Here is a 288,358-nt window from a genome sequence, read left to right on the forward strand (position 1 = left end):
GATGGGATTGTTGTTATTATGGGGACTGACATATCTTGCTGATTATTGTTTATTGTTGATGGATGTAAATGTGGGAGAAAATGTGAAAAAAAGAAGCCGGAGCTCAAAGGCCATAATCTCTGGATTATTACCTGAGCCACGTGCAAACTTGCCCAGGATGAATGAGATTAGGGAGATGAATATGTGGCTCAAAGGCTGGTGTGGGAGAAGTGGGTTCCCGTTTGTGGAGCACTGGCACCAATAATGGGGAAAATGGGTACTATTGTGATGGTTTACATCTGAACTGTGCTGGGACCGGTGTTCTTGCGAGCCACATAACTACAGAAGTAGAGAGGGTTTAAACTAAATAGTGGGGGCAAAGGATTAAATTTGGGAAGAAGTGGTAAATCAAAGAATCGAAACGAGGCAAAAGAGAAAGTTTTTCTTTCTATAAATTTAGAGTACCCAATTAGTTTTTCCAATTAAGGAGCAATTTACCATGGCCAATCCACCTGAACTGCACATCTTTGTGTTGTGGGAGTGAGACCCACACAGATACAGGAAGAATGTGCAAACACCACACGGACAGTAACCCAGGGCCGGGATTGAACCCGGGTCCTCAGCGCCGTGAGGTAACAATGCTAACCACTGAGCCGCCGTGCCACACAAAAGAGAAAGGTACTATTACAGGAAATGAAAAACAGACCATGACATAAGGGACAGAGAGTACAAATCTATCAGTAAGTAAGCAGATGGGGCTAGAGTTGATGAAAAAAAGGATAAAACTGAAAGCTCTGTATCTGAATGCATGTAACATTTAAAACAAAACAGATTAACTGAGGGTGCACGTATTAAAGGATACAGGAGATTTAGGAAGGACATGAAGCAGGAAAAGGTTGACTAACTCTGTTAATTAATTATAGTATTAGCATAATACCATATATACCTTTGGGTTGTGGCCGAAACCCACACAATTACGGGGAGAATGTTTAAACTCTACACGAACAGTGACCCAGAGCCGGGATCGAACCTGGGACCTTGGCACCATGAGACAGCAGTGCTAACCACTGCACCACCGTGCTGCCCTGCATAATACCATAATAGAGAGGGAAGACCTACCTGCAGGAAACCAGGATGTTGAAAAGGTTTAGATAGAGATGAGAAATCGTTAAAGGCAAAAACTCACCTGTGGGAGTCATTACAGGTGCCCTCATCATAACCACATGATAGGGTGAAGCATAAAGAAAGAAATAATGGGAGCTGGTCCAAAAGGCACGGAGATAATCATGGGAGATTTTAATTTACATAGACATGGGAAAGATTAGATTGTAGAATCATAGAATCCCTACAGTACAGAAGGAGGCCATTCGGCCCATCGAGTCTGCACCGACCCTCTGAAAGAGCACCATACCTAGGCCCGACCTCACAGCACCCTACCTACGCCCAGACTCCACATTATCCCATAACGCCACTTAGGGCCAATTTAGCATAGCCAATCCACCTATCCTGCACATCTTTGGACTGTGAGAGGAAATGGGAGCACCCGGAGGACACCTACGCAGACACGAGGAGAAAGTGCAGACTCCACACAGACAGTCACCTGAGATTGAAATCAACACAGGTCCTTGGCGCTGTGAGGCGGCAGTGCTAACCACTGTGCCACCGTGCTGCCCTGGTGGAATTAGATGGGCAAAGGTAGCCTAGATGAGGAGTTCATAGAATGTTTTCATGACAGTTTCTTAGAGAAGCACGTTCTGCAGCCAATCAGAGAACAGGCTATACTAGACCTTGAGTTGTGCAACATAATGGAATTAATTTACAATCTCATAGTAGCAGTGACCATAATATGATTAACTTTTACCTTTAGTATGAGGGAGAAAGGAGTGAGTCCGAGACTATTGGCTGGATTCTCCATTTCAGGGACTAAGGTTGGATTTTTCGGCCGCATCCGCCGCAACATCGCCACAGACAGGATGGGGACCATGTAAAGGTCCGTTGACCTCGAGTGGGGATTTCCGGTCGCCGGATGGGCGCAGCCAAATAATCCTGCCCTAAGTGCTGACGCCGGGACAGAATCACATGAGTTCTATGGCCTCAAAACCATCGCCAGTCCCGGAGCAATTCAGGACATCCTAATGGGCTAGCATAGGAGCCACGTGGAATTAGTGCATTTCCAACGAACGTTGGTGAATGATTCATTGAAGTCAGGAGCGACACTGGAGAGCCTGACAAGCAGGAGCTGCATATAGGCACTCCATTCCACCGCACCCTTATCCCAGCCAAGAAGTCTTTGGCACTGGTTGCGCTGGAGCACACCCATTCCATTGATGGGTTGGCTGGGGCCCGAGGGTACCTCGGGGGTTGGCCTGGGGAGGCATCCATTTGACCCATGGTGCTAAGATCACAGTGGGCAGTCAGAGGCATGCGTAGCCGCAGCTACGGGAATGGCGGTCCATGCCCATCCATCCCGACCCCACAGCACCCCACTACTTCCCCGGCCCTGTCAGAAGGCCCTGCCGTTCTGCGGCATGCCTGTCAGCACACTAGAGCTATGTTGGACACATTTTGTACCCCCTCTCTCTCCCTCAGCACCCACGGCACCTGTTTCCCGATTTTAAATATCACAAGTGAACCTCGCCACTGGGAATTCTGCCTGGCAGAGATGGAGCATCGCAGGGGCCTGGAGATTGCTGGGTTGAGCCCGTTAATGATATGTTATGCAATTTGCATGCCGTCATGCGGTGTGGAAAACACTCACGCCGCTGTTGGGGCACTGGAGCATGGCATTCCAGCAGGCACCGGACTAGATTTTCGGCTGACGCGTGATTCTCCACCCGATCGCATTTCCTGATTCTGGCTTCGCTGGACAGAGAATCCAGCCCTAGGTTTTTAAACTTGAATAAGGGCAATTATGAGGGCGTGAGAATTTTGCTTGCTAAAATTAATTGGCAAAATAGGTTTTGGGGTAGGTCAATAGAGATGCAGTGGAAAACATTTATGGGAATATTTCAGAATACACAGAATAGATACATTCCAATGAGTAAGAAAAAGTCCAAGGGACGGACACACTGGGCTGGATTTTCCGCACCCCGATACCGAAATCGCGGCTGGCGCCGGGGTGGAGATTCCAGTTTGATGCCATAATCGGGACCGGCACCGATTCGGCGATCCTCCGGGCACCGAAAATCGGCATCACAGGGGAGTACGTCGTGCCGCCGGGGGACATTGCCAGAAGCCCGCTCCGACATTCTCCGCCCTCGACCGGCCAAGTTCCCGACAGCATGGAACTAACCTGCTATTGCCTGCTCGCGTGGCAGCTGCGCACTGAGTCCGCGGCTGCCCTGGTCAGGGGCGGGCGGATAAGAGACCAGGGGGTCCTTATAGGTGGCCGGGGAATTAATGTGCTGGGTTTGAGAGTCGGGCACGCGGCCAATTGGGGGGTCTCCTTTGTGGGTCTACCTCCATGGTCCAAGTCCGCTATGGAGCGCATGCGCGGCCTCTGGCCTTGAAGTGCGGGGGCCCGCATCTGCAGCAAAAGCTACAAGATTCACTCCGGGTCCCTGCTAGTCCCCTGCAGGGCTATGAATTCATTTCCCTTTTTTCCAGGATTTTCAGGGGCAAAACTCCACCGTTTTGACGCCGGACTGGGGACATTGTCTCAATAATGGAGAATCCAGCCCACTATCTGTGGTTAACTAGAAAGGTTAAAGATAGTATCAAATTTAAAAGAAAAACATATTGCTGTGCAAAGATAGGTGGAAAGTCTGGAGACTGTACAGAACATAAGGAACAACAAAGGATGACTAAAAGATTAATAAGCAGGAAAAAGTAAGAGTATGAGAGAGCGGCAGGGTGACACAATGGTTAGCACTGCTACCTCCCAGGGACCCGGGTTCAATTCCGGCCTTGGGTGACTGTGTGGGATTTACACTTTCTCCTCGTGTCTGCGTGGGGTTCCTCCCACAGACCAAAGATGTGCACAGGTGGATAAGCTGTGCTAAATTGCCCCTTAATGTCCAAAGATGTGTAGGATAGTTGGGGTTATGGGGATAGGGTGGAGGAGTACCCTAGTTAGGGTGTTCTTTCAGATGGTTGGTGCAGACTCAATGGGTTGAATGGCCTCCTTCTGCACTGTAGGAATTCTACGGTTCTATGAAGAGAAAGATAGCCAGAGATATAAAAACAGTCAGCTTTCTACAAAGAGTTTATATAAATATTTTGAAAAGAAACTAACAAAGGAACCATTGGCCCTTTAGAAATTGAGTTTGGAGAATTAATAATGGAAAACAAGGTCATGGCAGATGAATTGAACAGGTACTTTACATCAGTCTTCACTATTATAATAATAATAATAGAGGAAAGCAGACCAAGGCAGGCCAGCAGCACGGTTCAATTCCCGTACCGGCCTCCCCGAACAGGCGCCGGAATGTGGCGACTAGGGGATTTTCACAGTAACTTCATTTGAAGCCTACTTGTGACAATAAGCGATTTTCATTTCATTTCAAGTGACATCCCAGCCACAGCAATAAACCAGGAAATGGAAGGGAGGGAGGAACTCGGGAGAATTACAGTCTCCTGAGAAGTGGGGGAGCTGCAGGCTGACAAATGCCTGGGTCCTGAAGGTCTTAAAAAATGTGTCAAGTTTATAGCTGATACATTGGATTTAATTTTCCGAAAGTCTCTCAATTCGAGAAAGGTCCCACTGAATGGAAAGATAGCAAATGTAACTCCATTATTCAAAAAGGGACTGAGACAGAAAGCGAGGAAAATTACAGGCCAGTTAGCCTAGCATCTGTTATAGGAAAAAGGTTAGAAGCTATTATTCAAGAAGCAATAGTAGGGCACTGGGATAGGTTCAAGGTAATCAGGCAGAGTCAATAGGTTTTGTGAAAGGGAAATCATGTTTAACTAACTTATAGAGTTCTTCGAGGAAGTTACATGTGCTGTGGATGAAGGGGAACCGGTGGATGTTTTGTGTCTCAGTGCATGAATCACAAAAGGCTATTCCATAGGTACAGCAAGTCATTTGGAAAGCTAAGAGAACGTTATCATTTATTGCGAGAGGAATTAAATAGAAATATAAAGAGATTATGCTTGTGTTTACAGAGCACAAGTGAGACCACATCTGGAGTATTGGTCACCTTACTTAAAGAAGGAGACAAATGCATTTGAAGTAGTTCAGAGAAGATTTGTTTTTTTTAATAATTTTTTTATTCGCCTCCTTTTTCACATTTTCTCCCACATTTACATCCATCAACAATAAACAATAGTCAGCAAGATATGTCAATCCCCATAATAACAACGATCCCATCTACCCACCGACCCCCAAACCTCACCCCACATGTTTACATAAACAAATGACAAAAAGGAATCAGTGATTACCCGTAGTCACCCTTAATCTTACACAGCTCCCCCGCCCCCACCACACCCCTCCTCCCCCCCTCCCCCCCTACCACCCCAAGTCTCCAGCTCCTCCCGTCCACTGCCTCTTGTAAAACTCCTCCTCCCAACCTCGGTTCCTTCCCCCCAACTTTCCACCCCGGCTAGACCACTCAGACCCTGTTCTAGCAGGCTCCGATGGCCGCAGCCCCTCCCCCCCCCCCCACCTCACTCCCGTTCACTGGCCGGCTTAAACCGGCCAGCGTGGAGGCCCCCGCCCGGGTCCTTTTCCCCCTTGCCCGGCCCTAGGAAAGCCCAAAGATCCCCTTTTAGCACACCAACCCCGCATATCCACCTACACCCCAAAGAGCCCTCATTTCGAGTGAAAGTCCCGTCCCTTCCCTTGTCCAAATATATACAACATTGGCTCCTTTAGCCTCTACACCCGCGCGCAGTGATACAAAAAAGAAGAAAATACAGTCATGAGGTTACATCGGCACATGGCCATTCCTCAATTTGTCAGTTCTGCCACAGTCCTTCTGCTTTCGCAAACTCCTCCGCTGCTTCCACCGTTCCAAAATAAAAGTCCCTGAGCTTGTAAGTCACCCTCAGCTTCGCTGGATATACAATGCCACACCGCACCTTGCTAATGTACAGTGCCCTCTTCACCAAGTTGAAGGCAGCCCGCCTCCTCGCCAGCTCCACCGTAAAGTCCTGGTATACACATATACCAGCTCCAGCCCACTGCACCACCCGCTTCTGCTTGGCCCAGTTCAGGACCTTCTCCTTCACACTGTACCTACGGAAGCACAGAGTCACTGCCCTTGGCGGCTCACTCGCCTTTGGTACAGCCCTCCACGACCGATGAGCCCGATCCAGTTCATATCGGGAGGGATCCTCCCCCTCCCCCAATAGTTTTGCCAGCATCGCGGCAAAATACTCAGTCGGCTTCGGTCCTTCAACTCCTTCGGGCAGCCCCACAATCCTCAAATTCTGTCGCCTGGATCTGTTTTCCAGGTCTTCCATTTTTCCTTGCAGATCCTTGTTAGTGCCCATCACCTTCCGCATCTCCTTCCCCATCGAGGCGAGTTGATCACCGTGCTGCAATAACGTCTCCTCCACTTCCTTCAGCGCCTCCCCTTGCTCTCGCACCTCCGCCACTGCACTCGCCACCTCCATCCTCACCGGGGAAACCACCTCCTCCACCAGCACACTCAAAACCTCCCTCATCTCCTTCCTCACCGTCTCCATGCATTTCACAATCTGCGCCAACTGCTTTTCGAATTCCACCGCCATCACCTTAGTTATTTCTTCAGCCGTAAGCAATGCGGCCTCCCCTGGTGCTCCAGCCTCCATTTTCCTTGGTGACCCCGCGGTGACCTTTCCACTCCCTCGACATTTTTCTTTTTTTCCCCTGTGCCTTCACTGTGCCTCCTCCCTGCTTCTGCCGCCTCCGTGGATACTGGGACCGGGCTTAAAGCCCCGAAAATGCCGTTCCCGAACGGGAACCCTCCCTTGTGCGGCCGCCTCCCGCCCGCCGTCACCGGACGTCCTCGTTCAGAGAAGATTTAACAGACAATTACCAGGAATGGGCAGATTGTCTTATGAGGAAAGGTTGGACAGGCTAGGCTTGTGTTCACTAGAGTTTAGCAGAGTAAGAGGCAACTTGACAGAATGAGGGCAGTACGCTCTGCGGGCGGTCGGAGAATTCCGCCTGAAGTTGTCCATTTAAAACAGAGATGAGGCAAAAGTTTCTCATGGAGGGTTGTGAGTCATTGGAACTCTCTTCCTGACAAGGCGGATGAAGCAGAGTCTTGGTAAGCAAGGAGGTGATAGATTATCAGGGATAGGCGGAATGCAGATTTGTGGTTACTATCAGATCAGACAATATTTTATTAAATGGCAAAGCAAGCTTAAGGGGCCGAATGGCCCACTCCTGCTCCTTTTTGTTCGTTAAAAGTGTCTAAGAGTTGGCACTCAGCCTCTGGAAGGTAGAGGTCAGCACACCAGGCAACAACAGTATTCAAAAGATCATCCTCTACCATTTCTGCCAACTCCAGCATGATGCCACCGCCAATCACATCTTCTCCTCACCTGCCTTATCAGCATTCCGTAGGGACGGTTCTCTCCGTGACACCATGGTCCACTCCTCCATCATCTCCAACACCTCATCCACTTCCTATGGCACTTTCCCATCCAATCAGGGAAGGTATAACGCCTGCCCCTTTACCTCCTCCTTCTCAGCGCCCAATGCCCAAATACGCCTTTCAGATGAAGCAGCATTTCACTTGCACCTCTTTCAATTTAGTATACTGTATTTGCTGCTCACAATGTACACCTGAATCTTATCCTCGGGGTGCGCCGAAAATCTGTGAGGGTGGATGTGAACCCCGTTCCCATCCAAGGTCTGGTTGTTAATGCGATATTATGCTGGGTAGCCAATTCAGACTATTCAGTGTGTAACACGTCTGCCAGTTGGGTCTCTGTACAGGCAGGGGCGGGAACATCTTGGGTCACAGTGGGGTGTTTAAAACCAGAGGAGGTAGATTCCTGATAGCTGTCAGGTGCTGTGGGGGAAGCTGAGGGCATTATGTGGCTTAAGACCAATAACTTTACTGCTATCCAGCAATGTCATCAATGTCAGGAGGTCATGAACAGCAGGAGAGAAGGTCGGGTTGACTAAGTGCCCCCCATTTCACAGATAAACATCTGTCTGTGCTAGTGCAGGAAATTAATGCCAGGTGCAACATTGTGATGCCAAGGGCTGGCAAGAGAATGCCACCCACCTGACTGAGAAGGCCTGGACCGATGCAGCTGCCCAGGTCATTGGGCATGACATTGTGCACTGCACCTGGGTTCATTGCTGTAAAAGGTTCACTGATCTTCTGTGATTTGCAAGGCTAAGTACAGAGATGGCAGTAACCTGTGTGGAGAGCTGTAGTCAGGTGTTCATTCCCCTGTGTGCTCAGGAGCCTGGATGTGCATGCCAACTGGCACTGAAGGCTGCTCTGCCAAGGCTGAACTTTCAACACAATAGCTTGCAGTGCATTGGAGGGGGGAGGTGTGCCACAGTGAAATGGCCAGTTAAATGCCCTTGTACGGGAGGGAGCATCTGGAATGGACCTCAAGGAAGATGGAACACTATTAGGTCTTTCGATCATCCCCTGTCTGGAGCAGACAAGCCACAGAATAGCAGAGCGTTGCCAAACTAGTAGGGTAGCCCCCAATCTGGAGGCCTGACCAGAAGCAAGTGTGATGCTCTGGGGTTGGAGTGCCACCGGCCAGCTTGCTCCTCTGGTCCTGGTGAGACAGGGGTCTGGATTGAAAGTAAGATTGCATGTCCCAGATGCGTGTGCCATGGGAATGGGAGAGTTCACGGGCCTCTCATCAGAAAATGAGCTGTCTCAACCAGAATGCCCTTTGGATCTCCAATGCAGACGTCAGCATACAGCATCTCACTTGTGTGTATAGTGACGATGATGATTGAATTCATTGATTGTGGTAGTATGCATTAGGGGTCATGTGGGACTGTGAAGCCGTGATGTCATTGGCTGACAGATCCCGGGCCCTGGTTGGCCGTTGACCTCTAGCTCCGCCCTGAAGGTGGAGTATAAGAACCAGGAGTCCTCCCCCGCAGGCAGTCTACTACTGAACTGCGGGGGGAACAGTCACGCTTAATAAAGCCTCATCGACTTCACTCTATTCGTCTCTCGGAGTCTTTGTGCGCTACAATTTATTAAGCGTGACTAAAGGACTATGGAGCTCAGGATCATCCCGGAATGCCTGAGGATCAGCCCCCACGCAGTGAACGCAGCAGCAGCTTTCAAGCACTGGCAGACTTGTTTCGAGGCCTACCTCAGAACGGCCCCCGGCCGGGTCACAGAAGACCAAAAACTACAGGTCCTGCACTCGAGGTTAAGCACGGAGATTTTCTCTCTCATCGAAGACGCAGAGGATTTCCAGACGGCGTTCGCAGCACTAAAAAGTCTCTATGTTCGCCCAGTAAACCAGATCTACGCTCGCTATCAACTCGCAACGAGACGGCAAAGTCCCGGAGAATCGATAGATGAATTCTACGCCGCGCTACTAATTTTGGGACGGGCCTGCAGCTGCCCGCCGATGAACACACGGACATGTTAATGCGCGATGCTTTTGTGGCAGGTATGAACTCCTCCCAAATCCGCCAAAGACTTTTAGAAAGAGAGTCGCTAGGACTCTCAGAGGCACGGGCCCTAGCTGCCTCCCTAGACGTGGCCGCGTGAAACACCCGCGCCTACGGCCCCGGCCACGCGGCAGCCCATTGGGCTCCGTACGCACCCGTCGCGACAAACCCCCCCCCCCCCCGGACACCCCACAGGCTTGCGCGGTTCAAACGCCAAGTCGCACCGGGGGAGCCCGCTGCTATTTCTGCGGCCAGGCGAAACACCCCCGGCAGCGCTGCCCGGCCCGCGCAACGATCTGTAAGAGCTGCGGGAAAAAGGGCCATTTCGCGGCTGTGTGCTGGTCCCGGGAGGTCACCGCGGTCCCAGGAGAACAGGGAGCCCTGCACGCCTTTTACGCTCCCCAACCCCCCCAGCGCCCCATGTACGACCCGCAGGCGCAACCACCTTGGGTCCCGACCACCGCTCTCCCCGGAGAACAGGGAGCCCTGCACGCCTTTTACGCTCCCCAACCCCCCCCCCCCCCCCCCCCGCGCCCCATGTATGACCCGCCGGCGCTACCACTTTGGGTCCCGGCCACCGCTGTCCCCAGAGAAGAGGGAGTCCTGCGTGTTCCTAACGCTCCCCAACCCCCCCAGCGCCCCATGTGCGACCCCCAGGCGCCGCCATTTTGGGTCCCGGCCACCACGAGGGGAGGAGGGGCGCCGCCACCTTGGACCACCCCAGACCTGTACGACGCATGGGGGCGGCCATTTTGTCCACCCCCGCCACCATCTTGTGACCCCCCAGCCATGTGCGATGCATGGGGGCAGCCATCTTGTTCACCCCCGACGCCATCTTGGACGGCAACAACGGACCCCAGCGTCGACGGCTCCACGGGGTTCGAAGAAGACGCTCAACCATTACAACCACGGCTGGCTTCAATGACGCTGGACCAAGCACGGCCCCGGACGCTCCAGACGACGACGACAACGGTGCTGATAAACGGGCACGAGACACCATGCCTGGTCGACTCCGGGAGCACGGAGAGCTTTATCCACCCCGACACGGTAAGACGCTGTTCTTTGACCATCCGTCCCAGCGCACAAAAGATTTCCCTAGCTGCAGGATCCCACTCTGTACAGATCAAAGGCTTCTGCATAGTTACCCTAACGGTGCAAGGGAGGGAGTTCAAAAACTACAGGCTCTACGTCCTTCTCCAACTCTGCGCCCCCACATTACTGGGATTAGACTTCCAGTGCAATCTACAGAGCCTAACCTTCAAATTCGGCGGCCTAATACCCCCACTCACTATCTGCAGCCTCGCAACCCTCAAGGTTCAGCCCCCATCCTTGTTTGCAAACCTCACCCCGGATTGCAAACCCGTCGCCACTAGGAGCAGACGGTACAGCGCCCAGGACCGGACCTTCATTCGGTCCGAAGTCCAGCGGCTACTGAAGGAAGGCATAATCCAGGCCAGCAATAGTCCCTGGAGAGCACAGGTGGTAGTAGTAAAGACAGGGGAGAAGCAAAGGATGGTCATAGACTATAGCCAGACCATCAACAGGTACACACAACTAGATGCGTACCCTCTCCCCCGCATATCCGACATGGTCAATCGGATTGCCCAATATAAGGTCTTCTCCACCGTGGACCTCAAGTCCGCCTACCATCAGCTCCCCATCCGCCCAAGTGACCGCAAGTACACAGCCTTCGAGGCAGACGGGCGATTATACCATTTCCTAAGGGTCCCATTTGGCGTCACAAACGGGGTCTCGGTCTTCCAACGAGAGATGGACCGAATGGTTGATCAACACGGGTTGCGGGCCACGTTCCCGTATCTCGACAATGTAACCATCTGCGGCCACGATCAGCAGGACCACGACGCCAACCTCCAAAAATTCCTCCAGACCGCTAAAGCCTTGAACCTCACGTACAACGAGGACAGGTGCGTTTTTAGCACCAACCGGCTAGCCATCCTGGGCTACGTAGTGCGCAATGGGATAATAGGCCCCGACCCCGAACGTATGCGCTCCCTCATGGAATTTCCCCTCCCGCACTGCTCAAAAGCCCTAAAACGCTGCCTGGGGTTCTTTTCATACTATGCCCAGTGGGTCCCCCAGTATGCAGACAAGGCCCGCCCCCTAATACAGACCACGACCTTCCCTCTGTCGACAGAGGCTTGCCAGGCCTTCAGCCGCATCAAAGCGGATATCGCAAAGGCCACGATGCGCGCCATCGACGAGTCCCTCCCCTTCCAGGTCGAGAGCGACGCCTCCGACGTAGCTCTAGCGGCCACCCTTAACCAAGCGGGCAGACCCGTGGCCTTTTTCTCCCGAACCCTCCACGCTTCAGAAATCCGCCACTCCTCAGTGGAAAAGGAAGCCCAAGCCATAGTGGAAGCGGTGCGACATTGGAGGCATTACCTGGCCGGCAGGAGATTCACTCTCCTCACGGACCAACGGTCGGTAGCCTTCATGTTCGATAATGCACAGCGGGGCAAAATCAAAAACGACAAGATCTTAAGGTGGAGGATCGAGCTCTCCACCTTCAACTACGAGATCTTGTATCGTCCCGGAAAGCTGAACGAGCCGTCCGATGCCCTATCCCGCGGCACATGTGCCAACGCACAAATTAACCGCCTCCAAACCCTCCACGAGGACCTCTGCCACCCGGGGGTCACTCGGTTCTACCACTTTATTAAGTCCCGCAACCTCCCATACTCTTTGGAGGAGGTCCGTACAGTCACAAGGAACTGCCACATCTGCGCAGAGTGCAAACCGCATTTTTTCAGGCCGGATGGTGCGCACCTGATTAAGGCTTCCCGCCCCTTTGAACGCCTTAGTCTGGATTTCAAAGGACCCCTCCCCTCCACCGACCGCAACACATACTTCCTTAATGTGGTGGATGAGTACTCCCGCTTCCCATTCGCCATCCCCTGCCCTGACATGACCGCTGCCACAGTCATTAAAGCCCAGAACACCATATTCACACTATTCGGTTGCCCCGCATACGTCCACAGCGACAGGGGGTCCTCCTTCATGAGTGACGAGCTGCGCCAGTTCCTGCTCAGCAACGGTATAGCCTCGAGCAGGACGACCAGCTACAACCCCCGGGGGAACGGGCAAGTAGAGAGGGAGAACGGCACGGTCGGGAAGACCGTCCTACTGGCCCTACGGTCCAGGGACCTCCCGGTTTCATGGTGGCAGGTGGTCCTCCCGGACGCCCTCCACTCCATCCGGTCACTACTGTGTACTAGCACTAACCAAATGCCTCATGAGCGCCTCCTTGTCTTCCCCAGGAAGTCCTCCTCTGGAACGTCGCTGCCGACCTGGCTGGCGGCCCCAGGACCCATCTTGCTCCGAAAACATGTGCGGGTGCACAAGTCGGACCCGTTGGTCGAAAGGGTTCACCTCCTTCACGCGAACCCGCAGTACGCTTACGTGAAGTACCCCGACGGCCGACAGGACACGGTCTCCCTGCGAGATCTGGCGCCCGCCGGCAACACACACACCCCCCCGACACCAATCACCCCCTTCCTGCCACCGCCGCACCCCGCGACCGCCCCCTTCCCAGGAGGATCGGTCCTCCTCCCAGGCCCGACCAGGAGTGAAGCCCAAGCTGAAACCGTAAGGCTCCCGGAGACGACAACACCGGAACAAGCACCACCACCACCATCGACGCCACGAGGCGATCGACACGGACGACCAGACCGCCCGACCGACTCGTGGCGTCGATCTAACACTACAATATGTGGACTTTTAACGAGAACATTTTGTCCTTTTCTCCTGACGATTACTGTAAATAGTTCGAAACGAAAAAAAAAACCTTGTACATACTGTAATAACATGCAAAAGTTTTCCTCCCAGGACCAGCCTTGTAAACCCTGACCACCATGCGAAGCATCACCCCGCCGGGTTCATTTTTAACAAGGGGTGAATGTGGTAGTATGCATTAGGGGTCATGTGGGACTGTGAAGCCGTGATGTCATTGGCTGACAGATCCCGGGTCCTGGTTGGCCGTTGACCTCTAGCTCCGCCCTGATTGGCCAGATGTTGCACTGGTTTGGAAGCTGAGGGTTTTGTGTGGTGCAGGATTTCTGGGTTGGAATGTTTATTGCGAGTAAGACATTGCCATTGGGTTGAGCTGGACTTCATTGCTTGGATCCTGAGCTGAAGGTTCACTGGATCAATGCTTCCCTCATATCCCTGCGCCCCTGAATATTTCTATTGTCTGCCTCAAAGTCCTCACTCTGTGTGTTCCCAGGGTCATCCTCAGACACATCATTGGAGTCATCCTCCCTGGTCTGTGTCCCTGCCTTGCTCTCCTTAGCCTTGACTGGGTCCCCCTTGACAGAGCTAGATTGTGTAGGGTGCAACAGATTACAACTATGAGGGAGACACACTTTGGCGAATATTGCATATGGACATGGACTGCTTCATTATCTGGGGAGTTGTGAATGGTGCTGAACACCCAGGAACATCCCACCTCTGACCTTCTGATGAAGGAAAGGTCATTGATGAAGCAGCTGAAGAGGGTTGGACTAGGACACTACCCTGAAGAACTCCTGCAGCAATGTCTTGAGGCTGTGATAATTGACCTCCAACAACCTCAACCATCTTCCTTTGTGAGTCCAACCAGAGGAGAGTTTGCCCCGATTCCCATTGACTCCAGTTTAGCTATGGTGTCTTGATGCCACACTTGGTCAAATGCTGTCTTGATGTCAAGGCAGTCACTCTTACTTCACCACTGGAGCTAAGCTCTTTTGTCCATGTTTGGACAAAGGCTGAAATAAGGTTAGGAGCTAAATGACCCTGGAAAAACACAAACTGAGCATCAGTGGGCAGGTTATCACTGAGTAAGTGCTGCTTTATCGCACAGTTAATGATCCCTTCCATCACATTGCTGATAATTGCGAGTAGACTGATAAGAGTTAGCTGTGGTGTATTTGTCGTGCTTTTTGTGCACAGGAAATATTTGGACAATTTTCCACATTGCTGGGTAATTCCAGTGTTGTAGTTGTATTGGAACAGCTTGGTCAGGGACGCAGCCAGTTCTGGAACACAAACCATCTGTACTATTGCCAGAATATTGTCAGGATCCATAGTCTTTGCAGTATCCAATGCCATCAACCGTTTCTTGATATCACGTGGAATGAATCAAATTGGTTGAAGACTGTAAATCTGTAATGCTTGGACCTCCGGAGGAGGCCGTGATGGATCATCCACCCAGCACTTCTGGCTGAAGATGTTTGTGAACGCTTCAGCCTTGTCTTTTGTACTGATGTTCTGGGCTCCCCGCCATTGCGAATGGGGATATTTGTGGAAGTTCCTCCTCCAGTAGTTGTTAACTGTCCACCACCATTCTTGACAGGATTGCAGAGCGTAGATCTGATTTGTTGATTGTGGGACCGCTTAGCTCTGTCTATCGTTTGCTGCTTCCTTTGCTTAGCATGCAAGTAATCCTGTGTAGAAGCTTGACCAGGTTAACACTTCATTTTTACGTATGTCTGGTGTTGCTCCTTCCACGCTCTCCTGCATTCTCCTTGAACCAGGGTTGATCCCTGATTAGTGGTAATGGTAGATTGTGGGTTATGCTGAGCCATGAGGCTAGATTGTGATTGAACACCATTCTGCTGCTGTTGATGGCCCACAGCACTTGGTGATGCCCAGTTTTGAATTGCTGGATCTGTTCAAAGTCAATCCCATTTAGCAAGGTGTTTGTGCCACGAAACACATTGGAGGATATCTTCAATGTGAGAGCGGGACTTTGTCTCCTCAAGGACTGTCACTCCTACCAATGCTGCCATGGACAGATGCATCAGCAACAGGTGATTGGTCAGGACAAGGTCAAATAGTTTTTTTCTTCTTGTTGGTTCTCTCACTACCTGCCACAGACCTAGTCTAGCAACTACAACCTTTAGGACTCAGCTAGTTGGGCCTGTAGTGGTGCTACTTAGCCTTTCTTAGTGATTAACCTTGAAGACTCCAACCCAGAGCACATTCTGTCCCTTTACCACCCTCAGTGCTTCTTCCAATTGGTATTCAACATAGAGGAATATTGATTCATCAGCTGAGGGGGTATGTGGTAATCAGCAGGAGGTTTCCTCGCCTATATTTGATCTGATGCCATGAGACTTCATGAGGTCTGGAGTCAATCTTGAAGACTCCCAGGGCAACCCCCTCCCTCCCAGTATATCCCTTTAACATCCTCATCTCTAGTGGGTCTGTCCCAGGGGTGGTGATTGTTGTGTTATGCTTCTTCATGTAGCATAAGCTGCTTCCTTAACGTATACTCTGACAAAGGAAGGTTCAGACTTGGAGATAGGTTTAACACATTTATTGAACAGTTAACAATTCTCCTACATGAGATCAACTCTCCTGCTAATCTTACTATAGTAACTCAATCTAACTAACCAGTCTGCTCTAATCCATGCGGTGGGTGTGATGCTTCATGATCTGCCCCTGTCTGTCTGAGTGTCGCCTATGGGAAGAGGAAGAGCATGTGTGCCCTGTCATTTTATATGGGTAGCCCCCTTGTGGTAGTGTCACCTCTGGGTGTGGCTTGACTGCCCATTGGTAGTGTCCTATCTTACTGACCTATTGGTTGAATGTCTGTGTGCCATGATGTCTCTGGTGCTCCCTCTAGTGTTTACTCAGTCCTAGTGTATCTACATTAACCCCTTGTGTATTTACAGTGATGCATATTACCACAGTGATCATGATGGTGGTGTCTTGGGCAGTTTAGCTCAGTTGGCTGCATAGCAGACTGAAGGCCAACAGCATGGATTCAATTCCTGTACCGGCGGAGGTTATGGCTGGTTTAGCTCAGTGTGCTAGACATCTGGTTTGTAATGCAGAACAAGGCCAGCAGTTCGGTTTCAATTCCCATACCAGCTGTACCTGAACAGGTGCCGGAATGTGGCGACTAGGGGCTTTTCACAGAAACTTAATTAAAGTGTTAATGTAAGCCTACTTGTGACAATAAAAAGATTATTCATTATTTATTATTTATTCATGAACCTTGCTCCTAGCCTGAGGTGTGGTGATCCTCAGGTTAAATCACCACCAGTCAGTTCTCCCCCACAAAGGGGAAAGCAGCCTATGGTCACCTGGCACTATGGTGACTTTACTTTACTTTTGAACATTCCATTCATCCTAGATTTTCTGTTGGATACTGAAAATACCTTTGCAATTCCAGCAAAACATGTTCAGCCAGGTTATTCTGTAATAATGTCTTTTTAGAAGTCTAGAATTGCTAGTTAGTCATAATTAGCTAATGAATATATTTTATACGTTTTATAAAAAAAACAGCTTGCACTCAAAATGGCTGGCAGCTGACAAAAGTCAAAGAAGTTCCATTGTCAATTTAAACATTGTGGTCTCAAATTTTGGAATTCCCAACCTTTCATAGAAGCATTTTAATTGGGGATTAGTTCTTTGAAACTCATGTTGCTGTACCCAACTTTCATCCCCGATCTATTTGCCACCTTTTTAACAGGGGCTTCCTTCAGCAGGCACCTCATTAATACATTTAAATCAGGGTCTTAGGACATAATTGTACACCAATGCTTCTTTAAGATCAATTAGTGGTAACAATAGATGCCACGGACTCGCTCAGTACTATTGGGTGATACAATCTGGTTTTTGAAAGTCTTATTAATCATAATAATCTTTTTATTGTCACAAGTAGGCTTATTAACACTGCAATGAAGTTACTGTGAAAAGCCCCTAGTCGCCACATTCTGTTCGGGTACACAGAGAGAGAATTCAGAATGTCCAATTCACCTAACAAGCCTATCTTTCGGGACTTGTTGGAGGAAACCAGAGCACCCAGAGGAAACCCACGTGGACACGGGGAGAAAGTGCAGACTTTGCATAGACAGTGACCTAAGCTGGGAATCAAACCTGGGACTTCTGCCGATGAGAACAATCCGTGAGAGGCAGGTTCTGCCACGTGCCTATGAAGTGGTTATCATAGAATTTAGTGCAGAAAGAGGCCATTTGGCCCATCGAGTCTGCACCAGCCCTTATAAAGAGCACCGTACCCAAGCCCATGTTTCTACCCTATCCCCGTAACCCAGTAACCCCACTTAACCTTTTTTTTGGACACAAAAGGCAATTTAGCATGGCCAATCCACCTAACCCGCACATCTTTGGACTGTGGGAGGAAACCGGAGCACCCGAAGAAAACACACGCAGATACGGGGAGAATGTGCAGACTCCGCACAGACAGCAACCCAGCCGGGAATCGAACCTGGGACCCTGGAACTGTGAAACAACTGTGCTAACCACAATGTGACCGTGCTGCACTCCGGTGTTATCAGGTGTCGTTGTGTGTTGTTGATCCTGTTGCCAAGATGCTGGAGCCACTCATCTTAATGGTGGCACATGCTGACAGACAGTGATGTCGCTATTTCCCTCTGTCATCCACATATGAAAAAATCGATGTTTCGGGACTTCACATCACGTTTGCAAACATTCTTGAAGCAGAGCTTTGGTTGTCCTACTGATCTTCTGGCTTAGGCTACCTCACCATGCAGAAAATCCTTCGATATAAGTCCATCTTCCATTCTGCGAATGTTCTCCAGCCAGAAAAGCTTGAGAAATGTCAACATATTTGTAAGATTTATCTTTGCTGGGACTGCCACATTTGTCATTTTGTTCTTCCATTGGTGTCCAAATGCACCCCAAACAGTGAAGCTGAAAGTAGCTGTCTTTCCTTTGACAGCTGGAAGCGTCCTGGTTTCACAGTTGTACAATAAGCTGCTGAGAACACAGGCCTCATAAACTAGCATCTTGTTCTGCGAGTCAGTTTGATGTTATTTCATGCCTTGAGGTGGTGAAAGATGTATATGCAGCTCACACTTACCATTTACAGTTCTGGTCTCAACTTGATAAGAGGATTTGGACTCCCTTGAAAAGGTGCAGAAAGGGATTTATAAGATCATGATGGGTTAGATATAAAGAAGCTGTTTTCATTTGTGTGGGAGTCCAAAACTAAGGAGCATAAATATAAGATAGTGGCCTATAAATCTGATGACAAATTTAGGAGACTTTTTTCAGTGAGAACTTGCTAGTGCTATATTGGATAATTGAGGTGAGTACAAATGTATTATGAAATAGCTAGACAAGTAAATGAGGCAAAAAGGAATGGAAGACGATGCTGTGAGGGTGGGATGAAGTAAGTTGCTAGGAGACTCATTTGGACCATGAACTGGATGCAAATTCTGTGCAAATGTACATTCTTTATTTCCTTCCTCTCCCCTTCTTCTTTTCAGTGCTGCTGCTCATAATTGAAGTGACTGTCGTAGCTGCATGCTGGAGACAGGAAATCTTGTTCCTGTGGAACAAGGAATCATTCCTGATTACAGCACAGAGTGGCTTTTATTCTATTATGTTATTTGTAAAGAGCTAGGAACTCATTGTTTTGTGAACATATATCCTGGGTGCCATGTTCACACTGACGTCATCTGCCAAGTAACAATTGGCCAGTTCATCGGGTATCGGGGAACAGCAATGCAATTAGGAAGTCCTGCCAGGTCCCAAGCACTGTAATTACCCAGGAAATTTAAACTTAGGCTGGTTTGCACTGCCTGGGACACCTCCGTGAATATCTCTTAAACTTGATGTGGAGATGCCAGCGTTGGACTGGGGTGAGCACAGCCTTACATCACCAGGTTAAAGTCCAACAGGTTTGTTTCAAATCACTAGCTTTCGGAGCACTTCACCTGAGGAAGGAGCAGTGCTCCGAAAGCTAGTGATTTGAAACAAACCTGTTGGACTTTAACCTGGTCTCTTAAACTGATCTCAGTGTTGGAGACTTGGATTCTATACGCACTACTTAACTGGATACTTACACTAGAATTATTTCATGGAGTAAAGTCACCATAATCTCAGATCAGCGAGGGACAAAGTTGAGAAGGTGGGCCTTGCCCAGTACGGGAATTGAACCCGCGCTGATCGCCGCACTATGCATCACGAAAGAGCCATTCAGCCAACTGAGCTAAACCGGCCCCTCAGTGATTAACAGAGCAACCCAACCCAACAACCCCACGCATCCCAGCCAAAAACCCAATCACGATCCAACTACCCACCCCTAACCTGACCGGTCTACTCTACCCCCACCCGACTACTCAACCCCCGACCCTGACCCAACCCTCCTGACCCGACTACCACACACCTCTCCAAACCTACCACTCCCATCTCACTCACACTCTCATACCAACTTACTGACCCACTCATCCACCTATCCATTCACTAGCTCACACAACCACATATTCAGTTCCCCACCCACCCACCCAGAAACCCCATTGAAAGACTGAAAACTTAACAAAATACTGCAGCCAATGTCTCAAAAAAGTGGCATGCCCACTTCGCTATTCCTCTCCATACATGGCTGCGCAGAGGATTTGTTGTTCCAGCCAAGTTCAGAAAGTCCTGGTTGAAAGTGCACGAAAGGGTATGCACGCAACGATCTCCAGTCAGCAGTGATGCGTGCAGCATCACCACTGATTGAAAAATTTGGTCCAATATATCGGTCTAGCAGCCACATGGAGCGCTGAAAGAAATATACTCGAGGAAGCTAGCTCCAGCATCTTGAGTCCAAAGTGTGATTATTTCTAACTAATAACCAAAATATATAACAGTGGCTGAAAACAGTCAGCAGTGCAGAGAGGACTCTCGGAGGAGTGTGCTCATGCTTTTTGTCAAGAAAAGGCTGATGGTTCTTTGCAAGCCAGTCTTTTCCCTCTTTCTGTTGGTGCAACTGTAGGTTTCTGTATGTCAGTGCAGGTTTCTCGCCCATCTGCTGCTATTTGATGTTGAGTTTTGTTGTAAATCAGATGTTTGCACATTGTGGGGCTCAGGCCGTCAGAGCGGACACTTTCATCCCTCCCGCAGCGGCTGGGGGGGATTGTTTGAGGTGAGGCACCGACTTCCTGTCGGAGCAGAGACTCCAACATGGCGAGCGGGGAGGGCGCTGAGAAGCAGCGGGGCGATAGGTACTCGGTGCTGTTGCCCACCTACAACGAGAGGGACAACCTGCCGCTCATCGTCTGGCTGCTGGTCCGATACTTCGACGAAAGGTAGCCGGCTGTGCATTTAGTGGGTAGTATTGAATCCCGTGCCGGGGCCAGTAGGTAAACCGGGGGAGGGGGCTCGCCTGTCAGACCGCGGCCAGGCCAGGATCAGAGCCCTGGCTGTTGGAGGCACAGCCAGTTCAGTAACAGAGAGAGGGGAGAGGGGGCTGCCGGCCGCCTCGAATAAAAATGCTCCAAAGGATCAACAGGTCCATTGGGAGAGAAAGACCTGTTCACACTGAGGGTATGATGCTTCAATCAGGGTCTCTCGGAGATGGGTTCCAAACCAAAAATGTTCAACTATTCTTCTCTGCTGATTGATACTAAAGGTATTTCTTGCTGAAGGATCTTGGATCTTAGAAAGTGTCACGTCAAAGACATCAGATAGCCACGGGTGGAGTATTTATGCTGTAAGGTACTGTACTGCAGAATATTGGTTCACTTACCTTTTGTTACAAGACAGGGGAGATGACTTGCAGAACCTTTCAAGGTAAATTTTCTGTACCTTAAATACTTGTTGCAAAAGATCGTCTGGTGGAAATTGCCCCATAAAATAGGATTGTTAGGTACCATCGAGTGAATAGTACATAGCCTTTGGGGGAGACTCAATATAGAGTTGGCCATTTAACACTGAGATGAATATAAATGTCTTCGCTCAGAGTTGTGGGTCTTTGGAACACTCTAGTCTAGAAAATCCTGAGTTGATTAAATTCAAGACAGAGTTTAATAGATTTTTGGCTGCTAAGGGGATTAAAAACTAGGGATAATGCAGCAAGTAGGGGTTGAAGTAGAAGATCAGCTGTGATCTTGCTGGATGGCACACAGGTTCTTGGGGCCAAATGGCCGACTTCAGCTCCTATTTCTAATGTTCTCAATTGAGTTTCCTTATTCCAGGCCCATTTAAACACAAGAAACAATGCACCTTTTTCAGACTGATATCCATAAAAATAGGTTGCATTGTTAATTTGAGATCTTAGCTATCTATTAGCAATGTTTGATAAATCCTGTGTTTTCTAGTCATAAGATAAATACATAAGAGAGAGGCCATTCAGACAGTCTTGCTCTTTGTTTCCATAGATACTTATGACATCCATCACAGTATCTGTTTCTACTACACTACCCAAAAAGATCATACTGTGGGTTCCCTGATATCAGCTTTGAACTTGCCTTTCACCCATTTATGCCTGTGTTTATTTAGTCCTGCAGTTGTATTTTGAAGTAGTGCTCTCTACCATCAGGGCACCACTTTAAACCTACCTCTTTGACCAAGCATTTGGGTACCTATCCTAATATCTCCTTGGGTGACTTGCTGTAAAATATGGTACAATCGCTCTCCTGAGAAGTGCCTTTGAACATTTGCTACATTAAAGGTACTATATAAATGCAGGTTATTGAAGAATCTTTCCTATTTCATGTGTTTTGTATACCTATGAAATACTTCTCCCTAATATTTGTTTCCTTTCAGGGCTGGAGGGAAAGGTTTTCAAATTTTCCTTCATGTCAGTTCTCTTACAGTAGTAATTAGCTTTACGATTGGTCTCTACACCACTTCTAGGCTCGAATGCTTTTCTTTGTGATGAAAGCCAAAAGGAGCTAGGTAACAGTGATCATGACATTGAATTTTGCACCCTGTTTGAGGGAAAGAAGGGTGACTCTAAGACAAGTGTTTTAAGCTTAAATAAGGACAATTATGAGCGTCTGAAGACAAAACTGGCTCAAGTGAACCGTGAAATCACCTTAAGATGTTAGGTCAGTCGAAATGACCTAGTGCCAGATCTTTTAAGGAGTATAACACTCATTCCAGTGATAAAGGAAGACTCTAGGAGAAGGATGTGCCATCCGTGGCTCACTACGGAAGTTCAAGGTAGTATCAAATTGAAAGAAAAAGTGTATAATGACTTGAACACTAGTGGCATATCAGAAGAATGGACAGAATATATTAAGATGTATCCCTTTGTGAGAGATGCTAGATCTAGGGGCACAATTTAAAAATAAGCTATCTCCCATTTTCGACAGAGTTGAGAATATTTTCCTGGCGGTGTCATGAGTATGTGGAATTCTCTTCATCTAAAGAGTGAGGGTCATTGAATATTGTTAAGGCAGAGTGAGATAAATTCTTAATTAACAAGGGAGTCAAAGGATATGGCAGTAGGCAGGAAAGTGGAGTTTTGGCCATAATCAGATCAGTCACGGTCTTATCAAATGGCAGAGCAGGCTCTTAAGGACTCAATGGCTTACTCCTCCTAATTTGTATGTTTGTCTGATCGAATAAGATAGTTTCTGTTGTAATATATGATAGTTGCTACCAGGTTTACATTCTAAAGTATTCTTTCCAGCATGACCAATTTTGATTTCCCATTCTTCTACCAGTGTCTTGATTTAAACTTGCAAAGTGACAGTATTTCAAAATTTTGTTCCCTATTCCATATCGCTATCAATATCATTGAACTCTTAATTATAGGAAAGTTTTAGCACCTTTATGTACTAATATACTCCTGAAACAGAAGGATGTTGGCATGGAGCAGTCTTAGTACTGATCACTAAATCACGTCACGATAATGTTCACAGTATTCTACGTTTGTCTGTCCTGTAATCCAAGAAATCTGATAACCTTTCAGTCTCCTCCAGCACCATAGACTCAAATTTCATGGCATTCAATGAGGGAAGAATTTTGCCCAGGTCACTGGATGAACCCCCTGCCCTTCTCTCTAGTGGTGGGAATGTCGAAGCAAAGTTGAATTGTTATCAAGATTATTTAATTTTAAAAGGAAGAAATGCCATGATATTAATGGGTTATACAGCAATACCTCTTAACAGGAACCAACTTCCCAAAACCTATACCACATGAGGTATCATTCCTCTTTAGCTGTGGAAATAAGTATAGTGAGTTGGTTTTTGGATTGTTCCCACAAAGTCATTTAATAAGACCTTTATGAAATAATAGAGGATTTAAGATACTGTTGAAACTGTGTCACTAACATTTGTAGATGCTTGTATTTTGATTTTCTTCGGTAACATAAAAATATTTGTATATATTCTTCATATTTTCAAAAGAATTTATGTTACTCAATGGATTCTTTGTACGGTGTTGTCACTAGGACTTTGATCAAGTCTAGTGGCTGCTGTGTGACATTTCTGCAGTTGAACTGCAAAATATCATAGAAACAATACTTGGGCCTGAATTTTCAGGATGGCGAATGCTTGGTGCCCACTCAATTCCGTGTTGATTGGCAGTAGGTGGGACATCCGTCCGTCCTTGGACAGGAAGCCCCTCTTTGGATAGCTGTCAACCAACCTCTCCGGCCCATTCAGCCACAGCACTACATTGGCCGGAAGAGATACTGTTGCACCTTGCCTGAGCTGAAGTCCTGGGACCGGACATCAGGATGCCCTGGGGGGGTTGGGAGTGGGGGGGGGGGGGTGACCTCTGTGTCGGAGGTTAGGCCGGGTAAGGGAGTTGGTGGGGACTGGAGCTCCCAGGTCCTTGAGGGGAGAAACGCCTTCCGGTTGAAGCGCACACACCACCCTTTCCTCCATATTCCTTAACAGACTTAACTCTCAAATATAGTTTTGAGCTGCATAGTGTTAAAGTGGAATGCTGATGGCTTTGGTTTGTCTTTGCAGTGAAAGCTGTATCGCAGAGTAAAGGTATTAGCACAACATTGAAGTCGATTGGCTTTTAAAACAAATCCTCAATAACCTTGATTGATCTTTGTGCAAAAAATAATCCTCAATGACTCTTAACTTCCTAATTCCCCGGCGTCACATTTAAGGGGAACCCGAATGATGTGCTGGGAATGCCTCTAGAAAATTCCCACATAAGGGTTTACCCGGCAAGTGACCAGAAGTGCTAACTTTCTCTGGACAACCACTCTGGGCTGGGAACCATCCACCTGAAGCGATTCAAATCGCTAACTTTGGATGGTTCTGCCAGTTTTACTCTGATAGTTACTCTGTTAGTTGGGGGGAAAAAAGTTCTAATCCCAGAGTAACTATTTAAGCATCCAAACCCAGCCTCGCACGGGACAACCCCCCTACTTTCTTTTTTTTAAATGGGTTAGAGCAACCAATTAATTTTTTCCAATTAAGGGACAATTTAGCATGGCCAATCCTTCAACCCTGTCCATCTTTGGGTTGTGGAAGCAAAATTCACGCAAACCCGGGGAGAATGTGCAAACTCCACACACGGACGGTGACCCAGAGCCAGGATCGAACCTGGGACCTCTGCACCGTGAGGCAGCACTGTTAATCACTGCGCCACCGTGCTGCCCAGGCTTTGCAATTTCAACATGGACAAGTCTGTCGAGAGTGCCAATCTGCTGGAGATTGCCACTCTGAGGAAGTTACGGGCCAGTAAAATGATCAAACATATTGGTGTTGGTACATTTTCAGTTTTATCAATGATCCTGTTAAAGCATCTTGGGAAGTTTTACTATGTTAATGATGCTATCTAATGCAAATGTTGTAGCATTGAACACTCCCAGGCTAGTAATGGGAGAGGGCCCTCATTACACCAGTGCTACAGATTTTAATTTGCCACAGCCTTAGTTAATACAGTATGGGAAGTGACTTGGGAGATTTGACCTATGCACGCATAGAACCCTTTATAGTCAACAGGGCGAAAATACATTCATCTAATTAACCAGGGCTGGATTTGAACTGAAGTTCCGAACTATGAAAAGCTAATGACAAACGACTGCTTTACATGAAATTGTAAATATAAATTGCAAAGGAGTATCATGATTTTGTTTGTGTGATATGCCAATGAAATCCATCCATGAATGAAAGTTATAAATTGTAAAGATTCAGCTTTAAAGGGGCTTCCTATTAGTTTTATGCTAGTGAAATCAGTGGGTAGCTATAAAAAAAAATGTTTTACTTTCCCAAAAAGCATTTTGCTTTTTCCAAAGTTAGTGCTCAACCTGCCCAAAAGTGGCAGGTTAGCTTAGTTAATAACAATGTAACTATTGAAACAAGTTATTTGGCCCGAGCCCTGCTCCAGAATTTGAGCAATTAATCTAGATGGAGACCATTGTATAGTACTGAAGTAAGGATACATTCTTTGGGATGCAGTTACTTTAGATGAAATGTTAAACAGAAGCACCATCTTGTTCTATGTTCTTGTTCAGTGTGTATCTTAAAAATCTTAATGACACTATTTCAAGAAGAGCAGGGAGTTCATCCATTGTCCTGATCAACACTTTCCCCTAAATAAGTGCTACCATTGTGATTTGTAGGATTTTGCTTTTCAAAATTAGTATGCATGGGACCCCCTGGAGTCATTTGCACACTTCTGGGTGTCTTTGCGCCAACTTATAAAATACTTTGTTTGCTCCTCTAAAGAAAAACACTGCTATCATTGCAGGGTGTGTTTTTTCTTATTAAGTAGCATCAGAAATAAGCCAGTAAACATTGGAAAAATATACAAAATTTCTTGCACCATGCTCTTGATATGTACAGTCCCAGATGGAGAGAAATCAGATAACCTTTATAGATTCCCTAAGGCCCATAGATCATAGTATGTATACTTTCCACATTTGCCTATATAATAGTCATTATGCTCAAAGTAATTTGTTATATCAAGCCTTTGATGCCTCAGAGCTATCATGTAGAAGCAAATCAGTTTTTCTTAACTTGCCAAGATTCAGTGCAGATGTGCAAAAAAGGTCATGTTAAAATCCTAAATTTATCTGCCTCTGAAGAACAGAAGTGATTGTCGTAGCATCATCATACATGTGTTTATTTGTGATTAAATTGATTAATCACACCATTATTAATGTGGTTGTTTACATACAGCTTTTTCTTTTTCTCTACCCACTTGTTAAAGTTTTGTCAAGCGCTCATGTAAATAACGTTTAATTCTTTGTCAGTAGTGTATGGAGCTGGGGGGGAGGTGCGGTGGGATTAGCTCAGATGGCTAGATGACTAGCTTGTGGACCAGTTTAGTGCCAGCAGCACAGGGATATATCCCTGTTCCAGCTGAGGTAGATTCCCAGCACTTTACTGTGGTTTGGCAAATAGTCACCAAGAATCTGCCTTCGGGCAGAAAAAGTGAGAAGAAGATCATTAGTGTATTCGAGTCTTTGCTCAGTGGTATCACCTTTGTTTCTGATATATGGGTTTGTGGGTTCGGGTCCCGCTTCAAAGACTTGGGCATATGATGTAGGCTGACATTTCAGTACTGTGTGGAGGGAATACAGTAAGGTAGGGGGCACTCTCTTTAAGATGAGATGTTAAACTGTCCATGGTGAATCCCACCGCACTGTTTTAAGAAGAGCAGTGGAGTTCTGTGTTCTGGGCAACATTTATGAATCAATCCACATTACTAAGGTACATTACCTGATCATTCATCTCATTAAAGTTGACTATGTAGCTAGAAGCTACAGTTATTTAATTTGGAATGTCCTTAGGACATGAAAGGCATTTATAAATGTAAGTTTGGTCTTACAAAATAATGTATAGTTTTTGGGTGTGAGATGCCAATAATGAGTTGAGGGCCTGAAGTCCACATTTAAAAGATTGTCTTAATTTTTGTTCTTCCATTTTAATTCCAATGCCCATATTTATTATGAAAATTGCTATGTAAACTTATCGTAGCAATTACATCTTCCCATTAATTTACATAGGCAGTTTCCATTACATAAGTGGACATTAGAACACTGAATGCAAACAAAATCAGCAGGAAATCCATGCAGACATGGATTTAAAAACTATATATATTTTATACTTCTTTTCAGTTTACTATGGCATTACACATGGGCCGTCTGAGAATATAAAGGCAGGAATATTATAGCATGTAATTTAGAATGCATTGTTTTGATAATGTGGAAAAGCCACAAAATCTAACAGAGTGTAAAAGGCACAGTCTGAGGTTAATTAGAAGCTAATTGCTGTTGGTTTGTCTTTAGATTCACAGGAATTTTTAAATTGCTGATTCTTTCGAGAGGATACATTTATGAAGGTTATAAATGGAATTCATTTTTCAAACACTGCTTTGTTCAATTCGGATTCAAATTCCACATTTCTTCCCCGTAGGCTGCGGGCTGAATGATGTGGACCACTATTTTTCAAAAAATATGATGAACTCATATTGACTCCATTCCACAATTAAATGAGTGAGACTGATCCTGACAAGTTTTCCTGTACAGTCCCACAGCAGAAGATGGTGTACTTCAGTGTTGCAACTGCCGCCTTACAGAAAAATGTAAGGGAACTGATTGCAATAGAGTTAAAGTAATGGAAATAATAAAATAAGATGTTTTTTACATGGGCTGATGCCATCTCTTCCCCTCCCCCCAGTATGAATATTTGAATTGCTTCATATGTATAGCTCTTTCGGCACTATAAATACAGTGTATGTACGATAAAACAAAATAGTATTCAATGAGGCAAAGAATACTTGGGCATCCATTTCAATCTTGTTTAAAATGGTAAAAGCATAAAACACCTTGCATACCATTTTGCTAGATCTGTAAACATGGGAAAGCAGACAATGTTGTTTCGTCACCATTTTCACTGATCTCTTTCACCCTGCTTAAATGACCATCTAAAAATATCAAAGTGTTGCAACACTTCACAACAGAGCAGATAGGCGTCTTTTGCAGTGCATCTTTAATACTACATTCAGTTGAAACCTTTCAGTAGAACTTTTGGGATAGGTTATTCCCCATTGTTTCAGGATCACAGTTGATATGATATGTCTGACATCGCTTTTGCTGCCTTGCATCTCATGAGTCAATAATTTGTACCTTGGCCATCCTAGTGTTAAGTATCAACTGGTGTGGCTCAGGAGCCCCACTCTCTCTTGGCAGTCTCTGCCACATTTCCTGCAAATAAAGGCAATGGGTTGAGAAGGTGCAAAATTTACCGGCCCCTCTTTCCTCTGTGCCTTTTTAAAGCCAGTTGAGCCTTCCTTGCCTCCTCATTTCTGCCAGTCATCCACCAGAGGTCACGGCTATTGGTGATTATCACCCAGTTGTCTGCTCTGATGCCTGCCAACTTCCTATCTTGCTTGCAAGCGTCTTTCTAGCAGAGATATGGACACTGTTATGGGCCACTGTTAGAGAACCCCAAAGTGTATCATGGAATTCACCTGACCCACAACTTTTAATAGATTGTGGGATGGGGAGCATACGGCCCACTCTACAGCAGGAATGGAAAAGTACTTTTTAAAGCAAAACAATGTTTATTCAATGAACTCAAGTTAACCTTTTTAAAACATACAGTGAACATCTTAGCAACCATCAATTCAAATATAACCCCGAAGGAACACTAAGTAATCCTTAAGCTGTCCTTTTAACACCCATAAGACTTAAAAAATGACTTTTAACAGAAGCACATCAGGTTAAAGTCACTACTGAGAGCAGTTATTAGTTTTAAATCACCAAAGGATCGATTTACAGTTTTTAGATTACAGAGAGAGACTCGTACACCTTCTGGCTGTGACTGTAGCTCTGAAAACGAAACAAAAACACACCCTGCAGCAAACAGCCTAAAACGAAAGTAAAAAGTTGACCGACAGCCCAGCTCCACCCACACTCTGACATCACTGATAAACACCCATTTCTTAAAGTTACACTTCTTAAACACCCATTTCTTAAAGATACCCTCACATGACACCTCCCCCCCCCCCCCCCCCCCAAGAAAAAAACCCCATCAACTTCAAGATGGTTTCATTTTTCACCTTTTCACTATCCTTTAAGAAATGCACACAGTAAATATACGTTTTTGTTTCAAAAAACCACCACACGCAAACAGGTATAATAATATAGTCCATTTTTTTTTTGTTGTTCTTCCTCCAACTGAGGATGCTTCAGGACCTCGAGTTGATGTCCTTGTCCTGATAAACGTTGCCAAGGATACGTCTGAGACTGATTAGCATTTGTTGTCCAGATCTCACTACTGTAGAGGAATGCATTGAGGACCCAAGCATGGCAGACTTATTTGATTTGATTTCTCAGTCAAGTTGCTGTTATTCTACGCTCTCTACTCAGCTTGGACATAACAGCTACAGCTTTTATGACTCGTGTTGATTTCAACAAGTGAGATTGCTGTGATCATGGAGCCTAGCTATGTGAAGCTGGACAGCACGGTGGTGGAGTGGTTAGCACTGCTGCCTCATGGCGCTCAGGTCCAAGGTTTCAACCCGGCTCTGGGTTACATCCGTGTAGAATTTGCACATTCTCAACATGTTGCGTGGGTTTCGCCCCCACAACCCAAATATGTGCAGGGTAGATGGATTGGCCACGCTAAATTGCCCCTTATTTGGAAAAAATGAATTGGGTACTCTAAATTTATAATTTAAAAAAATATGTGAAGCTATCAGCAACCCCCAGAGATTGTCACTGCTGATGGTGATTTGGCAATATTCTGGACCATGACATTTATCTTCCTGATACTGATGGTCAAACCAAGTTCTTTACAGGCATGAGAGAGTCTTTCCAGTTGCCCCTGAAGGTGTTCCTTGGTGTGGAATGCTAGTGCAGCATCATCAGTGTAAAGCAACTTTCTGATGAGGATTTGGCACACTTTGGTCTTGGATCTCAGGCAGGCAAGGCTGAACAACTTTCTGGCATGTAAGTTGACATCCTATGAAGATGAACTGAAGCTATATGACAGCAGCAAAGAGAACATGCCAATGAGTGTCTGGAATGGCATACTTTTTATTGGACAGCTAATTAATTCCATTCATATTGACCTCAATTTGATTCTGTGGTTATATTGTTAGTTACTAACAGCTGTATGTTGTCTCTGCTTCAATCATAAATGCACAAATTATACATGATCAATTCCTATGCAATTAGAAAGGCAAAAAGGCCAATGATTTGGCATGTTGCTGAATTGTTGCTGACAAAACACCAATCAATGGCTTGGATTTCAGTCAATGGCGAAGCAATAGTACTTCCCGCAAAGATCTCTTTCCTGATGTAACTTTGATCCTAGTGTCCAGTAATGATACTGTTGTCAAGCAGTGTAAGCAGCCAGTCACACTTAAGAATTCTCACAGACAACAAACCAGAAACTGATTATCCTTCAGGTAATAATTTAACAAACTGCAAAATTGAATAAATATTGGGACATAAGCCTGGAGTTAAGTTAGAAGCTTTTTATCATTTGGCATTTCACAAATATAAAATTAGCTTTTCCAGGCCAGAGAGTATATCCCAAAGCTGGACATTTTCTTTTTAGCCTCATCAGCCTATGGTGCAGGAGGAGGTCCCTGTCCTGAGCTGGATCAAACATTGCCAACCACACCTGACCTTCAGCGCAGGAAGTCTCTGATTCTGGTCGACATGACCCAGACCGACACAAACCTCGCTGAACGCAACTGACCTTTAGTATGGGAACTCTCTTCTACATGCAGAATCGGAGATGGCACAGCGGGTAGGAGCATATTACAGCCACTCTGTACTTATGATTCAGTGATACATCTTCCATTTCTAGCTTTCTTATTTACATTAGACCCACCCCAGGCTAGAAATGTTGTAATGTAAGTAGCCCTATATGAGGTATCCACAAGCAGAAATTATCAGAAATCGGCCCCAAGGATTTTGGATAAGAGATACTCAACCTGTATGCTGTTTAAAGGCCCAGTTATGACTCATTCAACAAGGTGTAACTTGTCAAATAATTTTGAGGCAGGACTAATAGCACCAAGCAGAAGTAAGGGGGGCACGGTAGCACAGTGGTTGCACTGTTGCTTCACAGCACCAGGGTCTTCGGTTCGATTCCCTGCTTGGGTCACTGTCTGCGGAGTCTGCATGTTCTCCCTGTGTCTGTGTGGGTTTCCTCCAGGTGCTCCAGCTTCCACCCACAAGTCCCGAAAGACATGCTTGTTAGGTGAATTGGACATTCTGAATTCTGCCTTAGTGTACCCGAATGTGGCGACTAGGGGATTTTCACAGTAACTTCATTGCAGTGTTAATAATGTAAGCCTACTTGTGACAATAAAGATTATTATCATTCATGGCAAATCAAGTGATTTCAGAAGATTTTCATCTGTGGGTACTTCATCAAAGCACCCTGAAAGAACTTCCTTGTTTCTGGCGGACACTAAACATTGCTGTCAGTTTCACAGTTATACTGAAAGTGAACACTGACAGTTTTGTTGCATTACAACTGCAAAATCTGGGCTATATTGGCTACATTACAAACAGTAATTTCTCACCTGAAGTTTAAAATGGGGGAAGACTGAAGTTGTAATTTTCCTTTTATCTTTTCATGATGCCTCCTTTTTTAAAAAAAGGTGGTAACAAGGTGCTATTAAATATCTATTAAGCGGTACGCCATTGTTTTCTTAAATTCATTTACGGGGTACGGGCGTTGCTGGTTAGACCAGCATTTATTACCCACCCCTAGTTGCCCTTCAGAAGGTGGTCGTGAGTTGTCTTCGTGAACTGCTGCAGTCCTTGGGGTGTAGGTACAGCCACTGTGCTGTTAGGGAGGGAGTTTCAGGATTTTGCCCCAATGACAGTGAAGGAACGGCAATATATTTCCAAGTCAGGATGGTGAGTGACTTGGTGGGGATCCTCCAGGTCAGTGTTCTTCAAACTTTTTTTCCGGGGACCCATTTTTACCAACCGGCCAACCTTCAGGATGCGACCCAGCCGACCTTCACGACCCATGCCGGCCGACCTGCGCGACCCACCATTTTCTCTTACCTTGTTTGCTGCTGATAAAAATGGTGGAAATGGTTTTGGGTCCCTTTGGCCCTCGTACACGCTCCTCCAATGGAACCTGTTGGATGAAGGTGAAGCCTTCCGGTGTCGGAAAGTATGGAGTCTCCATCTGTCCAAAGTTCTGCATTTTGTTCCTGTAAAATTTTATCAAATAAACCCCCCCCCCCCAACTTGTCAACAAAAATAAAATGAAAAAAATAAAAATTAAATGAATAAAAGAAATGAATAAAACCCCCCCAAACTTGTAAAACAAAAAACTGCATATGCGCATGCGCGCAAATGATCTGGCACGCATGTGGAATGCGGCCGCATTTTTTTTACATGTTCGCGGCCATTTTGAAGGCCGCTTGCAGCCGGCGTTATTAACAAGTGGCTGCTGCGGCTGTTGTGCGCAGATTTGCGCGATCGGGAATGCCGCGACGAACGACTCCACACGCTCCCGACATCCACCGGGGCATCCACTGGCCGTGCCCCCGAGTTTGACAATGCCTGCTCCAGGTGATGGGGTTCCCAGGTATCTGCTACTTTTGTCCTAGATGGTAGTGGTCGTGGGTTTGGAAGGTGCTGTCTAAGGAACCTTGGTGAGTTACTGCAGTGCATCTTGTCGATGGTACACCCAGCTGCCACAGTTCGGCGGTGTTGAAGGGTTTGAATATTTGTGGAAGGAGGAGCAATTAAGTGGACTGATTTGACCTGGATGGGGTCTAGCTTCTTGAGTCTTGTTGGAGCTGCACTCATCCAGGCAAGTGGAGAGTATTCCATTACAGTCCTGACTTGTGCCTTGTAGATGGTGGACAGGCTTTGGGTGAGTCAGGTCAGTTACTCGCTGTAGGGTTCCTCGTCTTTGACCTGCCCTGGTAGCCGCAGTATTAATATAGCTAGTCCAATTCAGTTTCTGATCGGTGATAACCCCGATGATGTTGATTGTGGGGAATTCAGCAATGGTAATGCCATTGAATGTCAAGGGGCGATGGTTAAATCTTCTCTTGCAGGAGATGGTCATTGCCTGGCATTTGTGTGGTGTAAATGTAATTTGCCACTTGTCAGCCCAAGCCTGAATATTGTCGGCGTTTTGCTGCATTTGGACATGGACTAATTCATTATCAGAGGAGTCACAAATGGTGCTGAACATTGTGCAGTCATTCGCAAACTGACCTTATGGTGGAAGGCAGGTCATTGAAGAAGCAGTTGAAATTGGTTGGGCCTAGGGCATTATCCCGAGGAACTCCAGCAGTGATGTCCTGGAGCTGAGAGGATTGACCTCCAATCACCACAAGCATTTTCCTTTGTGCCAGGTATGACTCCAACCAACGGAGAGTTTTTCCCCTAATTCCCATTGACTCCAGTTTAGCTAGGGCTCCTTTATGCCATACTTGGTCAAATGCTACCTTGATATCAAGGGTGTCATTTTACTTCACCTCTAGCATTCAGCTCTTTTGTCCATGTTTGAACCAAGGCTGTAACGAGGTCAGGAGCTGAGTGACCCTGGCGGAACCCAAACTAGTGTCTGTGAGCAGGTTATTGCTGAATAAGTGCTGCTTGATCGCAATTTTTTTAAATTTAGAGTACCCAATTATTTTTTTTCCCAATTAAGGGCCAATTTAGTGTGGCCAATCCACCTAACCTGCACATCTTTGGGTTGTGGGGGTGAAACCCACGCAGACACGGGGAGAATGTGGAAACTCCACACATTTAGTGACAGTGACCCAGGGCTGGGATTCGAACCCGGGTCCTCAGCGCTGTAGCCCCAGTGCTAACCACTGTGCCACGTGCTGCCCCTTGATAGCACTTTTGATGACTCCTTCCATCACTTTGCTGATGATGGAGAATATACTGATAGGATGGTAATTGGCTGTGTTGCATTTGTCCTGTTTCTTGTGTACAGGACACACCTGGACAATTTTCCACATTTCTGGGTAGATGCCAGTGTTGTAGCTGTACTGGAACAGCTTGGCCTGGGGTGCGGAAAGTTCTGGAGCACAAGTCTTCAATACTATTGCAGGAATATTGTCAGGGCCCATAGCCTTTGCATTATCCAGTGCCTTCAGCCACTTCTTGGTATCACATGGAGTGATTCGTATCAGCTGAAGACTGACATCTGTGATGCTGGGGACCTCTCTGGCTGAAAATTGTTGCGAATGCCTCAGCCTTGTCTTTTGTACATATGTGCTGGGTTCCTCCATCATTGAGGATGGGAATATTTGTGGAGCCTCTTCTTCCTGTGAGTTGTTTAATTGTCCACCACCATTCACGGCTGGATGTTGCAGCACTGCAGAGCTTAGATCTGATGCATTTGTTGTGGAATTGCTTAGCTCTGCCTCTTTCTTGCTGCTTATGCTTATTGTCCTGAGTTTAAAAAAAATTAAAGCTGCATTTGGATTTCTAGCAAAGATATTAATAGATAGGCAGGGGAGGAGGTTGCACATAACAAGCTAAAACTGTACTTTCTGAAACAGCCACAAGAAAATATGAATGAAATACCAAATAAGTAAACCAAATGATAAAAAGTATGACTAAATGTGAAAGATCAAATGATGCAGACAGGAAATTTACACAAATGTAAGGCTTTAAATGAGATGGATTATAGTTTAATGCTTGACTTCCTCTTACCGTTCAGTGGATGTCTTTGACAGATACATGTATAGGATTTTGTTTTGATGGTAAATTCCTCGCAACGAATAGGTTGGCTAATGCCTACTAGAAATGTGGCCAAAAACCTGCTTTAGACACCAATGTCCCATTTTGTTCCATAATGCATCTGAAAAGCGTTTAGGGACATTTTGATTTTGTTAAAGGTGATCTATAAATGCAAGTTGTTGTTCTGAGCTCATTGTTACGTTGATTATAGTGATTGGAAAAAAGACTTCTGACTGGTTTACCATACCGTTATCCATTTTGTTTTCTGAAACATTGCTCTCTGACCTTTTTCTAACACTGTTTTCCACAACAGTTTGCTGTCTTTAATTGTTTATAGCACGGCTTTTCCTGCACTGATACAGCACAGCTATACTATTGGACAACAGCCACCAGTGCACTTAGTTGTCTAATTAAAATGGCAGGCATTGGTTCTTGTGTTGCTGTGGTCCCAACATAGCAACCAGTTAGAGCATACACATCTCCAGATGGGATGCAGCTGAATAATAGCAAGCACTAAATCTGGTTAAACAAAAAAAAAATGACAGTGGTTCCAGGCACGGGTATCATATCTATGAGCCAATTTTTCTAGATATAATTTTCAGGTTTCTTTAACGTTATTTTTTTTTTTAGATATCCTTTGAATACCGTATTCTGTTTCAGACCTATGAACTGTTGACATTCAAACATTTTAAATCCCAATTAATGTTTTGAAGTTATACATTTTAAAAGATAATCAGTTTTTATAAAGTGTATTTTTTGGAATGACTATCAAAGTGACAGATGTAAAGTGCTGCAAAATGGACTACTGTTCTGTTTTGTTTCCTGACCACCCCCTGCCCGCCCACAATGTTGGTATCAAGCATTCCCCCTCTGATTATTGGTATCATGCAGAGCACTTCCCATACTCTTCTGTAGGTTCAGTAGACCATCCCAAATGCATCAGCATAACATTTCGTCTTCATTCCCCCCTCCACCTTGACGTTTCTATAGCATTTATGAATGAGTCCAATAATGGGGCCCACATGGATCACCCTAATTCAGCAGAAAAGTGATGGGAGGGAAGGTCCAAGAGGCAAAAGTGCACTGGAGTAAAATAATCCTAATACCAGGACTTGGTTTAGGGCTGGTTTAGCTCAGTGGGCTAGACAGCTGGTTTGTGATGGAGAACTAGGCCAGCAGTGCGGGTTCAATTCCCGTACCAACTTACCTGAACAGGCCCCGGAATGTGGCGACTAGGGGCTTTTCACAGTAACTTCATACTTGTGACAATAAAAGGTTATTATTATTGTTATTGGTGTGGAAGAACACCACCTTGGAGCACTGTCATTGAGTTGTCCTGCTTCAACTAATTTGAATTTTACACCAGTTTTCTTCTTTTCCTGCAATTGCTGGTGGCTATAGAGTAGATGGTTGCCCAAAATGTCCAATTAAATTGAATAATAAATGTCAGACGTTTATCACAACTTAAATTCTTAATTCAATCTCAAAAATACTGAATTAAAAAGCCATTGTGCAAATTGTTATGGGAGAGGTGTTTTCAGAACCCCAAAATGTATCATGGAGTTCAACCAACCTCCCCCTTTAATGCTAATGTTGCTTTTCCGAGCACACCGTTTGCTCTCCAGGTGTGGAAATACAATTATGGACACGTGGGTTTTTAAACACAAAACAATGTTTATTCTATGAACTCAACTTAACCTTTTAAATAAACATTTATTTATCATAATTTAACACTCCTTACTTCAACGATAACCCGAAAATAACACAACACTAAATAATCCTTCAGTTATTCCTTTCAACATCCCAGAGACTTAACACCTTTAAACAGAAACACATCAGGTTAAAGGCATTACTTTTATGAGTTTAAATCACCCAAATGATCCAGAGATAGTCTTTCATGGCAGAGATCACAGCAGATCCAGCTCACTGCAAACACAGACACGCACCCAAGCTCTTTTCAAACTGAAACTAAAAAACTGCAAAATGGCTGATCTAAAGCCCAGCTCCACTCACACTCTGACATCACTGCATTTCTTAAAGGCACTCTCACATGACAAAATTAACTCATTTTAATGAAACAGCACAGCGAATAAGTAAAAATGTGCTTTACACATCAAAGCAGCCATGTGTAAATTCGTTTGATTATAACTTGGGTGCTCTATAAGATGCACAAATAATAGTTCATTCATTTGTTTGTGGTTTGCTCCCTATCAACAGCAAATTCATCCACAAAATTTTCCACTTAGTGGTGAGACAAGCTCCATCTGGATATTTGGCTTAAATTCAGCCTTTAGCCTTAACTGTCAAAATTCACTCATTAATTGAAAGGCAAGTTGTTGGAAAGGCTGGTTTTGCTTACTGGATCCAGTCATTTGGTCTTATTCTTCTCCATTTCCCTTCCAAAAGCAGCAGTATCCTCTGGAATAACATCACTGGTATCCGTGTTGATTCGCAGCCTCACAATTTTGTAAAGTTGACTCAAAAACGTGTGTCTACTGGGCAGTCACAACAGCAAATTCCAGCACTCAAAAAGGTTCCCTACTTCAGTCAGTCGCTGATGTCTGTTTGGGAGACTCAGCTGTCATATGCAGCTGCTTCAACTGCTGCTGGAATGAAATGACAGTGCTAAGAACAATTTGCAACAATTCTTCTTTCAGCTCCTCCCAAGCTCATGACTATAGAATATCTAATGAAAATGACAAAGCAGCATCATGTATTTAACCTTTTGCATTTAACATTTTTGTTAGTTATGTTTCATGTTATGAATCACAACAGCATCATCCATTAGCTGGATTACTATCTATTAACTCTGGTATATTTGCATGAGAATCCCACAATTATCAGCTGTCAAAAGATTTTTTTCCCCTTGTGTTGTTTAGGCTACAGGCTGAGCAACAGCATCACAAAAATATAGAATCTTTATCGTGCAAAAGGAGACCATTCAGCCCATCCTGTCTGCGCTAGCTCTCAGAATGAGCAATTTACTTTGTGCCGTTCTCCCACCTCTCCATAACCCTGCACGTTGTTCCTTTTCCAATAACAATCTAATTCCCTTTTGAATGCCTCAATTGAACCTGCCTCCACCACATTCTCAGGCAATGCATAGACTTTAACCGCCTGTTGTGTGAAAAGGTTTTTCTTCACATCACTTTTGCTTCTTTTGCAAATTGCTTTCAATCTATGCCTTGTTCTCGATCCTTTTATGAGTGGGGGCAATTTTTCCCTACCTATTCTGTCCAGACCCCTCATGGTTTTGTATATCTCTTAATAAATCCCCTCTCAGTTTTTTCTTGAAGGAAAACAGTCCCAATTTCTCTATCTTCATAACTGAAGTTCCTCATCCCTGGAACTTATTCTCCTATTAATAAAATCTACGAAATTGTATGCAATTTTAAACAGTCTCTCTGTCCAGCCTTCTTCAATGATTTATGCACATATACACCCAGGACCCTCTGCTCCTGCACCCTTTTAGAGTTGTACCTTTTAATTCATTTTGTCTCTCCATGTTCTTCCAACCAAAATGAATCACTTCGCATTTCTCTGCATTAAATTTAAATCTGCCACCTGTCCACCCATTCCACCAACTTGTCTTTGTCCTTTTAAAGTCCTACTATTCTCCTCACACTGCTTCCAAGTTTTGTATCATCTTCAAATTTTGAAATTGTGCTCTGTACACCCTGTCTATTAGGAAACACAAGGGTCCCAACACAGACCCCTGGGGAACTCCATTCCAAATCTTCCTCCAGCCCAAAAAAACATCCATTAACTCCTCTGTTTCCGGTCACTCGGCCAATTCCATATTCACGAAGGGAGGGTTACATCCCTGATCAGCAGCAATGTTCTTTATTCCTTAGTTATGCTAACTTAAATCATAACTGTATTTTGCTTATTATTTTTCCTTACCCGAACAATTGAAATCACTGAACGTCGTAAAAAGTGTATAGTTTACCAGCACAGAAAATATTTTCTGGCTTATGATTAAGTATAATTTTTGAAATGTTGCGTTTTGTGGGAATGTTCACCCCATGTTTAGACCTGGAGTTAATTGTGCAATATGAATCAGCTGATCCCTGATATAGGAACAGGACCTGTTCTCAATTCTTTAATGCAATCGATTCATCTTTGACTTCATGACAAGGTGAAGAACACTCCCTCTTCCTTTGGTGCAAAGATTCTGCTGGTAATCAGTGATAGTTCTCATTCTCTTGAAGGATGGAAAATGCAATTGGAGAGTTGTTAATTTCTGTACCACAGCTTTCTTCATTTATCCAGGTTGCTCTAGCACATATCTGATCTTGTACCTTTCCTCAACGATGTGGAGGTTGATGTACTTCTATCAAACTGGCTTCTCAAATTGTTTCCCCCACTTGATAACGCACTGTGCTCAGCTGACCCAATTATAAGCACCCAGTGTTGATCATGTGGTCGAAATCAAATTAAGCAGTACATTTCGCTGATGAGGTCCTATTTGAATTGGGAAGTTTAATTCAAATTAACAAATAATTCAAATTGAAAGGCACAAATGAAACTACAATCTTCAATAGAAGGAATATGTGTGCTTTTATTCAAATAACCATAAATCGGGATAAGAGTAGTCTTGGGGTATAAAGATGACACCACCTCTACATGATCCTAATTTGCATAACTATTATACTGCTAGAAGGAGCCATGGTTTGTTATTCAGTATTGGAACAATCGGGTATATTAAATGACTTCAGATTCAGTTAGTCAACTGTTAAGAGTTCTTATGCAGTTGTCCAGTCATGTTTTCTTTCTTAGACTGCAATGTCTAGTTTTGTTATAATAGATGTTCAAATTTAATCCACCATATTGAAAATATTAAAACACTTTGCAACAGAGACCAATTAAATATCTCAGTTTTCTTTGGCTAGTTACCGACAGGTGGTTAGTCTTTTGCCATGCAAGCAGATAAGGAAGTTTAATACTGCTTGGTTCTCTTATGAAAAAATAAACCATAATTGCTTTTATTTTAATTTTATTTGACTTGTAAAATAATGTTTTGATTGTCATCTTGCAGAGGACACATTGTAGATTTACTAGAATGATAATGTGGATGAAGGACTTCAGTTATGTGGAGAGACTAGAGAAGCTGAAACCAAAAGAGAAAATGCTGGAAAATCCTCAGCAGGGCTGGCAGCATCTGTGGGGAGAGAAAAGAGCTAACGTTTTGAACCCAGATGACCCTTTGTCAAAGCTGAGATTGTTCTAGGATAAAAGAGCTTAAGGAAGACTTGATAAAGCTATCCAAATTGCCACGGAATTGGATATCCAATAAGACCTGTCTTTCGTGACTTTGTTTGTGTAGTTACATACCCACACTAAAACCTTTGTGCACCAGATCACCAAGTATGTGAGCAACTGTTCACTTATACTCACGTACTTTCTTCTCTCTCATTAAAGATACTTTATTCTAAATGAAATTTATTCCAGTTTATTCATTTTGCTTTGAACCGTGGGCGGTGGTTGATGCGGAGGAGTTGATGTCAAAATCTCTGGCAGCGGATTCCTTCCATTAGTCCTAGCTGCAGATATTTATGCCGGGACGGCACGGTAGCACAGTGGGTAGCACTGTTGCTTTGCAGCGCCAGGGACCCGGGTTTGATTCCTGGCTTGGGTCACTGTCTGTGCGGAGTCTGCACGTTCTCCCCGTGTCTGCGTGGGTTTCCTCCGGGTGCTCCAGTTTCCTCCCACATGTCCCGAATGATGTGCTGTTAGGTGAATTGGACATTCTAAATTCTCCCTCAGTGTGCCCGAACAGGTAACGGAGTGTGGTGACTAGGGGTTTTTCCACAGTACTTCATTGCATTGTTAATGTAAGCCTACCTGTGACACTTATAAAGATTATTATTATTATTAATTCCCTTTTTTAAGCACCTTTCCAACAGGGGTGAGAAATGGTGCCCGGAATGGTTGCAGCTGAAATGATTAACCTGGAAATGTCCGACCGAATCTCTCGATCCAGAGCTAGAATAACGACTCTGTTCAATTAAAAAATATTCACTGATTTATTTGTCTTTTTATTGAAATATGTCATCTACTTGAGTAAAACTTGGGAGTGAGAGGAGGGCTAGTATACAATAGCCAGAGTCAAAGAGAATGGAAATATTTTGCAATTATATGCTTTTTAAGTTTATGCTTGTCTACATGTTTTTAAGGTGATTTATGTTTTTCCTAAATAAGGATTTAAAAAATGTTTTCAATATGTGTCCAATATTAAAAGAGCAGATGAGTCTAGTTAGCTTCTTTTGTACAACATTGTGCTGCGAGGCTTCCCCATCTGTCGCATACCACAATTTGCTGTACAGTAACTGCACAAAACAATATGGCTCTCACATTGCTGGAACCTCTCTAATTGAGCCCCCTTGTTCGTTGTTAATAATTTTGTCATTAGCGAATTTTCGTGGCAATAACCCCCACGAACAGCGGGAATTTACTGTTTACTTGAAAAAGAAACAAATTGCAGGGCAATGGAAAAGGAGTAGAGGAGGATAACTAATTTGTAGCTCTTTCCAATAGCTGGTATAGAATTGGTGGGTTGAATGGCCTCCTGTGCTATGGCATGCTATGAGTTCATAATTACTGTGAAGACCAGTGAAATTATTTAGGTGCTTTATTATCAAAGTTCCTCCCAACAGGAAGGAAGTGCCGGGGGTTTGCTGCACTTTATTTTGATGGCTGCTTGGAACCCAGAAAAGGGCATGCATGGTTAAAGTTTGCCTCCTTTTTAATATCAGATACTGGCAATCTGAAGATGGACCAATAAAAGGAAATATCTCTGGATTGATGTTGGAAAAGTATAAGTTTCATACTCGTGTTTTGAAATATGCAAATGGCCAGATTAGTTTCAGATCTCACCACAACCTTTTTGTAAAAACAACCATGGTGGAGCAGACACCCGACAAAGACATGTCAGTAAGCCTGGCTAGGTGGAGCATGGAAATGGTGTGGCTATCTTTGAGATGAAGGATATAAACTGCTCCATCTATCAAGGAAAAATATCATAACTGGGCAGACACTTGTGGTTCATGAGATGTAAGATAACTTGGGCAACGTTGGAAATGATAGCTCTTGAATAGGAATTGCTGGAGGACGTTTAGTCTTTGGGGTGGTTGGAATCACTAAAGAATGAAATGAATATATCTGTGGGATGAATATAACTCTTCAATCCTGTTTCATATTCTACCTGTTTTCCCACCTCCACAAACCCCCGCCCATACCTTCTGAGCTTTGGGGGCTCGCAACTGGGAAGACCCGTCCCCAGGTAAGCGTTGCACGGAAATTGTCTGGGATGTACAAAATTCCATTGGACAAATGCCTTGCAGTGGGAACCATCTGAAAGTACAGTATAAATTGCAAACTTTGGATGGTTCCAACTATCTTGTCAAAATTGTTACTTCAGAAAAGTTAGAAGAATTGAAACCACTTCTACCTCCTGGGTAACTATAGTCCTGTGCCCTTCACTTCCACCCCCGACCAACAGACATCCTCTCCCGACTTACCTCACACCCAACTGACAACTTCCCCCACTGACCAACTGACTCTCACCACCTCATCTTATTTTATTTTTTTTAATTAGAATGCCCAATTCATTTTTTCCAATTAAGGGGCAATTTAGTGTGGCAATCCACCTACCCCGCACATCTTAGGGGGCTAAACCCACGCAGACACAGGGAGAATGTGCAAACTCCACATGGACAGTGACCCAGAGCTGGGATCGAACCTGGGACCTCGGCGCCGTGAGGCAACAAGGCTAACCCACTGCGCCACCGTGCTACCCTCTCTCACCTCATTGACTGCACAACCCTAAACTTGCCGAACAAATTTACTTTCTGGCTTCTGAAAGTGGCTGGCCCTTTAAACTTACCTGCTTTACAGCAACTAATGCCATAAACAAGGGACTTCCTTGCCTCCAAATCTCCAATCCTCTGCACCGGTGTTCTTCAAACTCGGGGGCGCGACCCACGGGTGGTCACGGGAGGGTCGCGGCGCTCCCGATCGCGCAAATCCCCGCGCAGCAGCCGTCTTAAAATAACGCCGGCTGCAAGCGGCCTTTAAAATGGCCACGAACATGTAAAAAATATTCGGCCGCATTGTGGCATGCACACGATCATTGGCGCGCATGCGCAAAACTATGCGCATGCGCGCCAGTTATCGGGCGTGCATGCGCGCAGTGCGGCCGCTATTTTTTTAAACGGTCGCAGCTTTTTGTTTTACAAATTTGGAAGTTTTTTTATTCATTTATTTTATTCATTTAATTTTTACTTTTTTCATTTATTTTGTTCATTTTTTTTTTACAAGTTCGGGGGTGTTTTTATTCATTTTTTCATTTATTTTATTCATTTAATTTTTTATTTTTTTTATTTACAAGTTCGGTGGGGGGGGGGTTTATTTAATTAAATTTTACGGAAAAAAATGCAGAACTTTGGACAGATGGAGACTCTGTACTTTCCGACACCGGAAGGCTTTACCTCCATCCAACAGGTTTCATTGGAGGAGCGTGTATACGAGGGCCAAAGGGACCCAAAACCATTTCCTCCATTTTTATCAGCAGCAAACAAGGTAAGAGAAAATTGTGGGTCGCTCCGGTCCACCGGCGTGGGTCGCGAAGGTTGGCCGGTTGGTAAAAATGGGTCCCCGGAAAAAAAGTTTGAAGAACACTGCTCTACACAAGGCCTCGAGAATGTGCTGCACTAGACATTCTCACCTGACCTGGTTAGGAAAGTTGGGGGAGGAAGAAATAGCTGGATTTCCAGGTAAGACACTAGGAGTGCAATGGCAATCCGACTCTGATTGACACTCCATGGAAGCTCAGTCCTCCCATTTCCTTGTATAAATGCACCAACTGGAATGCTGGAAATAGCATCAGAGATGAGGTTAAAAAGTTAAGTTTGGATTGCATATCTACATACAGTTTAAGACCTCCAGCCTGTAGACAATATGTTGGGGCAACAGATCAAAATTCTGAGTGGCACCACAGTATAAATACAGTAAATTAGGAAATACAATTGTTACTCATTATAGCATTTGCATTGTGTACCTTCTTCCGACATCCTGTTAGACTGTACAATTACTGTACTTTTAGAACTTCAATTCATGTACTCAAATTACCATGATATATTTAAATCTCGTTTTGATAAAATGAGCTAACTTTGGGTAATATTTGGAACTTCATGTCTGAAAAATCATGTAATGACAAAGTTCAAACATGTATTGGTTTAATGTGCACTTTGTGAAATCCGATCTCGATTAATGGTTTGAGCCAAAGGTTTTTTTAAAATGTAATGTATTAGAATCGATGTCAATGAAACCTGCCTACTGAAAAATACAATAAACGTCCTGAAATTAGAATAATTGACAAATTTCAAGTAATATGAGCAAAATTTTCAGTTTAGTCCTTAGTGATTGATCAACTTGGAATTGTTAATTACATAGCTCCTGATCCTTGTATATTTTATAAATTTCCGGATAGTTTAATTAACATCCTGCCACACAGAATGTCAGCAGATCTATTAAAACTTCCCTTTTTCAATTTGATATTTTGTCACTACTGTATTTTCCTGCAAGACTCCACTAGTACGCAATGTTTTCAAGTTGAGAACACGTACAAAAACTAGGGGCCTGTATTTCTGTTGTACGATTTATAATATCAATCGACTAAACTGAAAATGTACAGGTTGGCACCAAAAGTCTCCATTTCTGAATGAAAACCTGAATGGTTGCTGAAAAGAAACTATTCCTTAATTTGGCATTAATGGCTGCAGGCAGTTTATATTATTATAATGTACTGACTAAGTATTTAACATTGCCTTGCAATACTACACCGGATTTACGCAATTCTCCTTAACTGAGCCCTGATCTTTTTTACCACCCTGTATGTGGGATGCACATTGTTATAACATGCCATTTGGCTGGTTCCCAAGGAGCATGTTCCAGCATGAGTCTACCATATTTAGTTACACAAACAGATCACTGGATTGCATGCGCCCCATCCTTCCCATTGTTCCATATGTTAAGAACCTACATGAGGAATAGTATCCATTCCAATAAAATGTAATTTTAGCTGAGTATTCAACGTAGCTTTCAGGATTTTGAAAAGCAGCTTGTTTGTATTAAGGCAAGTGTATATATTTATAAAATAAGCAGTTAACATATAACTTTATACAGCATTAACTCACAAGCTGGAGTTTTGCTGACTGTGTTTTCTGAAAGCTGAAACATTGAAGCCCAAGGCTTTTCAATTATATACTTGAAAATTGACAGATACGCATCATTCCATTAGTCATATATGCTGCTGCCAAACTCTCAATTAATTAATTAATTATCGTTGTAGTGAAAGTGAGCTGCACAGAGGAAAGAAAGGACAGTATATCATGTGGGCAGTAAGAAAGATAATGTCCACAGGCAAAGCTGATGCATATTAGAGCTAGACAGGTTGTTTAACTATAAATTTGACAGTATTTAACTTTTTTCGATATGGAGCATGTTAGTACAATGCTGTGCAATGTCATTGTCACTTTTCTTAAAAGTAATCTTCCAGCCCAATGACTTGAAATTGCTTCACAACATACTTTAAAAGTTTAAATGTTTAGAATTGATACAAATTACACTGGTTTCTCTTTCATTTTCATGCCCATTTAGGTTTTGATATAGCATCTTTGAAATTAATAACTCCCACAGGTGGAACTTTGGTTGCAACTTAGTATTGGCAAAGGCATTGACTGGAGCTGACACACTTTGTCCAGTGAGGCAAGAAAAATGAAGGTCAGGCAACCCTGTAACTCTGACCATTCCAGGCACTCATTACAGTGACTAAGTTCTGAGAGTAACTTGGCTGCCTGCCATTTCAGTCAGAAAATGTAGGACCTAAAATGAAGGAAGGAAAGCCACAGGAGGAAAGTTTTTTAGAAAATAAATTGGATAGGATGTAGATCGATCTTGTTTGCCAGCCGAATTGTTTATTTGCCCGTAGATTTGGTAAACTTGTAGCTCTATGAAAATCTATAACAAGGGTGACCAAACCCTCTGAACTTATGGGCGGCACGGTAGCACAGTGGTTAGCGCTGTCGCTTTACAGCGCCAGGATCCCAGGTTCCATTCCTGTTTGGGTCACTGTCTGTGTGGAGTCTGCACATTCTCTCCGTGTCTGCGTGGGTTTCCTCTGGGTGCTCCGGTTTCCTCCCACAAGTCCCGAAAGATATGCTTGTTAGGTGAATTGGACATTCTGAATTCTCCCTCTGTGTGCCCCAACAGGGCAACTGGGGTATTTTCACATTAACTTCATTGCAGCGTTAATATAGCCTACTTGTGACACTAATAAAAATGATTTATTATTGAACCATGGAGTGGCATACGATAATCAGCAGATATTCAAGAGCTACAAGTCAGGGACAACCTTTACATACATTTTTACTACTATTGCACATACTTTTGTGAGGAAACCGTCTAAAGTTCCAGACTTCCTTCACACAGCTTTGTCCTCTCTTATCTTTCAGAATTCCTTCTCATACAATTCAGATCATGGCAAAAACAAATCTGCTTCACTGGCATGACAGAGCTAGACATTTTTAAAACATTCTTTACCAGGGCACATTCTTTAATGGGCTTCAATTTGTAATGCCTATCCGTAATTGCCCTTGAACAGGTGGTGATGAATCATTTCTTAAGCCACTGCAGTCCATGTGCTGTACGTACATTCACAGTGCTGATAGTGAGAGTCCGAGGATTTTGACCCAGCGACGGTGAAGGAACTGTGATACAGTTCCAAGTCAGTATAATGTGTGGCTTGGAGAGGAACTTGCAGGCGGTGGGGTTCCCATACATCTGCTGCCCTTGTAGATGGTAAAGGCCATAAGTTTAGAAGGTGCTGTCGAAGAAGCTTTGGTGAGTTGCTGCAGTGCATTTTGTAGGTACACACTGTGTCATTGGTGGACGGTGTGGATGTTGAAGGTGGTCGATAGGATTTCAATCAAGCGGGCTGCTTTATTCTGGGTGGTGTGAGCTTCTTGAGTGTTGTTGGAGCTCCACTCATCCAGCCAAGTGGAAGCTGTCCCAAAAAACGTAAAAAATTAAAATATATATATATAAATTTAGTGCTCAATTAATTTTTTCCAATTAAGGGACAATTTAGAATGGCCAATCCACCTACACTGCACATCTTTGGGTTGTGGGGGTGAAACCCACGCAAACACTGGGAGAATGTGCAAACTCCACACGGACAGTGACCCAGAGCCGGGATCGAACCTGGGACCTCGGCGCCGTGAGGCAGCAGTACTAATCACTGTGCCACAGTGCTGCGCTTCCAACACCCTTATGATTTGTGTCTTGTGGACATGCTTTGGGGAGGCAAGAGGTGAGTTACTCTCTGCAGAATTCCCAGCCGCTGACCTTGCAGGCATTCTGAGTCTCTGACCTCTTGTATCCCACTGTTAATGCACTGCTCACTGCTTGACTGAATTTGGCAGCCTTGCTCTTTCAATGTGGAAAATAAATCAAGAAAATGTAACCGCCTACTGAACAACATATTTAAATAAGAATATAAGTTGTCCCAGTACAATGGATTATTAAACTCCTGTTCCGTATTAAACTGTTTCCTCCTTTTACAGACAGAGGCTGCAAGTTGGAGAGTCAGCAGTGAACGGGTGGGTTAGGAAATTGGAAAACAATGGTGCTGAAGGTCACATGGTCCTTCATAAGAGTGGTGGGAAACTACAAAAGAAATCTTGCGACATTGCGGAATGAATCATTGTTCTTAACTCTCCTCCCTGTCTCTTCCCAGTACTGCGGCTGCCTTTTTACCTGCCACCAGTGGACAATTTGAGAGATTTCACAGCATAAGCAATGAACTGCAGTTTGTGTGTTAAAGCACCACATTCAACTTGTTTGACATGGTTTGGCCACCCCAATAATATAGTAGCTGAAGAAAGATGATTTAAAAATGGAGACTTAAATTGTTAGCCTTGGAGTGAGAGTCACTATCTTAGAATCATAGAATCACTACAGTGGCCATTCAGCCCATCGTGTCTGCACCGACCCTCTCAAAGAACACCCCACCAGGCCCACATACCACCCTATCCCTTAAACCCAATAACCCCACCTAATCTTTTCAGTACTAAAGGGTAATTTAGCATTTGGACTGTGGGAGGAAACCCACGCAGTCACTGGGAGAACGTATAAACTCCACACAGACAGTGATCCAAGGCGGGAATTGAACGCGGGTCCATGGCGCTGTGAGGCAGCAGTGCTAACCACTGTGCCACCATGCCGCCCATTACATCAATGTAATTGTTACATTTTGCTTCTGTAAGTCTTTACAGTTGGGTTATAAGCAATAGGAAGAAAGTAAAAGGCATACTGTGTGGGAGAGGCTAGTTTAAACACTGCAAGGTATTTTCAACTGTTTAAATATGCTGTATTCGGCCTACTTAAGCACTATAATAGTGGTCTGACCAAGATGTTCATAAACTAGTTCTAATCACAGGGAACCAGGCAATTTACATAAGGGAATCCATGTGCAGATGCAAGGAAGTATTAAAAACACATGCTTTGATGAATTGAATCTCTCAAATGTGGTTGGATCCTAATGATGGGTCTGATAGGAAAGGAGGGGTCAAAAAGGAAGAGTGAAGCTGTATTTGTAAAACCATATAGTTGTAATAGAGTGGGAGGACTTCCGGTGGCGGCCATGGAGGGGTAGGTCGCACATTTGATAGCTCCCGCCTGTAACGGACTTTTGGACCTTTTTCTCCTGTTTTTTTTCGGATTTTATGGGATAAAGCTGTGAAGAGTGAGACAGTAAGGAGAAATCCCCCTCCGGTGGATGGGGAATTGGACCAGAAGTGTACGTGTGAGACGACAAAGTCCTATAAGGGAGACGCAAGCAGAGCTGGTAACACGGGACAGCATGGCGGAGGGCAAGGGCCGCGGAGAGACGGCACAGTGGTTGACGGAGCAGCTGGTGAAGTTTTTCGAGGATTGCTTTGTCAAGCTGAAGAAGGACACGCTGGACCCAATTAAGGCTCCGATTGATCAAGTGGTTCAGAATCAGGAAACCCACGGGAGAGCGACCCAGGAGGTCGAACAAAAGTTGTCCGAGCACGAGGAGTATATAACCATGCTAGAAAGCAAGATGGGGTTGATGAACGACCGCCAGAAAAGAATGCAGGAGGAGCTGGAGGACCTGGAGAATAGGTCCAAGAGGCAGAATCTCAGAATTGTTGGCCTCCCTGAAGGCAGTGAGAGATCGGATGCGAGGACCTTTGTGACGGACATGTTGGAGAAGTTGATGGGAGCTGGGGCGTTCCCTCGGCCCCTGGAATTGGACAGAGCGCACAGAGCCCTCGCGCGGAAGCCCAGAGCGAACGAACCGCTGAGGGCCATAGTGGTACATTTTCACCGTTTCATTGACAAGGAACACGTTTTGCAGTGGGCCAAGAAAGAACGGAGCAGCAAGTGGGAGAACTGAGAGTAGCACATTTATCAGGATCTGGGAGCGGATTTAGCCAAGAGGCGAGCTGGGTTCAATCGGGCAAAAACGACCCTCTTTAAGAAGGGGGTGAAGTTCGGGATGCTGTACCCAGCCCGCCTGTAGGTCACGCATGAGGAACGGGACTTCTAATCTACTTTGAAATGCCAGACGAAGTATGGACCTTTATTAAAGAAATGAAGCTGGAGCCGAATTAAAAGACACTTAAGCCTTGGAGAAGTACTGTGGCAACGATTTGCGGTCATGGATTGTAAAAATTTAAGTAGCTCTATGTGAAATAATGGGCTGTGTGAATGTTTAAAGGTTGATCTGTCTTGCAGGGACCTTGTTGGAGGGGGGGGATGGGTTTTGAATTTAGTTCTGCTTTTTGGGTGACTATTTTTCTAAAGTGATTTTTTCTTCACTGTTTTTTTTTCCTGTTTGTTTACTGGGGTATGTGATGCTTTTAAAATGTTTATTCATGTGGGGGGGGGGGGGAAAGAGGAGAGTACAATAGGGAGACAGACTGCTTGGTGCCAGGGGCGGCAGCTATCGAGTCAGCATGGGTCAGCTGACTCTCGTAAGTGCAGTGGGGGGTGGACAGGTGTTAAGCTGGAGCTTGAATTGGGGGATTGGGTTTTTAGTGTTGTTGCTAGGGGGGAAGGGATGGGGGGGAGCTGCTTTGCTGACAGGGGAGGAACTGTTACTAGGGGACAAATGGGAGGTCGGGAACGGCGACAGCCGGAATGGTGACTCGAGGAAGCGGAGGGCGCGAGCTTGAGGCCCTCCTAAAAAGGGTTGGCTAGTCGGTGGGGGGGGGGGGGGGTTTGGAGGGGGGTTGGAAGCCGCCCGTCCAGGCTGATCACATGGAACATGAGAGGACTGAATGGGTCGGTCAAGAGAGCTCGGGTGTTCGCGCATTTGAGGGAACTGAAGGTGGACATGGCAATGCTACAAGAGACATACCTAAAGGTTACAGACTAGACGAGATTGAGGAAGGGGTGGGTTAGCCAAGTGTTCCATTCAGGACTGGACTCAAAGACCAGGAGGGTAGCGGTCTTGATCAGCATACGAGTTGCATTCGAGGCAGGGAGAATCGTGTCAGACAAGGGGGGTAGGTACATAATGGTGAGTGGGAAATTGGAGGGGGTGCGAGTGGTACTTTTGAACATGTATGCTCCGAATTGGGACGACGTGGAATTAATGAGGCGGGTGTTAGGTAAGATCCCAGACTAGAGTCACATAACCTGATCATGGGAGGGGACTTCAATACAGTTATTGATCCGGAATGGGACCGGTCAAAATCCAGGACAGGGAGGAGGCCGGCTGCGGCAAAGGAATTGAAGGGTTTTATGGAACAGATGGGGGAGTAGACCCATGGAGGTTTGCACGGCCGAGGACGAAGGAGTTTCCCTTTTTTTCACATGTCCATTAGGTATACTCTCGCATCGACTTTTTTGTTCTGAGCAGGGCGCTAATACCGAAGGTGGTGGATACTGAGTACTCGGCAATTGCAGTGTCAGATCATGCTCCGCACTGGGTGGATCTACGGGTTAGTGTGGAGAGAGGGCAACGCCTGCTGTGGAGACTGGATGTGGGGTTGCTCGTTAACAAGTCCATCCAGAACTACCTGGAAACAAATGATATGGGGGAGGTCTCTGTAGCGACGGTCTGGGAAGCTTTGAAGGCAGTAGTCAGAGAGGGAATTAATCTCGATACGGGCCCACAGAGAAAAGGTGGAATGGGCTGAGAGGGAGAGATTAGTGGAGGAGATACTCCAGGTGGACAGGAGATACTCGGAGGCCCCGGACGCGGGGCTATTGAGGGAGCGGCGGAGGCTACAGGTGGAGTTTGGGCTGTTGACCACAGGGAAAGCAGTGGGACAGTTGAGGAAGGCAAGGGGGGCGATCTATGAGTACGGGGGAAAGACAAGCAGAATGTTGGCGCACCAGCTCAGGAAAGGAGAGGCGGCCAGGGAGATAGGTAAAGTAGAGTAGAGACGGTAATAATGTCCTGGACCCAGTAATACTGTCCTGGACCCATCCGGGGTGAACTAGGTGTTTAAGGACTTTTATAGTAAATTATATGAGTCGGAACCCCCGGCTGGGGTGGAGGGGATGAGGCAATTTCTGGATCAGTTGAGGTTCCCGAGGGTGGAGGAGGACCTGGTGGAGGGGCTGGGAGCCCCAATTGAGATTGAGGAAATAAATAAGGGGCTGGAGGGCATGCAGTCGGGTAAGGCCCCGGGGCCTGATGACTACCCGGTGGAATTCTATAAGAAGTTTTCAGAGATATTGAGCCCACTGCTGGTGAGGACATTTAAAGAAGCAAGAGAGAAGGGAGCCTCCCCATAACAATGACACAGGCCTGGATTTCATTGATCTTGAAACGGGAGAAGGATCCAGAGCAATGCGGGTCATACAGGCTGATTTCTGTACTAAATGTGGATGCCAAACTGCTGGCAAAGATACTGGCCACAAGGATAGAGGACTGTGTCCCGGGGGTGATAGGGGAAGACCAGATGGGATTTGTTAAGGGCAGGCAACTCAAGGCCAATGTTCGAAGGCTTCTAAATGTTGTTATGGTGCCCTCAGAAGGAGAGGAGGCGGAGGTGGTGGTAGCGATGGATGTGGAGAAGGCTTTTGATTGGGTGGAGTGGAATTACCTGTGGCAGGCGCTGGGAAGGTTTGGGTTTGGTGAGGGCTTTATTGACCGGGTGCGGTTGCTCTATCAGGCACCACTAGCGAGTGTGCGTACGAACCGGCTGAGGTCGGGGTATTTTGAACTACACCGAGGGACGAGGCAAGGGTGCCCCCTCTCCCCGTTACTGTTTGCTCTGGCCATGGCGTTAAGAGTGTCTAGGAACTGGAAAGGGGGGGGTGGGGGGTTGAGCACCGGGTCTCGCTCTACGCAGATGACCTGTTCTTGTACATTTCGGACCCGTTGGAGGGAATGGGGGACGTAATGCGAATCTTGGGGCAATTTTCCGGGGTATAAATTGAACTTTGGGAAAAGCGAGATGTTTGCGATCCAGGCAAGAGGGCAGGAGAAAAGACTGGGAGAGCTGCTGCTTAGAATGGTAGGGAAGAGCTTTTGAAATCTGGGAATCCAGGTGGCCCGGAAATGGGAGGTACTACACAAGTTAAACCTATCCCGGTTGGTAGAACAAATGGAAGGGGACTTTAAGAGATGGGACATGCTCCCGCTATCACTGGCGGGGAGGGTACAGACCGTGAAAATGACAGTCCTCCCCAGATTTCTGTTTGTCTTTCAGTGCCTCCCCATCTTCATCCCTAAGGCCTTTTTCAAGTGGGTGAATAAGATTATTTCAGGCTTTGTGTGGGCGAGTAAAACCCCACGAGTGAAGAAAGTGTTGCTAGAGCGCAGTCGGGGGAGGGTGGGTTGGCGCTGCCGAACTTCTGCAATTACTACTAGGCGGCTAATATAGCCATGATCAGGAAGTGGGTAGTGGGGGAGGGGTTGGCATGGGAGCGGATGGAGGCGGCGTCATGTAAAGACACCAGTCTGGGAGCATTGGTAACGGCACTTCTGCCGTTCTCGCCGGCCCGATACTCCACCAGTCCGGTGGTAGTGGCGGCTCTGAGGATCTGGGGGCAGTGGAGGAGAGATAAGAGAGTGGAGGGAGCATCGATTTGGACTCCGATTTATAACAACTACAGGTTTGTAGGCTAGATGGCGGTTTCCAGAGTGGGCAGAGGGCAGGAATTAGAAGGGTGGGGGATCTATTTATAGATGGGAGCTTTCCCAGCTTGAAAGCCTTGGACGATAAATTTAAATTGCCAGCAGGGAATGATTTTAGGTATTTGCAGGTGCGCGATGTCCTGAGAAAACAGGTGCTGGCCTTTCCGCTGCTGCCGTCACGGGAGATACAGGATGGAGTAGTTTCCAGTACCTGGGTAGGAGTTTCCAGTACCAGGAGCTTTCGGAGGTGGAGGAAACTCCGGTGGAGGAGTTTAAGGGCAAGTGGGAGGACAAGCTAGGAGGAGAGATAAAGGCGGGTCTATGGGCGGATGCCCTAAGCAGGGTTAATACCTCCTCATCGTGCGCCGGGCTTAACCTGATACAATTTAAGGTAGTCCACCGGGCACACATGACAGCGGCTAGGATGAGCAGGTTTTTCGGGGTAAAAGATAGGTGTGCGAGGTGCACGGGAAGCCCAGCAAATCATGTACACATGTTTTGGGCATGCCCGAAGCTTCGAGGGTTTTGGCAGGGTTTTGCTAAGGCAATGTCCACGGTCCTAAAAACACGGGTGATGCCGAGTCCGGAGGTAGCGATCTTTGGAGCGTCGGAAGATCCGGGAGTTCAGGAGGCGAAAGAGGCCGACGTCCTGGCCTTTGCCTCCCTGGTAGCCCGGAGACGGATCTTATTAATGTGGAGGGACTCGAAGCCCCCGAGTGTAGAGACCTGGGTTAGTGACATGGCTGGGTTTCTCAGAAAATAAAGTTTGCCTGAAGAGGGTCAATGTTAGGGTTCTCCCGGAGGTGGCAGCCGTTCGTCGACTTTCTCGGGGAAAATTAAAAATGTCAGCAGATGCAGTATTCCGGGGGGGGAGGGGCGATTGTTGTTGTATGGTTGAGGTGTGTGAAGATTGGGTTGGGGGGGGGAAATGTTTATTTTACCATGTTGATGTCATTGTTTTTGTTACTGTTATAAAAAATTTCAAATACCTTAATAAAATACTATTTTTAAAAAAGTAATAGAGTGGGAGGATATTAGCCATTAGGTTCTGGTGCATCTAGTAAAAAGTTAATTCTTTGCATCTGTAGAAGGTTCTGTAGCAATGGTAAACTTTATAATGCTGTTGACACCAGAAAATGATTAAAGACCACATGGGTCCTTTTGTGAATTTCAGCAGGGCATGGTTGAAATACTGAATGTGACTCTGCATCTGTTTTCACTATTGCAGATGGCTCTAAGGTGCGACTGATGCTGAAGACGGATAATGCTATAAGTGTAGGAATGGGCTTAACTATAATTAAGATAGTCGAGGCTACTTGGATAATGGACATTATGGCATTTATTTCAGGGTGCTAAGGGAAAGGGAGGAATGTAATGTGAGCCATAGCTCTGAGTTTTAGGCTAGTCCGAAAGGACCATTAATTATAGACCTGTTCACTTGTCATGATGCTGTTTGGAGAAGAGATGTTGAAAGGCAGCGTAAGTGTTGCTCATTGTGGCCACTAGTAGACTTTGGTAGCTACTAAGGAATTTCAGCAAGGTTTTCAAAAATGGAGATCCTACTTCACTATTTTGATTGAATTTTCTTTTGAGGAAGTGATTAGTGTTTGGTGGCAGTCTAATTGATGAGCTACATCTTGATTTCCAGAAATGTTTACTTTAAAGGTGGGTGATGTTGGCAATGCAACATTTATGGTGGTGGGCTTTCTCTTGATTCACAGCAACCCTTGAGGTAACAGTGCTCCTGAGATGGTGTTAGATAAGGAATTCCATTATTTTGACTTGGTAATAATGAAACATTGGCATGATCTGTTCAAGTCAGGATGGTACATAACTTGGAGGAGATGATGTTCCCATGATATTGCTGTTCTTGTTTGTAGTTAGGGTGAAAGAGAAACTATGATTTCCTGCAGATTTTTTTTATTGCCTTGGGAAGTTGGAGAGGAATTTGGAGAGAGCTGGTTTAGCTCAGTGGGCTAGACAGCTGGTTTGTGATGCAGAACGAGGCCAGCAGCGCGGGTTCAATTCCCGCACCAGCTTACCCGAACAGGCGCCGGAATGTGGCGACTAGGGGCTTTTCACAATAACTTCATACTTGTGACAATAAAAGGTTACTATTATTATTTTTAAGAGGCTTTCTGATATTGATCCCTGGTAGCCCAGAGACAGATCTTATTAATGTGGAGGGACTCGAAGCCCCCGAGGGACTTCGTGGGAGGTGAATAAATGAAATGACTGGACCTTGATGAGGTGGGCCTGATGGGCCAGGTAATCTATTTGTATTGTTGTATCAATGTTGAGTGTAAGTAATGTTATGATCTGCAATATATTAGTATAGTTTGAGTTATTGGAATTTTTGATTTTAATGAAAACCTAAGCTTTTTTTTCATGACCATTTGAAACAATCCACACCCCGATGCTAGCTCAAGGCAGGTTTTGGGATGGTGGGTGGTGAGATTAGCTGAAAACTCAGCGACTGCACCAAAAAATGGGGCAAGAACTATTTTAGTTTATTTTTAAAAGGTGGATCAGGTTTGCCTAAAGTGGTTCCAGGGCAGATGTGCCCAAAACTATCTTTGTGGGGACCAGAGAAGCACTGTATTTCATCTAGTCCCACAAAATAACGATTTTTCTTGAAACTTTCTGCAGCTAATGTACTCTGATCGGTTGAGCCTGGCGAGAATGCTGTCGGACTTGAGCTACAATTGCAGTTATGCCCCAAAACTGCCATCTAGACCCAGGGGGAGTCTGATAAAAGATGATTGTTTTTCCATGTTTTGCACTTCAATAATGATATGTGTTCTGTTCTCCTGTGCTGTAACAATTCAGTGATGTGTGTTCTATTCTTGTTTACAGTGGATTTGACTATGAAATTATAGTGATTGATGATGGAAGTCCTGATGGGACACTTGAGGTTGCCAAACAGTTGGAACAGATTTATGGATCTGATAAAATTGTAAGTATTTGGGCAGTATCAGTGAAGTAGCCATATATGCTAAGTATTTTTCTTCGGGGAACTGGGTGGTCTATTGGGTGGCATAATTTTTTCACCTCTGAGACGTTTCTGAAATCAGTGCAAGTAGGATTAAAAAATAATCTCTCTGTGCCAGCTGCTAAAGGTTCCAAGGGAACTGAGTTTGTGGCCAGAATTGGTAGAACAGAACACCCCATAATTTGGCACTAACTGGTAGTTTCACTGAGATAGGCCATGAGGATAGCTCTTATGGGAAATAGAAATATTATACTGTAGCAGTAAGAATGTAAGGAATGAGGCAAGGCCACTCAGCTATTCGAGGTCATCAAGATACTGTAGTTCCATCTGGTGCTTTTGTAGTATTGTAGTTAGCCCCCTGTCGTTCCTTCTGAATTTGCCAACCCAAACTACAGCTCCTACCACAGTTTTGTCCTAAATTTAAACTATGATTTCATGACCAAAACCCGTTTCGTTTTCTTTTCAAAATTCGACTACATCATAATTCACTGGACAAAATTACAGCTTTTTCCATATGCGAGTTCAATATAAGCAATTTCTTCACTTAAATTCTGAACTAATTTTTCAAAGACTTATCCATTAATAATAATAATCTTTATTATTGTCCCAAGTAGGCTATAATGAAGTTACTGTGAAAATCCCCTAGTCGCCACACACAGGCGCCTGTTCGGATACCCCGAGGGAGAATTCAGAATGTCCAATTCACCTAACAACACCCCTTTCAGGACTTGTGGGAGGAAACCAGAGCACCCGTAGGAAGCCTACGCAAGCATGGAGAGACCGTGCAGACTCTGCACAGACAGTGACCCAAGTCGGGAATTGAATCTGGAACCCTGGTGCTGTGAAGCAACAGTGGCAACCACTGTGCTACCGTGCCGCCCAATGATCCTCTTACGTGATCCTGAGTTACTAAAAAGAAATGGCAACTTTTTGTAGGAAGGGAAAATTGGCAGCAAGGCCTAAGAGCCAAAAGTATAAAGGAGGTAGAACGATGTTGTAATATGGGCCTCTTTACTTAATACTGGGAGGTGCAATAAATGTTGCTGCTTTCATAACGCAAACTAATTCCATCGGCACTGGGACCATCAGATGGCTGATTTCCTATGTGCTGATCCTGCTGCTATTCAGTGAGATCACCTTTCAATCTTCTTGCTATCTCTAGAGAATATAGGCTTCAATTTACTCAGCCTCATCATAGAAGAGCCCCCTCATCTCAGGAATCAATGTAGTGAATCTTTGTTGTACTGCCTCCCAAGGTAAGTATGTCCATCCTTAATATGGATATCTAAACTGTAAGCAATACTTCATGTATGGTCTCACTGAAGCACAATACAATTGTAGCAAAGTTTTCTTATTCTTGTACTTCAATCCCTTTGCAATAAAGGACAACATCCCAATTATGTTCCTAATTGCTTGCTGTACCTGCAGGCTAACGTTTGTGTTCCTTGTGCGTGTACAGCAAAGTCCACCATCTACAAGTCAGGAGTGTGATTGAAAAGCAGAAAACTGCAGATGCTGGAAATCTGAAATAAACACAGAAAATGCTGGGGGAATAACAAAAACTCAGCAGGTTAGACAGCGTCTGTTAGAGAATCCGAGATAAAGTTTCAGGTCTGTGACTTTTCATCAGGTTGCCAGGATTAGTGCAACTGCAACAACACTGAAGAAGCTTGACACCATCCAGGGCAGAGTAGACACTACTGCCACATTAAACATTAACTCTGTCCATCACCGGTGCAGTGGGAACACTGTACCATCTGCCAGATGCACTGCAGCAACTCGCTAAGCCTTCTTCGCCTGCACTTTCCAAACCTGTGACCTCTACCATCTAGAAGGAGAAGAGCAACTGATTTATGGGAACACCACCACCTGTAAATACTCTTCAAACTCCACATCACCCTGAATTGGAACTACATTCCCATGTTTTCAATGTCACTGGGTAAAAAACCTGAACCTCTCTTCCAAACACCACTGTGGATGTACCTACACCAGATGAGCTGCAGCTCAACTTCTCAAGAGCATTTAAGGATGGTCACCAAGTGCTGCCTTGCCAGTGGCACTCGCGTTTACAAGTGAATTACTCATTTTTATGATACCTTGTAGCACTCTTTCAACCATTGTTAGCTCTGAGTTACACCCAACCTGATTTTTACTTTCCCAAGACATGCTCTCTCATTTATGCACTGTCAACTCAGCTTACTGCATCAATAAGGATATCCTCTGCCATTTCATGAATCCTTTCTGAGCATTCGAAAGCTTACAACGTGTACCTAATTAGTAATTGAGCCTGTGACTAAGGTGCATTGTAAGGAGGAATGTACTAAATTCTCTGAATAACATCTACCTTAAGTAATGCCTGATATGGGACTATTTAATCTTGAACATAGATTTCAGGGAATGTTCTTTTTCCCAATGATTTGTTCTTTTGACCTTGACGTGTCTACATATGGGAGGTAGGAAACTGGACTGCAATCTCAAAAACACCATTTCTGTTTTACATAAATGGAGCTCTCAGGATTCATGTTTATTCTCCATTTCCCTACAGAAACCTGCCACAGCATCTTGCCTTTCAAAATCAACCTTATTTTTTTACCTTGACAGAAGAGTTAATGAGAAATTCTGCACTGTCAGCTAGGAGAAAGGGATAACATTCTTCAGAACACGGGCTACAATGTTGTACTTCCATCTCTGACTCATGCTTCTTCTAAGTCTTGATCCTTGCTAAGATCATATCATCACATTGTTATTCCAGCACTCAAAAAAATAAAGAAATGTAGTAACCCTTTCAAACTGAATTCCGCAAACCCTAATAAAATAATTAAATCTCCCCTTTAAAAACTCTTGACAAACTACATATGTCACAACACATATAATACTAATCTTTATTATTGTCACAAGTATGCTTACATTGACACTGCAATGAGGTTACTGTGAAAATCCTCTAGTCGCCACACTCCGGCGCCTGTTCGGGTACATCGAAGGAGAATTCAGAATGTCCAATTCACCTAACAAGCACGTCTTTCGAGACTTGTGGGAGGAAACCGGAGCACCCGAAGGAAACTCACGCAGGCACGGGAGAACATGAAGATTACGCACAGACTGTGACCCAAGCGGGAATTGAACCTGTGAAACAACAGTGCTAACCAGTATGCTACCATGCCGCCTGATAACTAAAGTAAAAGTAGCACATGTAACCTCTGTTGCCTATGCTTCTCGGTTGTATGCACATTCATACCATTAAAAAAATCTTTTGTATCATATGTTCATTTAAACCAGCCTTTTTGAAATCAATCTTTTTATTATCAGTCTGTAGCAGAAGAGGCCATATTTAAATAGTTAGAGTTATCTGCTTGCTTTACAGCTGTGCCTTTATCTTATTGGTCATTTGTGAACCAGTTTTCTCATCAGAAAAGTAGAGCATACTTCAGGGAATTGCAGGCTGTGTGTTCCTCCTCGGGCTCTTAAACTCTATCATTATTGCAAATGACCAACCTTGATTTTTCTATTTTTAACAAAAACTGAAAGTTTTAAAGAGAAACAAAGAAAGGGAGGCAAGAAGAGGTTGGAGTTATATGTTGTGCTGATCAATTTTTAGAATCTTCTCTACTCACACTTGGACGTGATTATCAAAGAAGTGGTCATTGGTTTGACTTGTTCTACTGTGACCCATGGAGAGTTGGTATATCAAGAAACACGAATGCTTCGTTGGTGAGCGATAAAAAACGATGCTGGGAAGAGCAAGTGAAAGAAACTTTGTTAAATGTGAGAGACAGATTGATAGTTGTGGGGCCAGGTGAAGCAGGGGTGCTCCTCTGGGCCCCACAAGGATAGCCTAGGTCACCCCCCATCCCAGAATCCTCCTTTGCGAAAGCCTTAGAAAAAAACCTAAAATAACCCATGCCTCATTTTGGAACAGCGGATGAATTCCCAGCTCACCTCGCACCCACCATCTGAAAGTCTGCCCTGAGCTAGCATTGGGGCCAATGTATTGTTTCAAATGGTTATGACGAATCTCAAGTTTCATTACAGTAAAAATGAACTTTTAAAAAATATTCTGTGTCCTTTATCATGTTATAACATTGTGTACAATTATTTGTCCAATTATATAAAAAGGCTATATGGTCCATCCTGATGCCTGGCCAACAGTACAAATAGCTCTTCAGACTCTCCTGACTTCCCAGCGGTTGTGACCTTAAGCTGCTCATCTGAGTAGGCGCAATGGACAGCCTTTAGAAGGTAGTGGATTCCTTTTAAAATTCAATCTGGAGAACTGTGAGGTAATGTATTTGGGGTGGGCAAACAAAGCCTGGAAATACCCAATAAACGGGAGAATATTGAGAGTTAGAGGAAGTGAGAAACCTTGGAGAGCATGTCCACCAGCCCCTGAAGGTGGCAGAATAGGTGGATAAGGCAGTAAAGAAAGCATATGGAGTGCTTTCCTTTATTGGATAAGGTATAGAATACAAAAGCAGAAATGTAATGTGTAAAACGCTGGTTAGGCCACAGCTGGTGTTTGGTGTACCGTTCTGGTCATCACATTTCAGAAAGGACATAATTGCTCTGGAGAGCGTAGAGAAGAGATTGGCAAGAATTTTGCTAGGGCTTAAAAATTGCAGCTATGATAATTGCTGTAACCTGCAAGGCTACTGACCAGTTGCTGGAAAGTGAGATTAAAATGAGTGCCTATTTTTTTCCCTCTTTTTAGGCTGGCAGACACAATGGGCTGAGTGGCCTCTTTATGTGCCATAATTTTTCTATGGTTCTATATGCAGATCTGCTGTCACTCCTTCAGGTCCCTGGAAATTGCCCCCTACGGCCAGACATTCTGCTGGCTAACTATCAATTTCTGCAAGGTTAAGAGTTGAAGACTGGCAGAACCTACGCAGGTGGAGCCAAGACTTAAACTTTTCCAGGCCTTAGCTATGAAGGGCCGAATGATTTGCCTTTTCCCTTGGTCCCCACCTACAGACATGCAATTAGGAGTGAAATTAGGACTTTTGTGTTTGGAGGAAAGAGAGTTTTTCTTTATTCTTTCTGGAGGAAAGAAAGATTTTCTTTATTCTTTCTGTAGAAAGGAGAGTTTTTCTTTATTCTTTCATGAGATGTGAGCATCCATGGTAAAACCAGCATTTGTTTTCCATCTCCATTTGTCCTTCAGAAGGTGGTGGTGCGCTGCCTTTTTGAAATGCTACAGTCCACCTGGTACATCCACAGTACTGTTAGGGAATTCCAGGATCATTGAAGGAACGGCAATATAGTTCCATTTCAGGATGGTGTGTTGTTTGGAGGAATGCTTGCAGGTTGTGGTGTTCCAATGCATCTGCAGCTTTTGTCCTTCTAGATAGTAGAGGTCCCAGTTTTGGGGAGTGCTGTTGAAGGAGGTTTGGCGCGTTGCTGCATTGTGTCTTGTATATGGTACACACTGATGACACTGTGCATCGGTGGTGGAAGGAATGAATGTTTAAGACGGTGGAAGGGGTACCAATCATGCAGGCTGCTTTGTCTTGGATGGTGTCAAATTTCCTAAGTGTTGGAGCTGCACTGATCCAGGTAGATGGAGAATATTCCATTACAATTCTGACTTGCGCTTTGAAGATAGTGGCCAGGCTTTGAAGTCAGGAGTGTTGTGTTATTATAATGCTATACCGTGGCTTATTTACTGTACAAGATACAAGGCACCAATCACTCAAGGGAATCAGGTAAACACACAATATGGGTTCACTTATTAAGACTAGGTACTTAAGAATGGTTATACACAGATACAAAACTTGAAGATATCAGAGTTGCGTTTGTGCTCTGCTCAAAAGAAAAGTGAAACCAACACTGGATGATATGACATTTCCTTTCTAGTGGTGTCATGCTGATATCCTTTGAAGGCAACTAGAACAAGGTGGTGAGTTCGTCGCAACTGAACTTCCAGTTTCTCACCTACACTTGTAGCCAAAGTATTTATATTGTTTCTGTTGAGGGTCACAAGATTGAAAGATAAATTAAAATTGTTTTAAAATTGAGTGGAGAGCGAAGAGCATAAAGAGAGATGGTGAGTGGTTACAGATTCACAAGCACCAAAAGCTCCTTACCCAAGGAGCTATTGTTTGTTTATCAGCCTAAAGAGAAATGACTTACAGAAGCCACTTGTCAAATTTTCTCAGGAGAGACTGAAGGCTAAAGTTAAAGTTTGTGGAATTAAAGACAAACCTGGTTAAGAAATTGGGTGAGTGACAGAAATTGTTGAGCAGGTTCTTGAAGTTGAAGGACCAATCAGAGACCTGCCAGCTTGAAAACAACAGGAAATAAAAGCTTGTCGAGGAAGGAGGAGAGAGATCCTGTTGATGAGGAGAATGTGGATAAGGGGCCCTGCTGAAGTGATGGGAGCCAAAAGTACACATTCTGTTGCTTGGAGGAGTTGAAATTTGGTTTTGTGTCTGCATGTACCTCTGTATTAGAGAGAAATGTTACTATTGTGGGAAAGATGTTGTCTGATTGAAGTTTCGGATGGATTTAATAACAATTGCCTCTCTTGACATTTGTGTGTTCAATCCCAACTCCAAGATGAGTATACTGCATTGTTGCGGGGTACTGTCCTCTGGAATGAGATCTTAAACCCATCTGCCTATTTGTGATCCAGGTGAGCATTAAAGAGTCTGAAGAGGAGTAAAGCATTCTTCCAGTGCCAAGTTAACACCTTCCCTCAGCTAAGATCACGAAAAATAGACTTGCCTGGCCATTCATTTAATTGTGGATTGTGGGACATTGATATTGTAAAATGACTACCCCACCACTGTTGACCTCGTAGCAGTAACTACTTTATTATAATTCATTATAAATGAAATGCGCTGGGACATTTCTATCAGATGTGATCAGGTTTATGTAAAAGCAAGTTTGTTGCTATTTTTAAAACGCCCTGTATTTAAACTTGTTTCATAAGCTGAACCTTTTAGTAATACTAAATACTTTTGTACAGATATTTGGTAAAAGTGACAATGTGCAAGTTAGTTTTATGTTTTTCAAAGATTAATTTTTTTTGGCCTTTGACACAAAAGCCCACGTGGTAAACATATGATCTGTAAAAGCTTTCCCATGTTACATGCAGCGATTACTTCATGATACCATGAAATGAATTAGAACACATAAGGAAAGCACTATTTATATTTCAGAAACTAAATTTCTGCTTTGAAGCTTATCTGTTACAAATTTATTTCTACATTATTTCATTGGAGGTGTGAATTCTCACTTCCATTCCACGAGAATCTACCCTCATTGTAATAGAGTACACCCAAAGTGCTTTTAGGAAAGGAATTCCAGGAATTTGATCCAGTGACATTGAAGGAACGTGGTTTTTATTTGTGAGTCAGGATGGTGAGTGGCTTGAAGGCAAACTTCCAGGTGGTGGTGTTCCCATGTGTCTGCCGCCCTTGTCCTTCTAAATGATAGTGGTTGTGAGTTTGGAGGGTGCGATCTAAGGAGCCTTGGTGCATTACAGCAGTGCGTCATGTACATGGTACACACTGTGGCTACTGTAAGTCGGTGGGGGAGACAGTGGATGGGGTGCTAATCAAGCGGGCTGGTTTGTCCTGGATGGTGTCCAGCTTCTTGAGTGTTGTTGGAGCTGCACTCATCTCACTTTTGACTTGTGCCTTGTAGATGGTGGATGGGCATTGGGGAATCCTGAGGAGAGTTACTCCCGCAGAATACCAAGCCTCTGACATGCTCTTGTAGCTGCAGTATTTGCATGGCTGGTCCAGTTCAGTTTCTGATGAATGGTAACCCCCAGGATGTTGATAGTGGGGATTCTACGATGGTAATGCGTATGTCATGGGCAATGGTTAGATTTTCTCTTGTTGGTGATGGTCTTTGCCTAGCAATTGTGTGGCAAGAAAATTACTTGTCATCTCAAGCCTGGACACGGTCCATTTCATGCAGCATTTGGACATGAACTGCTTCAGTATCTGAGGAGTTGTGAAAGGTGCAGAGCTTTGTGCAGTCATCAGCGAACATCTCCACTTCTGATCTAATGGTGGAAGGAAGGTAATTGATGAAGCAGCTGAAGGTTGGGCCACCCTGAGGAACACCTGCAGTCGGTCCAGGAGTTGAGATCATTTATCTCCAACAAGCACAAACATCTTTCTTTGTGCTAGGCATCACTACGACCAGCAGAGAGACTCCAACCAGCAGAGGGAACCCCCCCCCCCACCGGGAACCCCCCCACCCCCCGATTCCCATTGACAATTTAGCTAGGGCTCCTTGATGCCACACGTAGTCAAATGCTTCCTTGATGTCAAGGCAGTCACTCTCGCCTCACCTCTGGAATTCAGATCTTTTGTCCATGTTTGAGTCAAGTCTGTCACGAGGTCGGGGGCTGAGTGGCCCTGGTGGAATCCAAACTAAGCATCATTGAGCAGGTTATTGCTAAGCAGGTGCTGCTTGATAGCACTGTTGATAACCCCTTCCAACACTTTGTCGATGATCGAGAGTAGATTGATGGGGCCTGCTTTTTGTGTACAGGACAGACCAGGGCTATTTTCCGCATTGTTGGATAGATGCCAGCATTGTAGCTGTACTACAGCTTGGCTAGGGACTCGACAAGTTCCGGAGCAAAAGTCTTCAGTGCTATTGCAGGAATATTGTCAGGGCTCAGTAATAATGGGTATAATCTTTATGTAACATACAAAGTTGCCTATGGCTTTCCAGTTGATTAAGAACAATGGACTCTCTATTAACTGTGCCTTACTGTAACATGTGCCTTTCTAGTCGAATTCTTGGGGATTTTGCTACAATTACGATTTCATGTTTCCACAGCTGCTGAGACCTAGAACAAAGAAACTGGGGTTAGGTAAGAACTATGTTGTTTTACTATATGAGTACTTAAAACCTATTTTAATCTACATTTTGTATGTTAAGTTACTTGATTTATATATCATGGTTGCAAAGAACATCATTAATGAAAATTGAACTTCTCGTTTACTAACTTCAACATTCTAAATGTTCTGAGCTTTGGTAATGCTAAAATTGGTACAACACTATTGTACAGTAAAATTGTTTAAATCTGCTTAAGCGGCTTAGTGTTTTTGTTTGTATCCTGGGTATTGTTGAATGGTTGTTACATTGTGGAATTAATAATCCAGAGGCCTGCACTGCTAATCCAGAGAAACTACCAGATTGTCTTTAAAAACTCAGTTGGCTCAATAATACCCTTTTGAGACTGTGTGGCTTAATTGTGACTCTTAACTGACCTCTGAAGTGATCTAGCAAACCAGTCAACTAGAGATGAACAATAAATGCTACCATTCCGAGGTGTCCACAGTAATGCTTTTTGCAAGTCTAAATATCTTTATTATGTCTTTGAATTAATAATGAATTGACACCAATGACTTTGTTTGTTTTAATGAATTAACCACTAGGGGATGAAAGTTGTCCTTTTTAATGCATTGTGACACTGCGCGTTCATTGATGGCTCAATAATAAGTGACTCCAGATGCACCGAGGAAGGCATGTTAGTGTCCTTTAAAACATGAATATATGTTTGTTGTACAGTGCAATTCTGCAATTTCAATATTTTATTTATAATAAAGACAACTAACGTTAATTGGCTTCAGGCTCAAGCTTGGCAGTCAGATCAGCTGAGTTTGTTCATATGTAGCTGCTTGTCTCTCTGGAACCCAGAATATCACAAAAAGATCCAACGCTCCTTTTCTCGCTCATATTTCCATTGTCAGTTTGCAACCTTTGACTGCTGAACAAAGCTGACTGGAAAAGACCTGAAGTTAAATAGAGCTTTAAGAAGCATATCTTCAAATATTTTTCGTACATATGCATTCAAGTACTAGCTCCCAATTTTTCTTCTGCATCCCCTCTTCAAATCTTCTTTGGCTAGTTTGCCAACCCCGTTGGTACTCAACCAAGAAAGTGCTGTAAAAGCTTATGTCGGGCTTTACTAGGGTGGGAGATGCTAGGGAAAATGGATGCCTTTTTCCTCAACTGAGAACTGCTCCAATCTACTTGGCAAGACCAACAATATCTAATTCACTGTGAATGTCATTAAATCATACACCAAAATTAAAATTCTATTCGACACTTAGTTTCATACTGACTGCGTACAAACACTGGAAACTGTCACTTCCAAAATTTATGCCACCTACATTGATGAATACTAAAATGTACACTATTCTCCCATACGTAGTGGTTTGCAACATTCCACTTCAAATTGGAATCCCTGTGTTGGCTCAACTTGTGGCAAAATCCATTTTAAAAGTGTCAACATTTGAGCGTCACAGATCCATTACAGCTGTAGGTGCCACCAATGTTCATTTTTGTAGAGAGCGTGGGCAACTCATTTAAGTGCAGCCCTTCAAATTTTTTTTGTGCAGTCACATGTCCAATAATATGAAGGGACTGACTTGTGTGCAGCCTGCTTGCTGTGTGGCTGCACAGCTTAGAGGGAACTTTGGGTGGCACTGTGATAGACTTTACAATATTAAAACTCCAGTTGTGCAATGTTAGATGCTATCAAATTAACTGAAATTGTGTATTGGTGATTTGAGTTTGTTGCGTAGAACCAGAGACGTGTTTAGCATGGTAAAAAGCTGTTCAGCCTATTGTTACTTATCAACTGTTCACTCGAGCAATCAAAATAACTTCTGTATCCTGCTCTCAACCAATAACCTTGTATTTACACCCATTTAAAATTTATAGAACCATAGATGTAAATATACTCTACTCATGAACTACCCCTGGGTTTTTCAATAACAATTTGTGTTATATTTTAGAAGATTATTATTGGATTGATTTTTCTTTGAATGTAAGTATTCATTGTAATGCAATTGTGCTAAAATTTACTGTTTCAACATCACAGACTGTAATTTAGCAGGATTGTGATCCTGAATCTGTGACTTAACCTGGCCTCCCAGGTACGACTCATGTTATCATTGGTCCATCTTTTCAGTCTCCTGGCTTGTCAATCATTGACGATTCATCCCTCGGTTCCACTACTCCCAGCTTGACAAATGTAAAAGAAACCTAATAACGATGAGGTTATCTGTCAGCTTGATTGCCGAATCAGAGTGGACACCAGTATGAGTAAAGAGCAATGTACGATGCATCTGTCTTCATGCCATTACTCAGTATGAGGTTAAACTCTATTCCTCTCTCCTTTTCCTTCCTGTCCACTTCCTTTGCCACACCCAACTCCCTTCCCTTTTCTCTACCCTTCTTTTCTGCCACTTTCTGCCTTTGACTTCTGTCGTACTTTGTTGTTCCCCTCTTCCTCTTTAGTTCCACACTCCCCCTTTCCTCCCGCTCCAACTCACCTTCCACTCCAACTGCCCCTCCCCGCACCAATATTTACTGTCTCCCCACGCCAATGTGCCTCCTCCCGCACCAATATTTCCTCCCTCCCCATGCCAACATTGCCCCCTCCCCACGGCCGACATCGCCCCCAGGTCCCCGCGGCCGACGTCACCCCCCCCTTCCCCGTGGTCGACGTCACCCCCCCCTCCCCGCGGCCGATGTCGCTCCCACGACCGACGTCGCCCCCCCCCCCTCGCCGCGACCGACATTGCCAACCCCCTCCCCACGGCCGACGTCGCGCCCCCCCTCCCCGCCCCCTTCCCTTGGTTCAATAAGACAGTATCAACAATACTGCCTTATTGCACCAATGGCAGATGTGTAATCTGGCTACAAGATTGGGTCATTATGCTGCACCACAGCCATAAATATAAAAAATATACTTCTAAATACAGCAAAATATTCTATTGGTACAGTAACTTAAATCTGATATAGAAACGAGTAACAATAAATAAGACGAGCTTTATTTGGCACTAACTGTTGGAATCCATCTTGCTCTTCAAGGAACTGTGCACTAGTTTTGCAAAGCTTCCAGAGAGGCTGAAATTAGTTATCAAGAGAATGCTTAGTAATTGCATTTTCTTGTAGCAAGATCCATTATCAGCAACTTTATAAACATGATTTTTCAAGTTATGGACTGATGGGAGAGTACAGATGCTTGGAGATCTGATTTCAAAATCGTGATCTTTGAAATGGAAACATCGATTCATGTTACAGAAAACCATTTGACCAATTGCGTCCATGCCAGCCGATGAATGTCTATCCTGTCTTTAAAGAAAAATTTAGAGGACCCATTTCATTTTTCCAATTAAGGGGCAATTTAGCGTGGTCAATCCACCTACCCTGCACAATCTTTGGGTTGTGGGGGTGAAACCCAAGCAAACACTGCCTATCTAGTCTTAACTCCCCTTTTAGCTCTTGGTCTGCAATCTGTAGGTTACAACAGTTTGAGGGCCTTTCAAATGTTTGGTCAGCGACGACCTCGCGCACCGCCCCATCAGTGGCGACCTTGTGCCCCGCCCCGGTGCCATCTATACTGTACATTTGCATTGATGTTGAGGTACTGTTTGATGGAGTCCAGTACTCAGTGCCTTTATTTTTCCAAACTCTTTCTTAAGAGTTTCCTGGCCCATAATAATGGTAGAGAACCGTAAATCTGGTGCAAAAGTTGTTCTCCTAAGAAACGCAGAGTAATTACTTTGGAAACAAAAATGAATAGTCTGAAAATGGTGAGATGCAAACTGTGTTAAGAATTGGGGAAAATTCAGATTGAAAAATGAAATTTGGAAAGGGGAATTGATAAGGGAAGTTGTCTGATGGGGGTTTTGATATGAGAATTTGCATACCAGTGAGAAAAGCAAGTGTTTACCAATGTGACTAGGGGAAAACAATGGGATGTAAAAAAGGTTACTTAAAAGTGGAGAGGTAAGGAAATTGGCACTCATATGCCAAAAGCTGGGTCTACAGCATGGTTAACTTCAAAGGGAAAGAATGATATATCCATAGCACAATAACTGGAGAAAGGGGCACAGTAGCAGCAGCTACTATCCCAGCCACACCCAGCTATAGAGAACCGTCTCCCTTGAAACAAGGTTCTTTTGGGAAAGAGGAGAAATCCATGCCTGGTTACAAAGCTTCTAAAGATAGGCTAACTCATCTGCTCGTTGCCAATGCTGTGGATGACTTTAAACTTAAACCTTTGCTTGCGTACCATTCAGAAAACCCCAGCGCTTCCCAGGGATACCCCAAGGTATTTCTCCCAGTGATATGGAGATCCTATCTTAAGGCGTGGATCAAATGAACACCTTTGAGATTTGGTTTAACCATCGTTTTGTGTCAGGGATTCTTGCAGCAGAAACAATCGTGCTTTTAAAGCATTGTTATTCCTCGACAATGCTCTTGGTCATCCAACCATCCTTGCGTGCAAGCGGACATCAAAGTAGTCTTTCTGCCCCCAACACCACCTCACTGTTGCAACCCCTGGACCAGCAGATAATTATGTCCTTTAAAGCCTCAGGCGCACATTTCCCTTGGCCATCGGGGTAACTGAGAAAGAAGGTGGACCAATTCTCAAGAAATAATGCAACATTTACAATGCAGTTGAGAACTAAGGTGAGGCAGGGAATGAAGTCACACAATCAAATTTACATGGCGTTTGGAGAAAATTGTGTTCTGAGTTTGTGTCTAAATTCCAAAGCTTTAAGGATACCGTTGAAGAGGTGACCAGAAATGTCGAAATGGGCGAGGAACTCAGCTTAGACATTGCACAAGAGGATATTGATGAATTGCTGGCATCACATTCTGAATAATGAACTAATGAGGACCTCATTGAATTGGAACAGCAGCAAGTTACAGAGGAAGAGCAAGATGCACCCACTGTTGAAGAGATTCCTCCTCTCAAAATTTTAACAACACATATGTTGGCTCAGGCATTTCAACATTTGGAAGCTGCCATGTCCCTGTTTGAGGAACATAATCCCATCATTGAAAACAGTGCGTCTGTGAATAGTGATATCTACAACCTCAACAGCTGCTACACAGAAATTTGCAAGGAGAAGAGGAGAACATCTGTCCAAACGTCAAGAAAGCAGAGAAGACTCCAGAAGAACCTGAAGCTGAGAATCCTAAGAATACTCCAGCCAACAACCCTTCAAACTCTCCAACCAGATCCAACATGAGCCCAGGAATAATTAAGCCATGTTTCTGTAAGGTTTTAAAAATATCTCTTGTGATTTTTAGATAATGCGTAGGTAATCTACAGTCGACAGTAATATGTTGTATAGTATGATACAGTATCTATCTGTACATTTCTCTGATTGTTTTTCTATCAATAATTATGTTACTGTTGATATATTACTCATCTATAATTGATTGTGTACAAAATTCTGGGTCATTTTGTTGAAAATAAGTGTACCGGACCTTGGTTCAGGAACCAATACCCCCATTTATAACATTGTCTCTCATGAGAAAATCAGTTTCGACTTGCAATGTTTCGCATTTTTCTGGAACCAATAGTGTTGTAATCTGAGGACAGAATGTTTGTCCTACCCAAAAGCATTACCTCATAATTCTCTGGATTGAATTCCAGTTGCCATTTTGCCGTTCACCCATCTAGTCCATTTATACCTTCCTGCATTCTGCAGCTTTCTTCCTATCAGCCATACATCCATTTTGTACTATCTGCAAAATTCTTAATTATGCCCACTACACACAAGTCTAAATCATTTATATTTCTATACCACGAACATCAATGAACCCAGTAATGTTGGCAAGTAATGAGTTTTATCTTTCCTTAGTAAAGAGTATAACCATTAAAATAAAATGTTCAGACTGAATAATACCAAAAGTTTATAAATATATCACCTTTGGTGGGCTATCCAGTACAACTTTTTGAAACAACCTGCTTTGTATAAAACTTTTTTAAAAAATAAATAAATAATACATTTTGGTTATATATTTTTTCAAAATCTGTCCTGGAAAGTCAACAAAATGATCTGTGCTCAACATAGTTACCCTGAGTATTTGTTTTTACTTTAGGAACAGCATATATCCACGGAATACAGCATGCCACTGGCAACTTTATCTTTATAATGGATGCTGATCTTTCACACCACGTAAGTTTATCTTCACTTTATTTATAAAATTTTACATTTAATATATTTAAGTAACCAATTCCTTTTCCCTTTTACTTTTAGCCAAAATTTATCCCTGAATTCATAAAGTGAGTATTATTCTTTCAGTTTTTGTAGCCAACTTGGTATTATTCATTGGTGATAAGGTTATCTTTTCAAATATTAGGTGACTCTAGGATGTAGTATAAATGATGAATAAATCAGCTATGATTTATGTGTGATTTCATGCCTGTGATTTGTAGTTCTTCTGAACCCATGTCAAAAAAGAGAGAAAACATAGAATAAATCAGTCCCAGGTCCAATAAAATAATTTTCACTGATTAATTCAAAACTGCCCTCATACCCATCTTCAGCATTAAAACATCACCATTGCACTGTTTAACTTCAGTGGTCGGAAGCTTCTAAAAACAATTATTTGGGATAGAAATAGTAGTCACCATGGAACCATGTAAGTTAATTAGGAAGAGTCAGCATTGATATCTTTTTCATTCTTTTTTAAAAATAAATTTAGAATACCCAATTATTTTTTTCCCAATTAAGGAACAATTTAGCGTGGCCAATTCACCTAGGCTGCACATCTTTGCGTTGTGGGGGTGAGACCCACGCAGACACTGGGAGAATGTGCAAACTCCACACGGACAGTGCCCCAGGCCGGGATCGAACCGTGAGGCAGCCAGCATTGATTTCTAAAGGGGAAATCAGGTTTAACTAATTGCTGGAGTTTTTTTTGAAGAGGTAACAGAAAGGGTCATTGAGGGCAATGCTGTTGATGTGGTGTACATAGACTTTCAAACAACATTTGATACAGCGCCACAGATCAGACTTATGAGAAAAGTTACAGCTCATGGAATAAAATGTACAGTCGCAACGTGGATACAAAATTGGCTGAGTAATATAGAAAGCAGAGTAATGCCCAATGGATATTGTTTGGACTGAGGAAGGTTTGTGGTGGAGTTCCACGGGGGTTGAAATTGGGACCCTTGTGTTTCCTGATGTATATTAATGATCTAGGCCAGATCTTGGTGTGCAGGGGGCAATTTCAAAGTTTGCAGATTTCACAAAATTTGGAAGCATTGTAAACTGAGGAAAGTACAGAACTTCAAACCCACATAGAGAAGTTGATGGAGTGAGCACATAGGTGGCAGATGAAGTTCAATGTGGAGAAGTGTGAGATGATGCATTTTGGTAGGAAGAACATGGGCAAACAATATAAGATAAGGGGTACAATTCTTAAGGAGTGCAGGAGCAGAGAGACCTGGGTGCATATATGTATTAAAGCAAATTACTGCAGATGCTGGAATCTGAAACGAAAGAGAAAATGCTGGAAAATCTCAGCAGGTTTGGCAGCATCTGTAGGGAGAGAAAAGAGCTAACGTTTTGAGTCCGATGACTATTTGTCAAAGCTAACAGACAGAGAAAGTAGGAAATATTTATACTGTGGAGTGAGAATGAAAGATGGGTCATAGCCACATAAACCCAGGGAAACCAGGTGCTAATGGCCACAGAAACCAAGGGGAAAGAGTGCTAATGGCAGTCCCCATGAGAACAAATGATGTGAAAGGCCAAACAGCAGAGAAACTAACATCAGAGGGTGAACTGTAGATGTGGGGGGAGGGGAAGGGGGAAGCAAAGAGGAGAGAGGGTAAGGAAAGTTGGATAAGATGGGGGAGGGGGGGGGGTTTAAATACATATTAAGAAAGAAATGGTAAACGACAGTTAAAATGAAATGGGATGAAAACAAATGGGTCGAGGTGGGGTAGAGCTAATCATCTGAAGTTGTTGAATTCGATGTTGAGACCGGAAGGCTGTAGCGTGCCTAACCGGAAGATGAGATGTTGTTCCTCCAGTTTCTATTGAGCTTCACTGGAACATTGCAGCAGACCAAGAACAGACATGTGGGCATGGGAGCAGGGTCTTTTGTTAAAATAGCAAGCAACGGGAAGATCAGGGTCCTGAATGAGCATAGACCGAAGATGCTCAGCAAAGCGATCACCCAATCTGTGTTTGGTCTCTCCGATATAGAGGAGACCACATTGGGAGCAGCGAATGCAATAGACCAAATTGGAAGAGATGCAAGTGAAACGCTTAACCTGGAATGAGTGTTTATGCATATATGTATGGATCATTAAAGGTCACAGGACAGTGGAGAGAGCAGTTAATAAGGCATACCATATCCTAGGTTTTATTAATCTTATCTAATCTTTATTAGTGTCACAAGTAGGTTTACATGAACACTGCAATGATTTAATATGGGCAGAGAGTACAAAAGCAAGGACTTTATGCTGAACCTATACAAGACACCAGTTAGATCTCTGCTGGAATGTTGTGTGCACGTCTGGGTGCCATACTATAGGAAGGATGTGAAGGCATTGGAGAGCGGGCAGAAGAGAATGGTCCCAGGGATGAGAAACATCAGGTATGAAATAGATGATAAGGTTGGGACTGTTCTCCTTGGAGAGAAGAAGGCTAAGTGGAGGTATGACAGAGGAGTTCAAAATCATGAGGGGACTAGACAGATTAGATGGTGAGAAACTGTCCCAGCTCATTAAAAGATCAAGAACGAGGGGGCACAGAGATAAAGTGATTTGCAAAAGATGCAAATATGATATGAGAAAAACTTTTTCTCAGTGAGTGGCTTGTGTCTGGAATGTACTGCCTATAAATGTAGTGGAGACAGTTTCCGTAGCTAAAAATTGTAAAACTGTACCATCATTCAGAGTTCATAAGATTGCAAAAAACTGCTGTTGCGTATGGAGTCTGTAGAATAAAGTTTGTACCTCCTAAATTCTTAATCTGCTAAACTTGTGATACTGTGAGTGTTGCATCCATCTATTTCTTACTTTATATACTTGAAACTTGATTTACCTCTGTAAATTATTCCTATTAGATTTAATAACATGTGACTACACAGTTTACATTCCTTAATTGGAAAGTTCCTTCCTCAAGTCTGTCTCCAAATTGCCTTAAGAACAGAAAAAATGGCCTCATTGTTGATCCTCCCTTCCCTATCCATTGGGTGAGGTGGGAAGGAAGGGCTTTTAATTATTTTAAAATGAATGGTCAATGCATCCCTGCCTGCTGCATATGCACCCACAGAGGAAGCAGTGGCATAGTGGTATTGTCACTGGACTAGTAATCCGGAAATAATACTCTGAAGACTGAGGATTTTTACTGAATTTGAATTCAGTAAAAATCCGGAATGAAAAGTCCAGTGACCATGAAACCATTGTCGACTGTCAAAAACACAGCTGTTTATAATCTCCTTACCTGGTCTGGCTCTAGATGTGACTCCAGATCCACAGCAGTCCTCGGGGATGGGCAATAAATGATGACTCATATGGGCGAGGCCCATATCACATGAACAAATAAAACAAATTCTGTTATTATGAGATAGGCTGTGAACCTGATTTAAATTTAATAGTTGCCATCCAGGTTTTTCCCTGATTTCCAGCAGTGAAATGGGAACTCCCTTTTAAAGCACCTTTTGTGGGCTCGCAGGAGCATCATTTCTTCACAGCCTACCTCCTATTGCAGCTCTCTCCACCCCCAAAACAATTAGCCCCTTCCCATGTGCATGAAGATCCACCATGAATCTAAAACATAGCAAGCAAAAGGTAGAATTTGCTCAAGCAGACTGAGAAAAGTTCACCTTTCCCAGACAACCATTAGTACTTTGGTGCGGACATATTTTTGACTGAAAATTTAAATAGAGAGCTGATAGCACAGTGGGCCATCTGCCACTGATTGCAAGTTGTTTGACTTGCTTGCAAAAGGAGGTGAGTATGTGGTATGATGTGTTGTCATTGTAAAGTTATAACTTAAATTCTCAAATGTTACATATTAAATTAACACTAAAATCAGAAGAGATTTGCTTTTCGCTTTTTGAGCTTTTTGCCTTTTGGTACAAAATCTTGGAACTTTCCTCCTGATAGCACTGTGGTTGTTCCTACAATACTCCAAAGATGTGCTGATTAGTTGGATTGGCCATGCTAAAAGTGCCCCTTATTGTCCAAAGATGCACAGGTTAGGTGGGGTTATGAGCAGAGGAAGGGGGAGAGAGGGCATCGGTGGGGTGCTCTTTCAGAGGGTCGTGCAGACGCGATGGGCCAAATGGCCTGCTTTTGCACCTTGGGAATTCTATGATCTGTAGCGGCTCAAGAAGGCAGTTCACCACCAACTTCTCAAGGGCAATTAAGGATGGGTAATAAATGTTGGTCGATCCAGCGATACCTGCATTCCATGAATTAATTTTTAAAAAATTTTGTATGAGTTACCTGTGCTATAGTTAGTGAGGGTGGGTTAGCATCAATAGTAAGAAGGCAGCTTTATAATATTTTGAAAGTTAAAACTTTCAGTAGATTCTAATACATTATTTAGATGTTATCTTAGTTGAGTTTCCTGGATGCGCGAGTGCTTGCCTTTTTGTTTTGTATAGAGTGATTTAATTGGATTGCTTTTGGATGTATAATTTTGTTTCATCATGCTATAACTTGACAGCTTCAGGAAATAGGTGTAGTTGCATACTTTTAAAATTAAGTTGAACACTGCCAACAAATTTGAAAAATGTGGTTGTCCTTCTGCTTTAAGTTGAAAATCCACTTCATCTATTTAGTTATTAATATACAAAAGAGATGCTAAAATAACATTTCAAATGATTGTTTTCAAATCCAAAATGCTGAAATATATTCATTGTTTTTCAGTACAATGAGAAGGTACCTGTGGTAACCCTCACAAGGACCATGGGGGATTGATGATTGTTCTCCCCGTGGGTTTTGTAGAATACGAGTTTCCATAGTGAGTGGGTGGAGGCTCGCCCATCTGGGGCACATTAGCGAGACCTTTAAATGTAGCTCCCAGATCCGGGCGGCAGTTCCCGATCGTCCTTGGCTGGTACGTTTGTATTGTGTTGCCGCGGTAGCGGTTTATTTTCAGTTTAAAATAAACCAGTTTGGCCTTTCACTTCACACTTCCTGGAATTATTACATTGGCGACAAGGATCAGGCATGGAATTCCGAGCAGCCTTTTTGAAATTCCTTCACGACAACTCCAGTAAGAAACAAAGCAAAAAAAACCTGTAAATGCCCCTCTTTGGGAAGCTCGAGCCTTATGATACGGACGTGGAGGATTGGCCCCAATATGCTGAATGCATGCAATACCTCTTCCGTGCCAACGGCATAGAAGAGGATGACAGACATAAAAGTACTTCTTTTGACGGCATGCGGGGTCCTGATGTTTAGCGTTATTAAGAGATTAACTTATCCTGCAGCCCCGACACTAAAACGTTTAATGAGCTTGTGGACCTCGTAAAGAACCATTATGACCTAAAGCCATCCATAACCCTCCAATGTTATCGATTCGGCACAGCTGCAATGAGCTCTGGAGACCCATGACAGAATTTCTGATGAGATTAAGGAAGCTGGCCAAACACTGCAACTAAACTGCACCATCACCCCTAAGGTTGCCCGATAAAGATAACACTCTTGGTCAACAGCCATTCCCTATATATGGAGGTGGATATGGGAGCTTCTGTCATTGGGGAGCAGATCTTCTGGCGTCATCGGGTGGAAACCTTGTCTCTAGACCTGTGAGATGCCAAGGAAACCTTTGAAGGTTATGGGGACCTCTATGACCCCGGTTACCTATGGGCAGCAGATGGCCTGACTCTCGTTCATAGTTGTACGAGGACCAGGACCCAGCCTCTTGGGCAGAGACTGGCTCCAGTGGATCCATCTGGACTGGCTACAAATTCTTTAACTAGGAACCGGTACACTGTAGGAGGTCATTGGCACATACCTAGAGGTATTCCAAGCAGACCTTGGTAAAATAAAAAGAGCAAGGGAAAAGATTTATGTGGACTCCAAAGCCCAACCCAAATATTTTGGGGCATGGCCATCCCATATGCTTTACTTGCCAAAGTAGAGACTAAACTCAAGTGATGAGAGAGCCTCTTGGTAATACAGCCAGCACAGTTCACAGAGTGGGCTGCACCAGTAGTTCTTGTCCTCAAACCCGACAAGTCGTTCCACCTTTGTGGGGACTATAAACTAATGGTTAATAAAGCTTTGCATTAAGGCCTTCGACAGAGTCGAATGGAAGTACCTCAGAGGTATTGGAGCGGTTTGGGCAAGGGACGGGGTTCGCCACGAGGATAAAACTCCTGTACAACGCCCACAAAGCAAACGTTCGGACCAACACCACCAGCTCTAAATAATTCCAGCTGCACAGAGACACAAGGCATGGATGCCCGCTGTCCCCGTTCTTGTTCGCCCTGGCAATCAAACCCTTGTCGATCGCTCTGCGAGACGCGAAAGGGTAGAAGGGCATCCGATGAGGAGGCAGAGAGCACAGAGTTTACTCTATGCGGATGACCTGCTCCTCTAAATCTCGGACCCACAGAATGGCCTGAAAATAATCATGAAGCTCCTGGAAGAGTTTGGGGCCTTCTCGGGCTACAAACTTAACCTGGGCAAGAGTGAGACATTTCCGGTTAACCCAGAGTGGGGAAGGACCAGAGCTGGGAGATCTACCATTCAAAGTAGCTCAAAGCAAATTCCGCTACCTGGGGATCGAGATAGCCCATGACTCGACACGGATACACAAATGGAACCTGACCAGTCTGGCGCAGGAAGTTAAAAAGAATCTACAGAGATGGGATGCACTCCCGCTTTCCCTGGCGGGGAGGGTGCAGACGATCAAGATGAATGTGCTGCCAAGGTAGTTGTTCCTGTTCAGATCCATACCGATCTTCATCCCCAAGGCCTTTTTCCAAGGGACAGACAAAATGATCATGACGTTTAGGGGGACCCAAGATCCCCAAAGGAGAAGAAACATAGTCGGCCTGGCCTTTCCAAACCTGCAATACTACTGCTGGGCAGCCACAGCCGAGAGGGTGAGAGGATGGATACTACAACCAAATTCAAGGGGTGAGGCTGGAGGAGTCCTGCTGCAAGGGAACGACCTTCTGAGCGATCGCCACGGTAGTGTCCGTCCATTCCCCCACCCCGGCAAAATACACATCCTGACCAGTTGTGGTAGCCACATTGAAGACATGGAACCAAATGAGACAACATTTTGATTTAACCGAGATGTCCTCCATAGCCCCCATCTGCGGTAACTACAAATTCCCCGCTGCCACCTTTAAGAAATGAAGACAGGACAGGGGCACACTAGCGGTCAGGGACTTTTACATGGGGGACAGACTCGCAACCCTAGACGAACTAATGGAAGAACTGAAGCTACCTAAAGGACAGGAGTTCCTACATATCAAGAACTTTCTCCGCAAGGAGACGACAAGATACCCTCGGGCCCCGAGAGACACTTTGCTGGAGGAAGTACTGGCACGGACAGTAGGGACAAGGGTAACTGGGACATTTACCAAAGACTTCTGGAAAGGGCAAGAACACCATTAGATGGGGCAATGGGAAGACGAACCCGGAACGGAAGTAGGATGGGGACTCTGGAGCGAAGCATTAAGGAACCCCACTCCTCCTATGCAAGGCTAAACTTCAACCAGTTTTAAGTGGTGCACAGAGCACATCTAACCCGAATGAACAGGTTTTTCCCAGAGGTGGAGGACAAATGTGAACGGTGCCTGAGAGGCCTGGCCAACCACACCCACATGTTCTGGGCCTGCCAAGACTTGACAGGTTCTGGACAACGATTTTTGAGACGATGTCCAAGGTTTTGGGGGCAAGGGTGGAGCCGTGCCAGAGAGTGCACGGATAACAGCAGGAAATACAAAATGAAGGGAAGAAATATAACAATACGACACTCCGGGCAAAAGATGGGGCCAGGAGGGAGCCCGACTATCAACGGAGGGGAGGGGGGAACAAGGAAAGGAGGAGGGCCGATAAAAGGGGTACGTCTAAACTTGTATATAAGAAACATCATACTCTGTAAATATTATGTTCTTTATATGTCAATTTGTCAAACTGTTAAAATTAGAAAATGCCAATAAAAATATTATTTTAACAAATAAAGCCTCACATTTAGATCGGTACCCCATGCCACGCATAGAAGATCTATATGCCAAACTGGCAGCGAGTCAAATCTTCACCAAACTAGATCTGAGCGATGCCTACCTCCAGCTAGAATTAGATGAGTTATCCAGGAAGTAAGTGATGATTGACAGCCATAAGGTTTACACGATTGTACAAACCTGCCCTTCGGAGTCTCATCGGCATTTTTTATTGACTTTTCACTCCGCCCCTCCTGGAATTATTGCAGTACCTTTTTGGGAAATTGGAGGCAGTAGCTATTGAGAAGGTTAAAATGAAAAGATACAAATGTATTTTCCACATAATGACTTTGTTTTGAGCTTTATGTTTCAGAAACATCGAGCTGTCTTGTAAATATGAATGTAATCATGTTTTTAAAAAATATATAAACATTACAGAAAACAAAAGGAAGGAAATTATGATGTAGTGTCTGGTACTCGTTATAGAGGGGACGGTGGAGTCTTTGGCTGGGATCTGAGACGAAAACTCATCAGGTATGAAGCACACATCATACATACTATTGATGTCTACCTAAAAGAGTGATTGCAGCACTAGTGAAACAGTATTGTAATTTGGTTCGAAGATTAATTGAGTTTTATTTTAGATTTTGATTCCAGCAGTTTCCACAGAAAATAGTTGTGGCGTTTTCTGTTTCAGTTCCACTTTGATCAACCTCAGCTACCCAAAACAGGAAGTGACATTGGTCAAGGGGGCATTGGTGGTCAAATGATGCCAATAGAAATATTGTAATGCTGAATATATACTCCTTTAAATTGTTGCCATTACATTTCTTCTGAAGTCCTGGATTATCCTACCTCCAATATTGTCAAGGTCAAGGAATTATCATCAAGGTAATCAAAGCATTTGTCTCAGTTGGTTTTACTTAAAATTACATAGAATGTGTACAGCACATAAACAGGCCATTCAGTCCACCTGCTGAGTGCAGGTGCTTTTGCTGTGAATGGGACCCCAACACACATCTTCATCTAATCTTATCAACATCTAATCTTATTGCCTTCCTATGCTTATTCTTCCCCTCAAATTTATCTATGCTGTTCACCTCAGCTATTCCTTATGGTATCAAATTCCACATGCGAACAGCTCGGTGTAAAGAACTTTCTCATGAAATTCTCTCTAGTTTTGTTAGTGACTCTTATATTTATGATCCTTAGTTTTTGTCTCCCCAGAAATGGAAACTACTTCTCTGTATATAATCATCAAATACTTTCATAATTTTAAAGACCTCCACCAGGTCTGAGAAAAGTGCACTAGCCTAGCCTGTTCAGTCTTTCCTGATGGTTATAACCTCTCTGTTCTTTTAAATATATTTCTCCATATCATTTTTATATATGAAGACCAGAGTTGTGCACTATAGGTTAGAGAGGTTGGTGATAGAGAGAGGCCTCAACGCAACTTCTTTTTGTGCCTGGTGTCAGTTGTAACTCAGCTTTTAGCACAAGTTGTCGGTTCAAATCCCATTCAAGACATGCGCACAATAATCAGGACTGACACCACAGGCATTTGACAAGGTTCCACATGACAAACTAGGACAAAAACTAAAATCACATGGGATTCAGGGCAGGCTGGCTAGATGGATACAGAACTGGCTTGGTTATAGATGACAGAGTAGACGTGGAAGGGTGGTTTTCAGAATGGAGATCTAGTGGCGTTTCCTAGGGATCAGTGTTGGGACCCCTCTTGTTTGTAGTGTGTATAAAGATAAATATATATGATCTGGAGGAAAATGTGGAAGTCTGAGTAGGTTTGTGGATGACATGAAGATTGGCGGAGTGCCAAAGATTGTCAGAGGATACAACAGGATATAGACGGATTGGAGACTTGGGCACAGATATCGCAGATGGAGTTTAATCCAGACAAATGCGAGGTGATGCATTTTGGAGGATCAAATCTAGGTATGAATTATACAGTAAATGGCAGAACCCTTAGGAAAATTAACATATAGAGGGATCTGGGCTTGCAGGTCCACAGTTTCCTAAAAATGGCAACACAGAAGGCCAAGGTGATTAATCTCATAGAATTTACAGTGCAGAAGGAGGCTATTTGGCGCCCATCGAGTCTGCACCGGCCCTTACATAGAGCACCCTACTGAAGCCCATGTATCTACCCTATCCTCATAACCCAGTAACCCCCACCTAACATTTTTCGGACACTAAGGGCAATTTAACATGGCCAATCCACCTAACCCGCACATCTTTGGACTGTGGGAGGAAACCGGAGCACCTGGAGGAAACCCACGCAGACACGGGGAGAACGTGCAGACTCTGCACAGACAGCGACCCAGCCGGGAATCAAACCTGGGACCCTGGAGCTGTGAAGCAACTGTGCTAACCACTATGCTGCCGTGCTGCCCACCACTATGCTGCCGTGCTGCCCACCACTATGCTACCGTGCTGCCCTTTAAGAAGGCATATGGCATGCTTGCCTTCATCAGCCGTTGCATTGAGTACAGCAGTTGGGAAATCATGTTGCAGCTGCTTAAAACCTTGGCTACGCCGCATTTGGAGTATTGCATGCCGTTCTGGTCACCACATTATCAGAAGGACGTGGAAGCTTTGGAGAGAGTGCAAAGACGGTTCACCAGGATGTTGCCTGGTCTCGTCTGTGTTGGTTATGAGGAGAGGTTGAATAAACTAGGATTGTTTTCACTGGAAAGACGGAGGCTGAGGGGAAACCTCTTGATGGAGGTCTACAAAATTATGAGAGGCATAGACAGGGTGGATAGTCAAGAGGCTTTTTCCAAGGGTGGAAGTGTCAATTGCAAGGGGACACAGGTTCAAGGAGAGAGGGGGAAAATTTATGGGATATGTGCGGGGTAAGTTTTTCATGCAGAGAGTAGTGGGTGCCTGGAAATCACTGCCAGAGAATGTGGTGGAAGTAGGCACATTAGCAACATTTAGGGAGCATCTGGATGGGTACATGAATAGGGTAGAAATAGAGGAATATGAACTAAGTAAGGGCAGAAGATTTAGTTTTTAGTCAGGACATTACGATCAGCTCAGGTTTGAAGGGCCTGTTCCTGTGCTGTAAAGTTTCTCTGTTGTTTGTTCCACAGAACAGTACTGAGGGAGCGCTGCACTGTTGGGGGGTGCTGACTTTGAATAAGACATTAGACTGAGGCTAAATTGGGGGAAGGCTAATTATAACAATATCAGGCGGGAACTGAAGAACATAGATTGGGGGCGGATGTTTGAGGGTAAATCAACATCTGAAATGTAGGAGGCTTTCAAATGTCAGTTGAAAGGCATTCAGGACCGGCATGTTCCTGTGAGGAAGAAGGATAAATATGGCAAATTTCGCGATCCTTGGATAGCGAGAGATATAGGCCTCGTTAAAAAGAAAAAGGAGGCATTTGTCAGGGCTAGAAGGCTGGGAACAAACAAAGTCTGTGTGGAATATAAGGAAAGTAGGAAGGAACTTAAGCAAGGAGTCAGGAGAGCTAAAAGGGGTCACGAGAAGTCATTGGCATATTGGGTTAAGGAAAATCCCAAGGCTTTTTACACGTGCATAAAAAGCAAGAGGGTAGCTAGGTAAATGGTTGGCCCACTAAAGGGCAGGGGAGGGAATCTATGTGTGGAGCCAGAGGAAATGGGCGAGGTACTAAATTAATACTTTGCATCAGTGTTCACCAAAGAGAAGGAATTGGTGGACGTTGGGTCTGGCGAAGGGTGTGTAGATAGCCTGGGTCACATTGAGATCCAAAAAGGCGAGGTGTTGGGCGTCTTGACAAATATTAAGGTGGATAAGTCCCCAGAGCCTGATGGGATCTACCCCAGAATACTGAAGGAGGCAGGAGAGGAAATTGCTGAGGCCTTGACAGAAATCTTTGGATCCTCACTGTCTTCAGGTGATGTCCCAGAGGACTGGAGAATAGCCAATGTTGTTCCTTTGTTTAAGAAGGATAGCAAAGATAATCCAGGGAACTACAGGCCGGTGAGCCTTACGTCAGTGGTAGGGAAATTACTGGAGAGAATTCTTCGAGACAGGAACTTCTCCCATTTGGAAGCAAGGGGTCATATTAGCGAGAGGCAGCACGGTTTTGTGAAGGGGAGGTCGTGTCTCACTAACTTGATCAAGTTTTTCGAGGAGGTCACAAAGATGATTGATGCAGTTAGGGGAGTGGATGTTGTCTATATGGACTTCAGTAAGGCCTTTGACAAGGTCCCTCATGGCAGACTGGTACAAAAGGTGAAGTCACACGGGATCAGAGGTGAGCTGGCAAGATGGATACAGAACTGGCTAGGTCATAGAAGGCCGAGAGTAGCAGCGAGAGGGTGCTTTTCTGATTGGAGGGCTGTGACCAGCGGTGTTCCGCAGGGATCAGTGCTGGGACCTTTGCTGTTCGAAGTACATATAAATGATTTGGAGGAAAATGTAACTCTTCTGATTAGTAAGTTTGCAGACGACACAAAGGTTGGTGGAATTGCGGATAGCGATGAGGACTGTCAGAGAATACAGCAGGATTTAGATCGTTTGGAGACTTGGGCGGCGAGATGGCAGATGGAATTTAATTCAGACAAATGTGAGGTGATGCATTTTGGAAGGTCTAATACAGGTAGGGAATACACAGTGAATGGTAGAACCATCAAGAGTATTGACAGTCAGAGAGATCTTTGTGTAAAGGTCCACAGGTCACTGAAAGGGGCAGCACAGGTGAAGAAGGTAGTCAAGAAGGCATACGGATTGGCCGGGGCATTGAGTATAAAAATTGGCAAGTCATGCTGCAGCTGTATAGAACCTTAGTTAGGCCACACTTGGAGTATAGTGTTCAATTCTGGTCGCCACACTACCAGAAGGATGTGGAGGCTTTAGAGAGGGTGCAGAAGAGATTCACCAGGTTGTTGCCTGGTATGGAAGGCATTAGCTATGAGGAGAGGTTGAATAAACTTGGTTTGTTCTCACTGGAACAAAGAAGGTTGAGGGGCAACCTGATAGAGGTCTACAAAACTCTGAGAGGCATTGACAGAGTAGCAGTCAATATGATACTTTCTTAATCCTAATTATGTGTATACTTTCAGAGTCGCCAGGTATCTCTCGATACCGCCACTAGGTTCAACCCGAATACCGATCAAAGAGCCAATACACCAGTTAGTTAGTTCAAAGTCAATACTATTTATTTACACACAGTAAGATCTATTCATGCACAATAATACTACAAATTAAACTATCTCTATCACTAACACCTATACTTAACTTCGGGTGCCCACTTAGTCAGAAGAACAATGTTCGGATCTGAGGCTGTTGGGTTCGAAGAGGTAACAGGAGTACAGCTAAGGTCGTCCGACTGGTAGCGAGCTTTGACCTTGAACTTACTTGCTTCTGGTGATGCTGGTGGATGGGTCTCTCCGCTTGAGAGCCGAATCCAAGAGACTGAATCTCTGGTGGGGGTTCCTTCTTATACTTGGAGGGGCTTCGCGCGCTTTTAGGCGGGCCTTAAACTTGGACCCAATTAATTGGGCAGCTTCTTGATCATTGACGTCGATCTAAATCAATAAAGGGGCGGGTGCCTTGATGGCTGAGCATGTCCTAGGTGGCCGTTGGCCTTGCTTTGTTTGTGTCTTTTGGTTGGGGTAGTGGCACCGGGATGTCTGAGACAGTATCAGCTACCTGAGCATTAGTCCTTTGTTCCTCAGAGATGGGCCATCAATATGTAAATCGACCAAGAGTTTAGATTCCGTCTGCTGACTGCTTTCCAAATAAACATTCGGGCTCTGTGCCTGCGTGTTGCTTTGCATTATCCATATTTCCCTATCGTCTCTGTGAGTGTCCATTTTGTGTTCTGAAAGTGACCACCCCAGATGGCTACACTCCCTCCTTGTGATCCTCAGCGTGAAGGATCACATTACTGAGTCTTTGTTCTCTGCCTAAGTCGAGCACCCGCAATCAACGATAGGATCTATTCTATTCTGTCCTATGGATTGGAACTTTTACCGAAATTGCTTTATATACATCACATTATTATAATATTCTAAGGGGCGCTATGACATTCAGGCATGCATTACAATTAAAACTCGGGAACCTCTAACTATTCCTCTCTAAACTATCCTTAGTCTATTAAAAGAATTTACAACTGTATAAACTATACAATAGCAGCATTACATGTCTCTGTATCTTGGCGGTCAAGTACAGAATTTCACATCTTTATTAGAACAAAACAAAAAATTAGTCGATGCACTTTATTCACTTAAAGCGAGTGGGGGGTTTGCTTCAGTCCGAAAATAGGGGGTCTGAGGGTATATACTGGAGTGCGGGGAGGCTTTCCTTCGCCATTTCCTAAGTCTCAGTGTCTGGATGACACTGTAGAGTATCGATATGACTAACAGGTCTTCCACGATGTAGGACAGGGAATACCACGTGATAAATTTGTCACACCAGGTTGGTGTATCAGTGGCTGTCTCTGGGTGTGGTGTATGGCAGGGATGGGAAACATTCACGGCCTGTGGGGTAGGGGTCAGAGGGGGGGCGCGTCCGCGCGCAACGGTAGTGATCCCACGAAGATCCAAATGTAGATCATGATGTCTGACTTCATGTTGTCTTTTTCCTTCTTGGTCTTCCTTTGTCATCTGTTGTTCTGGATTTCCTGTGGACACAAGCATACTATCTGTTATTAACTTATTTAAGATCTCGTATGTCTGTCTGTCTGTCCTTTTATTATCAATTGCCCATTAGAATTGTCACCATATGTGACTGCCTCACAATTTTTTTTTTAAACCAAATATTTTGTGGACAAGACATGCGAAAGAAAATACTGTCACAGCGCGAGCAGTCACGCAGCCTGTGTGAGCGATGTGGTGAGTGTACCATCCAAGTGTTTGAGGATGTAAATAGCATATGGGAGAGCAACCTAAGGGTCGCCGGAAACAAACAAACTAGTTTTGAACCAAAAGTTCCGAATGGGCCGCGGCGGGGAATGAATGGGTGGAATCCCCGGGTAGGACAGTGACCAGTGCCGTAAGTGCACGACCCAAGCATAGCTGACCAGATGGGGGTCCTCAGGCAGGGCAATGACCAGTGCCGTTACTCGACTGCCTGAGCGACCAGACAAGAACGGAAAGAATTTGTGTCCGTCGTGGATACTGCCTCTTATGATTACCTTCGAATCAGAAGAGTAGCTATGAGTGGGTGTCTGCCGACAAACTAGTTCCTTTAACTGCCAGTGGGTGTTAAAAGAGTTGTGGCGTGGGGCCATGAATAAACTTTAAGTACACAAACAAACATTCAACATTTAAAAGTAACGAACTAATATAACAAAATCAGGCAGGCTCCATCAGAAGGACACCGTAAATCTCCATCGGTTCCTTTTTACCATCAACTGGATACCTCATTGCTCCACAGCGAACAGAGTCGCAAAGGGGCTCGTCTGGTGGGAGTCAGACTCTCGGTCATCATCTTCTCCCGGTTGCCATATTCGTGACTGGAGTAGCTGTGCCAAAGCTGCCTGGGGCGAAGTGGAGTCCATCTCATCATTCCGGGTGAGTCTGTAAGAATTGTCGCGGTGCCAATGTTTTGTGTCGAGGTTGGAGGTGGTAGGGGGCAATCCATAGTCGTCGGGCAGTGGGTCCGGATCAGGGGCTTTTATGTACGTGGTCTCAAAGGGGTTGAACGAATCTTGTTCAGAGTCGCTGGGAGTGGGGCCTGGTGCAGGAGTGTAATCGTGTTGCGGTGCCATGGGGCTGTCGCTGTCGGTGCTGGTTGAATGAAGGGAAAGGCGGAGTCGTGCCTCTGGGGGTGGGGTCGCAGTAGTGTCTGAGGATGGGTTGGACTGGTTGGGGGAGGGTAGGAATAGATCATCCGTGGGCGGGGCGTGTTCATCTGCTGCTGCAAGTGAGATGTAGTGTAAGTGGTTGTTCTGTGTGCCATGAGCCTTAGGCTGGTTTATGTGAAACCATCCTGACTTGCCATTGGGATAAGTGATCTTTTAAACGGAGGGGCTTACATTATCTGAAATGGAGTAGGGTCCTGCGAATTTGGGGGAAAGAAATGAACTGGGGTTGTATAGGGATAGCCTGACCTGCTGCCCCACTGAAAATTCTGTGGCGTGTATTGTCTTGTCAAAGCAAACTTTACTTTGCTTCTTTCATGTCTCAAGCCTAACAGCTGCGGCGAGCTGGGCTGCTTTTACATTATCGAGAATCTGCTGTACTGCTTTGTCATGGGTGAGGGCGGTGACTGTGGGGCTGGCCAAATCAAGTCCTAACAAGTATTCTGCCCCCTTCATGGGTTGTCCGGTCATGAGGGTGTGGGGGGTGTACCCCGTCGACGTGGATACCGTGTTCCTTATGAACATCGGTGCAAAGGGGAGAACTGTGACCCATGTGGTATTGTGCTGTTGCACCATTTTCCTGAGGGTTGCCCCCACAACAAGAAAAAAGAAGCAAAAACACAACAATCAGAAATTATACATTGGATTTCCCCCATATACAATAACCCCCCCATATAACATTTAAAAGCACAAAATAGGGGAAACCCCCCCCCCACCTTCACCCAAACGCCACCCCAAAAGAACCCCCCCCCCCAACCCCTGGGCTGCTGCTGACCTCCTAACGCTCTGCGAGATAATCTAGGAACGGTTGCCACCGCCTGAGGAACCCCTGCACAGACCCTCGCAAGGCAAACTTTATCCTCTCCAGCTTAATGAACCCTGCCATGTCATTGATCCAAGCTTCCACACTAGGGGGCTTCGCATCTTTCCATAGTAGCAAAATCCTCCACCGGGCTACCAGGGACGCAAAGGCCAGAATACCGGCCTCTTTCGCCTCCTGCACTCCCGGCTCGTCTGATACCCCAAATAATGCCAATCCCCAGCTCGGCTTGAGCCGGGCGTTCACCATCTTGGACATAGTCCTCGCAACACCCCTCCAAAACCCATTCAGCGCCGGACACGACCAGAACATATGGACGTGATTTGCCGGGTCCCGAGCACCTCCCACATCTGTCCTCCACCCCAAAGAAACCACTCAACCTCGCCCCTGTCACATGCGCTCTGTGAGTAACTTTGAACTGTATTAGGCTGAGCCTGGTGCAAGAGAAGGAAGAATTAACCCTACTCAGGGCATCAGCCCACTCATTTATCTCCTCCCCAAGCTCCTCCTCCCACTTGCCCTTTAACTCCTCCACCAAGGCCACCTCCTCTTCCTTCAGCTCCTGGTAAATCGCCGAAACCTTGCCTTCTCCAACCCATACACCCAAAATTACCCTGGCCTGAATCCCACGTACATGTACCTGAAAGCGTTTCCCGGGGGTAGCCCAAACTTCTTCTCTAGCGCCCCAGGCTCGCAAACGTCCCATCGATGAACAGGTCCCCCATTCTTCTAATCCCTGCCCGATGCCAGCTCCGAAACCCCCCATCCATCCTTCCCGGGACGAACCGATGATTCTCCTGAATCGGTGACCAAACCGAGGCTCCCACCTCGCCCCTGTGTCGCCTCCACTGCCCCCAGATCTTCAGCGTCGCTGCCACCACCGAACTCGTGGTGTACCTTGTCGGCGTGAGCAGCAGCGGTGCCGTCACCAGCGCCCTCAGGCTTGTGCCCACACAAGACGCCATCTCGAGCCTCTTCCACGCCACCCCCTCTCCCTCCATTACCCACTTACGGATCATCGCCACATTGGCAGCCCAATAATAGCCACACACATTCGGCAGTGCCAGCCCCCCCCCCCCCCTATCCCTGCTACGCTCCAGAAACACACTCTTCACCCTCGGGGTCTTATTCACCCACACAAATCCCATGATGCTCCTGCTTACCCGTTTGAAAAAGGCCTTGGGGATCAAAATGAGAAGGCACTGGAACACAAAGAGGAACCTCGGGAGGACCGTCATTTTGACCGATTGCACCCTACCCGCTAGTGAGAGTGGCAGCATATCCCATCTTTTAAAATCCTCCTCCATCTGCTCCACCAACCGCGTCAAATTGAGCTTGTGCAGGGCCCCCCAGCTCCTAGCTACTTGGATCCCTTGGTACCGAAAACTCCTTTCCGCCCTCTTCAGCGGTAGCTCGTCTATCCCTCTTCCCTGGTCCCCTGAATGCACCACAAAGAGCTCACTCTTCCCTACGTTGAGTTTATTCCCCAAAAAGTCCCATAACTCCCTAAGGATCCGCATGACCTCCGCCATCCCCTCCACTGTATCCGCAACATACAACAACAGGTCATCGGCATACAACGACACCCGGTGTTCCCCTCTCTCCCCCGGACCAATCCCCTCCATTTCCTAGATTCCCTCAGTGCCATGGCCAGTGGCTCAATTGCCAGTGCAAATAACAAGGGAGATAGGGGGCACCCCTGCCTCGTCCCCCGGTACAGCCGAAAGTACTCCGACCTCCGCCGGTTCGTAGCCACACTCGCCACCGGGGCTTTATATAGCAGCCTGACCCAACTGATGAACCCCTCTACGAACCCAAACCTCCGCAACACTTCCCAAAGATACTCCCACTCTACCCGATCAAAGGCCTTCTCCGCGTCCATAGCTGCCACTACCTCCGCTTCCCCCTCCATCAAGGGCATCATAATCACATTGAGGAGCCTCCGCACATTTATATTTAGCTGCCTACCCTTCACAAATCCCGTCTGGCCCTCATGAATCACCCCCGGGACACAGTCCTCAATTCTCGTAGCCAGCACCTTCGCCAGCAACTTAGCGTCAACATTGAGGAGCAAGATCGGTCTATACAACCCACATTGCAATGGGTCCTTGCCCCGCTTCAAGATCAAAGAAATCAGCGCCCCGGACATTGTCGGGGGCAAGTTCCCCCCTCCCTCGCCTTATTAAAAGTCCTCACTAGCAACGGGCCCAGCAGGTCCACGTATTTCCTGTAAAATTCAACCGGGAACCCATCTGGCCCCGGGTCCTTCCCCGCCTGCATGCTCCCCAATCCTTTAACCAGCTCCTCCAGCCCAATCGGCGTCCCCAAACCAGCCACCTCCTCCTCCTCCACCCTCGGGAACCTCAGCTAATCCAGGAATCGTCGCATCCCCTCCTCCCACGCTGGGGGCTCAGACCTGTACAGATCCCCATAGAAGTCCCTAAATACTCTGTTTATTCTCACCGCACTCCGCACCGTATTCCCCCCTCTATCCTTGACTCCACCAATCTCCCTCGCTGCCTCCCTCTTACGAAGCTGATGTGCCAGCATCCGACTCGCCTTCTCCCCATACTCATACGCCCCCCCCCCCCCCCCCCCCCCCCCCCCCCCCGCGCTTTCCTCCACTGCGCCTCTACTTTCCCCGTGGTCAACAGGTCGAATTCCGTCTGGAGTTCCGTCGCTCCCTAAGTAGCCCCTCCTCGGGGGCCTCTGCAAACTACCCCCACCTGCACCTCCCAGTTGTCGTTGGCCTCCAAGTATCTTTCAATACGCCCCCGCCCGCACACCCCCTCATCCGCCAACAGTCCCACATCGAGGCGCCACAGCGGGCGCTGGTCCCTCTCCCCAACTCCAGCTCCACCCAATGCGGGGCGTGGTCCGAGGTGGCTATGGCTGAATATTCTGTTCCCTCCACTTTCGGGATTAGTGCCCTACTCCCATTATCAATCTTCCTACCTCCAGATCCTGAATCCGACCCAGCATGCGTTTCATAAATCCGGCATCATCCCAATTCGGGGCATATACGTTAACCAGTACCACCCGCACCCCCTGCAACCTACCACTCACCATCACATATCGACCTTCATTCTCCACTACAATATTCAGTGCCTTGAACGACACCCGCTTCCCCACCAGTATTGCAACCCCTCTATTCTTCGCATCCAGCCCTGAATGAAAGACCTGCCCTACCCATCCCTTTCTCAGCCTAACCTGATCTGCCACCTTCAGATGTGTCTCCTGGAGCATAACCACGTCTGCTTCAGTCCCTTTAAGTGCGCGAACACCCGGGCCCTCTTGACCGGCCTGTTCAGTCCCCTCACATTCCAAGTTATCAGCCGGATCGGGGGGCTACCCCCCACCCCACCCCCGCCGCCGACTAGCCATCTCCTTTTCTAGGCCAGTCACGTGCCCACGCCTCCCGCACCCTCCAGTCCCCCAGGCGGCGGACTCCCGCCCCGACTACACCTCCTACTTCCAGCTCCCCTTTGGCCAATGCAGCAGCAACCCATCCCCCCCCCCCCCTCCCCAAGATCCTCATCTCGCCATTTTGCTCCCCCCATGACACTCCCGTAAGTCTGCTGACCCCGGCCTCTGCCATTCCATCAACCCCCCAGTGTGAGAATCCCCCCACCCCTTGGCAGTCAGTGTGCGCTCCTCTCCAGCACCGCGCCCCCCCCCCCCCCCCGGACCTGCCCCCATCCTTCCCTAACGCGGGAAAAAAAAACGCGCTTTCCTGAACCGGCCCCGCCCCCTCTGGCGCAGCTCCTTTTTGCAGCCTTACCCCAACTCCTCATCCCCGGGCCTCCACCCCCCCCCTCTTCCTCCACGGGGCCCTGCCCCTCCAACACCCCCACATCACACCCCCACATCACGCCCACACACTCCCACAGCCCCCACATCAAATCCACTCACCCATCCCCACCCAGCACCAAAACAAAAAGAACATTCCCCAAATGCAGTAAACACAGTAAACATCCCCCCCACGACAAACCCTCAGTTTGAGTCCAACTTTTCAGTCTGGATAAAGCTCCAAGCCTCATCAGGCATTTCAAAATAGTGGTGCTGGTCTTGGAACGTGACCCACAATCGCGCTGGCTGCAGCATCCTGAACTTCACCCCCTTCCGATGGAGCACCGCCTTAGCCCGGTTAAAACCAGCCCTCTTCTTAGCCACCTCCGCATCCAGTCCTGGTAAATTTGGATCTCCGTGTTCTCCCACCTGCTGCTCCGCTCTTTTTTGGCCCATCTCAGGACACACTCTCTGTCCATAAAGCGGTGGAACCTCACCAGTACAGCCCTTGGCAGCTCATTGGCTTTGGGTCTCCTTGCCAGGACCCGATGAGCCCCATCCAGCCCGCGCCCATCAGCGAATTGAGCATCGTGCTCATATATGCCCCGGCATCGGGCCCCTCCACTCCTTCAGGGAGACCCAGAATCCGAAGATTCTTCCTCCTCGACCTATTGTCCAGGTCCTCAAATTTTTCCGCCCACCTCTTGTGCAGCGCCTCGTGCGCCTCCACTTTCACCGCCAGGCCCAAGATCTCGTCCTCGTTCTCCGAGGCTTTTTGCCGCACCACCCGGATCACCGCCCCTTGGGCCTTCTGGGTCTCCACAAGCTTCTCAATCGCCGCCTTCATTGGCGCCAGCATTTCTGTCCTCAGCTCCTCGAAGCAGCGTTTAAGAAACTCCTGCTGCTCCTGCGACCACTGCGCCCACGCTGCTTGGTCTCCACCCGCCGCCATCTTGCTTTTCCTCCCTCGCACTTTCCGCTGCACCAGGATCACTTTTTTTAACCGCTGCACTACTGGTCCAATTCATATACTGTCGGGGGGACCTTGGGGTCACCTTCCCATACTGGAAGCTGTCGAACAATTGCGTTGGGGCCCCTCTGAAGAGCCCAAAAGTCCGTTCCCGGCGGGAGCTGCCAAACGTGCGACCTACCTAGGCATAGCCGCAACTGGAAGCTCCGCTGCAAACATTTCTTGCGTCTTTGTCCTGACTAATGGCTCAAGGGTCGAACCAGAAGTCTCCTACTACGCTAATCCTATGTGCGTAGTCACCAACTGTGAGCGTGGCGGGGGCCCGTGCTGCCTTTGCCATTCTCCACACACATTTGTTTACGGGTCGAACAAAAGATTGTGGGAGCTCATAAAGTCTATCCCCAAAATGTGTTTGGCTGTCTGGGGTAGATCTACGAGAACGACAGGGTGTTTGGTTTTAATGTTTCCTATCTGAAATGCTCCAGGGCTGTGATGTGTCCCTGCTGCAAGTGTCCTGTGAAACCGCTGAGAGTAATGGTGTCTGTGGTGGGCCAGGGACCCTCCTGTGTCCCAAAGAAATTCTACGGAGTGTCCCCGGACTGTGCGTGTCACTATCGGTCTTCCGGACTTGTCCCAAAGGGTGTTGCAGACCCAAGTTGGGGAGTCCGAACACCGTCAATCAGTGCCGTTCATGTCTGCGTTCTCGGAACGGGCGCTAACACTATGAATTGGCTTGGCTCTATTCTTATTCAGGGTATTTGCCTGCTGGTTTCGCTGCTGTTTCTGGGGCGCTCGACATTCTCTTGCGTAATGTCCTAATTGTCCACAATTGTAACACTCGTGGGATTTAGGCTGCTGTGGGCTATTTCTTCCCTCGTTTACCCATGCGGGGTTCTGATGCGTCCTAACTGGATGCATGTTAGCATCTGCCTGCTCTTCCTCTGCTTTACTGTAATCTGATTTTCCCTGAATGGATTGTTCCCAAGCTCGGGACAATCTCTTTAGTACCCATTTCTCATTGTGGGTCTCATCTGAGGGGTCATAATTGGCGCAAGCTTTCTGTCCTGCTTCGGTCGCGTGAGGCACTAGGGTTCGAGTCCATTTGGCCATATTTTTTGGTGTCAAATGGGCGCGGGCTAACTCTCCGAATACTGCTGTGAAATTAATCCAAAGGCTGTAGGGTGCTCTGTCTTTTTCTGCCTACATTTATTGAGGCCTTCTACGGTGTCTCCCTTATTGTAGCCGATCGCATCTAGGATCGCTACATGCATTTCTTGGAGGGTGCCTCCTCCTACATTTTGTGGGTCGGGACGGGCTGCCACGACTGAGGGGTCGAGGCTCAAAACAGTGAGCTTCACTTGCTTTTTTTCATCCAGGCCGTACATGGTCGCGTGTTGTTTAACTCTTGCGAAATAATGGTGCGGGTCCGATGTGGGTAGGAACGGTGTTATCACACACGTCCCTTAATTGAGTGACGGTTAATGGGGTGGTGTACAGAAAATCTGGGTCTCCGTCTGTGGTGACAGGGTTCATAGGACTATGCTCTACCTGTGCGGTCGGGGGTGCGGGTGCTTTCCTTTTCTGAGGTTTGTCCTGAGTACATGTGCCATGTACATATCGATGGGCAGTTTCATTTAACTCCTGCCAATCGGGGCCATTTTCCTGATCTAACTGGGGTCCAAATGTATTCTGTAATCCATTTTGTACAGAAAGCAGGGATTGCAGGTCTGCAATTTGCTTTTGGCATTTGGCGTGGTCTACCGAGCTCTGCCTTTGTTCCGTCGTGGAACTGTGGAGTGCTCGTAGGGCTGCTTTTAAATCGTTACATTGTTTCTTTAATTGCTCGACTTGGTGTTCTGTTTCTTCTCGTACCAACACCGCGCGTTGCGTGTCTTGGTAGGCCGTATTGTATTGTGACTGAAAGCTGCTTAGGTGAGCAAGACTAGATTGGTGTGCCCATTTGACATCAGCCATCTCCTTGTCCTCCGCCGCTAACTGCTCTCTAAGTTGCCTGTTAACTTCTTCGTACTCGCCAATGTCTCCCTCACTATTCTTATCTCTCTCTTCAATCACTCTGCGGAGCGTCCTCACGACCTCCTCTGTGCCTCGCAATTGTGCCAAGCAGGACACGATTGCCATCGGCTTACGAGCTTTCCCTAAGCTTTTCTTATGTACAGGTTCTCCCACCAAGTATGCCCTACACTTCCGGGACCTGTTTCGTCGTTTGCACAAAATTCGCTCCAAAAGAGATCTAATTTCCTCTTCCCATATGGGACACTGCCCTGCTCTACTGGTCGCTGCGACCTCGAATTCCTGGGGGTTCATAAGGCGTTCCATTGCCTTCATTGCCATCACTACTGTTATCTATGGGTTTCTACCGAATTTGGAACAGGGGGGAATAAAGCGGTGATGTAAACACGGGTACGGCTTACTCTATTTTCCGGTATACAAAACTCCCGACAGTTTTACGCAACAAAATCTATCAAGTTTACCTTATATCCCTTGTTAGAACGCATGCAAATAATACACTTCCGAATATTGGAGGTTTCATCGATATTGGTCTTGCGCTTGTGGTTTTTCCTTTTACAATTGGGTTTCTAATTCAAATTTGGGTTCTCTTGGAGTGACGAAGCCACTTCTAGGTCGAGTCCCGTCAGATGTCGCCGGTAATGTTGCTCTATTTACTTGCTATAAATATAGCAGTCAATATGGTCGCCTTTCTTAATCCTAATTATGTGTATTCTTTCAGAGTCGCCAGGTATCTCTCGATACCGCCACAAGGTTCAACCCGAATACCGATCAAAGAGCCAATACACCAGTTAGTTAGTTCAAAGTCAATACTATTTATTTACACACAGTAAGATCTATTCATGCACGATAATACTACAAATTAAACTATCTCTATCACTAACACCTATACTTAACTTCGGGTGCCCACTTAGTCAGAAGAACAATGTTCGGATCTGAGGCTGTTGGGTTCGAAGAGGTAACAGGAGTACAGCTAAGGTCGTCTGTCTGGTAGCGAGCGTTGACCTTGAACTTACTTGCTTCTGGTGATGCTGGTGGATGGGTCTCTCCACTTGAGAGCCGAATCCAAGAGACTGAATCTCTGGTGGGGGTTCCTTGTACTTGGAGGGGCTTCGCGTGCTTTTAGACGGGCCTTAAACTTGGTCCCAATTAATTGGGCAACTCCTTGATCATTGTCATCGATCTAAACCAATAAAGGGGCGGGTGCCTTGATGGCTGGGCGTGTCCTAGGTGGCCGTTGACCTTGCTTTGTTTGTGACTTTTGGAAGGGGTAGTGGCGCCGGAATGTCTGAGACAGTATCGGCTACCTGAGCATTAGTCCTTTGTTCCTCGGAGGTGGGCCATCAATATGTAAATCGACCCAGAGTTTCGATTCCGTCTGCTGACTGCTTTCCATAATATACATTCAGGCTTTGTGCCTGCTTGTTGCTTTGCATTGTCCATATTTCCCTGTAGTCTCTGTGAGTGTCCATTTTGTGTTCTGAAAGTGGCCATCCCAGATGCTACAGGACAATAGTGACGTTTAAGGGGCATCTTGACAAATACATGAATAGGATGGGAATAGTGGGATACGGACCCCGGAAGTGTAGAAGATTTTAGTTTAGATGGACAGCATGGTCGGCGCAGACTTGGCGGGCCGAAGGGCCTGTTCTTGTGCTGTACTTTTCTTTGTTTTTTGAGGCCCCATCTGACCCCTCAAATGGACATAAAGATCCCGTGGCACTGTTTCAAAGAAGAGTAGGAGAGATGTCTCCAGTGTCCTGGTTAATATTTATCCCTCAATCAACATTACAAAAATAGGTTTTGATTATTATCATATTTTTGTTTGTAGGAGCTTGCTGTGGAGAAATTGATGTTTCTGACATTGCAATAGTGACTGTACCTCAATAAGTACTCCATTGTCTGGAAAGAACTTTGATATGACCTGCATCATGAAATGTGCATTATATATTCAAAACTTTCTTGTCCTTTTGTTACATCCATGCTTGACTATTCCAAACCTTTCCTGGCCACCTCACATTTTCTAGTCTCCATAAATTTGAGCTTATTTGAATGCTGCTGCCTGTACTCTAACTCGCACCAAGTCCCGTCACCCATCACCTCTGAGCATAGGAAGGCAATAAGATTAGATGTTCACTTACATTGGCTTCCAGTCCACAAAGAGCTTAACTTAAAAAATCTCACCTTCAAATTCAAACACCTCCATGGCCCTTCTCTAGCACCAACCTCCTCCAGCCCGACAAGATCTCTTTCCTTCTTTGGCCTTTTGTTAATTCCTGACTTGTTTCACCCTGTGTTGGCAGTCATGCCTTCAGCTGTTTAGGCTCCATACTGTGGTATAACCTCCCTAAGGCTCTCCACTTCTCTCTGCTGCTTTAAGACCCTCTTCAAAAATCTATTTTTTTCATCAAGCTTTTAGTCTCTGATCCTACAGCTTTCTCGTTGATTTGGCTTCAGTTTTCCTCTCTTGGTTCTGTGGAGTTGCCCTGCTACATTGTATGGAAGATGTACCAAGTTGCAATTGTAAAGAGCCTTAATGAGACCGCACCTCGATTATTGGCCTCCTTATTTAAGGAAGGATATACTTGCCATAGAGTGTAACAGAGGTTCACTGGCGGGATTGTCTTGAGGAGACTGGGCCTGTATTCTCTAGAGCTTTGAAGAATGAGAGGCGATCCCATTGAAACTTGGAAAGCTCTTGCAGGCTATGACAGGGTGGATGCAGATAGGATGTTTCCCCTGGTTGGTGAGTCTAGAACCAAGGAACATAATCTCAGAATAAGGGGTAGACCATTTAAGAACAATGAGGAGGAATTTATTCACTCAGAGGGTGATGAATCTTTGGAATTCTGTACCCCAGATGGCTATGGAAACTCATATTGAGCATGTTCAAGACAAAATCATTAGATTTCTGGAGACGAATGACATCAAAAGATGTGAGGATAGCGTGGGAAATTGCAGTTGATGATCTAATTGAATGGCGGAGCAGGTATGATGGGCTATGTGGGCTTGCTTCTGTTCCTATGTTCTGGAGACTGAAGCGAGAAAATCATCTATACAATAGTGTCCCTGTATCAGTTGGAATGCATCCAAGAGATTGTATTAGGTATAATTTTATTGTAATTTGTCAGACCAAGTTCCCAACTACCTGAATATTTCAACCAGCCAGACAAGAGGAAAAGAAAATTCAAGTTCCTTTTCCACCATCGTAATGGCTTATGCTTCAAGGCCTTTAGTCAGGCCGTAAAAGTTGCAGATCCAGGAAGGAGTGGCTCATAGTTTTTTTTTAATAAACATTTTATTGAGGTATTTTTGGTATGGAACCAACAACAAAATAGACAAGATACAGGAAACCATAAACATAGTGCAAAAACCGTTTTACCTTTCGTACAAGTCCCACCCTTATTGAACCCCCCAGTCTAACCTAAACTTAATTTTCTCCATACAGAGAAAGCTAGCCATGTCCGATAGCCAGGTCTCCGACTTCGGGGGCTTTGGGTCCGTCCATGCCAATAGTATCCATCTCCGGGCTACCAGGGAAGCCTAGGCCAGAACATCTGCCTCTTTCTCCTCCTGCATTCCCGGATCTTCCGACATCCTGAAAATCGCCACCTCTGGACCCAGCGCCACCCTTGTTTTTAAAACCTTGGACATGACGTCCTCACACCCCTGCCAAAATCCCCGAAGCTTTGGACATGTCCAAAACATGTGGACATGGTTCGCTGGTCCTCCACCCCAAAGAATCTGCTCATCCAGGCCACTGTCATGTGAGCCTGGTGCACAACCTTAAATTGTATCAGGCTGAGCCTGGCACATGTTGCAGACGTGTTGACTCTACTCAACGCGTCTGCCCATAAACCATCCTCTATCTCCCAGCTCCTCCTCTCACTTACGCTTCAGCTCCTCGGTCTGCGTCTCCTCCGACCCCATAAGCTCCTTATAGATGTCCGAAATGCTCCCCTCCCCTACCCACCCTCTGGAAATTACCCTGTCCTGAATCCTCCTCAGCGGTAGGAGCGGGAAGGTTGCCACCTGTTTACGAAGGAAGTCCCGCACCTGCAAGAAGTATCTGAATTCGTTCCCCTTGCCAGCCCAAACTTTTCCCCCAGCGCCCTCATACTCTGAAAGCTCCCCTCTATGAACACATCCCCTATCCTCTCAATCCCCGCTCTCTGCCATACCCGGAACCCCCCATCCATATTTCCCAGGGCAAACCGGTGGTTATCACAAATTGGGACCCAGACCGATGCTCCCTCATGCCGCCTCCACTGGCCCCAAACTCTCAGGGCCGCCACTAACATGGGACTGATAGAGTACCGCGCCGGCGGGAGCGGCAGAGGCGCAGTTACCAACGCCCCCAGACTGGTGTCCTTACAAGAAGCCGCCTCCATACGCACCCACGCCACCCCCTCCCCCACCACCCACTTCCTGATCATGGCTATGTTAGCCGCCCAGTAATAATTGCTAAAATTTGGCAGCGCCGGCCCACCCTCTCCCCGGCTCCGCTCGAGCATTACCTTCCTTACCCGCGGGGTCTTGCCCGCTCAGACAAAGCCCATGATCACCTTGTTGATCCGCTTAAAAAAGGACCGCGGAATAAACATGGGGAGACATTGAAGTACAAATAAGAACCTCAGGAGGACCGTCATTTTCGCCGTTTGTACCCTCCCGGCCAGCGACAACGGGACCGCGTCCCATCTCCGGAAATCGTCCTTCATTTGGTCCACTAGTCGGGCCAGATTCAATTTATGTAGCCGGTCCCATTCCCACGCCACTTGGATGCCCAGGTACCTAAAACTACGCCCTACTGACCTAAACGGCAGCTTCCCCAGTCGCCCTTCCTGTCCCCTCGCCTGAACCACAAACATCTCACTCTTATCCATGTTTAGCTTGTACCCCGAAAACTGGCCGAATTCCCCTAAAATCTTCATGATTTCCTCCATCCCCTCTACTGGGTCCGAAACGTACAGAAGCAGATCATCCGCATAAAGCGAAACCCTGTGCTCCAACCCCCCCCCCCCCGGACCAGTCCCCTCCAGCCCCTTGAAGCTCTCAGAGCAATTGCCAACGGCTCTATAGCCAGCGCAAACAACAGTGGGGAGAGGGGGCATCCCTGTCTCGTCCCCCGGTGCAGTCTAAAATAGTCCGAAGTCGTCCTGTTCGTCCACACACTTGCCACAGGAGCCTGATACAGTAACCTGACCCAGTCAATAAAGCCCCGCCCAAATCCAACCCGTACCAGTACCTCCCACAGATAGTCCCATTCTACCCGATCAGAAACTTTTTCTGCATCCATTGCGATTACTACCTCAACCTCCTTACCTTCCGGGGACATCATGATCACATTTAACAGCCTTCTTACATTGGCAACCAACTGTCTACCCTTAACAAACCCCGTCTGGTCCTCCCCAATAACGTCCGGAACACAGTCCTCAATCCTGGAGGACAAGATTTTGGCCAGCAACTTGGCATCCACATTCAGCAGGGAGATCGGCCTGTAGGACCCACACAGCTCCGAGTTCTTGTCCCGCTTAAGAATCAGTGAAATCATTGCCTGTGACATCGTCGGGGACAGCACCCCTCGTTCCCTTGCCTCATTGAACATCCTCAACAACACTGGCCCCAGTATCCCCGAGAACTTTTTATAGAACTGCACTGGGTACCGGTCGGGACCCGGGGCCTTACCCGCCTGCATGGCCTTCAAGCCCTCAACTATCTCTTCCAGCTCAATTGGGGCCCCCAGCCCCTCAACCCGCTCTCCGTCCACCTTTGGGAAATTCAGCCCCTCCAAGAAGCGCCTCGGCCCCGTAGGGGGTTTCGACCTGTACAGCTTGCTGTAAAAATCTCTAAACACCTTATTCACCCCTACCGAATCACCAACCAGGTTCCCCTCACCGTCCGTTACTTTTCCTATATCCCTAGCCGCCTCCCTCTTCCTAAGCTGCTGTGCAAGCATTCTGCTGGCCTTCTCCCCATGTTCATAAATCGCCCCCCCTCGCCTTTCTCAGCTGTTCCACCTGCAGCCTCCGCAGTTCCCTCAGGAGCCCTGCCTCTGGGGTTTCTGCATACCTCCTATCGATCCGTAATATCTCCTTTACCAGTCTGTCCGTCTCTGCCCTGTCAACCTTTTCCCTATCAGCCCGGATCGAGATCATCTGCCCCCTTACCACCGCCTTCAGTGCTTCCCAACCACTGCTGCCGAAGTTTCCCCCATGTCATTGACCTGCAGGTAGCTCTGCATGCATTTCCTCAGCCGCTTGCACACCCCTTCATCCGCCAAAAGTCCCACATCCAACCTCTAGTGCGGGCGCTGATTAATGTCTTTACTAACCTGCAGGTCAACGCAGTGCGGTGCGTGGTCTGAGATTATGATCGCCGAATACCCCGTGTCCACTACTCCAGCCAGGAAGACCCTGCTCAAATTAAGATATCAATCTGGGAATACACTTTATGCACGTGTGAGTAGAAGGAGAACTCCTTCACCCTTGGCTGCCCAAACCTCCATGGATCCACACCCCCCCCCCCCCCCCATCAGCTCCATGAACCCTCTTAATTCCTTTGCCATTGCTGGCACCCTGCCAGTTTTCGAGCTTGAACGGTCTAACCTCGGGTCCATAACTGTATTGAAGTCCTCTCCCATGACCAACCTGTGCGAGTCCAGGTCCGGTATCTTCCCCAGCATCCTCTTTATAAACTCCACATCATCCCAATTTGGCACATATACATGCACTAATACCACCTGCACCCCCTCCAGCTTCCCACTGACCATGATGTACTGGCCTCCCACATCCAAAACTATTCTACCCGCCTCAAATCCCCCCCCGGCCGGTCAGGCATCCCCTTATTTAGGCCCGCCACCAGCCCGCGAGCAGCACCTCCACCGGTCCATCCCCAGGCAGCCGCCGACCTCCTCTCTGTCCCAGGCAGCCCCCGACCTCCTCTCTGTCCCTCAGCTCAAGTCCCTCCCTCGCCAGCAGAACATTCACCCCCCCCCCTCCCCCCTAGCAACAACACCTGTAACCCAATCCCTTTCCTAAACCAAACATATGCGCACACCCTGCTGCGCCTCCGAGAGCTAGCTCACCCAGCTAGCTTGGTGGCCCCCATCCCCGGCGCCAGATAGTCTCCCACCTATTGTCCCCCCCCCCCCCCCCCCCCAATTCATGCAAACAAACACCAACATCAAACAATCCACACACAATTGCCCAACTGAAAAACACCAAGATCAAAACTAGCACACCTCCATCCCCCAACAGTGCAAATGAAAACCTAAACTCACTCAGCTCCACTGCTGGTTCCAAGCAAAACGAGAAACTTTTTTACAAAAACAAGAGATCAAAACAGAGAAAACAGAAACACGAACATTGCAGCCAAGTTCAAAAGTTCTGTCCTTCGTCAGCCCTTTCTTTCTTGCAAAGTCCAACGCGTCCTCAGGCAACTCAAAATAAAAGTGCTGATCCTCATGCGTGACCCAGAGTCGGACTGGGTATAACAGTCCAAACTTCACCTTTTTCTTGAAAAGGATCGCCCTGATCTGATTGAAGCCTGCTCTCCTCCTGGCCACCTCCACGCTCATGTCTTGGTAAACCCGCAGGATGCTATTGTCCCACTTAAGGCTCCGTGTCTGCTTGGCCCACTGCAGAATACACTCCTTATCCGAGAACCTGTGGAATCTCTCCGCCATAGCCCTCAGGGGATCTCCTATTCGCGGCTTCTTCGAAGATGCTCTGTGAGCCCTATCCACCTCCAAGGGCCGGGAGAATGCCCCGTCCCCCAGCAGCTTCTCAAACATGCCTGCGGCATATGCCCCAGGGTCCGTTACTTCAGACCCCTCCGGGAGCCCGACAATTCTTAGGTTCTGCCGGCGGGACCTATTCTCTAGGTCCTCCACCTTCTCCAGAAGCTCCTTTTGCTGGTCCCTCAGCATCCCCACCTCCAGCTCCATTGCGGTCTGATGCTCCTCCTGCTCTGCCAGCGCCTTCTCCACCTTCTGGATCGCCCGATCCTGGGCATCCAACCTGAGCTCCGTTTCTGCGTAGCAAAGCCCTCCTGGACGACTTGCATCAGCTGCTCCATAGGCTGCTGGGTCGACAAGCCAGAGGTTCGCCTCTCCGCCATGCTGTCCCTTGTTGCAACTACAGCCCAAGCCAAGTCTTCTCTGTCTTCTTATTTCTGCCCTTACGAACGCTTCTGGTCCTTTTCTCCATGCACTGAAGTGAGAAAACAGTAGAGAATTGCCACTGACATCCGTTTTACAATTCAAGTCCGTTAAAAGATCGGGGGAAAAGTTCCAAATGTCCGACCAGAGCGGGAGCCACCAAATGTGTGACTTACTCCTTCATAGCCGCCACCGGAAGTCCCGTGTGGCTCATAGTTACCTCCACAGCTGAGCTACCTGCACTCCTGCTCTTTCAAGCCCTCCACCTCCTTGAACCTTTCATCATCGGTATTGTCTCAGTTAAAACTCTTCCGCTTGTTCTCCAACACTCATGGTTTCTGGACCTTGGTCTTTGCTTGCTACCCTTCCACTTGTTCTTGGGCCTCTATTCCTCAATCTACAAGCAACATTCCGGAATATATACATTTTACAGTCAGTCAGAAATAAAGACAACTACCCATGGGAATTTATAGGAACTCATTGGAACGACGGAGGTTGAGGAGCGACCTGATAGAGGTCTACAAAATGATGAGGGGCATAGATAGAGTAGATAGTCAGAGGCTTTTTCCCAGGGTAGAGGCGTCAATTACTAGGGGGCATAGGTTTAAGGCGCGAGGGGCAAGGTTTAGAGGAGGTGTACGAGGCAAGTTTTTTACACAGCGGGTAGTGGGTGCCTGGAACTCGCTGCCGGAGGAGGTGGTGGAAGCAGGGACGATAGTGACATTTAAGGGGCATCTTGACAAATACATGAATAGGCTGGGAATAGCGGGATACAGACCCAGGAAGTGTAGAAGATTGTAGTTTAGTCGGGCAGCATGGTCGGTCCGGGCTTGGAGGGCCGAAGGGCCTGTTCCTGTGCTGTACTGTTCTTTGTTCATTGGCACCCAGCCCTTTAATAGGGATCAGAAATACGATGTTAAAACTTGAAGGCCTTTTAACCTGATACCCATTATGGAAGAAACGTGTTTTTTATAAACACATAACAATCAGAACGACAATACAGGTCGTAAATCAAAGCTGAAATGCATTTTAAAAGTAAGTTGGGACCAACAAATGTCTTAAATTTTTTTATGTAATGAAGTCAATGGGTGATAATTTGATAAAGTGAAAGTTTTTAAATTCAATAAGCTGATTGTCAATTGAAAATAAAAACTGAGGGTAATTATCAGTGGCTGCTGTTCAAGTTTGACAGCTGTAACCATCAAGAGTTCACCAATGTTTCTGTGAATAATATTATAAGAACATAAGAACTAGGAGCAGGAGTAGGCCATCTGGCCCCTCGAGCCTGCTCCACCATTCAACAAGATCATGGCTGATCTTTTGTGGACTCAGCTCCACTTTCCGGCCCGAACACCATAACCCTTAATCCCTTTATTCTTCAAAAAACTATCTATCTTTATCTTAAAAACATTTAATGAAGGAGCCTCAACTGCTTCAATGGGGAAGGAATTCCATAGATTCACAACCCTTTGGTTGAAGAAGTTCCTCCTAAACTCCGTCCTAAATCTACTTCCCCTTATTTTGAGGCTATGCCCCCTAGTTCTGCTTTCACCCGCCAGTGGAAACAACCTGCCCACATCTATTCCCTTCATAATTTTATATGTTTCTATAAGATCCCCCCACATCCTTCTAAATTCCAACGAGTACAGTCCCAGTCTACTCAACCTCTCCTCGTAATCCAACCCCTTCAGCTCTGGGATTAACCTAATGAATCTCCTCTGCACACCCTACAGCGCCAGTACGTCCTTTCTCAGGTAAGGAGACCAAAACTGAACACAATACTCCAGGTGTGGCCTCACTAACATCGTATACAATTGCAGCATAACCTCTCTAGTCTTAAACTCTATCCCTCTAACAATGAAGGACAAAATTCCTTTTGCCTTCTTAATCACCTGTTGCACCTGTAAACCTAGTTTTTGTGATTCATGCACTAGCACACCCAGGTCTCTCTGCACAGCAGCATGTTTTAATATTTTATCATTTAAATAATAATCCCTTTTGCTGTTATTCCTACCAAAAATGGATAACCTCACATTTGTCAACATTGTATTCCATCTGCCAGACCCTAGCCCATTCAGTTAGCCTATCCAAATCCCTCTGCAGACTTCCAGTATCCTCTGGACTTTTTGCTTTACCACTCATCTTAATGTCGTCTGCAAACTTGGACACATTGCCCTTGATCCCCAACTCCAAATTATCTATGTAAATTGTGAACAATTGTGGGCCCAACACTGATCCCTGAGGGACACCACTAGCTACTGGTTGCCAACCAGAGAAACACCCATTAATCCCCACTCTTTGCTGTCTATGAATTAACCAATCCTCTATCCATGCTACTACTTTACCCGTAATGCCATGCATCTTTATCTTATGCAGCAACCTTGTGTGGCATCTTGTCAAAGGCTTTCTGGAAATCCAGATATACCACATTCATTGGTTCCCCGTTATCTACCACATTGGTAATGTCCTCAAAAAATTCCACTAAATTAGTTAGGCACGGCCTGCCCTTTATGAACCCATGCTGCGTCTGCCCAATGGGACAATTTCCATCCAGATGCCTCGCTATTTCTTCCTTGATGATAGATTCCAGCATCTTCCTACTACCGAAGTTAAGCTAACTGGCATATAATTACCCGCTTTCTGACTACCTCCTTTTTTAAATAGTGGTGTCACGTTTGCTAATTTCCAATCCACCGGGACCAACCCAGTCTAGTGAATTTTGGTAAATTATCACTAGTGCATTTGTAATTTCCCTAGCCATCTCTTTTAGCACTCTGGGATGCATTCCATCAGGGCCAGGAGACTTGTCTACCTTTAGCCCCATTAGCTTGCCCATCACTACCTCCTTAGTGATAACAATCATCTCAAGGTCCTCACCTGTCATAGCCTCATTTCCATCAGTCACTGGCATGTTATTAGTGTCTTCCACTGTGAAGACCGACCCAAAAAACCTGTTCAGTTCCTCAGCCATTTCCTCATTTCCCATTATTAAATCTCCCTTCTCATCCTCTAAAGGACCAATATTTACCTTAGCCACTCTTTTTTGTTTTATATATGTGTAGAAACTTTTACTATCTGTTTTTATATTCTGAGCAAGTTTACTCTCAATCTATCTTACTCTTCTTTATAGCTTTTTTAGTAGCTTTCTGTTTAATGAGGATATTCTGAGAAGAATAAATGTAAGTGATACCAAGCTGTCTGAGAAAGCAGGACGGTGGATAAAAATGGAGTTCAGAGAGATTTAGACTTGACCGATATCTAAACTAGTATTGGAAGCCATTGGTATAAAAAGTTCAATGCAATCCAATAGTAGGAAGAAGATTTAGGTGTGGTAATTGACCTTATTTTGATTCTGTGAAACTATATGCAGAATATTGTAATCAATTTTGGATACCATTCTTATGAAGCTATATTGAGGCGCAGAGTGATTCCAAGTTTAGCGATTATTATGATTCCCATGAAGACCAAAACCTTTTTAGAAGAAATTGGAATTCGTAAAGGAATCGCGAGACAAGATTTCAAGTTTTAAGACTTTTTACTGTAACTAACAAACTAAAGTCAACATCGACTAAACAGGACGGGGTAGGCAACCAATACTCAAAACTACGGAAAAGATATCCCTAATTAGTTTCTGAACATGAGACCAATAATTTTATGCCACATTTGCACATTAAGTGGCACTCTCTACAGAATTTTTAACCAGTCCAAAAGTAACTCCCACCCTCTTCCCCATTTCACTGAGTTGTCACATTCAGTGCCTGGTGAAAGTCACTCCTCTCAGACTTCTGAGAATCTGCAAATTGACTCCCAGCAGTAAAGCTCATTTCTCTCTCATAACCAGTCATGGGTTACATGACTTTTGCCTCAAATTAAAAAGACAATTTAAAACATAATCATGCCTAGCGGTCATAACAAGATGAACAATGAAGAGAAGCATAGAGAGCATAATGTATTTGCATGGGGGAGGGGGGTCTTTAGGATCTCAAGTGAAAGATGTGCTGTCTTGTTGCATCACAGTGAAGCTGGAGTTTGGTGAAAAAGGGAATCTCAAGGGGTAAGTTTTAAGGAATAATTTAAATTAAGGGCTTATTTCAATCAAATGTCGAGTTCTTTAATTTTGCAATTAACTAAAGTTGCTCTTTTGACTGGATGAAGTTTAGTTTCAGCTTTAACACAAGAGTTTACAGGCTCTAAGCTGAAGCTAGTTAATTAGACAACTGGTTTAATCCAGTTTCAGAAGCCTTGAATTAGTGGCCATAAAAGGAGGGCACCTTCAGTGCTGTCCTATCTGCAGTAAGTGCTGTTCTGTTGAAAGACGGAAGAGCAGAGATGGCCGGACCTGTGGGGAGCCTCTAGTCAGGCTGCGGGCTGTTTGAAAAACAAGTAAGAGGTGAAGTTACAGGAAAGCGGTAAATTCATTGGTTGGTATGTAACTGCTAATGAGGTTTACCTATTCTAAATTGCTTTCTGATTAAAGGTAAAAAGGAGAAGTATTCTACAGATTACAAAAATTAAAAAATAGTTGGAAATTAAAAACTAATTAAGTAAAATAGAGATGCAGAGCCAGTGAATGTGTTGTACCTGCATGATGTGGGAACTGGTGGACCCCACTGTGGTTCCTGGTGAACACATTTGTAGCACGTTTTGGTTCCTCGAAGAACTTCGGGTCAGAGTTGATGAGCTGGGGCCTGAGCTTTGAATGCTGTGACACATCAGGGAGGGGGAGACTATCCTGGATGCTGTGTTCCAGGAGGTCGTCACATCCCTTAGATGAACTATCTTGAATTTTGTCAGTAGTCAGGGACAGGACAATGTGACTGAGTGAGGCAAGTAGCGGAATCCAAGAGGTAGGGTTGCAGGAGCCTCAGCCCATGACCAACAGGTTTGAGACTCTTGCTCCCTGATTGGACGAGAGCGAGGACTAAGAGGAGGATGAACAAACTGACCACAGCACCATGGTACAGGGAGCCATTCAAGTGAGGGGGAGAGAAGAGATGGTATAGTTGGGGGCATAGGCACTGTTCTCTGTGACCAGGATCGAGATTCCTGAAGATTGTGTTGCCTATCTGGTGCCAGGGTTTAGGATATCTCATCTGGGCTGCAGAGGAACCTGGAGCAGCAGGGAAAGATCCAGTTGTTGTGATCCACATAGATATCAATGGCATAGAACAAAGATAGAGATTCTGCTGAGATAAGGGCTAAATTAAAAAGCAGAACCAAAAATGTAATAACCTCCGGATTACTACCTGAACCTCGAGCTAATTGGCACAGAGTCAATAAGATTTGGTGTGAGAGAAATGGGTTTGAATTCTTTAGACACTGGCACGAATACAGGGGAAGGAGGGAGCTGTTCCAATGGGACGGTCTTCACATGAATCATGCTAGGAACAGAGTCCTGGTGAATCGCATAACTAGGGCAGGGGGGTTCAATTACATGGAAAATTAGAAACTCAACATTAAAGTAGAAGGTACGAGTGCAGGTTAGTGATGAGGTGGATTGTTACCAGAAAATGAGGAATGGACAGAATGTGTGAACGTCATATTGCAAACTTAAAAGTTCTATATCTGAATGCACGAAGCATTCAGAGCAAAAATAATGAGTTGACAGCACAAACTGAGACAAATGGGTATGATTTGGTGATGATTACAGAGACGTGGTTACACGGAGACCAGGTTTGGGAATTGAATATCCAAGGGTACACAGTATATTGCAGAAAACAGTGGTTACCACTGTTGCTTCACAACGACAGGGACCCGGGTTTGATTCCCAGTTTGGGTAACTGTCTGTGCGGAGTCTGCACTTTCTCCCTGTGTCTGTGTGGGTTTCCTCTGGGTGCTCCGGTTTTCTCCCATAAGTCCCAAAAGCTTGTTAGGTGAATTAGACATTCTGAATTCTCCCTCTGTGTACCCAATCAGGTGCCGTAGTGTGGCGACCAGGGGGCTTTCATAGTAACTTCATTGCAGTGTCAGCCCACTTGTGACACTAATAAAGGTTATTATTTTAGAAGGTGGACAGAAAGGAAAATGAGGTGGTGGAGCTTTGCTAGTAAATGAAGAAATCAGTGCTGTCGGGAGAATCATAGAATTTACAGTACAGAAGGGGGCCATTTGGCCCATCAAGTCTGCACCGGCCCTTACAAAGAGCACCCAACTCAAGCCCACATCTCTACCCTATCCCCGTAACCCAGTAACCCCAGAAACTATATGGGCAATGGAGATCAAGATGTGGAATCAGTCTGTGTAGAAATAAGAAATAGCAAAGAAATCCTGGTGGGAGTAGTCTATAGGACCCCAAATAGTAGTTCCACAGTGGGACACCAGGAAAAATTGGAGGATTATAAGAAAGGTACAACAATAATCATGGGTGATTTTAATATGCATATAGACAGGATTAATCAAATTGGCAAGGGTAGCCTCGAGGGAGAGTTCATTGAATGTATTAGAGATTGTTTCTTGTAACAGTATGTTGTGGAACCAACCAGGGAGAAGGCTTTTCTGGATTTGGTATTGTGTAATGAGGAGATGTTAATTTAATGATCCCAAAGTTTATTTTAAAAAAAATTTAGAGTACCCAATTCATTTTTTCCAATTAAGGGGCAATTTAGCATGTTCAATCCACCTACCTTGCACATCTTTGGGTTGTGGGGGCGAAACCCATGCAAACGCGGGGAGAATGTGCAAACTCCACACGGACAGTGACCCAGAGCCGGGATCGAATGATCCCAAAGTTAAGATTCCCCTCGGAAAGACCAATCATAGGATGTCAGAATTTCAAACTCAGGTTGAGGGCGAGAAACTGTGGTCCCACATTAGGGCTCTGGAGTTGGCATGAGGACAGATTTGGCCCCAGTGGATTGGGTATGAAGACTAAATGGTAGGACAGTTGATGAGCACCGGCAGTTGTTTAAGGAGATATTCAATTCCTCCCAACTAAAATACATTCCAGAGAGAAAGAAAGATTGTAAGAAGGGGAAATGATATCCATGGCTAAGTAAGGAAGTTAAAGATAACCAAGACAAAAAATAAGGCATACCATATTACAAAGGCTGGGAAACTTTTAAAGATCAACGAAGGGTTACTGAAAAAGTAATAAAAAGAGCAAAGGTAAATAATGAAAGGAAACAAGTGCAAAATATTAAAAAGTATAGCAAAAGCTTCTCTAAGTTTGTAAAATGGGAAGAGAGTGGCTAAAGTGAATGTTGGTCCCCTGGCGGATGAGACCAGGTAATAATAGTGGGGAACACAGAAATTATGGTGATGCTAAATCAATATTTTGCCTCAGTTTTCCTGGTGGAGGACACGAGTACCATCCCAATAGTAACAGGTCATGCAGAGGTAATAGAAAGGGAGGAACCGAGAACAATCATCATCAATAGGGAAAACGTACTGAACAAACTATTGGGATTGAAGATAGACAAGTCTCCAGAGCCTGATGGCCTACATCTTCGGGTCTTAAAGGAAGTGGCAGTGGAGGTAGTGGATCCATTGGCTATAATATTCCAAATTTCCTACAGAAAATCTGTTTGAATACTGCAATACGATTTCTCACGTTGAAATACGCAATCCACTGCAGCCCTCGGCCAAACCCAACCTGACACTGCACTGAAGAAGAGTATTTAAGCGGGAGGAGTTTTTTTGGGGAGGGAAGAAGAAAAATATTAAGAGGCAGCTCCCTGTAAAGGGCTGGCTGGCTTTTTGGCGAGGGGGAGCATTCCTCCCGAAACGCTTCGATTGTTTTCCTTGGCGAAGGCTGCTGGAAGACAGCACCCAGTGCAGAGGCCCTGCCCCCTCTCATCTCCGCCTCGCACACTGTACAGCGCATGCGTGCCATGTGATCCTTCGTGCGGTTTCGTATCGAGGTGCCTGTACATGTATGTAAAAGCATAGGATTTGCATTTTCCATTTGTGTTTTGGATTTGTGCAATAAAGGTGTAAAGCTATACTTTAGATTCGTGGGCATTTTTCTTTGAAATGAAAATACCGATTTTACAGCCAAAATACTGATTTTTGGTATCTGTGATACTGATTTCTGTTGGGAAATGTTGGCAGCTCTGGATTAGAAAAATGCTAATGTAACACCCTTATTCAAAAAGGGAGGGAGGTAGATGGTAGGACCCAGTTAGTTTAGCATCTGTCATTGGGAAATTGTTATAATCCATTATTAAGGAATTAATAACAAGACATTTGGAAAGTCAACCATCTGTCCGAGTTGGTATGGTTTTATGAAGAGTAAATTGTGTTTGACTAGTTTACTAGAGTTCTTCGAAGATGTAACAAGCCAAGTGGATAATGGGGATCTGTAGTATATCTGGACTTCCAGAATGCATTTGTTTAGGTGCCACAAAAAAGGTAGATACACAAGATAAGATCACATGGGATATGGGGTAATTTATTAGGTTGGATAGAAGACTGGCTAACCGACAAAAGGCAGAGAATCGGGATAAATGGGTCTTTTTCTGATTGGCAACATGTAACTAGTGAAGTGTCACATGATTCGGTCCTCGCCCCCAAATATTTTGCAATCTATATATTAATGACAGATGTAGGAATAGCCAAGTTTGCAGATAATACTAAGATAAGTGTGATAGTAAGTTGCAATGAAGAAATAAATTTACAAATGGATATAGATTGGATAGGTTAGTGGGTCAAAATTTGGCAGATGGAGTTTAACATGGATAAGTGTGAGGTTATCCATTTTGGTTGGAAAAATGGAAAGGCAACTTATTATCCAAAATGGAGAGAAACTTCAGAGTGCTTTGGCGCAGATTGCTCTGGGTGTCCTCGTGCATGAATCTCAGAAAGTTAGTTTGCAGGTACAGCAGGTAATAAGGAATGCAAATGGAATTTTGGCCTTTATAGCGAAAGGAATAGAATATAAAAATAGGGAAATGTTGCTGCAACAGTATAAGGTATTGGTGAGACCGTACCTGGAGTACTGTGTAGAGTGTGGAAGAATGTAGTTGCATTAGAGACAGTTCAGAGGAGATTCACTAGATTAATTCCAGAGATAAGGGGTTTGTCTTATGAAGAGAGATTGAGTGGTTTAGGCCTATACTCTCGAGTTTAGAAGAATGAGAGATTTAATTGAGGTATATGATAATTGACAAGGTGAATGTACAGCGGATGCTTCCTCAAGTGGGGCAACCTAGAACGACAGGTCATAGTTTTAGGATAAGAGGTAGCAGATTTAAAATAGATAGGGGCGAAATTAGTTCTCTTAAAAGGTCGTGAATCTATGGAATTTGCTACCCCAGAATGCCGTGGATGCTGGGACTTTGAGTAAATTTGAGGAAGAGATAGATTTTTTAAAAAATATATATATTGAAGTTTTTTTTCACAATTTTTCTCCCTTACAAACAATAAACCCCCCCCCCCCCTCGTAATAAAAAAAACGAGAAATCGCGCAGAGCAAGATATATACATGGCAAAATGATATATTTACACAGCTTTGTACACTGGCCCTCACCCGTACGTGCCAGTTTCCCCAACCCTTCATGTTATCTCTTGCTCATCCACCCTCCCAGGCAGTCTTCCACCCCCCCCCCCCCCCAGGACGTCCACTCCACCAACCCCCCCCCCCCCCCCCCCCCCAAAGGTTGCTGCTGCTGACAGACCTTCCGCTAACGCTCCGCGAGATAGTCTAGGAACGGTTGCCACTGCCTGTAAAACCCCTGCGCAGACCCTCTCAAGGCGAACTTAATCCTCTCCAACTTTATGAACCCAGCCATATCATTTATCCAGGCCTCCAGGCTGGGGGGCTTCGCCTCCTTCCACAATAGCAAGACCCTTCGCCGGGCTACTAGGGACGCAAAGGCCAGAATGCCGGCCTGTTTTGCCTCCTGCACTCCCGGTTCGTCCACTACTCCAAATATAGCTAGCCCCCAGCTTGGCTTGACCCGGACTTTCACCACCTGAGATATTGCTCCCGCCACTCCTCTCCAGAACCCCTCCAGTGCCGGGCATGACCAAAACATATGGACATGGTTCACCGGGCTCCCTGAGCACCTTCCACAGTTGTCCTCTACCCCAAAGAACCTACTCAAACTCGCCCCCGTCAAGTGCGCTCTGTGGACCACCTTAAATTGTATCAGGCTGAGCCTAGCACACGAGGAGGAGGAATTAACCCTACCCAGGGCATCAGCCCACAGACCTTCCTCGATCTCCTCCCCCAGCTCCTCCTCCCATTTACCCTTCACCTCTTCTACCAGCGCTTCCCCACTCTTCTTTCAACTCCTGGTGTATTTCCGACCTTGCCCTCCCCGACCCATACACTCGAGATCACACTATCTTGAACTTCTTGTGCCGGGAGCAAAGGGAATTCCCTCACCTGTCGCCTCACAAAAGCCCTCACCTGCATATATCTAAAGGCATTTCCTGGGGGTAACTCGAACTTCTCCTCCAGTGCCCCTAGGCTCGCAAACGTCCCGTCGATGAACAGGTCCCCCAATCTTCCAATCCCTGCCCGATGCCAGCTCTGGAACCCCCCGTCCATCTTCCCCGGGACAAACTGGTGGTTACCCCTGATCGGGGACCACACCGATGCTCCCATTGCACCCCTGTGCCTTCTCCACTGGCCCCAGATCCTTAGCGTTGCCGCCACCACCGGGCTCGTGGTATACTTTGTCGGCGAGAGCGGCAGTGGTGCCGTCACCAACGCCCCCAGGCTCGTTCCTTTACAGGACGCCATCTCCATCCTCTTCCATGCAGCCCCCTCTCCCTCCATAACCCACTTGCGGATCATCGCCACATTTGCTGCCCAGTAGTAGCTCCCCAGGTTTGGCAGCGTTCCAGGAACCCTCTCCTTACTCTCGGGGTCTTATTCGCCCACACAAACCCCATAATACTCCTGCCTACTCTCTTAAAAAAGGTCTTAGTGATCACGATGGGAAGGCACTGAAACATAAACAGAAACCTCGGAAGGACCACCATTTTGACCGACTGCACTCTACACCCCAGCGAGAGCGGTAACATGTCCCATCTTTTGAAATCCTCCTCCATTTGCTCCACCAACCTCGTCAGATTCAGTGTATGTAGGGTCCCCCAACTCCTGGCTATCTGGATCCCCAGATACCGAAAGCTCCCCTCCGCCCTCCTCAGCGGTAGGTCCCCTATCCCTCTTTCTTGGTATCCCGCCTGTAATACAAAGAGCTCACTCTTCCCTACATTGAGCTTATAGCCCGAAAACTCCCCAAACTCCCTTAGAGTCTGCATGACCTCCACCATCCCCTCCATTGGATCCGCCACGTACAGCAACAGGTCATCCACATATAGCGACACCCGATGCTCTTCTCCCCCTCGGACCACCCCCCTCCATTTATTAGACGCCCTCAATGACATGGCCAATGGTTCGATCGCCAATGCGAACAGGGGGGACAGGGGGCACCCCTGCCTCGTCCCTCGGTACAGTCGAAAGTACTCCGACCTCCGCCGGTTTGTCACTACACTCGCCATCGGGGCTCTGTAAAGGAGCTTAATCCAGCTAATAAACCCTCCCCCAAACCCAAACCTACGCAACACCTCCCAGAGGTACTCCCACTCTACTCGGTCAAAGGCCTTTTCCGCATCCATAGCTGCCACTATCTCTGCCTCTCCCTCCTCTGATGGCATCATTATCACGTTTAAGAGCCGCCGCACATTGGTGTTTAGTTGCCTGCCCTTTACAAATCCCGTCTGGTCCTCGTGGATTACCCCCGGGACACAGTCCTCGATCCTCGTGGCCAGCACTTTTGCCAGCAACTTTGCATCCACATTGAGGAGCGAGATCGGCCTGTACGATCCACATTGCAGTGGGTCCTTGTCCCGCTTTAGGATCAAAGAAATTGTCGCTTCCGACATTGTCGGGGGCAGGGTCCCCTCCTCTCTTGCCTCATTAAAGGTCCTCACCAGTAGCGGGGCCAACAGGTCTGCGTACTTCCTGTAGAACTCCACCGGACCGGGAATCCGTCCGGTCCCGGGGCCTTCCCCGCCTGCATGCTCCCCAAACCCTTGCTCAGCTCCTCCAACCCAATTGGTGCCCCCAAACCAGCCACCTCTTGCTCCTCCACCCTCAGGAATCTCAGCTGATCTAGGAATCGTCTCATCCCCTCTTCCCCCGCTGGGGGCTGGGATCTGTACAGCTCTTCATAAAAGGCCTTGAATACCTTGTTTGTTTTCGTTGCACTCCGAACCGTGGCTCCCCTTCCATCTTTGATTCCCCCTATTTCCCTCGCTGCCATCCTCTTACGGAGCTGGTGTGCCAGCATCCGACTAGCCTTTTCCCCATACTCATAGGTCGCCCCCTGCGCTTTCCTCCACTGTGCCTCCGCCTTCCCTGTGGTCAACAGGCCAAACTCCGTCTGGAGCCGTTGTCTTTCCCCAAGTAATCTTTCCTCCGGGGCCTCTGCGTATCTCCTGTCCACTCTCAAAATCTCCCCCACTAACCTCTCCCTTTCCATACCCTCTGTCTTCTCCCTATGAGCCCTAATGGAAATTAGCTCTCCCCTGATCACCGCCTTCAACGCCTCCCATACTACCCCCACCCGCACCTCCCCGTTGTCGTTGGCCTCCAAGTACGTTTCGATATGGGCAGCACGGTAGCCTTGTGGATAGCACAATTGCTTCACAGCTCCAGAGTCCCACGTTCGATTCCGGCTTGGGTCACTGTCTGTGCGGAGTCTGTACATCCTCCCCGTGTGTGCGTGGGTTTCCTCCGGGTGCTCCGGTTTCCTCCCACAGTCCAAAGATGTGCAGGTTAGGTGGATTGGCCATGATAAATTGCCCTTAGTGTCCAAAATTGCCCTTAGTGTTGGGTGGGGTTATTGGGTTATGGGGATAGGGTGGCGGTGTTGACCTTGGGTAGGGTGCTCTTTCCAAGAGCCGGTGCAGACTCGATGGGCCGAATGGCCTCCTTCTGCACTGTAAATTCTATGATACACCCCCTCACCTTCCCACACACCACATCGTCCGCCAGCAGTCCCACATCCAGCCGCCACAACGGGCGTTGGTCCCCCTCCTCTCCCAGCTCCATTTCCACCCAGTGCGGGCATGGTCCGAAATGGCTATAGCCGAATACTCCGTCCCCTCCACCCTCGGGATGAGCGTCCTACCCAGAACAAAGAAATCTATCCGGGAGTAGGCTTTGTGTACATGGGAGAAGAAAGAAAATTCCCTGGCCTGCGGCCTTGCAAACCTCCATGGGTCCACTCCCCCCATCTGATCCATAAACCCCCTAAGTACCTTGGCCGCCGCCGGCCTCTTTCCAGTCCTTGATTTGGAGCGGTCCAGTGCTGGATCCAACACTGTATTGAAGTTCCCTCCCATTATCAGGCCTCCTATCTCCAGGTCCGGAATGCGCCCCAACATGCGCTTCATGAATCCTGCATCGTCCCAGTTCGGGGCGTATACATTTACCAACACCACCCACGTCCCTTGCAGCCTACCGCTCACCATTACATATCGCCCTCCATTGTCCGCTACAATAGTCTTGGCCTCAAATGACACCCGCTTTCCCACCAATATTCCCACCCCTCTATTCTTCGCGTCCAGTCCCGAGTGGAATACCTGTCCTACCCATCCCTTTCTTAACCTGACCTGGTCCGCCACCTTCAGATGTATCTCTTGGAGCATGCCCACGTCCGCCTTCAGTCCCTTTAAGTGCGCGAACATTCGAGCCCTCTTCACCGGCCCATTCAGGCCCCTCACATTCCACGTTATCAGCCGGATTGGAGGGGCTCTCACCCCCCCCCCCAACGCCCTGTCGACTAGCCATCTCCTTTTCTGGGCCAGTCCCGTGTCCACGCCTCCCTCACCCTCCAGTCCCCCAGAGGGGGGACCCCCGTCCCGACCACCTCTTCTGTGTCCCATTCCCTTTCGGCCAGTGCAGCAGCAACCCTTTTGCCCCCCCCCCCCCCCAACGCCCTGTCGACTAACCATCTCCTTTTCTGGGCCAGTCCCGTGTCCACGCCTCCCTCACCCTCCAGTCCCCCAGAGGGGGGACCCCCGTCCCAACCACCTCTTCTGTGTCCCATTCCCTTTCGGCCAGTGCAGCAGCAACCCTTTTGCCCCCCCCCCCCCCCCCCCCCCCCCTGCTAGACCCCTGTCTAGCTTTCTTGCTCCCCCCATGTCACTCCCGTAAGTCAGCTGACCCCGGCTTCCCCCGCCGTCCCATTGACCTCCACGCGTGGGAGTCTCCCAATCCATATGCATTCTTTCGTTCCCCTTCCCGCGCGCGGGAAAAAACCCTGCGCTTTCCAAAGCCCGCTCCGCCCCCTCTGGGGCAGCTCCTGTCGCAGCCTTGTCTCTCTCCCCCAGCCCATGTAACATTTCCTGCGCGTGATTGACCCCCTATATACAACAACCATCACACATCAAACACCCAAAACATCCCCCCCACCCTCACAAACCCTCAGTTAGAGTCCAACTTTTCGGCTTGTACAAAGGTCCACGCCTCTTCAGACGTTTCGAAGTAATAGTGTTGGCCCTTGTATGTGACCCATGTATGTGGCTGCAGCATTCCGAATTTCACTTCTTTCCGGTACAACGCCGCTTTGGCCCGGTTGAAACTCGCTCTCCGCTTTGCAACCTCCGTGCTCCAGTCCGGGTATATTCGGATCTCTGCATCGTCCCACTTACTGCTCCGCCCCTTCTTGGCCCATCTCAGGACCCACTCTCTGTCCGTGAACCGGTGGAACCTCACCACCATCGCCCTTGGCGGCTCATTTGCCTGGGGCTTCTTCGCCAGCACCCGATGTGCCCCGTCCAACTCCAGCGGCCTCGAAGGGGCCTTCGTGCCCATCATCGCCTCGAGCATCGTGCTCGCGTATGCCCCGGCATCAGCCCCCTCCACTCCCTCAGGAAGACCCAGGATTCGCAGATTCTTTCTCCTCGACCTGTTCTCCAGGTCTTCGAGTCTTCCCGCCCACCTCTTGTGTAGCGCCTCGTTCTGCTCCACTCTCACCGCCAGGCCCACGAGCTCGTCCTCGTTCTGACTGACTCTTTTCTGTACCTCCTGGATCTTAGCTTCATGGGCCTTCTGCGTGATCCCGAGTCCTTCAATTGCCGAAAGCATAGGCGCCAACATCTCTTTGCGCATCTCCTCGCGCTGCTCCTCGAAGCAGCACTTGATGAACTCCTGCAGCTCCCCTTTGTCCCTGGCCGCCGCCATTTTGTTTTCTTTCCCTCGCTTCTCCCGTTGCTCCAGTGCCGCTCCTTTGGCCGTTACACTTCTGGTCCGTTTCATAGGAGTTGGCAGTGTTTGCTTCACCAGTCTGCCCCAAAAGGTCTATGGAAACTCCTGAAAAAGGTCTGAGAGTCGGCTCCAGGTGGGAGCTGCCGAATGCGCGACCTACTCCTCCATGGCCGCCACCAGAAGCCTCGTCCTTGCTTCTTCAATGGCCCTGGTAGATCTTTTCACAGTTGTTCCCTCTGCTGCTAGAATTCACCTTTGATAGACTCAAGCCAGATTGCAGCTTTAAGCTTGCCCTTTCCCCGCCTGCATGCTGGAAGAGGCCCTCGTCTACTGCTGCAGCTCAAGCCAAATCCTTCACTGTTTCTGCCGGGTCTGGTAGCCAAAAGACACAACACTCCTGGGGGACACTGTCAGGGGAATGCTGCAGCCTTCTTCCCACACTGGGAAATGTCAAACAAATGCCGTGGGGGCCCTGTAAAAGAGCCCAAAAGTCCGTTCCAAGCGGGAGCTGCCGAATATGCGACCTAGCTCTGCATAGCCGCACCCGGAAGTCCCGAGATAGATTTTTAATTAGTATCGGGTTGAAGAGTTACAGAGAATGGGCCGGAAAGTGGAGTTGAGGTCAAGAGGCGATCAGCCATGATCGTACCAAATGGCGGAGCAGGCTCGCGGGGCCGAATTGCCTACCCCTCCTAGTTATTATGTTCTTAAAAGGATAACTAGGATCTTATTTGAGAGAAGTTCTTGATTCAACTTCTTGACCACTTGTTTTTCAAGCCTTTAGAATTGATCACAGAGAAATAACCATCACTTATTTTCCCTTCAGCCCACATCCACCAACTCTAGATTCCATCTTTCAAACTTAACTTGCTCTGGCCCTATTTTGGTACCCTCCCCCTGAATTGCAATGCTCAGCATTGAGGCATCGAGGAGAGTATTTGTTTTGAAAATGAAAGAGGCCTTTGTCTGAATGGACTTGGTGCTCAATGGGTCCAACCAATACAGAGCAGCAATTAGCAAAGGCAGTATGTTGACTATTAAAACAGTAGAAGTTATGGTCAGACTGCAGTGCATTACTCCTAACATATGGTGAGTACTGTGTCTAATTCTTGTCACAGACCTTTGAGTCCTGGAGACAGATAGAGCAGAGCCACGGGTGGCTTTGACATTTGGGGCAGAATTATCAGTCCCCAATGGGAGCAGGTATGGAGGCAGGCGAGTGTGAAAATCTGCACCATCTGCCAGTGTGCTGATTTACGAGCTCCATCCCACTCTGGCCATTTTCTCACAGCACAATCAGGAGCCAAAGAGCTATCTGCCAGTCGAGGTGGGTAGCCAATTGAGGATACTTAGCCTGAAATTTCCCCCTCCGTCTGCAGGCTCCCTTGACTCATCAGGGACGAGGCCAACTAACTAGAGGCGACTTCCCAGCAGCAGACCAGTGAAGTAGTAGCCAAACAGGCTTTGAAGCTCTCTCCACCTATCTAATTTGAGTGCCTTTGGAAGGGGGCCCTTCACAATAATGGCCTAGCTGCTGAGTCAATTTTTTACCGAAAGTTTAAAAAGTTGGAGAGAGGGCACCCAAAATAGAGGCTCACTCTCTCTTACCTGAAATGCAGACTATTTTCTCCTTCTATGCTGGAAAGCTTCCCATTGATATTCCACTATCCTTAACTGGTCAGTGAACCTGCCCTCTGGCCACTAATTGGCCAGTTCAGGAAAATCACTGACAGGTGATAGTTCTCCACATGGTGTCAGCTTGTAATCCCCGATATCAGTGTTCGACTCAAAAGGTAAAATCTTTCCCCTAGTGTCAAAGATCAGAGTTATGAGGAAAGACCAGAAAAGCTCAGTGCTGGAAAGCATGAGATCTTCAAAGCGATTATAGAAATTGAGACGGCTAACAGGACTGAAAAAGTAAATCTGGAAAATGCGTCAGCCAATTTGTGAGAATGAGATAAAGAGACTCTTATTCAAACCAGTACAAGATAAATTTAGGATTTGTGTTATTACATGGAATGGAGATCCAGATAGAGCAATAGGGGCAAAGAAAACTACAATAATTTCAAAAAGAGTTAGATGCTGCAACTCAGTGCAGGAGGAGAGGGCTTAACTTTTTACTGGATAGTCTAATGGGCTGAATTGCTGTCCTCATCTGAAATGATCTTGGAAGTGGATGGGCTGATTTAAGTTTCTTATTTCCTGTATTAAAGTTAATTTGGTAGAAATTATTGAATTTTATTTCAACAATAAGAGTCAAAAAGCCAGGCTTGTTATTAGTACTGCAGTCACTCTTTGAAATATCAAATGCAAATTGGTGTAACCGCAAAATAAGTTTGTGACATTTGAGTGCTGTAGGCAGATCATGCAGAGCAGAGCCAGGGGCGGTGTTGATACTTGGAGCAAGATTTTCAGTTCCTGAATGGAGCGAGTATGGAGGCAGGTGGGTGTGAAAGTCTGCACCATCGATCAGTGTGCCGATTTGCGAGCTCCATCCCAACCCGTGACAAAAATTGGACACAGTACGCTGCATAACCACAATTTTACTGGTGATCTAATCTTGTGGATTTTATACTTTTGTCATCTACCAAAAAAATACTAATAACGTTTACATACATATTTTACGATGGATTAATCTGTTTGGATGTTCTATTTTTAAATCTTAATTTATTCAGCTGCTAAGTGTGAAATTTAAACAAACGTTGACTCTGAATACTCAACGATTAATAAAATTACATCACTTTGTTTTTAGTTTGTATTTATTCACTTTGTTCTGTAATGCAGCCGAGGAGCAAATTTCGTCACTCAGGTTTTATTGAGACCAGGTGCTTCAGACTTGACAGGTAGCTTCAGGTAAGAATGTGGTTTAATATATCTGCTGATCTACATTTGTGTGGGTGTAATTCTATAACTTCAGGGCATGTAAAGGAGTCTATATACAGTTATAAAACCACAGCCAAAAGTGCAGCCTTCACATTAAGCTAATTATGACTACAGTATTGGGAATGGTAAATTAACCTTTAATGAACATAATTCGGGATTAATCTTCCAATACTAAATTTTATATTCCACTGATCTTGCAGAGCAGCTAGCTGACATACATCTGACTCTTATTTTATATAGCCATCGGTTTCTGTTATGGGTAAAGTGGAATGACAGAAGATTTTCATATCAGCATTTTTACCATATATACCCGTGCAAAAGTTAAACTTTTGACACCAATTTTTGAGCCCAAAGGTCATGGGATCGACTTTTACATGGGCAATGTTTTGAGGGTTGATGTATGTACTTGATTTGCACCTAAATGAAATCCAAAAAAGACCATTGCAATGGAATAAAGTAAAAATCAACAACACTGAAAAATTCATATTAATTAATATAATAATAATCACTTATTGTCACAAGTAGGCTTTAGTGAAGTTACTGTGAAAAGCCCCCATATTCCGACGCCTGTTCGGGGAGGCCGGTACGGGAATTATCTAACACTTATTTATTTTATAACAATACAGACTATATATAATTTGAAATGTATTCATATATTTACAATGAGTCAATTTTTACACTAGGTATATGAAATGTTGTGGGGTTTTTTGCTGAAAATCATGGAGTTGACTTTTACATTGAATTTTACACGGCTATATATGGGATAGAATTTTGCGTTGCTCGAGCAGGGGGGTGCCTGACCCAGCAGTGTGTGACATGGCATGAAGACGTTGCACGTCCTACCTTAATTATGCACTCATGCAACATTTCATGTTTGGCACACACGAGTCAAAAGTGCACACACCAACAAACAAGCCATTAAAGGGTCAATTGAATGCAATTTTACGTGCTTTTACATTTGGGCAGGCCGATTGACAAGGCAGCTATTAACTTTTAGCTTCAATCCTGATCCAGGGCAGGTTGAACTGTCCAGGCTGAAATAACATTTAAAGGGTGTCTGGGGCCGAAGGTTTGTGTTCTCATGTGCTACTTCGACACTATTTGCATAGTTTTTCTATCACACTTTATTTCCTATAAGCGTACAACTCCCTGTATCAGCTCCACAATGACTGTCTTCCTGAGGGAGCAAATTGAAAGTGCCTGCCCGCCTGCTCCGTTTTCTCAGTGCCCGCCCTCGCTAGGGCTGAGTGTTTCCCAGCATGCATTTCACACTGGTTGCCCGTGAAATCATGTCTAGCGGCAAACTGCTGCTGAAAGTTTGTTTTTTTTAAAATATATTTTTATGTCAAACATGGCAAAAACAACAACAAACACCGTGAGTATCAATAAAAAAGGTATATGTAGTGCAAACAGTTTGTTTCTTTTGATTTGGCAGCGTCAACAAACCCCCCCCCCAAAAAGGTTGCTGGTCATGAACTGGCCCTCAAAGATGGCGATGAACTGCCTCCAGCTGGAGCGGAACCCTTCCTCCGATCCCCTGATAGCAAATTTGATTTTCTCTAGTTTTAGGAATTCTGCCAGGTCCGCCAGCCAATCTGAGCCCCTAGGTGGCGCTGCCGATCTCCACTCAAGTAGGATTCAGCACTGGGCCAAGACGTCAGCCCTCTTCCCGTCAAAAAGCTCCAGTTGATCTGAAGATCGCCATCAGTGGCCATGGCTCCATCCTTTTTTTAAATAAATATTGTCATTAAATTTTACATTTTTACACTGTACTAGAGATGGATGAAACGGTTATTATTTACAATTTACATGGTTCCATTTTGGCAGCTCCTACCCCCCCCCCCCAGTGTTTCTCCTCTCCCTTTTCTACTGTCTCTGGGTTCTATTTTAGGCCCTGCTCTTCACTGTAGATGGTTTGTTTTGTCTTTTGTTTTGCTCTTATAGCTTTGTGAGGGGTCTTCTGGTCCCCGTGTCGGTCTCTGCCTGGGTTCCCTCCTGGCAATTTATGGGGACCGCCAGGGCCACAGAAAGCAGATAGGGTTCCCCCCCCCCACCTCAATCCTATCTGCTTTCTGTGGCCCTGGCGGTCCCCATGTGACTCTCCTCCCACCTCCAACCCCCACCATTCTATCCATTGTAGTCTTCAAAACAGGAACAGCTGATGAATGGCCGCCACGCTTTGTGGAAGCCCTCGTTCAACACTCGGACGGTGTATTTGATCTTCTCCAGATGGAGAAATTCTAATCGGTCTGCCAGCCAGTGTGCAGCTTTGCCGATCGGCAGCCGAGCAAGATTCTCTGGCGGGTGATTAGGGAGGCAAATGCAAGGGCGTCGGCCCTCTTCCCCATATGAAGTTCTGGCTGGTCCGATACCCTAACAGACTACCACTCTCGGGCACGGCTCCCCCCTCACCCCCACAACCTTGGACATCACCTGAAGAAGACTGTCCAGAACCCGATAAGTCTGAGCATGCCCAGAAAATGTGGACGTGGTTGGCGGGGCCTCCCTGGCACCGTTAACATTTGTCCTCCACCTCCAGGAAGAACCTGCTCATATGGAATTTTGTCAGGTGTGCCCTGTGCACCACTTTAAACTTATGGAGGAGGTGGAGTTGGCCCTGCTCAGTGCTTCGCCACCCTACTTCCGGCCCTAATTCTTCTTCCCATTTCTGCCTTCCTTCCAGGGATGACGCATCCTTTTTAAAAGTCGTCAGTATATGTCCCTGTAGTTCCCTTTTCCCTGCTGTCCGCATCTAGTAGCTCCTCCAACATTTTTCTCTCGGTGATCTCTTTGCGGAGAAAGTTTAACTTGTAAATGTCAGAGTTCCAGTCTCTCTGCCAGCTCTTCCAAGGTTGCAAGTCTGTCCCCCATGGCTCTATCCTAATCCCCACATCCTTGGACATGGTCTCAGAATTTGACCAATTTGGGCATGACCAGAACATGGGTGTGGTTAGCTGGCCCCTCTGGCATCTTTCACATTTATCCTCATGCGTGCTTGGTCGCCTGGCACACAAGGAGGTGAAGTTTACTCTATACTGAATCTCGCTCCAGAGTCATCCCTCTAGCTCAAGACATAATTCTTCCTCCCACCTCTGCCTTGTTTCATCCAGCAGGACTCTTACTTCCTCCAGTCGCCCATATATGTCTGAGCCCGTTCCCTTTCCCAACTCATCTGCAGTATAAATCGGTTTAGCAAGGTGTGCTTAGGCAGCTGAGGGTACAAGAGAGCCTCCCTATGGAGGAATTCCAGGATCTGGGAGGTATGTGAACTTGCTCCCTTTCGGAAGTTCTCAATTAGTTCCTCCAGGTTTGCCAACAGACAGTCCATGTATATGTCCCTAAACCTCATCACCCCACCCCCCTCCAGGTTTTGTAGAATGCATCCATCATCGCTGGAATTAATCTATGGTTGTTACAGATTGGTGCCCAGATGGACCTGTCCCTCAAGTGGTGTCTGAGTTGGTTCCAGGCTTTAATGATGCTACCACCACTGGGCTCGTCAAGAACCTGGCCAGGAGCGGGGCAGTAACCAGTGCCATTAGGGATGTCCCTACACAAGATGCTTCCTCCATCTACACCCACTCCACCCCTGGCTCCTCAAGCCAATCCCGTACCCTTTCCACGTTTGCTGCCCAATAGTACAGGAACATGGCAATGCCAGACCTTCCGAGCGTCTTCCCCTCTGCAAGAGGGTAGTATGAATCCATGGGTTCTTCCCTGCCCATGAAGGCAGAGATCAGCTTGTATACCTTGATGAACAATTTGGGGAGGAAGAGGGGGAGCAACCAAAACACAAACCTCGGCAGAACGTTCATTTTTATCGTTTGCACTCTCCCCGCTACGGAGAGTGGGAGAGAGACCCACAGTCACATGCCTCCCTTCACCCCTTCCACCAAACTGGTTAGGTTCAATTTGTGGAGCCGGGCCATCTGGATCCCCAGGTACCGAAACTTAGTTTGGGCCATCTTGAACATCAACGTTCCCAGCTCTGCCTCTCCTCCCTGGGGATTGACTGGGAAAATTTCACTCCTACTCAGGTTTAGTTTGTATCCTGAGAAGGCTTCAAATTCCCACGTTAATGCTCCAGTTTCTTGAGATAAGGTGGCTATGGCCATAGAGCTTCAACCGGGCAAAACCACTGGGCCAGATGATTTTGGGTGTGACTTTTGAAGGAAATAGTTCATCTGCCATTCTTTTGAGACATGTCTCTTACCACCAACGCTCAGGGAAGCAAATATTTCCCTGGTTTTGCAAGCAGGCAAGAAACTGGAGGAGTCTCCTGTCGGCCAATCTCTCTTTTGAATGCTGATTTGAAAGTGTTGTTGAAGGTGTTGACATGACTGTTAGAGGGAATTCTTCCATTAATCATCCGGGAGGTCCAGACGGAGTTCATAAGGGGTTGGTTTTCTAGCAATGTCAGAAGGTTACTGAATGTGTTCAAAGTTTTCTAGAAGTGGGCGATGGATGGGTTAGTCATCTTGGATGCAGAGAAGGCTTTTGACAGCATGGAGTGGAATTACTTAATTTATACATTGCGGAGATTTGGGCTAGGTGAGGAATATGTCAAATGTATTCAGGTGTTGTACAAAAGGCCTTTAGCCGCAGTGCTTACGAGTGGTTATAGATCGGAGAATTTTGGTCTTCAGAGAAGGACTGGCAGGGCTGCCCCGTTCCCCTTGCTGTTCACTTCGGCCATAGAGCCTTTGGCAGAGGCTATTAGGCAAGGTCCCTTAATATCTGGGCTGTGCTTTGGGAAGAGCAGCAAATCACACTTTATGCAGATGATGTGCTGCTGTTTGTGTCAAAGCCAGATGTTTCAGTTCCCGCTATAATTGACATAATAAATAGGTTTAGCACCTTCTCCGGTTATAACATTAATTTTACAAAGTTGGAGGCTGTGCCAGTGGGAGGGGCCCTGAATATTAGACTGTACCAGTTAACCTCTCATCTTTGGTTTATAGGGGACTGGGTTAAAAAGGACCCTACATCCATTTGGCTCCGTATTGAAGGAGACCAGTCAGCTGTCCCTTTGAAGGTCTTGTTATTTTATGGGCTGCTGAGGTCAGGTTCTGCTGGGTACGAAAATCTTATTATTAATACTCTTGGAGCGTGGAGGATGGTCTGCCCTCCGCAATCTGGCACAGCAGTGGGACAATGTGCTGGAGTTGGAAGAGGAACGCTTTGGTGGGGCACTGTACACTGCCCAGAGGATCGCCCATCGTGGTGGTCTGCTGTGCCCTCCACAATCTGGCACAGCAGTGGGACAATATGCTGGAATTGGAGGAGGAGGAACGTGTGGCCACCTCCGAGGAGGAGCCGGACCAGGAAGGCTGGAGGACGAGCCTGGGAAGGACCCGGAGGATGGAGAACAGGTGGTAGCGGCGAGGGTCTGAAATGCCCGAAGGACCAGAGAGGCCCTCATCCTCACCTGGTTCTCGTAGGATGTGGCTTCATCTGTCATCATCGCATCACACCTGCTCTCCCTAACCCACCCTCTGTCCCCCCACAACCATGCCCCCAGTTGCCCTGTTCTACCCTCCCAGGGTCTGTGTTGCATCACTCCAATGTGATGGACCTGTGTTGGCACTGTCAGCGGGTCAATATACAAGGCAGAAGGGTGATGATAACCCACAAAGAATACAGCAGGATATAGATAGGTTGCAAAATTGGGTGGAGAAATGGCAAATGGAACTTAACCCGGACAAATGTGAGGTGATGTATTTTGGTAGATCCAATTCAAGTGGGAGCTATAAAATAAATGGCAGAACCATCGGGAACATAGACACACAGATCTGGGCGTGCAGGTCCACCATGCCCAGATCCTTAAAAGTGGCAGCACAGGTGGAAATGGTGGTAAAGAAAGCATGGGGCATAGAGTATATGAGCTCGCAAATTATGTTAGTTATATAGCACGTTATTAGGCCACATTTGGAATACTGTGTTCAATTCTGGTCACCACACTATCAGAAGGATGGAGGTTTTGGAGAGAGTACAGAAAAGATTTACCAAGATGCTGCTTGGTATGGAGGGTAATGGCTTTGATGAGAGATTGAATAAACTGGGATTGTTCTCCCTAGAGAGACGGAGGCTGAGGGGCGACCTGATAGAAGTTTATAAAATTATATAGAGGGGTTTAGATAGGGTAAACTATTGGAGGCTTTTTTCCAGGGTGGAAATGTCAATTACAAGGGGGGATGGGTTGAAGGTGGGGCAGGGAGATAGGTTCAGTGGAGATGTGCGGGGGCAGTTGTTTTTACACAGGATGGTGGCAGCCTGGAATGCACAGCCAAGTGAGGTGATTGAGGCAGATACGTTAGCGACCTTCAAGACTTATCTTGTCTTTGTTCTAACAGCACTGTGGCTGTATCTACACCACATGGATTGCAGCGGTTCAAGGAAGCAGCTTACCACACATCTCAGGCAATTAAGGATGGGCAATAAATGCTGGTCTAGCCAGTGAAGTCCACATCCCATGAATAAATTCTTTAAAAATCCAAATTTGAGCTTTCTCCTCTGCGTAGCTCAGTGCAATATCATGCTGTGTGTTTTGCCTATGAAGCATTTCCTTAGAGAGATGAAATAAGCACGCTACAGAATAGCACTTTAACAGTTGAAATGGTAGTGTTTCCAGTTTTGGATTAGAAACTGGAGGAAGCATAGGAGTTTGCCCTGTTTTGTCCTCTCCAGTTTGTTTAGAGCGATGCATTTAAATATAGGCTAAATATGTCTGTATCCATAGGTTATACAGGAAAGAAGCACTGCAGAAACTGGTTGAAAAGTGTGTGTCGAAGGGCTACGTCTTTCAAATGGAGATGATCGTGAGGGCTCGCCAGCTGGACTACAGTATTGGAGAGGTATGATATGGACAAAATAAATTTAAAAATGAATTTGAGAATCAGCTGTCTCCATTATAAAACAGTAAGAAGTCTTACAGCACCAGATTATTGTTTCAAACATTAGCTGTCGGAGCACTGCTCCTTCCTCAGGTGAATGAAGAATACCTCTTCATTCACCTGAGGAAGGAGCAGTGCTCCGAAAGCTAGTGTTTGAAACAATAACCTGGTGCTGTAAGATTTCTTACTGGGCTCACCCCAGTCCAACGCCGGCATCTCTACATCATGTCCATTATAAAATGCATCACTTATGGGACATTAAGGTAAACTTTGTTTTTCCAGAAAAGCTTGATGAAATATAACTTGTGTTTGTCTGCTGCAGTCTTCAAAAGATAAAGTAGGGGACATTGGCATACCAACGTAAGTTTGTTTTGCTATAAAACTGAACAGTAAATTAAATACACACGTGTGCATATAACCACACCAGCATAAAAGATAGATGGCTTCAACTTCTGATCTTTTTAATAAAAAAATCTCCGATATAGTTCCATTGTTACTACTACTACTAAATATCCGAGCATATTGGGAGTAGGCAAAAGATGGCTGGTGTATCCGACACAAATAAATTCTTCTTTTTTTAATCAACCAAACAAAAATCACTGTTTAGTAACTAAGTGGGAGGTTAATTATAGTGAAAAGTAATGTTTTGTTTACATGTTCATACAAACTGGGCCCATCTCTCTCCTGCCAACAAAAGAAACAAAATAATTTGGTGTATGATTTTATTCTTTTATGACCGTTTCCCCCTTTATCTGCATGTTTCTTTTTAAAATAAAATATAGCATACATTGTGTATGTTTTCATACAAGAAATATGGAGCAGGAGTAGGTCATTTGACCTTGCCATTTGACCTTCGCGAGTCCACTTTGCCATTCAGCGAGACCTTGGCTGACCATCTACCTAGTTTTCATCTTCCAGCACAGTCGCTTAATTCAAAGTACCCAAAAATCTACCAACCTCTGTCTTGAATATACTCAATGACTGAGCATTTAATGCGCTCCAAGGATGAGAATTCCAAAGATTTGGAATGAAGCAATTTCTCCTCATTTTTCATAAATTACTGAACCCTGTATTCTAGATTTCCCCAGCAGGGGACACATTTTTGCAGCACCTACTCTTAAGCCCCTTAAGAATGTTATATGTTTCAATTAGATCCTCATTCTTTGAAACTCCAGAGAATACAGGCCTGGTCTTCTCTATCTGTCCTTGTAGGAAAATGCCCTTTATCCGAAAAAATACAGTCCAATGAACTTTTATTGTGCTATCTCTGCAGCAAGTATGTCCATCCTTAAATTCTGGAAGTGAGAGGTTGGTTCAGCTCAGTTGGCTGGACAGCTGGTTTGCGATGCAGAGCGAGGCCCAACAGCATGGGTTCAATTCCCAGCGGAGGTTATTCATGAAGGCCTCAGGTTAAATCACCACCAGTCAGCCCGCCCCCTCACAGGGAACAGCTGGGATTATGGCAACTTTAAAAAAAAATTTTTTTTTAAAGTATTCAACATTAAGGTTTTTCCACTAACGGTACCCAACACCCCCTCCCAATAGCAACCCACTAACAAAACATAAAATAAACAAATCTAATCACTGGTGGAACCTCATCCACCCCTCAGAGCAAATATCACCTTTTCCAACGACATGAACTCTCACAATGCCAAGGCTGGGGGCAGAAGCCGACCTCCACCCCAACAAAACCTGTCTGTGAGCAATCAATGAGGTGAATGCTAAAGCGCCTGCCCCCACTCACGACTGCAACTCCGGCAGGTCTGGCACCCCGCATATGGCCTCTAGGGGATCCGGCTCCAATTCCACATGGAGAACCTCTGGCATGGTGCTAAAAAACGACTCCCAATATTTCTCCAACTTCGGGCAGGACCAGAACATATAGACATGGTTGGCTGGACCCCTCCCACAGCTGGCAACTATCCTCCACTCTCTCAAACAGCTGGCTTATCCTTGCCCTAGTTAAGTGCGCCCTATCTTAACTGAACCCTATCTTAACTGAACCAACTACAGCATCACACATGAGGTAGAGGCATTGACCTTTGCAGCACCTCACCATACCCACCAGCACCTTCCAGCCCCATCCCCTGCTCTTCCTCCACTTGGCTTTAATCCTTCCACAGACTCCTTGTCCTGCCCCAAAATCCTATTATAGATTGCTGAAAAGACCACACCCTCCAGCCCCCCCTCCAACAACAAGTAGGACGGTGCCCCCAGGAAAGCCTTTCTTGCGAAATTCCGCACCTGCATATACATAAAGCCCTGTTCACGCTGCAGTCCATACTTCACCCCAACTCCTCCAAACATGCGAATCTCCCCTACAGAAACTGATCCTTCATCTTTTACCCCTTTCTCCTCCCATCCCCAGAACCTCGCATCCATCCTCCCTGGCTCAAACCCACGAATCCCTCTTATAAGCATCACCCACAACTCTGTCCTCAACTTGAAGTGCCGTCGAAATTGCCCCCAAATCTTCAGCGTGGCTATCTTACCGGATTCCCGGAATACATCCCCGGGGTGAGCGGCTGCGGCCCCATTGCTAGCGTTCGCAGCCCCAACCCCTTACAGGACCCCGCCTTCATCTGCACCCACAAAGCCTCCGTCACATTAGTCCAGCCCCACCCCTTCTCCGCATTCGCCACCCAGCAATGCAACAAAATTCGGAAGAGCTATGCTCCCCGAACTGCCGCCCCGTTTGGAACACTGCCTTCCTTCTCACAACCTTCCCTGTCAACACAAATGACAAGACCAGCCTATCCATCCCTCGGGTGCCTTTGGCAAAAAGACCGGGAGACACTGGAACAAAAACTGCAGCAAAATATTCATTTTGACTACCTGCACCCGGCCAGCCAATGACAAAGGGAGACTATCCCATCTTCCCAAATCCTCCTTTTCACCTTCCCTACCAGGCTCATTAGCTTATGGAACCGTGCCCAGTCCCGCACTACCCTACATCCCAAATATCTGAAGTGAGTTGTCGCTACACTAAATGGCAGCCCTTCCACTCCAGCCCCCTAAACCTGAAGGCAACATGATTTTTTTTATTTTGTTTTTTATAAATTTGGAGTACCCAATTCATTTTTTCCAATTAAGGGGCAATTTAGCGTGGCCAATCCACCTATCCTGCACATCTTTGGGTTGTGGGGGCGAAACCCACACAAACACGGGGAGAATGTGCAAACTCCGCACGGACAGTGACCCAGAGCCGGGATCAAACCTGGGACCTCAGCGCCGTGAGGCAACAGGGCTAACCCACTGCGCCACCGTGATGCCCGGCCACATGACAAAATACTCACTCTTCCCTAAATTCAATTCATACCCAGAAAAAGCCCCACATTTCCGTAGTAACCCCATTGTCTCTCACCGATGAGCCCAGGTCCGAAATGTACAATGGCAAATAATCTGCGTACAGCGACGCTCGTTGCTCCACATCCCCCCCCCCCATAAGCCCAAACCCCTTTGTGCAATCGGCAACACGAACAAGAGGGGGGCATGGGGCACCCCTGCCTCGATCCCTGGATTAGTGGGAAGTACTCAGACTGTGTCTCATTCATTTATACGAAAGCAGTCAGATCTTTGTATAACAATTTTACCCAAGCTCAAACTTAGGCCCAATCCCAAACCCAAACTTCTCCAGTACCTCAAACAAATAACTCCACTGTCAAATACTTTCTCCGCATAACACCACCATCACCTCATCTTCCTCCCCTCTGCCGGAGAAACCACCGCATTCAGCAGCCGCCGCACATTCTATGGCACCTGCCTGCCCTTAATGATCCTCCCCCATCATCTTCAGGAGACTTTCCTCCAGCCTCACTGCCAATATCATGGCATCCACATTCAGTAAAGAAATGGGCCTATACGACCCACACTCCACCAGACCCTTCTTTTTAAGTAACAATGGAATAGATGCCTGCTTTATTGTGTCCGGCAGCCCCCCCCCCAACTTACCATCGCATCTTCCAACATTTCCACCATCAGCAACTTGTCCTTCAACATCTTCTAGAACTCCATTGGGAACCCATCCAGCCCCAGTGCCTTACCCTGACTGAATCTTCTCTATTGCTGCCTTTACTTCCTCCACCCCCAATGGCTCCTCTTTCCTGACCCTCCTCCTCTCCCACCTCCAGCAACTCCAGAAACTCCCTCATCTCCAACTCATCCAGACTTGTATAAACCCCTATAAAAGTCTTCAAACACCCTATTCACCTTCTCCGGATCCACCACCACCTCTCCCGTTCCATCCTTAATCTGCATAATCTCCGTCGCCACTGCACGCCGATAGAGTTTGCCCACCAGCAATCGACTGGCCTTCACCATACTCATACACAAACCCACACTCGCCTCAACTGCTAAACCACCCTCCCCGTAGACAGGCGGTTCGCCTACAGGTCCAGTATGGTCGCTAAAATCTTCCTCACAAACCCAGCGTCGTCCCAGTTCAGGGCATACATGCGGACCAGCACCACTATAACCTCCCCTCCAACACAACCGTCACTATCACGCACCTGCCCCCTTGGTCAGCCACCACCTTCCCAGTCTGGAACCTCACCCATATCACCACCCCCGCACCCTACTATCAAAGCCAGAATGGAACACCTGGCTCACCCAGCCCTATCTCAGCCTCATCCAGTCCTTCACTCCCAGATGGGTCTCCTGTAACAGCATCATGTCCGCTCTCAGGCCCTTTAGATGTGAGAAAACTCGCACCCTCTTCACCAGTTCCCCCCAACCGTGTTAGTTCCACGTCACCAGTCTGACTGGGGATCTCTCAGTCCCCCGCCTGCCCTTCCTACCCGCCATAACCATCTTTCCAGGCTCCGCCTTGTGGCCAGGACCCAGCCCCCACCCTAGTCACTGTCACCTTGCTTCCCCTCCCCCACGTCTTCTTGAAAACACCTCACCCAGTATTGTCTCCATCCCCCCACCGTTCACACTCCCCAGACCCATCGAGTACTGCCCATATAGTTCCAACACACCCCATCTCGCTCCCATTCACTAGCCAACAATACATTTGCTAGCGCGGCAGCTCCTGCCAGAACCCCCTCCCCCACGTAGAAAATGAAACCACACACCCCCAATGCCCCCCTCACCCCTCCCAGCTCCCCGTACACTACATCCTAACAAAACCCTCACCAACCCAGAGTCCCAAACCACCCCGACCCAAACCCCCATTACATCATAAAACATTTATCCTTAACACCTATACAAGAAAAAGATCTAACAAAGAGGAACAAAAAAGACAAACTCAGGTCAAAAACTCTCAAAAGTCCAGATTCAGTCCCAGGCCTTCTGCCTTCACAAATGCCTCTGCGTCGAAGTAAAAGTCTCTGCCATTGTGCTTAACCCGCAGCTTCGCTGGGTAGACCATACCAAACCACACGTTGCACTTGTGCAATGCTGCCTTGGACTGCCCTCTTGCCAGCTCCATCGTCTAGTCCTGGTATATGCATATACCCTTGCCTTCCCACTTCACCTCGCGCTTCTTCTTTGCCCACCTCAGCACTTTTTCCTTCACCTGGAAATTATGGAAACAGACAATCAACCCCCTCGGCAGTTCATTTGTCCTCTTGTTTCGGCTGAAGCAACCGGTCGGCCCTGTCCAGCTTAAACTGGGAGGGGTCCTCCAGACCCTCTCCTTCCCCCATTAATTTTGCTAGCATACCAGTCAAGTATTCTGTAGGCCTCTGGCCCTCCACCCCTTCAGGCACACCCACGATCCTCAGGTTTTGTCTTCACGACCTGTTCTCCAGGTCTTCTACCTTGGCTCTCAGCCTTCTGATAATCTCTACCACCCTCCGCAGCTCCCAATCTATTTAGGTGAACTGGTTACTGTCGGGACAAGGCCACTCCATTCAATTTATTTTCTCCCCCTGCTCATGCACCACCGAAGTTCTCACGAACTCCCACCAGGGCAAAGGTCTCACCCACCCACATCCGAAGCCATCATTACCATCTGATACTTTTCAAAATGCTTTGAAAATAGCTGTTCAAACTCTCCAGCCATCACCTCCATCATTTCCTCCACCGTGATGGCGTGGCCCCACCCAACAGGCTCTCTCCTGCCATCTTTCCTCTTGCTGCATCCCTCACCACGTGGACTTCGCTCACTGCCTTCTTCATTCTAGAAATACCCCAAACCTCCTCATGGACAAATCTTCCCTCAAAACTGGGCTAGAAGGGCAAAAAAGACTGCTCTGGCAGGAGCCACCAAACATGTGACCAGCACCTACATGCCGCAACCAGAAGTCTGACTTTACTTGCATTTACTTTAGATGTGACTATGCCATTGACCTGTATAATTGTATTCTTTATTATTGTACTCAAGTCTTTCTGTAAAGAAAATTCACATATCATTTGCCTTCCTGGTTGTTTGCCGTTACCTGCATGTTAACGATTCATATAACAAGGCACACAGTCCCTCTGAAAGCAAATATTTCCAGTCTCTCACCATTCAAAAAAAAAAGTTTCACACCACAGTAGATAATTTCACACGTACCACATATTGAAGCAGCCATATTCTTGCCCACTCACCCAACTTACCTATATCTCCCCTATACCTAGATAATAGAATGTAGAATATTGACTTTAACTGATATTAGACTAATTGGCCTATAGTTCCCCATTTCTCTCGTCCTCCACACCCATTTTCTCTGCAGCTACCTCCTTAAAATCCTGTTGCAGCTTTTTTAGGTTCAAATTTGTTGCTACTTTTATCCTATTAATTTTTCCAGTACTATTTATTCACTAATGCTAATTTCTTGAAGTTTCTCATTCTCACTAGACACTTTTGCCAGCTGTAAAGACAGATGCAAAGGGTTGGACTCCAATGTTGGACACATTTCTGGACCCCTATTTACATATCTAAAGAAATGTTTGCAAATCTCTTGTTAGTCTATTCTCATTCTCTTCGCTTAGTTCTCCTTTGCTGAATTCTAAAATGCTTCCAATCCTCACGTCTAATTTTTTGGCAATAGTACAAGGCTCTTCCTTTTTCTTTTTAGCTGTAAATGGTCCATTTTTCTGTGGTGATTTTGTGCCTCGAGAATGTATAGTTGTTGCAATTGTGAAGAATTCTTTAAATCCTGGTCATTTATTGGCCAAGTTTCAAAGTTCTCAGCCAACTTGCCCGTGTAGTTTGCTTTGTTTAGATTCAAGATCCTAGTTCTGAACTTAACTAAATCATTTTCAAACTCAATACCATATTATAGTCACTCTTCCCTAGAAGCCCTTTCACTACAATAATTAATTAACCTTTTCTCATTGCACAATACTAGATCCAAAATAGCCTGGTCCCTAGTTGGTTCCTCGACGTACTGATCTAGAAAACAATCTTGTTTACATTCCCAGAACTCGCCCTCCACACTGCAAATTTGGTTTGCCCTGCTTATGTGAATATTAAAGGGTTTCCCATAATTACTGCATTACTCATTATATGAGCCTCTCATTTCCTGATTATACTTTGTCCTTCACTAACCCAGGTGGCTTATAAACATCTCGCACCAATATCTCCTGCCCATTTCTTAACACTACCCAAACTGGTTCTCTTTCTTGATTTTCTGAACCAAGATCATTTTTTTATACTTTCATTATCCCATCCTTTATTATCAGGGCTGCCCCCTGCCCCCTTTTAACAATTTGCCTATCGCTACTAAACATTAAGTATCTTGGAATATTTAGTTCCCAACCTTGGGTCACTTTGCAACAACTCATCCGTAAGAGCTACCAAATCATCCTATTAATTTCTCTGTGTGCTATTAATTCATCTAATATATTGTGAATTTTCGCACAAAACATTTTCTCGGTCTTGCTGTCCAACACCTGTAGGCCTGATGTCATAGATGTAGCTGCTCCTACTTCCAGGACTGCTTCTGTATTTTACTTCCAAACAAAATAGATAATATATTATTTGGCAGTATGTGATTAAATTATGTGACACTTCAATCTTTACAGGGCCCTCCGCTTTTCACCATATAAATGATAAAGGATAATGATGTAAATTAAGTTTTCAGATAACACTGTTAGGAGGCAGGAGGCACAGTAAATCATTGTAAACAAGAGCAGAAGCTCCAATGGGAGATGGACAGCCTGAGTGAGTGGGCAATGCCAATTCCAATAAGAACTAGGAGCAGCAATAGGTAATTGAGCCCCTTCTGAGACCATTCAATACCATCATGGCTGATCTCCCTATAGCCTCAACTCCACTTTCCTGCCAGTTCTCCAGAACCCTTCAACTGATAACTAACAATTAAAAATTTGTCTCTTTCCCCAGCATCCATCACACTCTGGGGTAGTGAATTCCACAGATTCACAATCCTTAGATTTCTCCTCATCTCTATTTTAAATCTGCTACCCCTTATCCTAAAACTGTAACCTTGTGTTCTAGATTGCCCCACAAGAGGAAGCAACCGCTGTACGTCTGCTTTGTCAAAACCCTTTATCATCATCTACATCTCAATTAGAATTCCTCTCATTCTTCTAAACACGAGAGTAAAGGCCATAACTGCTCAATGTCTCTTCACAAGACAAACCCCTCATCTCTGGAATCAAGCTAGTGAATCTCCTCTGAACTGCCTCTAATGCAACTACATCCTCATAAAGGACCAAAACTGTACACAGTACTCCAGGTGCAGTCTCACCAATGCCTTGTACAGTTGCAGCCAAATTTTCCTACTTTTATACTTTATCCCTTAACTATAAATGGCCAAAATTCCATTTTCCTTCCTGCTTACCTGCATGCTACTTTTAGGAGATTATTGCACGAGGACAATCTGATCCCTCTGCATCAAAGCACTCTGAAGTTTCTCTCTGTTCAGATAATAAGTTGCCTTTCCATTTTTTGACCAAAATGGATAAACTCATTCTTATCTACGTTAAATTCCATCTGCCAAATTTTTGCCCAGTCACCTAACCAATATCCATTTGTAAATTTCTTATTTCCTCATTGAAACTTACTATCATACCTATTTTAGTGTCATCTGCAAATTTGGCTATAGTACATTCTATCTGTACTTCCAAATTATTAATATATACTGTAAATAGTTGGGGGTAGAGGACTGAACCCTGTGGCACTTCACTAATTACATTTTACCCACCAGAAAAAGACTCACTTATCCTGACTATGCCTTTTGTTGGTTAGCCAATCTTCTATCTAAGCTAGTGAATTACCCCAAATCCCATGTGATTTTACCTTATGTGCGGCACCTTATCAAATGCCTTCTGGAAATCCAGATATATTGGGCGGGATTCTCCCATTCGGCGGCAGAGTGTACACGCCGTCGGAAACACTGTCGCGTTTCATGACCGTGTAAACGGGCCGCTGGCCCCCTACCGGGGGCCAGCACGGCGCTGGAGCGGTTCACGCCGCTTCAGCCTCCCATCCCAGCGTGAACTGTGCGCCGCGGGATCCGCGCATGCGCAATGGCACCGGCGTCAACGAGGACATGCGCAGTGGCGCTGGCCTCAACACGCCAGCCCCGCGCAACATGGCACGGGAGTTCAGGGCCCAGCACGTATGAAAATAGGCCTGGGGAGCGAGAGGCCTGCCCGCCGATCGGTGGGCCCCGATCGCGGGCCAGGTCCCATTGGAGGCCTTCTCCCGGGGTCGGAGCCCCCCTCCCGCCCCCACAGGCAGCCCCCCGACCCTGCGCGCAGAGTTCCCACCGGCTGCGACCAAGTGTGGACGGCGCCGGCGGGACTCTGCCTTTTTAGAGCGGCCGCTCGGCCTATCCGGGCCGGAGAATCGGCGGCCCGGCTGCGTAGGGCGGCCCGCGACCGGCACTGCGCCAAACGCACCGGCGCCAATTCTCCGCTCTGCGGAGAATCACATACCAGCGCTGGGGCGGCATGGCGCGGTTGCAGGGATTCTCGACCCGGCGCGGTGCTGGGAGAATCCCGCCCATTACATCTACAGATCCCCATTATCGACTTGGTATGTTACATCTTTGAAAAACTAGAGCAAATTAGTCAAACACAAATTTATCCTTTATCAACCCATGCTGAATTTGATGGATTGTATTTTGATCCACCTACCCTGCACATCTTTGGGTTGTCGGGGTGAAACCCAGGGAGAATGTACACACTCCACACGGATAGTAACCCATGGCCGGGATTGGACCTGGGACCTCGGCATAGTGAGGCAGCAGTGCTAACCACTGCGCCACCGTGCTGCCCCATGTTTTGACTTTCTAAATGTCCTGTTATTACTTGCTTGATAATGGATTCTAACAATTTCCCCAACAACAGATGTTATAATCTACAGTTTCCTATTTTCTGTCTCCCTCACTTATTGAATAAGGACGTTACATTAACATTTTCCTAATCCACTGGAACCTTTCCCGGATCCCAGGAATTTTGGAATATTATAACCAATGGATCCACTATCTGCGCTGTCTTTCAATCCCAATAGTTTGTTTAGGACTTTATCCATATTGATGATTGTTTTAAGTTTCTCCCTTTCTATTATCTCTGCATGATTGGTTACTATTGGGATGGTACTAGTGTCCGCTAAAAACTGAGGCAAAATATTGGTTTAATGTCTCTGTCATTTCTGTGTTTCCCACTGTTAACTCCCGGTCTCATCCTCCAAAGGACCAACATTCCCTTTAGCTACTTTCTTCCCTTTTATATGCTTATAGAAGCTTTTACTATTTTAAAAATATTTTGTACTAGTTTTCTTTCATAATTTACCTTTGTTCTTTTTATTACTTTTTAGTTGATCTTTAAAAAAGTTTCTTCTGCCTGCCATTGGCCTTTACAATATGGTATGCCTTAGATTTTGACTTTGTTATCTTTAATTTCCTTGCTTAGCCATGGATGTTATTTCCCCCCTTTCGTTTTATCGGGCTCTTTCTTCCTCTGGAATGTATTTTAGTTGGGAGGAGTTGAATATCTCCTTAACTGCCACTGCTAATCAAATGCCCTACCTTTTGGGGCGGCATGTGGTGCACTGGGATTGCGGCACTAAGGACCCAGGTTCGATTCCCAGCTGGGTCACTCTGTGCGGAGTCTGCACGTTATCCCAGTGTCTGCGTGCTTTCCTCCGGGTGCTCCGGTTTCCTCCCACAGTCCAAAGATGTGCGGGTTAGGTGGATTGGCCATGCTAAATTGCCCTTTTTGTCCAAAAAATGTTAAGTGGGGGTTATTGGGTTACGGAGATAGGGTAGATAAGTGGGCTTCAGTAGGGTGCTCTTTGTAAGGGCCAGTGCAGACCCGATGGGCTGAATGGCCTCCTTCTGCACTGTAAATGCTATGATTCCAGGTGAATTGGCCACGCCACATTAAATTGACCCTTAATTGGAAAAGAAAATAATTGGGTACTCTAAATTTATCTTAAAATGTCCTACCTTTTAGTCATCCTGCCCAGCCCACTAGGGCCAAATCTGTCCTCATTCCAACGCAATTGCCTTTGTATAACTCCAGAACACCTAGTGTGGGACTCCAGCTTCTCCCCCTCAAACTGAATTCAATCATGCTATGATCACTCTTCTTTTGGGGATCCTTAACTATGAGGTCATTAATTAATCCTTCCTCATTACACAATACCAAATCCAGAATAGCTTGCTCCCTGGTTGGTTCCACAACATATTGCTACAAGAAGCAATTTCTAATACATTCAATGAACTCTTCCGAGGCTACCCTTGCTAGGTTGATTAATCCACTCAATTTGCATATTAAAATCACGGGTGAATATCCTTTCTTACAAGCTTCCAGTATTTCCTGGTTTATACTGTGCTCCACTGTGGAACTATTGCTTGGGGACCTGTAGATTACTCCCACCAGAGATTTCTTTCCTTTGCCATTTCTTATTTCTACCCAGACTGATTCCACGTCTTAATCCCCTATGCCTATTTCATTTCTCATGACAGCACTGATCCCTTAATTTCCTAGCAAAGCTACACCACTTCCTTTTCAATCTGTCCTTCCAAAATACTGAATACCCTTGGATATTTAAATCCCAGACCTAGTCTCCTTGTAACCATGGCTCAGTAATCACCACCAAATCATACCTCTTTGTCTCTATTTGCGTTGCTAATGCATTAATTATATTCTGAATGCTTCATGCATTCAGACATAAAGTTTGTTCTATTGTCAAATTTGCCTCCCCTTGTCTTGATTCCTTGGTTCAATATGATGTTCACACATTCTGCCCCTTCCTTCAATTTCTGATAACAATCCACATAACCTAGTCACTAATCTCCACGCCTGCTTTCTCCTTTAACTTTGATTTTCTAATTCTCCATGCAACTGAACCGCACTGTTTACTTTAAAGTCCTGTCTACAACCCTAGTTATGCAATTCGCCGGGACTCTGGTCCCAGCATGATTCAGATGAAAACTGTCCCATCGGAACTGGTCCCTCCTTCCCCAGTATTGGTCCCATGAATTCAAACCCATTTCTCCCACACCAACCTTTGAGCTATGGATTTACCTCGTGGTTCAGACGGTAAACCGAAGATTATTACCTCTTTGGTTCTGCTTTTTAAATTTAGCCCCTAGCTGCTCATATTCCCTGGGCATAACCTCTGTCCTTGTTCTACCCATGTTGTTGGTACCTACGTGGACTACTACAACAACTGAACCTTTCCCCTGCCACTCCAAGTTCCTCTGCAGCCAGACGAGATATCCCCGACACCAGATAGGCAACACAACCTTCGAGACTCTCTCAATCCTGATCACAGAGAACAGTATATGTGTCCCTAACTATACTATCCCCAATAGTGACTAAATTTCTCTCTTTCCCCCCACCCCCCCGGTGGCTCCCTATACCATGGTGCTGTGGTCAGTTTGCTCAACTTCCCTAAAGTACCCGCTCTTGTCCACACAGGGAGCAAGAATCTCAAACCTGTTGGACAAGGACAAAGGCTGAAGCTCCTGCAACCCTATCTCTTGGATCCTTATACTAGCCTCTCTCATAGTCACACCCTCCTGTCCCTGGCCACATTCAAGGTGGTTAAGGGGTGTGACTGCCCCCTGAAACACAACCTCCAGGTAAATGTCCCTCTCCTGATGAGTCACAGCATCCAAAGCTCAGACTCCAGCTTATCAACTCTGAGCAACTGACACTTGCTAAAGATGTGTTCACTTGGGAACCACAATGAGATCCACCAGCTCCCACATCATGCAGGTACAACACATTGGATTCATAGAATTTACAGTGCATTCAGCCCATCAAGCCTGCACCGGCCCCTGGAAAGAGCACCATACTTAAGCCCACGTCTACACCCTATCACCATAACCCAGTAACCCCACCTAACCTTCTTGGAGACTAAGGGCAATTTGTCATGGCCATTCCCCCTAACCTGCACATCTTTGGATTTTGGGAGGAAACCAAAGCACCCCGAGGAAACCCATGCAGACACTGGGAGAATGTGCAGACTCTGCATAGACAGTGGCCCAAGCTGGGAATCTCAGACCCTCGTGCTGTGAAGCAACGGTGCTAACCACTGCTACCATGCAGCCTGGCCCTGCATCTCTATTTTAGTTAATTAGTTTTTAAAATGTTTGAATCTGTAAAATATTTCTTCTCTTTACCTTTAATCTGAAAGCAATTTAGAATAGGTAATTCAAATTAGCAGTTACTTACAAGCCAATGAACTTAGCGTTTTCCTGTGTCACCACTCCTGGATTGGTTTTCAAGCTTGGCCCGCTGCCCAAGCAGGTCCGGCTATCTCCGCCCCTCCCCTTAACTTCCTTTTTCACCGTACTCCAGCTGCACTCAGTGCCGACAAGGCAGCACTGAAGCAGCCCTCCTTTTATAGCCCCTAATTCAAAACTTCTGAAACTGGATTAAACCAGTTGTCTAATTAACTAGCTTCAGCTGAGAGCCTGTAAACTCCTGTTTTAATTCCTGTTTTACAGCTGCATCTATACTTCACCCAGTCAAAAGAGCAAGTTTTAGTTAATTGCTAAATTAAAGAACAAACTAGACTTTAGAATGAAATTCGCCCTTAAATTATTTCTTAAAACTTAACCCTTGAAATTCCCTCTTTCACCAAACCCCAGCTGCACTCTGAGGATCATATGTTGAGGAAAAAATGAGTCTGAAGCCCTGTATCTTAAGACATGTTTATTTCCAAGACTGCAGAGTAAAGACACACACTCCCAATTTCCCAAACACCCAGTATGAAAAACTTTTAATACTCTTGTAATGAAGCCCTAATACTTTCCTTACTGGGCACAATTGCTCTTGATTACCAACATAAAGCATGGACTCCATTGCAGCAGAATTAACAGGTTCCCTTTTGAAAAAGAATAACAAAAGTGACAAAAAAACTGAAGACTGAGAAATAAGTCACACTTTTTCGAAACTCACATCCTGAGTCTTCCCTCTTCTAATACCACCAATAATTTTTCACTACAGGCATTCCTTTTGGTGAAACTATCTGATAACTTACGGCTTGTATCAAGCCATTGGAGCAGAGAAATTTCCTTTTCCTCAACCATTTGTTTTAGATATGCAATATTAATTCAGAATCTTGTTTTCACATATACTTAGAGTGTATGTTATCCCAAAGGGTTCAATTGTCAATATAACATTCTACTGGGATATTTTCTTTGTCATTTCACCCATTGCAGTATTTCCCCTAATGTTTTTTTAAAAGTGCCATGCCTACTCGTGAGAGAGTCTCTGCAGCCAGGGTGCCTTTTATTACTCACCTAATTTTCTTGGCCACTTCCCATTTGTACCCACAAGAATAGTGTGAAACCCGTTGCTCTTGAAAACCCATCAGCAAATTTTGCATGAGAGGTGGACACAACGGCAGCATTGTTGCTTCACAGCTCCAGGGTCCCAGGTTCGATTTCCGGCTTGGGTCACTGTCTATGTGGAATCTCCCTGTGTCTGCGTGGGTTTCCTCCGGGTGCTCCGGTTTCCTCCCACAAGTCCCAAAAGACGTGCTGTTCGGTGAATTGGACATTCTGAATTCTCCCTCCATGTACCCGAACAGGCGCCGAAATGTGGTGACTTGGGGCTTTTCACAGTAACTTCATTGCAGTGTTATTGTAAAAACCTACTTGTGACAATAAAGATTATTATTATTTTATATTTTTAGAGTTGCCCAAAGATGGAAACTTCAATACATCTTTAATATTTTGTTTGTCCGTAAGATGTCCTACAACTTCAATACAGTACTCTGTTCAAGAACATCAAAGCTGACATCCAGCCTTGTCTGTGTACCCATTCAGCTTAATTGTCGAGTCAGACTTTGCAGCTGCTTTCTCATCTTTGGAAGCATCTGCATATTTTTGTGAAGAACGAGCCTGACTGACTGCAATAGAGCTAACACTTTTAAAGTATGATTACTGTGTAAAGTGACCGCAGACCCATACAATTTTATTTGTAATACTATATATTTAAAGGCCCCTTTAACCTGATGTCCAACCTTAAAGTCTATTCTAATCCTGACAATAACTTTGTTTCGAAACTCACTAGTGCCACCCTATCAGAAGTCATCAACATGCATCATGAAGGTGCTTTTAATTTTCCCATCATGGTATCAATAAAACGTGCAGGATCTGCCTTCAGTTGGAGACAACCCAACTTTAACAACATTGATTGAACGTAGAAGTGCGCCACTCAGGAAGCATTGTTTAAACGAAATATGCACTTATTTAATTTCCAAAGTTTTCTCTCTACACCTGGTGCCTCCTTAGGAGTATTGAGAAACCCTTCCATCTGGAGGTGATCACCCTCCAGAAATGCAGCTTTTATATTTTTGGACGTACGTTCCCACAAAAATGTCACCGAAAGGATCAGAAAAGTTTTCAAAATTATCTTTCATGCTGCGGATGAGTCACTCTGACTTCCTTATCTGCTAAGCATTCTTGAAATCCCTGAATCACCAACCCAGACATGGCATTATATAAGTTCCATTCGGTAGGACCTTTTCCATGCAGACCCACTTATCTAACAATCCTGGCTGAACCCTATTTGGGACTACTGAATACATACCAAACCCCCTTCTACTATCCAACTCCCTCTGTTTAGCGTCTCGTGTAGCTTTATCCCCTAACTTGCAAAAACCTCGCAGTCATGAGGACTCCTGCTTTTGCTATGTTGTCACATTGGTTCAGCATTCTCCACTTTACTGTGTTGTTTAGTCAAGTTGTGAACCCCTACTTACCTGTTGACTTCTTCCTGGGCTCCTAGTGTTTGATTCTCTGTATACCTCACCTGAGGCCCTAACCCTAATGTGTGTATGTTTCCTCATCTGGATTCATCACCCAATCCTTTACTGTAACTTGGGCCACGCTTCCTTATTTTTCATTCTTGTACTTCGTGCTCCCAGTCAATGGCCTCACTGCCTGTCCATCATCCTGGACTTTCAACTAATTCTAATATTTTCCAGTAGATTTTCCTGTCTCTCTGTTGCATCCCTCCTGTTGTTTGATCTTTCTGGATGATACAATACCTGGGACCTCATTTTGAGCAGCTAACATCTGAACAAACTGCCCCTTCCACTTTATCACAGTGAAATCTTCTACCAATATCTCACTCCTGCCATCATACTTTGTCCCTCTGGCTCTGCCCCAAAAGATAGGAGTATGCGATGCACCTGGTGCTTTGCATGTTCTATCAGTCAATATTTGCAAATTCATAATTATTTCCGATGACCTATGGGCTTTTATTGTTTAATTCCCATGTTGAATAATCATAGTTTTTCCTTCACGTCCTATAACTTTCCCTGGTCCTTTCCATTCCATTTCTTTCTCACTCTTATAATGAACAAGATCACCTGAAGTAAAATCTACTTCAGATAGTCTCATGCGATGTCACAATGCTTGCCTAATTCTTTCCAAAACCTCAACCTTGATGAAAGCTTTCCTGCCTGCAAGGCATTTAAGTGAGCTGAATAAAATGGAGCTAGTGGTCATTCCTTCAAGAGCAGGGGAGCATCTGAAAACACTGAAGGCAGCGTCAGATTCCAACCATACATCAACTTTTTTTTATTATTCAGTCATAGGATGTGGGTGTCGCTGGCCAGGCCAGCATGCCTTTGAGAAGGTGGTGATGATCGGCCTTGAACTGCTGCCGTCCATGCAATGATGTATACCCAGTGCTTTTAGGAAGGGAATTTCAGGATTTTGACCCAGAGACAGTGACGGAACGGTGGTATATTTCTTTTTTTTTAAATAAATTTAGAGTACCCAATTATTTTTTTTCCAAATAAGGGGCAATTTAGCGTGGCCAATCCACCTACACTGCAGGTCTTTTTGGATTGTGGAGGTGAGATCCACGCAGACACGGGGAGAATGTGGAAACTCCACACAGACAGTGACCCGGGGCTGGGATCGAACCCGGGTCCTGAGCGCTGTAGGCAGCAGTGCCACCGTGCCGCCCTGAATGGTGATATATTTCTAAGCCAGAATTGTTAGGATCCCGGACGAGAAGCCAACTATTTGCTATTTGTAAAACTTTGAGGAATTGTTGCTGCACTCCACGAGTGATAACACTGACCAATAGGTATCTTTTATGTTAAAACAAGATTTGATTTAAACATAGAATTAACCACATTAGCAACAAAGAAATACCTTTACAGTTAACAGTTACAACAAATCTTAAGTAAAAGAGAAAAACTTCCTAAATCTGCCACTATATTCCAATTAAGCAAACCAATATATTTCAAATACGACTCATGAATAAAATTAACAGCCAGGTTTCTACTTCCTTTTTCCAGCATTTTTTCTTAGGTTTCTACTTGCTTTTCTCTGTGCAGAATCTTTGGAGAGAGAACCTTTCAGGTCCAAACTGAAACACCTCTGTTCAGATGAGAGTCCTAGGATCAACTGCCTTTTCAGACTGCCCTGGCTCCTCCCATTAACTACCTCATCTGTATCCAAAGCAGAAGGCATTCTTTGATCTCTTCATACAAGCTGCCCCTTGAATTGTTAAGCCAGGACCAAACACAATACCACTCATGAATTATCTACATCCCAAGGTTCCTTCAAATGTAAACAATATCCCATTAGCTAGCTATCTGTAAACAATCTAGCAGTTATACTGTCTTTGCATCTTAACCCACATTTTACTGCTAAAAATATAAAATATGAAAATTCCTTACATTTGTCACAGAATGGTGACTGGCTTAGAGGGGAACTTCCAGGTGGTGGTGTTCCCTTGTATATGGTGCTCTTGCCTTTTTAGATGGTAGAAGTCATGGGTTTGGAGGTGCTCTCTAAGGAGCATTGAAAGCTATGATTGCTTATTTTTTTGCTGGGCATGGGTATCTAAGGATCTGGAGCATAGATGAGTAAATGAACTTGGAGTAGAATTCAAGAACAGACTTGAGGACTGTATGGTCCATTTCTGTTCCTATTATTTTTGGACTTTGTATGTTTTTTAGTTTCAATTTTGATTACCTGCCTGTATAATATGGCATTATGTTTCCAATAATTGAAAGAAAATGTTGAAGTCTCTACCCAAGGTTTAAAGAGAATTTTTATTTATATATTTGCAATTCAAAAAATAGTTGTCATAATGATATTATGCATTGCTGTGATCATGTGATTGCTAAGGACCAATGAACAGCAGCTACCATGGTCCAATGAGAGATGAGGGACGGGATTCTGCGGGAATCAGGAGGGCGGGCAACTTCGGCGCGAAGGGGCTAGGCCGGCGCCGGAGTGGTTTGCGCCGCTCCGGCTGGTGCAGAAGGAACCGGAGCGAAGGGCCTCCGCCGGCCGGTGCGAGTTGGTGCATGCGCGGGAGCACCAGCGTGTGCTGGCGTCATCCCAGCGCATGCGCGGGGGGGGGGGGGGGGGGGGTCATCTCCGCGTCGGTCATCGTGGAGGTCCACAGCAGCCGACGCGGAGGAATAGAGTGCCCCCACGCACCGGCCCGCCCATGGATCGGTGGGACCCGATCGCAGGCCAGACCACCGTGGGGGCACCTCACGGGGCCAGATCCCCCCTCCCCCCCGAGGACCCCGGAGGCTGCCCGCGCAGCCAGGTCCTGCCGGTAAGTACCTGTTGTAATTTATGCCGGCGGGACCGGCCGAAAAAGGGCGGCCACTCGGCCCATCGCGGGCCGGAGATTCGCCGGGGGGAGCCGCTGCCAGCGGCCGCTGACTGGCGCGGAGCGATTCCCACCTCCGCCAAATCCCTGGCGCCGGAGAATTCGGCAGCCGGCGGGTGCGAGATTCACGCTGCCCCCCGCCGATTTCCCGACCCGGCGGGGGGTCGGAGAATCCCACCCGAGATTTTTCATTGTTTCCACAGATCCATCAAAAGATGGGTGGCAAAAGAAAAAGATCTCATTGAAACAGTCACATTATTACCTGGGACCAAACAAAGTTGTCAAATCTTATCCTGCCAATAACCTTAATTGGCCTTTAGGACCATTGGATTGACAGGTGTCTGGAACAATCAAGGTCTATGATGTGACTACCTACGGTCAATGAAGCTGATTGGTTGTGACACCAATGGATTGGTCACATGGGCGGCACAGTGGCACATTGGTTAGCACTGCAGCTTCACAGCTCCAGGGTCCCAGGTTCAATTCCGGCCTCGGGTGACTGTGTGGAGTTTGCACTTTCTCCCCGCGTCTGCATGTGTTTCCTCCCACAGTCCAGAGATGTGCAGATTAGTGGATTGGCTATGCTAAATTGCCCTTAGTGTCCAACGGTTAGGTGGGGTTTCTGGGTTACAGGGAAGGGATGGCGGTGTGGGCTTAGGTAGAGTGCTCTTTCCAAGGGTCGGTGCAGACTGGATGGGCCGAATGGCCTCCTTCTGCATTGTAAATTCTATGATCACCATTGGCTGCTGAAATTGGCAGAAAGTGTTATCCTGTTGGAAAAATTACGATTACCTAACCCAAAAGGACACTGATCTTTAGGTATAGAATATGCAGTATATTGTAATAAATTGATAGTAAGTTGTTAGTGTTATCCACATTTTGAACCATTAACGTCTGAAGCAAAATGATAGAAAACAATATTGAAGTTTACAATCTGTAATAAAGAATACAAGCAAGAGAGTCTCCCCATAATATACAAATAACTGTGGCTTGTGTTTCTTTCCACCAGAAAATATGCTAGTTGACAATTTATCTAGAAATGTTCACTGATGGTTGGACATGATCCCACACCAACCAGTTTTCTCAAACTTATTCAAAAGGCTATTTATATGTAGTCTTTGCTGATTAGTTTGCGAATTACTTGAAGATAGATGGGTGATTTGGGGGGGGGGGGGCATCATGGCTGCTGGCTGTAGTTGATTCTATCATGACTTTACATAAATATACTAAGGATATCTTACGCCAGTTGTTCATTACAATTTGTAACCTGAATATATCTGTTTCAATCAATGTGATTTCAGCAACAATCACTCGATGTCATCAAAAAGTAGGACCATGGCTACTATGGGTTCTATCCGATAAAGAGACACTAAGTCTAAAAGTAACCCCACTATTGCTGCCCCAACTAAAGGCATCTGATTTTGAGTTTTGTGTCTAGAATGTATGGTCCAGCTACTTATTATGTAAATCTGCAGAGCCTAGCCCATTGAAATGCTTCCCTTTACTTGAACCTTTTTTTTTTAACTACTTCCAATAAAAGATACAGTATTCAATTGTTTTCAGTTCTATTTTAGTTCAATTTTTAATTGAATAAACTTGAGTTCACTGATACTTTCACATTTGTGTGATGGGTGTTTTTTAAACATAAAATTTGACTTGGAAAGAACCAATTGGGAAATTTGTATGGTATTGCCAATTTATTGCATGCACATCACGATCTAAATATTCATGTACATTCAAAAACATTAAAGAAGGAAGATGGAATTACCCTAAAATCAATATCCTGCAATGTGAGAGCATGGTTACAGTGCTTCTTGCAAGATATGCTTTTCTTTGTTGTGTGAATAAAAAATATATATAAATATGTACATAACCATCACATATGACTCCACAAAACAGATTCAACTTATATTTGGGGCAAATAAGTTCCTTAAATTATATTATCATTCCTAAATATATTATGAATTTATTCCCAGTGGTAAAATTGAGATGGGTAGTACTGTTGGTTAATACTGTTACAGCGTACTCGTATGTTGGAATATGCTAACAATTAATTCTTGATGTATTGCTGAAAAGAGAGACGTGTTACTGAAACTTTTCATCTTGCGCTCATCAAAGGTTGCTGTCAGCTCTACTAACGACTAATTTACAATAATTTGTCAAACTCAAAGCTCATTTACACTTGCTCAAAGCAACATACATTCATATGCAGGGACCCTTTCTCTGCAAGCAAAAGTAATATATTCCAACTTTGCACCTTTTTGAATTACCTGGGAGCTTGGGAAGCCTATAGTTCCCGGTTGCTTTCTCCATGGCAACACCGTGGCCAATCACAGTCAACTTTCCAACCAATCAGCACCCTTTTCCTGTCGCATAAATTGTGACCTTCTGAAATTTGGTATTCTTGCATTTGCCCTAATGAGCGCAAGATGAAACCCTCCAGCAATGTGTCTCCCTTCTTTAGCAATGTTCAAATTCTGTAATTCTTGATGGCTTCCTTTATTTTGTGATGCTCATGTTTACTTTGAATTAACACATCTTTTTCCCCCTTCCAATTATTATAGGTTCCTATAACCTTTGTGGACCGTGTGTACGGTGAATCTAAACTGGGAGGAAATGAAATTGTGTCATTTTTGAAAGGACTGCTGCATCTCTTTGCTACCACTTGATCAAAACTAATAACTAGTCTGAAATGTCCTGTCTAGAATATTTAAGACTAGGTTTGTGCATTTCTCTATTTCACAATCTCATTGTAAAGTCTAATTTTATATTTGTATAAATCTGTAGCACACCTCAGTAAGTGAACAATTGTAAAATATAATTTGAAATAAAGTTATTCTAGTCTGAGTAAGTCGTATTAATTAATTTTGCTTGACTCATTTATTGCTAATAATCCTACCCTTTCCATAGATCATATTGTTGTATTATTTTAACTATCTTATAGTTATTAGTTAAAAATACAAACATAGGCTTATTACGATTGGATTGGATTTGTTTATTGTCACGTGTACCGAGGTACAGTGAAGCGTGCCGCGTGCAGCTCAACAGATCATTAAGTACATGGGAAGAAAAGGGAAGAAAAGAAAATACATAATAGGGCAACACAAGGTATACAATGTAACTACATAAGCACCGGCATCGGATGAAGCATACAGGGGTGTAGTGTTAATGAGGTCAGTCCATAAGAGGGTCATTTAGGAGTCTGGTAACAGCGGGTTAGAAGCTGTTTTTGAGTCTGTTTGTGCGTGTTCTCAGACTTATGTATCTCCTGCCCGAAGGAAGAAGTTGGAAGAGTGAGTAAGCCGGGTGGGAGGGGTCTTTGATTATGCAGCCCACTTTCCCCAGGCAGCGGGAGGTGTAAATGGAGTCAATGGATGGGACGCAGGTTCGTGTGATGGACTGAGCGGTGTTCACGACTCTGAAGTTTCTTGCTGAGCAGTTGCCATACCAGACTGTGATGCAGCCAGTAGGATGCTTTCTATGGTGCATCTGTAAAAGTTGGTAAGGGTTAATGTGTACATGCCGAATTTCCTTAGTTTCCTGAGCAAGTATAGGCGCTGTTATGCTTTCTTGGTGGTAACGTCAACATGGGTGGACCAGGACAGATTTTTGGAGATGTGCACCCCTAGGAGTTTGAAACTGCTAACCATCTCCACCTCAGCCCCGTTGATGCAGACAGGGGTGTGTACAGTACTTTGCTTCCTGAAGTCAATGACCAGCTCTTTAGTTTTGCTGGCATTGAGGGAGAGTTTGTTGTCGCTACACCACTCCACTAGGTTCTTTATCTCCCTCCTGTATTCTGACTCTGACTGTATTCTGATTTGTCACCCAGTCAAACCAGAAGAATCTATGCTTTGATAATGGCTGTTTTAACACGTTCATCACAACAGATACTATTGTAATCAAACTTTCTGAGCAACTTACTTTTAACAGATGCACTTCATTACCATAATATTTTGAGGTGCAAACCTGCATATGTAAATTGAAATACCCAAGTTTTTTTAAGGTTTCTGATACTTTTGCTTAATTTTTCTTCTAGTTTGCATCTACGTTTGATTTAAGTGAGACAATTTGTACATTATGCCTAGCTTAACTGACCCTTTGTTTCTCACAAAGGTAAAATAGCTTAAAATTTGCAAATGTCCTTATTTATTTTTTTTATTCTCCTTTTTCACATTTTCTCCCACATTTACGTCCATCAACAATAAACAATAATCAGCAAGATATGTCAGTCCCCATAATAACAACGATCCCATCTACCCACCAACCCCCAAACCTCAACCCGCATGTTTACATAAACAAATGGCAAAAAGGAATCGGGGATTACCCGTAGTCACCCTTAATCTTACACAGCTCCCGACCCCCTCAGCCCCCCACTCCAGGTCTCCAGCTCCTCCCGTCCACTGCCTCTTGTAAAACTCCTCCCAACCTCGGTTCCTTCACCCCAACTTTCCACCCCGGCTAGACCACTCGGACCCTGTTCTGCCAGGCTCCGATGGCCGCAGCCCCTCCCCCCACCTCACTCCCGTTCACTGGCCGGCTTAAACCGGCCAGCGTGGAGGCCCCCGCCCGGGTCCCTTTCCCACTTGCCCGGCCCTAGGAAAGCCCAAAGATCCCCGTTTAGCACACAAACCCCGCATATCCACCTACACCCCAAAGAACCCTCATTTCGAGTGAAAGTCTCGTCCCTTCCCTTGTCCAAACATATACCACATTGGCTCCTTTTGTCTCTACACCTGCGCACAGGGATACAAAAAAGAGGAAAATACAGTCATGAGGTTACATCAGCACATGGCCGTTCCGCAATTTGTTAGTTCTGCCACAGTCCTTCTGCTTTCGCAAACTCCTCCGCTGCTTCCGCCGTTCCAAACTAAAAGTCCCTGAGCTTGTAAGTCACCCTCAGCTTCGCTAGATATACAATGCCGCACCGCACCTTGCTAATGTACAGTGCCCTCTTCACCCGGTTAAGGCAGCCCGCCTCCTTGCCAGCTCTACCGTAAAGTCCTGGTATACACGTATACCAGCTCCAGCCCACTGCACCACCCGCTTCTGCTTGGCCCAGCTCAGGACCTTCTCCTTCACACTGTACCTACGGAAGCACAGAGTCACTGCCCTTGGCGGCTCACTCGCCTTTGGTACAGGCCTCCACGACCGATAAGCCCGATCCAGTTCATATCGGGAGGGATCCTCCTCCTCCCCCAATAGTTTTGCCAGCATCGCGGCAAAATACTCAGTCGGCTTCGGTCCTTCAACTCCTTCGGGCAGCCCCCCAATCCTCAAATTCTGTCGCCTAGATCTGTTTTCCAGGTCTTCCATTTTTCCTCGCAGATCCTTGTTTGTGTCCATCACCTTCCACATCTCTTTCCCCATCCAGGCATGTTGATCACCGTGCTGCAATAACGTCTCCTCCACTTCCTTCAGCGCCTCCCCTTGCTCTCACACCTCCGCCACTGCGCTCGCCACCTCTGTCCTCACCGGGAAAACCGCCTCCTCCACCAGCACACTCAAAACCTCCCTCATCTCTTTCCTCACCGTCTCCATGCATTTCGCAATCTGCGCCAACTGCTTTTCAAATTCCGCAGCCATCACCTTAGTTATTTCTTCAGCCGTAAGCAGTGCGGCCTTCCCTGGTGCTCCAGCCTCCATTTTCCTTGGTGACCCCGCGGTGACCTTTCCACTCCCTGACGGACCTTCAGCTGTTTTTTTTTTGGCCGTTTGTTTGCTCACCCTCGACATTTTTTGTTGTTTTTTTTTCCTCCTGTGTCTTCACTGTGCCTCCTCCGTGCCTTCTCCCTGCTTCTGCCGCCTCCGTGGACCCTGGGACCGGGCTTAAAGCCCCGAAAATGCCGTTCCCGAACGGGAGCCCTCCATTGTGCGGCCGCCTCCCGCCCGCCATCACCGGAAGTTCCGCAAATGTCCTTATTAACATCCATGAAAATATAATTTACTTTTCTATACTGATGCACTCAACATGCTATAGATTCATCGGTTACACTTTAGTGTCCTTGGACACATTTAATACTTCGATATTTCCAACCGCCGTAAATTTACTTCTCTAGATCCAATATCATGGGCGCGATTCTCCACTCCCGCGCCGGTTGGGAGAATCGCCTGGGCCGCCAAAATTTCCCGGGACGCCGGTCCGACGCCCTCCCGCGATTCTCCCAAGCTACAGGAACGGCCCGGTCGAGTTTCGCAGGCCGGAGAATCGCCGGAGACACCAAAAATGGCGATTCTCCGGCACCCCCGCTATTCTCAGGCCCGGATGGGCCGAGCGGCCAGGCCAAAATGGCGGGTTCCCCCGGCGCCGTCCACACCTGGTCGCTGCCCTCGTGAGCGGTGCGTGAACGCTAGGGGGGGACGAGGGGGGATCCTGCACCGGGTACCTCAAATGTGGGGTTGCGCGCGATCGGTGCCCACCGATCGTCAGGCCGTCCTCTCTGAAGGAGGACCTCCGTCCTTCCGCGGCCCCGCAAGATCTGTCAGACATCTTCTTGCAGGGCGGACTTAGAGAGGACGGCAACCATGCATGCCAACCCGCGCATGCGCGGATGACGCCTGTTATGCGGTGCCGGCTGCGTCATCTATGCGGCGTCGTCTTTACGCGGGCGACAAGGCCTGGCGCGTGTAGATGACGCGGCCCCGATCCTGGCCCATTGTCAGGGCCTGAATCGGTCGGGATCGGGGCCGTTTTGCGCCGTTGTGAACCTCGACGGCATTCATTATGGAGAGTGGAGAATCCCGCCCCATAATTCAGGAAGCCGACTCTCAGGGCTGCCCCAGTGCCACCATGAAGAGGCACTGGGCGCGATTCTCCGCTCCCACGGCTAAGTGTGAACGCCGTTTAGGTTTACGACGGCGCAAAACGGCCCCGATCCCGACCGATTCAGGGCCCGAAAATGGGCTAAGATCGGGGCCGCGAGAAATTCGGGGGGCGTGTCGCTAAAGCAGCGTCGTCAGCGCGCGCCGGGCATTGGCGCCGCATAAAATCGACGCCGTGTCATCCGCCGCCTAACTGGCGTCACCCGCGCATGCATGGTTGCCGTCCTCCCCGAGGCCACCCCGCAAGAAGATAGATCTTGCGGGGCAGCGGAGGAAAGGAGGTCCTCCTTCAGAGAGGCCGGCCCGCCAATCGGTGGGCACCAATCACGGGCCAGACCCCTTTTGAGTGCAACCCCAGTGAAAGAACCCCCCTCACCCGCCCACAGGCCGCCCCCCCAGCGTTCCCGCCGGCAGCGACCAGGTGTGGATGGCGCCAGCGGGAAGCCGTCGCTTTGGGCAGGCCGCTCGGCCCATCCGGGCCGGGGAATAGCGGGTGTAGCGGAGAATCGCCATTTTGGGTGACCCGGGCAATTCTCCGGCCTGCGCCGCGCAGAACTCGACGGGGCTGTTCCCGCCGCTTGGGTGCATCGCGGGAGGGCGTCGATCCGGTGTCGCGGGGAAAAATGGCGCGCCAGGCGATTCTCCAAACCGGCGCGGGAGCGGAGAATCGCACCCACTATGTGTGCATTTATTTGGTTACCTCATCTTCTAACTGGTGAAGTCTCTAGACTCCACTTGGCATCTCCACCAATCTTAATGTGACCAGAATCTAGCCATGGCAGGAATAATAAATGTAAACCAGTGTCGTTCAACTCCATGGCATCATTTGTTAAAGGTAATAACTGTACTAATTTTTCAACAAATTTAGTACAGTTTTTACTCGTGAGCATGCTTGAAATTCACTGACTTATGCATGTATGCAGTCAGTTTTTCATTTTTTTCTGGTTAATTCTGCATTCAAATAGGGTCCAGAAATGTTAATCTTTCAATTTTGCATTATTTCAGGTTATCAATGAAAACTGCACAGGTATGTTTACCACATAGTCTCATTGGAAAAGCAGGTTGCATGTTCACTTAACTAATCTGTGTGGTTTTAAGTGGTGCCTGTGTATATTGTAATTTAAATTCCTGACTTGTTTTAACTTCTGTTAGATTGACATAAAATTTTCTTCACATTAAGCTCAGATCTCCTTTTGATAATAGGCTAAACCAAATAATTTTTTTGTTAGATTCTTATCATATTTGCTCAGATACTGGTTGTCTATTGAAAATAGTTCTGGGACCTGCTATATGCATTGATATTGGGTCAGTAAATGAATTATCATCAAGGACACGTAACAAAACTCTCTTGGATTTTTGCCCCATACAGTTCCTTACTATCGTGATATTACAGGTACTTTTACAGAATAGTTACTAAAGATACTGCCTTTGCACTGATAATGTGCCTTAAATGTGAAATGACATTGTTGTTCCAGTGGGGGTAAATGAGCAATTAGCATGACCTACACTGTTAACCACAATGTTTAGCAGACTGCAGTCTTTCGAAGAGTCTCATTTTTGAAGACTATATAAAAAAAAGGTTTGTTTACAAACTTCAATGTAATTTGCCATTTGTAAAGTTTTACTAATAGAATATAAATTTAATGAGAAGGCTGTGTGTTGGAACACGTATTTGTGCCTGCTGCTCCTGATCTAGTGAGTTCACATATAAAACCAGAAGCTTTTGAAACAAAGAACCTCCATCCTTATATCAGCTTTCATATCCTTGGGACATTATAAACCTGTTTTACAACCAATGGATTATTTTTGAAATGTAGCAATTGTTGTTATGCAAGCCAAAGTACCAAGATATTTATGCACAAGTGTCTAAATAAATTATTAGATCATATATTTTTGGTTGTTCTGTTGAAGGTAACCAGGACAGAAAACTCACTGCTATTTTTTTAGAATAATGGTGAGATATTTTGTAGGAATTTGAGAGTGTTGGTTTAATGTCTCAGCTGAAGGACAGCACCTCCGACAGTGCAACACTCCTCAGCTAAAGATGTGTAGGTGACATGCTCAAGTCTATAGTAGGGCTTGAGCTCCTAATCTGATTGAGAGGTGGCCTCATTGAAATACATAAAATTTATATCAGACAATAACCAGTTGAATATATCCATTGGTCAAGGAGTCTTGAAATATACAAAATTATGAGTTTAGGTAGAATGGATATGAAGGACCTATTGCCCTTAGCAGAGAGGCCAAAATCCCAGGACGTTGATTTAAAGTAATAGGCAGGACTAGAGGGGAGTTAAGAATTTTCTTTCACCCAGAGAGTGACAAACGTCTGAAACCACTGCCCTAAATGGTAGTAGAGGGAGAATGGCATTGAGAAAATATTTGGATATGCTTGAGGTAACCTACAAGGCTACGGATCAAGAGCTGGAAAGTGGGATTAGGCTGGATAACTTTGTTCGGATGGCACACACAAAGGGCACTATTTAATGAGGGGAAAACAGTCCAGTTTGGGACCAAATGGCCTTCTCCTGATCCTATTCCTTATGTTCTTTTCTTATTACTGCCCCCATGTACTTATTGATAGTACGGAACTCAGCATCTTCACAGTCTGAATGTTACAGTAAACTGGGTAGTGGAAGTACAATATTTTGGGGTGTGATTTTTAGGTCTCGCTGGCCCCTGGATCAGAGCTAAAAAAAATAGCCCCCTTGCCAGTTTTTCAGCTCCAGCCCACACCTGGGCCATTTTCCCAGAGGTGGGATTGGAGGGGTGGAAAGGAAGTCGACTGGGATTTTCCAGTCAGTCTCCCCTGTCCCTGGCTGCAAATGCATTTTAAAAATTTAACTAAGTTGGAAGGCAGCTCCATTTTGAAGGATTGTCTCCCTCACTTAACTTCCACTGAAGGCTGTTGCTCTCACAGAAGGAAAAAACAGTTTGGACCAATGTTCTTATTTCCCCGTTTCACTGGTGTTCCATTTTAAATTATACAAGACCAATTCAGACCAGGTATCTTATTTCCGCATTTTACTGTTGTTTTCTTCTCAAGCTGAAAAAAACGTTGCTTGTTTCTCCAGCTCACCCACCAAGCCTTCGTTGGGACAGAGACCCTGCCCTCTCGCCATTAATTAGCTGCCCCAGGGAAAATCAAAATGAGTGATTGTTCCTCACATGGTGGCAGCTTCTTGACCTGCATTTCAGTCTGACGGTGGGGTTCAGAGACATGGAATCCAAATACCATGGTAGTGAATGATAGGCTGTTGATATATGTTTACTATCCTCCAACTGAGTTACTAACCTTGCACTGTACTTGTTGTGGGGAGGCACCCATCACACTCACATCCCAACAAAGAAAGAGAGAAATACAAAGATAGGCCCATCTAAAGTGATACCAATGTATTGTTAGTGGAGTCGTTGCCTGTAAGTTGCTTGCTCACTCCATAATTCTATATGTTACTGACTGATAATCGATGAGGAGAGAATTTTTTTGATGCCTTTCTTCCCATTCACCCGTCCTAACCGCCCGTCCCCCCCCCCAGAAGAGCTCTGTTTGTAAAATAATAAAACTCAAGTTTGCCCCGTTAGCTCACTGGAAATTGTTACATAGTTCAGGTACTTTAAACTTTATAATTACTACTTGCGTCAGCGCTAGTGCAGTGCTGTGTATTTTTAGTGTTCCAGTGGAAAATTGTATGGTTTACTGATGCATCACAATAGCAACCATTTGAGTATCTGAATTCATATTGGTCAATTATACTGACACTGGTGCAAAGCAGTTTGAGCTGAATATTGACATAAAATTCATAGTTTAGTATGGATATCAGGTTATAGATCCAACTGAAGGTAAACGGTCCATGAGTCCACTTGGTGCAGTGTATTTTCAGTCTATATTGGCCAAAATGTTTCACACTGGGTGTGGTGTAATTTCAGTCTATCCTGGCCAAAAAGTATTTCATTTAGTCAAAAAATTGCCAAAGTCAAAAAATAACTTTGGTCTGCTATTACAATTTATATTATATGGGAATTGAGATATGTATGAAAACTAATAAGCATTTTGAAGTGAGATTTTTTTTAAGTGAATCACAACCACTTAAAAGTGAATGCTAGAACCTATTTATTTCAGCTTTATACCAGGTGAATTTCACATTTCATGATGGCATAGATTAAGAAGAAGTTACAGATGTATCAGATTTAAAATCAAAGTTGTTAAATTTCAGAGATTTGCATTATCCTCACCCTCCTTTTGTTTTTTTAGATACAAATAAAACTGAATGATCTAAGCCAACTCAACATGTTCTTCTCATTGCTGCAATTGAAGCACTGTACATCACTGAGGAAAGATAACAATGTTTTGTTTCAGGAAAATTTGTCTCAGGAAAATGTAACGAGGTAAATTGGTATTTGATAGAGGGAGGCATTATTAAGCATTAACAGTTTCCCCTCCAGGTTAGTTTACAGTCAGAACTTTAATGAAAATAATAGAGTGCCCGTGTTTTTTTAAAAATAGTTTGACCTCTTTAAGAGCAAAGAGGGGAAAGGAAGTAATAGAGGCGAGGGAGGAGGATACAGGGGAGAAGGGGAAGGATGGGTATGGGTGAACGTGGAAAAGTAAATAGCGAGTTGGGGTGAGGGGTTGGGGGGGGGGGCAAAAAGAGTGCCATGAATTGGGAAAGTATGTATATCTCTGAACTGGGAGGGGATGGATATGAAAATTGCAATATGATCAACAAAATAAGAAAACCTCAGATAGAAGTGGGCTAGTGGCAATAGTGCTTATATTAAGGGAAAGAGAAACTACTTTCAAATAGATTTTGTGAAAGTGATGATATGGTTGCAGATGAATAAACCTAAAATATCACTTTGTACCTTTAATGATTTAGATGAAAAATCTACCAATTGTGCCTAATTTTCTAAAATTTACCATAATTCCTCATTTGAAAACATATGTACAAACATTTCTGGTGGAACATGTCCTTGGACTTCCCGGATGGAATGGATGCAGGGGACATAATTTGGAAAGAGGGTGCACAATTCTAAGTTGCCTGTGTCCTTATTCCACATTACTCTGATTTTTAAACTTTAACTGAAAACTGCATTAAGAAATTATAAAGTAAATTTCAAACTTTCTCATAAAGCCACATAATTATTGCAATTTTTACAGAAGTGATTGCTATCTTTTGAATTGAGGCAGAACCTGCCAATGCTAACTTTGAATCTCCCTTTTAAAGTAAATCACATTTTCTTGGGATAATTTAAAATTACTCAAATGCAGGAGGAATTTTCTCAGTACAAATGGTGAATATATATTTAGATATTGATTGGAAGACCGACATCAAATAGTTTCTCCTAGTCGGGACCAGTTGATGTATCCCATCTGTATTCTCTTTAAAAGGTTGTAAGTTAACATAACCATTCCATAGTTGGCAAATGCCATCATATCTTAAAACAATTATTTCATTCAATGAGTGGCACGCATTATTTTTTAGCATAAAAGTTGCAAATGTAGAAATCCTACATTTTCAACATTATTTGTTCCTGTTAACCACTGGTAGATGCATTTGATCAATAACAGGCTGTCTCCCACAACCTTTGAGACAGATGCAAAAATCAGCTACAATTGATAAGGTGTTCTGAAATAGTTGGTACAGAAGGATCAGAATGTGTTTTTTAATAAAGTCTGTGCAGGTTATGTTATAATTACTTTTACCCATCTTAGTCCCAGTCCAAGAGTACCTTTGAATGAATTGCATCAATTTTACCATGCATCATATAATAATGATCATCAGAATGGCTACAAGAGGGCAGTCATTTGGTCCATCATGAATTTGCCTGCTTTGGCCCTTCCATTAATGGGAACAGTTTCTATCTACTCTGTCAGATCCTTCATAAGTTAGAACATCTCCATATTCCAGAGTTAAAGGGTTAAGTTAGACGTAGCCGTTTCACTGAAAACGTTCACTTTTTTTTAGTGTGGTGGGGAACCTCACTTGTAAGTGCCAATATCACTTGCTAACCAATATTATGTAACTCAAGGAATATCTTGAATAACTATATTGCAAGATCTCTAAATATGCAACGAATGAACAATCTAATTTCTTCCCATTCATTAATGAGAACCATGCGTTTCAAGCTATTCAAATATTGGATTTTCATGAGTTGAAGGTACAATTAATCATTTCATATCTCACTTGAGATGTCTGAGCATGTGACTATACAGCTCTGAGCCAATGAGTCCCTGAAAGATGTCACATGTATAAAAGTAGCTAAATCCTGAGGTTTGACCATGAACATTTTTCCCCCTTTTGTCAACTGCAACTTCTGGTGTGACAAAATGGAGGGCATCCCATCAGGATCTCAGAAAGTAGTGCTGGAGCAGGCCGGGGGCGTAGTGATCATCCAAATGCTGAATCAGGTTGTGTGCACATATGTGTGCTGAGGTCTGTGAGTGCACGCCGAGCAGATGGAGGCGCCAGATGCCCTAGTTCGCACCTGCGCAGTGCCGCAGCCTGGCCAGCAGTGAGAAGGGCGGGTGAGGAATGGCGCCCCTCGCGGTGGCTCCGGGGAACCCCTTGTTCTTTCACGCCCTGCTCCAATTCTCGCGAGGCTACAGCCAGGAAAGGGGGGGGGGGGGAGGAGAAATTATGCAACATGAACTATTCCTATTATTCCAGCCACTCTGCCACCTTTTCCACCCATGTTGGCAGAGGTGGGGCGAATATCAGGGGGTGGGCAGGAGCCCGAGGTGTGGGGGAATTGCCCTCAAAGTAATGCTCAACTCTGCTCTCTATTGGACAATAGTCCCTATGCAAATAAAGCACACACGTCACTTCCGTTCTTTCTCGGACGCCATTTTGGCCAGGGAAGGCTCAGTGAATTATTGTCCGAAAGCCATTGAGAATTTTCACCACCGAGCCCCCCTTCTTTCCCCCCCCCCGTCCTCCCTTCGGGGTTCGCGCCTCAGAAAGTTTTCGATTCAGAAAAAAAAAGTTTGCTCGGTCGGTCGAAGTTTTGTTTTCTTTTCTCTCTCTCTCTCTCTCTCTCTTCCCACCCCCGCCCACCTTGTTTTATTCCAGAAGCTGTTCTTGTTCGGTGGCCTTCAGTTGTCTTTTTTCCCCCCCTCCTCCTCCTCCTCTTCCCCCCTCTCTCCTCTTTGTATAAAGAGCTCCCTCTTTCAGTCAGCGCTGGAAGCACCGCCGCGGCCGCCGCTCGGGGTTTGATGTGAGGAGGAGATTGAAGCGGCAGCAGGAGGAGGCCCTTTGTTTGCGGCTCGCGCTCTTCCCTCTCTCTCTCTCTCTGCTGCCGGTCCGGCCGAGCGAGCGAGCGGCTCGCGCTTTAACGGAACAATTAAACCAAAATAAAAGAGAGAGGGGGGGGGGGGTGGGGGAAAAAAACCCAAAAAAAAGGTGAGAGCATTTCGTTATTCTTTATGCAACCCCCCCCCCCCGATTCCGCTACCGAGGATCTTGTACGGACAATTCATCGGGGAGGGAGGAAAAAAATTGCGTTTGAATATCTGGGTGGGAAAAAAAAAACCTAGAACAAATTGTGTGTGTGTTGCATGCGAGTAGTTCTGCTTTATCTTTGTGCATGTATAAAGTGCCGATTGCTAAAGATGCATCGACCCAAGGTACAGAGATCCATCTGCAACGATTGCTTTATCCTATTTTGTATGTGTTTCCCATTTGCATGATTTTTGAAAAATACACGAACGGCTGGATTTTTTTGTCCCTCATTTCGCCGAATCTTGACAAAAGGCACAAATTTGCCAGGGGGAATTGCACTGACCCATCATTTCGTCAAGTGTGGTCGATCATTTGCGTTCATTGTTCTTCAAAGCTAAGTGTGGGTCCCAGATATTAGTATAATTTACTATGTATCGATTTGATGCATATGTGATAGGGTCGTCACCCAATCGATGTTGGTGTTACCTTTCCTAATCGCGGAATACAATATTGCCTGAGAGTAATGTCCAGCTAGATACAGCGAGGCATTTGGGGGATTTTTTCTCCCTCTGAAGAGTTTTTTTTTTACGTTTCAGGGTTTGTTTGATCCACTGGTAAATTAGTTTTGATGATTTCGAGCCCCTTCGAAATCGTCGCAGCTTAGGATATCTAAAATGTAAAATAAAGGATTGTCGCCGGCTATTCGGTGGTGTGCTACCAGTAGTGAACCTGATAGAACATTTGTTTACACATTTGCTCAATTCCTTTTCTAGTGCTCTGTGGTCTTTAGACAGCATGCTCAACCAATCCAGACAGCAAGAAACGCCCTAGACAAGACGGGGTGGATGGAAACTGAGATTTAATTTATTTGTTAATTCGCATACAGTAACTCCACTCGGTGACCGTTCTGGATATTTTATGATGCTGATAATGCTGGGGATGGAATAAGTTAATGGCGATAATGTTAAAATGTGCACCTCTGGACCGGTTGCCGGCTGTGACGTTGCTGTAAAATGGCGCGAGTACTGCTCCACTGCAGACATGAATAGGTTTAGGGATTCCCAGTTTTGTAATTGCTTAAGCAGAAATGTTTGGCACGTGTTCTTTGAAGAATCCTTATTGGGACCCAACTGTTATCAGGTCCATTGTGTTGCAAACCACGACGCCGAAATGCAGTAAAATGCATTTCGAATTGTTTTGCATCAAGTAAAATGTCTTTAATGTTTTTCTAGTCCGTGTTAAAATGTATTTTTTAAATAACTTTTAAGTTGGAGTGGTTCTTGATTTGTGTACCATATGCTAATGGAAAAACATTTTTTCAATTTCTTGCGTACACAGCCGTCCCCACCCATGTTGTAGTGCAGCCATGCAGAGAATGAAAATCAATACTCGGTGCAGCAGGAGGCGCTCTTCAGAGGCTAGTTTTGAGGCTTCAGTTGCAGGATTAGGAGTTGTTGGTAAAAGAAGTGCTCCATTAGAAAAATGCTGACGCTCCCTGTACAGCGCCACCTGTAGTGTAGGGGCCGGCTGCGGTGACTGAAGATTTAGGGTTACATACAAAACGCAAGCTGGGATAATGTATGTGCAATACAATTGCTTTAATTATTTTGTCAAGTATATCTTTCCATTGGCATATCCATATTATTTGATGAATCCCGTAATTTTTTTAACAAAATGCATTTTGAAACAACCAGTGTGAACAAAGTGCATTGGTGGTAAGTATGAAGTTAACTATTTGGCCATTACTTAAAGGATGGCTAATCCAAGTTGTTTGGAGTGAGGTGCCAACTCAGCCAAGGAATTGGTTCTGTTGATGAGTAGCATCGTCCAAGTAAAGTACCTATGACTTGAATCATGATGGTTTGGAGTTGGGTGTTTTAGAAGGTGATTGTGAGCATAAAAATTAGTTGGCCAAGTGGGATTCTGTGATTCCTATTTAGTTATAGTTGGCAGAGTAATCATACCTGTTGTCTATCATGCAACTTGGCTGAAGGTTGTGTTTCTAATGGTGAACTCTTTACTGTAAAATTGTCCAGATGGCACCATCGTATTGAATAGGATTAAATATTTGGGCTTTAACTGAATTTGTTTTTAGATTCATGCATCCAGTAACATTGCTTGGGCAAATCTAAACTAAGCATTCCTGCCTCGGTCAAAAGCTCTTTGAGGATCACCCCAAGAATTGATGGCCAAGAAAAGTGTGTTCATAATGTGGCCAGACAGGTTGATCATATACCTGCAAATCTTTCCAACATCCACCAATGGCAGGTGGCAAAACTGGGAGAAATTATTGGTCAGCCATGTGGTGGAAAGGAAGTTGGAGCCTCTACCATCACCATCAATAACTCCAGGCTAGTACATGCATGTAAAAGTGCATGTTGTCACAGAAACTCAGGATCTGTACCACCACTGCTATATATGTATACAAAACCTTTTTTCACAGCAAAAATCAAAATCCTACTGCTTCTCAATGACAAAAACAGTGTAAATGTTATCTGGGCAGACATGCTAGGGTTTTGCAATGAATCTCCGGTCCACACTTGTCTCTAGCACAAGTTTCATTTTTAGTACAGATGCCCACAGTATCTTTGTATTTTATTTTCCTCCTTTGCTGCTTCAGTATGAATGCATTGTGAGCTCAGTGTTTCAAAAACAGCTTCTTCCCCACTGACACCAGACTCCTAAATGACCCTCTTATGGACTGACCTCATTAACACTACACCCTGTATGCTTCATCCGATGCCAGTGTTTATGTAGTTACATTGTATATGTTGTGTTGCCCTATTATGTATTTTCCTTTATTTCCTTTTCATGTTTTTAATCTGTTGAGCTGCTCGCAGAAAAATACTTTTCACTGTACCTCGGTATACGTGACAATAAACAAATCCAATCCAGTTGTTACAGTATAGTTTATTGTAGAGAAATTGCCCTCTGAAAATGTATGATGAGAGGTGGGTCTTCATTGAGTTTTATTGGCTCTTATTTTCCACCTGTCCTCTTTTGAAGTATGATATTAGGTGGTTTGGGGACCTTTAGTGTTTACACAAGTGGTTATTTTCACAATGAACTTGGGTTATTTGACTGGGGTTTCTATCACCTCTCCTCATCCACCAGCTGAAGGTGAAATAATTTTAATAGCTGTAATGGCTGGTGGAGAATAGCTAACTTGGCACACATTTATCGTCAAACCTTTAGCCTGTATGGCACCGTCATACTGCTTTACCAGCTGAACCATTGGGGGGGCTGAAGAGCTAATTCTAAAATTCCATGTATGCATTACTTTTAACCATTGCCTTTCCCTGGAACTATCAGTAATGTCCCTGATTAATGTGTTTTCAGATTGCAGTTAGTGATGGCAAAATAATGCAAATCTATAGCAAGAAAGCTGTCGTTCTGTTGTCAGAATAAATTTTACTGCTATAACATTATCAGTATGCCACTATAATCAGTTTTAAATATGAAATTTATCACCGCTTATTTTGCCATAATTCCTAGAACTATTTTTAGTACCTTATTTTTAAAAATTGTTTTCCTGAACTATTTGGAGAAAGCATATATTGGTTAAAACAAGAGCATTGTAATTTACGATTAATTTGATGCTGCCAATGATGTGATCAGATTGACTTTTCATGAGATTTTCAAGCATCAGATTGCCATAGTGGGGACTTTCGCCCAATGCGAGAATTCATGTCAGTCCCCCAGTGGTTACTTAGGCAATCACATAAAAATATTTTTTGATGTATTGATTTCCTCAAAACCTAAAATTAAATTCAAACCTGGCATCATGTTCTCACCTTGTGACTAGTAAATTTCAACTTCTCAAGTGAATTCTAATTTTCACAAGGACTTGGGTAATTAAAAGTGTACATTAATTGCAGAATGTTTTGTTAAAAGTGGGTGGTCTAAATATTAACTTCTTGGTAACTCTTAAGTAAAACACCAATTTCTCACACAACTCTGTTTCTATATGGTGCTTATACCTCTAAATTCAATACTGCACTGTGCAATAATCAAAAAATCACTCACCTTAACAAGGTGAGGTTTTGCCTTTCGCTTTTGTGACACGGTGGAAGTACTGTGATACTATTTCCAACATCAAAGAAGGGGGAGTTCTTCTGAAATGTGCAAAATTTGATACCAAACAGTTGATGCATTGCTTATCTAGATAGTGACTTTGTCAATTTTAAGAGATTGCCTGTGATAATCTGTAAATTTAGAACAGATCTCTGGTAGAATATAATTTTGGGACACCTTGGATTTGTTAGACTGGCTGTACTGTCCATATGAAAAATTCATTCAACATATCTTTTAAGTTCTTGGATGTAAAATATCATACCAAGTCTGAACAGTTTAAATGTATTTTAACATTAATTAAATTAAGCCAAGAAATTGACAGGCTCAGATTCTGAAAATTAAAATGTGAATACTTATATACAGTGGTGTCTGCAATGTGTATAGGTTGCAAATAACTGGTTTACAAGTTCTTTATTGGGAGAGTTGAAAATTTGTGGAAGTATTCAATTAAAAAACTAATCAGTATTGTTAATTCAATTTAAAGTTTTAAAAATTGCCAGTAAAAGCTAATTACCTGTGAAGTAGTTATTACAGGTGAAATGTATTGTATCTTGTAACTGCATAATTTGCAGTCTGCTTTAATTGAATCTAATATTTAATTTTCTACAATATCCTTGCATTTCTGATTTGATACAAATAACAGGAAACTTTCTTGCTTTGTTTATAAATAGTTATGTCGAAATGTGATGAACATTATGTCCTTCTGCACCTTTTAAAATTCTATGCATTTGTGTGGTTGTATGCCATACTGATTTTGCTCAGACTTTGAATGTGAAAGTTAGTTGCTTCAGGGCATGTGGTTAAGGTGGATTTACGTTCCCTTAGAGATTGAAAACTTCTGTGACCTTAAGTATAATGATTGACAGTAGCCAAATCACTGTTCACTAAAGGAAAGATGTCACGGAATGCAGTGACAGAAGAAATGTACACTGTAGATTTGTACTTTTAAGGGCTGAAGTCCCTGCTGTATAAAGTTAATCAAATAATGCAGTTTTCCTAACTGCCGCATGGGTATCTTTTAGTTTTCCTAACTGTCCAATATTTTCCAGCTCTTATCTGGAGCAGAGTCCTATTGCTGATCATTTTCTAGTAAATTATTTTAGTTTGTGTCTGCTTTTACAAGTCTAGCAAGGATGAGATTGTACTTTGCTGATGCTCCTGCTCTTGATCATTATGCAGTGAACTAGGCAAAGTGCCTCGGTGTGACTGTTGGCCTTGATTATGATACACCCATAGTGGATTCTTAAATATGTTGATGGTGCCCAAGAGTAACTAAGCAGTCTTGCCAGTCTCCTTAGTATTTCTATCATTGCACCTTTGAGGGACAGTTGCATATAAGTTAGAGGAAACTTTATCCAATTTGTATGGTGTTTGGGGGAAAAATAATTGGAGAAAGGAACTTGCAGTGGAATCAAATGAATTAGATATGTACTGAGGCGTAGATCGGGATAGTGGAAAAAGTGGTGATTGCAAAAACTGATGTAATAGCTGATAACTGTAATAACTGATGTGGGCAGCATGGTAGCACAAGTAGATAGCACTGTAGCTTTGCAGTGCCAGGGTCCCAGGTTCGATTCCCCGCTGGGTCACTCTGTGCGAAGTCTGCACGTTCTCCCTGTGTGCGGGGGTTTCCTCTGGGTGCTCCGGTTTCCTCCCACAGTCCAAAGACAGGTTAGGTGGATTGGCCATGATAAATTGCCCTTAGTGACCAAAAACAAATGTTAGGAGGGGTTATTGGGTTACGGTGGAAGTGAGGGCTTAAGTGGGTCGGTGCAGACTCGATGGGCCGAATGGCCTCCTGCACTGTATTCTAAGAAACAGCCACTATGTATTGCAAATTTTGGGGGGAAAGGTGTAGCAGTTGCAATGGACTGACAGTTCCAATACCTGAAACACCTAATTTATAAATGAGTTCATGATAAAGCAACATATTGTTTAGAAGCTAAGTCATGCTGTTATTTAATTTTAAACTGAGTTTAGTCGAATGCCATAGCCCTAATCAGAACATACATTGGACAAGTACGTGAGAGCAGGAATTTAAGCAAAGTTTTGTTTATTTCTTACTCGTTGCTACTTGAATTGTCTACTGTGGGAATAAAGCAGTTGTAATTTCAAGCCAGGATGGGACAATATGATTTAAAAACTCAGGTTTGGAAGTATTACATTGGTTTAGACGCAAGAGTCATAGAATCCCCACACTGCACAAGGAGGCAATTCAGCCCATCGAGCCTGCAACAGCCCTTGGAAAGAGCACCCTAATTAAGAATGGTGACAGCATATCCTGTTGCCTTAGACTTTGTCAAATTTAGTACAGCTGCTTTTAGTGGATGTACAGATCACTATGTCTGTATCGTCATTTAGTAAACCCATCAAACAAAGTTTTTGTTTATGCAACACTAACGGGGAGATGGTGCGTACTGGTAATGTCACTTGACTAGTAACCCAGAGGTCCAGATTAGGGACGCTGGTTCAGATTCCAGGAGGAATTTTAATTCATTTAATATATCTGGAATCTGAAACTCGTCTCTGTAATGGTAACCATGACAATTGTTGTAAAAATCCATCTGGTTCACTAATTTTCTTTAAAAGTAAATTTTAATGAGTTTAATAATTTTTTTAAGTATTTTAATGAATTAAAGTTCTATTAAACTGCATATATTTATGATAGTACTGACAAATGGAAAGTAAATAAAGTTGTTTAAATTCTTATTTGTCTAATTAACATTCACAATGGTTGTATCCTGAATATTTTGTTTTGTTGAAGTACTAATACTTAAGAATTTTCATTTAGACCTGCAAATAACAAAGTACTTTCACTATGTAGTTTGTTTGTCTTGCCTTGTTTTCTTGTCAAAAAGGGATCAAATGACTCCATTACCATAGAGAAAAGTTCTAAACTATTTGTTGGCTTGTTTTGCAGTTATGATTGTCCCTAGCGTTTTTGCAGATTTGCAGGTTAGGACAGTGAGCTCATGGATAGCAGACATAATCTAAACTGATGTAAAAGAATAATAGCAAACTGAATGGTGGAATCAAAAGATAAATTTAGTTGAATTGTAATTTCAAAACCGCTGGGGAAAGTGTGAAAGGCGTTGAGTATCAAACAGTGGGTACTATGAAAGAAGTTAACATCTGCATTTTTGACTTTGGGGTCATTGTTTCACCTCACATCATAGACACTTCCTTTGGAAAAATGGCGCTGTAATTAGCTGATTCAATGTGCAACCCAGTGATCAATAATATGAATTGGCAATCGGGGACACCGTGGCGAACTGGTATTGTCACTGAATGAGTAATCCACTGGTGATCAGATTTGAATCCCCACCATGGCAGATGGTGAAATTTGATTTCAATTTTTAAAAAATCTGGAATTACAAGTCGAATGAGTGTGTGAAACGCATTGTCACTTGTAAAAACCCATCTGGATCACTAATGTCCTTTTTAGGGAAAGGAAATTTCTGTCCTTGCCTGTTGTAGCCTACATGTGACTCCAGACCCACAACAAAGTTGTTGACTCTTAAATGCAATTTGGGATGGCCAGCCATCCAGTGATGCCCACATCTCTCATCCCAGACTTGACCATCTATTTTCACTGGGTTTTTGGCCTGATATGATAGAAATTAGGACAAAATTCTCTGGCACTCCCTTTCAGAGTGGATATCTAGACATTTTCTGTAGTCAAGGGTAGAAGAAGACTTTTTTGTAATTGAGTGGTCAGATCTGATCATTAAAGCTGATATTTATTTACTTGTAGATGAAAAAATCTTTTAATATGTATGTAAATCATTTCTTTCCTGATGCATTAAATTATTGTAAGGGTGGTGCATGAGCAATTAATTTTTCCTGAATCTGCCATTGTATTAGCAGAAAATAAATTCCTTGAATGCGTAGGCAAAGTAGTAATTCTGAAGGACAACAGTTGTATCAATTGGTGTCTAATTTAAGGGTGGGTAAACAAACTGCTCTTGCTGAGAAAATTGTTTTTTCTATTTGCTATTTTATAAATCCCTCGACATTATTATATGAAACGGCATACAAGTTCGACTACTTTTGTTCCTGAGACAAAAATGTTTAATTGCTGTTATTCTTGACTTCCACCTCCTAAACATGAGGTTAATTTGAGATTATTGTTCTGGCCTTTTCTATCTTTTTAAAGTAAATAAAAGAAACTTTATAACTTTATGCATTGCTGGCTTGTGAATCATCTGCGGATGTGCACAATATTGCCTTCTGTGCAATCTAGGAAGTTCGAGAGGCAGCTTAGCATCATGTGCATTTCATTGTTTGGGCCCCTTGGCTAAGGATTTCAATTTCAAGAAAACAGTCACGTAACAAGGAAGTATTAGATGTTCAGAAGTAATCATAATTGTGGTTGTATATGGCCAATTGTGGTTGGTCAATATGCCAATGGAAATTGAAGTTGTATATCTATAGTTACAAATTGTAAGATAACTGCCAACTGTAAACCTTTGAGACTTAATTTGTTTTGTGATTTTTTTTATATATTTTATATATATATATATATATATATACATGACTAAAAAGATTAATTTTCTAGCTAAGATAGTTCAAAAGTGTCTACCAACATAATTTCTTGGGTTGAATCCTGATCAATTTGAGAAATTGATCAAAGTTTTCTAATAGACTTCTGCATTAGAATTATTGTTTTGGAATTGGGAATATATTGATTCAAATTTAATTAACTATGCTAGCAACATTCCTTCAAATTTTTGCTAATGGCCTAAAAAGGATGGTAAGTTGTTGACGAGGATTACTCAGAAAACAATTTCTAATACACATAATGCAAAAATAGATAGTATGCATACATTGTGTAAATTTGGTGAGCATAAGCCAACAGCTATATTGTGAAATAAAATTTCTTGCAGTCCGTTGATTCTGCAAGTAATTGAGTTAGAACAATGCATTTTAGCAATTGGTTATAGTGATGTGGAGTTTTGAGATTGATAAAAGGTGTAACTTATGCTTCCAAATAAACATTGGTAATTCCAGCAGCTGCTTTTTGAGGCAAAGAAAAGCCATTCGCTCATTCATGACTTCTTGTGATAGTTCTTTTGTTCTGGTCTTTACACAGCTTGTCATTTTGCAAACTCTTTGCGAACAATTGGAGTCCAAGATTCTCTGTATTTACAGCTATCAGTTTGAATGCCATCTGGGTGACGTTGTAATTTGGTTTACTTAGGCAAGGTATTTTCTATTTATTCCTAAATGTTTGACCTCGACTTCAGTCCAATGTGTAAATTAGTTAATATTACCAGATAAACTGTTATAATTTGCATGTTGCAAATATCACATATCCAGAAAATCTCAAGTTACTTCAGTGATTCTAAATTTAAAGTACCCAATTCCTTTTTTTCCCAATTTTAGCAGGGCCAATCCACCTAGCCTGCACATCGTTTTGGATTGTGGGGATGATACGCACACAAACATGGGGAGAATATGCAAGCTCAGCATGGACAGTGACCCGGGATCAAACCCAGGTCCTCGGCGCTGTGAGGCAGCAGTACTAACCACTTCGCCAACATGTCACCCTCCTTCAGTGATTTAAGGGAAATAGCCAAAGTAATTAGGAAGTGTGACTAAAAGTTTGGTTTGAAATAAGTTTTAAGAAAGAATCTATCTTAATAATAGAGGGAATGAATTGGAGAGTGGGACCGAAACAACTAATGGCTCAAACTCAAATTAGGAAGAGTATTGGTGACAGAAGAATGGATAGTGAAGGCTGATAAAATTATTGCATAATTGGTGTTAGAGGGGCAAAGTCTTTGAGGAATCCTTAATGGAGGGGAAATAATTTGTAATTTAAAGAGTTGAGCTTTGCGTTAACGTATATCGATAAGGAAGGGGATGAGAGTGACTTAACATGGGGTAGATTACATGTAACAGGTTATGTAATGATTTTTGATCAACTGAAGTCTATTGCTTGGAAATGGAGGTGGCAAAAGCATGAATGAAGATTGTAGCAGTAAATGGCGGAGATGGAGCTAGGCACTAATTGAGGTGGAAGTGTTATTGGAATCTGTTTGTGCTCAAACAGCATGGGTGGTGAACAGTCTAGTTTGATCTGAGATTGTGACCAGGAACAAGCAACTGAGTTAGAACATAGAACAGTTAGTGATGCGAATAGGGAATGTCCTGCAGACAGTGGCTTTGATCTTTGCTGTTTTGCTGGAAAAATGTATTTCTCATTGGGTGGGGGAGTGGGCCTAGGTAGGGTGTTCTTTCAGGTGGTCAGTGTAGACTCGTTGGGTCGAATGGCTTCCTGCACTGTAGGAATTCTATGACAAGGGCACTGTACATGTGCAAGCTGACTTGTGGATATCACCAAGGAGGAGCATCTAAATGAAGAAGGTGGATCCTTGAGGAAATCAAAGATTCTGAAATGTGCTCATTTGAATCTCGCATTTTAAAAATTACATCTAAAATAGCACAAGCAGAACGTGCACAGAAAATTGCTGAAGCAACTTAACTCAGTAAAACTGAGCTTTCTGACTGGTGTTTCGATATGAATGTTTGTTTAAGCATCTTCTATAGCTGGTAGTGTATTAAATGTACTTAGTCTTATTCATGGGGTTGTGGCTAATGCAAATGCCTAATTTCACTCGTGGCCCACGGACATGATAGTGGGCCACTCACACGGCCCAATCACTAGCCTAGACTGCCCATTACTGCCCTATCATTATTGCTCTTCCTTTCTTCTTCCTCCTCTCCTGTACAACCGAGCTGCTTGTGGTGACACAGGAATGGCTCTGACTGCATTCCACTGAGGAACCAATTCCCTCACCGGTAATTCCATTCTCCTGTACCCTTTCTAACGTTTTTCAAATAATTACCTCAACAAAGCAATGCAACTTTCAAATATTCCCGCACATCAATTTTTAGTATTGAGGGATGGCAGTGCAAATTGTGCTGTTCTAGATAAAGCCAGTGTCCTTATAAGTAAATGGTCCTGCTTTTGTGCTAGCAGAATGTTTGCTAGTTTCGAGATCTCCAAAGTTTTGTGGAAGTGAGAGAGTTGGTATGCGCTCTCATTCTACTCCACTCTTCAATTAAAGAATGTTCACTCACAAAGTTTTGCTGTGGAATATCAGAATAGTGATTGTTTATGGTTTTAGTTAGATATTTTCATCTTTACTTTCCTTGCAGTTCCCTTGCAAAACTGGTGGTGGCATTATTGAGTACATTGAATTGAAACGAATGAGCTAATTTTGTTCCTCCATTTTTCTTACCACATGTCACAATGGACAAGTGACTGCATCAAGCCTTATCTCATGTGAGGTGAGCAAGAGCAGCCACATATGACTTTTCCTAAATGGCTATTAAGTAGAACTCAAAAGTAGGTGGAAGCCATGCTACTATGCTTCAGCATGTTGTACATCAATATGCTAGTTGCATAACTTCTCTGGGACATGTAATTTTCTACTAAAGTTCTTCCATTCTGCCCCCCCCCCCCCCAAATCTCTGTCACCCATCTTGCAGCATAAAATTGTGATTTTTATGGGGGGGGTTGGCTTTTAACTGTGAAGGAAGGATGTAACATTCTACTTGATCAAGTTACTTTTATAGCTTTGGCAAGCTGTGACCGAATACTTCCTCACTCACCAGTAATGCTGTTGTGTCTAACTATAATTTTCAAGCCTCAGGCTCTTGTGGTATAATTCCATTCATAATGCCAAGTGATATTTTACCCAAAAGAAATACATTTATCTTTAAGATGAAGAGTTCCATCCCTTGCACCGATGTGAATGGGAATGATATGGGAATAACAGACAATTTAAAGTTGCCCACATTGCGAGAGGGAATAGGAAATAACAAAATGTTAACGGCACCTTGAGGAATAGGGCGGCCTAAAAGACAGCTTGTTGAGTTGACCACACTGTCATAACGGGTGCAGAATAGTCTGTATTTAACTTTCAAATTTAAATTTGACTTTCACTTTCAATTAAACTTCTTGTATATCATTGTGCTATGATGCAGTGTTTTAAACGACAAAAGGTATAGCAATCAATCTTCTCAACAATTGTCCACACGTAGTACTTTTCTGAAAAATACATTTTATTGAAGCTTTTCATCTTGGACTCATTGGGGCAATCACATGAATACCATTGTCAGGGGAAACAACTTTACAACTGTACTAGAAGAGTGCTGATTGGTTCGCAAGTGGACTTTGGTAGAGACGTTGCCTGTGAGGATGTAGTAGTTGATGGTGACTGTTAACTGCCAAGCATTATTTGAAATTTAAACCGGCTACTTGACTCTGGAATGAACATCAACTCCTCAAAAGAGTTTTGTGCTTGAAGTGCCAGGCAATACAAATAAGACAGAGCGTTCTTTTAAGAAAAATTAAATATGAAATGAAACCGAAGACCGAACTTCATTTGAAAATATCGCTTGTTCTGGTTGATTGCAAAATATGATACTGGATAAATGATTGAGAAAGAATGGCCCATACATAATGTTGACAGCTAGGGAAATAAGTGATTGTCATTAATTGCATAGGTTTGTTCCTTACTAGAAGTTTAAACTTGGTCGTGTTGGTGATGGGACTTGGAAGAAAATTCATGGGTGTCGACTGGAATACTAGTTTATCAGATGGAACCATCTTTTATTTAAGTTTGTCCTTGTATGTGACTAGCTGTAGCTTGATGAAATTACACATTAGTTAATAAGTAACCTGCTGTATTTTCTTTAAGAAAAATGTAGCTTTTGAGCTTTACATATTGGTACTAAAACCTAATTAATAATCTGGGCATAATATTTGAATACACTGGTTCTGATTTTGTTCAATTCTATTTGTACCACTGAACAACTCCGCTGGTGCATCTAAGTCTGCATGCCTATCTATGCATCTCCTAATGTGTGCGAGTAGCTGTTTACAGATCTAAATCTGGCTCAGCATTTTATACTGATAAATATTGGCGTACATCTAAATTGGCATAGTTTTATGACCTGCCTTTGAGACAATGTTTATGGGAATGCAATTTTAGGGACCTGTTTTCTGTTTGTGGTGACAAGTGAACTAGATTGTTTGATGAATTAGAATTAAATCTGCCTTTGTAAATATGACTTCCATAACATTTACATGCTTGCTATGTGAAGTAATTCTGGTACATTCCAAATGTTAAGATTTGGCTACAAAGAGAGCATATCTTGGCCAGAGAGTTTTTTAACTCCTTCCATGATTCCCAAAAGAAGTCTCGCACTACATCCAAATGAAGCAGTTTATGGGGGTTGGAAATGAACATTGTTAAATATCCATTTCACCAAGTGTTTTTAAATTTCAGTGTGATTAAATTATGCTTGTCATCCCAACATTTCGCTCTTCTCTCTGTTTTTCGTTATGAAATTAGTTCCCGAGCCTGGTCTTGGTAATATAAAAACAAAATGCTGGAAATACATGGGCCCGACAGGGTCTGTGCAGAAAGGAGAGTTAAATTTAAGTCAGTAACCTTTTCACCAGTTTCATCAGACCAATCACTTGCAACAACATGCCATTTACCACCCTAATTCCTTGCTGTACCTGCATGCTAACTTTGCTCATTGTATGAGTACACCCAAGTCTCTGAGCAGCCAAATGTACAAAATTCAAGCCTTTTTATCATCAAACTTGAGACTGAGTAATTGATATAGATTGTAAATAGCCGAAGCCCCAGAACTGATCTGTGCTGCACTCCACTAATTACAGACTTTCAACTTTAAAATATCCTATTCATTCCTACTTTCTGCTTCTTGCCTGTTAACCAATGCACCATCTGTGCAAATATATAAAGCCTCCAGCTCCATGAACCCTTATTTTGTATGCTTGCTGTTTGTGTGATACTTTATAAAATACATTTTTGGAAATCCAAGTACACTCCATAGAAGAATCCCTACAGTGCAGATGGAGGTCATTTGGCCCATCAAGTCTGCACCGACCCTCTGAAAGAGCACCCTACCACATTTTTGTAATAAATCTACTGCTTCCCATTTACCTATTCCACTAGTTATATGCTCAAAAAAAAAACCTTAAAATTTGTCGCTCAAAATTTCCGTTTCGTGAAAACCATGTAGTAGGGATATACCTGTTTGCACCACTGTATCTTTGATAGTGATGTCGGCTACTTTCTTCCTGCAACTCTAAACCTTTTTTGCCATAGCTTTGCCTCAAGTGGTGTCCTTTCATTTCAGCCAAATAAAACCATTTGTTGCATTTCTCCAAGCTCTATTATAAAAACAATGCACCACATTGGGACCTTGAAGTGTGTTTCCAATGAGCAATTGCCTGAGCTACAATTGACCACTATTTGAATTTGTGTATACTCTTGAATGAACCATTGGTGAGATAGGTGTACTTGCTAGTTAATGTATTGAAACACAACTATAGATGATAGTGGGAGTGGGTACCAACGCTATATCTTACAGGCTAGATCTTTAAAATATCCTAATGTTTATCCTATATTTGAAGCGTAGAGCAGTTTTGTTGTTATGTGAAGATGTACTTTATGTCTCTGTCCAACAGACAATAGTCAAACTTGATTCATTAATCTTACATGCCTGCAGTTCAATGGCTGTTGATCAGTGTTCTCTCTGATTGTAATTTTGATTTGTTATGGCACATTTAAATTTCCCTAGAGGCTAAGGCATTTTAACTTTTTTTTTTTTGAAACTTGGGTTTCTCATCTCTTAAGTTCATCGTTTAGTTTAATAGTATTAGTCAAAAGTTGTATCTTTATTTCCCACAGAAATCCCCTCATCAGCAAACTCTTAAACCTGGGACAGAAGTTCAGGTGAGATGTTTTACTTAATATGTGAATACATTGCATTCTTAATTTTGGGCTACAATTGGCGACATTTTTGTGTGCGCGTGACCTCCAGGCATACATATTGATTTCTAATAAGTGGAAGAAAACTTCTATAATTTCTAGCAGCCAAATGTCTTGCGTGTCTGCAGTTTGGAATTTTATTTGATTATGAGGATGTTCCCTATAAATCAATGTTCGTGGAGGAGATTTCCTTCTCCGCTTAACGTAACTGGCATTCAGGTTCCTCTTGCATTTGAGCCTTGGTTAAATTCCTGGAAACTTGTGAATGTATGCCTCAAAATTTTGTGTTGTTTTCACGAGGTTTTAAAATTTGTACATTTTTCTGTCTATAACAGTCATATAAGTATTCTTAAATATTTTCCAGTATTTGGTGGAGTGGTGCGGTATGTTTCCTGAAGTAGTAGCCGCCTCCAGTACCTTGTCTAAGTAGTTGTTCTTCATGCGCAACATAAATGTCAGACTCTTTGACTGGTGAGCATCATATGTGAACTCCGGAACCTCGTGCATCTTCCAGGCACATGCTTTCTAGCAGGGGAAACTGGTTGGAAATGCTGGCTTTCTTTCTGTGTCCTTCTTCCCTCTTTTCTCTCTCTCTCTCTCTCTCTTTCCCCCCCCCCCCCCCCCCCCCCCTCCCCAATCTTGCTTCCCTGGAATATTTGAGCTAATTATAGTATCCACAGTACCCCCGCTGAGATCCAACAGCTGACATACAGTCCAGTTATAAAGCCTGGCATCATTGAGGCCTGTATATCAGCACATGTCATCCAGTGATTTTAGCCATTACAGGCTTGCTTTTAAAAGTCTGATTTTGAACCATGTACAGTGATTTTATTTGATGGAAAATTTGATTACATTCCCTAGGCGGGAGGGGGAAATTTCGGTTACTATGCCAGGTGATCCACATGCCTTATGTAATTCTTTAAATAGATGTGCTGCATTGTTTATTGTTCAACCCTTCCTCAATTTACATTTCCTAACTTTTCCCTTCAGCTCCTGAAAGTGCTTATGCTTGATTTGGTTTCAAAGATAATGGCATTTCTGCTATCTCACCAAAGTGAGATCTTTATGTACAAATCTGCACAATTAATTTTGTCAGGCTGTTGCAGGCCACCACATAGGCCAGTCTTATTCTGGTTAAACATCCATGTGTATACTTTGTAGCAGGGACACTTGTCTCAGCCAACTCAACGCAAACTAATAAAATCTGTTCAGGTCCAAATAGTGTAATTCTGTTTCCAGTAGAATCTTTGCTATAATACATTTTTAGCATCTGCATGAAATAATTTAGAAGTACAGAACTATCTGTTGTACAGAAAAGATGTATTTCTAGAACAGAATTTTCTAGGATTTGATTATGCTTTTCCTATTCAGTGTATTTTCTTTTTACTGTTGTCCTTAGTTGTTACCTGCCTTCCAAATCCAGAGTGTTAGATGCCATTCTGTGTGCTAACAGCTCCAAAGCATGCACCATGCAGCCTCAGAGGCTGGATAAAAATCTAATGCCCATTAATTAGCATGGTCTTCATACTAATTTTTTTTTTTTAGATGGCTTCATCCATAAGACAGCAGTGTTAGGCAGATCCTCTAGTCCACAAAATTCATTTAGGACAAATTAGGATATACAGAATTTAAACACAAATAGAACTGAATTTCCTGATCTTTGGGGCCTCGATTTCCAAGATTTGAGTATCTTTTGGGGTTCCTCGGGTTGCACAGTTGGGTGCCAAAGGAAACTATACAGGGTACGCTGAATTATTTGTAGTCTAGAGCTGATGCAAGAGGGGGCGAGATTAGAGAGGTGAACAGACTTGGACTATTTTGATTGTGCATGTTTAATTTCTGACTTGCATCTATGATACTCTGCCTTATTTGCGATAACATTTTGTGACTTCACCTACTTATCCTTGAATTAGTTATTTTAAAGCACAGGTAAATGGATAGAATTGTGTTTTACTTTACAAGCCAATACCAAATTTATTAAAACTCATAAGATATTTAATTGCTGACTAATTTCCAGTTTCCCTGATGCCTGCAATATTTTATTTGCTAAATTTTCTACTCATGAAGCTGAAACTTTATCTGGTCACATCACTTGAAGTGTGTTCTTTGTTTTGCAATGATATAGCATTATTGATGAAAGTGTACATGAGAACAGAAAGCATGGAACAAGAAAAGCCTATTTGGTCCATCAAGCTTTCTTCCTCCACAGACCATATACAATCTACCCTATTATGGATTCTACCCCACCTATTTTAGTCTCCTGAGAGAAAGCTCTGCATAAATATTCCCTCATTCCAAAAGGTAATCAAACAAAACTAGAATATTCATCCATCCATATATCTCCACCACTGTAATTAACAGCAGCTGAGCCACAGCAGCATTAAGAACCATTGCTTCCTGTGGAACTTCTGCCATTTCAGATTGCAGATGATTTTAAAAGTCTCCAACCTCTATTCTCATCAGATACATATCCCATTATTTTTTAATGCAATTAATTGAAAGTATAAACTTTTTTTGTTTCCCCTGAGAATCTATTCCACATATCCACAGAGCAAGTGTAACGGACAGTGGTGGGATTCTCCCTCAATCCATTGCTACTGTTGCTGTGAACCACCCACATGATGTGTAGCAGATCATTGATGACTTTCTTGGCACTTCCTCATGAAAAACATGGCCTGTGCTTAGCACTTCATCACAACAGCACAGCAGAGATGGGAAAATGAGACATGTTGTTAAATTGATGTTGACACTTGCGGTTTGGTGGTCACTATTCCTCAGAGGCACCAAAAAGTGACAAACCTATTCCATGACATACCATTGTGATATCATAGCTTGCTTCATCTGCATTGAAATCCACAATACCATTAATCATCTATATAGTATACCTTTTTGCTCCCAGCCCACCTACTTTCAGATTCGATCGAATTGCAACTGAACTGAACTGACCTGACGCCCGTGTGCAGCTCAGCAGTACTTGAATCAGTTAACTCTTTAAAAATTAAAAGTGGCTGATGTAGGAGGGGGTGGTAGTCAGGAAATTGTAGAAAGCAGAAACTGCAAAATAAATTACACATGTAAGTAATCTGAGTATTACCTTTACCAAGCATAATTTTTATTTGCTTTAATAATGTTTAAGCATGCTCAGTTAAGTCGTATCACACGAACAGTACGTTCAAAATACTGTGTATCCTTTTGTTCCAAACAGAAACTATGTACCAGCTTCCTGTCAACAACCTTGCAAATCTAAGAAAGGCTCGTAAAACAGTGAAAAAGATCCTTACAGATATTGGTTTGGATTATTGTAAAGATCATATAGAGGTAAGTAGGCTGGGCAACTGGTTTGTGGTGCAGAGTGAGACCAACAGCGTGAATTCAATCCCCATACCGACTGAGTTAATTCATGAAGGCCCCACTTTCTCAGCCTTGCCCTTCGCATAAGGTGATCCTCGGGTTAAACCACCACCAGTTACACTCGCTCTCAAGGGGGAAAGCAGTCGATGGTCATCTGGGACTATGGGGACTTTACTTTTACTGCATGATTATGGAGGAAATTGCCTCTTGAACAGAATTTTGAGATTTGTTTTCGCAGTTGTTTCTTATAAAAACTGTTGTCCAAATAATTTTAAATAGACGAAGACCCTTGCTGCCTTGTTAGCAAATTATTGTGTCCTCTCATCAACACCTTGAATGCTTGCCGATGTACAATGTCTTATTTGTGTTTTCACCAGTTAGTTCTAGTCTATGTAAAGACAAGTCCAATTGCATTTGAAAATTAGCAGTTTTTGATTTGGAATTTAAGAAACCCATACATTTAAACATGTTTTGCTAGAATTGACTCGAGTGCTTTCTCCTCCAGTTTCAGTTTAGATGGTGTACAAATGTTAAAAACCTATAGTTTATTAAAACAATCATTTCTGGTATCATTTTTGTTGGTTGGTAAATTTTCACCGAAGTGTATAGTTTTGTGTGCTTGCCTCTGAACTTTTTTCCTCTCTCAAAACATTGTTACTTGAGCCTGAACCAAGGATGACAATTGGGGAAAGTGGTGCTCACACATAATCACACACTGGATTTTGGTATCTGTTGGAAATATTCATGCCTAGTCATTTGAGAGCAACGCATTTGGCTTGGTGTTTCTTGTGTTGAGAGTGAGGATAAGCTGACTTGCAATACATGTTTTTTTTTCTCTCAAAGACACAATTTGAGAAGGAGCCATTCACTCCTGTTAATTTGAACATAGAATGTTTTCAGTCATTTTTGAGAGATTTTTGAAGGACAGCCAATCAGTTGACCATCTACTTCATTTTATCCTCTGAGCCCAAAGTAAGAATTAGTTTTGAACTCATTGCTGATTTGAACAGTCATTTGAAGGAAATTACTGACTACTCTAGAACAAAACTGCATTATTATGAAGTTTACCAGCAGAGACCCAACAAAACATTTGCCGTCAGATTAGTATCTTGATTGCAATAGTCCATCTATAAATAAAAGATTTCTAGTTATTTTCTCACTGTTTTAACAGAATCAAAACTTCTAATTCTGGAAAAAGCTACATAAAACTGTCCATATGTAAAGACAGGTGTGGGAATAGAAATAAAATTTGTCAAGCGTATGGCCTTCTGTCTTGTTTATAAGCCGTAGAATATGAAAGTCTAATTGGGAATTGTTTTTACTCCTGTTAAAAGGTAGGTTTACATGTCCTGGGCTCCATATTATTTGAGGAATAAATATTTTTGAAATCAGCCTTTTATAATTTCAGCATCTAGTGTAAAAGAAATCCCCACTTCCTAACAACCAATCTTTTTCTATAACAAAATCCTCGTACAGGATTAAAGTTTTGTAGCAACGTTATAACTGCTCCTTGAGTCTATTTGTTGCAGGGCATACCCATTGGAGTTAGATTGTGTAGAAACTTTGGAGGGTATAAAGTATTATCATCAATTTGTCTACTGAATTAATGCTGATGTACTCTTTTTTTTTTAATTCACCAAACAGCTTTTCTATAACTTTTTCATTCAGATCTAATGGATCTTCAATTTTACAACAAAGAATAGCTATTGAAAAATAAGTTATATCAAAGGGCCACACCATTTTACCACCCATTACTCATCTGGAACTCCAACCAGGGTAACTGTTATTGGGCTCCCACTACATTCTTTTTTTCTTCAAACACTCCCAATGCACCACCACCATAACCATTACCAGCTGCTCATGTATCGCACACTGCAGTCCTCCACACACTTCTTTGCATGTGTTAGACACTGCCTACCAAATAGACCCATCAACAGGCACACACCTTTAACTGACCAATCAAAACAGTCCAGACAGACCAGTATTATTGTGACATGTTGCTACTTGGCTGGTCTGAAGTGATTTTGATCTTATAATTTTTGTATCCCCTGTGGGAGGAGAGGAATGAAGAAAATGAAAATTAATTGCTCAAATACAAAGTTCCAGCGGAATGCATTTTTAAAAAACTTAATCGCTACACATTAAAAATTGATTATTAAATTTATACAAGTAAAACTATTCTTTCAGGATTTCAAACAGTTTGAACCAAATGACTTCTACCTGAAGAACACTACGTGGGACGATGTCTCACTTTGGGACCCTTCATCTACAAAGCTACAGGTTAGTTTATTTTCTGTGCTCAGGTGTTTTGATTCTTATTTTCAATTTCTTTAATGCTTCATCGTTCAAGAGTTATATCTAACTAACTTAATTGGTAAAAATATTTTCTTACTTTTCATCCATTATGCATGTCTCTTAACTATAATTAGTGATTTGATTAGTTGAAACTGAAATCACGAGCAAATCTGCAGCAGTGCTGCCAGTTCAAAACATTGAGATTACTTCTGTGGTGGAGTACAGATTTTATGTAGCATTGAGCCATTAGCTGCCCTTCATATGTTTCTTGCTAGTTTCATACTATTGCTAAATGTACTGATGTTTTTTTTTTTCAAGTTTGTAGTTTCCAAAACAAAAAGAACATTATGTTGAAGGAACATGTATGTATTAAGAACATAATAAATAGTTCAAGCAGGTCATTTGGCCCTACAAGCCTGCTTTGCCATTCAACAAGATCTAATTTACCCTAAATATATCTTTCTACAATATCTTGATATCTATGATCTTGATTTCCTTAGTATCCAAAAATGTGTTGACCTTTGTCTTAAATATACTCGACAACTGAGCATCCACAGATCCGAGGTAGAGATTTCCAAAGATTCACAACCTTGAGTAAAAAAAATAAATCTCCTTTATCACCTAAATGGCTGACTTCTTATTCTAAAACTGTGACCCCGTCAAGTTCCATAAGAATTTTATATGTTTCAATTAGATCACCCCTCATTCTTCACAACTCCAGGAAATGTGGGCCTAATCTACTCAATCTTTCCTCCATAGAACAATCCAGTCATCCCAGGAACTAATCTAGTGAACCTTCTTGCATTTCCTCTGGGGCACGTATGTCCTTCCTTGGGTAAGGAGACTGCACACAGTGCTCCAAGTGTAGCCTCACCAATGCCCTGTATAATTGTAGTAAGACTTCTTTACTCCTCCAATCTGTGGCCTCTTTTTGTCCTCCTCGCCGCTTTGCTACCTAACTTGTGTTATCAGCAGGCTTGGATATGTTACATTCAGTTACCTGATCTAAGTAATTAATATAAATTGTAAATAGTTGAGGCCCGTAAAATGCTCCTTGCAGTGTTTATTAAATACAGCTGAAATGTCCTCATTTATTCCTATTCTCTTTCTGTTCCTCAACCAATCTTCAATCCATGCAATACCATGAGTTATAATTTTGTGTAATAATCTATGTGGCACCTCTTCAACTGCTTTTTGAAAATCCAAATACACTAACTACATCTGCTGGTCCTCTGTATCTATCTTGCAACAGTAATTCCTCACCTCATGTTATAGTTGAGCTCCTGGAAAGTGCAACCGTTAATTAAACAAATCAGATTTTCAAGTTAGGCTCTGTAGGACCTTGCTTTCCCAAATTTAAGGTATAATTTACTGTGCATTGTTGAATTACAATATTTGAAAACAAATCTAAACTAAAATGCGTTTTGAAATATAAAAGGAATGTGCTAACACTTTCGACTCTCCTCCCCTATCCTGCTCGTTGATCGTCTCATCACTGACACTTTCAGCATTCGCCATGAATCCTCACTTGGGAGGATGAGTGGTACAAGGCAGGAAGCAACCTACAGAATGAGAGCAGCTTTGAGTTGTGGAGATGAGCCACAATCTAGAGAGATGACCAACTGGGCGCAATAGAGACTGCTCCAAAATGGTCCTAATCAGGTCACGGGTCTCTGCATCACACCTGGCATGGTATTATGTTGATGCAAATCAACAATACTAAATGTGATTACAAGCCCCATAAAAATCACAATGTTAAGTAAAATGGCTTAGACTTAAAGCAAACTTAATGTAGTTGCACCCTCAAAAAAAACCTCTTCACAAGTTTGTAAAACATAATTTCCCGATCGTACATGGCTTGTTGACTCTGCTTAATCACATTATGCTTATCTAAGTACCTTGTCACCACACCTATTAGTGGATGCTAACATTGTGCCATCTACTTATGTTTGGCTAACAGGCCTCTGGTTCCTTATTTTCTGGCTCCCTTCTTAAATAAGTGGGATCATGTTTGCTTTCTTCCAATCTTTGGAAACTGTTCTAGAATCTAAGGAATCCTGGAAGATCAAAATCAATGAAACTTCTATAATTGTACCCACCTCTTTTAAAACCCTAGCATGTAGGTCCAAGGGTTTTGTCCATCGTAGTCCCATTAGTTTCTCAAGTACTATTTCTTGTACTGATTTCTGTGTATTCTTCAATCTCGCTAGATCATTGATTCCTCATTATTTCCAAATAGTTTTTGTGACTTCCTTGGTGAAGACATGTACAAAGTATTTGTTTCACATCTCTGCAATTTCAGAGTTTTACATTATAAATTTGTTTGTCTCTCTTTGTAATGGGCATCTGTTTACTTTCACTAATCTCTTCCTGTTTATATATTTAGTGTCATTTGTGGTACAGACAGAAGTCATTTGACTCATTGAATGCTTCTGACACCCTGTGGAGCAATCCAAGTCGGTCTTGTTTGGCCCCATCAAATTTATTTCCTGCAACTGCCCATCTACTTTTTGAAATCATTCATTGTTTCTGCATCCAGCACCCTCTGGGGCAGAGAGTTCCAAGTCATTACCACTCACTACATTTTAAAAAGTTCTTCCTTGCTTTCCCCCTGCATCTATTGCCCAAAGTTTTAAATTTGTATTCCTTAATCCTTGTACATCAGCTAATTGAAGAGTTTTTCTCTTTGTCCACCTTATCTAAACCTCTCATAATCTTGTACATCTTTGTCAAATCTTCCCCAATCTCATTTGTTTTAAGACCGACTAGGCCAGCCTTTCCAACCGAACCTTGAAACTATCCTTGGGTCTGGTATTTCCTCCTCTTGCACCCTCTTGACTTCACAACTTTCCTAAAATATGGTGACCAGAACTGGATGCTGTAATCTTATTTGTAGACCAACCACAGGTTCCACATAATTTACCTGCCTTTGGAAACCTAATTATTTATGATGCCCGAGGTCCTATAAGCTTTGCTAACTGCTCTCACTATGTCCTGCTGCCTGCTAAGATTTATGCACATACACTCCCAGGTCCCTCTGTTCCCGCACACTATTTAGATTTGTGCCATTATATTGCCCTTCACATCCCTTCTCACGTTTCTCCATATGAAATTCCGCCTGCCAAGCCTGGTAACCTAACTAGATCATGTTTCAAGCTGTTTGTATCATCCTCATTTTGCCACTCCTCCAAGTTTGGTATTCGATAATCCAAAAAAAACTGTTACTGGCACCAACTTTTGGGGAACACCAATGTCTTAACACCCTCCAGTGTGAATGATGACCATCTGTTACAACTCTCTGCTTTTTGCCCTTAGCCAATTTTTTAATCTCATTGGACAATAGCCCTCCTATCCCGCAAGCCTCCGTTTTGGTAACCAGCCTTTTATGTTGTAACTTGTCAAACACTTTCTTAAAATCCATATAGTCAGGGCAGCATGATGGCACAGTGGTTAGCACTGTTGCCTACGGCGCTGCGGACCCAGATTTGAATCCCGGCCCTGGGTCACTGTCCGTGTGGAGTTTGCACATTCTCCCCGTGTCTGCGTGGGTTTCACCCCCGCAACCCAAAGATGTGCAGGGTAGGTGGTTTGCCGTTGCTAAATTGCCACTTAATTGGAAAAAAAAATAATTGTGCACTAAAAAATTATGTTTAAAAAAAATCCATATAGACAACATTCACTGCTCATCAACCTTCTGTTCATCAAAAAATTCAATTAAATTAGTGACATACAACCTGCCTTTAACAAATCTGTGCTGACTATCGTAATTTACTCACACCTTTACAGCGCCTGTTGATTTTTCTTTTCTTCCTAGTTAAGGATTCCAAAGCTTGCCCACCACTTCTAGACTAACTGGCCTGTAGTTGCAAGGACAGTTTGACTGTTTTGCATCCTTTCTTGAATAAGTGGGTCACATTTATCATTCTCCAATACTCTGGCATTTCCTCCCAGGGAAAGATGGAAATGTTACGGCAGGCCATTCTGCCATCGCCACGTCCCTTAACATCCTAGGGTGCAAACCCATCTGGGACCAGGTGACTTCTGTCCTAAGCATAGCCTAGGATTACTTCCCTTACTGCTTCCCTTTTCTGTTTTTACACTCATTGTCTATATGATCTCTGCTTTTGCCAATTATTGTCGGATTTCTCTTCTCAAATGTTAAAGCAACATTGGCAATGTTATGTCACCTTTGTCTACTCTTATTCTCTTTTCTCCCTTGCTGAATTCTAAAATCCCCAGGCTTGCTACTTTTTATTTAGTTCTTTTAATTTAATAATGTTAATTCCACTTCGTAACAGTGGACCAAATTCAACCTGTGCAGAGATGTGCTGTCAAATTTTAATGTAATGTATTCACACTTTGAACAGATACAAAGCTTTGGTTAACAAAAATCAAATTTGTTAATTGGTCATAAATATTGTGCATTTTTTTAACAATTGAGATTAAACTAAACTAAAGTATTGTTATAGAATGTGACATGGGTTGCTGGGTCAAAATGCTGGAACTCCCTCCCTGACTACTGTGGTTAGCTCAGTTGGTTAGATGGCTAGCATGTGGATGAGAATACCACTTACTGCAACAGTTCAAGAAGGCAGCTCACCACCATCTCACGTACAATTGGAACTGGGCACTTTGCAGCAATGATCATGTACCAAGATCATTTTTTTTTTTAAATGCAGCATCTTAATGCTAATGCACAGTAAAATGTAGCTGAAATTATTTTTTCAGTTGTTTCAAGCTTTTACACTAGGTGCAATTTAAACATAATTAATAAATGTGAAAACATATCCTATCCCAGTGTAGGAACTGAGACCATATTACAGGTAAATAAGATGCATGTAATCCCCTTTAGAATTTTTTTCAGTGTATTTGATATTCAAGAATATTCTATGCATGGCATTTTTGGGTGAATATGGCCGACAGCCAATCGATGGGTGTCTTTTGTTTTAATCATAATAGAGACAAAATTAGGTTATTTGTGCCTGTTTAGATTGAACAATAATAACTACTGTTGTTTTACATTTTCAGGATTATCGTACAAAACCGTTTTGTTGTAGTGCTTGTCCTTTTGCATCCAAATTTTTTTCTGCCTACAAGAGCCACTTCAGGAATGTGCATAGTGAAGATTTTGAAAACAAAATCCTGATAAATTGCCCTTATTGTCCATACAATGCTGACAGAAAGACCCTAGAGACCCATATAAAGATCTTTCATGTTCCTCTGTGGAAAGTACCTAGTGGAGGCAAGAATGCACACAATGAAAAGTCAAAGCAGGATGGCAATCTTAAACTGAAACATGCTGACAGTGTGGAGCAGGCAGTCTATTACTGCAAGAAGTGTACCTACCGAGATCCTCTATATGATGTTGTCAGGAAACATATTTACAGGGAACATTTTCAACACGTGGCAGCACCTTATGTGGCAAGAACAGGAGACAAGTCTGTGAATGGCACATTTTCTGCCCCTAATGGACGAGAGGATGGGACTGTACATTGCAAACGTTGTCTTTTCATACCTAAGACATACGAGGCCTTGGTGCAGCATGTTATTGAAGATCATGAACGAATAGGATACCAAGTAACAGCAATGATAGGGCATACTAATGTGGTAGTACCACGATCAAAGCCCTTGATGCTGATAGCACCAAAGCCACATGATAAGCCTTCTCTAGCTGCAGCAAATTATCAGAGTATTAAAACTTCAATGCACCAGAGTATGAGTCGTGTGTCCATGTCTAAAAGTGCACAGAATTCTGCAGTTAATCTTATGTCCAGCACCAGTCGCCTGCCACCAAAATATGCCATTTCATCAATGGCACACAACTATCCGTTGGGACAACAAATTAGACTTCCACTGCCAGGTGGTTTGCCGGTTTCTCTTCAGCAGCGATCACAAACAGTAAAACAACTTATCTCTGGTGGAAATGGAAGGCAGTATGGAGTTGGTGAGCAGAGGCGGCAATCTCAGATGCAGTATAATGTTCAGTCAGGAAGCTTGACTGGTAACAGTCAACTATCAATGAAACAGTCGCAGTACAGTATTTCTCAAGCACAAAGGATGCAAGGATTGCCCACTTCAGCAGTAAAGTCATTAACTTCTCCAGCAGGCCTCCCTAATTCTGCTACACAGAGCTCTGCATTAGCTGGTTCTGCTGCTCAGAAATGGAAGATCTGCACAATGTGTAATGAGCTTTTCCCAGAAAGTGTGTATAGCATACACTTTGAAACGGAGCATAAAGCTGAAAAGATCCAGGCTGTGGCGAATTACATTCAGAAAATCAATAGTTTCACAAGCAAGTGTCTCTACTGCAACCGTTATTTACCCAGTGAAACACTGCTTAATCATATGTTAATACATGGACTGTCATGTCCCTACTGTCGTTCCACTTTCAATGATGTTGAAAAGATGGCTGAACATGTACGAATCCTTCACATTGATGAAGAAGTGGGACCTAAGACCGAGTCAACGTTAACTTTTGATTTGTCTACACAGAAGGGTAGTCGCAGTAATATACAACTCCTTGTAACTACATACAGTATTTCTGAGAGTGCCTCAATGGAGAATGCAAACTATCGACCCCAGAGTCAGAATTTAACATTCAGAAAACCAGAAGGGCAGTTGCAGCAGCCGAAACCACAGGTTAAATCGAAAATAAAGCCAGATTTGAATTCTATACCTCAAACCCAAATACCCTATAAAAATGATGTGGGGAAAACCCTTTGCCCATTGTGCTTCTCTATTTTGAAGGGCCCAATATCAGATGCTTTGGCCCACCATCTAAGGGAACGACATCAGGTGATACAAACCATTCATCCAGTGGAGAAAAAACTCACCTATAAATGCATTCATTGTTTGGGCGTCTACACAAGCAACATGACGGCCTCTACTATAACATTGCATTTGGTACACTGTAGAGGTGTGGGTAAAGCACAAAATGGTCAAGATCGGAGTCTTACTCATGCCAAGACAACACACTCACCAAGTGTAATGCCCATGAAACGTGAATATGAATATGGAGACTTTGCTTTAATGAAAAAAAGGAAATTGGATGGTGAGGAGACTGTTCAGACGTTTACCTTGGGAGAGGATAAACCGGAAGAGCCAGTTGTTTTAGCTATTGACCCCAAGGGCTATGAGGATGAGTCCTATGAGGCAAGAAAAATGTTCCTCACAAACTACTTTAACAAGCAACCCTACCCAAACAGAAGGGAAATTGAAAAGTTGGCAGCTGGCCTATGGTTATGGAAATCAGATATTGCCTCACATTTCAGCAATAAGAGGAAGAAATGTGTTCGAGATTGTGAGAAGTATCGGCCTAAGGTGTTACTTGGATTTAACATGATGGAGTTGCGAAAGGTAAAGCACAATATGGACTTTGGACCTACGTGGAATATGTTAAATAGCAAAGAAGTAGATGGCAAAGATTCTGCCAGTTTGAAACCAAACTCAAAAAAAATGAATCAGAAGCCAGAAAAAGAAAGAAGAGTTTTGAGTCTGGGGTCAGAAAAGAGAGAGGGAACTGTTTTAGATTTGAGCTCCCAAATGGAAGAAAATTCATGTCCAATCTCAGAAAAGGTGGAAGGAAGTGCTTTGAGCCAGAGCTCTCAAAAAATGGAGGGAAGTGCTTTAGATTTGAGCACTCAGATGGAAGAAAGTCCTTCAAACATGAGCTCAGAGATGGAAGGGGCACCATTAGATTTGAGTGCTCAAATGGTAGAGCAAAGTCCTTCAATCAAGAGTGCTGAGATGGTCGAGGAAAGTCCTTCACATTTGAGCTCTGAAATGGTTGAGGAAAGTCCTTCGAATATGAGCTCTGACATGGTGGAGGGAAGTGTTTTAGATTTGAGTGCTCAAATGGTGGAGAAAAGTCCTTCAAATATGAGCTCTGAGATGATGGAAGGAAGCCCTTCAAACATGAGCTCTGAAATGGTGGAGGCAAGTCCTTCAAATATGAGTCCGAATATGGTGGAGGAAAGTGCTTCAAATATGAGTCCAGATAATGTGGAGGAGAATGTTTCTAATACTTGTGCAAGTGAAGATTTGCCATCGACTGAAACTGAAATGGGTGGTTTTCAGTCTAGAGAAGAAACTTCTGTAATGGTTCCCGAAGAGTTAAATAGTGAATTGCAAAAACCTGCATTTACAAAACCAACAAGACTGGACCTGAAGAATGATGAATCAAATATGGAAGAAGAACCATATCCTGAGCCATCTTCAGAATCTAAAGATAAAGAATCAGAAAGTGAGGATTCTGAAGTATTCTCAGAATGTAAAGATGGTGTTTCTCCAGTTGAGGATGGGCTACCATCTCCACAAGCATCTGATCAGGAGGATGTTTCAGCTGAACTCAAACAAGAATTTTGGATCAAACGACCATGGACAGATGATGCATCCCAAAGTGAAGAAGAGCAGGAGCCCACACTGCCTTCTGAAACAAAAGCTGCATTAGAACCTGCGACACAGAGCTGGGCAGAAGGACCAGCTGAATGGAGTGGAGAGCCATTTCAAAATGAGGAGGAAAAATGGGCCAAAGAACAGCCTGAATGGAAGAATGTTTCACCAGATAATGAGGAGAGTTTATCCAATCCATTATTGGAGTGGCAAGGTAACACAGCAGAAAGTGAAGGCGAGGAGCTTGATCAGCTCCTTGATCAGTCAAATGATGCTCTTTCAGATAATGTGGCAGAACCTGTTTGTGGCTCATCCTCTGGTGTTGGCCTAAGTAGTCAGCCTGCATAGAAATTTGACTTGTTTTGGAGTCTCTTGCTGTGAAATGTGTGCAGTATCTTAAAATGAAAGGAGCCAGTGTATAAAATTTGAAGGACTATTCAGAGGTACAGAATTACAGACAGAGGAGGTTATAAAATGCAGCAGGTTTAGTTGCATTTTGCCTTTGGGTTGCTTTACAGTTGTACAAAAGTGGCATATTGTAATTTACTTTCTAAATGTTTTCTCATTTACCCAAGGTAGTGAAAGGCCAACATGTACTTACTGGTTACCAGTGTACTGTACTATAGATTTCAAGACCTTAAGTTTGTTTTATTCATTTACTCGGTCTGCGTAGCTGGAATGTATATTTCTACAGTCTTTTAGAGCCATTCTAAGTGAAGCTTATCGTATAGGTCTTGTGTACTTGTTCTAGATTTACTGTATGATTCACCTTTTTTTAGTGATATCCTTGCTGTTAAATAAATGCAGCATTTAGTTCACTTGATAACTGCTTGAAGGAGGTTGTGCTGTAGTGTCTGTCAACATTATTATAAACTAGTTTTTATTGCACATATCCTTATACAACTTTGGTAGCATTTGGCCAGTAGCTTACTGAACATAACTGGCCTTCTGTAATATGGCAAATTGCTGTTTAATGTATCCTTTGCTCCAATATTGATGGTTACTGGCATTTCAAATGTTAATGCATTTTTAAAGTCTCCCTTCAACCTAAATTACTTACAGAACTAGAAATGAAATTCATAATATGCTGATTTCGCTAACTTGTGTTTTGGATCAGCACACATGAATTGGGTAAAACATGGCAAATATTTAGAAATGCTGGGTTTTTGCCTATTTCAAGGTTACATGTTAGGGATAAACACCATGGTGGTGTTTGTATACATTGTATCATCTATGTAATAGTGTCTGTGTAGTAAATTTCATTTTTGTGATCTTTATTTTCCTTTGTACTTTTCATTTACACTTCTGGAAAATAAAATGCTTTATCGTACTTAACTGTGTATCATATTTACGTGCATTTTACATTGCAACTCGAAATAGAAGTTTTTTAAACAAATGCACCTCCCCTTAAGATGTTTTCACAAAGATTTCTTTAACTTTCAGAATAAATGCTGTTTTGTCTAAGTGTAAGACCCTGTTTTTTTTTTTTAATTTGGAAATGCTTTATAATAAAGTTGCAAATTAAGCCTTTTTGATGCAACAAATGGGCAGGAATGACATTCTACTTGCCTTTGATTTTGGTATCTTTATTTACTTCAGCATTCCTAATCTGTTACAAATTATGCAATTGTAAGTGTTGAATGCGCATGTTGAGAATTAATAGGTTATAAATTGTATACTCCTATAATTTGCTGTATAATTGAATGCTGTAGCAGTTTATAACTTTGAAGTTAAATGCCATGCATTCTACCAATTCTGTCACTTAATCATACTTCATAAGTGCATCACCGTTTGAAAATTACCACTAATTCTACTCTGAGGGAAACTTCTCTTGTAATTTGAAGGTTTCCTGCAACTGGGATGTGCTAACCTTAACCTGCAGCTTTATTTCACACTATGTAGATCATTAGGATCATTTTTGGTTGACCCTTTCTCTTGTCCAGTCTAATACCAAGTTTATTTAGACTAGATTATTTTTGATTTCTTGAAGTTTTGTGCAGGATTCTGACAAACTTCATAGTTCAATATCACACCACTGGTGCACTGCAAAGTGAGGTTTGAAACTGCTTAGTTGGCATTTCTAGAATGCTGCAAGGAGAAGAAAGTATATTTTTGAATAAAATATTTCTAAAAATACTGATTACATGAATAGATATGGTTCTTGCTGAGACCGGATTTCCAAATTAAATTCTAACATTTACAAAAAGGTTATAACTTTTAAAACTTAAATATTAATCATCTAGTAATATGTGGTTTTAATGATTTTTAATTATGGTGTACAAAGTACTGTGATTTAAAAATTGATCGCAAATGTATGCAAATGTGTGTGCTTATACTTATTTGAGAAACTGAACAGACTTGGAAAAATCTAGACTCCTTTATGCTGCAGAGCAGGATATTTTTATAGAACCATAGAATAGAATTCCTATGGTGCAGAAAGAGGCCATTTGGCTCATCGAGTCTGCACCAACCTCCTGAAAGAGTACCTGACCTCTGCCCAGTCCCTGACCTAACCTGCACAATAAGGGTAATTTTTTAGCATAGCCAAACCACCTAACCTGCACATTTTTGGACTGTGGGAGGAAACACACACGCTGGGAGAACCCAAGGCTGAAATTGAACCCAGGTTCCTGGGATTGTGAGACAACAGTGCAAACCACTGTGCTCATCTATGATATGGGCAGTCCGAAACTTTAAAACACAGAATTCTTGGAAAGTAGGTTGTAAGATTGAAGTTGATCATAATCAAAAATAATGCATGATGTGCACAAATAATTCTCAATTTGGAGACTCTTGCCACAGCTTTGTCAATCCGAGCCAGTCAATACCATGCCTGAAGACTGGCGCAAACATCTGTCAAGTTCACTACAGGATAAGCCATGTTGGAGTGTCGGGGAGGCTTGTGATCACACAAACAACACACCACTATTGGAACATCCAGTGGCCTGCTTGACTACTGAATAGGCAGTGTCGCAAAGAGAAATATGCACTGCTTTTGGGAAAGTGAGGAAGTGAAATTAATTGGAGAGCTCTTTCATAGCAGTGATATTGACAATGGGTCCAGTACTTTATGATTCTATGAAGGAGTTTCTGAGGAGAAGTGCATGTGAAATGATGTGCAAAAGCTTATGCAATTTGCCTACATGAGTTTGTTGGTTCTCAGAGAAAATAACTAGCCATATTTTGCTTTTGTGTGAGCTATTTTAATGTTAGCATGTTACTAATCATTAACAACTCATCAATATTGAAAATAGACCAAATACATCTCTTTGCATAAGTAGAGTACTTCTGAAATTGATTTAAATGTTGTCTAAAGCAGGGAAAGCTATTATTACATTGTTTTTGTGAGGATCAGAATCAACGTAGGAGGAGGTAACTAGAAGGGTGCCTTGAGGATCAGTGCTGGGGCTGTTAATGTTTCTTATACACAATTGACTTGGAAGTAGAAACATAAAACTGTCAGAATTTTACAGTGTTGCTAGCTAGGAACAGCTGCAAATAACAGAATAGACCAGGATAATTAGTCACCGGGTTAATGGTGTGAAGTGAAGAGTGGCAGATGCTGTTTAGTATGGATACATCCAAAGACGTGATGTTGAAAAAGGTAAGAATGCACTGTAAAATTAATGAAATCCTGCAGAACACAATAGATAATTGGAGGGTGTGGTATTTTGATTATTGATGCTGTCAACACTGCAGCAACAGTAAAGAGAGCAAATAGGAAATAGAAACAGGCATCATCTGTGGAGAAATAATTTGCATCTCTGGTTGATGACCTCCCATTGGAACAAATAGCATGTTACCCTGCATATTTAACAAAGTACAAATATCACTGGTTTGTCAAGAGCAGGGGTCTGGAGTGCAGTGTACAATTCGTGATCGTCGTGAAAAAAGGTTGGTAAGATATTGAAAAGAGACTGCAAAGAGAAACTGAAACTCTTGCAGTTCTGGTGCCAAAATACATCTTGGAAGAGTCTCCTCCAAGGCCTATAAATGGGCACACAAATTTCCATGGGTGAATTCTTCAACCTTTTCTGAAGTTTTGACTGGAAAAAAACTGCATACTCCTGTGTCAAATGCTGCAAGAACACTTAACAAATTGGAGGATAACAACACATTTCAATGCTAAATAGAGGGGGAGGGGGGTGTTAGCAACATATCAGGCAGTGTCTTTGGATAAAAACGGGTAATAGTTCAGGTCAATGAATGTTCATCAGACATGGCAGCAAAAGCAGTTGACCAGAACTTGGTAAAACATGCAGCCTTTATCTTTGACAATTTGGGTGCCATATCTGCGGGAGTTGTTAGTTTGGGTTTTTTACTAGAGCAAATGCTAATCAAAGTTGTGGAATTGTCTTATCAAAATGCTTGAATGGGAGGTTTTCCTGAAGAATGGAGAAACCTGCTGCTGGTGAGTCACAACACGTGTACAAGTCAAATTGGGTGTCCTTTGCATCCCTTATGCCCCTGGTAGGACACTGCATGTGATCTGAAATTGTTATTAAGTCAACAGTCCATATCCAGTCCTTGAGATCCTGGCACTGTCTGACTTGGTAGGAGGAGCTGAGGTGCATAGAGTTTCACAAGATATCGGTTGCTAACTAGAAGTAGCGTTTTCGTGAAGTCCTTCACCAAAAAGTCATTTTCTCCTTTACAAGTTGATCGTTTCCCCTGCTATGAACCCATTTTGCTCCCTCCGCTCCAATGGGTGCTTTGCAGAGCGCAACTGGCTTAGCCATCTATTGTCCAATCTAGCCAGACCATATTAAACATTAGACATTAACTGACGAGCAACAGTAACTCCCAGCATCTTTTCCTTAAACTTCATTTGCACCAATAAATGCAAGGAGCCCTTGGTTTTATATATATCTTGAGATCATGCCTCTTGCAATGTGACCTGTTTATATAATGCTGTGGTATTCACAAGAAAAATAAAGAGGGCCAACTGGATCATTTAAATTGGGCTGTAAGTTGAATTTCAAAAATACTTAATAACCGTACAAAGTACATCAAGTGTGATCTAACCCAAAGTTCAACAAACATTGAGCATTACTTATCTACTTTTCATTCTATGCTGCACCTTTGTGGCAATTCATTTTAACTTTTGGCAATGAATGGTCTTTATAAATGTTAATTACCAATATTCTCAATACTTCACGGCTATCTCTTTAGCACTCCTAATATATTCGCTAAACAAAAATATTTGCCATTAGAAAGCATGCACTCGATGCCTAACCTGTAATTTTTACATTAAAAATCTGGGGGCTGTCTTGACTGAACTAACTTGCTCACCACTGACCACTTCCAACCCCTCGCTGTGAGCAAGGACTTGGGAGAGGGGCTGTGAAGTGGGAGGGTGGTCAAGTGGGTTGCATGGGTGAACAACAGTGTTGTAGTGCCTTTAATGAAACATCTCAAGTATTTCACAGGAGCATTATGAACAAAAACATGCTTAAAACCCAAAAGGTTACAAGGATCGTGAAGCCTCACTTTCACGTTCTATATTTGTACTGAAAATCAAGATCAAGCGAGCTGTTTCCATTCTGTTTTAAGGAGTGTGGGAAACCATGGATTTGGAAACAGGGGTGGCGCTTTTAAATTATGTTGCATGACCAGGAGCCAAAGTAGGTTGCAAAGTTCAGGAACCTCTTGCAAGATTTGGGGGGGCAGTTTTGGAAGACTTTCCATTTACAGGTGAAAACACTAGTATTGAAATAATTAAAGCTAGAGATAACTAGTATGAATGAAGGTTTCAGTAGCTGGTGGGCCATTTTAACAGCTAGAAATAAGTGGTCCACTTTTAGTGTAAAATTGCTGCCAGGAAGAGGGATGGAATCATCAACCAGAGAATAGAATTTGGGGACTGAAAAATCACTTTTTAACACATATTTCCAAAGTGCTCTCGGGTCTCATCCTCGTACTCTGTAGAAGCCCATCTTGTCTATCCATGATTCAACTTTCCATCCTGCAAATGTTTCCTCTACATATCACCCCTACTTCAAAAGCCATGCTCCAAATTCTCGAATCATCTATATTGGAATCCTTTTCCAAACCTTTGTGACCTCCTGACTTTACTCTTCCAATGCTAACCTGGCTAGCTCCCCCCTCTAAACTTCAACGCTTGCAAAGTTCTGCTGCATCGCTCCTATCCTGTAACCAGTCTCATTCACCCTTCACTACCTGTCCTTGCTGACTTGCATTATTCAAGCTCCCTCAACTCCAATTTTAAATTGTATTTGTATAAATCATTGCATAGTAATGATTCTCTAGAACTATGGAAATCCTGCTCCATAACCAGCCCACCCCCAAGACCTCTACCCTCCTAGTTATTTGATTCACTAATATACTGGTCCCATGGGTGTAGTTCAAGTGAAGGCCAACCTAACAGTTCGGTCTTTTATGTATCCCTTTATACTTTTACATTTAAAAGTCATCAGTCGCCACTTGTGATCCATCCACAACCATTGTTTCATTTATTATTAGATCACTCCTGACTACATTCCCACTTTAACTAAAATATCAGCTTTACGAATGATCAGAAAAGCATAGGCTCGGATGGGCTAGAAGTGCTTATATTATAAACTTGCATCATTATAAATGAAAATTACACTTCTAGTGGCAGCCATGGAATGAGTGGTTGCAGACACGACGGCTCTCACTCGAAGGTGTTGATTTTGGCCTTTCTCAGCTGTGTTGTGTAGATTCAGCAGAAAGTGGAAGGAAAATTCAGACCTGGCTAAGGAGGAGACTCGTGGAGTAGTGCCAATTGTGAAAATGGTGGAGGGAGAAGGGTCATTGGCCGTGGGAAAGCCTCAACTGGGGCGATTGATGAGCTTCACCAATTTCGGCAGCAAAGGAAAGAGGCCCGTAGTGACTGGTCCAAGTCGATTGAGGGTATAATGGCATCTCTGTGGGACTCTGGATTGGGTGGAAAAGTGCCATGATGATGGGATTGGGGGGGGGGGGGGGGAAACGATTCGGGAGATGGAAAAGGTGGTGTCTGACCAGAGTGACCGAATTATGTCTTTGGAGGTGGAGATCCTGGGGAAATCTGCAAGTCGCTGTGATCAAAGGTGGAGGAGCAGAAGAATGGCCCAGATGACAGAACTTGCGGATTGTGGGTCTGCTGGAGGGAAAATGTGCCACAAAAGCATGCTTCAAGGATGCAGGGCAGGTTGGTGGAGGTGGTATTGGACAAGGCCCCAGGTGTGACCGGGCCATAGGTCCTTGAGGCAGAAGCCGAGAGCAAGAAACGCCACGGGCAGTGATTGTGCAGATGTACAATGAACAAGGAGAAGATTCTGAAGTGGGCCAGGGAGAAACCAGTTTGGACTGGGAGGGCAATCAAATCCGGATCTACCAGGTCATTGGCATAATACTGATGAAAAGACGAGTGGGTTTCAACAAGGCCAATGCAGTCTTGTACAGACGACCGATTCGGTTCGGGGTGTTGTACCCGATCAGACTCTGGATAACTCAATACAGCCGAGAATATTATTTTTAGAGACCCCGGATTTTATCAGGGGCCATAAGATGGGAGAGAGCTATGGGGTGGTACGGGATGGAAGAATTAAATCCGTGAAAGTTGGAATTTGCTGTAGTTCTGGGTTGTCACTTGGAGGAGATCTTTGAAGTTGTAAGTTTGTAACAAGTAATCACTTTAACCCAAACCCCCTGGAGGAAGTCTTATTTGTGCATTTTGGTGTTTTTTTCATGAGGCGTGTGTTCTAAGGGACCGTTTGGGTTGTTAAGATGGTTTTGAATTTTTTTAGGGAGGTTGGGGGCCTGTCGCCCAGGTTAAGGTGGGGTTAGAAGGGGGAGTGGGTAAGGGGGTCTTTGGATGGGAGGCACAATGTTGGTGAATAGGAGTGTGGTTGGGGAGAAGGCGTGATGTTTGAGGGGGGGATTGCAACATGCCAGGTATGGAGGATAGGAGGGGCAGCACGGTGGTGCAGTGGTTAGTCCTGTTGCCTCACGGCGTCGAGGTCCCAGGTTCGATCCCGGCTCTGGGTCACTGTCCGTGTGGAGTTTGCACATTCTCCCAGTGTTTGCATGGGTTTCGCCCCCACAACCCAAAGATGTGCAAGGTAGGTGGATTGAACATGCTAAATTGGCCCTTAATTGGAAAAAAAAGAATTGGGTACACTAAATCTATTTTTAAAAAGGTATGGAGGATAGGCAGGGAGGCCATCTTGGATGGGCCTGGTTCAGAGTGGGTTTTGGCAAGACAGAGCTGGGGGTGGGGGGGGTTGATGGCAGGCGATAGAGGCAGGGTGAAAATGAAAATCGCTTATTGTCACAAGTAGGCTTCAATGAAGTTACTGTGAAAAGCCCCTAGTCGCCACATTCCGACGCCTGTTCGGGGAGGCTGCTACGGGAATTGAACCGTGCTGCTGGCCGGGTTGGTCTGCTTTAAAAGCCAGCGATTTAGCCCAGTGTGCTAAACCAGCCCCTAAGCCAGTGGAGGCATAAGCCCTAGTAAGAATTGTGACATGGCATGTCCGCGGGCTAAAACCGGTCAAGAGATCGTGCGGTTTTGCATCCCTGAAGAGTTTGAGAGCAGAGGTAATTTCCGTGCAGGAATCGCATCTCCGGGGTAGGATCAGGTTAGGCTGAAGAAGGGACGGGTGGGACAAGTATTTCACTTGGGGTTTGACTCTGAGTGGAGAGGTTGGCCATTTTGGTGAGCAAGAAAACGGGGTTTTTTGAGGCCAAGGAGTTTGTGATAGTGAGTGGGGTGCGGGAGGTGACACTGGTGGTGTTGGTCAACGTGTATGCACCTGATGGGGACGATGCTGGATTTGTAAAGCGGTTTCTGGGGGTGATTCCAGATTTTAAATTTGTATCGAATTCAATTTTTCCAATTAAGGGGCAATTTGGTGTGGCCAATCGACCTACCCTGCACATCTTTGGGTTGTGGGGGAGAAACTCACGAAAACACGAGGGGAATGTGCAAACTCCACATGGACAGTGGCCCAGAGCCAGGATCGAACCTGGGACCTCGATGCCATGATGCAGCAGGTCTAACCACTGTGCCACCATGCTGCCCCAGGGACTTAGATTTACACCTGCTGATTGAGGGGATTTTAACTGTTATGGAGTCGTAGGTGGACAGGTCAAGCCCCAAGTCGATGGGAAGGTCGAGAATGGCGAAAGAATTGGGAGGGTTTATGGAAAGGATGGGGATGGTGGATCTGGGGAGGTTCAAGGACCCGGGAAGTAGGGAGTATTCCTTCTCTAAAGTGTATAGTGTCTATTCTAAGATTTACTTTTTTCTGGTAAGTCGGATGGGGATAGTAAGAGCGAAATATGTGAGAATTGTGATCTCTGATCACGCGCCGTACTAGTTGGATGTGAGACTTAATTTGGGAAAGCTGCAAAGGCTGGGGTGGAGGTCAGATTCAGGACTCCTAGGAGACGAGGTGTTCAGGAAGAGTGGTGATTAGGAATTATGTGGAGCTAAATTAGAATGGTGATGTGTCGGTGGCCATGTTTTGGGAAGCTTTAATGATGGCGGTCAGAGGTGAGATTATTTTGTTTAAGGTCATAGGGATTGGAAGAGGAGGGAGGGGCACTGCTACCTGTTAGACAAGATAGTTTAGGTAGATAGAAGATACTCGGCAACCCCCAAATGGGTTTTGTGAAGGGTAGGTAGCTCTCCAGTAACATTAGGAGGCTGCTGAATATAATTAGGACTCTTGTCAAGGGGCTGGGCACCGGAGGTTACTGGGTCCATGAATGCAGAGAAGGCTTTTGACTGGGTAGAGTGGAGCTATCTATTTGAAATTCTGGGTAGGTTTGGGTTCGTGCCGGAGTTTGTGGAGTGTGTTTGACTTTTGTATGCATCACCTGTGGCCTGTGTGCATACGAATGAGACGAGTTCAAAGTATTTTGGGTTACATAGGGCAGTGTTTTTCAAACTTTTTTTCCAGGGACCCATTTTTACCAACTGGCCAACCTTCAGGACCCACGCCAGCCGACCTTCTTCGGGACCCACACCGGCCGACCTTCGGGACCCACACCGGCCGACCTTTGTGACCCAACATTTTCTCTTACCTTGATTGCTGCTGACAAAATGGAGGAATCGTAATCGCGCCCAAAGCACATGATGGTGATGTTCCGGGGCCGTGACCTGCTCTCTGCCTCCCTCAGGCAGGAAGATTACATGGAATTTAAAAAAAAATCTTCTGCATCTCCGATTGCTCAAATTCGCGGCCTTCAGCTGTAGCAGCCGGCTTTTATATTCAATTTTTATTTATTTTTTGTAAATTGTAATAATGTTGCGTGGCATGTTTAATCAAAGAGACCCTTGTCATTGTCAGGCTCTTCAGATTCTTCCTGTTTCGTCTTCCTTTTTCTCTTCAGCAGCAACATGGGCAGCGGTGGAAACAACTGCTGCAGCAGCTGGAGCACTGCTACCAGCACCAACGTTGCAGATCAGACTATTAATGTCAATATTAGTCAATGCCTTGGCAAACAGACTAGGCCAGAAAGGCTCAATGGTCACAACAGCTGTTTTAATCAGGGCATTGAGTTTGTCGTCAGTGACAGTGACATCGTCGTGCAGGATGAGCGCATTGTAGATACAGGCGAGTTCCGAGGTGGAGGCCATGGTGCTGATTTCTGCGGGTGGGTCCGATGGTGCTAGTCGCCGGGGCGGGGGGGAAACTCGGCCTTAGCTTCATTCAGAAGAACCGAACACTTCGGAACTGGGCAGAGCGAGCAGCAGCCAGCTTTCAACTATGCCGGCTGCGAGCAGCCTTTTCACCATATAAAAAAAAATGCAGCCGCACTGCGCATGCATGCCCGATCATCGGTAAGCATGACAGATTTGCTTCCCTAAAGGGCATTAAAGTTTTATGGTCATTATTAGACTTTTAATTGCAGATGTTTATTGAATTCAAATTCCACCATGTGCCCTGGTGAGATTCGAATCCATGTCCTCAGAGCATTACCCTGGATCTCTGGTCCAGTGGCAATACCACTATGCCACAACCTCTCCAGGTGGTAAAGATGAATGTGCTGCCAAGGTTCTTGTTTGTCTTTCAGGCCATCCCTCAGGCCTTTTTACGGAGGGTGGAGGCACTGATTTAGGAGTTCATATGGGCGGGGAAGGTACCAAGGTGAAGAGGGCTCTGCTACAAATTCAGAGACAGGGAGGTTGCCGCTCCCGAACCTGATGCTGCAAATGTGGAGAAGGTGAGGCGTTGGAGGGGGGACGGAGTGGAGTGGATTAGGTTGGAGGAGTCCACTGGTGAAGTCGACGATCAGGATATGGAACCAGATGAAACGTGTCAGCTGAGTTTTACTCAACTTTAGCTCTGGCAGGTTAATTGTGCAACTGGCTCAAACCAGTTCCAGAGCAGAGTGCTGACTTGTCTGCACTGAGAGTGCTGGTTGGCTAAGTGAGCGTGCTTTCGGAGTAGGGTGGAACTGGGAGAAGAGGCTACAAGAGAGAGCTGATTGGTACGTAGTGGGTAAGGTCGGTAATCCTTTACAACTTCTATCACTTATGGTTTGAAAATTCGTTTTGTAGTTCATAATCTGCAAGGTCTAGAATGGGTAGAATGGATATAATCTGCTATTACACATCATCTTAAGGTTTAATTTAAAGGGTTACATCATGGCAGGAGATCTTGGTTTGTTCCTCTTGCTTCATGTGGGAGGCTGGGAACATTTCCAGTGACCAGAAACCAACATGTGTGCCGGAAGTGTCTGCAGATGCAGCTCCTCCTGGAAGCCCAGGTTTCGGAGCGGAGAGTGTCATGGACAGCATGTATAGAGAGGTGGTCACACCGCAGGCTCAGACCCCACAGGCAGGGAGGGAATGGGTGAGCACCAGCAGAACAAGAAAGCTAGGCAGGCAGTGCAGGAATCTCCTGTGGCCATTCCCCTGAAAAACAGATATACCACTTTGGATACTGTTGAGGGGAATGATCGGGGGGGGGGAGCAGCAGCAGCCAAATTTGTTGCACGCCAGTTTGTTCTGCTGCAGAGGGGAGGAATGAAAAGTGAGAATGCAATAATTATAGGGGATTCAATTGTAAGGGGATTAGATGGGCATTTCTGTGGCCGCAAAGAAGACTCCAGGATGGTATGTTGCCTCCCTGGTGCTTGGGTCAAGGATGTCTCAGAACGGTTCTAGGACATTCTAGAGGGGGAAGATGAACAGCCAGTGCTCATGGTACACATTGGTACCAACGACTTAGGATGAGGTCCTAAAAGCAGAATATAGGGAGTTAGGAAGAAAGTTGATGTCAGACCTGCAAGGATTACTACCAGTGCCACTTGCTAGTCAGAGTAGATCTAACAGATAAATACGTGACTGGAGAGAGTGTGAGGGGGAGAGTTTCAGATTCTTGGGGCATTGGGACCAGTTCTGGGGGAGGTGGGACCAGTACAAACTGGATGGGTTACACCTAGGCAGGATTGGGACTGATGTCCGAGGGAGAGTATTTGCTAGAGTGGTTGAGGAGGGTTTAAACTAATATGGCAGGGGGATGGGAACCTATGCAAGGAGGAGGAGGAGGAAATAGGGAAAAAAACAAAAGACCCAAAGGGGAATAAGAAAAGTGATAGGTATGATGTGGTAGGCATCACAGAGAGGGGGTTCAGGACTGGCATTTAAACATCCAGGGATTCACAACCTATCGAAAAGACAGAGAGGGGGCGGGGTTGCCTTGTTAATTAGGAATGAAATTAAATCAATAGCACTAAACGACATAGGGTCAGCTGATGTGGAGTCTGTGTGGGTAGCGTTGAGGAACCACAAAGCGAAAAAAACCATAATGGGAGTTATGTACAGGCCTCCTAACAGTGGTCAGGACCAGGGGCACAAAATGCACCATGAAATAGAAAGGGCATGTCAGAAAGGCAAGGTCACAGTGATCATGGGGGACTTCAATATGCAGGTGGACTGGGTAAATAATGTTGCCAGTGGACCCAAAGAAAGGGAATTCATTGAATGTTTACAGGAGGGCTTTTTGGAACAGCTTGTGATGGAGCCCACGAGGGAACAGGCCATTCTGGACTTAGTGTTATGTAATGAGCCAGACTTGATTAAAGATCTTAAAGTAAGGGAGCACTTAGGAGGCAGTGATCATAATATGGTAGAATTCAATCTCCAATTTGAAAGAAAGAAGGTAGAATCAGATGTAGAGGTGTTACAGTTAAATAAAGGTAACTACAGGGGCATGAGGGAGGAACTGACAAATCGACTGGGAGCAGAGCCTAGTGGGAAAGACAGTAGAACAGCAATGGCAGGAGTTTCTGGGAGTAATTGAGGACACAGTACAGAGGTTCATCCCAAAGAAAAGAAAGGTTATCAGAGGGGGTATTAGGCAGCCATGGCTGACCAAGGAAGTCGGAATGCATCAAAGTAAAAGAGAAAGCCTATAATGTGGCAAAGAGTAGTGGGAAGTCAGAAGATTGGAAAGGCTACAAAAACAAACAGAGGATAACAAAGAGATAAATAAGGAAAGAGAGGATCAAATATGAAGGTAGGCTAGCCAGTAACATTAGGAATGATAGTAAAAGTTTCTTTAAATACATTAAAAACAAACGGGAGGCAAAAGTAGACATTGGGCCGCTCCAAAATGAAGCTGGTAATCTAGTGATGGGAGACAAGGAAATAGCCGAGGAACTAAATAAGTACTTTGCGTCAGTCTTCACAGTAGAAGACCTGAGTAAGATCCCAACAATTCAGGAGAGTCAGGGGGCAGAGTTGAATATGGTAGCCATCACAAAGGAGAAAGTGCTAGAGAAACGAAGAGGTCTAAAAATTGATAAATCTCCGGGCCCAGATGGGCTACATCCTAGAGTTCTGAAGGAGATAGCTGAAGAAATAGTGGAGGCGTTAGTTATGATCTTTCAAATGTCACTGGAGTCAGGGAAAGTCCCAGAGGATTGGAAAATCGCTGTTGTAACCCCCCTGTTCAAGAAGGGAACAAGAAAAAAGATAGAAAATTATAGGCCAATTAGCTGTTGCTAACTTTTGGTTGGTTCAATTGGCTCTGTTTTATAACCTTTGCTCTCGAGTCGCCAGGTATCTTTATGATACCGCCACGAGGTTCAAGTCCCAGTAATGATCAATAACCCAATACACCGATTAGTAAGATTCAAAGCACATTTATTATACACAGTATTCGCTACTCATGCACAAATTCTACGTCTAAGCTACTTCTACAACTAACAGGCCTATACTTAACTTTGGACTGGCCCACCAGGTCAGGGGAACAAATGGCCTTTCGTTCGAGTTCTGAGTCTGCGGGATTCGAAGTTGGTACAAATTGGTAGCTAGGAGCGCCTAACTCATAGCGAGCGTTGACTTAAGACTTACGGTCTCTCGGCGGCAACTGCACCGGTCACGGTCAAGGTTAGTTTGCGTTGCTGTGTGACCCGGTCAAGAAGAACAATTTGAACTTGGAGCTTAACTTTTATAGTCCCCAGAGGTTTCCCGCCTTTCGGGGCGGACCCTGTACCTGGTTCTAGGTGATTGGACTTTGTTCCAATCGCTTGGTTCAATTTCTCCAATACTGGAGCGGTTCCCTGATCGATGGGCGGTCTTGAGGTGCTCGTTAACCTCTTTTGTGTTGGCTCCTGCTGGCGCCGGGGAGTCTGGCTTAGCTTTGTTTGTCCTAAATGTTGCGATTGTTCCCGGGGATTGCTTATTAGTATGTAGATGGCTGCTACATTATTATGCTGATGGTCGCTGGTATTGATGCTGTCTGGGCTTTTGCAGAGTTAAATACACAGCAAACCTGCACCTGCTGGTTTCTGCCTGTGTTGGCTGAATTTCCCTTCAGCCTTTGCTGTTCTCCATTTTAAATCGAGAGTTGGCCAACTTAGGTGGCTACCCTCCCTCCTTGTGATCCTAAAGCGAAGCGTGAAGGATCACATAACTGCATTGTCTTCATTCCCTGACCCGGCGAGCACTTCTTCTATGGCCTCTACACTGACCATAACTATGCAAAAACATTTTAACTGACAATTCTAAGGGGCATAATGTCAAACAGGGACATGCATTACAAAACAAGAAAATGGGAACCTCTAGCTATCCTTAATAAACTACACTCCCTCAAATATTTCATCACACTAACTTCCTAAACCATACAAACAAAATCATAGCAGTTTTATACACATTTTCCTGGCTTGGCAGTCAAGCTCAGGATTGTACAATTGCTCATGAACATTTCTTTATTTACAACAAAAAAAAAGCAAACGAATGCTCTTTATTATAGGTGTCAGGGGTCTGGTCGTATCCAAAATAGGGGATCTTATTCTCTATACCGGGGTGCGAGCGCGTTAGGCTCTCCTTCTCCATTTTCTCAGACGGATAGTCTGCACGTTGCAGCAGAGTATCGCCAATACCAATAAGGGTTCTATTACGTAGGACAGGGAATACCAGGTTATAAACCTGTCACACCAAGATGGTGTGGTGTCGCTTGTGACTGGGCTCTGGGTACTGTGGGGAAGGGAATCATTAATGGCTGGGTGGGGGGGGGGGTTGGGGTCAGGGGGTTTGCATTCACGCGCAACCAAATGTCCATCATAACAATGAGCCACGCGGAGGAGGTCCTCTTGGTTCTTCTTTCACTTCTCTTCTCCGGTCCTGGAGCTTCAGCAGTTCTGTGTGATCAAGCATAGTGTCTGTTACTATCTTGGTTTAATATCTCGTATGATAGCCTGTCTGTCCTTTAGTGCCAATTACTCCCTTTATAATTGGTCACTAAGTGTGACTCCCTCATTTCTTTTTCAAAAACCGAATTTCAGGACAAGACACACATACAGATAATGAACCAGTGCGAGCCGTCTCGCAGACTGTGCGGTTTACCATCCAAATGTTTGAGGATGTAAATAGCAGAGGGTTGGCAACCTAAGGGTTACCTGAAACAAAACAAAACAACTTTTTGAAAACAACTTTGCCAAAATTAGGTGCGTATGGGCTGCGACGGGTACAATTTGGATGGAGTCCCCGGGTAGGATGGCGACCAATGCCATGTGTGCCCTACCCAAGCGTAGCTGACCAGAGGGGGGGGTTCCCAGGCAGGGCGGGTCCCAAGCCATTTCTCCACTGCCTGCGCAACCGACAAGAACGGGCAAGAAATGTAGTCATCGTGGGGGGTTGCCGTATTGGTTCTTCCCTCGAACCAGAAGGGCAGTTATGAACGGGGGTCTGTCGACAGACGAGTTCCTCTGAACTGGCATCTGGGACATTAGCAAGTCTCTGCGGGCAAGTTCTCAGAGGTTTCGGCCGAAAGGGCGTGGGGCTGTGGAAAAAAAAAATTCCGGTCTGACATACAACACTTAACAGTACAAGTATAAACAACACCAAACATGCTGCAGGTTCCATCAGAAAGGACACCGTTTTCTCCCAAGCAGTTCCTTTTAAAACATCATCTGGACACCTCAGTTATCGATTGCGAACAGGGTCGCAAAGGGGTTCTCGTTTTGGGAGTTAGACTCAAGGTCGTCATCTTTTCCCAGATGCCAAACTCTCGAGTGTATCAGGGCTGATAGGGCTGCTTGGTATGATTTTGATTCGCTGTCGTCATTCCGGACGAGTCTGTACGAATTGTCTCTGTGCCAATAGGTGGTGTCTAGTTGTGTGGGGACGGAATTGGGGTCGTCATTGTAGGTCGATGGTGGGGTTTGTTTAGGAAAGTGATCATGAAGAGATCACTTGAATCGTGGTACGATTCACTGGGTGTGGGTCCTGTTGCATGGGGATAGTAGGGAGGCGTGCCCGAGTCGCTGTCGCTGCTGCTGCAGTCTGTGGGCGTTCCGGGGCGGAGTGTATATTTCGGGGGTGGAGTAGAGGTGGAGTCCGTGCCTGGGCTGGACGTGTTGGGGGATGGTATGGTTACGTTGGCTGTGGGCGGGGTGTGGTGAGCTGCGTCGAGCATGACGTGGTGTGCGTGGTTAGACTGTGTTCCATATGCCTTCAGCTGGTTGATATGGAACCACGCAGTCTTTCCATTGGGGTACTTTATTTTGTAGACGGAAGGGCTTACTTTGTCCGCAATGGAGTACGGACCCGAGAACTTTGTTGACAGGAATGTGCTGGGGTTGTATACGGAGAGCATGACTTGCTGTCCTACACTGAACTCAGTCGCATGCACTGTCTTATCGAAACAGGCCTTGCTCTGTTTCTTTCTTGTGCCCAATTTCACTGCAGCTGCTAGCTGAGCCGTTTTAACATTCACCACTAATTGTTCCACTGCTTTCTCGTGTGAGGGCCGTCACTTCGGGGCTGGTCAAATCTAAACCTAATAAAAATTCTGTGCCTTTCATGGGGCGTCCGGTCATGAGGGTATGTGGGGTGTAACCTGTGGAAGTTGAAACTGTATTTTGCAAAAACATCAGCGCAAAAGGGAGGACTGAGTCCCAAGTGGTGTTTTGCTGGACCATTTTTCTGAGGGTGGATTTTAGGGTCCGATTCATGCGCTCAACGATACCACTCGACTGTGGGTGGTATGCAATGTGGAATTTTTGGGTGATGCCAAATATCGTGAGGACGTTCTTCATGACACGTCCCGTAAAATGGGAACCTTGGTCGGATTCAACGGGGGAGTCCCCATCTCGGAAAGATGTGGTGGGTTAAAATCTTGGCTGTGGCCTTTGCCGTGATAGTTCTGGATGGGAATGCTTCCACCCATTTGGTAAACATGTCTATCACCACGAGTACATATTTATAACCATTCCTGCAAGGGGGCAATGGTCCAATATAATCAATCTGGAGGTTAGTCCAGGGGCCATGAACGGGTCGGGTGTGACTGAGTTGAGCCTTTTTGGCATATCTGTCCGGATTGTTCTGGGCGCAGATAAGACAATTCTCAACATAGTGAGTAACATCTTCTTTTAAACTCGGCCACCAGCAGAGCTGCCTGAGGTGGGCTGTAGTGGGATCGATTCCCTAATGTCCATGACTGTCATGGAACAAACAAATCAGTGATTCCTGAGCTGTTCAGGAACCACATAAAGGGTGTCTTTTAACACCACACCATCATGTGTGGTCAGAGCATTTTTAAACCTCTCGTAGGGTGCTGGATAGTTGCCTTTTAAAATCTCTCTGAGATTGCTGTCCTGCTTCTGGGCCTGCACTAAATCCTCGATATTAGTCTGCGAGACCAGAACTGCATTCACTGGTGCGCTTTCGGGGGGGGTGTCCAAAAATATCCATGCCTGGAACCTGCTTTAGCCAGTGCGTCGGCTTTTACATTTCCAGGGGGGGAGGAACGATGGTGACTATGAACTTTGATGATTCCAAAGGTCCTGTTCTGTGCTCTTTCTAAAATGTGGCGGAGCAATGGGGCTGAGGGGAGGGGTTTTCCGTCTGCGGAAACAAATCCTCTTGCTTTCCACAGGGGTAGGAATTCCGTAAGACTGTTGCAGACATAGAGGCTGTCCGAATATATGTCTGCTGGGCTGGGGAAGGAATCTGGGTGTTCCACTATATATGCGATGGCCGCAAGTTCTGCTGCCTGCGCGTCTAAGTGTCCTGGAAGTTTTATTGCAATTTCTTCTAGGGCGCGTCCTCGACTTAAATACCGCATCCTGTTATGCGCTTCCCTTCTAATATTGTGGAAGATCCATCCACATATATCCTAATGGGTTCGCACGTGTCTGTGTGCTTGGGGCTCTGGGTTGAACTACCTATCTTTCTGGGGGGTGTTTTCACATTAAAGGGGCCTGTGTTGTGGTGTGGAGAGATAATTTGACATTCATGGGGGGTTCCGGGGTACTGTAGGGTGTCGGCTAAAAAAGTGTGGGTCTTTATCTTTTTAACAGTGATGTCCCGTCCCTGCAAAAGAAGGGTCCATCTAGCTGCTCTAATCTGATTGACTGTACCGTCCTGGAGTCGTCCGTCCAGTAAAAGTTGGGTGGGGGTGTGTTCTGTGAGGATTGTGATGGGGTTGAGTCCGGTAATGTACGAAAAATACTGTACTGCCCAAAAAACTGCGAGCAGGTGCCTTTCACAGGCTGAAAATCCCTGCTCCACAGCATCTAAAATGCTAGAGGCGTAAGCCACGGGCCTTAACTGTTCGTGCCGTTCCTGGAGGAGCACGGCCGAAAGGGTGCGGTCTGTGCTCGCTACCTCTATAGCGTAAGGGGAAAGCGGGTCTGGAACTTGTAGTGCGGGGGCTGCTAGGTGTGCTCTTTTCAACGAGTCCACAGCATCCGTATGCTGCGGAAGCCATTCCCAGGGGGCTCCTTACTTTAAGAGGTCTGAGAGGGGCGCTGCCTTGCTGGCGAAACCATCAATGTGGTTTCGGCAGTAGCCAACCAGTCCTAAAAATGACCGGAGGGCTGAAGCTTTCTGGGGAAGGGGCAATTTAACAATCGAGTCAATCCTTTTGTGCTCGATCTCGCGTTTACCGTGTGTGATAATTGTACCCAAATATATCACCTTACCTTCCAAAATCTGGCCTTTTTGGGGTTAACTTTACAACCAATTGAGTGTAAGAGTTCCAGGAGTTCGGACAGAAGCTCAATGTGCTCTTCCTTGGTATCTGTCTGCAGTAGTAGGTCGTCTACGTACTGGACCAGACATTCGGGGCGAGAAAATTTGGCTAAACTATTTGCCAGCTGTCGGTGGTAAATGGAGGGAGAGTTGTGGAATCCTTGTGGAAGGCATGTCCACGTGTACTGCTGTGCTTTAAAGGTGAAGGTAAATTTGTACTGGCCTTTGCCAATGGAATGGACCAGAATCTATTACTGATGTCCAAAACCGTAAAGAATCGGGAATTGAGTCCCTGCTTGAGCATGGTCTCGGGACTTGTGGCTACTGTTGGGGCTGCTGCGGGGGGTGATTTTGTTGAGTTCCCGGTAATCGATGGTCAGTCGCCATGATCCATTGGGCTGTCTCGCTGGCCAAATCGGGGCATTATTAGTGGAGGCTACTGATCTAAGTACGCCCTGCTCTAATGAGCTTTCGATTACTTTTGTGAGTTCTCCCTCTGCCTCTTGGGGAAATCCATACTGTTTTTGGGGTCTTGGGTCAGGTCCTGTGATTTGTACGGAACCAACCATCCGTCCACAGTCGTGTTTGTGGGTGGCGAATGCTGTCCGGTTTTTCTGTAAAACTGCCCTAACCTGCTTGTCCGTGCCAAGCGTGGTCGGGTTAAACCAAAATTCGCCTCCTGCCCTGATTTTGTTGGTGTATTCACCTATTGTGAGCGTTGCGGGGGCTCTTGCAGACTTTGCCATTTTCCAGACACACTGGTTGACTGGATCAAATGATAGGTTGTGGGAATTCATAAAATCGATTCCCAGAATGTGTTCTGCTGTGTGGGGCAGATCGACCAAAACTACGGGGTGCTTGGTGGTAATGTTGCTGATTTGAATGGGCACAGGGGCTGTGATGTGTCCCTGCTGTGAATGGCCTGTAAAGCCGCTGAGGGTGATGGTGGCTGTAGTGGGCCACGTGTCCTTTTGGAACATGATGGAGGAATTTATTGTGGTGCGGGACCCTCCTGTGTCCCATAGAAATTCGATGGGCTGTCCCCTAATTTTTGCTGCAACTACCGGTCGTCCGGACCTATCCCAAAGGTTGTCGCAGACCCAACTGGGGGAGCCTGTACACCGTCAGTCTGTTCCGGTCAGGTCCGTCTGATCTGAACGGGTGCTAACACTATGAATGGGCTCTGTCTTATTCCTACTTAGAGTGCCCGTCTGCTGGGCTCTCTGTGGCTTTCGTGGGGCATTGCACTCTCTTGCAAAGTGTCCTAAATGGCCACAGTTGAAACACTCCTGTGGCTTTTGTGGGGGGCTGTTCTTTCTTTCATTTACCCATGCGGGGTTCTGGTGTGATTTTACTGCTTGTATGTCTGCTCCTGCCTGCTTTTCTTCGGGATTTTTAACTGCGGATTTGTTTTGTACAGACTGCTCCCAGGTGCGGGACAATCTTTTTACAACCCATTTCTCGTTATGAGCCTCCTCTGAGGGATCATAATTCGCACAAGCTTTTTGTCCTGTTTCTGTGGCATGGGAGATAAGGGTGTGGGTCCATTTGGCCATGTTGTCTGGGGATAAATGGGCACGGTCTAAGTCTCCAAAAACGGCTGCAAAGTGGATCCACAGGCATCCAGCAAACGCTGTGGGGTGCTCAGTTTTCTTTTGCCTGCATTTGTTGAGGCCATCTATGGGGTCACCCCGGTTATACCCGATCGCGTCTAGGACCGCGGTATGCATTTCTGCAAGGGTGCCTCCTCCTACATTCTGTGGGTCGGGAAGGGCTGCTACGACCGAAGGGTCTAAACTCAAAACTGTGAGCTTTACGTGCTCTCGCTCATTCAGGCCGTACATGGTCGCCCGCTGCTTTACTCTGGCAAAGAAATGGTGGGGGTCTGAGGTGGGGAGGAATGGTGTGATTTTCTCGCACGCGTCCCGTAATTGGGTCACTGTCAAGGGGGTGGTATACAAAAATTCTGTGTCGTCTGCTGTGGCTGTGCAGTGGATGGTTACTGGGTTCATTGGAGCCTGAACTAACTGCTTTGTGGGGGGATTGGGGCGCTTTCCTCTTCTGTGGCTGTCCCTGCGCACATGTTCCCTGAACATATCTCTGCGCTGTCTCGTTCAACTCTTCCCAATCAGGGCCGTCTTCCTCATCTAACTTTGCTCCGAAGGTTTCCTGGAATCCTTTCTGAACTGAAAGCAGCGATTGCAGCTCTGCAATCTGCTTCCGGCACTTTGCGTGGTCCAGTGAGCTTTGTCTTTGTTCCGTGGTGGCAGCATGGAGTGCTCTTAACGCTGCCTTCAGGTCACTACACTGCCTCTGCAATGTCTCTACCTGCTTCTCGGTTTCTTCTCGTACCAGGACTGCACGTTGTGTGTCCTGATAGGCCTTTTAATACTGGGACTGGAAGCTGCTTAAGTGCGCCAGACAAGACTGGTGTGCCCGCTTGGCATCATCTACCTCTCCGTCTTTTGCTGCCAACCTCCTCCTCAACTCTAAGTTCTCTCTTTCTACCTCACTTACATCAACCTTACTCATTCGATGTATGCCTTCCATCTCTTTCCGGAGCGTCCTAACGACCTCCTCTGTGCCTCGCAATTGTGCCAAGCAGGACACGATTGCCATCAGCTTGCGAGCTTTCCCTAAGCTCTTCTTGTGAATCTCGCTCCGGTTCTCCCACCAAGTATGTCCTATACTCCCGAGACCTGTTTCCGCATTGCTACAGAATTCGCTCCAAAGGGGCCATCCTTTCCCTTTGAGGTACTTCCTGATTTCTTCTTCCCATACAGGACACTATCCTACTCTAATGCTGCTGGTCGTTGCGACCGCAAATTCCTCTGGGTTCATGAGGCGCTGCATTGCCATCTTTCCTATCCGAATGCTTCTTTTAAATTTGGAACAGGGGGACTAAGGCGGTGCTGTAATTACGGGTACGGATTTCGCTAATTTCTGAAATACAAACTCCCGACAGTTTTGTCGCAACAAAAAATCTATCAGTATTACCTTATAGCCCTGTTAGTTACGCATGCATACACACATTTCCGTATTATGAGGATTGATCAGAACTGCTTGAACACTTGTGGTTTTCTGTTCCCAATTGGATCTCAAATTCAAATTTTTGGGTTCTCCCGGAGTGGTGAAGCCACTTCTAGTTCAGGTCCCCTCAGAATGTCACCAGTAATATGTTGCTAACTTTTGGTTGGTTCAATTGGCTCTGTTTTATAACCTTTGCTCTCGAGTCGCCAGGTATCTTTCTGATACCGCCATGAGGTTCAAGTCCCAGTAATGATCAATAACTCAATACACCGATTAGTAAGATTCAAATCAAAGCACATTTATTATACACAATAATTGCTACGTCTAATTTTTGCACAAATTCTACGTCTAAGCTACTTCTATAACTAACAGGCCTATACTTAACTTCGGACTGGCCAACCAGGTCAGGGGAACAAATGGCCTTTCGTTCGGGTTCTGAGTCTGCGGGATTCGAAGTTGGTACGGGTGGCTAGGAGCGCCTATCTCGTAGCGAGCGCTGACTTAAGACTTACGGTCTCTCGGCGGCATCTGCACCGGTCACGGTCAAGGTTGGCTCGCGTTGCTGTGTGACCCGGTCAAGAAGAACGATTTGAACTTGGGGCCTAACTTTTATAGTCCCCAGGGGCTTCCCACCTTTCGGGGCGGACCCTGTACCTGGTTCTAGGTGATTGGACGGGCAGCACGGTAGCATTGTGGATAGCACAATTGCTTCACAGCTCCAGGGTCCCAGGTTCGATTCCGGCTTGGGTCACTGTCTGTGCGGAGTCTGCACATCCTCCCCGTGTGTGCGTGGGTTTCCTCCGGGTGCTCCGGTTTCCTCCCACAGTCCAAAGATGTGCAGTTTAGGTGGATTGGCCATGATAAATGCCCTTAGTGTCCAAAATTGCCCTTAGTGGTTACTGGGTTATGGGGATAGGGTAGAGGTGTTGACCTTGGGTCGGGTGCTCTTTCCAAGAGCCGGTGCAGACTCGATGGGCTGAATGGCCTCCTTCTGCACTGTAAATTCTATGATAATCTATGACTTTGTTCCAATCGCTTGGTTCGATTTCTCCAATACTGGAGCGGTTCCCTGATCGATGGGCGGTCTTGAGGTCTCCGTTAACCTCTTTTGTGTTGGCTCCTGTAGGCGCCGGGGAGTCTGGCTTAGCTTTGTTTGTCCTAAATGTTGCGATTGTTCCCGGGGATTACTTATTAGTATGTAGATGGCTGCTACATTATTATGCTGATGGTCGCTGGTATTGATGCTGTCTGGGCTTTTGCAGAGTTAAATACACAGCAAACCTGCACCTGCTGGTTTCTGCCTGTGTTGGCTGAATTTCCCTTCAGCCTTTGTTGTTCTCCATTTTAAATCGGGAGTTGGCCAACTTAGGTGGCTACATAGCCTAACCTCGGTTGTTGGCAAGATTCTAGAATCCATCGTTAAGGATGAGATTTCTAAATTCTTGGAAGTGCAGGGTCGGATTAGGACAAGTCAGCATGGATTTAGTAAGGGGAGGTTGTTGTTCCTGACAAACCTGTTCAGAGTTCTTTGAAGCGATAACAAATAGGTTAGACCAAGGAGAGCCAATGGATGTTATCTATCTTGACTTCCAAAAGGCCTTTGATAAGGTGCCTCACGGGAGACTGCTGAGTAAAATAAGGGCCCATGGTATTTGAGGCAAGGTACTAACATGGATTGACGATTGGCTGTCAGACAGAAGGCAGAGAGTTGGGATAAAAGGTTCTTTTTCGGAATGGCAACCGGTGACAAGTGGTGACCCACAGGGTTCAGTGTTGGGGCCACAGCTGTTCTCTTTATATATTAACGATCTAGATGACAGGAATGGGGGCATTCTGGCTAAGTTTGCAGATGATAAAACGATAGGTGGAGGGGCAGGTAGTATTGAGGAGGTGGGGAGGCTGCAGAAAGATTTAGACAGTTTAGGAGAGTGGTCCAAGAAATGGCTGATGAAATTCAACGTGGTCAAGTGCAAGGTCTTGCACTTTGGAAAAAAGAATAGAGGCATGGACTGTTTTCTAAACGGTGACAAAATTCATAATGCTGAAGTGCAAAGGGACTTAGGAGTCCTAGTCCAGGATTCTCTAAAGGTAAACTTGCAGGTTGAGTCCGTAATTAAGAAAGCAAATGCAATGTTGTCATTTATCTCAAAAGGCTTGGAATATAAAAGCAGGGGTGTACTTCTGAAGCTTTATAAAGCATTAGTTAGGCCCCATTTAGGATACTGTGAGCAATTTTGGGCCGCACACCTCAGGAAGGACATATTGGCACTGGAGCAGGTCCAGCGGAGAGTCACACGGATGATCCCAGGAATGGTAGGCCTAACATACGATGAATGTCTGAGGATCCTGGGATTATATTCATTGGAGTTTAGGAGGTTGAGGGGAGATCTAATAGAAACTTACAAGATAATGAATGGCTTAGATAGGGTGGACGTAGGGAAGTTGTTTCCATTAGCAGGGGAGACTAGGACCTGGGGGCACAGCCTTAGAATAAACGGGAGTCACTTTAGAACAGATATAAGGAGAAATTTCTTCAGCCAGAGAGTGGTGGGTCTGTGGAATTCATTGCCACAGAGGGCGGTGGGGGCCGGGACGTTGAGTGTCTTTAAGACAGAAGTTGATAATTCCTCGAGAAATCAAGAATTTAAGGGCTTATGGAGAGAGGGAGCGGGTAAATGGAGTTGAAATCAGCCATGATTGAATGGTGGAGTGGACTCGATGGGCCAAATGGCCTTACTTCCTCTCCTATGTCTTATGGTCTTACAAACCAAGAGCCAGATTCAAACTGGGTCACAGTGAAAAATATTTGGAGGGGGACTAGTGATGTTAAAAAGACAAGCTTAAAGGCTTTGTGCCTTAACGCGCGGAACATTCACAATAAAGTGGATGAACTAATCGCACAAATAGACGTGAACGGATATGATATACTCGGGATTACAGAGACATGGCTGCAGGCTCATCAGGGATCGGAACTGAATGTCCAGGGGTTCAGTTGGACATTCCTCAGGAAAGACTGACAAAAAGTAAAAGTTGCATTGCTGGTCGAGGAGGATATTAACACAATAGTGAGGGAGGATATTAGCTCTGACAATGCGGAATCTGCATGAGTAGAGCTGAGAAACAGCAAGGGGCAAAAAATATTAATGGCCGTCATACGTAGACCCCCAAACTGCAGTGATATTGTTGGGAATGGCATTAAACAGACAATTTGAGATGCATGTGATAAAGGAACAACTGTAATTATGGGTGATTTTAATCTGCATATAGATTGGGAAAATCAAATTAGCCACAATACCATACAGGAGGAATTCCTGTATGGTATTCTGGATCAACATGTTGAGGAGCCAACGAAGGAACAGGCCATCATAGACTGGGTACTGTGTAATGAGAACGGAATCATTGGCTATCTAGTTGTGCGAGACCCCTTGGGGATCAGCAACCATAATATAATAGAATTTTTCATCAAGATGGAGAGTGAAGTAATTGATCTGAGACTAAGGTCCTGAATCTTGTGTATTGGCCATGATCAATTGGGGAATGTTACTTAAAGGATAGTGGATAGGCAATGTCAAACATTCAAAGAACGCATGGAGGAACTGAAACAATTGTTTATTCTGTCTGGCACAAAAGTAAAACTGGAAAGTGGCCAATCCATGGCTTACAAGGGAAATTAGGGATCGTATTCGATCCAAGGAAGTAGCATACAAATTGGCCAAGAAAAACAAGTCTGAGGATTGTGAGCTGTTTAGAATTCAGCAAAGAAGGATCAAGGGATTGATTAAGAAAGGGAAAATAGAGTATGAAAGTAAACTTCAGGGAACATCATAACTACGTGAAGAGAAAAAAATTGGTGAAGACAAATGTAGGTCCCTTACAGTCAGAAACAGGGCAATGTATTATCGGGGACAAAGAAATGGCTGAGCAACTAAATACATACGTTGGTTCTGTCTTCACAAATGAGGACACAAATAAGATACCAGAAATGTTGGGGAATGCAGGGTTTAGCGAGAGGGAAGAACTGAAGGTGATCAATATCAGGAGAGAAATGGTGTTGGGAAATTGATGGGATTGTTGGCTGATAAATCCTCAGGGCCTGATAATCTACATCCCAGGATACAGAAGCAGGTGGCTCTAGAAATAGCGGATGCATTGGTGGTCATCTTCCAGGATTCTATAGACTGTGGAACAGTTCCTGCAGATTGGAGGGTGGCTAACGTAACTCCCACTCTTTAAAAAGGGAGGTAGAGAGAATTCTAGACCAGTAAGCCTGACATTGATAGTGGGGAAAATTCTAGAATCCATTATCAGAGGATTTTATAGCAGAGCACTTAGAAAGCAGTGGCAGAATCGGACAGAGTCACCATGGATTTATGAAGGGGAAATCATGCTTGACAAATCTATTGGAATTCTTTGAGGACGTAACTAGTAGAATTGATGAAGGGGAGCCAGTGGATGTGTATTTGGACTTTCAGAAGGCTTTTTACAAAGTCCCGCATAAAAGATTAGCATATAAAATTAAAGCACATGGGATTGGGGGGGGTGGATTAAGATGGATAGAAATCTGGTTTGCAGACAGGAATCAGAGTAGGAATTAATGGGTCTTTTTCAAATTGGCAGGCAGTCACTAGTGGGGTACTGCTGGGATTGGTGTTAGGATCCCCAGCTATTCACACAAGATATTAATGATTTAGATGAGGGAACAAAATGTCATCACTAAATTTGCAGATGACACCAAGTTGGTTGGGAGGGTGAGGTGTGAGGAGGATACAGAGATCCTTCAGTGATTTGGACACAGTGAGTGAGTGGAGTGGGCAAATGAATGGCACATGCAGTATAATTTGGATAAATGCGAGGTTATCTACTGCTGGTTTAGCACAGGGCTAAATCGCTGGCTTTGAAAGCAGACCAAGGCAGGCCAGCAGCACGGTTCAATTCCCGTACCAGCCTCCCTGAACAGGCATCGGAATGTGGCGACTAGGGGCTTTTCACAGTAACTTCATTTGAAGCCTACTTGTGACAATAAGAGATTTTCATTTCATTTGGTAGCAAAACAGAGGACACAATCTCAGACTAAAGGGACGATGCTTTAAAATCGAGATGGGGAGGAATTTCTTCAGCCAGCAGGTGGTGAATCGGTGGAATTCTTTGCCGCAGAAGGCTGTGAAGGCCAAATCACGGAGTGTCTTTAAGACAGAGATAAATAGGTTCTTGATTAGTATGGGGATCAGGGGTTATGGGAGAAGGCAGGAGAATGGGGATGAGAAAAATATCAGCCATGATTGACTGGCGGAGCAGACTCGATGGACTGAGTGGCCTAATTCTGCTTCTATGTTTTATGGTCTTAATAACATGTTGCCTATGTGGAATAATTAGATGAAGACAAAACCAAAGAGGTCATTTTCCGAATGGACACAAGTCTTGCAAGAGTGTAGAATTAGAAAATTATCCTGTGCTTACTTGTGCAAGCTATAGTCCAGAATTCTGATTTACACTTTCAGTATATTTACTTTTAAACAAAACTGATCCACACTGGTTTCAAAATAATAGTTCCTTTGCATTTTAAATAGCTGATTCTTGATCCAATGTGCATTAAATTTCACTTGGCAGTATTCTGGGTTCATACATATTTTGTTTAATTCATTCTGTATTTTCTGACCTGCCTTCTCCAATCCCACCTCTCCTAGTTTGGTAACACCTGCAAATTTGTATCTTGGCATTGGCGTTTGAGGCAGTGGGAGTTGCAACGCCCATGTCCTGGGGCACTCCGGCAGATCATCCCACTGCAACATGTCTCCTCTAAGCACGGGACTATTGTTTTCTATCCTTTAACCACTTCCTTATTTATTCTTAAACTTGCCCTCCATAGAGCTTTGAGCTTTACTAGTAGCTAGCCATTCTTGTAGAACTTCATCAAGCATCTTTGCATATCGAAAAAGAGGAGAGGTTGGAGCGGCAGAGGGTGATAGATGAGATGTTGGAGGTAGATAGGAGTTATGCAGAAGATGGAGACCCAGCAAAGCTGGAAAAGAGGAAGGAACTACAGGCGAGCTTTGACCGACTATCTACCAGGAAGGCGGTGCGCCAACTGAGACGAGCAAGGGGGGCAGTTTACGAACATGGAGATAAGGTCATATTAGCAGGTCAGCTCCGGAGGAAAGCAGCGGCAAGGGAAATTGTTCAGGTGAGGGATAGGGCAGGTAAATTGGTGGTGGCTCCAGTGCTGATTAACAAGGTTTTTGAGGAATTTTAGGAGAGGTTGTACAGGTCAGAGCCACCTGGGGGAGACCGTGAGATGCAGGAATTTCTAGATGGGTTGGAGTACCCGAGGTTAGGGGAGGGGGACAGGGCTACATTAGAAGGAGCGATAGTGGAACAGGAGATAAAGGATGCGGTTGGGAGGATGCAGTCGGGGAAGGTGGCAGGGTCGGATGGGCTTCCGGTGGAATATTATAAAAAATTCAAGGATAAGCTGGCACCCCTGATGGTGGGGTTGTTTGAAGAGGCGATAGGGAAGGGGACGTTGCCACAAACGTTGGGGCAGGCGTCGATTTCCCTGTTGCTAAAAAAAGATAAGGATCCGACGGAGTGTGGGTCGTATAGGCCCATATGGGCAGGGATGTCCTATGTCCCCCCTGCTGTTTGCACTCGCGATTGAGCCATTGGCCATCACATTAAGAAGTTTGGGGGTATGGAAAGGAATAGTTGGGGGGGGGGGGATAGAGCATAGGGTGTCCTTATATGTTGATGTCTTGTTGTTATACGTGTCGGAACCGAGTGTGTCGATAGGGGAAATATTGGAGTCGCTTCGAGTGTTTGGGTCTTTCTCGGGGTACAAACTAAATCTAGACAAGAGTGAGTATTTTGTGGTGTCTCAACTTTTGTGGGGGTGGGAAGGTTGCCATTCCGTAGGGCAGGGACTCACTTTAGGTATGGGGGGGGGGGGGGGGGGGGGGGGGGGGAGGTGCAGGCTGCCCGGGGGTGGGGGGGCTCCGCAGGTACAACATTCTAGTTTGGTGGGGAGAGTGAAAGCTGATCTGGCAAGGTGGGATGGTCTCCCTTTGTTACTGGCGGGTCGGGTACAGGCGGTTAAAATGAACGTGTTGCCGCGATTTCTGTTTATCTTTCAATGCGTGCCGATTTTCCTGCCAAAGGCTTTTTCCAGAGAGATTGACGGAAGGATTACGTTGTTCATATGGGGAGGGAAGGTGGCCAGAGTTGGAAAGGTGCTGCTACAGAGGGGAAGCCAGGCAGGAGGTTTGGGTCTTCCGAACCTGATATATTACTACTGGGCAGCGAATGTGGATAAGGTGCAGAGCTGGGTCAGAGGGGTTGATTCCCAGTGGGTCAGAATGGAGGAGAGTTTGTGCAGGGGGTCGGGATTGAAAGCACTAGCAACAGCGCCGCTCCAGATAGCACCGGGGAAATTCTCAGGGAGTCCGGTAATAATAGCTTCATTGAGAATTTGGAGGCAGTTTCGCCAACACTTCGGGTTGGGGGCAGGGTCAAGGGAAATGCCGATTCGGGGGAACCACAGGTTTGAGCCAGGGAGGTGGGATGGAAATGGGAGGAGAAGGGGATTAAGACTCTAAAAGATTTGTTTCTTAGGGGTCGATTTGCAGGATTGAAGGAGCTGGTAGCGAAGTATGGGCTGGAGCAGGGGGAAATATTTAGATACATGCAGGTTCGAGATTTTGCCAGAAAGGAGATACAGAGCTTCCTGGGGGAGGCGGCCTCCACATTGCTGGAGGAGGTGCTGATGACAGGGGGACTGGAGAAGGGGGTAGTGTCGACGGAGAAGGCACCACTGGAAGGGATCAAAGCAAAGTGGGAGGAAGAGTTGGGAGAGGATATGGAGGAGGGGTTCGGGTGTGAGGTGCTCCGGAGAGTGAATGCCTCCACCTCATGCGCGAGGTTGGGGCTGATACAGCTGAAGGTGGTATACAGAGCACACCTCTAATTTCTCTTGTAAGCCATGATTTGGCCACAGTTCCCTTTCTACTCATGCCAAATAGGAATAAAGAACTTTTCGAGTTCACTTTCGATAATGTTTCCCAGTTAATTATCGCCAATTCATGCCTATCATCGTTACCTTTATTGAGATTTGGGACCCTGGTCACAGAATCAACTATCATCCACCTTGATAAAGAATTCTTTCATATCATGGTCACTTAGCCCCAAGAGTTCTCTCACAGCTAGATTGCCAATTAATCCTTTCTCATTGCCCAATACCCAGTCCGAGATGACCTGTTCCCTTGTTGGTTCCTCAACACATCAGTCCGGAAAATCATCCCGTATACATTCCAGAAATTTCTCCTCTATCGTACCGTGACTAATTTGACTCACCCAATCTATATGCAGATTAATGTCATCCCTAATCACAGATGTTTCTTTATCACATGAATCTCTGAGTTCCTGTCTTATGCTATACCAAACACCACCAGTACAGTTTGGTGGTCTGTATACCACCCCTATGAATGTTTTTTGTCCCTCAGTGTTTCTGAACTCGACCCATAGATTTCACATCATCTGTGTTGATATCCTTCCTCAATATTGTATCAATAACTTCTTTAATCAACAATGCAACTCCACCTTTTCATTTTTCCTTTGTACAAACTGAATAGCCCTCAATGTTTAGTTCCCGTCCTTGGTCACCTTGGAGCCATATCTCCGTAATTCCAATTATATCATCATATCCCTTTACACCGATCATCCATTGTATTTCAAATGCTCCGAGCATTCAGCTACAAAACCTTAAGGCTAGTCCTTTTAACATTCCTTGTCCCGTCCTAGTTTTTAAAAAAAAATTGTGTCTATTTCTGATTCTGGTCCTTGGTTTCTCTACCTATCACTTTTCTTATTCTTGCTGTCTTTTTCTCTTGTTCTTGATTCCCCTGTTCGGAATCCTTACATCAGTTCCCACCCCTCTGCCACATTAGTTTAAATCCTCTACAAGCACTCTAGCAAGTACCTCCCCCCCCACCCCTCACCCTCACCCAATCTCTTCAGCCACGTATTCATCCTATATACCTTGCTGTTTCTACTCTGACTAGCACATGGGACTGGTAGTAATCCTGAGACCTTTGAGGTCAGACTTTTCAACTTGCTTCCTAGCTTCCTATATTCTGCTTTTAGGATCTCATCCCTTTTTTTTTTTTTTACCTACGTCAACTGGTTGTTCACCCTCCCCCTTCAGAATGTCCTGCAACCGATCCGAGACATCCCTGACCCTAGTACTAGGGAGGCAACATACCATCCTGGAGTCTCGTTTGCAGCCACAGAACCGTCCATCTATTCCCTGCACAATGGAATCCCCTTTGACTATTGCATTTCTATGCTTTTTGCTCCACCCCAGTGCAGCAGAGCCAGCTGTGGTGCTACAAATTTGGCTGCTGCTGCCATTCCCCTCAACAGTATACCTGTTGTGCAGGGGAATAGCCACAGGAGATTCCCAAATTGCTTGCCTAGTCCTCTTGCGTTGCCTGGTGGTCATCCATTCCCTTCTTGCCTGTGGTGGCTGAACCTGCGGTGTGACCACCTATTTGTGCTATCCACAATACTCTCCACCTCACGGATGCTCCACAGTTTCCCCACACACCACCACCGGATTTTGGGCTTCCAGGAGCTGCAGCTGGAGACACTTTCTGCACACATGCTGGTCCTGGGAAGTGGTAGCGTTCCTGGTCTCCCACATGGAGCAATGTCTTACCCCTTTAAGTTAAATTAATCCTTTTAATATCAAACAATGTCAACTAGGGCCCTTCTTCTCCGCTCTTTGTTATTATAGAATATATTCCTTACAAACAATGAATCACGGAATGATGTCTTAACAATTATAACCAATAGTAGTAGAAAGTGCCTATCTAACTGTACTCACCCAAACAGCTCTTTAGATTTTGTTGTCTCAGACACTTCAACCAGTTTATTACTCAATTTACCCAGGTCACCTTATTCGCGAGACGAATTAATGACAAATACAAGTTTATGATTCCACCAAATTGGTTATTAAACACAATAAAACAGTTATTCCATTTAAATTATCAACTAATAATAATCCCAAGATTCTGAATACAACCATGCTGATGAACTCAGCTGAGCTGCGGATCCAATTCTCGGAGTCTCGATTGTCTCATGACCTTCGTTCGGCGAAGGCGAGTCTCGCACACTGCATCCTTCCATACTCTGGTCTGTTATCAAATCTTCTCTGCTACCTTGGCACCGAGTCTTCACCAGGGAGGGTCCTGGGTGGTCAATCTTTATACCCCTCTATGTGCCTTTCCAGAAAGTTCTCTAGTCCTCAGCCAATGAGGTCTTGGGGTGGGGATTGCAATGGAGTTTCTGATTACAACTCTGCAGGACACCAAGAATCCACCCCCAGGGTCCATCTCCAGGTAACGCTACCACTTCCACATGTAACCTTACTCCATATATGGCAATACGGGGAAACTGGGTGACAAAGTCTAGCTTTATCTGCGCAATCCACAACAATCGATCCATTTGAATGGAACCGATTATCTCCTGATGGCTTGTTGACAGGGCAGGCCCAGACTTATTCCAACTTTCTGTCTCTGTCCAGTGGATTTGAACTTGGCTATTCATGGTTGTCTTTTTGCCACATGAAATGTCTATCATACCACCTGTAAAGAAAAAGTGGCTAACATTGGAATGTCACACTCTGATAACCTGACTTACGGGTTAGCAGGGAGCCTTCAGTTATCTGCACAAATATCAGATTATGAAATCTAAGAACCAGCATAATGTTTAAGAACCAGATCCAATATACAACGCTCAACAGAACAAAAATCATTCAAACAACTTGGATTTAGATAGCATATTTAATATAACAAATTATCCCAAGGAGCTTCAGACAAAAATGAACACCGAATCAAAGGAGAGCTGTGCTGATTTAGCAGGTTTCAACCAGGGTGGTGGAAAGAGATGCAAAATTAACCTTTGTCTGTCGAGTTCCCAAATGGGGTAGGGTTGAGCAACAGAAAATGGCGTTGAGATAGATCAGTCATGATCTAATTGAAAGATAGGGTGGGCTTGAAGGGCTGAATGATCTACTCCTGCTGCTATTTCTTCTGAGACATACACACAGATTAGTCAGGATTCCTACTCCTGATTACCTTACCGTGAGGTATGCCTGTGGGAACATCGGATGATACATGTTTAGACTCACTGTGAGGAACATCACAACTATATTGCTTACATTTGCAATCTTGCCTGATACATAAAACATAACTAGAAAGCCACAATCAAAATTATTGGTTTGTGGGTCATCTAGGACTCTCCTACAGTTGGAAAGCCACTCCATGTATTGATCAACTTTCACTTCCCTGGTGTCTAGAATGATTGTCAATGTTGTGCAAATTTAATATCTAGGTTTCCTTGGCATGTTGCTTTCAACGTCATCTATCCTAGGAGCTTAGTACATTTGGGCAGCGCGGTAGCACAAGTGGTTAGCACTGTGACTTCACAGTGCCAGGGTCCCAGGTTTGATTCCGTGTTGGGTCACTGTCTGTGAGGAGTCTGCACGTTCTCCCAGTGTCTGCGTGGGTTTCCTCCGGGTGCTCCGGTTTCCTCCCACAGTCCAAAGACGTGCAGGTTAGGTGGATTGGCCATGCTAAATTGCCCTGAAGTGTCCAAAATTGCCCTTACTGTTGGATGGGGTTACTGCGTTATGGGAATAGGGTGGAGGTGTGGGCTTGGGTAGGGTGCTCTTTCCGAGAGCCGGTGGAGACTTGATGGACCGAATGGCCTCCTTCTGCACTGTAAATTCTATGTAAATACACTTTCTTAACCTATCAACTTTGAGGCGGAAGTTGTAATTAGTCACCCATCTATTTGAGGTGGATGTTACAGATATCCCAACTTGTGAATAATTGTGTTCTTCTTATACTTGCAGCCAGCACACAAGTACAGTTGAGCAGCCCGACTTTGAGGGGCTTGAATCTTCAGACAACTTTACAGTCCTGGCTGATAAGTCAATTGTTGTAACCCAAGAGAAAGCAGAAATCATGGCCAGACACCAGAATAGCCGAACACCCTGTAAAACCCAAGTTCAATAGATATATTTGTACCACCACAAGTTTAGAAAATGAACACATCAAACACAATTAAGCAGCTAGATAAGTATCTTTCCCAATCATATGGTTGATACAGCAAAAATAAGGGACATCACAGATTCCAAAATAACAACTTCGACACAAAAATATTAAAACTTGGTTATAATTACTTGCAGTAATTTTCAAATTGCTATTATGAATAAAATTGGTACTTTTTTGTTCCTTTACTTTAATGACAGAAACTAACTGTCCAGGATTCAGTTAAAAAAAAAAAATCATCTTTGGAGGGAAGATCTAAGAAATATAGTGCTCTAATAATATAATTTTTTTTCTATTGCTAGAAACATATATACATCCAAAATAACTATAATTTATCCAATCTTAATCAAATCTTTGGCACAGATGAAACGAGGAACATAGAAAATATTAACACTTGAAATTAAACAATTTATGCAACATGTATTACCTGACTTCAATATGAAATTCAATAACATTCCCATAGTGGTCATGTCAAACTTATTCAAAGTACCCTAAAGTGAAAGCATGCCTGTAATTCAATTCTGACCATGTTATTTTGTATTCCATATGAACACGTAATTATTCTGCCACCAATTTGTGTATAAAAAGTCAACTTGTAAGAAATCAACTTGCATAAATGAGATGGCCACTGATACTAAACAATGAATGGAGACAAAGATATTTCAGATTAAAAATATGTCTGCTCTGAAAAATTATAGGAAATAATATTCTACATTTCCAATAAGGATATCAGTAGCAACATTTTGTACATACTACACAAAACAAATGATTGCAATCGCATAAACCTCAAGTACAAATTTTAGGAAGAGGGGCTTTTTGTGCTTCTGCATCACTCGAGGAGAATTATAATGTGGATAGTTGGCAGGAAGTGTGTATTAAACAGAACAAAGACACTTGTGATTTTAAATCAATTACATTGCTATTAGTGGGAAAAACAAATTTCAGTGGGACAAAAAAGGGATGCAAATTACCTTAATTCTTCAGATGGATAGGTAGAATTGCACTAAAAGAAAGTTGGATGTGACAGGTTTGGATATCAAATGAGCAAACTCTGCACAATCTGTTTGGCCACCTGAATCTTAACTGCATGACAGTAATCAACCAACTTGTTCTTTCTATTCAATACTTAGCTTTCTCTATTTTCTGGTTTGATTTTTTTCCCCCACTACCATATTCGCATTTTGACTTTCCCACAATCATTAGGATATTAGTTTCATACACTGTTCAGCTTCACATCCTACAACAAGAAATAAGATTTATGGAAAAAGACAAATGTTAAACTTGAGTACTTTACTGGAAAATAAAATTTCTAATGTTCTCCCTTAACAGGAAAAATATATTTACAATATTCACACACATTGATTAGTAATTACTTTGTGCTTGAAAGTTTGTAAATTTCAATGTTGTAGGTACATCAGGAATGTTAGGTACTACATTATAAATATTTCAGAGGATTGAAGTTTTGCTTGGATTGCACTTACATACGTGTGGAAAACAGTACTTGATTTTCAATGTACTTTGCTTCACATAATTGAGAACCACATGGCTAGACTTTATTTCTGAATTTACTTCAAATGAATCTTTTCACATTCATCATATGGTAACTTAACTTGCCTTTTGAAGGGAAAACAAAAACTACCATGTGAGACCTGGGCCTGAATTCTACACAAGCAGAGGCCCAAGTGTGAAGCCCAGCAGCTTTTACTTCTTAGGCTTGTGGCAGGCGAGGCTAGCAATGTTTCCCCTTCGCTGACCTCCGGATCTATCAGGAGCCCACCTCTTCAGGTTCTCCTCCAACTTTGAATTTCCCCAGGCCAATCCACACTTGCCTTCCGCCCACTTCGCCAGGGCCTGTCAACCTGGCCCTGGCAATCTCAGCCCCCACCCAGACAAACTTCATTTGTGGACTGGCTGCAGTTTCAGCTGTAGCTACTACTCCCGTTGGAGCTCCTGGGCCCAGAGAGAGACCTCCTCGCTGATGGAGACAGAGGTCTCGCCTTGAGTTACATAATGGCCTGGTGAGTTTAAAATGGCCTTGCTGACTAGGTTAGTTATGTAATAGCTATCAATCAGGTAGAGATTCTGTATAACATGCAGCATAAGTAGGCTGTGACTACTGCTATATTCATATTTTTTGTAATATTTCACTGCTAACTTAGAGTATCCCAAAAAGATTGAATACCCCAGTGTCATATAGCACTTTGTAGTGTTATATTACACAGAAAACATCTCCATAAATTCAATAGTGCACGTACCACCTCTCATCCAAATGGAATTAGGTGACATACAAAGACTTGCAGTAATATGTTAATTTATGTTCTTTGTGTCAGTGCAAGTGGTATATTCTTGATGAAGTGTCCTTCTAGCTTGTGGGAGACATAGTCACAATCAGGTGTTTGGTTTGTTGAAGTATGTCCCATCAGAACTCTCAGGAAAATAGGCCTCACTTCTGTAGAGATTGGGCAGCTCGTATGTTGAATTCTGTTGGTTGTAGCAGCTGCCTTTCTTCTGCAACAGAAAAACAAATTCTACTAAAAAGTGCTAACGTTCAAGAAAAGAAGCAAAAATTGGAATACAGCTGCATTTACATGAACACACTGGTGACTTGACCAAATGTACAGAACAGGTTACCTTGGGAACAAAAATCAGAAGACCCAAAAAAATAAACACAATGTCAATGGTACTAGAGCTGGACATGGTACAATCTCACATTTTACACATTCCGACAAACCTAAGTCAAAAGAACCAGATATTTATCCCCCAATGTTGACAGTTACACTGAATAGGAACCAAGGAACAAAATAGTTAAAATTTATTGAACAAAATTATATTTTCTGTTTTATGTTTCCACTTTGCTTACATTTAGAAATGAAGGTACACTGATTGAATGTAGAAGTTTACGAATAGCGTGAGGCAAGTTTCCACAGTCATTTTCTGCCTGAATCACTTGTTGCTCCAGTGTAGCTGCATTCTGTCCCACCATCTTCACAAAAGTCTATAATAAAAAAATGAGATCTATAAAATATTTACATCAAAACTAAGAATCTACTACTTTCACCAAAAGTTGTCTCGGATTTAATGTTGAGTAAAACAAGATCGGTAAATGGGTGAAAGTACAAAACACCCAAGCGCAATAGAGCAGTTATAAAAACACACAAAACTAAATGATATATCCTTGCATTGCATTCACCTAGATTTTTTAGGGGGTGGTGTGGCATCCAAATTGGGAAGTGGGCTGGGAGGTGTGGGGTGGGGCAGACAGGTCCCTGATCCATTATCCATTGCATCAGCTCCTCTTTTGCTGTTACTTCTAGTGAACAGTAGAATGGCTTGCCCAAAGTAGGTAGGCTCTTGTCTCAATATTCATCGTTTCCATCACATTTGCACCAATTCATATTAATGCCAGTACAAATGTTATGAATTTTGCATTTAAGGTTGATGGGGATTACCATGAAAGTCATATGAGGGAGAAAGGGTTATGTTAGTAGATTTAGCTAAGAAAAGATGAGGAGACTAGAGGAGCATAAACACTAGCATGGATACGGTGGTGCAGTGGTTAGCACTGCTGCCTCATGGCGCCGAGATCCCAGGTTCGATCCCGGCTCAGGGTCACTGTAGTGCAGCATGGTAGCACAGTGGTTAGCATTGTTGCTTCACAGCACCAGGGTCCCAGGTTCGATTCCTGGCTTGGGTCACTGTCTGTGCAGAGACTGCGCGTTCTCCCTGTGTCTGCGTGGGTTTCCTTCGGGTGCTCCGGTTTCCTCCCACAAATCCTGAAAGACGTGCTGTTAGGTGAATTGGACATTCTGAATTTTCCCTCAGTGTACCCGAATAGGCGCCGGAATGTGGCGACTAAGGGATTTTCACAGTAACTTCATTGCAGCGTTAATGTAAGCCTACTTGTGATAATAAAGATTATCATCATTGGGCTAAATGGCCTGTTTTTGTCTCATATATCCTTTGTAACTTAAAGGCGCAAGTTAGAGGGACAAGCATACAATTTCACAGGTATAGTTAAAACCACATTTCTCTATAATTTTTGTTTATTACTCTTGCTGCCATTTGTTGAAAAGTTGCCATTTGACTCCCAGAACTTCCCTCCTTTGGGATGTTTTCTGCTAACCTTTATCTTGAAAATATAGGAGGGATGAGAGAGGGGCTGTTTTTTTAGACTGCACCAACGTACCAACTATCTGATGTAACCAAATCAGAAAATAAAAATGGTTAGATCCTCTCTTGTTAGAGATGGCCATAGCCCTGAGTGGCGCAAATGTTATTTGCCACTTGTCAGCCGAAGCCTGGATATTGTCCAGAACTGGCTGCATTTGGACATAGGCTGCTTCAGTATCTGAGGAATGTTCAGTACCAGTGAATGGTACTAAACATTGTGCAATCATCTGCAAACATGCCCACTTCTGACCTTAGGTCACTGATGAAGCAGCTGAAGATGGTTGGGCCAAGGACACTATTCTGAGGAACTCCTGCACTGTGTCCTGGAGCTGAGATGATTGACCTCCAACCACCACAACTATCTTTCTTTGTGCCAGGTATGACTCCAACCAACGGAGGATTTTCCCCCTGATTCCCATTGACATCAGTTTTGCTAGAGTTCCTTGATGCCATACTCTGTCAAATGTGGCCTTGATGTCAAGGGCAGTCACTCTCACCTCACCTCTGGCATTCCGTTCTTTTGGCCATGCTTGAACCAAGGCTGTAATGAGGCCAGGACCTGGGTGACCCTGGCGGAACCCAAATTGAGTGTCCATGAGCAGGTTATTACTGAGAAGTGCTGCTTGATAGCACTGTTCATTCCCCCTTCCATCACTTTACTGATGATCGAGAGTAGACTGATGGGGCGGTAATTGGCCATGTTGGATTTGGCCTGTTTCTTATTTTTTAACAAACACTTTATTAAGGCATTTCTGGGTTTTTTTAAAAAAAATTAATTAAAGTTTTGCAAAGTTTTTCATAATAAATAGTAATAATCCTAACACAGCAAAATAGAGTGAACATTAACATAGTGCAAAAAGAGAATATACAATAGCAATTGACTAGACGTGACCACATGCGCCTCAGTCTTCCCACACCCTCCCAACGGAGCACTCACCGCCACACCCCTACGGGTCGCTGCTGCTGCTGACGTTTTAATTTTCCCTGAGAAACCATCGGAAAGTTTTATGCCCCCGCTCAACAGCAGCAGCTCTGTACATTTGGCAAAATTATTTACACACATAAGTAGGCATCTGTTCGTGGTGTTGTCGTCCCTTGCTTCTCCCAGAAGGAGTTCGCTGCCGTTGTCGTCTCGTTCCGCTTCTGCGCACTTCCGCTTCTGCGGTCTAACCCGTTTTCTCTGTTCCTGTGGACGTTAAGTTTGTTAACGTTTCCCTGCCTCCCCCTCCCCCTCCCTGGCTCTCCTCTATTGTTCCGTCTCTTACCTCTACCGACCCTCTCCCAGCTCCTGCCCCCCACCCCCCCCACCCCACCCCCGTGGCGTGCCTTTCCTTCTTCTTAGATTTAGCTGCGCACCCCCCCCCCCCCCGGTCTATCTCTCCCTCTCATGCTTTGGCTACTCTCCCCTGTTTTTTGGCTACCTGGTTATTCTTCTGCTTGTTTGTTGGCCACAAACAGGTCCCGGAACAATTGGGTGAATGGCGAATGGCTCCCATGTTCTGTGGAAGCCGTCGTCTGACCCTCGGATGGCGAATTCGATTTTCTCCATTTGGAGAGATTCCGAGAGGTCGGACAGCCAGTCTGCAGCTTTGGGTGGTGCTGCTGACTGCCAGCCGAACAGGATTCTACGGCGGACGATCAGGGAGGCAAAGGCAAGGGCGTCCGCCTTCCTCCCCAGGAATAGATCTGGCTGGTCTGAAACCCCGAAGACCGCCACTTTTGGGCATGGCTCCACCCTCACCACCTTGGACATTGCCTCGAAGAAGGCTGTCCAGTACTCCACAAGTCTGGGGCAGGACCAGAACATGTGGGCATGGTTGGCTGGGCCTCCTTGGCACCGCTCACATCTGTCCTCCATCTCCGGGAAGAACCTACTCATACGGGTTCTTGTTAAGTGGGCTCTATGTACCACTTTTAGTTGCGTCAGGCTGAGCCTTGCGCACGTGGAGGTGGAGTTGACCCTATGCAGTGCTTCACTCCAGAGTCCCCATCCTATTTCGATCCCCAGGTCCTCCTCCCATTCTTGTTGCGTCCAATACGGTGTCGGCCCCTTCCACCAGTCGGTCATACATGTCACTACAGTTTCCTTTATCTAGTATGCTTGCGTCCAGTAACTCTTCCAGTAGTGTCTGTCGTGGTGGTTGTGGGTATGTCCCTGTCTCCTTTCGTAGGAAGTTTTTTTAATGCAGGTACCTTAGCTCGTTCACCCTGGCAAGCTGGAATTTCTGTCAGTTCACCCAGTGTTGCGATCCTGCCGTCCGTGTATAGGCCCCGGACTGTCAGTGTCCTTCTGTCCTGTCCCCACATTTTGAAGGTGGCGTCAGTCAGCGCTGGCGTGAACCTATGGTTGTTGCAGATGGGAGCTTTACCCGACATTCTGGTCAGGCCAAATTGTTGCCGTAGTTGGTTCCAGGACTGGAGGGTGGCTATTACCACCGGGCCGCTGGAGTGTTTTTTGGGTGGGGGTGGGGATGGGAGCGCCACCGTGGCGAGGGCCCGGAGAGAGGTCCCCATGCAGGAGGCCTCTTCCGCGCGAACCCACTCGGCTTCTGGCTCCTTGATCCATCCCCTTATTCGCTCGGCCGTCGCTGCCCAGTGGTAAAGTTGTAGGTTGGGAAGGGCAAGCCCCCCCCCCCCTGGATTTTGTTTTTTGTAAGACCTTCTTTGGGATCCCAGCATTCTTCCCCGCCCATACGAACGCCATGATTAGTTTGTCTAGTGCTTTGAAAAAGGCCTTGGGGATGTAGATCGGGATGGATCTGAATAGGAAGAGGTGCCTGGGCAGCACGTTCATTTTGATCGTCTGAACTCTCCCCGCGAGGGAGAGTGGGAATGTGCTCCATCTTTGCAGGTCCATTTTTACTTCCTCTGTCAGACTGGTGAGGTTCCATTTGTGGATCCCTTTCCAGTCATGGGCTATTTGGATCCCCAGGTAGCGGAATTTGTGTCGGGCTATTTTAAGCGGCGGTCCCGTTAGGGCTGCCCCATCTACTTGTGGGTGTACCGGGAAGATCTCGCTTTTGCTCATGGTGAATTTGTATCCCGAGAAGGCGCCAAACTCTTTCAGGAGCGCGATGAGTCCGTCCATGCTGCTCTGTGGATCCGAAATGTAGAGGAGCAGGTGATCTGCATAGAATGAGACTCTGCGCTCTCTCCCTCCACTTCGGATCCCCCTCCAACTTTTTGCTGCTCGGAGCACGATTGCTAGTGGTTCGATCGCTAGAGTGAACAGCAGCGGGGACAGTGGGCATCCTTGTCTGGTGCCCCTGTGCAGCTGGAAGTATCGGGAGTTGGTATTGTTGGTCCGTACGCTCGCCATGGGAGCGTTGTGTAGGAGCTTTACCCAGGAGGTGTACCCTGTTCCAAGCCCGAACTGCTCCAGTACCTCTATGAGGTATTTCCATTCGACTCTGTCAAAGGCCTTTTCAGCACCTAGGGAGACGATCACCTCTGGTGCTCTCTCCCCGGAGGGGGTCATTATCACGTTCAGCAGGCGTCTGATGTTTGAGGTAAGCTGTCTACCTTTGACAAAGCCCGTCTTGTCCTCTGCGACCACCTCGGGTACACAGTCTTCTAACCTTTTGGCTAGGATTTTGGCATCTACATTCAGCAGTGAGATGGGTCTGTATGACCCACATTCCGTTGGGTCTTTGTCTTTCTTGGGTATCAGCGAGATTGAGGCCTGTGCTCGCGTGGGTGGCAGTGTGCCCCTCACTAGCGAGTCTGTGAACATCTCCCGCAGGTGGGGGGCCAATGCTGTCGCGAATGTTTTGTAGAAGTCCGCCGGGAACCCGTCGGGTCCCGGCGCCTTCCCCGCCTGCATGGAGCTAATGCTGTCCATGAACTCTCCCAGTGCTAGTGGTGCTTCCAAGCCCTGTTTTTTGCCCTCCCCCACGACTGGAACGTCCAGTCCATCAAGGAACCGTTTCATCCCAGACTCCCCCATTGGGGGCTCTGAGGTGTACAGCCCTTGGTAGAAGGCCTTGAGGTTTTGTTGATCTTTTCTGTTTCTGTTTCTAGCGTTCCTCTGGTATCCCTGATTTGTGCAATTTCTCTGGTGGCTGCCTGCTTTCTCAGCTGGTGTGCCAACAGGCGGCTGGCTTTGCCTCCGTGTTCGTATAGGGTCCCACGTGCCTGGCGGAGTTGGTGCACTGCTTTCCTGGTGGAGAGCAGGTCAAAGTTCCTTTGTAGCTCTTTCCTCTCCGCCAGGAGCTCTACGGTCGGGGCCTCGGAGTATTTACGGTCTACCTCCAGTATGGAGTCGACCAGCTGCTGCCTCGCCACCCTTTCCTCCCCATCTCTTTGCGCTTTGAAAGCGATGATTTCCCCTCTTAGTACGGCCTTTAGTGCTTCCCAGAACGTGGAGGGTGAGACCTCCCTGTTCTGGTTGTTCTCTGTGTACTCTGCAATGGCCTGTGATAACCTTTCGTTGAAGGCTTTGTCCGCTAGTAGGGCGACGTCCAACCTCCATGTGGGGCGTTGGGCCCTGCCCGTCTCCAGCCTCACGTCCATGTAGTGTGGAGCGTGGTCTGATATCACAATTGCGGAGTATTCCACCTTGTCTATCCCCGGAAGCACCGTTTTCCCCACCACAAAGAAGTCAATTCTGGTGTATACGTTGTGTACTGGGGAGAAGAAGGAGAATTCCTTCTCCCCCAGGTGGGCGAACCTCCAGGGGTCCACCGCTCCCAGCTACTCCATAAAGTGACTGAGTTCCCTTGCCATGCTTGAGGTTTTCCCCATTTTGGGGTTTGATCTGTCTGTCTTTGGGTCCTGTACACAGTTGAAGTCCCCCCCCATGATTAGTCGATGCGTCGCTATGTCAGGGATTTCTGCCATGGTCTTCTTGATGAAGCTCGTGTCGTCCCAGTTGGGTACGTACACGTTAACTAGTACTAACGGTGACCCATCCAGGGCCCCGCTGACCATGACGGTCCGTCCCCCTGGGTCCGTAACCGTCTTTGTCGCCCTAAACATCGTCCTCTTGCCGATCAATATCGCCACCCCCCTGGCCCTTGTTCCATAGCAGGAATGGTAGGTTTGTCCCATCCAGCCCTTTCTTACCCGCAGTCGGTCCTGCTCTCTCAGGTGTGTCTCTTGGAGGAAGACTATGTCGGCCCTCATATTTCTTAGGTGGGTGAGGACTCTGGATCTCTTCACTGGGCCGTTGAGTCCCCTTACGTTCCAGGTGAGGGGCTTCTGTCCCCTCGCTCCTGTGGGATTAACCATACTTACCTGGTGGACGCGCCCCTGTCCTCCGGGGTTCCCCTTTGTTAGGGGGCCGTCCAGGATGGCCGCTGTCACTGCTCCCTCCATGCGGTCAGGTCCCTGCACTTCAGGGTTTCCCTTTGTCCCGGGGGCACCCGACATGGCCGCCCACTGTGCGTCCGCCATGCGGGTAGTCCCCTGCACTCTGCGGTCTCCCTTCGCCCAGAGACCGTACTGGGTGGGTGCTTGCAGCGGTTCCTTGTTTCGAGGCCTTGGTTGTGGCACTTTGTAGCCCAATTCCTTTTCTAGCCCTGTTTGTCACTCCTTCTCTGTGTCGCCCCTCCCCGGTCTCTCCTTCCCTGTGTCCTGTCTTCCCACCCCCCGGTCTCTCCCCTTTCCGCCCTCTCCCTTGTACCCCTCCTTTGTCCCTCTTTCCCCTGTTCCTGTCCCAGTTTGCTCTCCCGTCTCTGTTGAGTGGTCCCCCCCCCCCCCCCCACCCCACCACCCCCCCACCTCCAGCCTGGCGCCTTCCCCCCTGTTGGGGGCGCGCTGCGGCCCTGCTTTGTTGCATGCCCCTGGCGCTAGCTTTCCCGCTAGTACGGTGGCCCCCCTCTCGGGAGTTACTGTCTTGCTTCTCCCCTGCCCGGCCTCTATGGTTTTCTGCCCGCTCTTCCCCTATCCTACCCTGCATTCCTCTTGCTTGCTCTCCCTTCTCCGCTACTCTCGTTCCCTTGTGCTGGGGCCTGGCCTCCTACCTGAAGCGGTCCCTCGGGTAGTGGTCTGTTCTTAGTTCAGGGTGCGCTCGCCGTGGCGGGGGCGGGGTGGTCCTGGTGTTGCCTCACCCCTCACCTCCCCCCCCGTCGGCGTGGTGTTGCCCCCTGCCAGGGGCCCCTCATTTCTACCTTCGCTGGTGGTTTTCCAGCCCGTGTTCCTCGACAAATTTGTTTGCTTCGGCAGGGGCTGTAACTGTGACTGGGGCTGGTTAGCACACAGCTAAATCGCTGGCTTTGAAAGCAGACCAAGGTAGGCCAGCAGCACGGTTCAATTCCCGTACCAGCCTCCCCGAACAGTCGCCGGACTGTGGCGATTAGGGGCTTTTCACAGTAACTTCATTGAAGCCTACTTGTGACAATAAGCGATTTTCATTTCATTTCAAAGAAGTATTCTCTTTCTTGGTATGTGACCCAGAGTGTCGCTGGGTACAGCATACCAAAACGCACGTTGCTCGTGAAGAGCTGCTTTCGCTCTATTAAATTCGGCCCGTCTCCTGGCTAGGTCTGCCCCAATGTCCTCGTAAATTCTAATGGCATGTCCTTCCCATTTGCAGGTTCTGTTTTTCCTGGCCCAGCGTAGGATTATTTCCCTATCTTGGTACCGGTGCAGTTTAGCTATAACTGCTCTTGGTTGTTCCCCTGCTTTGGGCTTCGGGTGCAGCGACCGGTGTGCTCGGTCCATTTCTGGTGGGCTAGGAAAGGTTTTCTTCCCCACTACATTGCCCAGCATCTCGGCCACGTATGCGGTGGGGTTTCTACCCTCGATCCCCTCTGGTAAGCCCACTATCCTGCCATTTTGCCTCCTCGAGCGTTTTTCCTGGTCGTCCACTCTGCCCTTCAGGCTCCCCTGTGTTGTGCCCAGTCTCGCCACCTCCCTCTCCAGGACCGTGATCCAGTCGCTCACGTCAGTCGCTGCTTTCTCCAGCTCCTTGATGGTCACCTCTTGGGCTTCCAGTTTCTTCCCTTGGGCGTCCAATTTCTCCTCTGCTCTGCCCAGGGCCTGCTGCACCTCCGCCAGGGCCTTGGCCATTGCTGCCTGCACTGCGGCCTCTATGTCTGCCCTAGCCTCTGCCTTGTTTACCTAGTGTTCCCTCAGCGCAGTTCCCCTGCTCCCGATTTCGCGGGAAACTTTAAAAACTGCCCATTTATGGTTTTATAACAAAAGATACAAGTACAACTGTAAACATAATTCAGTGTGTAACACACCCCTCCATCTCCCACTGTTCCCGCCTAAGCGAGACAAAAATAGCCTAATTCCCCCTACTGCGCCCCCCCCTTATTGTAACTGCTTACAGTTTAGTGTTCTCCGAAGAAGTCAATAAACGCCTGCCACCTCCGAACGAACCCTAATGTTGATCCTCTCAGGGCAAACATAATTTTCTCAAGCCTGAGAAACCCAGCCGTGTCGCTACCCATAGCCCTGATTTCGGGGCTTCGAGTCCCTCCACGCTCTCTGCCTCCGGGCTACCAAGGTGCAAAGGCCAAAACGTCAGCTCTCTCGCCCCCTGGACTCCTGGGTCTTCTGACACTCCAAAAATCGCCACCTCTGGACTCGGCGCCACCCTCATTTTTAGCACCATGGACGTGACATCCGCAAATTCCTGCCAGAATCCCCCAAGCTTCGGATATGCCCAACACATGTGGACATGATTTGCGGGCCCTCCTGCACACCTCACACACCTGTCCTCCACCCCAAAAAACCTGCTCATCCAGGCCATCGTCATGTGTGCCTCGTGAACCACCTTGAATTGTATCAGGCTGAGCCTGGCACATGATGAGGTTGCGTTAACTCTGCTCAGGGCATCCTCCCAGCGACCCGCCTCTAACTCCTTTCCCAGCTCATCTTCCCATTTATGCTTTAGCTCACCTATCTGGGTTTCCTCCCACTCCATATGTTCTTTATAGATTTCCGATACCTTCCCCTCTCCCGTTCTAGAAACTACCTTGTCCTGTGTCTTTAACTCCTCGTCAACTTTCAAGATTTCTCTTCAACAAATTTGAATGCTCCTTGAACCAAGAGTAAACCACAGAAATTTCCACAATACTACTTTGTAACTGAGTCACACCATCTGCTATCCAAAGAGGTGACCAAATAGTACATTGAAGCACCTTAGTAGAGTGTACCGATTCATCCAAGAACACTATGCAAGGACTTAAAAAACTAATCTGTGTAGGATTCATGCCACAGCTCAAGAGGTTATTGCACCATTTTACATTTAGATATCAGAGATTCAAAAAATGTAATTTAATTAAGTTGCAGCAAATGCCCTTTAAAAAGTTGCAAACCTCCATCTTATCTATCTTTGCATACACCTTCTTCATTTCCAGGGCCTTGATCTTCATTTTTGGAACATTTTCATTGAGAATTTGTGAAGAATCATTTCGAATCTATAAGAAACAGAATACTTTAGGTACTGTACGCAATGATTTCAGCCAATCCGAATATTTTTAAGGCATTACTTTGTTGAAACATCATTAACTCCTGACTCGACCAGATGGGTGCCAGGTACAGCTACGCACTCGCTGCTGGTGCATTTCCGATTTGAAGAATCAGTAGGTGCAAAGTAAATGGATCTTTTTACAATTTTCTTGCCGATATTAATATTGTACGACTTGTCCTCCTCGATGGTACCAATTTCTTTAGCAGAAAGAGGAGAAAAGTCAAACCAATGAGACTCGCCACAATCTATAAAAGGAGTTATTAAATAAAATCTGCAAATAAGTAAACATGTAACTGATTTGAGTGTTTGTTCTAAAGAGAAGAAAAACAAATGCTATTCATACTCCATAAATCATTACAGCTGAAGTTCAAAGAGATCCAGATATATTCGTAAATTTGATCTAACCACTTTCCATCAGCAATCAACAAATAACTGAAGAGGCCTTTTCCGGCGTCGCCTACTGGGTCCAACAAATAACGAAAACGTCATGCTACAACCACAACATTTTGGTTAGACTGTAGCTGGAATGCTACATCCTGAGACATAAGGAAGTTGAAGATGGTACAAGAATGGTCGCTACAGCAGAGGACTGAGTTAAGAGCACAACTGCAGCTTTGCAATGGACAAATACATAGTGTTCTTTGAAATTGTATGGAATTTATATGCATTCTGAAGTTCTGTTCCTTTTCACCCCGTTTTCCATCATTAATGCCCAGGAAACAGGAGCTTGGACCATTAATATTCAATGCCATTGTGAGTTTTGCTGATGCAAGAATGGCCCTTGTTTGATCAGTCATTGACTGCACCTATACATGTGGGAAGTCTCCCCCCATTGTTTCGGTATCAATAGATGCATTGGCCTGGATTTTGTGATCTGTGGCAAAATGACAGCACTTGCCACTGATCTTAAAGAAAGCTGTGGTTACTGCAGGATGGATTTCACCTTTTCCAGTGTTCATTTTGGCTCCAGCCCTTGGGGACCTCTGGAGTCCAGCAGTGATGTCATCAAGCAGGCAAAGCAGCCAAAAACAGGAAGTAAAAAACATGGAATATCCTTCACTTTCTAATCATTTTACAGAAGCAAAATATAGATTACAACATAGACTTGGGATTAAGGTAAAGCTGAAATATTAATTAAACCAAAAAATATTTTTTTTAAATCTACAAAATTATCAAATTGGAGAAATGTGACATTACATAAATATAAGGTTCATTTTTCAGGGACAGTGTGGTTGTGCAATAATTATGACATAGAATGCCATTAAAACCCAGTTGCACCTCAGACTGTAACTTCATCAAGGATTTTTACAGTGAGGCTAATAGTGTAAAAAGTGGAACTGCATAGAAATCAGTGATTTTAGAGTTACATCTGTGTGAATTTCAACAATGATTCCTGTGGAGGAGGGGGCAAAACAACGGACAGCAACTTCTGGATTTGCAAATTTAAGGCCGCACGTGAAGATGCCAGAAGTTGGTGTTAGTTTCATAGTTGTAATGATGTAAAGAGCTGACAGTTTGACTGTCATTACAACCACAAAGTCTGGGCCATTGTTCATCGGAGTCTTATTTCTCCATTCACCTCCTTTATTCAACTTCATATCCCAATTATATCAAGCGCTGAGCAGCCCTTGCTAGACAAATATAAGCCCAGCATATTTCTAACTAACCCTACTTCTAATAATAATAGAACACATTATGGCATCCTCTCCCAGAAGGCAACACGATCCAGATTTTATGCTTTGTTCCTGAAAACTAGTAAGACCAATGTGGTGATCTCTATATGTGCATGTACCCAAGGGGTTAATGTGTAATCAGTGGTACCACATGATCACTAGAGGACTGGACCAACAGGGGTATAAAAGGCAGCCACATTGGGGCTCTCTCTCTCTCTTGGGTGCACTGTGATCAAAGCAACAGCAGACTAGTTTAGATAGCCAGTGGAGTTACGTATAGTTACCATAGTTAGATCTTGTTAACCTTATCATTAGTATCAAAGTTAAAGTAAAGAACTCATGTGAATATTGTTGTAGTTACTCAATAAACCTTTTGTTACTACTGGAAGAGTTCGAATCTTCTTCATCGGGATTCAGAATACCTCATCACTAACCAAGGTTTGAGTAGCACATGTTACCTACCAGACAGGTAACAAAACATGGTATCAGTTGAGTGGCTTTAACAGAACTAGTTAGATTAGGTTAGACAAAAAAAGAAAAGAAAAAGAGAAGACTGGACATTCGACTGTGGAAGACAGAAACAACAAGCATGACGAAAACAACAACAAGAATGACAACGAAAACGACAACGAAAACGACAACAATGAAACAACGACCTGTACAGCATGGTACAACTCTGCACATGAAGGACAATGCCACAGCACACTGCAAAACGATGGCAAGAGTTAGAACATGCCATGGCATAGCAACAAATCTCACGAATTCACATTTGCTCCACAAAAAACAAGCAAACCAGCTGTCAACAAAGATGACATACAGAATCAACACCACAAACACAGGAAAAAGTCCAGGTCAGACAACAAAGATGTAACACCGAATCAATACCACAAGCATAGAAAAAAAAAAGCATAAATCAGACAACAAAGTGATTCGACCATTCAAATACCTCATTGATGACTTCTTGGCTACTCAAACACAGGAACACTGACAACGTTCACAAAGAAATAACAACATCAACATCATCACTTCAACAACAGAAGAAGAAAGCATCTCGACCGAACAAACTCAAAGTATGGACTCACAAAAAATGTTTTTTTATTAAGACTGGACTCATAATTTGTCTACCTATTTCACGCAAGCAAAACAATACTGTACTGTTCTATGTTCTATAGCTTGATCTTGGTTTCGGACAAGGCTTGGCACAACATCGAGGGCCGAAGGGCCTGTTCTGTGCTGTACTGTACTACTAAATGTAGTAACATGTGACGGACTTACTCATTGATTTTATGTAATGCATTTGCAAACTGCATCCATTATGTTTGTTCAATTTTCTTTCCAACATACAGAAAATATGTAACACGAAAAAAAGGGGGATGTGGTGATCTCTATATGTGCATGTACACAAGGGGTTAATGTGTAATCAGTGGCACCGCATGATCACCAGAGGGCCGGACCAACAGGGGTATAAAAGGCAGCCATAGAACATAGAACATTACAGCGCATATTGAGTCTCTCTCTTGGGTGCACGGTGATCAAAGCAACAGCAGACTAGTTTAGATAGCCAGTGGAGTTACGTATAGTTACCATAGTTAGATCTTGTTAACCTTATCATTAGTATCAAAGTTAAAGTAAAGAACTCATGTAAATATTGTTGATGTTACTCAATAAACCTTTTGTTACTACTGGAAGAGTTTGAATCTTCTTCATCGGGATTCAGAATACCTCATCACTAACCAAGGTTAGAGTAGCAGATGTTACCTACCAGACAGGTAACAAAACAACCAACTCTTGCCATTTTATTAATTAACACTCAAATTAACTTACTGTGAAATTGGCGACAAGGGGATTTTCACAGTAACTTCATTGCGGTGTTAATTAAGCTTATTTGTGACACTAATAAAGATTATTATTAAACCTGAACAGGTAAAATTATCATTATTTTTTTTCTCCTAGATCTGTCACTGGAAAATTATCTAGGCATTATCTAGGTTTATACCAACAAAAAGGAAGTACGGTAGAAAGAGGGAAAATCGACCGTGGATATCTAAGGAAATAAGGGAGAGTATCAAATTGAAGGAAAAAGCACACAAAGTGGCAAAGATTAGTGGGAGACTAGAGGACTGGGAAATATTTAGGGGGCAACAGAAAGCTACTAAAAAAGCTATAAAGAAGAGTAAGATAGATTATGAGAGTAAACTTGCTTAGAATATAAAAACAGATAGTAAAAGTTTCTACAAATATATAAAACAAAAAAGAGTGGCTAAGGTAAATATTGGTCCTTTAGAGGATGAGAAGGGAGATTTAATAATGGGAGATGAGGAAATGGCTGAGGAACTGAACAGGTTTTTTTGGGTCGGTCTTCACAGTGGAAGACACAAATAACATGCCAGTGACTGATGGAAATGAGGCTATGACAGGTGAGGACCTTGAGATGATTGTTATCACTAAGGAGGTAGTGATGGGCAAGCTAATGGGGCTAAAGGTAGACAAGTCTCCTGGCCCTGATGGAATGCATCCCAGAGTGCTAAAAGAGATGGCTAGGGAAATTGCAAATGCACTAGTGATAATTTACCAAAATTCACTAGACTCTGGGGTGGTCCCGGCGGATTGGAAATGAGCAAACGAGACACCACTGTTTAAAAAAGGAGGTTGGCAGAAAGAAGGTAATTATAAGCCAGTTAGCTTAACTTCGGTAGTAGGGAAGATGCTGGAATCTATCATCAAGGAATAAATAGCGAGGCATCTAGATGGAAATTGTCCCATTGGGCAGACGCAGCATGGGTTCATAAAGGGCAGGTCGTGCCTAACTAATTTAGTGGAATTTTTTGAGGACATTACCAGTGCGGTAGATAACGGGGAGCCAATGAATGTGGTATATCTGAATTTCCAGAAAGCTTTTGACAAGGTGCCACACAAAAGGTTGCTGCATTAGATAAAGATGCATGGCATTAAGGGGAAAGTAGTAGCATGGATAGAGGATTGGTTAATTAATAGAGAGCAAAGAGTGGGGATTAATGGGTGTGTCTCTGGTTGGCAATCAGTAGCTAGTGGTGTCCCTCAAGGATCAGTGTTGGGCCCACAATTGTTCGCAATTTACAAAGATGATTTGGAGTTCGGGACCAAGTGCAATGTGTCCAAGTTTGCAGATGACACTAAGATGAGAGGCAAAGCAAAAAGTGCAGAGGATACCAGAATTCTGCAGAGGGATTTGGAAAGGTTAAGTGAATGGGCTAGTATCTGGCAGATGGAATACAATGTTGACAAATGTGAGATTATCCATTTTGGTAGGAATAACAGCAAAAGGGATTATTTAAATGATAAAATATTAAAACATGCTGCTGTGCAGAGAGACCTGGGTGTGCTAATGCATGAGGCGCAAAAAGTTGGTTTACAGGTGCAACAGGTGATTAAGAAAGCAAATGGAGTTTTGTCCTTCATTGCTAGAGGGATAGAATTTAAGACTAGGGAGGTTATGCTGCAATTGTATAAGGGGTTAGTGAGGCCACACCTGGAGTAGTGTGTTCAGTTTTGGTCTCCTTACCTGAGAAAGGACGTACTGGCGCTGGAGGGTGTGCAGAGGTGATTCACTAGGTTAATCCCAGAGTTGAAGGGGTTGGATTATGAGGAAAGGTTGAGTAGACTGGGACTGTACTCGTTGGAATTTAGAAGGATGCAGGGAGATCTTATAGAAACATATAAAATTATGAAGGGAATAGATAGGATAGATGCGGGCAGGTTGTTTCCACTGGCGGGTGAAAGCAGAACTAGGGGGCATACCATCAAAATAAGGGGAAGTAGATTAGGACTCAGCTTAGGAGGAATTTCTTCACCCAAAGGATTGTGAATCTATGGAATTCCTTGCCCAGTGAAACAGTTGAGGCTCCTTCTTTAAATGTTTTTAAGATAAAGATAGATAGTTTTTTGAAGAATAAAGGGATTAAGAGTTATGGTGTTCGGGCCGGAAAGTGGAGCTGAGTCCACAAAAGATCAGCCATGATCTCATTGAATGGCGGAGCAGGCTCGAGAGGCCAGATGGCCTACTTCTGCTCCTAGTTCTTATGTTATGACACTTATTACCATGGGGGGGGGGGGGGGGGCAGAACTGAAAATATAGATATTTCTCTAGGTAACAAACAAAAAAGAAGTATGATTGAGGGGACCATTACTTTATTTTATCTTAAGATGGAGCATGTAAAAGCAGATTGCTGGTATAACAATTTGGTGGGGTTTAAGGTATAACAACCCCAATGGAAAAATATCTACATTTCTAAGTTCCAAAAATCTATATCCGATCAATCAGCTTAATTTATTATTCACATCAAACAAGAGGTCACACACAAGCTAGAATGCTATAATTTTCTGGGTGCAAATGATTGGCTGAGAAGTTCATTCTCTACATTCTAATAAAAATACTAGTACACCTTATCCAAAACTCAGCAATATAAGTGGGTACTCATCAAGCCTTGTCCTTCTGCACTGTAAATTCTATGAATTTCTATTTAGAATGTCAGCAAAACCTGCTGAAAAGACAATACAATGCGAAGCTCCTCCATTGTTATTCATTCTTGTGACATGAACATTGACCATCTCCAATTGTCCTCAAGAAGGTGGTCGTAAGCCACTGTCTGGAACTGTGGCAGTCCATGTGGTAAAAGCTCATGTGAATTTCCGGGCAGCACAACCAAATACTCTCTCATGTACAAGAATATAATTTATCCTTTCTAAAAATAGGCAATGTACAAATTGGCTATTCCATTACCACCATGACTGGTTTAAAAATAAAGTAATACTTACCATGTCAAGCATTGCACAAAATTCATCGAGTCTGATTAACATTTCTTCAATGCTCTCATCAAGCTCCTTAGCCTATAGAAGAAAAAACACACAAGCATGAGCCCACATTGATAGAAAATGGATACTTGAGCCATGTAGATTTATCATCATCCTAATCACTGCATATAGTTTACTCAATATATTAATGATGTTACACACTGGATATTAAAAGATTCCCTCTCTGACTTCCGGTGACGGCGGGCGGGAGGCGGCCGCACAATGGAGAGCCCCCGCTCGGGAATGGCAATTTCAGGGCTTTAAGCCCGGTCCCAGGGTCCGCGGAGGCGGCAGAAGAAGGGAGAAGACACGGCGGAGGCACTGAGAAGACACAGGAGGGAAAAAAACCCAAAGAAAAATGTCGAGGGTGAGCAGAAAAACGGCCGAAAAAAAACCAGCTGGAGGTCCGTCGGGGAGTGGAAAGGTCACCGCGGGGTCACCAGGAAAAACGGTGATCAACTTGCCTCGATGGGGAAAGAGATGCGGAAGGTGATGGATACTAACAAGGATCTGCGAGGAAAAATGGAAGACCTGGAAAATAGATCCAGGCGACAGAACTGGAGGATTGTGGGGATGCCCGAAGAAGCTGAAGGACCAAAGCCGACTGAGTATTTTGCCGCGATGCTGGCAAAACTACTGGGGGAGGGGGAGGACCCCTCCCGATATGAACTGGATCGGGCTCATCGGTCGCGGAGGCCTGTACCAAAGGCGAGTGAGCCGCCAAGGGCAGTGACTCTGTGCTTCCGTAAGTACAGGGTGAAGGAGAAGGTCCTGAGCTGGGCCAAGCAGAAGCGGGTGGTGCAGTGGGCTGGAGCTGGTATACGTGTATACCAGGACTTTACGGTGGAGCTGGCAAGGAGGCGGGCTGCCTTCAACCCGGTGAAGAGGGCACTGTACATTAGCAAGGTGCGGTGCGGCATTGTATATCCAGCGAAGCTGAGGGTGACTTACAAGCTCAGGGACTTTTATTTTGGAACGGCAGAAGCAGCGGAGGAGTTTGCGAAAGCAGAAGGACTGTGGCAGAACTGACAAACTGAGGAATGGCCATGTGCCGATGTAACCTCATGACTGTATTTTCTTCTTTTTTGTATCACTGCGCACGGGTGTAGAGATTAAAGGAGCCAAGGTGGTATATATTTGGACGAGGGAAGGGACGGTACTTTCCCTCGAAATGAGAGTTCTTTGGGGTGTAGGTGGATAGGCGGGGTTTGTGTGCTACAAGGGGATCTTTGGGCTTTCCTGGGGCCGGACAAGTGGGAAAGGGACCCGGGCGGGGGCCTCCACGCTGGCCGGTCGGTGTGCCGGCCAGTGAACGGGAGTGAGGTGGGGGGAGGGGCTGCGGCCATCAGAGCCTGGCAGAACAGGGTCCGAGTGGTCTAGCCGGGGTGGAAAGTTGGGGGGGGGGGGGGGAAGGAACCGAGGGTAGGGGGAGGAGTTTTACAAGAGGCAGTGGACGGGAGGAGCTGGAGGCCTGGGGTGGGGGGGTGGGGGGTTGGGAGCTGTGTAAGATTAAGGGTGACTACGGGTAATCCCTAATTTATTTTTGTCATTTGTTTATGTAAACATGCGGGTTGAGGTTTGGGGGTTGGTGGGTAGATGGGATTGTTGTTATTATGGGGACTGACATATCTTGCTGATTATTGTTTATTGTTGATGGATGTAAGTGTGGGAGAAAATGTGAAAATGGAGGAGAATTTAAAAAAAAAATTTTTTTTTAAAGATTCCCTCTCTAATTAAAAAAATGGGTTGATACATTGACTGGCTAGGCCAGCATTTGTTGCCTATCCTTCATTGTCCTCAACACGGTGATGGTAAGCCACCTTCTTGAACTACTGCAGTCCATGTAGTGCATGTACACCCAGAGACAGTAGAAGGACGGTGATATATTTCTAAGTCAGGATAATATGTAACTTGGAGAGATACTTTCAGGTGGTGGTGTTCCCATGCGTATGCGGCCCTCGTTCTGCTAGGTCGTAGATGTTGTGGGTTTAGATGCACGTTACAATTGTGCAGATTAAAATTAAATTCAGACTGCTATGCTTAATGCACATGAGTTAGTTCCAGGAGCTTACAGTAACAAGTTTAGAAATCTGAGAGAAAGAGACAGAATCAGACATTTTGAAATTTTCTAGAGAAAAATAAATGTTTTTTGATAGATGACATACAGCCGTGAAACTTGAAAATGATTGTAAACCTTGCAGAGATGCTGTCAATGGAAAAGTTTTTAAAGCATCGCTTTTGGAGTAAAGTCTCAACTAGAAGACTATAAAATATTGGCGCTACTGTTCTGGCAGATAGTTATGAACCATCACACAAACACATAGGTGGCAGCAAACCCAAACAGAAACTAGAGATATAACAGAAGTAATAATGAGGACACTAATTACCAGGACAGTGATTATAGAAAAGACAGATGTTTCTCAAATTAGTAAAAATGATAGTGTGGGAGATAGGTTTGATTCGAGATGACCAACATGTTACTTTTGCCATGTGATTGCTGATGTAACAGTTTGGTGGGGTTTGAGATATAAATACCTTGAATTAAAATATCCAAGTTCCGAATTTGTAATTTACAAAAATAGGGGTTCTAGTTGTGCCATGATCTACAAGGTACGAACAACCAGTATTTGTGAATTAAGTATGGTGGTAGATATAGTAAAGAAAAGCAGTGAAGACAACGTGGAAGTTTTTTTATCCCCCAGAGCTTGGTTCCCTCGAGTTCTCACAGCACAGGCAATTTCTTTCTTCTTCTGCATCTGAAGTGATGTTGAACTATGTCTCAGAAGAATTACACCACAGAAGCAATGGTGAACATGTGCCAAGAAAGATTCCAAGTTCTCAACTTTTATCCTTATTTTCAACAGTCCCTGTATTAGGATATAGTTCAATTTAACCCTTTACATTGGTTAAGATTGATGTCACCCCACCTCCATAACTTCTGCCATATGGGTCATGTAGGCGGAAATAAACGTCCATCACCTTTCTATTTCCCAGACACTACATTCCATTGTGAACAAGTAATACTTCTTAGACAGAAATTCCAGTTATATAAACAAAGATACATCCCCTCATCAATAGTACAGGCTTACAAACAACTCACATGAACAAGTTAACCTATTCCCATGGATACTAAAAAAAAAAATAAGAGGTGTTAGTAGCGATTCCTAGCAGGATGTTAGGAAATAATGTATTTTTAAAATATCAATGTTCTATATCCCAGATATGGTTAATACATTTATTATGATCCCAGACCAGACACGACAGTGGCTCGGATACTGGACCGAAACCCCGCTGTGCGGAAAAATTGTTCACTCCAGGAGTGATTGCATGAAGAAATAGGACTTTGGTACTTCTCAAACAAAACTGTATTATGAATACTATATTAAACCTTTAACTTCACACCCAAAAAGAACAGCTTACAATTACCTCTTAACACAACTATACAATTTTCCATAACAGGAAAATAAACATAAAGCTCTTAATCCATCTTAAAATTAGCAGGGCATAGAATAATACTTGCTTTATAAAACAAATTTGACTCTGGTTGGAACCCCTTCAGTCTCTGGCTGAATGTCTTCAAATAGCTGCTTCAACTAGGTTGTTAAAGCCTCTTCCTTGTCTTCAGGTAGGAATGCTCTGCTTTAAAATATTATTACTCTTTTTTTTTTAAACCATCCTACTTGGAAAGAATCGTGGACAGAGTCGGACACATCATAACTCAGTTCCTCTCTCTCTCTCTCTCAAAGCTTCTCCAAACTTACTGCCTCTGCCTTTCTGAGCTCTACCCAGCAATGATCTAATCTCCACAAGCTGAAAAATACATTGGGCGTGTTCTACCGGCCTCATTACACACGAACGAGTGCAACATGACCAGTAGATGCTGGGTGAGGCCTCCCGTAGGCTTCCCAGCGACCACGACACCTCGTGGAATCTACCAAATCCCACGAGACGTTGTGACAAGAATCCTGCCCACAATGGGCAGGACCAGACTGCCGCAAGTAGCTTTTATATCTACTTAGGCATACTTACCTGCGATCTACTAGCCCCCTGGGATCTACCAACCTCCACAGGGAGGTCTCAGCTAGGCGTCGTTCAGTACTAGTTCACACAAACATGGATCAGGCAGAATGGCAAACGGGCAGTTCCGGGCCATCACAGGCCCCTGGGTGGTCAGGGATAGGGCAGGGTGGCCCCCGACCTATCCCCTGGCACATGGCACCTTGGCACTGCTACCCTGGCACTTCCAAGGTGCCCTAGTGGCACTGCAAAGTCAGCAGGAACACTCCCAGGGTGGCAGTGCCAGGGAGCCAGGTGCCACTGTCTGAGGAGGGCCATGCCCATGAAGAGGGTGGAGGGGGCAATAAAGGGTGGGGGGGTGCCGGGTAGGTAAGTAGGGGTCTCTGTGAGGTTGGGGGTGAAGGGTGGGGTGACTTGGAAAGGGGGGGACTTGTAAGAGGGCGTGCTGGGGCCTGAAGAGTGAAGGGGGGTCTTTAGAGACCCCATAGCAGGGTGTGGGGTAATGCCCATGTATGTGGCGGTGACATTGCCCGTGGGTGGGGTGGTGTGGAGGACTTTCAAGCTCACTTAGAGATTGGGGCACCTTTTCAAAATTCCACCCCGATCTCCGAGGAGCCGGTCTGGCCAGAGAGTTATTAATCTCTTATTTGTTCATGTGCGGTGGGTGTCACTGGCTTGGCCAGCATGCAGGAGTGGCATGGTGGTACAGTAGTTAGTATTGCTACCTCACAGCTCCAGGGACCCGGGTTCAATTCCTGCCTCGGGTGATTGTCTGTGTGGAGTTTGCACTTCTCCCAGTGTCTGCGTGGGTTTCCTCCGGGTGCTCCGGTTTCCGTCCACAGTCCAAAGATGTGCAGGTTAGGTGGATTGGTCATGCTAAATTGTCCCTTAGTGTCCAAAAGGTTAGTTGGGGTTACTGGATTACGGGGATAGGTGGGAACTTGGGCTTAAGTAGAGTGTTCTTTCCAAAGGCTGGTGCAGACCCGATGGGCCAAATGGCCTTCTTCTGCCTATTACTATGATGCCTGAGGGCACTCGAGGGTCAACCACATTGCTGTGGATCTGGAGTCACATGCAGGCCAGAAGGATGACAGATTCCCTTCCCTAAAAGACATTTGTGAGCCAGATGAGTTTTCACAACAATAGACAATTGTCTCATGATCATCTTTAAATTTTCTAATTCTAATTTTATTTTTATGGAATTCAAATTTCACCATCTGCCATGGCAGGATTCGAATCTGGAGCCTCAGAGAATGACTAGATCTCTGGATTACTACTCCAGTGACAATACCACTACGCCATTGCCTCCTCTGGCGTGTTCAGCCTCCCAGTGATGAAAATAATTCAAAGAACAAAGTAAAGTATAGCACAAGAACGGGCCCTTTGGCCCTCCAAGCCTGCGCCGACCATGCCCGTCTAACCTAAAACCTTTTACACTTCCAGGTCTGTATCTCTCAATTCCTGTCCTATTCATGTATTTGTCAAGATACACCTTAAATGTCACTGTCGTATCTGCTTCCACCACCTCCTCCGGCAACAAGTTCCAGGCACCCATTATCCTCGGTGTAAAAATGTCCTTCGCCCATCTCCTCCAAACTTTGCCCCTCACACCTTAAACAATTTCTCTAGTAATTGATTCTTCCATCCTGGGAAAAAGCTTCTGATTATCCACTCTGTCCATGCTCCTCATAATTTTGTAGACTTCTATTAGGTCGCCCCTCAACCTCCGTTGTTCCAGTGAGAACAAAATGAGTTTATCCAACCTCTCCTCATAGCTACTGCCCTTCAAGCCAGGCAACATCCTGGTAAACCTCTTCTGTACCCTCTCCAAATCCTCTTCATCTTTCTGGTAGTGTGGCAACCAGAATTGAACATTGTATTCCAAGTGTGGCCTAATTAATGTTCAATGCAGCTGCAGCATGACTTGCCAATCTTTATACTCAAATGCCCCATCCGATGAAGGCAAGCATGCCACCTTCTCCACCTGCTTTGCCACTTTCAGTGACATGTGGACCTGTACAGCCAGATCCCTCTGCCCGTCAATACTCTTCAGGGTTCTGCCATTTAATGTATATTTCCCACCTGCATTAGACCTTCCAAAATGCATTACCTCACATTTGGCCGGATTAAACTCCATCTGCCATCTCTCCGCCCAAGTCTCTAACCGATCTATAAAGTGCTGTATTGTCTGACAGTCCTCATCGCTATCCACAATTCCACCAACTTTTGCCATTCGCAAACTTACTAATCAACCAGTTACATTTTCCTCCAAATCATTTATATATTCGACAAACAGCAAAGGTCCTAGCACTGATCTCTGCACAACACCACTAGTCACAGCCCTCCATTCAGAAAAGCACCCTTCCACTGCTACCCTCTGTCTTCTATGACCGAGTCAGTTCTGTATCCATCTTGCCAGCTCACCTCTGATCCCATGCAACTTCACCTTCTGTATCAGTCTCCCATGAGGTCTTACGGATTTTTTATCTGAACTACTTTTTAAATAGAGTCCAGTTTGGGTTTCTGCCAGCTGAGTGAGACAATCCAACAGTTAAAGGCAGCAACTTGTCAGAGGCCTTACTGAAGTCCATGTGGACAACATCCATTGCCCTACCTTCATTAATCATCATCGTCACTTCCTCAAAAAACTCAGTCAAGTTAGTGAGACATGACCTCCACTTCACAAAACCATGGTGCCTCTCGCTAATACATCCACTTGCTTCCAAATGGGGGTAAACCCTGTCTTGAAGAATCCTCTCCAATCACTTCCCTACCACTGACGCAAGGCTCACCGGCCTGTAATTTTCTGGATTACCCTTGCTGCCCTTCTTAAACAAAGAAACAATATTAAGTGTGGGCTAAACAGAGGGAAACTCCCCAGGGCCCAAAAAAGTGACTGTGGTTAGGTAGTAGTGGAGAACTCGCCGCCCAGCAGGAAACTCCCAGCAAAACCCACCGCAAATGACATTTAGAAACTCCCATTATCTCTGCAGGCTGAAAAGCACATCAACTCTCCAGGGACTTTCCCAGTCAATCCAAGTTCTTCTGAGCAATTTCACCTGCTATTTACTAGGAAGGAAACAAAATCCTTTTTAAAAACTTGACCATTGCAGCCAAACACATTAAACCCCCAAATTTTTAACTCTTAACTTGTCCCAATATTTAGAAGCCAATATTTCTAAAATACTCCAATCGTCACACATTGAAGTAGGTTGATAGACTAAACCCCAATTAAAATACATGGTTCTTGTTTAACAAATACAAAGATAAGGTGTCATGCAGAGTTCAAGTTGCTGATCAAAACTTGCTTTTTCCTTTAAGACTGGTAGAGAGGCCTTGAATTGTACATAGTGTAATTAAGGCAGATGTAGTTGCTTAAACCTAAACATTTCTGCACCTTTAAGGTCATTAGCTTATCAAGGAGAGCGATTTTTCACAAGCTGCCTCTTTCCTGTTCTCAACCTGCTTTTAACTGTTTAATTGTCTCACTCAGCAGGCAAAAACTCAAACTGGGCTCTATTTAAAAGATAATTAAGATACAAAATCCATAAATATTGATTCAAACGAATATAAAACCCTGAGAATCATCATTCCCCGGAAAATGCTGGAATATTAGGTGAGGTTTATGACAAATCGATACATCTAATTTATTTCCAGTGGGTGCAAACTAGAACATAAAATATACAGGAGTTTTATATTTGAAGGTTAAGTAACTCAATTTTTGTCTGATAAAGGAGTGAAGATGATCAGTAAGATATGGAGTCAGTTCAAACCTGTTGTTAACAAAGAATGTGAATTTTACCCCAGTTTGCTAAAGAAAAGTGCATTGATACCTGACATTGGTGCAAATTGTTTACCTGTTCCATTGTGTAGAGTGAATTTGAACTGTACTTTAGTCAGCGGTTCTATTGTTCTGGGGGTGGTGTCTAAATTACCTATTAACGATATCTATCTGGGGCCCATATTCTGCCTAAATTCCTTAAGTTGTAAAAGATCAATGGACTTGGAGAAAATATATGCCTCGTCTCTGAATCTATTGTAAATAACAAGAGTCTGACTCAAGAGGTACCCAAAGTCAAAAGCTCAGAATTCTGAGTTTTAAAAATTGAAACCGCAGACTGGCAACAAAGACTGACAACAAAGAGTTAGAGAAGACTGAAACAACTTGGCTCTGTCTGAACAAAACTTGTCTGCAGACCCTAACCCACAGATAACTAGCTTTTAAACATTTCAGTTTAATGGAGAAACAAAAGGGAGTTTTTTTTTAAAATGAAATGACTTGGCTGTAACTAATGCTGATATTGTGGGACTATGAGGAGAGGTACGAGTTTTGGAGCTTAAATTAAAACTTCAGAAGGATGAATTCATTGCTCTTGTGAGAGAGGAGTTGAGCAAATGTCCTGCTAATTGGGGAAAAGAATTAAAAAGAATCCGGGTTCTGACTAAAAAGCAGTATCAGGATTTTTGTTTATTGATCATCAACATGACTTTGATAAGATTCTTTTTTTTTTTAAATTTAGAGTACCCAATTATTATTTTCCAATTAAGGGGCAATTTAGCGAGGCCAATCCACCCACCATGCACATCTTTGGGTTGACACGGGGAGAATGTGCAAACTCCATACAAACAGTGACCCAGGGCCGGGATCGAACCTGGTTCCTCAGCGCCATAGGCAGCAGTGCGAACAACTGCGCCACCATGCCGCCCGACTTTGATAAAATTCTTAAAGCAATAAAAGATAACTATAATCGTACATTTAAACTGGAGAAGGCTGTTTGGCTAGCCAAGAATTCTTATTTCCATCTGGACAACAAGAAACTGTAATCATAAGAGAGAACCGAGATCAGGCATTAGAATCTGGACCAAATGGTTCACAGACTGATTCTAAAGATTAACAAAAGGCATACTGAAGCTGCATGAAAATAGTTGTGACAGAGAATTTAATCTTGATTTGCACTTTACATCTAATTCAATTTGAAAATCACAGGGATTGTTTCCAAGCAACGGTCTTGACAAAGGTACTCTGACTGAATTGATCAGGCAATCTTTTAACCAAAAGCAAGTACATGTTGTGAAATGTACCACAACACATCAAGGCAGGCAACATGACCAGCAGCATAAACAAATTCTCATTTATGAGAGGAAGAACTTTAAATATCTACATAAAGTGGACTTAGATCCCCAATGGTTATATGCATTTGGGCTTATACGAGTTAAACATTGTGATGTTGCCAAGATGGACTGTTTAATGGCCAAAATATGACAGCACAGGCGAGAATATGACTTCTACTGTCTGTAGTAAGTTTGTGTTAGACTGTCACACTATTATATTTTGACAGTTTTTTTGAAAAATCATTTGGTGATGACTTTCAATCTTTTACAGAAGAGGTGCTATAAATGCAAGGTTTTATAACATTGTCATGTTTCAGGACTGTGTCTTTAATTAAGGGTAAAATGGAGGAATGAAGGGAGACATGTGATCACTTCTGAACTGCTGTCAGCAAGCCCAAGTGGCCTGGACGTTAAAGATTAAGAAGGGTCTAGTTATAAAGAGTAAAGGTATGGAGGTGTCCACACTCTGTATTCTTACAAAACATGATGAGGTTTTATTTAAGGATGTTGCTCACACAATCGAAGATGGAGAACTGAAGCGCGCAAACACAGTCTGCTGATGTCACGACAGATCACGTGATGCTTCACCAGCAGGGATGTTTTCTATGATACATAACAGACAGATATTTTTCTTAAAAAGACCAATAAATAATAGGGATCGATGTGGATTCAACTCCCAAGGCATGATTTCACCATGTAAGAGACTTCAATGCAGTACTTAGGATGTGCTGTAATTTTAGATTAATATAAGATATTAAATCAAAATTGGACTTATTTGTGTGCACATTAAAGAACCCGTGGCACAATTCCAAACCCGCAACCTCTACCTTCTAGAAGGCCAAAGACAGAAGATGCATGGTGTTATACCCTGGGCTAGGGCATGGTCAATTCCAGTCCCCCTTGACACAGATTCGTAACACAATTGAATTAACCACTCATTCTTAGAAAAATACCCGAAATCTTTGGCCCTTGGCTGCCCAATACTTACAGTCACAGGTTTGTAAATTTAAACAAAATTACTTTTAATTTATAACAACAGTAATGAAATATGCAATAAATCAACTGGTCAACTATTAACTAATTCCTAACCCCCCCCCCGTTAACTTATCTCCCCCCCCTACACACACACACTCCATACACACACGACAGACAAACACGGGGGGAGGAGAGGGGTATGAAAATGATACTGAAAGAAAAATATAAGAGGGAGAGGGAGAGGGAGAACCCTCTCTTTCCTCCTCCCCCACCCCCCCCCCCCCCCCCCCCCCCCGAGTGTCCAGGATTCAAAACTGCTTTCCTTAGGTCTCTGAAAATCATTCCACTCAGGAAAGATCCAATCACCACCTATTATCAAGCAGAATGCAGCCTTTTGGCCAATTCATGGGCCACCAGCCAACCAATCGAACTGAGTCCCACCCCTTCTCTCAGGTGCCACAAACTCAGAGTTCCCCTGTTCGAAAAACCAGCACCATATACTATGTTCCAACTTTTTGAATTCCTCATTCTCTTCTGATGAAGGAGCTGTGCTGTGAAAGCTAGTGACTCCAAACAAACCTGTTGGACTTTAACCTGTTGTTGTAAGGTTTCTTACTGTGCCCACCCAGCTCAACGCCGGCATCTCCACATAATGAGGGGGTTGGACAGAGTAGATAGTTTCTGTTACTGCTTGTTAAATGATCGAGAACAAGAGGGCACAGATTTAAAATGATTTATAAACAAAGAAAATGCATTGTGAGAGAAACTTTTTCACGCAATGAGTGGTACTGGTCTGGAATGTACTGCTTGGATGCAAGGTGGAGACAGGTTCAATCGTGGCATTCAACAGGGCTAATCACCGTGTCACCGTGCCGCCTATACACATAGTTGCTATTCAAGTAGTCATCTAATGCCCTTTATCCATTTAGCCACAAGGGCCACACCCAGCTCCCTCTTGAATATATCCAACTAACTAGCCCCAATAGCTTTCTGTGGTAGAGAAGTTCACAACTCTCTGAGAGAAGAAGTTCTTCCTCCCACAAGTCCCGAAAGACATGCTGTTAGGTAATTTGGACATTCTGAATTCTCGCTCCATGTACTCGAACAGGCGCCGGAATGTGGCGACTGGGGGCTTTTCACAGTAACTTCATTGCAGTGTTAATGTAAGCCTACTTGTGACAATAAAGATTATTATTAATGTCCATTAGGGAAGGAAATCTGCCACTCTTATCTGGTCTGGCCCTCAGCAATGTGGTTGACTCTTCTATGCCCTCTGAAATGGCCTAGCAAGCCACTTAGTTGTATTCAACCGCTACAAAAACACAAAAGAGGAATGAAACTGGACGGACCACCCGGCATCGAACAAGGCACGGGCAATGACAATGGCAAACACAGCCCCGTCGACCCTTCAAAGTCCTCCTTACTAATATCTGAGAGAGCTGATTCACAGACTAATTAAGCAGCAGCCTGCCATAGTCATACTCACAGAATCCTACCTTACAATGTCCCAGACACCACTGTTCCCATTCCTGGGTATGTCCTGTCTCACCGGCAGGACAGACCCAGCAGAGGTGGCGGGCACAGTGGTATACAGTCAGGAGGGAGTTGCCCTGGGGAATACTCAACATCAACTCCGGACCACATGGCTTCAGGTTATACATGGGCAAGGAAACTGCCTGCTGATTACCACCAACATCAGCTGATGTACTGCCAACATCAGCTGATGAATCAGTACTCCAAGTTGAACACCACTTGGAGGAAGCACTGGGGGTGGCAAAGGCACAGAATATGCTCTGGGTGGGAGACTTCAAATGTCCATCAACAAGAGTGGCTCGGTAGTACCACCATAGACCGAGCTGGCTGTGTCCTAAAGGACATAGCTGCTAGACTGGGACTGCAACAGGTGGTGAGGGAACCAACAAGAGGGGAAAACATGCTTAATCTCATCCTCACCAATTTGCCTGCTGCAGATGCATCTGTCCATGATAGTATCGGTAGAAGTGACCACCGCACAGTCCTTGTGGAGACAAAGTCTCATCTTCACATTGAGGATACCCTCCATCGTGTTGTGCGGCACCACCTCAGTGCTAAATGGGATAGGATTCACACAGATCTACCAACTCAAGACTGGGCATCCATGAGACACTGTGGGCTATCAGCAGGAGAATTTTATTCAACCACAATCTGCAACCTCATGGCCCGGCATATCCCCCACTCTACCATTACCACCAAGCTAGGTAATGGGTCCAGGAGAGCATGCCGGGAGTAAAATCAGGCACCCCTAAAAATGAGGTGAAGCTACAACACAGGACTCCTTGTGTGTCAAACAGCATAAGCAGCAAGTAATAAGAACATACGAACTAGGAGCAGGAGTAGGCCATCTGGCCTCTCGAGCCTGCTCCGCCATTCAATGAGATCATGGCTGATCTTTTGTGGACTCAGCTCCACTTTCCAGCCCGAACACCATAACCCTTAATCCCTTTATTCTTCAAAAAACTATCTATCTTTATCTTAAAAACATTTAATGAAGGAGCCTCAACTGCTTCACTGAGCAAGGAATTCCATAGATTCACAACCCTTTGGGTGAAGAAGTTCCTCCTAAACTCAGTCCTAAATCTACTTCCCCTTATTTTGAGGCTATGCCCCCTAGTTCTGCTTTCACCCGCCAGTGGAAACAACCTGCCCGCATCTATCCTATCTATTCCCTTCATAATTTTATATGTTTCTATAAGATCTCCCTGCATCCTTCTAAATTCCAACGAGTACTGTCCCAGTCTACTCAACCTCTCCTCGTAATCCAACCCCTTCAGCTCTGGGATTAACCTAGTGAATCTCCTCTGCACACCCAGTACGTCCAGTACTCCAGCGCCAGTACGTCCTTTCTCAGGTAAGGAGACCAAAACTGAACATAATACTCCAGAATACAATAGCAGAGCTGAGCAATTGCTTAACAAACACATCAGATCTAAGCCATATAGCCCTGCCACATCTGACCGTGAATGGTGGTGGACAATTAAACAATTCATTGGAGGAGGAGATTCAACAAATATCCCCATCCTCAACGATGGAGAAGCCCAGTACATACGTGCAAACGACAAGGCTGAGGCATTCACAACAATCTTCAGACAGAAGTACTGAGTAGGTGATCCATCTCGGTCTCCTCCGGAGGTCACAGCATCAGATGTCAGTCTTCAGCCAATATTATTCATTCCACGTGATATCAAGAAATAGCCGAAGACACTGGATTCTGCAACGGCTATGGAGCCTGACAATATCCAGGCAATAGTTCTGAAGACTTGTGCTCCAGAACTGACCACACCCCTAGCCAAGCTGTTCCAGTAAAGCTACAACACTGGCATCTACCCGACAACGTGGAAAATTGCCCAGTTGTGTCCTGTACACAAGAAACAGGACAAATCCTACCCAGTCAATTACCACCCCATCAGTCTACTCTCCATCATCAGCAAAGTGACGGAAGGAGTCATCAACAGTGACGGAAGGAGTCATCAACAGTGCTATGAAGCAGCACTTACTCAGCAATAACCTGCTCACGGATGTTCAGTTTGGGTTCCGCCAAGGTCATTCAGCTCCTGACCTTATTACAGCCTTGGTTCAAACATGGACAAAAGAGCTGAATGCCAGAGGTGAGGTGAGGTGAAAATGACTGCCCTTGACATCAAGGCAGCATTTGACCGAGTATGACATCCAGGAGCCCTAGCTAAACTGAAGTCAATGCAGAATCAGGGGGAAAGCTCTCCATTGGTTGGAGTCATATCTGGCACAAAGGATGATGGTCGTGGTGGTTGGAGGTCAATCATCCCAGCAGGTCATCAATGCAGGAGTTCCTCAGGGTAGTGTCCTAGGTCCAACCATCTTCAGCTGCTTCATCGATGACCTCCCTTCCATCATAAGGTTAGAAGTGGGGATGTTTGCGGATGACTGCACAATGTTCAGCACATTCGCGACTCCTCAGATAATGAAGCAGTCCATGTCCAAATGCAGAAAGATCTGGACAATAGCCAGGCTTGGGCTGACAAGCGGCAAGTTACATTCGTTCCACACAAGTGCCAGGCCATGACCATCATCTTCCTACAAGAAAGGATATAACCACCACCCCTTGACATTCAAACCATTACCACCACTGAATTCCCCCCAATCAACATCCTAGGGGTTACCATTAATCAGAAACTGAACTGGCCTAGCCATATTAATACTGTGGTTACCAGGGCAGGTCAAAGGCTCGGAGTCCTACAGGCATTAACTGACCTACTGACGCCCATGCCCCAAAGCCTGCCCACCATCCACAAGGCACAAGTCAGGATGTAATGGAATATTCCCCATATGCCTGGATGAGTGCAGCTCCAACAACACTCAAGAAGCTCAGCACCATTCAGGACAAAGCAGTCCGCTTGATTGCCCCCCCTTCCACAAACATTCAAACCCTCCACCACCGACAAACAGTGGCTGCCGTTTGTACTGTCTACAAGATGCATTGCAGTAGCTCACCAAAGTTTCTTAGACAGCACCTTCCAACCCCACGACTACTGCCATCTAGAAGGACAAGAGCAGCAGATACCTGGGAACTTCACAACCTGGAGGTCCCCTCCAAGTCACTCACCAACCTGACTTAGAAATATAGGACTGCAGCGGTTCAAGAAGGCAACTCACCGCCACCTTCTGAAGGGCAACTTGGATGGGCAATAAATGCTGGTCTAACCAGCGACGCCCACATCTCGTAAATGAATTTTTTAAAAACTACATACAGACACCACTTCAAGGGCCTGGAGAGGTACCATCAACACTGTTGAAGAGGGATTCTTTACATTAGTTAGGAGCACATGCGTACTAAAATCAGTGTCCTTGAAGGAGCCAGGAGCACCAGCATCAAAGACATGATCATCCAAAACCAACTCTGCTGGGCTAGCCATGTGCTTAGGATATCAGAGTTCCGCCCGCCAAAGCAAATCTTGTTTGCCAAGAGCATGGAAGGCTTCCGAAGAACAGGAAGGCAACGGAAGTGTTTCAAAGACACCTTGAAGCCTAACCTCAGGAAATTAACATAGACGTGAATGTCTGGGAGACTCTTGCTCAGAAAAGATCTATTTGGAGGAACCTCCTTATTGAATGGACACAATTCTTCGAGCATATCCGATGGCAAGAGGACGTCTAGAAAAAGGAATTGCGATCTAGAGACCAAGGACCCATCCCACCTTGAAGATGCAGCTCCAGGATCTGGCTCATCAGTCTTGCAAGAACCCACAGAACTCTTGACGAATCCACAGAACTCATGACCAGTAACACGATGTTTCTTCAGTGGACAATCATGGTCATTAGTGAGTGATCACCAAAGAAGATGATGATTTATTTTTCAGTAATTTTGAGTGGAGAAAGAATCTGGACTAGCAGTTTCATCCACAAATTAGGATTTTTTTAAAAATGTAGACTTTTATACACATGCTGGTTGTAATGAATTGGTTGATGTCATGAACAATGTGAAAATTAATGTATAATGTAAAATTGACATAAGGTTGTGTATATTTTTAAGTATATAAGTAAACGAGATTAAAAAGTATTTAGATAATGTTTTCCCTATGCCGAGTCTAATGAAAATGAAATGGAAATCGCTTATTGTCACAAGTAGGCTTCAATGAAGTTACTGTGAAAAGCCCCTAGTCGCCACATTCCGGCGCTGTTCGGGGAGGCTGGTACGGGAATTGAACCGTGCTGCTGGCCTGCCTTGGTCTGCTTTAAAAGCCAGCGGCTTAGCCCAGTGTGCTAAACCAGCCCCTAACCAGTCTAGATAACAAGGTTTGACATTGTGTTCCTCTCCCTACCCGAAACCTTACAATCTTCAACCGTCACTTACACCAGTTGTTAAGGCTTTTAGAATTGCAGTCAGGAAGATGAAGAAAATATGAAGGTGTCAAGTAACAGAATGGGAAATATCACCATTCCTGAAATACATAGATAGGTAGCTAATGCACAGGAATCTACGCCCCAAGCGGCTAGGTTAAAGAGACTGACAAAGGCTCAAATCAGAGACACCGGTTGTTGCATCCAAATTAGACATTAATGTCAAATTGACTCAACAGGAATAAGTCATTATGGTACAGTGACATAATCGAGGAATGCTGCACTGATAGCTGGATTGATCTTCAGCTTTGGTCCCTGTTAAATGGTAATGCTACAAGAGGCAGAATAAAACTATTATTATTATTATAGCACTGCATACTGATAGTCCTCGGACTTACGACACAACATGGTTTGTAAGTCGAAAGTTCATAAGTCATAACCAATTTCCCCATAGGAATAATAGTATAAATGAGGGATTCATTCCTGAACCAAGGCCGGAAATCACTCATGGGGTGCCCGGCGGTGTAAAATGCTCTCAGCTCTTATCCTGTGAAGACGCTGAGGCAATTGTCAATATCTGTAGCCTTAACTCAAGCTCCTTGGTTAGTGTGTGGGATATAATGAAGTAATTCGATCACTGTCAGTTGCCTGTTTAACCTTGAACGCCTACAAGGCTGAGTGGGTATTAATACAACATAATGGAATAAACACATTAAAATTGTGCCAAAAAGGTTTTAACAGAATAAAACACTGCTTCCAACCTAATAAAGACAGTTCTATCTGTCTAGTCATGCAGGTGGACAGTACATGACGTCAATGCCCACATATGAAAATGCTGACGTGACAATGTAAAGTCAAAACCAGCATTGTAAAGTCAAAACGGGGTGCCAATTTATATATGATGTAAGTGCCGTCCGTCATAACTCAAACATTGCAAGGTCGAGGACTGCCTGTACTTCATTTTTATATCTTACTGTAGTCAATAAAATTAACAAAATTATAATGTTTATGGCAACCTGTAGGTCATGTTTTGAAACACTATTTCCAGAATTACTGATTTAATGTTTTATTGTGCTTTGTGTTCCAGACAAGAGGGCTGCATGCTATGGTACAGTACTTAAATGTACATATCCATTTCACAAAGAACTTTATTTAATGGAATGATTATTTCAAAAGCAAACAACAACCTTGTTGATGAAATTTAAAATCTTATATCAGGATTTTGAATCCTGCATCTGACCTACACTTACTTTTAAACCATTTCATTTTTCAACTTCTAGGACAATAAAATGAATCAGCAATATTATTATAAACGTAATTGGATACTAAATGAATTTATTTTTAGGAAGAGATAGAAATAATAGTTCAAGAGTTTTAAGTTTATGATGCATTTAAACTGATTCAGAGTCCCAACCGGTCACCCCAGTCACAGGATTTTGATACTTCAGTTCAAAATGAGCAAAATTGAAGCTATTAGGTCTGTTCTTGCCAGAACCAAAGTGCCAGTGAGAACCAAAGTGCCAGTGGGAACCAACTTCCAATGTTTGTGGCTATTTGCAGAGGCTTGCCCAGGCTTTGTGCAATCTTACATAGGAACATAGCAGCAGGAGTAGGCAATCAACCCTTCATACCTGTTCTACCATTCAATAAGATCATGGCTGATCTGGTTGTAGTCTCAACTCCACTTTCTGTCTGCACCGGAGACTCCCTTGTCGAGCTCAGCCCTGAATAAATTCAATGACGCAGTCTCCACTGCTTCCTGGATAAAATGATTCCACAGACAAATGGCCCTGAGAGAAAAATGATTCCACAGACAAATGGCCCTTTGTCTTAAGAGGGATCTCGTTCTTAAATTGTGTCCTCTAATTCTAGTCTCATCCCACGGGGGGGGGGGAAGCATTCCATCAGCATGCACCCCATCAAGCCCCCTCGGGATGTTAATTGTCTCAATAAGATCGCCTCTCATTCTTCTAAACTCTACTGGGTACAGATTATCATAGAATTTACAGTGCAGAAGGAGGCCATTCGGCCCATCGAGTCTGCACCAGCTCTTGGAAGACCCAAGGTCAACACCTCCACCCTATCCCCATAACCCAGTAACCCCACCCAACACTAAGGGCAATTTTGGGCACTAAGTGCAATTTATCATGGCCAATCCACCTAACCTGCACATCTTTGGACTGTGGGAGGAAACCAGAGCACCCGGAGGAAACCCATGCACACACGGGGTGGATGTGCAGACTCCGCACAGACAGTGACCCCAGCCGGAATCGAACCTGGGATCCTGGAGCTGTGAAGCAATTGTGCTATCCACAATGCTACCGTGCTGCCCCAATCTGTTCAACCTTTCTTCACAAGATAAGCCCTTCATCTTAAAGCTGTTGGATCTCAAGCATAGCTGATGACTAAGATTGACTTTGTCTATCTTTGAAACAGATTGCATTTGGCATACTTCACCTCCTCTGCCCCCTCATTCATACCTTCATCACTTCTAAAAAATATTTCTCAATTGCTCTCTGCAGTGACCACTCCACTGCCATAAACGTCACCTATCCCACAATTCAGTCACTGAAATCCTCACACTCCTCAGTTAGCGCCTCTTGGTACCCAAGCAACCAAAGAGATAGATTTGCATCAGTTTACCTGATCTGGGAATCCTTCAGCTACATGTCCAGGTCAACAACTTCTATTCCTGATTCCTACTTGTTCCATTATGATTTCTCTTCCATCTGCACCAGCTGATTTTTTTTTTCCATTGTACCCCTATGGTTTGTTATCTCTCCCCTTGCTTGAATACACTTCTAAAAACCTATCACCTAATTATACTTGCGTTTTCCCAATTTCTTCCCTTAAATTCCATATCCCCTGCTGGGTATCCACCATCCTTCAGTGTGCAGTGCTTAGAGAGTGAATTATACTGTAGCTGCAAGTCTGAAATCAATATCATTTACGAAGGCTCCTGCCAAGCTTTGTACAGTGCCCAAAGAGTTCACAGGATTTCTGCTGAAGCACTTAAACCAGATTTGCCTTTACATTTCACCCCTATGTATTCTTAAACTCAAGTATATGAACAGCAAGTAAAAATTGTGCAGAGAACAGACAGATTGAGGTGCAGGTGTGAAACTCTTTATCGTGACTAAAAGATGGAATAATGTTATGGGTCAGGGTTTAGAGAACCCCAAAATGTATCATGGAATCCACCTGACCCACAACTTTTAATAGATTGTGGTATGGGGCGCACACGGCTCACTCTACAGGTATAGTACAGCAGAAATGGAAAATATTTTTAAAAACAAAACAATGTTTATTCTATGAACTCAAGTTAACCTTTCTAAAACAAAGTGAACATCTTAGCAACCAGTAAATCAAATACACCCCCCAAAGAATAGAACACTAAGTAATCTGTATGCTGTTCTTTTAACACCCAGAAGACTTAACAAACCTTCAAACGTAAGCACATCAGAGTTTACATTCACTACTGAAAACATTTATAATTCTTCTGAATTCACCAAATGATCAAGAGATAGTCCTTCATGGCAAAGAGATCAACACTACAGCTGCTTTGGCTGACTTCAGCTGCAACACACTGAAAAACAAAACCAAAAAGACAGAGACACACCCAAGCTTTTCTCAAAGTGAAACTTAAAAGCAGAACCAGAGCTCAGCTCCACCCACTCTCTGACATCACTGCAGTAACATGAGCAGCCAACCATTTCTTAAAGCGACATTCTCATGACACCTCCCCCCAAGAAAAAAAAATAAACCATCAACTTCAAGAAGGTTTCATTTTTCACCTTTTCACCATCCTTTAAGAAATGCACACAGTAAATATACTTTATCGTTTCAAAAAACAACACACGCAAACAGGTATAATAATAGAGTCAATTTTTTTTTTGTTCTTCCTCCAACTGAAATCCTTCTCGATTGACAGTCTCTTTGAAAAACAAGGTCTCTGCATGATCCGTCCATTTCTCTATGCCTCGGAAAGTCAGATACTTTAGTTCAATCTGATCACAGAGTCCCTTGAAAGTCTCCAACGCATGCACCTTGGTTATCACAGCTTTCAGGCAGTCAAATGTCAGTCGAAAGTCCGCTGCCCATTGAAATTTTCGACGTTTCTTAAGCAAGTCCATCAGTGGAACAATCACGCTACAAAACGTTTTCACCAATGTTCGATCAAATCCACTCATGCCAAGAAATCGCATTATTTCCCTTTGTCTCGAGGGTATCAGAAACTCCTCAAGGAAAGTGACTTGGGCTTTCCCAAATTCACTTTTGGCTAGGTTTATCACCAAACCCGCCTCCTGAAGTCGATCGAATAACTTCATCAGTTGTTTTAACTGTTCTTTCTATGTCTATCTGAAAATTACCAGATCGTCGATGTATACCACACAATTGGATAATCCTGAAACAACTTTGTTAGTTAACCGTTGATATGTGGCTGGGACGTTTTTCATGCCAAATGGCATAACTTTGAATTGGTATGCACCGTCTGGAGTCACAAAAGTTGAAATCTCCTTCGTCCTTTCAGATAAAGGTACCTGCCAGTAACCTTTAAGTAAATCCAATTTGGAAATAAAACCGGACTGTCCCACTTTCTCAATGCAATCCTCCAACGTGGGATAGGATAAGAGTCCGTTCTTGTAACTGCATTAACCTTTCTATAGTCCACACACAACCGTTGGGTACCGTCTGATTTAGGAACCATCACTATGGGTGAGCTCCATTGGCTGCAACCCACTTCAATTATGCCATTTTTAAGCATACTTTCAATTTCTTTGTTAACCTGTGCCAATTTTAAAGGATTAAGTCTATATGGATGTTGTTTGATTGGAACAGCATTTCCCACATCTACGTCATGTATAGCCATTTTAGTACTTTCCAATTTATGTCCACAAACTTGCCCATGTGATATCAATAACTCTTTCAGGTCAGTCCATTTTTCCTCTAGAAGACAACTCAACAATTTATCCCAATTTTTAAGAACATCCTCATTTTCCAATTTAATTTGAGGTACGTCAAATTCACAGTCATCGACTTCCGGGTTGCGGCGATGCAGAGCTAAGCCGCGCGATTCGGCAGCTCACGCGAAACCGGACTTTCGGGCCCGCTAACGGAGCCCCAACGGCATTTTTTTTAAAATCCAACCCGTGGGGAAGGAAGACGAAAGGTCCCCAACCAACCTGTATGGATCGGACCCGCAGCGAAACGGCAAAAAAAGCGGCCCTGGAGTAGCGAGAGAAGGACAAAACAAAATGGCGGCGCCAACAGACAAAGAAGAGATGCAGGAGTTCATCAAGCGCTGCTTTGAGGAGATGCGCAAGGAGATGGTGGCGCCTATGCTGGCGATAATTGAAGGACTTGGAGCAACCCAGAAAGCCCAAGAGGTGAAGATCCAGGAGATCCAGGAAAAAGTGACCGTGAACGACGATGAGCTCGTGGGCCTGGCGGAGAAAGTGGAGCGGCACGAGGCGCTGCACAAGACGTGGGCGGGAAGAGTCGAAGACCTGGAGAATAGGTCGAGGAGAAACAACTTGAGGATCCTGGGACTCCCAAAAGGAGTGGAGGGGGCCGATGCCGCGGCATATGCGGGCACAATGATCGGGACGCTGATGGGTGTGGAGGCCCCCCCAGGATTGCTGGAGCTGGATGGGGCGCACCGAGTGCTTGCGAGGAAGCCCAAGGCAAATGAGCCGCCAAGGGCGATGGTGGTGAGATTTCACCGGTTTACGGACAGAGAGAGGGTCCCTCCAATCCGGATGATAACATGGGGGGCCTGAACGGGCCGGTGAAGAGGGCTCGAGTGTTCGCGCACTTGAAGGGACTGAAGGCAGACGTGGCAATGCTCCAAGAGACACACCTGAAGGTGGCGGACCAGGTCAGGTTAAGAAAGGGATGGGTAGGACAGGTATTTCACTCGGGATTAGACGCGGAAAATAGAGGGATGGCAATTCTGGTGGGAAAGCATGTGTCATTTGAGGCCAAGACTATCGTAGCGGATAATGGAGGGAGATATGTGATGGTGAGTGGTAGGCTGCAAGGGACGAGGGTGGTGTTGGTAAATGTATACGCCCCGAACTGGGATGATGCTGGATTTATGAAGCGTATGTTGGGGCGCATTCCGGACCTGGAGGTAGGAGGACTGATAATGGGAGGGGACTTTAATACAGTGCTGGACCCAGCACTGGACCGCTCCAGATCAAGGACGGGAAGGAGGCCGGCGGCGGCCAAGGTGCTCAGGGGTTTTATGGATCGGATGGGGGGAGTGGACCCATGGAGGTTTGCAAGACCGCAGGCCAGGGAATTTTCTTTTTTCTCCCACGTACATAAAGTTTACTCCCGGATAGATTTTTTTGTTCTGGGTAGGGCGCTTATTCCGAGAGTGGAGGGGACGGAGTATTCGGCCATAGCCGTGTCGGACCATGCCCCGCACAGGGTGGAAATGGGGCTGGGAGAGGAGAGGGACCAACGCCCGCTGTGGCGGTTGGACGTAGGACTGCTGGCTGATGAGGTGGTGTGTGGGAAGGTGAGGGGTGCATTGAAAGGTACTTGGAGGCCAACGACAACAGGGAGGTGCGAGTGGGGGTGGTATGGGAGGCGTTGAAGGCGGTGTCAGGGGAGAGCTGATCTCCATCAGGGCTCATAGGGAGAAGATAGAGGGAACGGAAATGGAGAGGTTAGTGGGGGAGATCTTGCAAGTGGACAGGAGATATGCAGAGGCCCCGGAGGAAAGAGTACTCAGGGAACGGCGACGGCTCCAGACGGAGTTTGACCTACTGACCACAGGCAAGGCGGAGGCACAATGGAGGAAGGAGCAGGGGGCGACCTACGAGTATGGGGAAAAGGCTAGTTGGATGCTGGCGCACCAGCTCCGTAAGAAGGCGGCAGCGAGGGAAATAGGGGGAAATCAAAGATGGAAGGGGAGCCATGGTTCGAAGTGCCACGAAAGTAAATAAGGCATTCAAGGCCTTCTATAAAGAGCTGTACAGGTCCCAGCCCCCAGGGTGGGAAGGGGGGATGAGGCGATTTCTGGACCAGCTGGGGTTCCCAACGGTGGAGGAGCAGGAGGCAGTTGGTTTGGGAGCACAAAATGGGCTGGAGGAGCTGAGTAAGGGCTTGGGGAGCATGCAGGCGGGGAAGATCCCGGGGCCGGACGGGTTCCCGGTGGAGTTCTATAGAAAATATGTGGACCTGCTGGCCCCGCTGCTAGTGAGGACCTTTAACGAGGCAAGAGAGGAGGGAACCCTGCCCCAGACAATGTCGGAGGCGACAATCTCCTTGATTCTTAAGCGAGACAAGGATCCACTGCAATGTGGCTCGTACAGGCCGATATAGCTCCTCAATGTGGACGCTAAGTTATTGGCAAAAGTGCTGGCCACGAGGATTGAGGACTGTGTCCCGGGGTGATATGTCACGAGGACCAGACGGAATTTGTAAAGGGCAGGCAGTTAAATACCAATGTGCGGCGGCTCTTAAACGTGATAATGATGACATCGGAGGAGGGAGAGGCGGAGATAGTGGCAGCCATGGACGCGGAAAAGGCCTTTGACCAAGTTGAGTGGGAGTACCTCTGGGAGGTATTGCGCAGGTTTGGGTTCGGGGGAGGGTTTATTAGATGGGTTAAGCTCCTTTATAGCGCCCCGGTGGCGAGTGTAGTGACGAACCGGCGGAGGTCGGAGTACTTTCGGCTGTACCGAGGGACGAGGCAGGGGTGCCCCCTGTTGTTTGCATTGGCGATCGAACACTTGGCCATATCACTTGGGGAGTCCAAGAAATGGAGGGGAATAGTTCGCGGGGAGCATCGGGTATCGCTATACGCGGATGACCTGCTGCTATACGTGGCGGACCCAATAGAGGGGATGGTGGAGGTCATGCAGACTCTGAAGGAGTTTGGGGAGTTCTCGGGCTACAAGCTTAATGTAGGGAAGAGTGAGCTTTTTGTATTACAGGCAGGGGACCAAGAAAGAGGGATAGGGGACCTACCGCTGAGGAGGGCGGAGAGGAGTTTTCGGTATATGGGGATACAGGTGGCCAGAAGTTGGTGGGCCCTACATAAACTGAATTTGACGAGGTTGGTGGAGCAAATGGAGGAGGATTTTAAAAGATGGGACATGCTCCCGCTCTCGCTGGCGGGTAAGATGCAGTCGGTCAAAATGGTGGTCCTTCCGAGGTTTTTGTTCGTGTTTCAGTGCCTCCCCATCGTGATCACCAAGGGCTTTTTCAAGAAAGTAGGTAGGAGTATTATGGGGTATGTGTGGGCAAATAAGACACCGAGGGTTAGAAGAGGGTTCTTGGAACGCAACAGGGACCGAGGAGGGTTGGCTTTGCCAAACCTAGAGAGTTACTACTGGGCAGTAAACGTGGCGATGATCCGCAAGTGGGTCATGGAGGGAGAGGGGGCGGCGTGGAAGAGGATGGAGATGGCGTCCTGTAAAGGAACGAGCCTGGGAGCGTTGGTAATGGCACCGCTGCCGCTCTCGCCGACAAAACACACCACAAGCCCGGTGGTGGCGGCAACGCTAAGGATCTGGGGCCAGTGGAGAAGGCACAGGGGTGCAATGGGAGCATCGGTGTGGTCCCCGATTAGGGGTAACCACCGGTTTGTCCCGGGGAAGATGGACGGGGGGTTCCAAGGCTGGCATCGGGCGGGGATTAGAAGAATGGGGGACCTGTTCATTGACGGGACATTTGCGAGCCTAGGGGCACTGGAGGAGAAATTTGAGTTACCCCCGGGAAACGCATTTAGATATATGCAGGTGAGGGCTTTTGCGAGGCAACAGGTGAGGGCATTTCCGTTGCTCCCGGCACAAGAAGTTCAAGATAGGGTGATCTCGGGGGTATGGGTCGGGGAGGGCAAGGTGTCGAAAATATACCAAGAGATGAAAGCAGAGGGGGAAGCGCTAGTAGAAGAATTGAAAGGTAAATGGGAGGAGGAGCTGGGGGAGGAGATTGAGGAAGGGCTATGGGCTGATGCCCTGGGTAGGGTTAATACCTCCTCCTCGTGTGCCAGGCTTAGTCTGATACAATTTAAGGTGGTTCACAGAGCGCATTTGACGAGGGCGAGGCTGAGTAGGTTCTTTGGAGTAGAGGATAGATGTGAAAGATGTTCAGGGAGCCCGGCGAACCATGTCCATATGTTTTGGTCATGCCCAGCATTGGAGGGGTTCTGGAGAGGAGTGGCGGGAGTAATATCTCAGGTGGTGAAAGTCCGGGTCAAGCCAAGCTGGGGGCTAGCAATATTTGGAGTAGTGGATGAGCCGGGAGTACAGGAGGCGAAAGAGGCCGGAATTCTGGCCTTTGCGTCCCTAGTAGCCCGGCGAAGGGTCTTGCTATTGTGGAAGGAGGCGAAGCCCCCTAGCCTGGAGGCCTGGATAAACAACATGACGGGGTTCATAAATCTGGAGAGAATTAAGTTTGCTTTGAGAGGGTCTGCACAAGGGTTCTACAGGCGGTGGCAATCGTTCCTAGAATACCTCGCGGAGGGGTAGAGGAAGGTCGGTCAGCAGCAGCAGCAACCCTGGGGGGCGGGGGGAACGAGAGATTGCTGGAGGGGACGGATGAGCGGGGGATAACATGGAGGGTGGGGGAAACTGGCACGAATGGGCGAGAGCCAGTGTATAAAGCTATGTAAATATACCATCTTGCCATGTATATATCTTGCTCAGGGAGAATTTGCGTTATTTTGTTACGGGGGTGGGGGGTTATTATTTGTAAGGGGGGAAAAATTGCGTTGTTAAAAAACCTTAAAAAATATTATTTTTTTAAAAATTCACAGTCATCTGGACTTGGTTCGTCACTTTGAGTTAGAATCATTAAAACATCCTTTTTCTCTCCATCCCATTCAAAGTACCTTTTAAGCATATTCACATGACACACTCGGTGAGTCTTCCTTCTATCTGGTGTTTTTACCACATAATTCACCTCACTTAATTTCCTTTCAATCTGAGAAGGTCCACAAAACCTAGCTTTTAAAGGCTCACCTACCACTGGTAACAACACTAAAACTTTATTTCCACTGGCAAAACTACGAACTTTGGATTTCTTGTCCACGACCCGTTTCATCACATTTTGTGCAACTTTCAAATGTTGTCCAGCCAATTCACCTGCTCTATTTAATCGTTCCCTAAAATTTGACACGTAATAATGTAATTTCCGATTTCTCACCCACCAATTTTTCCTTAATCTATTTAAGTGGTCCTCTTACCTCATGACCAAAAATTAGTTCAAAAGGATTACATTTGGTTGACTCATTAGGTGCATCCCTAATTGCAAACAGTACAAATGGATAATCCTCTGGATAATCTTGACAATAAGCCCTCAGCATTGTCTTTAATGTCTGATGCCACCTTTCTAACGCTCCCTGCGATTCTGGATGGTACGCAGTTGATTTAAATTGTTTTATTCCTAAGCTATCCATAACTTCTTTGAATAACTTTGAGGTAAAATTTGATCCTTGATCCGATTGTATTTCTGTGGGTAGTCCATATCTCGTAAAGAATTTAAGTAACCCCTCCACAATCTTTTTAGCTGTTATATTACGTACTGGAATGGCCTCTGGAAACCTAGTAGACACATCCATTATAGTCAAAAGATATTGATTCCCACTTTTTGTTTTAGGAAGCAGTCCTACGCAATCAATTAGGACACTTGTAAAAGGTTCTTCAAATGCTGGAATGGGTATTAAGGGTGCTGGTTTTATCACTTTTTGAGGATTCCCTATCACTTGACATGTGTGACATGATTGACAAACTTTAACATCTTTATGTAGTCCAGGCCAATAAAAATGTTTCTGGATTTTAGCTTGAGTTTTCCTTATCCCCAAATGACCTCCCACTGGTACCTCATGTGCAACTCGCAACACCTCCTTTCTATACCCTACCGGCAATACTACTTGATGAACTTCTGCCTATTTTTCATCCGCCTGCATATGTAAAGGTCTCCATTTTCTCATCAAGACATCACTTTTACAGTAATAACGCTCTGTTATACACTCAGATTCCACTTCCGTATATGCTTTCTGATACATCCGTTTTATTTTTATATCTTTCTGTTGTAACGCCACCAATTTTCGTGAACTAAAAATATCCGTCTCATCCTCCACCTGTTCTTGTTCTTTTTCAACCATCTGATCAAAAATCGTTTCTGATAATTGCACTTCAACGTCATCTTCACTCTTTGATTTCTCCTCTTGTCTTAACCTGTGACTTTGCGACCTTGTTACTACACAATCCGGAAAAATCCTAGGATATTCGTCCTTCAACACTTGTTGTCTGATTTTCCACTGGCTTATCAACCACAGTAGGCAGCACTCCCATTTGCGATCCAGCTATATCATTACCCAAGATAAACTGTATTCCTCGACAAGATAGTTTCTCTATTACTCGTACTACCACTTCACCACTCTTCACTGGACTTTCCAACCTTACCTTATGTAATGGAACGCTACTTCTCTCACCCTGAATTCCACATATTACCACCTTTTCTGGCAATTTTCTTCCCAACCTACATAACTCCTCATCTCTTACTATTACAGATTGACTAGCTCCCGTATCTCTTAAAATTGTGACTTCTTTACCTGCTCCTCCTGATACACACGAGTAAACTTCACCCACACAAGTAAATTCTTTAAAGAGATCTGGTACCTTCTTATCAATCACCTCTTGAACAGTCTGTACAATCTTTTGCACCTCCTTCGCTTCCCGTGGGCTTTCCTTTACCTCTCTAACATACCCCACGGTCATAGAATTTGCAGTGCAGAAAGAGGCCATTCGGCCCATCGAGTCTGCACCGGCTCTTTGAAAGAGCACCCTACCCAAGCACACACCTCCACCCTATCTCCATAACCCAGTAACCCCACCCAACACTAAGGGCAATTTTGGACACTAAGGGCAATTTAGCATGGCCAATCCACCTAACCTGCACATCTTTGGACTGTGGGAGGAAACCGGAGCACCCGGAGGAAACCCACGCACACACGGGGAGAACATGCAGACTCCGCACAGACAGTGACCCAAGCTGGGAATCGAACCTGGGTCCCTGGAGCTGTGAAGCAATTATGCTAACCACTATGCTACCGTGCTGCCCTATCTTATCCTGTTTCACCACATCAGCCTTTCCAGTGCTTTTCTTCAACCACCAACATTGTGACTTTACATGGCCTACTTTATTACAGTGAAAATATTTGAAATTTTTCATTCCTTTTCCACCCTCCTGGATTTTAAAAAAAATCTGAGGTACTCTCTCCTTATTATCTCCTATCAGATCACCTTTACCACTTGAGTATTTCTCATATCCCCAGTTTCTATCCCTCAAAGGCTGAAACTGATGTCGGAAACCAAACTTTGATTTATGAACTATGCCATTTCCGCTGCTAATCTCGCAGTATTGATCCTCTGCTCTTCCACACAAGTCCTCACAACATCAGGAATTGAATTTTTAAACTCCTCCAAAAGTATAATTTCTCTGAGAGCTTCAGACGTTTCTGAGAGCTGATAGACGTTTGGTCTATTTTCAAAGCCCTTATCCACCTATCAAAGTTACTCTGTTTGAGCCTTTCAAACTCCATATATGTTTGACCAAATTCTTTCCATAAATTTCTAAACCTTTGTCTGTAAGCTTCAGGCACTAGTTCATATGCACCTAAGATGGATTTTGTCACCTCATACGTCCCAGATACCTCCTCCGGTAGTGATGCAAACATTTCATTAGCCCTACCTACCAGCTTTGTTTGAATCAGTAATATCCACTGTCCTGTGGCCATTTCATTTGTTTAGCTACCTTCTCAAATGAAATGAAAAAGGGTTCTACCTCCTTCTCCTCGAACCTTGGCAATGCTTGGACATATTTAAATAGATCCCCACCACGCCTTCGACTATGACGCTCTTTCTTACTATCCTCATCACGATCATCCAACTGTACGTTTCCCTTTAAGTCTGCCAATTTTAACTGACTGTCATGTTTCATGGCCATTTTCTGAAGTTCAAACTCTCTTTATCATTTTCCCTGATCTGTATCTCCCTTTCTTTTTCTTTTTGTTCTGCTAGGGTTATTGTTTCTTTCCTCCTTTCTTCTCTCTCATTTTCTTTGACCTCTCTATCTCTCTCTCTTCGTTTTTCTTTTTCCTCTCTTTCGTATTCAAGCTGCTTTAATTCTTTCTCATGTTCCATTTGTTTAAATTGCAACAGAATTTTTGTCATTTCCAATGAGCCAAACTGTATCTCAGGCAACTTTAAATGCTTAACTGCCACCATAATTACCTCATCTTTTCGCATTTTGTGAGGTAATGTTAACTGCAATGTTTTTGCCAAATCTAACAGTCTGCTTTTAGTCTTTGTCTGTAAGGTACTGTGTGTGACCGGCTCCACCCCCAAAAACTTCAGAGCCTCTGAAAGAGCCACTGTCCACAACACACTCCCCACTTAAACTAAAATACCACACCTGAAAAGCAACCACAAGATGCTCACCCCTCACTGTCTTTACGTTCACTAAGACAATCCAATGACTTTTATCCCCCTCGAGCCCCCAGTTGTTATGGGTCAGGTTTAGAGAATCCCAAAGTGTATCATGGAGTTCACCTGACCCACAACTTTTAATAGATTGTGGTATGGGGAGCACACGGCTCACTCTACAGGTATGCTACAGCAGAAATGGAAAGTTTTTTTTAAAACAATGTTTATTCTATGAACTCAAGTTAACCTTTCTAAAACAAACAGTGAACATCTTAGCAACCAGTAAATCAAATACACCCCCCAAAAAATAGAACACTAAGTAATCTGTATGCTGTTCTTTTAACACCCAGAAGACTTAACAAACCTTCCAATAAGCACATCAGAGTTTACATTCACTACTGAAAACATTTATAATTCTTCTGAATTCACCAAATGATCAAGAGATAGTCCTTCATGGCAGAGATCAACACTACAGCTGCTTTGGCTGACTTCAGTTGCAACACACTGAAAAACAAAACCAAAAAGACAGAGACACACCCAAGCTTTTCTCAAAGTGAAACTAAAAAGCAGAACCAGAGCTCAGTTCCACCCACTCTCTGACATCACTGCAGTAACATGAGCAGCCAAACATTTCTTAAAGCGACATTCTCATGACAATAATATGATCCATAATATATTCCAGTTTTGATAAACGTATGTACATCAAAAACATCATCTGTTCTTTCCATAGATGCAGCCTGTCTATTGTGTTTTTTTCCCCTGTTTTCCAGTTGCAGGAAACTGCCTTTTCCAGCAGTCTCACACTGCACTCCTCTGGAATTCAGTTAGAAAGGAGGACTTACAATGATAGGTAAACTATCCTTCTTCAGATTTCTTGACTAGACTAAAGCCTTTGACTTGCATGGCACTATTCTTGTTTGGTTCCATTTTTATCTATCTAACATCAGCCAGTGCATCATTTTCAATGGTATCTCTTGCCATTTCCTCTGGTGTCCCCAAGGATCTATGAGGCCCTTTGGTGACATCATCCGAAAGCACAGCTAGTGTTTCCACATTTACACTTGTGACACTCTGTTGTACCTCACTCCCACCTCTATTGACTCCAAAATTATCAGACTGCTTAGCTAACAACCAATGCTAGATTAGCAAAAATTTCCTTCAATTAAATATTGAGCAGATCGAAGCCATTCTCTTCCATTCATACTGCAAACTCCATTCCTAGCTACTAATTCATTCCCTCTCCCTAGCAACCAAATAAGACAAGTCCAGGTTTGCAACCTTGGTGCCACATTTGGCCCTTAAATTAGCTTTTGAACACATATGTTGCACCATCACTAAGATCATCGGTTTACAACCTCCTTAGCATGGACCTATTTTTCCCTTGCCACAGCTCAAGTTCCATTCACCTATCGCCCCCTGTGCTCACTGACCTACAATGTAACCCAGTCAAGCAATGTCTTTATTTTAAAATTCTCGTAGTTGTTTTCAAATACCGCCATGGCCTTGTCCCTTCCTATATCTGTAAGAACTATTAAGGATGGCAATGGCGTAGAGGCATTGTCTCTGGACTAGTAAACCAGAGGCCCAGGCTAATACTCTGGGGAACAGGTTCAACTCCCATCATGGCAACTGGTGGAAGTTGAATTCAATTAATAAAATCTGGAATTAAGGATGACCATAAAACCATTGTTCATTGTCCCAAAAACCCATCTGGTTCACGAATATTAATAATGATCTTTATTGTCACAAGTCGGCTTTCATTAACACTGCAATGAAGTTACTGTGAAAAGGCCCGAGTCGCCACATTCCGGCGCCTGTTCGGGTACTGAGGGAGAATTCAGAATGTCCTATTCACCTAACAGCACGTCTTTCGGGACCCGTGAGAGGAAACCGGAACACCCAGAGGAAACCCACGCAGACATGGGGAGAATGTGCAGACTCCGCACAGACAGTGACCAAAGCCGGGAATTGAACTTGGCACCCTGGCGCTGTGAAGCAACAGTGCTAACCACTGTGCTACCGTGCTGCCCCATGTCCTTTTGGGAAGGAAGGAAATCTGCTGTCCTTGAATGTGATTGACTCTAATGCCCTCTGAAATGGCCTAGCAAGCCAAACAGTTTCATCAAACTACCACAAAATCTAAAAGGATCAGCCAGCATCAACTGAGGCAGCGAAAGCGGCAAACCCAGCCATGTCAACCCTCCAAATCCTCCTTGCTAATATCGGAGGGCTTGCGCCATAATTGGGAAAGCAGTCCCACAGACTGGTCACACTCACTGGGCAGCACGGTAGCCTTGTGGATAGCACAATTGCTTCACAGCTCCAGGGTCCCAGGTTCAATTCCGGCTTGGGTCACTGCCTGTGCGGAGTCTGCACATCCTCCCCGTGTGTGCGTGGGTTTCCTCCGGGTGCTCCGGTTTCCTCCCACAGTCCAAAGATGTGCAGGTTAGGTGGATTGGCCATGATAAATTGCCCTTAATGTCCAAAATTGCCCTTAGTGTTGGATGGGGTTACTGGGTTATGGGGATAGGGTGGCGGTGTTGACCTTGAGTAGGGTGCTCTTTCCAAGAGCTGGTGCAGACTCGATGGGCTGAATGGCCTCCTTCTGCACTGTAAATACTCTGAAAAATAAAGTATGAATACTTTTACAGACAATGTCCCAGACACCACCATCCCTGGGTCTGTCCTTCTGGTGGAACACAGGACATGGCAGCAGAGTGGTATACAGTTGAGAAGGAGATGTCCTTGTAAGAATTAGGGTTTTGTGAGAAAAAATCCTTCTAATTAAAGAAGCTCTCATGGTCCGAATTCTTAATTTCTAACTCTAGGGTCCTCAGTTGACTTATAAGGTACAAATAACTAGTATTTATGAATCAAGTAGAGTTTATTAAGCAAGATTTTACATATACTTAACAAGTAATGGAAACAACATATGAGTTTCTCATCTCTGAATTAAAGTATATTCCTGAGAGGAAGAGGAATTGTAAAATGGATAAAAATGTTCCATGGCTAAAAAAGGAAGTCAAATTGGACATAAAGGCAAAAACTAGGGCATACAATATTGCAAAAGCTGGAGGATTGGGAGAACTTTAAGGTTCAGCAAAAGGCTACTAAAAATAAAATCAAAAAAGCGAAGATGAACTATGAAGGGAAACTAGCAGAAAACATATGCACGGTAGCATTGTGGATAGCACAATTGCTTCACAGTTCCAGGGTCCCAGGTTCAATTCCGGCTGGGGTCACTGTCTGTGCGGAGTCTGCACATCCTCCCAGTGTGTGCGTGGGTTTCCTCTGGGTGCTCCGGTTTCCTCCCACAGTCCAAAGATGTGCAGGTTAGGTGGATTGGCCATGATAAATTGCCCTTAGTGTCCAAAATTGCCCTTAGTGTTGGGTGGGGTTACTGGGTTATGGGGATAGGGTGGAGGTGTTGATCTTGGGTAGGGTGCTCTTTCCAAGAGCCAGTGCAGACTCGATGGGCTGAATGGCCTCCTTCTGCACTGTAAATTCTATGATAATCTATGATATACTAAAGCTTCTTTCAGTATATAAAAGAAGAAGAGAATAGCTAAAGTAAATGTTGGTCCTTTAAGAGGACAATACTGGTGAAGTAATAATGGGGAACAGAGATGGTGGAGGCACTGAACTAATATTTTGCTTCCATCTTCACGGTAGAGGATAATGAAAATTTTCCAAAAATTGCAGCTAATGCAGAGGAACTTGGTGCAATAACCATCACTAGGGAGAAGGTATTGAATAAACAAATGGATTAAAGACAGATAAGTCTCCGGGACCTGATGGCCTGCACCTTAGGGTATTAAAGGGTGTGGCAGCAGAGATAGTGGGTGCATTGGTTATATTTCAAAATTCCCTGGATTCAGGAAAGGTCCCAGTGGAATGGAAACATGCTAATGCTATGCCTCTATTCAAAAAGGGAGAGAAGTAAAAAAAGTACGAAACTATAGACTCGTTAGCTTGACCTGTGTGGTGAGAAAGTTGCTGCAATCAATCATTAAGGAGATGACTGAACATTTGAAAGGCAAAGCTCAATCCACCATTGTCAACATGGTTTTATGAAGGGTAAGTCATGCTTGACAAACTTTCTCGAGTTCTTTGAGGGTGTAACAGAAAAGTGATAATGGAGAACCTGTGGATGTGGTATGTCTAAACTTCCAGAAGGCGTTTGACAAAGTGCCACATAAATGACTGATCCAGAAGGCGAGATCGCAGTGGATTGGGGTAGAGAACTAGATTGGATTGAGGATTGGCTGATGACAGAAAGAGGGTCAGGTTAAATGGGTCATTCTCTGGCTGTCGAACTGTAACTAGCTGGGTGTCGCAGGGGTCAATCCTCGGACCACAACTGTTTACAATCTATATAAATGATCTGCAAGCAGGGACAGAGTGTAACATAGTAGCATTTGAGGATGATACTAAAATAGGTGGGAAAGCAGGCAGGCAGTGAAGTGGTTACAAAAGATGGATAGAGATAGGCTAGGAAAATGGGCCAAAATTTGGCAGAGGGAGTTTAATGAGGCAAGTGTGAGGTTATCCATTTTGGCCGAAAAAATAGAAAGGCCAGTTGTGGTGTCCTTATTTGTGGATGTGGTGGTATTGGAGGCAGTTCAGAGGAGGTTCACCAGATCGATTCTGGGGATGAAAGGGTTGAATAGTTTTGGCTAATACTCGCTGAAGTTTAGAAGAATGAGAGGGGATTGATCGAGGTATATAAAATACTAAGAGAGATTGATAAAGTAAATGTAGGCCAAATGTTCCCCCTTGTGGAGCAATCTAAAATGAGTGGTCACAGATAGGTTGAGGGGCAGTAGATTTAAAACTGAGAAGAGGAGGAACTACTTCTCGCAGAGGATGGTGAATTTGTGGAACTCGCCACCCCATAGTGCGGTGAAGTCTAAATCATTAAATGGTTTCAAGAAGTAGAGAGATATATTTATAATCCAAAATGGGTTAAAGAGATTATGGGGAACAGGCAGAGAGTTGAATTTGAGATCAGGAAGAGATCAGCCATGATGTGGTTGAATGGCGGAGCAGGCTCAAAGGGCTGAATTTCTTATTTCTGCTCCTAATACCCATGTACGCATCCCTAGGAGCTCTTGCTACTGTCAGCACAGACAATCTCTCCTTTGTCTTTGAAGTGATGTTGTCCAGCATCCAGAAGAGTCATACACCAAAAGTCATGGCATCACTGCGTCAATAAAGAAACTAATTCACCAAGTTTTATCCCTCAATCTCTCATTACTGCTTCCTTTTCTGGAGATGGTTCAAATTCACTTCTCCTATTATCCATAGGAAGTTGGGCGGCACAGTGATGCAGTGGTTAGCACCGGCGCTGAGGACCCGGGTTCAATCCCAGCTCCGGGTCACTGTCCTTGTGGAGTTTGCACATTTGCCCTGTGTCTGCATGGGTCTCACCCCAAAGATGTGCAGGGTAGGTGAATTGGCCATGCTAAATTGCTCCTTAAATTCATTGGGTACTCTAAAAAAATGTTTTAAAGCTATAGGAAGCAAATCATCTGCATCACCTCACCTTTGTAACTAGAGCCATATAGGCTGAAGACAAATATTAATCCCTTTTCCCTTAGGCCCCTCAGTTTACATTACATTACAAACAATGCAATTTCCTTCCAGGTACAAAGAAGCCATAAAGTCACAGTCTCTTGTCAACATATTTTAACCCAAACCCCTGAAATACCATGAAAAAAAAGACTGCTCTGGTACCGATCAAATAAAGCAATACATGGTTTGTTTAAACATAGTGTCATCTTATTTCAGCCTACTACTTATGTACTATCTATTCACACTATTTCAGCCATTCCTTAAAAAAGATTCTTTAAAACACCGAACTGCATTGTGGGCCATTAGGACACATACAGCTGCTTCAGCTCAAGACTCAAAGGAGCACACCAGAATGACAGGGAGTGGGATAGCTTGATCTTGGTTTCGAACAAGGCTCGGAACAACATCGAGGGCCGAAGGGCCTGTTCTGTGCTGTACTGTTCTATGTTCTAACTATGTCATAAAACAATTGTGTTTCTTTATAACCAACTTGACTTCCTGTACAGCATTCCAGCTAGCAGAACTTCAAAGCGACCCTTAAAAAAGTGGTGAAGGGATACATTCCAAATATGTTAAGGCTTCTAAAAATTAGAAAAATTATCAAAATCTTCAAACTTGGAAGTCCTCAATATTGACTCCGAACCCCATGAAGCCTCAAGGCATCAGGTCAAAGGAAACCTCCTGCTAATTACCAGCTCTGAGCTGATGAATCAGTACTCCTTCATGTTGAACACCAAATAGAAGAAGCACTGAGGGTTGCAAGGGCAAAGGTGTACTATGTGTCAGGGACTTCAGTGTTCATCACCAAGAGTAGCTTGGTAGCAGCATTACTGACCAAGATGGCCAGGTCCTATAGGTTATAACTGCTAGGATGGGTTTGGGGCAAGTGCAAAGGAATCAGCAAGAAAGTCTACTTGACCTTCTCCTCACCAACCTACCTATTGCAGATTAATTTGTCCATGACAGTATTGATAAGAGTGACCATTGCACAGTCCTTGTGGAGACAAAATCCTGCCTCCATATATTGAGGATATCCTCCATAGTGTTGTGAGTAAAACCAGCATGTTAGATGGGATAGATTGCAAACAGATCTAGAAGCTCAAAACTAGGCATCCATCAGGCACTGTGGGCCATCAGCAGCAGCAGAACTTTATTCAACCACAATCCGTAACCTCATGGCCTGGCTTAGCCCTCACTCTACCATTAGCAACAAACCAGGGAATCAACCCTCGTTCAATGAAAAGTGCAGGAGGGCGTTCCAGGAGCAGCAAAAAGCATACATAAAAATGTCAACCTTGTGAAGCTACAACACAGGACTTTCTGCATGCCCAGCAGCAAAAGAAGCACGTGGCAGGCAGACAGAGCAAAGCAATCCAAATGCCAAGAAATCTCCAGAAGAGAAAATCTGATCAACTCCCCATGACTTTTAATAACATTACTATCACTGGCCCACTTTCAACATCCTGGGGATTACCACTGACCAGAAACTGAACTGGACCGGCCATGTAGCACGGTAACATGGTGATTAGCACTATTGCTTCACAGCTCCAGGGTCCCAGGTTCGATTCCCAGCTTGGGTCACTGTCTGTGTGGAGTCTGCACGTTCTCCCTGTGTGTGCGTGGGTTTCCTCCGGGTGCTCCGGTTTCCTCCCACGGTCAAAAGATGTGCAGGTTAGGTGGATTGGCCATGCTAAATTGTCCTTAGTGTCCAAAATTGCCCTTAGTGTTGGGTGGGGTTACTGGGTTATGGGGATAGGGTGGGCTTAGGTAGGGTGCTCTTTCAAAAGAGCCGGTGCAGACTCGATGGGCCGAATGGCCTCCTTCTGCACTGTAAATTCTATGATTCTATGATGTAAATGTTGTGGCTGTAAGAGCAGGTCTGAGGCTGGGAACTCTGTAATGAGTCATTCACCACCTGACTCCCTTAAGCCTTTCCACCATCTACAAGGCACAAGTCAGGAGTGTAATGGAACATCTCTACTTGGATCATCTCCACTTGTCTGGATGAGTGAGGTCCATCAATACTCAATATGCTCGAGAGCATTCACGAAAAAGCAGCCTGCCTAATTGGCACCCCATCCACCACCTTCAACATTTTATTATGTTAAGGTGGTATACAACTATTTGTTGCGGTTGATGTGCCATCTTTCTCAACTTCAAGTGCCAAAGAGCTTTAGAGGCAATTACAGTAAAATGTAGTCACTGTTGTAACTAGCAGTTAATTTATGCACAGCCAGGTCTCGCCAACAGTGAGTTAATGAATGACCAGTTTTGTTAGTTGACCCATTAAACATGTTGCCAGTATTGCAAATACAGTAGTTACAGTCCCAATTCAACAGAGTCCTTTTACACCAGAAGGGTCACGTAACTGCCATTTCAGGTCGACAAGGATTTTCAACAACTGCGGCATGCCCAGGACCCACAAAAATTAAACGATGAAGCTGACAGATTGGGATGCGAGCATTTTGGAAATATTATTCTGACTCTAATGTAAATAAACATAAATTACACCAAAACACAAAGATTGCCACTATGCCGTTATATTGATGTTCGAAATTATGCGTTTTACAGAGTTAAACCGGGAAAGCCGGCTTTGATTTGATTAAATTACCTCCAGACAGGGATCAGCTTTCAGAAACGCCGCCAGCTCCTGTGCGTCCTGCTGCATCACCCAGCCCTGCACCGGCCCGCTCACACACGGCCCGGCAGGACCGTCCACTGGCCCCGAGTCCGGCCTCCCGCTCCCTCCGGCCGGACCGTCCACTGGCCCCGAGTCCGGCCTCCCGCTCCCTCCGGCCGGACCGTCCACTGGCCCCGAGTCCGGCCTCCCGCTCCCTCCGGCCGGACCGTCCACTGGCCCCGAGTCCGGCCTCCCGCTCCCTCCGGCCGGACCGTCCACTGGCCCCGAGTCCGGCCTCCCGCTCCCTCCGGCCGGACCGTCCACTGGCCCCGAGTCCGGCCTCCCGCTCCCTCCGGCCGGACCGTCCACTGGCCCCGAGTCCAGCCTCCCGCTCCCTCCGGCCGGACCGTCCACTGGCCCCGAGTCCGGCCTCCCGCTCCCTCCGGTCGCACGCTGGAGACACAGCTCCATCTCCTCAGCCATTAAACAGTTGATTTTGAACAGACTCCCTCTCTCTCTCCCCCGCTTCCAGGCCGGTTACCTGGGAGACGGCACGAGCGCGTCATCAACTATTTGGCGCCAGTGACCCTCCCATCCTGCAGGCGACGCTGTGGCCGCGCCCTGCAAGCGGTCGGAGGGCCGAACCGTTCAGCCCTCATCCAGCCCGGCGTTGTGGAAGCAGAAGCCAGTTTCTTCACCCCTAAACCCAATCAATTCGGCAGGCTGTGCCATAGTGGTATCGTCATTGAACCAGCAAACCACAGGCCCAGGGTAATGCTTATGGTGAAATTTTAATTAAAAATAAAAATATGGAATTAAAAGTCTAATGGTAAGTGTGGAACCCGAACGGGAGATAACGGGGCGGCACGGTAGCACAGTGGTTAGCACTGCTGCCTCACAGCACCAGGGACCCGGGTTCATTTCCGCCTTGGGTCACTAACTGTGTGGAGTTTGTACATTCTGTGTCTGCGTGGGTTTCCTCCGGGTGCTCCCGTATCCTCTCACAGGTTAGATCACCACAAGTCACCTTACTCTTAAAAGAGGGTAGGTTGATTAGCCATGCTAAATTGCCCCTTAGTGCTCAGGGATGTCAAGGTTATATGGGGTTGCTGGGATATGGTTCAGTGTAGACTTGATGGGCTGAATGGCTTCCTTCTGCACTGCAGGGATTCGATGAATGACAGGTTTATTACGGTACTATAACCCCTCTTCCCAAATTCCACCCTCCCGGTCGTGCAGGTCAAGATTTATTAATACTCTGTGGTTTTCTCTTGTTAAGGGGAAAACCCTGCCCCCAATTACCAGGGGAGTTCCTACTCAACTATGTGAGGGGTAAATCGAATAGAGCACAGTCCTTGACCCCCAAGGGGGTTATTACAGAAACCATGAAACCCATTGCCGTTTGTCGTAAAAACTCATCTGGTTCACGAATGTCCGTTAGGGAAGGAAATCGGGGGCAGCACGGTGGCGCCGTGGTTAGCATTGCTGCCTCACGGCGCCGAGGTCCCAGGTTCGATCCCAGCTCTGGTCACTGTCCGTGTGGAGTTTGCACATTCTCCCTGTGTTTGCGTGGGTTTCGCTCCCACAACCCAAAAGGATGTGCGGGGTAGGTAGATTGGCCACACCAAATTCCCCCTTAATTGGAAAAAATGAATTGGGCACTCTTAAATTTATTTTAAAAAAGGGAAGGAAATCGGCCATAAGACCATAAGGCATAGGAGCGGAGGTAAGGCCATTCGGCCCATCGAGTCCACTCCACCATTCAATCATGGCTGATTTCAACTCCATTTACCCGCTCTCTCTCCATAGCCCTTAATTCCTCGAGAAATCAAGAATTTATCAACTTCTGTCTTAAAGACACTCAACCACCCTCTGTGCCAATTAATTCCACAGACCCACCACTCTCTGGCTGAAGAAATTTCTCCTCATCTCTGTTCTAAAGTGACTCCCTTTTATTCTAAGGCTGTGCCCCCGGGTCCTAGTCTCCCCTGCTAATGGAAACAACTTCCCTACGTCCACCCTATCGAAGCCATTCATTATCTTGTAAGTTTCTATTAGATCTCCCCTCAACCTCCTAAACTCCAATGAATATAATCCCAGGATCCTCAGACGTTCACCGTATGTTAGGCCTACCATTCCTGGGATCATCCATGTGAATCTCCGCTGGACCCGCTCCAGTGCCAGTATGTCCTTCCTGAGGTGTGGGGCCCAAAACTGCTCACAGTATTCTAAATGGGGCCTAACTAATGCTTTATGAAGCTTCAGAAGTACATCCCTGCTTTTATATTCCAAGCCTCTTGAGATAAATGACAACATTGCATTTGCTTTCTTAATTACGGACTCAACCTGCAAGTTTACCTTTAGAGAATCCTGGACTAGGACTTCCAAGTCCTTTGCACTTCAGCATTATGAATTTTGTCACCGTTTAGAAAATAGTCCATGCCTCTATTCTTTTTTCCAAAGTGCAAGACCTCGCACTTGCCCACGTTGAATTTCATCAGCCATTTCTTGGACCACTCTCCTAAACTGTCTAAATCTTTCTGCAGCCTCCCCACCTCCTCCATACTACCTGCCCCTCCACCTATCTTTGTACCATCGGCAAACATAGCCAAAATGCCCCCAGTCCCGTCATCTAGATCGTTAATATATAAAGAGAACAGCTGTGGCCCCAACACTGAACCCTGCGGGACACCACTCGTCACCGGTTGCCATTCCGAAAAAGAACCTTTTATCCCAACACTCTGCCTTCTGCCTGACAGCCAATCATCAATCCATGTTAGTACCTTGCCTCGAATACCATGGGCCCTTATTTTACTCAGCAGTCTCCCGTGAGGTACCTTATCAAAGGCCTTTTGGAAGTCAAGATAGATAACATCCATTGGCTCTCCTTGGTCTAACCTATTTGTTATCTCTTTAAAGAACTCTAACAGGTTTGTCAGGCACGACCTCCCCTTACTAAATCCATGCTGACTTGTCCTAATCCAACCCTGCACTTCCAAGAATTTAGAAATCTCATCCTTAACAATGGATTCTAGAATCTTGCCAACAACCGAGGTTAGGCTAATTGGCCTATAATTTTCCATCTTTTTCCTTGTTCCCTTCTTGAACAGGGGGGTTACAACAGCGATTTTCCAATCCTCTGGGACTTTCCCTGACTCCAGTGACTTTTGAAAGATCATAACTAACGCCTCCACTATTTCTTCAGCTCTCTCCTTTAGAACTCTAGGATGTAGCCCATCTGGGCCCGGAGATTTATCAATTTTTAGACCTCTAAGTTTCTCGAGCACTTTCTCCTTTGTGATGGCTACCATATTCATCTCTGCCCCCTGACTCTCCTGAATTGTTGGGATATTACTCATGTCTTCTACTGTGAAGACTGACGCAAAGTACTTATTTAGTTCCTCAGCTATTTCCTTGTCTCCCATCACTAGATTACCAGCGTCATTTTGGAGCGGCCCAATGTCTACTTTTGCCTCCCGTTTGTTTTTAATGTATTTAAAGAAACTTTTACTATCATTCCTAATGTTACTGGCTAGCCTACCTTCATATTTGATCCTCTCTTTCCTTATTTCTCTCTTTGTTATCCTCTGTTTGTTTTTGTAGCCTTCCCAATCTTCTGACTTCCCACTACTCTTTGCCATATTATAGGCTTTCTCTTTTGCTTTGATGCATTCCCTAACTTCCTTTGTCAGCCATGGCTGCCTAATCCCCCCTCTGATAACCTTTCTTTTCTTCGGGATGAACCTCTGTACTGTGTCCTCAATTACTCCCAGAAACTCCTGCCATTGCTGTTCTACTGTCTTTCCCACTAGGCTCTGCTCCCAGTCGATTTTCGTTAGTTCCTCCCTCATGCCCCTGTAGTTACCTTTATTTAACTGTAACACCTTTACATCTGATTCTACCTTCTTTCTTTCAAATTGGAGATTGAATTCTACCATATTATGATCACTGCCTCCTAAGTGATCCCTTACTTTAAGATCTTTAATCAAGTCTGGCTCATTACATAACACTAAGTCCAGAATGGCCTGTTCCCTCGTGGGCTCCATCACAAGCTGTTCCAAAAAGCCCTCCTGTAAACATTAATGAATTCCCTTTCCTTGGGTCCACTGGCAGCATTATTTACCCAGTCCACCTGCATATTGAAGTCCCCCATGATCACTGTGACCTTGCCTTTCTGACATGCACTTTCTATTTCGTGGTGCATTTTGTGCCCCTGGTCCTGACCACTGTTAGGAGGCCTGTACATAACTCCCATTATGTTTTTTTTTACCTTTGTGGTTCCTCAACTCTACCCACACAGACTCTACATCATCTGACCCTATGTCGTTTAGTGCTATTGATTTAATTTCATTCCTAATTAACAAGGCAACCCCGCCCCCTCTGCCCACCTCTCTGTCTTTTCGATAGGTTGTGAATCCCTGGATGTTTAAATGCCAGTCCTGAACCCCCTGCAACCACGTCTCTGTGATGCCTACCACATCATACCTGCCAGTCACAATCTGGGCCAGAAGCTCATCTACCTTGTTCCACACACTGCACGCATTTAAATATAGCACCTTTAATTCTCTATTGACTGTCCCTTTTTGTTTTCTTAGTGTGGTGGACCTTGGTTTACTGAGCCTTTCCATACACTGTGTCATATTTTGTGAGATGGGGACTATCGTAACCTCTCCTGAGTTCTGCCTTTTCGTGCTTTTTCATATTCCTAAGCAGCTACGCTTCCCACTGATTACTTCACCTCTTGGTTCCCTGACTTTCCCTTCCCCCCCCAATCTCTAGTTTAAAGTCCTATTGACCATCCTATTTACTCTTTTCGCCAGAACACTGGTCCCAGCTCGGTTCAGGTGGAGACCATCCCAATGGTATAGGTCCCCCCTGTCCCAAAACTGATGCCAGTGTCCCATGAAAAGGAACCCCTCTTTCCCACACCACTCTTTCAGCCACGTGTTAACTTCCCTTATTCTTGCCTCCCTATGCCAATTTGCACGTAGCTCGGGAAGTAATCCGGAGATTATGACCCTTGAGGACCTGTTTTTTAATTTGAATCCTAGCTCTTTATAATCTCTAAATAGGTCCTCTTTTCTAGACTTGCCTATGTTGTTGGTACCGACATGGACCACAACAACCGGGTCCCCCCCCTCCCTCTCCAGTATCCTTTCAAGCCGGTCAGAGATGTCCTGCACCCTAGCACCGGGCAGGCAACATACCATGCGGGACTCTTTATCCTGCTTACAAAGGATACTATCTATCTCCCTGATAATAGAATCCCCTACAACTACAACTTGCCTATTTACTCCCTCCCCTTGAATGGCCTGCTGAACCATGGTGCCTTCGTCAGCTGACTCATCCTTCCTGCAGCTCTGTTCGCCATCCACACAGGGAGCAAGTGCCTCATACCTGTTGGACAGGGTCAAGGGCTGAGGCTCCTGAGTTCCTGACTGCTGGTTTCCTTTACCTGCCTGACTTGCAGTCACACCCTGCTGTCCCTGGCCACTGGCAGGATTTAAACTACTTACTCTGACAGGTGTGACTGCCTCCTGAAACACAGTGTCCAGGTAAGTCTCCCCCTCCCGATGTGCCTCAGTGTTTGAAGCTCAGACTCCAGCTCATCAACTCTGAGCCGGAGCTCTTCGAGCAGCCAACACTTACTGCAGATGTGGTCGCTGCAGCTCGCAATGGGATCTGCCAGCTCCCACATCAAGCAGCTCAAGCACATCACCTGACCAGCCATCACTAATTAATTAATAAGTTTAATTTAAGTTTACGAGTTTAGCTGTGTTTTTTTTAAATTTGGGGCACATTTGCTATCAACCAATCAGATCACAGCTTCCCTCTGATGTCACTTTTGGGGGGAAAAACTGGAAAACAGGAAGTTACCGTTAGGTTTTTATACTCAGAGACTGCTCCTCCTCCTCCGAACGGCTCCCAAAATTAGGCCCAAAGAAAGAGAGAGAACAAAACAGTCGGGAAAAAGCACCTTCTCCCACTCATCACCGAATTACCTCACTGCACCAAATTACCAACTTCTCAATCTGTCTCTGTCTCACTCACTCAGGCTGTGTCTCCTTGACCAGCGCAATGCTTACTAAGTGCGCTTTCTGTCTGTCTTTTATACAGACTTTAGGATGAGTCACACTAAAACTTCAAAGAGAAGAATACAATGTGTACCTTTGTGCCCCTTAACAGGCCTCAGGTGACTGCCAGATAACTGCCTCTCAGCAATTAGGGTGGGGGCAGCTTCAGCCAATCAAACACTAATCTACACTGCACTTTTAACTGAAAAACAGCAAAATTAGATTAACCACTTACCTTTCCTGGTTACCTCACTGCACCAAATTACCAAATTCTCACTCTGTCTGTGTCTCACTCACTCAGGATATGTCTCCTTGACCAGCGCAATGCCTTGCCTTGTCTGGTTTACATGTGACTCCAGGTCCCCAGCAATGTGTGCTGACTCTTAAATGCCCCTCAAGGGCAATTAAGAATGGGCAATAAATGTTGGCCCAGTCATCGACGTCAACATCCTATGAAAGAATAAAAAGATTGGCCCAGAAATTGCTGTGGCAGGTCGTCAAATGGCATCTGCTGTTAAACTTTGTTTGTGCCCATTTAATATGGGTGATGCAAATTGCTGGAATTGCAGGATAGAGGCATCACCTCAGCAGAGCAACCTGTGTACAGTAAATGCTTGTTTTAAGTAATGATTGCATTTATGGAATTTGTGACTTGAAATGAAACAATGTAATAATAATAATCGCTTATTGTCGCAAGTAGGCTTCAATGAAGTTACTGTGAAAAGCCCCGCGTCGCCACATTCCGGCGCCTGTTCGGGAAGGCTGGAACGGGAATTGAACCCACGCTGCTGATCTTGTTCTGCATTACAAGCCAGCTGTCTTAGCCCACTGTGCTGAACCAGCCCCTGATGTTATGTGAACCCTGGGTTCTGATCGGAATCCATGTTAAAACTGGAGTAAAACAATGTACAAGTTGAAATGAAAATGAAAATTACCATAGTCCCCAAGCACCATAAGCTGCTCTCCTATATATCTCCAATATCCTCCAGTTCCTACAACCCTTCCTATCTCTAACATCCTCCAATCCCTCCAACTATCCCTATTTCTCTAACCTCATTAAGAGGTATAACCCTGTTTATCATTGTAATATTCTCCAGTTCCTACAGCCACTCCAACTTCCATAACATCCGTTAGCTCAACTCTGAGATAGCACATCAAATCACAGCAATCTCCTCCAGACGCGACAACCCAACAACCCCTGCAATCCTCCCTTATCCCTGTAACCTCCTCAAGCCCCTCCAACCTTCTCTATCTTCTGTTA

The 288,358-nt window shown here is 44.8% G+C and overlaps 3 protein-coding genes across 12 annotated transcripts; 2 read left to right on the plus strand and 1 right to left on the minus strand.

The window, feature by feature from the left end:
* Positions 1–20,406: 20,406 nt before the first annotated feature.
* Positions 20,407–149,388, plus strand: dpm1 (dolichyl-phosphate mannosyltransferase subunit 1, catalytic). 2 transcript variants are annotated; one of them, XM_072514721.1, is made up of 9 exons: positions 20,407–20,583; positions 55,933–56,032; positions 64,868–64,901; positions 70,949–71,025; positions 71,107–71,132; positions 79,439–79,534; positions 120,536–120,604; positions 127,374–127,488; positions 149,106–149,388. In XM_072514721.1, the coding sequence occupies exons 1-9, from the start codon at positions 20,459–20,461 to the stop codon at positions 149,208–149,210; spliced, it is 747 nt and encodes a 248-aa protein (XP_072370822.1). In that variant the 5' UTR covers positions 20,407–20,458; the 3' UTR covers positions 149,211–149,388. The 2 variants fall into 2 exon arrangements, with proteins under 2 accessions (XP_072370822.1, XP_072370823.1); XM_072514722.1 differs by lacking the exon at positions 79,439–79,534.
* A 10,807-nt stretch (positions 149,389–160,195) lies between these two features.
* adnpb (activity-dependent neuroprotector homeobox b) lies at positions 160,196–191,063 on the plus strand. 9 transcript variants are annotated; one of them, XM_072514723.1, is made up of 7 exons: positions 160,196–160,763; positions 169,969–170,081; positions 175,616–175,660; positions 176,061–176,167; positions 178,902–179,014; positions 181,235–181,327; positions 186,371–191,063. In XM_072514723.1, exons 4-7 carry the CDS (start codon positions 176,149–176,151, stop codon positions 190,079–190,081), a joined length of 3,936 nt encoding a protein of 1,311 aa, XP_072370824.1. In that variant the 5' UTR covers positions 160,196–160,763; positions 169,969–170,081; positions 175,616–175,660; positions 176,061–176,148; the 3' UTR covers positions 190,082–191,063. The 9 variants fall into 9 exon arrangements, with proteins under 9 accessions (XP_072370824.1, XP_072370826.1, XP_072370828.1 ...); XM_072514725.1 differs by having other exon boundaries at positions 169,969–170,076; XM_072514727.1 differs by lacking the exon at positions 176,061–176,167.
* A 31,980-nt stretch (positions 191,064–223,043) lies between these two features.
* On the minus strand, positions 223,044–281,568 carry LOC140428353 (uncharacterized). The gene is made up of 5 exons (XM_072514733.1): positions 281,015–281,568; positions 243,389–243,460; positions 236,767–236,868; positions 227,190–227,324; positions 223,044–226,837 (listed from the first exon to the last, which is right to left on the minus strand). The coding sequence occupies exons 1-5, from the start codon at positions 281,504–281,506 to the stop codon at positions 226,718–226,720; spliced, it is 921 nt and encodes a 306-aa protein (XP_072370834.1). The 5' UTR covers positions 281,507–281,568; the 3' UTR covers positions 223,044–226,717.
* Between the last annotated feature and the right edge of the window lie 6,790 nt (positions 281,569–288,358).

Source organism: Scyliorhinus torazame, chromosome 8 (genome assembly GCF_047496885.1).
Source record: "Scyliorhinus torazame isolate Kashiwa2021f chromosome 8, sScyTor2.1, whole genome shotgun sequence".
Lineage (NCBI taxonomy): Eukaryota > Metazoa > Chordata > Chondrichthyes > Carcharhiniformes > Scyliorhinidae > Scyliorhinus > Scyliorhinus torazame.

What these genes read in the sequence shown, in the direction of transcription:
- LOC140428353 (XM_072514733.1), bottom strand. Translation starts at nt 281,506, where the DNA reads ATGGCTGAGGAGATGGAGCTGTGTCTCCAGCGTGCGACCGGAGGGAGC. An exon ending in CAAAGATAGATAAGATGGAG is followed by an intron (nt 227,325 to 236,766) that starts GTTTGCAACTTT and finishes TTTTTATTATAG; the next exon opens with ACTTTTGTGAAGATGGTGGG. An exon ending in GTGTACCTTCATTTCTAAAT is followed by an intron (nt 226,838 to 227,189) that starts GTAAGCAAAGTG and finishes TTTCTGTTGCAG; the next exon opens with AAGAAAGGCAGCTGCTACAA.
- dpm1 (XM_072514721.1), top strand. Translation starts at nt 20,459, where the DNA reads ATGGCGAGCGGGGAGGGCGCTGAGAAGCAGCGGGGCGATAGGTACTCG. An exon ending in TTTATCCCTGAATTCATAAA is followed by an intron (nt 71,133 to 79,438) that starts GTGAGTATTATT and finishes TAAACATTACAG; the next exon opens with AAAACAAAAGGAAGGAAATT. An exon ending in GACTTGACAGGTAGCTTCAG is followed by an intron (nt 120,605 to 127,373) that starts GTAAGAATGTGG and finishes CTGTATCCATAG; the next exon opens with GTTATACAGGAAAGAAGCAC.
- adnpb (XM_072514723.1), top strand. An exon ending in ATTGTAAAGATCATATAGAG is followed by an intron (nt 179,015 to 181,234) that starts GTAAGTAGGCTG and finishes CTATTCTTTCAG; the next exon opens with GATTTCAAACAGTTTGAACC. An exon ending in CTTCATCTACAAAGCTACAG is followed by an intron (nt 181,328 to 186,370) that starts GTTAGTTTATTT and finishes TTACATTTTCAG; the next exon opens with GATTATCGTACAAAACCGTT.